Source organism: Podarcis filfolensis (assembly GCF_964270895.1).
Source record: "Podarcis filfolensis genome assembly, chromosome: 5".
NCBI classification, from domain to species: Eukaryota; Metazoa; Chordata; class Lepidosauria; order Squamata; family Lacertidae; genus Podarcis; species Podarcis filfolensis.
This window is the reverse complement of record NC_139608.1, coordinates 17,656,414-17,944,771: the sequence shown is the minus strand read 5'-3', so window position 1 is coordinate 17,944,771 and position 288,358 is coordinate 17,656,414. Positions and strand designations below refer to the sequence as shown.

General features: G+C 42.1%; 1 protein-coding gene across 1 annotated transcript; it reads right to left on the bottom strand.

Annotated features, from left to right (window-relative positions):
• Nucleotides 1-103,950: 103,950 nt before the first annotated feature.
• Nucleotides 103,951-229,349, bottom strand: SI (sucrase-isomaltase). The gene is made up of 94 exons (XM_083613018.1): nucleotides 229,281-229,349; nucleotides 226,828-226,945; nucleotides 224,598-224,671; nucleotides 218,184-218,304; nucleotides 217,603-217,712; nucleotides 214,793-214,944; nucleotides 211,621-211,792; nucleotides 210,272-210,371; nucleotides 208,488-208,600; nucleotides 207,714-207,839; nucleotides 202,151-202,282; nucleotides 201,906-202,025; nucleotides 200,063-200,176; nucleotides 199,411-199,495; nucleotides 197,732-197,849; nucleotides 195,508-195,679; nucleotides 194,435-194,551; nucleotides 194,172-194,326; nucleotides 192,553-192,637; nucleotides 190,574-190,630; nucleotides 189,958-190,082; nucleotides 189,157-189,245; nucleotides 186,717-186,766; nucleotides 185,548-185,718; nucleotides 183,489-183,638; nucleotides 181,381-181,584; nucleotides 180,832-180,986; nucleotides 177,626-177,794; nucleotides 176,569-176,665; nucleotides 175,821-175,933; nucleotides 175,566-175,691; nucleotides 173,960-174,088; nucleotides 173,571-173,681; nucleotides 172,924-172,986; nucleotides 171,377-171,511; nucleotides 170,034-170,118; nucleotides 169,136-169,274; nucleotides 164,213-164,346; nucleotides 163,112-163,146; nucleotides 162,903-163,019; nucleotides 158,544-158,692; nucleotides 157,500-157,584; nucleotides 157,357-157,413; nucleotides 156,397-156,521; nucleotides 154,291-154,379; nucleotides 153,089-153,138; nucleotides 152,233-152,403; nucleotides 151,147-151,296; nucleotides 150,545-150,751; nucleotides 149,332-149,486; nucleotides 146,024-146,192; nucleotides 145,151-145,247; nucleotides 144,928-145,040; nucleotides 144,577-144,702; nucleotides 142,537-142,665; nucleotides 141,904-142,014; nucleotides 141,185-141,247; nucleotides 140,817-140,933; nucleotides 139,486-139,570; nucleotides 138,213-138,351; nucleotides 137,730-137,863; nucleotides 135,567-135,601; nucleotides 135,341-135,457; nucleotides 134,956-135,104; nucleotides 134,281-134,365; nucleotides 134,120-134,176; nucleotides 133,128-133,252; nucleotides 132,211-132,299; nucleotides 131,109-131,158; nucleotides 129,476-129,649; nucleotides 128,783-128,929; nucleotides 126,836-127,042; nucleotides 124,883-125,037; nucleotides 123,673-123,841; nucleotides 120,273-120,369; nucleotides 120,048-120,160; nucleotides 119,651-119,776; nucleotides 118,652-118,780; nucleotides 117,449-117,559; nucleotides 117,193-117,255; nucleotides 116,499-116,615; nucleotides 115,745-115,829; nucleotides 114,890-115,028; nucleotides 114,408-114,541; nucleotides 113,916-113,950; nucleotides 113,702-113,818; nucleotides 112,366-112,514; nucleotides 111,009-111,093; nucleotides 110,855-110,911; nucleotides 109,492-109,616; nucleotides 108,769-108,857; nucleotides 108,139-108,188; nucleotides 107,442-107,606; nucleotides 103,951-104,555 (listed from the first exon to the last, which is right to left on the bottom strand). Exons 2-94 carry the CDS (start codon nucleotides 226,943-226,945, stop codon nucleotides 104,478-104,480), a joined length of 10,782 nt encoding a protein of 3,593 aa, XP_083469144.1. The 5' UTR covers nucleotides 229,281-229,349; the 3' UTR covers nucleotides 103,951-104,477.
• Between the last annotated feature and the right edge of the window lie 59,009 nt (nucleotides 229,350-288,358).

Genomic DNA, 288,358 nt, shown 5'->3' with positions numbered 1-288,358 from the left:
CCTTTAAGGTTTTTTGGGCCTTCTTTACAATTCTTTGGTCTCTAAACAGGCCATCATTCATCTTCCATCTAAAGGAGCCGATTGGGATCAATGTCATATCCATTCTCAAGGCGTTATGGTCGGAGCATGTTTTGGGGCAGATTTCCACCTTCCTCACCTTAGGTGCCAGACTTCTAGTTATCCATATTTGGTCGATTCGTGTCCAAGTCAGTTGAGCTTCAGAAAAGAATGTTCCTTCTCTTCCCAGGGGGTTTCTAACTCTCCAGATGTCAACCCAGTCCATATTGTCAGTCATTTCAAAAAAGGTCTTAGGTAGTCTTCCCTCTTTAGTAATGTTCTGGTTCTGTGACTTATCCATATTTGTTGATACGACCCCGTTCATGTCCCCCATCATGATGACGTTGTTGTAATCCAGATAATCCAGCATGGTCTCGTGCAACTTCTTATAAAAATCCGATTTTCCTTCATTTGGAGCATAAATTCCTAATATCAAAATTTTTTCTCCTTGATACTGTACTTCTATTGCGAGGATTCTTCCACTTTCATCTTTAAAGAGAAATTTTGGTGAAAGGCTCTCTTTTGCATAGATCACTACACCTCTCTTTTTAACTGTATCCGATGATATAAATTCTTGACCAAGCCTTTTATTTATTAACACCTTTCTATGGAGCCTAATCACATGTGTTTCTTGTAAGCATATAATGTCCAATTGTTCCTTTTTTAAAATATGAAAAATTTTAGACCTTTTTTCGGGACTGTTACAGCCATTTATGTTCCAGCTCAAAAGCTGCAGAGACATCCTGGATAGGTCTGGTTATTCTTTCTGGGGTGGTACCTTGTTCTCCGGTCCTTGAGGATCCGAGGGGGCGGGCTCCTCTGGAAGTTCTGGCGCTGGCAATCCAAGTCCTTTGTGGAGGTCTTCTCCGTGTGCTCCCAAAAACTTGTCTCTATCTTCCACTGTTTTGATTTTGATCTTTCTCCCTCTGTAGGTAAAGGATAATCCTTGTGGAAACTCCCACCTGAAGATAATTGCGTTGCTTCTCAACAGTCTTGCCAATTCCGTGTAGTTAGATCTAAGGTCCAGCAACTGCTTAGGAATGTCCTTGTAGATTTCAATTCTCTTGCCCAAAATGTCTAGTGACTTTTCGTAGTGCAGGCCCAAAATCTTGTCCCTTTCCTCCTTTGATCTCAGTGTTATCAAACAATCTCTGGGCTTCTCTGTCCTTCTGACTCTGCCAAGCCTGAAAGCAGATACAATTTTAAAGTCTTTTTCCTCTAACTTCCAAAACTTGGCAAATTCCTTAGTTAGAAATTCAATAAAATTATCTTCTTCCACCTCTGGTATTGACCGTATCCTCAAGTTGGTCTCCCTGTTTCGCAGTTCTGTCATCAAAAAGTAAATCTGATGTTCTCCAACTTGTTTGCTGAGTGGTCTTACTTCTTTCTCAAGTTCTTCCAATCTTTGACTAGTATCTTCAGCCAGTTTACGATTTTCACCTACAGCCTCCTTTAATTCTCCAATAGACTGGGCATTCTGTGCAACTTGTCCAGTCAGCTTATTCAAGCTTTCTGTGTTCTGTTCAATTTTAGCTGTATGCAAATCAGCCTTCTTGTCCAGAGCCTCCAGTTTCTCCAAAATTTTCTCCAAGACAGAGCTACTTGTCCCTGAAGCCATATCTCCCAGGTGCAGCTCCTCTGTCTCACCCTCCCCTGCCTGTATTAGGGAGGCCGCCTCTATGTCTGGAGGCAAAGTGGAAGGCAAGGCCGGCACAGAAGATCTACGCTGTGAGGCTGCAGATAAAGTTAGAGTTGTTTGTTTAGTCCTTCCTCTTCTCCTTGCGCCACTCATTCCAAAGTTATCTGTAATCCAAGGTCAATCCAAGTTGTTCCCATGAGAAAGCAGAGTCCCAGATACAATAGTCAAACAGAGGCCGGGAAAGGGAAAGTAAAACAAAGTCACTGCTGTAAGTCCAAAATCCTCTAGAGGGAGCTTAATACGTCTTCAGGGAAAAGATCAAATCCAAGTTAAACTTATAAATTTAAATCCATGTCCATCGCCTCCACAATGTATTATTTTTAGCAGAGTAAAACTTAAAGCGAAACAGTGTTTCTTACAGTGCCTTGACTGCAACAGTTTCAAAGTATCCAGTTCCAACTCAGAATGTTTCAAAACCTGAATTCAATGTATCCAAAGTTGCAAACTGGTGCTCATCCAGGCAGCTCCAGCACCAGAGATTCTTATTTATTTTATAATCCACTGGTGCCACAGAAGAAGGATATCAATGCACCCCGAATATAACCAGCAAAAGTCAATAGCTCAAAGTCTTTCACTCAGAAAACTGCTTTAACAGGGTGCCAGCATTTAGTTAACGCATAACTTTTTGTCTCCACTCCTCCTGCTCTTTGCTTAAAGTTCAGTATAGCGGGAGATGGGCTTCCTGCTTATCCTCACTCCGTTTTCAGCCAGATTTCAACTTTTTTAAAAAAGTTTTAAAAGTTTCATAAAGTTCTCAAAAAGTTTCAGAAAGTTGACAAAAGTTTCAGAAAGTTTTCAATGTCCAAATTTACTCACGGGTTGTAGTTTCCAAAATTCAGAAAAGTTGCAGGAAGAAAGGACAGCGCTGACCGGCAACAGCAACGCGGCTTCACTTCGCTGTTTGCGCAACGACCCACAGCGCCGCTACCCCCTCCGCGATCCGGAGCCCCTTACGGGGTCCCTTCAGCGTTTTGGGGGCTGCTTCTGGCGCCCGCCGGGTCCCGAGACCACAGGCTTCTGCCACCTGTGGTTTTCCTGAATGGGTCTCCGCTTCGCCGTAGCGGACGACCCGTTTACAGCGGAGCTCCCTTCTCCTTACTCGGAGAAGGCAGCCATTACCGGTCGCGCCGCCTCCGGAAGTCCGCAACTATTTTACTTTTAAAAGACATCTGAAGGCAGCCCTGTTTAGGGAAGCTTTTAATGTTTAATACTGTATTGTGTTTTTAATATTTGGTTGGGAGCCACCCAGAGTGGCTGGAGAAACCCAGCCAGATGGACGGGGCATAAATAATAAATTATTATATTATTATTATTATTATTATTGGTGGTGTTGTTGTGTTGTTTTTGTTGTAAACCACTTTGGTCCCCTCTGGACTGAAATGTGTTGTAGAAATAGTTTTATAAATAAAATAAATGAATGTGAGAAAATGCAGGTAGAGCAACCTAAAGATTGGGAGCATTTTCTTTTTTTCTTTTTAAACAGGTAGCAAATATGGGTTTGTATCACCTAGCAACAAGAAACTGAGCTCTCTTCTTTCCCCTTCTTATTTTTTAAAATGAATACCAGTTTCTACTGTGTCGTGCATTGGAACCGATCGCCAGTGAGAAAATATTAGATATACCCAGCCGACTCATTTTTCTCCTGTCAGTTTTCCCCCATGATTAATGATGGCCAAGGATTGCTTAACTCAATTCCGAATGACACTTCTGGTATCATTCATTGCTAGGAATTTTGGGGTCTGTTATCCTTAACTTAAAAAAAAGGAAAAAAAGAAATTGAAGTTAAGCCACAGAGACAGATATGCCCATTTCCTCTCCCCTTAATGTCTATTTTTATATTGTCTTTTAGGAATGGTTGCATTAGCCTTTTCAATGTTTTCAAGATTGCCCACAACTTTAAAGATTTTGAAATTAAACAGCAATTAAGCTTGCTGCAGTTTATTGCTTCAGCCTGGCGTATTGATAGCCTTTTAAGCAGACAGTCTCTGGCTTTTATAATTATTAATGCACTGAGAGAACCTTGGGCTCTGAGATTACTTGAAAATGAAAATGCCTTGGATCTCATAAGCCAGCTTTAAAAAATAATAATCAATAAGTAAACCTATTATATACTTTGTAAAAGATACGCTTTCATATAACGCCATGAACCTGGGAAATATTAAGAACACAAAAGCATATCTAACCAGATTGACCATAAGCCGGAACAGGCAGAGGGAGGGAATGCATTATAAATTAGGCTGACGTTTTTAAGGAAAAGGTAGAGAGAATCCTAAAAGTGAGGTGGCATGCATTTCTTCCTACTATTTAAATGTGAATTTTAATAAAGGAACAGAGGGATGGCTCAACGCTTTCCCTCTGGCCATCCCCACCCCCAAATCTCAATCACATTTGCTTGTCTCCTATGGGGGAGAAAGATACAGATAGCCAAATATTTTTCCTAAAGGCCAGAACTGTTTTGCAAAATTTGGAAAAGTGAAAAATCCAAGGGACAGTTATGTTTTAATTCATGTATCAGTCCTGGAGGGTGCAAATTAATTCAGTTCGCTTAAAAATGCACACCAAACAAAATTCTCCATCCCTTGCTGCTGCTTGGAGTTTGTTGCCTTTATCATTCTGCTATTTAATTGGATTAGTTAGATGTGACGTTCGTGAAATATTAATAGTATGTTGAGGACATCTTTTGCATTTATTAGCTTTGTTTGTCACTATTAATTCGGCATGATGGGCAACGCCTTCACTCATTTGTTCATTTGGACCTGCAGCAAAATGTGTTCTAGATCATGGTTCCAGCCAGTCTTGCCTTTTCCAAGGATACTCCATTCCATCCACTCCCCTGTTTCCTATTCCCACCCAACTTTCAGCATTTCATGTCGACTGGGAATGCTCATTGAACTCATTCTCTAAGTGTCTGCACTTATGTAGCCAAAATGGCATTGTTATTATTATCGTTATTATTTTTATACCACCCTTCATCTGAGGATCACATGAAGGTTTACAGTAGGGAAACATAAAAATACATAGCATAATAAAAAAAGAAAGTAATAACCCTCCCACACACAGTTTAAAAGGACATAGGTTGTTTAACCTGTCATGTGACAAAGGTCTTTGAGAGCAGAAGCAGTAAAGAAGCAGTAAAGTGTTGGAAAATGCTGAAAAGTGCAGATTCATTCAGCATGCTGACTCACTATAACACATCCTGTGGATGACTCATTTTTTATGCAAGTATTGTATTTATTACAGGAAGACACAGTGGAGGCAGGAAGCATAATCTGTTCTCTCTAACTAGTGATAATGTTAGTTAGTGATGAAGTCTGCTAAGTCTCTCTGTGTGTTTCGCTCTGTATTCCACTTCTTATTATGCTATTATGTGTTTGTAAAGAAGTATGTTTGCCATCAGTAAAAGTTTTGTTCATTTACTGTGAAGACTCTGTGTTATGTCTTCGCTGCGCGACATAACCAGCCAAAGGCCTGGTTATAGAGAAGCATTTTCACCTGGTGCTTAAAAATATGTAATGAAGGTGTCAGGTGAACCTCGCTGGAGAGGGCATTCCACAATGGGACACAATTGCAGAAAGGACTCATTGCATGGACAGGTGAAGTCCCCCAAACACTGGGCAGCCCCTGAATGGAATAAGGACTCAAGACAACGTGCTATGGGATTAAAATTGGCCACAACTTTATTATGTTTCAGATGTGGGTAGACCTTGGCTCAGGCATTGGGCATTATCCCTCCCAGTCCTCCGCTGGGGATCTGAGGAACATCAGGGTTTTCCGGAGTGTGTGGGCTGGCTCTGGAGAACATATGTTCAAGCAGAGAGCCTGCCCCCCTTTACGCCGTCATTGAAGGGGAGAGCAATGACAACCTCTAGGCGTACGGCCAAAGCCTCCCCTCAAAACAACCCCTTTAACGGGGAACCCTGGGATCGCCACCACAAAGAGAAGGGGGTGTGGGTCACCGCTACATGCCCACCCCTAATTAGGGAAGATAGACTAAAGGATTCCGCCCAAGGCCTGAAGCCGCCAAAGTTGTGACGTTTTGCTACGGGAAAGGCAAAACCTGTCAATGCAGGGAAATTCCTTTCCGGCCCTTCAACAACGACCTTGATGTAGCCGTGCCCACGTACCTGTGGAGAAAAGGTTAACCTGCAAAAGAAGGCTTAACTGAGGGTGGGTAGGGTGGGAGAAGCTCTGGAGCCAACTGACGATCCCAGGTAAGATCCTCCCTCTATTGTGTGGGCAGGGTGGTCCCTCCCCCTACCTGGCCTGATCACCTTGGCAACGCCTCCCCAGGTGGGATTGGGCAAATGGCTGAGGTAGGTGGAGACCTCCAGGTATCCCACCTGGGGAAGGTGAAGCCAAGCCTGTGCTAATGGGAACCGCATAGGGTCCAGGGGGCTGCGCGCAACCACGCAGTCAGTTGTCCAATCCCACCTGGGGGAAGCGTTGCCAAGGAGACCAGGCCAGGTAGGGGAGGGATTACCTGCCCACACAATAGAGGGAGGATCTTACCTGGGAATCCTCACTTGGCTCCAGAGCTTCTCCCACCCTACCCACCCTCAGTTAATGTCTGTTTTGCAGGTTAACTTTTCTTCACAGGTTTTGCAGGTTAACTTTTCTTCACAGGTATGCGGGCGCTGCTACGTTAAGGTCGCTGTTAAAGGGCCGGAAAGGAATTTCCCTGCATTGGCAGGTTTTGCCTTTCCCGTAGCAAAATGTCACAACTTTGGCGGTATCAGGCCTTGGGCGGAATCCTTTTGTCCATCTTCCTCTTTGCAGCGGCGATACCAGGGTTCCCCGATAAAGGGGTTTCTGAAGGGAGGCTTTGACCGTACGCCGAAAGGTCGTCATTGCTCTCCCCTGCAGCAGCAACGGGGGCGGCTATCTCTGCTTGAACATATGTTCTTCAGAGCCGGCCCATCCCTCCCCCGCTGGATAACCCTGATGCTCCCTAGGTCCCCGGCTGGGGACTGGGGAGGGAGAACGCCCAATGCAAATGCATGGCTGGATAACTTGAACCCTGAATAGCAGCTCTCCATACTGCAACTTTCTGTTGCAGGTCACCTGTTACTTCTCTTTTCTTTCCCTTCTTGGAAAAAAGTTATACAATAGAATGCATCTTAATAAAATATCCGCTTGAGTCTCATCAAGCCTGGTGTTTATCATCCCAAGTGCAGAAATACAGCTCATGAAACCTTCTACCTATTGCATCTCCACCCATAGGCGATACAAAAGCCACCTGTTATTAAAGAGCATTATTTTGACATCCGAACTGCCCATAAGCCAACTAGTGTGACAAAAAAATATGAATAAATAAAACCATGTTAAAACTACAAAAGAAACCTTCACTTCCACCAACATTCACAAAATAGAACTTGAATTATTAATGCATATTATTAATTCTTCCCCCCAAAAAACCCTTAAAGGGAAAGAAATGGTTTCAGCAGCCTTTGTTCAACAGACTGCAAAGAAGCGATGATGAATATCTGAATAATCAAGTGTGCTAGGAGATAATACACTGTGGAACAAATGGTGGGCTGTCATGTCACTACTAGACATTAGGATCTACCACCTTGCCTTCTCAGCTGGACTCACTCATAGACTTTGGAGAGACGGTCACCAAGGCAAAGTGCTTGAAGGAGGAAAAGAATGGAAGAAAGAGTAAGAGCGAACAACCAGAAGCAATAATAAAAACTAAAACCTGCTAGTGGAAGTCTAGAGTTGCTCTCTATGAGTCTAATGTAAGGGACATAGCTTAGTGGTAGAATATATTATTTGTATGCAGTGAATCCCAGATTCAACCCCTGATATCAGCAGGTGTTCCGGTTTTCGAACTTTTTTTTGGAAGCCGAATGTGCTCCGTTTTGAGCCCCCCTGTGTTTCCTGTTGCGCTGCTAATTTGCACCCCCCCACACACACACTGTAATTCAAGCCTTCTGTTTCTGATTGCAGTGTTCTGAGGTGATACTTGGAGCTTATAATTGGTGCTTTTGTTTTTGCTATTTATTTTGCGTTTTTTGTTTTGAGGCGTTTTCGGTTAATTTCTTTTTGTGACTGTGTGGATCCCAGTTCAGCTACTGATTGATTGATTGATTGTGTGACTGCAGAAATGAATAAAAGCCCCCCATCCAAAGAATGACTATCATTAGCGCAGGTAAGGAAAAAATAAGAATTTTTAATTTTATCATCTACAATACTGTTTTATTTATTTTATAGTACAGTACATTGATTATTGCTTTCATTTTATGGATCAATGGTCTCGTTAGATAGTAAAATTCATGTTAAATTGCTGTTTTAGGGGTTGTTTTTAAAAGTCTGGAACGGATTAATTCATTTTGCGTTACTTTCTATGGGAAAACATGCCTTGGTTTTGGAACACTTTGGTTTTGGAACAGACCTCCAGAACAGATTAAATTTGAGAACCAAGGTACCGCTGTACTCTGATGAGTTATATGGTAATTTTCTTGAATGGGGCATTATGCGAAAGTTTAATGGCTCTCAAAAGTAGTTCTTCCACCCAATTCAGATGCTGTTTTAGTAAGGTGGAGGCAGCTTCAAACCAAACCAAACCAAACCATCATTAAGGACATAAGAAGATCCTGCTGGATCAGGTCCATCTAGTCCAGTATCCCGTTCTTAGAGTGCCCAAAGAGATGCCCATGGAAAACCCACAAGCCAGACCTGAGCACAACAGCAACCTCCCTTCCTGCAGTTTCCAGGAACTGTTCTTCAGAAGCCTTACCACCTCCAACTGTGAAGGTGCTTTTACACAGTAAGTTGCTTACATGGTTTGTTGTAAAGTTACACCAGTTCTACTCATCCCAGTCAATTCTGTCCCCTGTAGAGGAAATTGCTAGCCTGGTTAAAATCAGTGCAGCCACGCTACTAACACATCAAGGTGTGCTTCTGTGGAATTGTGCCACACCATTTAATATGCTGCTATGGTGCTCAAATAATACAGAAATCGGATGCACAGTTCATATGAAGAACTATGTGAACTATGGTACCCATGGGAATTTGGACAGCTCCTAAATCCAAAGTTAAACCACAACGCCTTGAAGGGATTTTTTTGGCTTGTCAGAGGTGAAGCAGGATCTATATTAAGCAGCATAAGTTGAAGCAGGGATTCTGTGGTGGCATCTCAGCCATCAGACTATAAAAAATGTGGCAAACCAGCAAATGAAATTGAAAGTTATAGACATTTCCTTTAAAAACAAAACAAAAAACAGTTAAATATGCCCAGCTTAAAAGTTTAATGGACGGAAAAGCAGACTAGATTTTTTTTAAAAATAATCAGTTAATTAATTAACTAGAAACTGAAACACTAATTCAAGGGCAATCCATATCATTGGATTACCTTGAATGTTCACCAATGAGACTGAGGTTTCTGCTTTTGTGGGGATAGAACAGCACTTGCTTAAATGCCTCTTCTGACTGTCACCATGTGTGAAATGAAATTCTTGACTCTCTTAATAATGCGATACCATTTACCAGAAATGTGTCAGGAGTTGTAAAAGTGACCAAATGAGTTGTGCTCTCTTACTCTTTAATTGCAATACATGACTTTCTTGCATTGCTGCACACCTTAAGCAATAAAATAAGAAAACAGTGTTATCATTCTATACACCCTTACCTAGAAGTAATTGCATTGAACTCAATGGAGCTTATTTATGAGTATATGGGCAAATGATGTAACAGATGCAATAAAATATTTAATTGCTTTTTCGTGTTCCCGCCTCCCAAGGTTTTTGAATCCCTGCAGGGAGGGAAGAGGGTATTATTATTATTAATAATAATAATAATAGGCAAAGGATTGCACTGCACAAAATCCAGTCACACACACACAGAAAACTCCAGTGGAATAGTGGGCTTCAGAGTTAGGTCCACAGGGACAATTTGCCAGCTCAAGGAATTTCTCAAGGCAAGATATATACCAAATGATTACATATACATACACACAGTATTAGGTGAAATTTGCACGAAATTGCTGATGGGTTTTCATGAGAACTTAGAAAAGAAAATCACAAACAGATGTGAAAACATGAAGATGCGTACGTAAGATTGCAAATAAATGAAACCAGAAAAGAGAAACCAACACTAATCATTTTGTCCATCCCTAAACTCTACCCCATAAAGAAGGCTGATCGCCGAAGAATTGATGCTTTTGAATTATGGTGCTGGAGGAAACTCTTGAGAGTCCCATGGACTGCAAGAAGAGCAAACCTATCCAAGGAAATCAGCCCTGAGTGCTCACTGGAAGGACAGATGTTGAAGCTGAGGCTCCAATACTTTGGCCACCTCATGAGAAGAAAAGACCCCCTGGAAAAGACCCTGATGTTGGGAAAGATGGAAGGCACAAGGAGAAGGGGACGACAGGGGACGAGATGGTTGGACAATGTTCTCAAAGCTACTAACATGAGTTTGACCAAACTGTGGGAGGCAGTGGAAGACAGGAGTGCTTGGTGTGCTGTGGTCCATGGGGTCATGAAGAGTCGGACACGACTAAACGACTAAACAACAAGAAACAAACTCCACCCCAATGTTTTCTTGACTGCATGCATTTTACTTTCTTTCCTATAAATGAACAGCATTCTTTCACTATGTGTGGTTCTATGGGAAAGTGGATTGTTAAACTCAGGTAAATAATGCAGATGGAATCCAGAGTGGAAAAAAAACTTGATAAAATTTTACTTAGTAAACTCAATAACAGCAATGTGTATATCTTGAGAAGAACTAAACAGAGGTTTTATATTAATAGTTGTGGATTGTCTATCACCCAGACACATGCAACCAAACATACAGGGGGGAAATCCTTCAGAACATTACAGCCAATCACAGTATGCTCCACCTCAGTAAAGATCATGCCATTCTAACTGGTTTCTGAGCAACACCTCCACCACCACCCCTTGGAAAGTTGACTAAGACTGTGAACATAAACAACCCCTTAAGATATAAACTGAACGATCCTTGCTGTTGCACTGCCAACAGGGATAAGCTGTTGCTTCTGGCAACAAAATTATTTTGGTAATATCCCTGACAGTGTGTGATTAGCTCTATGCTGCATAGGACACAATGGTAATTATTTGCAACCCTCAAGGGGTCCCTGCAATAGAAGCCGATCCTCTCAGCACCCAACACATCATTATGACAAACATTGCACTAACACACTCATGAATATTACAATGTTTAATGTTTGTGTGCAGTGTAAGGTTTCTGTGCTTAAAATTCAGTATCACACTTAAGCACTTTAATAGCTCAAGTACTTTCATAGTATAGTATAGTATAGTATAGTATAGTATAGTATAGTATAGTATAGTATAGTATAGCCCCTGGTATAGTTTATACATAGGTCTGCTTTATGCAATATTTTTGCATTAAGAGTCCCATTTTTGCTTTCCCCTAGCATCCCTCTGATGTATTGAAAGATCCTCTGGAACATCTCTTCCAGCCCTTTATCTTGCAGGTTTTGCTTGACTTGTGACTATATTTGATTCCTGCATTGTTAACTGAAGGGCGGGGGAAGCTTTTAAGAAAATCAATACAGGATCCTGAGGGACAGCATGCAGAGATCCAGATATCTTCAAGCTTTTGGAGTTTAACAGAGTGCTAGTCTCAGCTATTAAACATTTTGGACAGTTCTGAAGATTTTTGTTTTTAAGACATGGAAAAGCTCATTAAAATTAATAAGCCCTAAGTGTTTGTTTATCTGTTGAGAAAGGGGAAATAAAAACCAGGAATGTTTTCCAGTCTCGCTGCTAATGTGTGAAAGTTGAAGGTAGTGAGGTAATGCACAGAGCAAGTCAACTGTAACCTAGTCCATGTGGATGTGCATTTAATGATGCCAACACCATCATTTTGCAGGGAGACGGAGGGGTATCAATGCAGATGTGTACATCAGTAACGTAAATAGAGGAAAATAAGAACTGAAGGAACTGAAAACAGTAGCAAACTGCCTACGGTTCAATTCTGAATTTCATTTTAGAATATAATCCCCTCTTTAGGTCCTAAAAAGTTCCTCCCCATGGCAATTTACAACCACAAACCATGCATTTTTAATACAATTAAAAATTCTGTGGTAAAGTGCATGAAACACTACTGAGAAGCTAATAAATGTAGGTGGGGTTATTTGCCTTCAAGAGGCAGGGTGCCTTAGCACTCCTTGTTATATGGTTGTCATTGCCAAGATGGCTGACTTCAGTGTGAGGCACTAGGCCTCAATTATGTTTTATATTGAAATAAACAGTGAACTTCTATTAGTATGGAAGTCTTACCAGAAGCCTGAGAACACCTCTGTCTCTTTATTACAGCAAATTAGGAACAATCTTAAAAGTGTATCTGTAAAAAAAAGCATTAAATTCAAAGGATTAATAACTACTGAAAAACTACTCGAAATAACTTTAAAAAATAAAAAATTGTCCAGTAGCACCTTAGAGACCAACTAAGTTTGTTCTGGGTATAAGCTTTCTGTTATGTACTGAAGTTCTCATCCTGGGCCAGCAGGGGGATACTGTAGATAGTTATGCAAATGAAGGATGGAAAGTGACGTTCAGTGATTGGATAGTTTGTATGCAAATGAAGGATCGAAAGTGACGTTCAGTGATTGGATAGTTTTAGAAAGTTGCAACAGTTACGTTGTTCTGGAGCTCTATATACGCAGGCTGACTGAGCTCTTCAGTTCAGTTCTGTTCTGTCCTTTGAATAAACAAGAGCTGTTTGAAGAATCGCTGTGTCGTCTGATATGTTCATCCACAACTTAACATTTTCATGTGCACGCACACTTCTTCAGATACACTGAAACAGAAGTCACCACACCCTTATATATAGGGGGGGAGCGTTTCTCAGAAGGGTAGTAGGAGATGGGTGATTGACTCAATGGGTATGGCTAATCACCCATCTCCTACTACCCTCCTGAGAAAACGCCCACCCCACCCTCCCACTATATATAAGGGTCTGGTGACTTCTGTTTCAGTGTATCTGAAGAAGTGTGCATGCACACAAAAGCTCATACCCAGAACAAACATAGTTGGTCTCTAAGGTGCTACTGGACAATTTATTTATTTATTTTGACTGCGTCAGACCAACACGGCTACCTACCTGAATCTGAAAAACTACTGAAAGCTTGCTGGAACAAATATATATTGGCTTTCTCCCGCAGAACCATCAAAGGTCCAGCCAGGTGAAGTTACCTCAGGAGACTGTTGCACAACTGGGGAACTGTCACTGAGAAGTCACTGTTTTGAGTTGGTGCTGGGACACAGAACAGGGTTTCTGCTCATGACAGTCACAGATGGGCTGGTTCATGTGGGAAGGGAAGGTCCTTCAGATAACCTGGCCTCCAACTATTTGGGAATGTTTACGTTACTAGCAGCCTTGCTCAGGAAATATAAGAAACCCAAAGATCGGGGCCATTCTGAAACTGGTGGTTAAAATCAGTATAGTTTTGAAAGGTTTGGTCCTAAATCTTGATTCAAAATAAGGCATAGGTAACTAATCAGGGTGTGAATTAGGTGCAGTATTTGAACCAGAATGAACAAGGAATGGAACAAAAGAGTGAGCTGGAGGAATGATAAAGGAATGGAAATGAGGGATTTCTTTTCTATTAACAATGCGGTCCAGCAAACACTCAAAACAGCATCAATTCCCATGACAACAGGGAGCTGCTGAAGGATCCAACAAAAAAAATTCTGGTGATTTAGCTCCAAAAATAAAAATGATAGGTTACACTGTAGAATAAACAGTGAAAATGTTTGACAAGTGGTGGGTGGAAGGATGGAATTTTGAAATCTAAGGTGGTGTGTGTGTGTGTGTGTGTGTGTGTGTGTGTGTATATATATATATATATATATATATATATATATGTATATGTATATGTATATGGACCAGACTGCTTGCTTGGTGTAAGTAAGCCTCTGCAAAACTGTGGGCTGCAGTACTTTTACTTGAGGAAGATTGGTCCCTAAAATACCAAAGGGTAAATCGTTTAAATTTGACAGCAACCATTATGCTCAAAAAAATTAGGTGGTAATTGAATGCTGTCAAAGCATAGCAAGAATCCTACTTAATCATGACAGATATGAATGCCTTCAGTTTGGAGCAGTTTGGAGAAGTGTATACAGAAAACTCGAAAGCAAAGCATGTTCGTTTATTATATACTTTAAAAAATGATAAAGGAACATTAATTACACTATAAACAGTCATCTGTACTCAAGAATATACTCTCTAAAGTGATGTCATACACATATATGAGCTACCAGTTAGGATTTGCTTTAGAAACAGAATTCAGAAATAGCTAATTCAGCCACTTTATTTTAAGGCCCTGATGTCAAATCCTAGCATTCTTCAGTCAGATACTTTTGACAACTACCTTGAGCCATTCACCTGACAGTGCAGCATAGCTGACATCTTCCATGTGATTGCTTTGGGAATTCCAGAGGCATCCATAACATAGCAATATAAGATGTCCTATTATGCTTTTCAAAGAAGGTGGGCTTGCAGAAAGAAGGCCTTTCTCAATACTGGATCCCATCAACATGGAGGTTCCATACAGCCATCATGAATAATGGCTACTGTGGACCTCTATGAATTAGTTTTAAAGCAATTTAAGCTAGTGGCCATAATCACTTCTTCTGACAGTGAATTCCACAAATTACAGTGGTACCTCTGGTTACAAACTTAATTCGTTCCAGAGGTCCGTTCTTAACCTGAAACCATTCTTAACCTGAGGTCCCACTTTAGCTAATGGGGCCTTCTGCCGCCGCTGCCGCCGCCTGATTTCTGTTCTCATCCTGGGGCAAAGTTCTTAACCCGAGGTACTACTTCCAGGTTAGCGGAGTCTGTAACCCAAAGTGTTTGTAACCCGAAGTACCACTGTACTAGGCACATTAGTCTACTGCAGCAAAAGTAAGTGTCATGTAGCACCTTAAAAACTAACAAATATTATTATAGAATCAGCTTTTGTGGACTTCTTCCAGTGCTGAAGCAACATGCGTTTTGGGGACCCTAGTGCATGTAACCCACCCTGAGACCTGCTGGTAAAGGGTGGGTAATACAAATAAATACTAATACTATTATATCACCCCCAATTCATGTCTCAGTAACAATCTGAAAATACTGGGAACGCAATTATCCAAAACAACAGACGAATAAACATGGTTTTTTTAAAAAAAAAATATTTCAGACTTTATTAAATGGTCCCAATCTTGCAATGTTATTCACCCTGTACCTTTAAAATAGGGGAGCCTGTCAATTTAAATTTACATAGAAAGATAAATAACCCATCCAAGCAGTTGACAATGTACACCAGACTGCAGGAGTTCAAGGGTAGTTATTTGAAGAAGCAATGTAATTATTACCAGCATTGAAGATGCTGACAACAAGGCTGATTCCTGAGTGATAGCTGAAGATAAAGGACATTTGACTGTCATTTGAATAATTGGATTGAGACATGAAAAAAAGGAGAAAACCAACAATTTAGAAAGAGAAGGATAATTCCAGATTACAAGTTGCAACTTGGGGATTTTCATTAGTCAGAATTCAGAAGAAAGAATAAAAAGGTTTTAAAAGGTTAATTATTATCAAAACCCATTAAATAGCCTTAAAGTAAAGAGAGAGAGAGAGAGAGAGAGAGGAGAGACTGAATAAGAAAATTACATGATAAAGTATTAACTGTACAAAAAAAGACCTTGCCATGAATAGATAGATGCAATTTCATATTTGAATGCAAGAGCTGATGCCCCTCCAGACTTTTGCAGTGAAGGATTTTCCCTGCTTTTAAAGTGAACATGTTCCCCAAGGAAAAGGGGGGGGGGGAATTGGTAGAATTTCTGCAATATTATAGGCAGGGTAGCCAACATCATGACCTCCAGCTGTGCCATCCTATCCCCTGGGATGACTGGCCATGCTAGCTGGGAAAGAGCTGGAACATCTGGAGGACATAAAGTTGGGGAAGGCTAGAGTGTAGTTTAGGTACCCTCTTATCTTGGAGTTTTGAGTTTACTTAAGGAGGACCTCATAGCCCCAGAGTATTCCCTATTCCCAGTGCAGGTCTTTTCCCAGCTGACTTCTTTCTTCGTTGAAAGGCTGCTGGTAATGGATTGCCACTGAGCTTTACATGAGCTTTATACTCAAGTCCTCCTTCAGGGAGGGTCTCCAGTTTGTCTCTATTTCATGCTTTGGTCTTTCCTGCCTACCAGAAAGTCATTCCCACTTTGACCTTTGTTATGTTCAGTCTTTCCCAATTCACCAAACAAGCTTTCCCTCTTTGCTCCTCCAGTCCCCATACATATTGCTGCATTCCAAGTTGAATGCTGCCCAGGCTCCCAGCGTCCACTCTCTATGCAAGTTCAGTACTTCTTTTTGTGTCCTTCTGGACCACTCCCACCCCAAAGCTTCTTCCAACCTGCCGGTGTTGTCTTTGGGACAGATATCAAAATGAGTGGCTTCCATCTGTAACTTCCTCTTCCCCCTTGGGGTTCCCGAGCAGGCAGCATGGTGACAATCATTCACAGTCATTTATTTGCACTTATTAAATAGGAAGCAGATGTATTTAGAACAGGAATGACACAACTGGCAGTCTATGTAGCATAGAATATTACCACACAATTGACACTCTTTCATGTTTTTGCCCATATTCAAAGCAATGGATGGTTGTCTTCCGCACTTGCAATTTAAAATAAAACAACAATTTTGTGTGTAGTTCCATACATCTATTTAATCTCTTCTTGTCTGATCCATCCCATCAGTTGTATCTGTCTGTCTGTCTATCATCTATCTATATCTATCTATCTGTCTATCTGTCTGTCTATCTATCTATCTATCTATCTATCTATCATCTATTTATCATCCATCCATCCATCCATCCATCCAAGGTCAAATTTCAAAGCATCTCTTATTTTGCATACGTTATTCTGCTTCTGTAAATCATAGGGAAAAGCAGGGGCCATGCAAGCCACTAAAATTACATATTCTGATTGTTGTGGGGCATCTTTCCTCCAGCCCCTTTAATCCCAGGTCTCATTTGAGCCATGACCTATTTGACAAGAGTGAAACTGGGATTTTAGGGAGTGCTGGTGGTACAGAGCCTCTTTTGAACTGGACCCAGACTTTGGAATAATTTAGTTACCATTTGGGTTATTTAATTTGTGAACTTGTCACTTCAAATTTAGAGTTGGGTATAATCATGCCTTGGACCACTGGGATTCTTGTTCAGAAATTCTTCTCCCTTCTGGAATGACAGCAGACAATTTTCAAGCATATGATTGCCATACATTTTCCAAGCATATCTTTGAAAACCTAAGGTCTGAAAAGTCACTTTTCTGAAATCCTTAAACTGAATTCTGCAGCCTAATCTCGTATTCTGCAGTCTTTCTGTGTTCCTGTGGATTTGCAACATACACGCATCCTGATTCATGACCAGGAATTTGTATTACCAGCATTCCATTGTTGTCTTTGGTGGAGCTCTACTGATTTCCACTAAGTAGTATTAAGAGCCAGTGTAAGAAATTCAATTTATTTACCCAAGAATTCTCAAGACATGAGCCTACTGCCAGGAGGTGAGCTTTTGATTCATGGGAACCAGGATATACTGTTGATACTGATATTGAAAGCCAGCTTTCCTGTTGTCACTACTGTAAATCCAGCTGTGATCTCATTGAAAGGGCTCACAGCAATCAAAGCAATCACTAAAACGTTTCTTAAATTGAATATATTCTGTGTTTGAAATGTCATCTAAGTTCCCTGTAGGTTGCTGCTTTGTATTGCTAACAGCCAGGGGGACACATGGCAGATGCGAACGGCATGCTAAATGGAAAAAAGTTTAAAACTGATTAAGAAATACAGTGGGTTTTGGTATACTGAAGTGAGCTGGGTTTTACAACACAGATGCTCTTAATAATATAACAAGCCTCTGCTGGATCAGGCCAATGGCCCATCTAGTTCAGCATCCTGTTCTTACAGTGGCCAACTAGATGCCCGTGGGAAGCCCCCAAACAGGGCCTGAGTACATTGCTAGCATACAAAGTGTTGCTCAGCTGAGGAGAGCGGCAAAGTATACGCTGACCTATTGTGGTGGTTAAATAGGAGTGGGTGGAAGAGAATTTGTGTTACAATGCACTAGGCAGTTTTAACTGCTCTAGTTCTATTTAGTAAGAGTCAGGACTGAGAGAAGCAGAAAAACAGCAGACCCCTTTAAAAATCCCCACGACGGGGTGAGCTCCTGCTGTTCTTTCCCAGCTCCTGCCAACCTAGCAGTTCAAAAGCACAGCAGTGCAAGTAGGTAATTAGGTACCGCTGCTGTGGGAAGGTAAACAGCATTTCCGTGCACTCTGGTTTCCATCACGGTGTTCTGTTGTGCCAGAAGCGGTTTAATCATGCTGGCCACATGACCCGGAAAGCTGTCTGTGGACAAACGCCGGCTCCCTCAGCCTAAAAGTGAGATGAGCGCCACAGCCCCATAGTCGCCTTTGACTGGACTTAACCATCCAGGGGTCCTTTCCCTTTACCTTAAAAAAACCAAAATTACAAAATTACAAAATAGAAAACAATAAAACTGAACAATACTAAAACAATATAATGCACACCACAGACACTTTTCCCTCTCCAGTCATGTTGTGGGGTAGTGGTCCTTCTTCGTCAAGTTGAGTAAGAGGGCGTTGACATATTGCCACTGCCCCACACCTACAATGAATACTCATGAGGCAAAGCCTTACTGGAAAATGGAATATTTATTAGCCTAACAATAGGAAGAACTGTGGAATCACTGAACCAAATTCAGATGAACACAAGTATAATTGAAACACAAGTATTACTACCAAGGCGTCTTTGCTGCGCTGTAGGAGGTTGAATACCATGCACACTCATGTTTGCAAAAGATTTGTATGGAAACCAAGCAGAATCAGAAAAAAAGCCTAAAGGATGTAGTAGAGTCATATTGCAGCATGAGTTTGGGTTCAATCAGGGAAGAGAGCAGACTTTCACTGGGCCATTAAAGAAAGAAACAACACTATCATAGTATTTTTATGTTGTGTGCCAGGGGGAGAGGTGTTTGGGGAGATCCAACTACTCAGGGCAAAGTGAACCCCACTTCAAACATCACCTGCATCTTACCACATAAACAGATGATCAGTCTTTAACTCCAGTCAATCGACCCATTGAGGTGAAACAAAACATATGAATCGAAGCATCCTTTTCTGGGTTTCCTAGTAGACCAGAGAAAGCATCATTATTATATTCAGAAAAGAAAACAGACCCATGGGTGGTGGTGGGGAGAGGGAGAGAAAGATGTTGGGGTGTACATGCCAGTTTACTTAGGGGATTGTGGCTGAGGACAATGTCTTTGGGCAGAAAAGGGGGATCCTGAGGAGAAACAGGATGCGTGGTGCCTTGAAAAGAGAGAGATTAAAATATAATGTAAAGAAGAAGAAGAAGAAGAGGAGGAGGAGGAGGAGGAGGAGGAGGAGGAGGAGTTTGATTTGATATCCCGCTTTATCACTACCTGAAAGAGTCTCAAAGCAGCTAACATTCTCCTTTCCCTTCCTCCCCCACAACAAACACTCTGTGAGGTGAGTGGGTCTGAGAGACTTCAGAGAAGTGTGACTAGCCCAAGGTCACCCAGCAGCTGCATGTGGAGGAGCGGAGACGCGAACCCAGTTCCCCAGATTATGAATCTACTGCTCTTAACCACTACACCACACTGGTAAAGGGGGATACAGAGCATAATGTCAGGGAACCCTGAGCTTTTGCATTTTGCTTTCCATTTCACATTGCACCTGAATCAAGAAGTTTCATCATTGTCCAAATATTGTAATAAGCAGCCGGTCCAAGCTACGAGAACTCTTTAGTATTCTTCTTACCTGATCACCCTGGCCATTCATTTATCTTCTGAACATTATTATTATTCATCACCACCACATATGTCAGCCATTTACCTTATAACAATTAAAATATTACAGTTGACACCCACTATTAAGTTTTAATATTTTATCTCTCTCAAGCATAACTTCCATGTATTACTTTGATATATTTTTCATTAGAAATGTCTTACTTCATACCTTTCACTCTCGCTTGTTGCCTCTTTCTTCTCGTCAAAATCCCTACAGAGTTTCCCAACACACTGTCTACTGTTGTAGCCCTGGAATGAGACACAGTTCATGTATTCAATTAGAAGATACCGAACGTAAGAAACATCCCAATTGATCAGACCGCAGCTCCATCTAGTCCAGAGGTGAGGGATCTTTTTCAGCCCAAAGGCTGCATCCCCTGCTGGTGGGCACATTCTAGTGATGGATGGGGCCAGGAGCAAGAGTGCAGAGCAATGGACACACCCACCTAGGCACATATCTCTCCATCCTTCATTCATTCAGGCAACAAGAGGTGTTGTGTGGGCTCAAGGACACTTTCCAACCAGGCAAGAACACTTGTGGAAGGTTGGGAGCAGAGCCTATGAGGGGTGTGGCCAAAGAGTCCTAGGGAAGGTCCCAAAGGCCAGATAAGGAAGCCAAGGTAGTGTTAGGATGCTGTCAGAGACTCCTGGGTGTTGCCTAGGAAACTTTAAAGACAAGGGAGGATTTCTTACCATCCTTTTTTTAGTTCAGTATTTACAGAGAGAGGTTATAAAACCCAGCCTCTTGGATAATGGTGTTCTCCTGAGTGAATCTCCACCCCCGTCTCTCCCACTTCCTCATTCATCATCATCACCACCACCTCTTCTACAGGTGCCACTAAGTGCCCTCTGTCTTTGAGTTCTTTGCTCTCCTACTTTTAAGGCTTGCCGGGTTCTGGTAAATGGTGAGTCTGGAATGCTTTCTAGTGATAACGTTTCAGCCAAGTGCTGCTCTGACTCTGCCTGCTCCTCCTCTCCCATTATTTCCCAACTTTCCTGTTGTAAATCTAAACTGTCTTCCTCTTCTGACTCCCTGGAAGGGTCAGGCCGGGGAGGTGGTCTCCACCATTCCTCCTCTGCCCAGTCCCTGACAGGTAGCAGGTTTTCTTTTGGCCCCAAGCCTCCCCACCCCTTATCTAGTCCATCATCCTGTTTGCCACTGAGTGGAACAAAAAGCCCCCAAACACAGACGATATATAAAATATGTATAACCAGTCCTCTTTTTCACGGAAAAGAGGTGCTGGAAATCACCATGAACGCCTCCCTTGTTCTCTTAGAATGGCAATAGTGCCTACCTGAGAGGTGCTGGAACTGAGCTCTGGAGAGTTCCAGATGAAAAAAAGCCCTGTGTATAACTGCCATGTAGACAGCCCTTCTCTCTCTGTTTCCAAATAGACGTCTATAGTGCATGTCAAATTAGCTCTGCACCTTAAAACTGCAGCCAGACCTGATTTACTGGAAGCCTCCTCCCCGAAGAAAGAGGAATTCTATATCTGAGTGTCAAGGATTTCACCAAAAACCAAAACCCAAATAGTAACTGTTCCAAGATAAATCACAAATTAATTTCCCCACTTTTGATACAGAATAATTGGGTCTATCACTCTACATCTGCACCTATTATTCTGCATTAACATAATGTGGTATTCTTCAACCTGGAGTCGTTGGACTACAACTCTCACCGTTCTCAGCCATTTTGGCCAGTAGTCAGGGATGATGGGAGGTTGAGAAGAGTTTGGATTTGATACCATGCTTTAACACTACCCTAAGGAGTCTCAAAGCGGCTAACAATCTCCTTTCCCCTTCCTCCCCCACAACAAGCACTGTGTGGTGAGTGAGGCTGAGAGACTTCAGAGAAGTGTGACTAGCCCAAGGTCACCCGGCAGCTACATGTGGAGGAGCAGGGAAGCAAACCCAGTTCACCAGATTACAAGTCCACCACTCTTAACCACTACACCACACTGGCTCTCTTAAGTTTGAAATGTCTGGGGGCCCAAGGTTGTAGAACGCTGGCATTAACACTGGAGAAGAAGTAACAAGATACTTTGGAAAAGAAATGCAAGATGCTTTGCATGAACCATTTAAGCCTATGTTAAAATACCCATAAGGGATCGTGCCTTTTGGTATAATACTTGAACCAGATTGTGCTTTTGACAATGTTATGAGGGTTGCAGTCTCCCACACACTGACCTGGGAATAAGTCTTCCCTTCTGAGATTTACTGAGATAGATATGCATATGCTTGGTGTTTTAGTCTACAGATCTGGATTGTTTTGAGTTTCATTACACACCAAAACTGAAGCAAAGGAAAACAAACACCAGCAAATAAAACATAAAGTAAAGGTCTTTCATAACTCTGCTGTGGCGGAGAGAAATAATTATGGTGTTCTTCGCAGCAATATCTAATTTTCATCTGCAGTAAATTTATAAGACTTTTAACATGATGGTTATGGCTTTTTATGTATTTTGTTTACATTTTATTAAAGCTTTCAAAATATACAAGGAGCAAATACTTGTTTAAAAAAGTTAAAGAGAAAGAAACCCAATAATGAAATATTAACTCAGATTCAACAGCCCAGATACTGAATATATTTTCTTTATAAAGAAAAATGCATCTTTAAATGTCACATCATTAGTAATACAAACTCTTTATTCCCCCCACAGAGAGGGAAAGATATGATTAGAAGATGCTGCATATAGAAGAAGTAGCATGTAGTTAAATAACTGGTATCTTTAATAACCTATTTCAAAACATATTGAGCATATTTGCTTAGCTCTTTAGATCAGCAAAGCCTGTAGGGTAACTGTTAACCCTGCTGTCATCAAAGTTAAGTTGCTCTTGGTTATTTAATCCACTAACTAATATCTTCACTCATACAGGTAGCCACTTCAATCACTGAACAACAAAGCAAGCCACAGGTTTGAAATCCCGTTTCCTGATTTATAATTAGATTTTTTTTTTTAAAGAGTTCTTGCAATTCCACCTCTGGCTGTGTCTATGCAATTTACTAAACCACATCCCCCAACCCCCAGCTCTTCTGGAACGATAAACTATTTATGTAGCTCTGTCCAACTTTTTCACCCAGTATCCCCTGTTGAGCACTGTAATTATTCACACTCAATGCTATCCATGAGTGTGAGTGAGGATAAAATGACGAATTCTGTTAGACCATTTCCATGCAGCCCAAGGAGCTGGATATGCAACTATACAGCTGAAATATATTTTGTGGAATGCCCGCCCATCAGATGTCAAGGAGATGAGAAACTATATAACCTTTAGAAGACATTTGAAGGCAGCCCTGTATCGGGAAGCTTTCTAACGTGTAGTGTTTTATTATGTTTTTATATACATTGGAAGCTGTCCAGAGTGGCTGGGGCAACCCAATCAGATGGACGGGGTATTATTATTATTATTATTATTATTATTAGCTGAAGTAGAAGTGGAGGAAAAGAGGAAGGGGAGCAGTGTCCGCCCAAATATAGTCCTGATTACTAAATTCTGACAAATGTATTAAATATTTAGAATTTCCAAGCAAAGTAAAGCTAGTCTGATGCTCTGCTGTTTGAACCGTTACTTTGACGAGGCTTTGTAAGAAATCATGAAAGGAATTCCAGACATAAGCATAGCTGTCAACCGTCCCTTATTTGGTGGGAAACTCCCTTATCCCAGTGCCGTGTCCCGCTGCTGTCCCTTATTGATGATGTCCCTTAAATTTCCCGGGTTTCAAAGGAAGCAGCTCCTCTCCCTCCCTCCCTGCCGGCCAGGGAGGAGGGAGACTCCAACTGTGTTGCTTGGCTGCGTTGCTCACCCAATAAGGAGTCTAAGAATGACTGGGGGGTGGAGCTTGCATGCCTTGTGCCTATCAAATTGGCCATGTTGCCTGGGGACTTGCCTTTGCTCAGCACTTCCCAGTGGAGAGGTGACGGTGGTTTTCCTTGCTGCATCCCCTTTGCCGGGTTGCTGCGCTGTGGGAACCACCGCTTGAGGCTTCGTTTGGCTGCTGGCTGGGCTTTCTGCCTTTGGCTCGGAGGGGCTCAGAAGTTGAACATACCTGTGCTTGGAAAATCCCTTATTTTGGCTGCTGATCCCTTATTTTTGAGGCTGCTGGTCCCTTATTTTCAAATCTGTAAGTTGACAGCTATGGATATAAGGGGCTCTTATAATGTCTTCATAGTAAGTCGTTGCAGCGCTATTTTAATAAGGTGTCTTCAAGCAGCTCATCCGTGTAAGAGAATCTGCAACCTCAAACTTCCCAGATGCCTCTCCTTACCGGAGGTTACACGGCCACATTGGTTCAACTCTGATTTGCTAGCATTAATTCCATCAGCGAACATTCATGTATAACTTCTATAATCCACATTTGAGAAATCAGCTCCGTGTCTCCGGGAAAGACTTGAAAGTTATTTTTCAGCTTGAACTGTCTCAGTCTTCGAACATGCATAAAATATGAGCTGGAACTCTTGGTGTAAGGATAAGCAAACTGACAACCTGAACGGATGCCAGGACAACAAATGACAATGGAAGCTCCTTGAAGTGTGCTTTAGTGCACCGTAGGCTCTTAATTTATAAGGAACATGTTCTGTTCTCCCGCATTTGGAATAAGGTTAGACCATTAGTGTAAAAAGTGAGCCATTTCCCAAGGCACCTGAGCCTAAGCATTTGCAATGACATGTCAGCCTATTATGTCACTGTAAGCTCCTGATTTTTGCGTCTCGGATTCTGTTCTCCTATGCATTGATGCAGCTAATCACAGCAGTGAGTTGCAAGCAACGTAACTGAGCAGATTTCAAGGGTTTGATCAATGGGCAAACAGCTCAGTACTCTACATTCCCAGTGCATAGGCTTCCTCCAAAGGGACTAATATTTATTACTGAAGTCTGGACACTCTTCATATATTACAATGTGTTAAATTCCAGAAGGGTAATGGAGCTAGGGGAACTTAATGCAGCTGTAGCTGCATGATATGGGTCCTTAATGGCATGCGGTCAGAGTTTCCACACCTGCCCACTCCTACAGGGCTGACTTTATATTTTGTATTATTTCTCTGTTTTAATATTTGAAAATTGTAAATTATCTTGGTTGCTTTGGTAGAAAGGTGGTATATACTGTAAACACAATAAACAAATAACGGGTAGAATAACTTAAGAACTGTATAAAAGAAAAACACCAGCCTTCTGTAGTGGCAAATGGTACTGAAGGAAATTATGTTCGGGAAGAGACAACTATAGATTATTTCTCTTCTTAAAAAGCTATTTAAAATGTCCCTTCTTTCTCCACCCCCACCAAAAAAAAATAAAAATCAATTGCCATTTGAAAGTTCTTCATATCATCCTCCAAACTGCTTATTGAACAAAATGTACATTGAAATGTTTCCTCTTCCATTTATCATTTAAGTACAATTAGAAGAGCACTATAGAGATCTGAGAGTATCAAGTGCAGCAATTATCAACTGATCCAATCATTTATGTGCCATTTCAAAAGAACTATGGATTTGCTGCTCATTGTTGTGCTGTTTCCTCTAAGTTCTACATAAAAGTTAACAAGGTTAAAAAAAGAATATGATACGAGAAGTTGCATGCAGCATCTGAGGATCCTGCAATAGAGAATTTATCCTGTTGCAAATTCCCAATGTGCTTGGGCAGCAATGTAACTGCTTGCCTATGCAAGTAACATTTTGACTCCATAGAACTTCTTACATATTAAGAATACGGACTTTGGGCAATAACTAGCGCTGAAGCTGTGCACATGTTCCTGAGATCCAAAGCATTCCAAAAAGTAGATGGCAACACTATATAGGAGCGGAAGTAGAGGTCTGAACAAGTGCGGCAAGCTTGTCTCAACAGGAACAATGAAGAATGGGCTCAGTGGGGGAGCTTCATGCTCTGGCACTGGGGTGTGTGTGTGGAGAGCAGGTGGGGGCAGGGCTGGTGCGCATCCTGGGGGCAGAGCACCCAGCATAGGCGGGGGGGGGCAGCCGCAATGACATCCTACTGGGATTGCGCTGCCGGGGGTGATGTGCTCCCCTCGCACTCCTCTTCCTCCACCAGTGGGTGGGCTCACACCTCCTGTCTGTTGTGTTGGGATTTTCCATTCCACCTTTAGTTGCAGACATGGGATAGTTACGTGTCACATGATAATTTACATTCTAGCACAGTTTGCTGGTGTAAGTGGAACTTCTGCTCTATTGCTTTTGTTTTGACTCTCTGAGAAGACAGCAAGGAGAGATGACATGTTTCTTTGTCTTGATTTATGATTAATAAATCCGTAGTTCATAGTATGTATCCACAGCCTCTTCTGTTTGTGCGGTTTACACTGCTGAATATAGTGTGCTCAAGTCTGGGAGGCTTAAGTCATTGATTTATGTTGGAGCCAGAGGTCAATGGATCTTCGCAGCGGCACAACTGGAAGGAGACAACCCAGCTGTTAGAATTCCTGCTCCATGATTGCAGTCATGGGCTTGTTGTCTATCACATGACGGTGTATGTTTTGACTCCATAGAGTGGGAAGTGACGGAGAAAGGATGTTTGTGTTACTGTGTTCCATGAGGTGGGACTATTGTCCTTTGTTCTTTTTCTCTTTGCTGTCTGATGCTAGAGAGGGAACCAGGTTGCAGTGCTCCGTGTGTGTTTATATGTAAATAAAGTAGATTAGCCAGAATGCTGAGTTGCTGAGGTCTGTTACGCATGATGCGCAAACTCTGTGGATCCCTAAGTGTGCCGGTGTCAGTTGGCATCAGTCGCTGTGATGTTCGGGCTGAAAAAAGCTTTTGAAGCTCCTGAAGGATTGACCAGGAGGGAGAGAACATGCCAGTTGGGCATGTGTCTCTACCAGGGTCCTACTCGAGTGTACGCTGGCCCTTCGACCCCGGATGCCGACATGTTGAACCCAAAAAAGAATTCTGCAGCTTTGAGTGTCATATTCAAACATGGGGGGAAACTTTGAGGGTGTTTTTGAGTGCTTGAGGGGCATTAGAAGCCTGTTCATGCACCACTCATATGAAGGGATCGATAAATCTGTTTATTTCAGTTTCTCTCAATTTCACATTCTTCCAGCCTTCGATTCATCCTTTCACATTTCTTTAGCAACTTTCTGCTTTAAAAAAAATCCTCATGGAAATTCATCACCATTTCAGTGTGAACACATTTTTGCATGCAGATTTGCCTAATATACACAATTCCTGCAAGAAATTTTCCTTAATAAGTTTGTATGTTATTTTCACCAATATATGTGCTTTCATACACTTTGTCTGTTTGGAGAACTGCATCTCAAAATTCAGAGAAGGACCGGTTTTGCTTATTGTTTTGGTCCATGTGTTGGTTTGATAGGCGTGGGTCAAGCAATTTCTCATCAATGCAATGCAAATAAAGTTTGAATTCTTGCCCATTTCTCACCAATGCATAGGGCATTGCCATGTTTAATCTGGAGCACGACTATGCTTTTAACCCCGTGTGGGCATCCCAATCACAAAGAGCATTCCCATGTGAGTGGTTGCTTGTGCTCTAGGGTTTCTTTCCAGGCAACTATGTACAACATGTGGTTGTTGGAGGAAGGAATGTAACATTGCAGTAGGGTTGAATGCCCGAGCCCACTCCATACTAAACACAGGATTGGGTGAATGCATGGGCAGGGCTTGGAAACTGCCTCTGTTTCTTTCTTTTTCCAGGCCCTTTTCTTCCAAAAGTTAATGAAGGAGAATCAATAGGAAACTAATGCAAATCCTGGAATGATTCTATTCCCTGTTACCAGCGACCCTTTCTCAAATCTCTTAGTATTTCTGCTGACCTGCCAGAACGGTTTCTAAAATGACAATTAGGTTACAATATTAATGAAGCTTTTCCATAAGTCAGCAGATCAACTGCATCGCTTCCTGCGTGCTTAAGTCAGAATTTAGGTTGGTCATTTTTTAAAAAAAATACACACCACTGTTTTAATTTATTTTCATGGTACAGAATATACATTTTGAGAGAACAATTGTTACAACCGTAAACAACAAGCAACTTGTCCCAATAAAATTACAGGCTTTTATCATGCCATGTGTTAAAGTTTCATCTGATTATTCTAAGTGATCACGCCACGTTTCCCCGTGAGTGCTGGGTGGGATCCTGCCACAGTCTGAACAGTTTATGTATTCAATAAACATTTCTCATATTTTATAAAAGGAATATGGATTGTGTTTGCCCTTTGCCGCTCTCACCTGGCATGTTAGTTTCTCAGCCATACTCTGACCATACTCTGTTATACCAAGAATCAATGTTCAGCCCATGACCGGTTTTCCAACATCTGGCTATCTCCATACGAGCAGCAGTCAATAGAAAGGCTAAGGAGTCATCTTTAGGATAATCATGAGGAGATGGGCTCCTAAGCCCAAGTATTGCTAGTGCAGGGGACATTTCAATTGTTTGGTTGTATATCAAGCTTCTATGTGGTGGCGGTGTGACATCATCAAACCCTTCGGGAATGCTGTCTTCAAAGGCTGGCCATTCTTAAACATTTTTATAGCCACCAAGTTGGCTTGTGTGGCTTGTTATCTTGGCAGTTTCCCCCCACACACACCTCTTGGACATCCCCTTTCAAAATCCAACTCCTTATGCAATCCAGTGTAGCTGTACTGCTTTAGTAAAAGGTAAAGGGACCCCTGACCATTAGGTCCAGTCGTGACTGACTCTGGGGTTGCGGCGCTCATCTCGCTTTATTGGCCGAGGGAGCCGGCGTACAGCTTCCAGGTCATGTGGTCAACATGACAAAGCCACTTCTGGTGAACCAGAGCAGCGCCTGGAAACACCGTTTACCTTCCCGCTGGAGCGTATTTATCTACTTGCACTTTGACATGCTTTCAAACTGCTAGGTTGGCAGGAGCAGGGACCAAGCAACGGGAGTTCACCCCGTTGCGGGGATTCAAACTGCCACCTTCTGATTGGCAAGTCCTAGGCTCTGTGGTTTAACCCACAGCACCACCCGGGTCCCTGCTTTACTCTGCTTTACTCTGACCTAATAAATGAACGCGATAGGAAGGAAAATGAAAGAATTGCTAGGAAGCTATGGACATGTTATGCCTTTGCTGTCACTGTGATGGTCATCTGCCAAGACATTACTACTTACAATGGGCTCATAGGTTATAGTTGCTATGCAATGAGCTGCTTGAAATTCTTCCCTATGGTGGTTGTTTAGATGCGGTGTGGCTATACGGCATGAGAACTACTCATCATGTGGATTTCCTACATTCCTTTGGTCTGTCTTCACTTCATTGCAATGTGATTGCAATTTCCCACCCAGTGGTCAGCAACTGCACTTTCTCAGCATTTTCATTGTCATTTTGCTGACCACCTGAGAACACCTCACAGAGATGGAATGATTTGTCAATTTCAGTTTTCCATTTTTCCAATATTAAGCGGAGATTGTCCTGCATCAGTTTGTGCATTCCTCCATCAGTGTCCTTTATAAAAGTTCTCATAAAACTTTGGCCACATTCAAGCCATACATTTAAATCACTATGATACCACTTTAAATAGTGTGTGTCCCCCCAAAAATAAATAAATCCTGGGAGCTGTAGTTTGTTACAGGTGGTGAGAATTGTTAAGAAACCCCAACTCCCTGGGGACCTTACAGAGCACAGATGTGACAAAATTGCTAAATGATAATGAGGATGATGATTCTCATGGCACTGTAAAGATTATCAAATTTTCTTATAATAATAATAATAATAATAATAATAATTTATTATTTGTACCCCGCCCATCTGGCTGGGTTTCCCCAGCCACTCTGGGCGGCTTCCATAGAAACCAAAAATACACTAAAATATCACAGATTAAAAACTTCCCTGAACAGGGCTGCCTTAAGATGTCTTCTGAATGTCAGGTAGTTATTTATCGCTTTGACATCTACTGGAAGGGCATTCCACAGGGCGGGCGCCACTACCGAGAAGGCCCTCTGCCTGGTTCCCTGTAGCTTTGCTTCTCGCAATGAGGGAACCGCCAGAAGGCCCTCGGCGCTGGACCTCAGCATCCGGGCAGAACGATGGGGGTGGAGACGCTCCTTCAGGTATACTGGGCCATGGCGCAAGCTTTCATGGGCTAGAATTTACACCATCATAAAATTTGTCTTTAAGATGCCACAATATTATTTGATGGCTTTGCTTCAACAGGCTAACATCACCACCATTGTTGTTGTTGTTATTTCACAATTGTTCAAAACAGACATTTTCTATGTAGAGATGATTCTCAACTCTCAATTCTCAATTCTCAACTTTCCGCAGGGCCTGTAAGACAGAGTTGTTCTGCCTGGCCTTTGGCTTGGAGCCAATTTGATTCCCTCCCCCTCTTTCTTTTTTCTTTTTCCTTTCTCCTCCTGTGATGAGGCTGAATTTTAATATTTTAATGTTTCAATATTTTAATGTTGTAGTTTAATCTTGTTTTTAAGTTGTATTCATTCAACTTGTTTTTATTATTGCTTGTTAGCCGCCCTGAGCCCGGCCTTGGCTGGGGAGGGTGGGGTATAAATAAAAATTATTATTATTATTATTATTATTATTATTATTATCTCTCCTTTTTTTCAAAGCCCAAAACATGAAGTGCTCCTTGTTCATCTTCAGACCAATCTATAGCTCTCCACTCAACCTGTGCTCTGTTGAAGAACATTTGTTATGGAAGTGGTAAGGATGTTAGGAGACATCCATTTAGACATGGTGTATTTCTTTAATGAGGATGGTCGTCCTGCAAAAAAAGCACATAATTGATTCCTAACTATATTACGTGCCTGCAGAAGCAGAATGAGATAAAATCGCTCAGACTGCAAATGGACACTGTATATGCAACAATTAAATTGTGGTCAGAAAACGAAAACTATAGTGTAGCTATCATCTTCTCATGTTGTTAAAGTGCTCAGATTAGGGTTTCCTTGATCACAGACGATATGTGATACAAGAGATATTAAAAAAAGAGGAGGAGAGGAGAAATCTTATTCAGATAATAAGGTGCTCAGACACCATTACCATTCTTTGTGTATTGGATCGTAGGCTCAGCTCATCTTGAATTCCAGCAATGCTGCTGTGGTATAGATCAAGGATAGTCAATGTAGTGCCCTCTGGATGTTTTCTGGGCTATAACTGCCAGCAGCCCTAGCTAGCAGGTCCAGTGATTAGGGATGATAGGAGCTGGAGACCAGAAACATCATTGGGACCACAAGTTTCCCACCCTTTGGGGGCAGTAATAACCTAGCTACATGCTGCCACCAACCATAGCTCAGGAGGCAAAGGAATGTGGAAGATGGCCTGAATGTGTGTGTGTGTGTGTATCTCTCTATATAGATATATAGTTATATAGATATAGATATAGATATAGATATAGATATAGATATAGATATAGATATAGATATAGATATAGATATCTATCTATCTATAATTTCAGTGAGAAAATAAAACAAAAACAAAAAATAGACTTTAAATATTTTTTTTACAAATATCTAATTAATAAGCAAGGAGTCAAAAGCTTGGGTGAGAATTAAGGATGCCAGAGGATTTTGATCCAACATGGATTTTGCTATGCTGCCCTCCCTGTACCACATACATTTGTCCCATCAAACTAGTTCTTGGAAGAGACTGCAGATCCGTGGCTTTGTCTGCAGATCTACAGAGCCTTCTGAGAGTTCACTGGATGAAATTTTCTTGTTTTACAACTGTGGAGTTATTTGGAGCAGCTTCGAAGCATAGCACCTCCACTGTGCTGGAAGGGGGAAACACTTTTAAAAACCAGGCAGGAAGTAACCCCTCCCCATGTAATTGTATGTACAAAGGGACATTGTACAAACATAAAACGTCTGTCCCCCTCAGTACAACATGGAGGCAGATTTCTTTTTGGAAGTGCAATGTCCTTTGTGTCTACAGTCACATAGGAAATTATGTGTAGATACTTCCTGCAGCATTTTCAAATGTGTTTTTACCTGATGCAGTAGATGTAACACACTCTGAAGCAGCTCCAAACAGCTTAATAATTTTAAAACATAAAAAATAAGTGCATGTTGTGACTGTTCTATGCACTTTTTGTTTTTATGACTTCCCAGAATTATCCTTTAAAAAATTGAACAGGAATGTGGCAGGATGTACTTTAAGACCTCCAGACCTGGAACTAGGTTGAGATGGATTAGGATAGATCCATCCACCCCTAGTGGAAAAATGACGGACAAAGTTGGTGAGTGTTTGAGATAGAGAGGCAGGAAGGGAGAGAGCACTAAATATCTGGAAGTAACTTAATTTTAGTTTGTAAATTGGAGGTTGAACAAGCTTAAATGAAGGTAGTTATATCTAATTTGTAACCTGAGGCTTCTGAGGAACCCTACTGAAGTCATTTGGCTGACAAAATGGCTGATGCAGTGACAGCCGTTGAGAGAGAGCCTGGCGTTGCCAGTTGCTTTTATCTAGCAAATCGAAAAAGAAGTACACCACACATCCCTTATCCCTGTCTCTGTGCCATTTGCGTGCTGCTTTCTCTGTATCTGTGACAGCCATCTGAACAATTTCAGCCTTATAACATATCATTTTGCGCTTTCTCAGAGCTTACTGTAAGCATTAACCGACATCCCTTGGCAGACTGAAACTGAGCATAAACAAGGAGGAACAGGTTTGCCAACAACGGAATGAAAAACTATTGCGCCTACTTTTCTTTTCTTTTTCTTTTTTGTTAGCTTGCTTAGAAAAATCTACTGCTTCTAAAGCTGTCATCTCAACAGACCAATATGGCTGCCTCTCTGGAAACAGTTTCTGAACAATTGTTAATGCACTAAGCCAGGAGTGGCCGATGTTCTGTCCTCCAGATATTGTTGAACTGCAGATCCAATCATCCCTGACCAATGGCCATGCTGGTCTGGTGGGAGTTGTAGTCCAACCACATGTGATTAGGACCCCTATAATTCCAGGCTCACACATCATCATCATCATCATCATCATCATCTAGTTACAGGTAGGTAGCCGTGTTGGTCTGCCGTAGTTGAAACAAAATTTTAAAAATGCCTTCCAGTAGCACCTTAGAGACCAACTCATACCAGAAGCTCATACCAATAACAAACTTCGTTGGTCTGTAAGGTGCTGCTGGAAGGAATTTTTTAATCATCACAATCACCATCATTTTATTTGTATGCCATCTTTCCACAGTTAAAAACAATGCACAAGGCGGTTTACAACATGACAAGATTTACATAATTACCAAAGTCATAATAAATAAACCACATCAAAAAAATAATAATGCACACAACCAAATGGAAAACAATTTCCACATAAATCAAAATCTAAAACTAAGAATACAGCATTAATATCACAGTTTAAAATGACATAGGTAAAAAATTACAGCAATTTAAAAACAACAACAACAACACAGAAGCTTGGAGGACTCAAAACCCCTTCCATACAGCCTGGCGCAATAAGATATTCATGTAGAGGGGTCGCAACCCACCTCTGAAATCATGTTTAAGGGTGACATCTCAATATAGCACCTTGGGAAGAAATCCTAAAGGAAGACAAGATTTCTAGTGAGAAGGGGTGGAACACCTCTAATTTTTATTTATTTATTATTATTATTATTATTTATAGATAGATGGATGCTCTTCTCATAGCACTCCCTGTTCTATCAAGGCCAGTTCTTTTGTCAAGGGCAGTAGTTCTTATATGGATTCATAGAATCATAGAACTGTAGGACCCCGAGTGTCATCTAGTCCAACCCCCTGCAATGCAGGAATCTCAACTAAAGCATCCATGGCAGATGGCTGTCCAACCTCTGTAATGAAAGCTTAAGCAACTAAACAAGTAGCTTTGTCACCCAATTTATCTACCCACAAGACCAAAGCATCCGAATGGTACATTTTCACGTGGAAGGCGACAGCAGAATAAAAGAGCATTGTGAGGCAGCTACACTGGCAAGATAAAGTATTAATTGGGTCAGAGGAACACAAGAAGCTGCCTTCAGGGCCGGCCTACTTTTACCTTTACCCATGAGAGAGGCTGAGGCAGACGCCTCAGGCGGTGGAATCCCGAGAGACGCTGCCCCTGAGGGCATCCTGCCTGCCCCGCTGCCAGCAGAGAAGTGCATCTCACCAGAACCTACCAGGTAAGGGTGGTGGCAGTGTTGCTCCTTCCCATTTTGCCTCAGGTGAAACAGGACATGCTGCCTCTGGCTGCCTTATACTGAGTCAGACCTTAAAGGTAAAGGTAAAATAAGGTGAAGGGCCCCTGGACAGTTAAGTCCAGTCAAAGGCGACTATGGGGTTGTGGCGCTCATCTCACTTTCCAGGCCGAGGGAGATGGTGTTTGTCCACAGACAGCTTTCCAGGTCATGTGGCCAGCCTGACAAAACCACTTCTGGCGCAATGGGACACCGTGATGGAAACCAGAGTGCACAGAAAGGCTGTTTACCTTCCCGCCACAGCGGTACCTATTTATCTACTTGCACTGGTGTGCTTTTGAACTGCTAGGTTGGCAGGAGCTATGGCAGAGTAATGGGAGCTCACCCTGTCGTGGGGATTCGAACCACCAAATTCTGATCGGCAAGCCCAAGGGGCTCAGTGGTTTAGACCACAGTGCCACCCGTTCCCTCGGCCTGAAAGCGAGATGAGTGCTGCAATCCCATAGTCACCTTTGACAGGACTTAAGGAGTCCTTTACCTTTTAGTTAGACATTAGGTCCATTTAGCTCAGTGTTACATTTAGCTCAATGTTATCTGAACTGACTGGCAGCTGCTCTCTAGGGTTTCAGGCAGGGGACACTTCCAGTCTGAACTGGAGATAGTGGGGACTGAAACTGGGACCTTCCTACATGCAAAGCAGATGATCTGCCACTTAGCTATGGTCCACCCCCAATCTAAGTCTGATCCTTATGGTTTATATCCCTGCTTTTCTTTTATTGTGTCTACTTCTCTGCCTCTCTGCCCATCTATCCACCTGCCCATAGTGAGAATCGCTTCCTCACCGAGGGCTTTGTTTTGATTACCTCCTACAATTTCTCACAGCTTGAAGCACAGCTGATAGTTTTCTTGGTTTAACAGCTTCTTTAAGACTGGCCAGATTTTCACCTCAGGAACTCTTAGACACATATACGTTGATGCATTTTACTTGAGTGCCCTAAAAGATCTGTGTCACCTTTGTTTGTAGCAATAAAAGGGGCAAAAAGCACAAATTATTTCTTTTTTTTACTGTAATATTCCAGATAATTTCCTAGAAGCTTTTATTTCTTTTTTTAGTTCAGCTAACAATGCTTTTATAGACAAGTTTGTTTTGCGTTATCATCTCTGTATCATCTCATTTTGGAGTGTGAGAAACAGTAAAAAGGCAAGGTTGCAGCTGGGTCAATGAGACTTGAATGTTACCACAGCGATTTGCTACTTTCCCAAAAATATTTCCTGATAAAAATTAGAATTTTGAGACATGAAACATGAAACAGATGCATCACAATCCCATGCATGCTTACTCAGAATAAGTCCCCTGAATTCAGTGGGACTTACCCCCAAGTAAGTGTGAATATTAGACATATATCCACGTGGTTACTGGTCATATAGAAGCTATATAGAATCATAGAACTGTAGAGTCGCAAGGCTCCTGAGGGTCATCTAGTCCAGCCCCCATCAATGCAGGAATCTGAACTAAATCATCCATGACAGATGACCATCCAACATCTCCTTAAAAACCTCCAAAGAAGGAGAGTCCTTCTACCTTCCAAGGGAGACCGTTCCAGTGTCAAACAGCTCTTACTGTCAGAAAGTTCTTCCTGATGTTTAGTCAGAATCTCCCTTCTTGAATCCATTGGTTTGAGTCCTACCCTCTGGAGCAGGAGAAAACAAGCTTGCTCCATGTACTACCTCAAGATCAAAGGAAGCAGGAGAATGCTTCCTATTCCTAGCTGCTGAGCTCAAAGTTGAAGCAGAAGATTGAAGCATCTCATAAACATCTAATCAAACATAGACAATCGCCTAACGTTTTCTTTGGTTTTAGGCAGCTGTTGAAAAGAGGGCTTTCCCTGAAGGGGGACTCAACCATTTTATATTGTAAACTGTGTTTGGTTTTGACCCTCCTTGCAGCAATTGTCACAACTTTGGCAGTTTAGGCATTGGGTAAGCCTTAGTGTCAGGGAGTCTTGCTAAGAAATGAGCGTAGTTTATTAAAAGGAAGATTTATTGCAAAAAGAGTTCACTGGAGCAGCAATCACAGCCGTCCATCCATAAATCTAAGATGTCCCTTCTAAGGAGGGTGTTTCCAGTGAGACCAGAAACAGCTGAATTTCCTCTTGTGACATATTCTGTCTTCAAGACCCCCATACACCTACACCTTGGGCTAAGGGGGTCAGCTCCCACCCCTTCCTCATTCTATGAGAGTGTACTTCCGTGGTCTTTCCCGCTCTCTGAGCTGCTTTCGTTTCTAGCCCCTGCAGTTTGACCTTCACTTCTCGGCAGCTCTGTAATCAGTTGGCATTCCTAAGGGTGGGGGAGTTGGTTATGCTCCTCTTAGAGGGATGCGGGTGGTGCTGTGGGTTAAACCACAGAGCCTAGGACTTGCCGATCAGAAGGTCAGCGGTTCGAATCCCCTTGACGGGGTGAGCTCCCGTTGCTCGGTCCCAGCTCCTGCCAACCTAGCAGTTCGAAAGCATGTCAAAGTGCAAGTAGATAAATAGGTACTGCTCCGGCAGGAAGGTAAACAGCGTTTCCGTGCACTGCTCTGGTTCACCAGAAGCGGCTTAGTCATGCTGGCCACATGACCTGGAAGCTGTATGCCGGCTCCCTCGGCCAGTAAAGCGAGATGAGTGCCACAACTGCAAAGTTGGCCACAACTGGACCTAAAGGTCAGGGGTCCCTTTACCTTTACCTTTATGCTCCTCTTGTCTGGTAGTTGTTGTTGGTGGTTTTTTTTGTTTTTTTGTTTTTTACCAATCAGTTTAATTTGTTGAGACATTAGGAAGAATAGGGGGAAAGAGGTGGAGGGGGGGAAGATGAGCGGGGTGGGGTCAGGTGGTGGTGTTTCTATTTTACTTAATATATGTGGGGTTTTGTGTCAGCGCTGCTTGTGCGGGTTCTCTGCTGTTCACTTGTGTTCCTTTGGTGGTGAGAGAGGTTGGGGTTGGCCTTGGGTGTGGCTGTTCATTTGTGGTGGTCTTTGTTTTCATGTGTAAGTGGGGTAGGTGGATGTTTTGGATCAGGTTAGCCATATTGATTTGTACGCTGTTGGTGGATTCTTGTCATTGTCTTATTTGGATGTATGTGATAAAGGGGAGCCATACGGGGGTGAAGGCGTCTTTTTCTATTTTTCCTGTGTCAGTTTCAGTTTATTGGTTAATTTTTCTAGTAAGGCTGTTTCCCATACTATTTGGTACCGTTGGTCCATGCTTACTCCTGACAGGTCTCTCCAGTGTCTGGTTATGATGTTTCTGGCTGCTGAGAGTAGGTGGATTATGAGTTCTTTGTGGTGTAAGTGGGCATTGTTGTCTTGGAAGATGCTTAGTAGGGCCATTTCTGGGGTGATTTCTAATACTGGCTTGGTTATTTTACATATTTCTTGTTGGATTTTGGGACACTCCCACCACATGTGGAACACTCTGTCACAAGAGACTAGGGCCCTGCGGGACTTGACATCTTTCCGCAGGGCCTGCAAGACAGAGCTGTTCTGCCAGGCCTTTGGCCAGGGCACAGCCTGACTCCCTCCCTCGGCAATCTTCGGGGAGCTCTGGCCCAATGGTGGCCAGTGGCTTGAATTTAATTAATTTAATTAATTTTATAATGAATGATTTTAGAGTGTTGTTTGTGCTGTACCTTTGTACTGTTTTATTGTTGTTAGCCGCCCTGAGCCCGGCTTCGGCTGGGGAGGGTGGGATATAAATAAAATTTATTATTATTATTATTATTATTATTATTATTATTATTATTATTATGTGCCTGTGGAGGTGCACCCTCTCCAGAATTTCTCTTGTCTGATAGTTAACACTCTCTCTTCCTGGCTACTTCCTTCACTGGGAGCTGGCTGGGCTGGCTCATTCATGACACTTAGTCTTTGTTGGGGGGGGGGTTTAGACTGTCTGCCCCTCCAGACTGCTGGGGTGTCCTATTAAAGGGATCCATGAGAAGTTGCTTCTGTCTGGATGCCCTGGTGGTGGGTAGCTCCTGGTCCAGAGAATGGGCATCCTGTGTAATGCAGAAAATCCAACTAGAGCATCCCTCCACAAAAGAAATGGAATTTGAACTGGGGATGTCATGGTCTGTAGCTCATTCCCTTTAACCCTAATGTAGCCCTGCACTCACTTTCATAAAATCAGCCGGACAGAGCATTGTAAGATTTAGATTCAGGGTAAACCAAAAACCAATCAGAAGTCCTTTGCCGCTGCTTCATTTAGAGTTTTGGCTATGTAGTGCCCTTATAGTGAGTGACATTCAGCAATTGGACTCATTTTTCATCTTGCCACAGCCTCTCATCATTTGAAGAGTGGACAGGATTTTCCCAAACAACAGTTGAGGGGCATGTTCTTGATCTTAGTAATGCCATTTCTAATGCATAATTTAGGTTTTTTTATTAATGTGGAAAAATGGCCAAACTAAGTTTTCTATTCATTACAGAGTTTTCCAAATGCAGCTAAAAAGATTTCTTAATGTCAAACCAGAAACTGACCTAAAAAATATAATTAGATCTTTCCTGAAAAACAACACTTGACTTTTGCTCATGGTATAAGATTAATGATGCTTGTGTTTTGTCATCAAGAAACAATAGAAGATAAAGTAGCTTGGTATTTTCATCTCTATCTTCCCTTTATGATACAATTCTGTGTTGATAGCTACTAGGTGGCTCATTTTAAGGCTCTCAGAAACAGTTGCATTAAAAATACAATTAAATTTTTCCTAGCTTTTAATGAAATGCTATTCTGGTTATCATTTCAGCATAAGTATTCTTAAAAGTTAGCTATGAACAAAATCGTAAACTTGGGCCTCACTCTACATGAGCAGATGGGTCCATTAAAACTTATGGATCTAGTTTAGCTGCCTGAATTGGTTGCCTGGGTTTCAGAGGCACCCAAGGTTAACTGAGATTAACAGGAATTGCTGCTCTACAATATTTCTGAAAGACTAGTCTTCTGAGATTGGATGTTCTTTTGGATAGGATCCCTGGCTGCACAAATAAGGAATTAAATTCCAAAATATTCCATTAACAAGCTGCCTCTCATAGATTTGGGTTTGATTGCTCCCTAAATTGTTAAAATTGAATGTCTGTGTTCCAATAGCCTTAAAGGAGGGGAAAGCGGAGCAGGACAGAGTATCCTATCAATGTAGAAAAATAATGAGTGTAAAAATGTCCTCTTGTCTTTTCTCCCAAAACGGTAGGGCTGAGATTTGTCCTTGTGCCGTCAGGATATATCTCTGAGTCTACACCAGGGTTGTTAAAGGCTCTAGTCTGAAACTCAGGAATGAGGAACATGAGGTGTTATTGGACTGCCATCAACCACAGCCAACATGGCCAATGTTCATTGATAGTAGCATGTAAGTTCTTGTCCTGGCTCCTACCCCAAAACATGCAAGCAGAGGCTCATGTAAGTAAGAAAGAAATCTTGATTTAGGCAAGTAATGGGTCAGGCTCAGCCACAGACGCAAGACTCAAGAGTCACAGTTCGGGAGCTGAGGAGCAGGGCAAGAAGTGCAGAATTGGACAGGAGTGACAAAGATGTCTCAACAGGTTTCTCTGCCCACCCACCAAGCTTTGAAAGACAAGGCATAGACCACTCACTCATGAGACTTTATGGGGATGTTGGGATTGAAAATGCACACTCCAGCAGGGCCTGTAGATGTGCTCCAATCTGCTCCTGTACAGGATCCTGTTCAGTTGCTGCCACCTCCTGTTCTGCCTCCTCCTTCCCCAGCTTCCACTGAGGAAGGTTGGCGTGAGGAAAGAGCCAGCACTCCTGCTTCCTTTTACCAAGTAGCTGAAATCAAAGTAGAAAGGGGAGATTGCCATCCAACCCATTTTCTCACTACCTCTTCCTCCTCCTGCTGCATTAAAGCTTGTCAATACAAGTCTGATCTTGACAGCACTGTGTGGCTCCTGGCACTTCTCCTGCAGCCTACAGGGCATCTCCAAACTGGGCTACAATATGAAGTGCTTCCACACATAATTTTCATACAGAAACGTAAAACAGGGCAAGAGTTCTACCAAACATATACTTGCACCTATGACAGAAGTGGAGCACACGCCGGCATTGCATACCTGTCAACTGTCCTGAAAAAAATGGGACTTCCTGTTTGTTTTCTCATGAGAACTGTACTGTCCCATGCAATTTTGAGCCAAGATCTCAAACCCACCCCCAAGTGCTCTTTCAGGGTCTGTGATCCCGGCATGGAACATGTGACTCACACAGGATTTCAAACACAGAAAAAGGTGTCCTGGATTTGGGCTGTGCAGCATTGGAAGGTATGGCATTGTGTTTCTAAAAGCAACATTTTTTCCAGAGCATTTCTTGCTCTCAGTAATGGAGTGTTGGGATTGAAGAGTTAAATGATCAAAATGTTACACCACTGTTATCAGAAAAGGCAAATGTTTGCCAAGTTACTACTTTGGCCTCTTTACCTGAGATACAGTGGTACCTCTGGTTACGAACTTAATTTGTTCTGGAGGTCCGTTCTTAACCTGAGGTACCACTGTAGCTTATGGGGCCTCCCACTGCTGCCGCACCACTGGCACACGATTTCTGTTCTCATCCTGAGGTAAAGTTCTTAACCCGAGGTACTACTTCTGGGTTAGCAGACTCTATAACCCAAAGTGTTTGTAACCCAAGGTGTTTGCAACCCAAGGTACCACTGTACCATAGCACCTCAGGTTACGGACGCTTCAGGTTACAGACGCTTCAGGTAACAGACTCCATTAACCCAGAAATAGTACCTCAGGTTAAGAACTTTGCTTCAGGATGAGAACAGAAATCCTGCGGTGGTGGTGTGGTGGCAGCGGGAGGCCCCATTAGCTAAGGTGGTACCTCAGGTTAAGAACAGTTTCACGTTAAGAACGGACCTCCAGAACGAATTAAGTTCTTAACCCAAGGTACCACTGTACTGCAAAAGTTGGTGCTGACCCTCTAGAGAGGTTGGGCGGCCAAAGACTAGCAGACTGGTAACTTCATACACCATCTCCCCCCCCCCCAATAATACTTAGAGACTCCTGTCTTGTTAGCGGTAGCTGATGCCAGCTAGGGATTTACTGACCTATATTAGGATGGAGTTTCCTCCTGATAGAAATGCTGGAGTATTCTATATATCCATTTAATTAGGCTTACCCAGTGACTAATTCCCACGGAGCCAAACATAAAATTCTCTTAGCTAAAGGATGGTGGAAGAGTGTCTGCAGAGTTTAACATGTGAATAATTTGTGGAAATGCTGCCTCAGATGACGGATGCCAGGATAACTCTGCATCTTACGAGTTTCTTGCAAATACTGTGCTTCCCAAACAAATTTGCTCCAAAGGGGATTCCCATAAAGCCCAACTAAATAGGTGTGTATTCTCAGCTGAGTCACGGACGTTCTATTTTTAACAGCCTAACTCCAGGCGCTACATTTGGAAAATGCCACTAAGTAAGCATTTTCTTTTCATACTCTGTGGAATACTGAGCAACAATTTCTATTCCTAAATAAAAATGGTCACCTATTTTTAAATCTATCAGTGCAGGAACAAAGATGTGTGTTCTGAGAAGGCGAGCACACTGGGAGAACTTTGCTGGGGTCTCCAGGGTTTTAATTAGAGATCTTGATAGCTTTTGTATAACACCTCTAAGGCCTCTTTTACTTCAAAATAAATTCCAACTTTTGTACTCCCTTGATCAGATGTAAAGCCAAAAATAAAGATAGGTAAAGAGACCATCCTTCCAAGTTAATTAATGTCATCCTCAAATCAAGGAGAATTGCTAAATTGCAAAGAAAACTTAAGCAGGGGTTCTTTCCTTTCTCTCTCCTTTCCCTTTATTAAATGGGACAATTTACACATTCTCATCAATATTATATATTGCATCACATTTCTATGTATTTGCAGAGAGAGAGGCTACTTCCGCAGCATACATTTAAAGAACGATGATACCACTTTAAACAATCATGGCTTTCTCCGAAGAATTCTGGGAGTTGTGGTTGTTAAGGCTGCTGGGAGTTGCTAGGAGACCCCCTATTTCCCCCTCCTGAGACCTACAGCTTACAAAGCGGTTTAACAATCGATCCCACTTCACAAGGAGCTCTGAGAATTGTGGCTCTGTGAGGGGTCTAGAGATCTCCTAACAGCTCTCAGCACACTTAACAAACTACAGCTCCCAGAATTCTTTAGGAGAAGCCCCGGCTGTTTAAAGCGGTATCATAAAGCTTTAAATGTATGTTGTGAATGGGGGAAGAGAGAGAGAGACCCAAGGAAGGGGTGGAGAACCTGTGCCCCCCCCCCAGATGTTGCTAGACTACATATCTCATTGTCCATGATCATTGGTCAATCAGATTGAGGCTGATGGGAGTTGCAGTCCAGCAACATCTGGAGGGTCACAGCTTCCTCACCTCTGCCTGAAGGAAAGAGAAGTTGGTATTTGGTTTCCTAAGGTTGCTGGGCAAGGCAACTTCAGATTCAAGACTCAACACATCTCCCTTCAGGGACTCGTTCCCTTTTTGACAGAGAGCTACCGCTGTGGATTCTGACACAAAATAAGGGTGTGCTGAGGCTGCCTCCTTTCCAGCACTGCTGGCTCGGTGGCCAAGTCAAACAGCGAGGTATGGAGAACCTTGGCATTTAAGACATTAGAGTATAAATGAACCCATAGCTAAGTCCCTGAGTAGTTGTAACAGCCTGCTGAGTCTCATCAATCATGCACCAGCCCTTGCTGGGCCTGAAGAATGAAGATGCTGTAAGAAAGCATGTAAATACACAAAGATTGCTTTATGACTGACTGTGATGCCAGTTTCCTACCTCTCGCACCTCTGATCTCTGCAGTTGGATATGCTTGTTATCTTCATCAGTTCTCTGGGTGTGTGTGTAGCCGTATTGTTTAATTAGGATTTTAAACACTAGTTTAAAATGTGACGGTGGTGGGCCAGAGGGACGAAGGAGAATCTCCCATTGGAAGGATGTAGGAAATGGATTGGTATTGGGCCCTGTGCTTTTAAGATAGTCTACCAATTAGATATAGCACTTTCTCTAGATCCAGAACTGAGGGCCTTCTGGTGGTTGCCTCACTGCGAGAAGTGAAGCTACAGGGAGAGGGCCTTCTTGGTAGTGGCACCCATGCTGTGGAACATCCTCCCATGAGGTGTCAAGGAGATGAGTTACTATACAGTGGTACCTCTAGGTACAAACTTAATTCGTTCTGGAGGTCCATTCTTAACCTGAAACTGTTCTTAACTAGAGACATGCTTTTGCTAATGGAGCCTCTTGCTGCCGCTGCGCCGCTGGCACACGATTTCTGTTCTCATCCTGTGGCAAAGTTCTCAACTTGAGGTAACTCTTCCAGATTAGTGGAGGTTGTAACCTGAAGCATTTGTAACCTGAGTCGTTTGTAACTCGAGGTACCACTGTATAACCTTTAGAAGACATCTAGAGGCAGACCTGTATAAAGAAGATTTTTAATGTGTAATGTTTTATTATGCTTTTATATATGTCAGAAAGCACCCAGAGTGACTGGGGCAACCCAGTCAGATGGGTGGGGTACAAATAATAAAAATATTTTTATTATTTATTATTATTATCAAAGTTCAGTGTCTGGTACCAATACCACTTATTCTCATCACTGCAACTTTATTTTAAAAGCAGAAGTAGCTACTAAAATGCATTTGTATCTTATATTTGTTATTGTCAGTATTTGCCCCTTAAGCACAACCCACTGCCTGCTCTCCCCAGAAACCACATGGAACTTCCCTGATATCTCCTTTGACTCCATCTTCACAGCCACCTTTGCAAATGGAATCCAGGCTGTGTCACAGTATTCCTTTGCTGTGCCACAAATCTCCTTGTTCATTCTTGTTAGGTAAAGGTAAAGGGACCCCTGACCTTTAGGTCCAGTCGTGGCCGACTCTGGGGTTGTGGCGCTCATCTCGCTTTATTGGCCGAGGGAGCCGACATACAGCTTCCGGGTCATGTGGCCAGCATGACTAAGCCACTTCTGGCGAACCAGAGCAACGCACGGAAATGCTGTTTACCTTCCCACCGGAGTGGTACCTATTTATCTACTTGCACTTTGATGTGTTTTTGAACTGCTAGGTTGGCAGGAGCTGGGACCGAGCGACGGGAGCTCACTCCATCGTGGGGATTCGAACCACCGACCTTCTGATCGGCAAGCCCTAGGCTCTGTGGTTTAGACCACAGCACCACCTGCGTCCCTCATTCTTGTTAATTGAGACCAAATAACAACAAAACTGGGTTGGAGGGACGATGCACATCACAGGGGCAGCACAGTGTAGACAGTACAATTCCTCCTTTCTTGGCTCTTTCCTCTCCTGCTAAATTGTTATAGCTAGTAACTGTGTTTGCCACCTGCTACAACTCTCTCTCTCTCTCTCTCTCTCTCTCTCTCTCTCTCTCTCTCTCTCTGATTCGAGCTCCTCTCTATTTTACTCTGTACTCCAGGCCAAGATATTGAGTTTTCATTAAGGCAATGTGCTGACAGTAGCTGTCACAATCAGACACCATGAGAATCAAAGAACCAGTTGTTTACTAACTCAATTTCTAGTTTGATCCCAAATACCTGATGATTTTGTTTTTGCTTTTGCTTTGTATCACTCCAAGTCTTCCCATAACCCACCAGGCCAGCAGCAAATTGGTCCATTGACCCACACAAGAATACTGTTGTTGTTGTTGTTGTTGTTGTTACACCATTTGAAGGAATGGATGTGGGCTCATTCTCTACCACTGCCTGTCATGCCCATCTCCCTCTAACAACCCTCTCAAAATGCAAACTTTTTCCCCAAACCCACGCTTAACCAAACCAACCCATCTGCATTCCCACCACTTATTTCTATATGTTTATTTACAGTTACTACCTGTTTTGACTGAAGTGAGACTGCATCTTCTTTTGCTCACCAGATTATAATTCAGCTATGAAAAACCAGAAATGCAACTTGGACCTTCTGTTTGGCTTTTGTTTTTTGCCACTGTGCTGGAAGAAGCAGAGGTCCAAATACAGGAGAAAGAGCATAAATGGTCCCTTGGCAAATGAGAGCAGAGAGGAGGAGGGATCAGAATGTCAAATAGGAGCACTTAGGGACTGACTTGCACTTCTTTTAAAGTTTCTTGTTTTACACGGCTATGAACTTTTTAAAAGCCTGTGATCTTTTCCTGTTGATATCGCTCAGTTGTTTGTTTTAATTACTGTTCTTGTTTTTCCCCTTCCATTGCTCCTGGTGTTCCACTGATACAAAAAGAATCACTGGAGAATATTCAAGCAGCACAGGAAGAGAATTATGAACCATAATGGAGCTGGCTATTAAGTGATCCTTTTCAAATAAGAAAGTTTGCCTTAGAAAATTACATTTACTAATCATTGCTCAGGGAGGCTCACGGTTTTTATTAAAATGAAAACACATTACATTTGGGTAGTGCGGAAATTGAAAAAGAGATACAAGCCAGTTCTCAGAAGCAGGCACAGTTTAGGATTACCACATGCTCAGGACGCAAATGGAGATGTTCCTTTGGAACAGGAATGTAGGGACATCTCATTGATTCCAGGCACCTCAACCTTTGGTAGTTAGGCTGAAAATGTCCGAAAATCTTAATGCCAAGCTTATCGACATGAATATTGTTCCCTCTAATTCCCATCTTGCTCTTTCATCTCAAAGACTTGCAATTTTATTTTTTGAAGCTGCTTCGCTAAAATACAACAGGTCTCATATATTATAGGCATTGTTGGGGACACTATTATATGCAGTATTATATAACAGTAATAAAATCTGCAGTCAATTCAACCAACTATGAAAGTGTGGGCATGCGGGTTCTAGATAAATCAGATAGCGATGCATCCTTTCATTCCCCTGGGGCTGTCCTCAGGCCCCGAAGCGGAAGAGGAAAGCGTCATACTTCATCCCCCACAATGGCAGTCATGTATTTGCAGACCTAACATCTGCACTCAGCAGTGTAGCATTCAGCGGGGCACACATATCGTGCTCAATGAGCATCTACAGAGGACCCATCATGCTGAGTGCCAAAAGAAGGCGGTTGATTAGCACCCTTCACCCAGTGATGCCTCAGAGAACTTATCCTTTACATCTCAAAATCCATTCACCTGCCCATACCAAATGCCAAGCAAAGAGTGGTATGCAATGCCGTTTCTACTCAATAGTAGAATGTAATAGCTACCTTAGAGTCATCCATCTCAATGGCTTTAATCTGAGTAGAATTTGATTGATTACAACACAATAAGAATGCCAGTGACCTGGAATCACTCACAGAAGCCAATTTAATTTCAGGTGGTCTGGAGTAGGCAAAGAAAATGGAAGGAACCCAAAAGGCTGTGCAAGGATGCTTCCCTCCACTACCTATCCAGACCCCACAAAGGAGGACTAGTACAGCCCACACCATCAAATGTGCTAAAAGAAGAGAAGAAGAGTGGTCAGAGGGCTTAAATGCTCAAACTTCTACACTTCCACAATTGGCCCTGGTAGCCAGGGGAATCTCCTTCCTCCTTTCTTTGTGAGGAAGTCTCTCAAGACTTATACACATATAGACTCCAGGCTTCCCAAATCAGTATGGGGAACCTTTTTCATCTAAAACAGTTTAACTGTGCCAGTTTAATGTTCATACACAGGGAGTTCCAAATCTTGTTTATTTATATTAATGTGCATCTTATTATTTTTAATTGTTTTCGTCTTTGTGTTTTAATGTTTTTATTGTATTGTGATTTTTAAAAATGGTTTTGTTTTTTTAAATGGGTTTTGCATCAGTCTTTTAGGACAAGGAAACCTTAAGCTGTTAGTAATATACTATACATATAAATTTTACATAGGGCAAGTAACAAACAGCCCGTTCAATTATAATTTTCTTGGGTGGTATTTATTAAATGTACGCTGTGAAATTACTATGAAATTGCAGTTAGTAATATTCAATATGGTGCATATAAATTGTCTAATAGAATCTTTGCAAGTAATTTATAACGTGAGTCGAATAGGTGTTCAGCGATGCTAAAAAAATGTGATGCTGGTGAAATTAGGCATGGCTATTGCTTGTGGCCTCATTGGCTGACCTGTGAAACAGTTCTTCCCCCCCCCCACACAATTTTGAATATGATGTACCCAACGTTCATATAAGGAATGCATTTACCTAAAGTAATCACGAGGCATGGGATGGTGGGGAGGGAGGGAAACAGGTATCAGCTTGTTCTGAAAATGGAATTTCCAGTCAGGTATCTTTCATTTCAGGTAAGGCAAACAATAATCCATGTGATAATTACCAGGTTTGGACAGTCTGTGCAGAAGGAAATGTCTCCATTAAGCAATTTTAGTCTTATTTCCTAAGTATTAAGCTTGAACCCAAGCCAGCTGAAAGCTCCTTAACTGGATAACAAGGGAATGAATTTTTGGATGCATGTCTATATGAGCGCAAGAGGACATATAGCAATGTCTGTAAACTGATGGAAGAAACCAGCACACTTAGACACTTCTCATTCCTTTCTACATAGATCCCATCTCAGAACCTCTTCCTTTACACCCCTTAAAAACAAAACAAGAAAACCTCATATTACTACCTGAAACTATGGACAGGTGATCCTTTGCAGGATTGATGCACAAATCAATTAGGCTGCTAAGTGTTCAAGTCATACACACCGAAAACTTCAACCTGAATATTCAAGCAAACCCAGTTTCTCCATTCCACCCCGTTTGTTCTTTCCCCCCTTCCCCAAGAAAAGAAACTTATCATCTGCAACCCCACTGTTTTCAAATATAAGATTAATTCAAGAACTTCCATCCCAGCAGAAAGAAAGAGGAATGGGTTTGCTCTTGGACAGACGGATTAAGAACGCAAAGTGTCCTCTTGAATCATGTCAAAGGACCGTCTAGTCCAGCACCCTGTTCTCACAGTGGTCAACTAAAAGTATAAGTGATCCAAGTGCAGCAGTGCTGTCCTCACTTGTGATTCCCAGCAATGGGTATTCAGAAGCATACTGTCTCTGATACTGGAGGTGGCTCATAGCCATAATGGCAAGTGGCCATACGTTAATACTCTTATCCTCCATGAATACTCCCTTCCTGATTTCTTTTTAATCATCACTATGTTCACATGTTAAACCATAGAAATTACCCATTCAACAATAGTAGAGGTTACCTGGGATTTATTACCAGAGGCTCATGGCACAAATATCTCCATCACAATATCCAGGTCCCTCTTGACCTGTGGTCTAGAGATATAGCAATTTCACATGGTGGCTGGCAATGTTCTTGTATATGAATGAGTATGGAATGGCAGGATGCAGTTCTGGATTGCTGGACTGCAGCTACGTTCTCCACTTCATTCCCCTGAAACAGACAGATGTGAAGTCCCCCAAACCCCTGAAGCAAATATGGTGGAGGGGTGAGAGGAAGGGAAAGCTCCATTGCATGAGTGGAAATCTGTTTTGCTGGCAGACATGAACAACTGGGTATCACTACAGACCATTCATCCAGAATTAACTCAATCTGACACCAACTCAAGTCCATTTCATGTTCTTTAAAGTTTAAAGGCTGCAGCTTCTGACCAAATATGTTTTGGCTGAGAAAAAGTTGAAAACGATTAAACCAGCCGGGTATGGGGAAATGTTTTACTGCAAATGAACCAGTGCCTATTAATGTCCAAGAGAGCTAAAGCTAAAGACTTTTCAGTACAATAAAACATTTTTGTGGTTGGATGGAAAAAGAGTCTTCCTTTTGGAAATGGAACGAGTGGCTAGTTAAGGCTTTTATTTCATTGAACAAGCAAGATGCTGGAACGATGACTTGAAAACAACAGACTTCGTGTCCCTCGGGAACAAACCTAATCTTTACCTTTGTACGATAGGCAAGTTTCTGCACACACACACACCACTTAGTATCCTCTATCCACGCAAGCAAAAGTCATTATCAGAGTTCAATGCACTCAAGGGTCAGAAGAAGAAAACTGGAATTCCTCATGAACCCTGACCCAGGTGTTCCCCAACCCTGTCCTAAGAAGTGGTTCAATGAATAGCTTGGTCCTATGAACTGCAACAAACCATAGTCTAACCCTAGAATGATCCCTGGTTGAAGCTACTCAATCCATTGCAAAGCTGAGGTACAATCCTATTCTATAGAAGCGGGGCTATGACTCTCCATGGACACCATGGTTCTTTGCTTCTTGTTTGAGAATAGCCAGCACATTTAGTTCCTAAGAGTTTGTTCCTGTTTCACAAAATCAGCACATGGAGATCGACACTCTTGATTTGTTCCTTGCACAAACATTGCATGAGTTTCTCGCTCAATATCTAAAGGGAATTGCCGATGATACGAATGAAGCCAAACTGAGATATCTATTAAATGATGATGACCCCCTAAGATCACTCATGGTTGCCAGATTCTTGATCAGCGTCCTATCCCTAAAGAAGAGAAACGGACTCCTGTGCAGCTCGGATAATCCCTTTAAACTATGATTTATGTTTTAGGTTGTATTTAGGTGATATCACCATGGATGTCTTTTACTAATTTATAAGCAGAGGGCGATATTTATGTTACAAATTTATTGTAATGTATGATGTTGGTCCTTTGTTTTTTGTTTTGCTTTGGTTCTTGTCTGTTGTTTGTAAGTTTTTGGCGGTTTTAAATTTGGAGGTTTAAGTACATTATGTTGGTATGGGAAACTGTCGTGTGATGGGCCAATGGCCGTAATAAAGATCAATACAAAAATACAATACATTGCATGTGGTTTTGTTTCGTTGCCTAGTTGGATGGGTGGTCTGGTCATGTAGTTCAAATGCAATCAATGAGAGCTTAATTGAGTGTAAGAAGCAAACATTAAAGAATTTTATAGTTCTGTCAAGCAGCTGGCTTTGCAGTTCTCGTTGCTTTAGCGGCAATTAAAGATAATTTCAACGAAGGAAGGGGTTTAACAGAAAATAACTTCCGGGCACCTATGATGCATCTGTCTCTGTAATTCACATAGGAAGAGTTTCAATGACAGTAAGGGTGAAATCCTATGGACCTTTGGAAGGTATCGCAGGAATGATTAGATAGCTCCAATCTACCCTTCTAAGGTAGATCAGAAGGAAATACTGCTTTAAATGTATAGTTCAGACAGGGGCAAATCTACTATAAAACCAATGAAGCTTAACCCTCAAGGTGCTTAAGCCTGGAGAGGCCCTAGAAGCAACAAGTCCAAATTTCTTTTAAAAATGGGTCTAGTAGACCCAATTTGAGTTACATGACTCAATTTGATTAATTCTTTGTTGGATTTCAACAATCCCAAAGTCTGAGAGTCAGCAGCACAGATGTTGTAAACATATATGCTAGTAGTTGCCCAGAGTGGCTGAGGCAACCCAGTCAGATGGGTGGGATAATATTGTTATTATGATTAGCCATGATCACTTCATTGAAGAAGATAACAGTGGTTGCCCAGACCTCATTGCTGGTTGTGAAAGGCCCCCCATAACAGTTCAAACTTCAGGGTCCTAAAAATGTAGGTCTGTCACTGAGTACAGATGTATCATAGAACTTTAAGCAGCCATGGCTTCCCCAAGCAATTCTGGGAAATGTTAGGAGGCCACTATTGCCCCCACAATTCATGGAGTGGTTTAACTGTCAATCTCTCTTCTCAGAGAACCCTGAGAAATGTAGCTCTGTGAGGGGAATAGCAACAATCAACAACATTAACTAACTACAACTTCCAGAATTCTTTGGGGGAAGCCATGACAGTTTCAAGTGACATGATACTGCTTTAAATGAATGGTACAGATGGGACCTAAGTGGCTTGCTCCCACAAAATCTGACAAATTAGCCAAGTTACAGAAGGAGATTGCGCCAACAGACTATTAAAGACTTTGGGAAAACTTGCAGTTGATTATGAGAGATGAAAACAGAGGAAAAAATGTGAAATGGTTCAAAATTCCTCTGTATTTATCTTAAGGTGAGGGGGCGGATTTCTGTTGTAACTTAAGCCTCTCAATGCAAGGATCACATCTAGGCAGTGAAAATGTTTCATGCTTTGTCGTGATTTCATCAATAAATTTGGGATGCGGGTGGCACTGTGGTCTAAATCACTGAGCCTAGGGCTTGCCAATCAGAAGGTCGGCAGTTCAAATCCCCGCAACAGGGTGAGAGCCCGTTGCTCGGTCCCAGCTCCTGTCAATCTAGCAGTTTAAAAGCACGTCAAAGTGCAAGTAGATAAATAGGTACTTCTCTGGCAGGAAGGTAAGCGGCGTTTCTGTGTGCTGTTCACCAGAAGTGGCCTGGTCATGCTGGCCACATGACCCGGAAAAACTGTGGACAAACGTCGGCTCCCTCGGCCAATAAAGCAAGATGAGCACTGCAACCCCAGAGTCATTCGTGACTGGACTTAACTGTCATGGGTCTTTTATCTCTACCTTTACCATCAATAAATTTAGGGAAGTTTTTAATGATTTGTGTTTTAATGTACTTTTAATCTTTTGTTGGAAGCCGCCTAGAGTTCCTGGGCAAACCCAGCCAGATGGGTGGGTTATAAATAATAAATAATAAATTATTATTGTTGTTGTTGTTTTAGCAAACAGTATAGAAAACAAATTATAACAATGGGACCAAATACAAGTTTGCAGTTCCTGACAACAGTAATCACTGACTCACCAACTGAATGCAGCAGGGTTTCACACGATGGAGGTGAAGGTAATGTAGTCCTTGCTCCCCACAGGAATCAAGGTCTCACCCTTCATAGATGGTACACCAGGTACACCAGGGATGGAGAACCTGTGGTGCTCTAGATGTTGTTGAACTTCAACTCCCATCACTCTCAGTCAGGGATGAGGGAAGCTGTAGTCCAACAAAATCTGGAAGGCAACAAGTTCCCCATCCCTGAGATATGCCATGTGCTGTTGTTGTCTCTAGAGAGCTTATGCTCACTCCTCTTTCAACAAAACTTTCATATTTGATGTCTCCTACACACCATATGCCCTGACTCCAAGTAGGGATGGAGGATAAATTTGTTCAGTCTGAATTTCAAGGCTTCCCAAACCAATAAGCAAACTAAAGGACAGAGGTCTTTCATAACTTGCACTTCTCTGAACATTTTAATGCAGTTTTCCGATCCAAAAGTGTGCTCATAAGGAATACAAAACTACCTTACGTTAGGGGGGAAATGTTTGTGATAATGTGTGTATTAGGCAAAATCGCACACAAAAATGTACATTTTAGGGGCTAGGCAAAATGTACATTGAAAAGCTAACTTTTTTTGTCTGATCTTTTAAAAAGAAACTGCAAATGGGTGAAAACGTATGGCAATCTGACCAGTTAAGGCTGGGAAAATGAGAAATGGTAGTAAACCAAAATGGACAGATTCATCCTTCAATAACTATAATGTCAGGGAACTGTCATCTGAGACGAAGGAGGTGAAAGGGCTCATGGAGGGTGAGAGAGACCACTCAGCGGAGGAGGGGACCAGCAGGGGGAGAAGTGGAGTTACAAGGGAAAGTGAGTCGGAGGGAGAGCTCAGAGATACTTCAAGTGGGAACAGTGGAGAGGTTTCAGGACCTCCTGTAGGCACACCCACTCCTCGGCGGAAACTGTCACGCCGAGAGTCCAGAAGACGCGTTTCCGTCAAGGAGCTTTTATGCTGGAAGAAGTTCCGTAAACGCCCACTGTCCGATTCAACGAGCGATTGATGGAGCCATGCTTAAGGAGCTCCATCACAGACAGAGGTTTGGGAACTTAGCCAAACTCTGAGGGATCAGGATTTTACGCACAAGCAGCTCACCATCCCATCACAGCAATCGGACAGTCCCTGAAAGCAGCTTGTGCAGAGAGGCATCATGAGCAACCCAGCTGGAGCCGGAGGAGCAGCAGGAGCTGGAGAAGGTCCAACTCTGGAAGAAAGGTACAGAGTTTTGGAACTCCAGCTAGCAATGCAAACGGCGAGGCTAGAAGAAAGGAGGGCGCAGGATGCAGAAAAGGCAAAAGGCGCTACACTAGCAAGAAAGATGCCAGGAATGGTGCAGAAGTTTGGGAACTTTTACCGTAAATTCATCAAGAACTTTGCCCACTTAACGGCTCCCATCACGGACTGTCTGAGCAGCAAGAAGAAATTTGTTTGGACGGCGGAGGCGGAGCACGCTTTTGAGGAATTGAAAAAGGCATTCGCTTCGGAAGAACAGCTCCTGCATGTGGATTTACAAAAACCCATGAGAGTGGAAACTGATGCCTCAGACCGCGCGGTGGGGGCGGTGCTGCTTCAGCCAGGGAGCAATAAGTCGGAATGGAGACCGTGTGCCTTCTTTTCGCGTAAGCTGAACAAATCCGAGAGGAACTACACGGTATATGACCGAGAACTACTCGCCATTCACGAAGCGTTCCGGAGATGGAGACACTTACTAATTGGTGCACAGCATAAGGTACAAGTATGTACGGACCACAAGAATTTGGAGTATTGGAGAACGGCACGAGTGCTCAACCAACGACAAGTGAGATGGGCCCAGGAGTTCTCCAAATTCCATTTTGAAATCTGCTATGTGCCAGGTCCAGAAAACATCAGAGCGGACGCTCTCTCTCGCAAACCTGAATATTTGGAGGGGGAGGGAGCGCCAGAAGAGAGACATATTATCCCAGAGGACCACTGGGTGTGTGGTGCGGCCTGGGTGGGGCAAAGAGAACTGGTAGAGGGAACGGTAAATGATGAGTACGCCCAGGATAAGCTCAGAGGTTTAAGGGGAGAGGGAGAAGACCCCGGAGGTTTTGAAGAAAGAAACGGGGCATTGTATTACAAAGGGGCGCTATATATACCCGAAGGGGAATTGAGGGGGAGAGTACTCAAACAGCTGCACGACAATCCCACAGCGGGGCATTTTGGGCAACACAAGACCATGTGGTTGGTGACCAGGGAGTTTTGGTGGCCCAAGGTGAGGGAGGATGTACGGGAGTATGTGAGAAGGTGTGACCAATGCCAGAGAGCCAAAGGAGAAAGGCGGGCACCAGCGGGATATTTAGAACCGTTACCCACACCAGAACGACCGTGGGAGGCGGTGTCGATAGATTTTATGACTGATCTGCCCAAATCCCAGGGGAAAACCGCCATACTAGTCGTAGTAGACCAGTTAACTAAGATGGGTCACTTTGTAGCTTGCTCACATGCAGTCACGGCGGAAGAGACAGCAAAATTGTTTGTAGAACATATTTTTAGGCTGCATGGCGCCCCCTTGAGGCTGGTTTCCGACAGAGGGAAACAGTTCACGTCCAGGTTCTGGAGGAAGCTTATGAGCTTGTTGCACGTAGAGGTCAACTTTTCGACTGCCAGGCACCCTGAGACCAATGGGCAGGCGGAGAGGGCAAACGGTATCCTTCAACAATACCTGAGGTGTTATGTCAATGACAGAGAAAACGATTGGGTCGAAAAGTTGGCACTAGCGGAATTTGCTTACAATAATGCAGAGAATGTGTCCACCGGGATGAGCCCCTTTTTGGCTAATTATGGGTGCCACCCCAGGGCGTTTCCAGGGGAAGGAGGAGAGAGATGGAGTGTTCCGGCCGCTGAACTTTTTGTAGAAGAAATGGAAGCGATCCATCGTCAACTCCAACACAACTTAGAAAGGGCCAAGGAAGAATATAAGAGGCAGGCAGACAAGAGCAGAAGGGAAGGTGAAACAATTAGGGTGGGGAGTCGGGTCTGGCTATCAACCCAAGGGTTGCCGTTCAAGGGTAGTTGCAAGAAATTGAGACCCAAAAGATTGGGACCATTTGAGGTCATCCAACAGGTCAACCCAGTGGCTTTCAGACTCCGGTTACCGAACCACATGAAACTGCACCCAGTATTCCACAGGTCATTACTGTCACCATACAGGGGGGAAGGTGAAGGGGTATCCACACGGGGGCCAGCCATAGAAGAAAGGGAAAGCCGCAACTATGTGGCGGAAATCATCGACTCCAGGTGGAAGGGTAATCAGGTGGAGTATTTGGTCGCGTGGGAAGGGGAACCGGAGTCGGAAAACACCTGGGTGAAGGCAGAGGAGGTCCATGACGAGGTCTTGATCGAAACGTTCCACCAAAGGTTCCCCAGGAAACCTCAACCAGTAGCGAGGTTCCGGAGGGAGTACTTTGGCACCACCGACGATGAGGAGGAACTGGAGGGATTCAGGGAATCGGAGTTGGAAGAGGGTACAGACTCCGAGGAGGAGGAGTACTTGGAAACCGGGAACAGCAAAAGGTGGAGGGAAGTGTTCGAAACTTCGGAAGATGAGGGAGGTTCCTTCAGGGGTTTTGCTCCCTCGCCTCCCGCAGAGGAGGGGAGGGAAGGGGGTGAAGGGGGCCCTAGAGGGGAGGTGGATGTCAGGGAACTGTCATCTGAGACGAAGGAGGTGAAAGGGCTCATGGAGGGTGAGAGAGACCACTCAGCGGAGGAGGGGACCAGCAGGGGGAGAAGTGGAGTTACAAGGGAAAGTGAGTCGGAGGGAGAGCTCAGAGATACTTCAAGCGGGAACAGTGGAGAGGTTTCAGGACCTCCTGTAGGCACACCCACTCCTCGGCGGAAACTGTCACGCCGAGAGTCCAGAAGACGCGTTTCCGTCAAGGAGCTTTTATGCTGGAAGAAGTTCCGTAAACGCCCACTGTCCGATTCAACGAGCGATTGATGGAGCCATGCTTAAGGAGCTCCATCACAGACAGAGGTTTGGGAACTTAGCCAAACTCTGAGGGATCAGGATTTTACGCACAAGCAGCTCACCATCCCATCACATATAAGTACCTTTATTATTTCTTTTTTAAAAAAAATAATGCCTTAAATGCTTGATTATTGTTTGAGAATATTTGAGCAGGATTTGTTCAGGATTTTTTAAAAAGTGAAAAGGAAAGAAAGAAAGAAAGAAAGAAAGAAAGAGGATTGGCTGCCTTGTAAGGTTAAGTGACTACCACCACATCCCAAAGCTTTTATAGAAAAATAAGTTTTTTGGCAGAGCTTTAGTAAAGAGATCAGCAAAAAAGAGAGCGTTTAAAGTAAATAAATAAATGCCTCTTGTGCCTTTCTTGCGAAGCTGCATTGTTAATTAGTCTATAATATTGCTTTATTATTGATTAACACACCTCAACTGAGTCTCATTAAGTTTGTAGGTTATTACTAGCAACGTTATGAAGAACACTCTGTATGAGCGGCAATGAAATGTGGTTTAAGTTTGGTAGTCAAGCATCAGGGAGACAGCTCATTTAGAAAATGGTAAGCCCAAAGGTGCCATTTGTGAGATGAAGCTGTCCACAATGGACTACGAGGACTTGTCTTCTTCAAAGTTCTCTTTACTTACTTACTAAAGTTGAAGAACTGTCAGACACTCAAGCTGTCAGCGGAGGGTGTGTGGGCCTGAGTGTATTGATCATCTAAATTGCATTCTTCTCCAGACGGAAATATTTATCTAATGCTTCTGTGGAAATTTAAGTCTGAAAGTGCCGTGCTTGCTCTGCTCAGTAAAATATATGATCATTAAAACCTCGAGGACAATAGGGGAGAGAATGCATTGCTTCTCTTTCATACATGTGCTAAAGGTGAGCTTTGGAATGGTAAACTAGTGAGTCTTTCTTCACGGTCTGGTAAATTAGGAGAAATCTAACTAAGGGGTTAGAAGGAAGAATGAGCACCAGTTGAGAACCTGAAAGGAATATTGTGTCTCTTTTCAATTATAATTCCTTCAGAGAAACGGCAATATAATGGCAGGAAAGCAGAACAATATTATTATTTTATAGTTTTAGAAAGCAAAAGTTAAAAAACCCTCTTTAAAACATCCTAAGAAAGTTTTTTAAAAAAACTTAAACAAAACAGTCTCAGTGTATTGTTGGAATGAGCCAGTTTACAGAAGTAAAGGTTTAGTAGGAGTAGTTAAGAGACCCGTCAACTATGGCAGCATTGCAGGCATACAACACAATGTATATCCCGTCCGGATATGTTTCCTCCACTGCCGCTTGCATTCCTCATCATTCTGTGCTGGCACCCCATGTTGGGTGGTGCTGGGAGTGTGCTCTGACTGCAGAAAAGCCAGCAAAGGAACCCACAGCATGGCGCATGCAACAAGATGCATCGAGCAGCACCCACAACGTTACACGGTGCTCTGGGCACGGCTCCAAAACAGTTAGCCACCATGCAGCTGGGGCAAGAGCTGACAGCTGAATGGAGCAGAGCCCATCGGAACGCTGTGGCCTCTTCTGCTGCGGGCTGCTTGGTGCAAGTTTGAGGGAGAACGTTGGAGTCCGGGGAAGAGTCGGCCGCAGCAGAAGAGCCAGCGGCGCTCCGACAGGCTCTCCTCAGCTGTCGGTGGCTCTTCCCCGGACTCCAACGCTTGGCCCTGGACTCTCGGCCTGGCGCCCCTGAGAGCCCAGGTGCCATGCACCCCTAGCACCAACGGTTAAGATGGCCCTGACTGCTTGTATTCTTGGACAATTCTCAGGTCACATAAGTTACATCTACAAATTTAACTACCGTATTTCTTGCTCTATAAGACTCACTTTTTCCCTCCTCAAAAGTAAGGGGAAATGTGTGTGCGTCTTATGGAGCGAAGGCAGGCTGCATAGCTATCCCAGAAGCCAGAACAGCAAGAGGGATTGCTGCTTTCACTGTGCAGTGATCCCTCTTGCTGTTCTGGCTTCTGAGATTCAGAATATTTTTTTTCTTGTTTTCCTCCTCCAAAAACTAGGTGCGTCTTGTAGTCTGGTGCATCTTACAGAGCGAAAAATACGGTAATTTTAGGACTCAAATGACACGCAAAGGGTGATGGAGCACCTTCCTCCACTTACGTGTTTTGGATGGGTTGACAGCACACTGTGAGCTGCTTGTAACGTCAGTGCTTCATAATTGCTTGTGCCCATTCATTTTTAGTTGATGAAATAGAGTAGTTGTTCGAAGGCATTTTTTCTGTGTACTAATTCATTTTATATGTGTTACATTGAGACAGAGTGTTTGAAGGCACTATGTAATCATGGAGATTGTTTGAAGAGGAATAGAGAGGAATAGAGAGACAACTGTCAGAGGCAGTTGATAAATGGTTATGGGCAACTGGAGGCTTTATTTGAAGGGAGATACAGTGACCTTGTCAAAAAGGTCATTCCTGAAATATTAGATTCTGCAAGAGTTACTGTTAGGACTGAACCCAAAGGAAGGGGAGATACGATTTTTGATTATGTTTTCATCAGCCTCAAAAGGCATGCCTCGTCTTCTATGTTCTTTCATGGATCACCGCAAAATAGATAAAGGATTCACCTGTTCAGCAAGCCTTGCCCCAAATAGGCTTGGCCCTAATGTTTCTGGTTGGCTAGGCTCATTGCTGTCACTGACCCAAAAAGTGTTACACTTTCTTTGAATAAACTTTATTCACTTTCAGAGTGAAATCAAATCTGATTTGCTACATAGTGTCATGGTATCATTGTGTTCGCTATGTTATCCCATATTGGCTGAGACCACTTTGTGTAGAAGAAAGAAACCCTCAAAAAAGAAAAGGAAAAAAAAGGATGCTGTAACAGCCACAACATATCATACATATGAATAGGTGAGTCCAAAAGGTGGCAGGTTCTCAAGGATCATTTTGAGGTCCCCTGAAAGCACAACTTTTGTTCAAAAACCCTATTAAGAGTCTCATGCTCTACCATGTTGTGTCTCCCAAGGAGAACTCTGCTTCTTAATTCCAGGTGTGTGGGTAAATAAAAATTGCAGTGGTTCAACTGTGAGCAGTAGTCAGTCTACGGGTGCTCCACAACACACCTTGAGTTATTTCTGCTTAATAATTCTGGATCTCAAATTCACCAAGTGATATTGGGCCAGGCATTCATTGACTTGCCTCGATGTTCCTCAGGCAATGTAAAATGGGACTTTCTGTAAATATGGGACTCTCTCTCCTCCCCTCCCCTTATGTCCTCCCCATGGCCTCTTAAAATCTGCTTCAGAGGGTTTGGGAGAGATTTAGGGCCACTTGGGGGAGGAGAGAGGGGCTTTCCATAGTGCAAGCAGAAATCTTTGTGCTAATGCGATGCCTTGTAGCACTACATTGGAGACAACCTATATATTTGTTTATGGCAGTTTGATTTTGCCATGTAATGTGTGGTGAGATTGTCAGAAAACTCATTATTGATCCATTAGTAGCATAAAACCAATGTTTAAGGTGGGCTAAGACTTCTGTTGATATACAGAGAACTGATATATATGATCATATAGAATCTTTCTCCCAGTTCCTGACTCTTATTCTATATTACACTTTTTCTAAGTTTTTTTTTTTAATGGCACCCATTCCTGTTATCTGATCAGGCTAATAAACTCCACATGATACCAAGTGGATCTTAGAAGTCCTTTAAGATAGTACTGTAAACACTCTAGAAAGAAACTGTACTATTACGTAAATGTCAAAACATCTGTAAGAGTCCCACTTTCATTAAATGCTGTTTCTCATTTGAAGTCAAAGTACTGTCATTCCAGTCTACGTAATAATGTCAAGGCAGGATATCACCCTCATTTTTGCTGAGGTTGACTTCATGGCTTCTGGCCCACAGGTAACAGAACTCTGCAATAAACAACAATGGGTTTTACAAAGAGCTCAAATTGGCCTCAGGCATACAAGACCCAGTGTATTTCCGCCTAAGGCACATCTATGACTTGGTCCAAATATTATGTCTTCAGCAGCTCCTTTGTACAAAAACAATAACAGAAAGGTCATGCTGAGAAGGAAGAATCTAGAAAGTTTTGCCAGGAGTTTTCATAACTCTATCCATTCAGTACAAAGAGACTTGCCAACTTTCCAGATGGATCATTATTATTTTTAGGAAGTCACTTAGAGATATATATTTTTACTTTTGTATTAAGTGACTAAAAAGTTGACTTGGAGATGCATAATGTTCATTCCTATGTTGCAGTGACATCTAGCAGCTGAGAGAGTCTTCAGTCTAGTCTTATTAAACCCCTTTTGTAATTCTCTTGAAATTCTCTAGATGTATTGTCAAAACAGAAATATCCAAAATTGTGTTGAAATTTCACTTTGGTAGCCACTGGGTGAATGGCAGAATCCTCCTTAGATTCCCACCCCCGCCCCCGCCCGTGTCACTCTTGTATTGTATTTTTAATTTTAAAAATACTAGGAATGGGTGTTCATTCATGTAGCTGGGTTTATCCTTCCTCAAATGCACCTCCTTGTGCACCTAAAAAATCTGCTCCACAGTATTGGGGGCCCTCTGGATCAGATTTTGAGGGCATGCATGCTGCTGGAATTGGAAAAGATAAATCAGTACTTTCATTGTGCAGATTTCTGCTGTGCAGGTGGGAGGACTTCATTGGACGTCATCCTGTGTGATGGTGCTGGCTTTATCGGGAGCATAGTACATGTGTTCCTAGCCACAATCCTGAAAAATTGACCCCCCTGAAGCTATAAGGATTATAGCTTATTGTCAGGGACTGGACGTCAGAGGAGGAATGGTGACGATCGCTCCCCCCTTCTCCTGCACTTCGCAAAGAAGAGGGAGACAGTATAGATTTAGAACAGTGGTTTGCAGAAGGTCTTGGTTCAGAGGCTGCAGAGCGGAGATGCTGGAAAATATTGGAAGAGGAGCAGGAGGAAGTAGAAGCACCAGGGGAGAGACAGCTAACAGACTCAGTGTCTTTAGAAAGCATTCCAGACCCCCATCCCCAGAACCCGGTGGGCATTGAAAGTAGGAAAACAGAAAGCTCAGAGGCAGAAAGCACAGAGCAGCCAACATAGGGATGACATATAGTCAGAGCCGTAGCTAGGTGTTCTTGTGCCCCTGGCAGAACCATCCAGATTGCACCCCCTAGCCACGGACAAATTAGCTATTTTTCCCGCCTCTCCTCCACCCATTCAATTCACCCTCTATTTAAAACCTTTTCTTGTGAGGCAATAATTGATATTTTTTATTTATAGACATATTATAGCCGATTTCGCACGCCCCCTTGCCTACACCCCTGGAGGGGGCCCACCACACCACCCCCTAGCCACAGCCATGAGTATAATAGGAGAGACGGAGGGGGTGGAACTTTACTCGGAGCAACGCCATTATCCTAGAGACGGCAGCCTACATCTCTCTCTGTGAATATCGAATAAAATACCTTGGTAAGAGCGTCTTGCTTTTTCCATTACTGGCAGCCTGCCGTGAGGGAGGGGGATCAGATTCCCTGAAGCCTGACACATATATCAGCAGGTTATATTTTTCTGAGATTCATTGTTGTGCAGGGTATATTTTGGGGAGGGGTCCAGGGAGGGAAGTGCTGTGCCTCACCTTTGCAGATACTTTGGTGCCAAACGAAATTAGCACCCCAAACCTATGATGCTGATGACATAACATTGGGACCAGGTCATTAAAATGCATGGCAATAAAAACAGTTTAAAAAAACAACAGCTAAACCATGGGTCAGCAAATTAAGGCCCGGGGGCTGGATCCGGCCCAATTGCCGTCTAAATCCGGCCTGCGGACAGTCCAGGAATCAGCGTGTTTCTACATGAGTAGAATGTGTCCTTTTATTTAAAATGCATCTCTGGGTTATTTGTGGGGCCTGCCTGGTGTTTTTACATGAGTAGAATGTGTGCTTTTATTTAAAACGCATCTCTGGGTTATTTGTGGGCCTGCCTGGTGTTTTTACATGAGCAGAATGTGTCCTTTTATTTTTAAAACGCATCTCTGGGTTATTTGTGGGGCATAGGAATTTGTTCATTTCCCCCTCCCCCCAATATAGTCCAGCCCTGCTGACCCCTGACGATAAGATCAGAAGTTCATTCCAAGGGACTGCTCACTTAAATGGGTGTGTCTTCAGGAACTGGTGGGATACGTTTCATATTTCAACATCTAAATTTTGTCTACATTGACTGACAGTGGCTCTCCAGGGTTTGAGGGAGGGGAATATTTCCCAGCCATACCTGAAGATGGCAGGGATTGAACCTGGGACCTTCAGCACGCAAAGCAGATTATCTACCACCAAACTATGGTCCTTTGTAGTACCATTGTGGTCAGTGAGTGAGTATGCATAGGAATGCACTAGTCAAAAGATGGGGATATATGTGGCAGATAAGTATATTTTATGCTTGCTTTGGACCTATTGGCGCTAAGCAACCACTTTCACACAGAAAGAGAAAGTGAGATCATTATTTTCATGATACCTTAGAGTCTTTTTAATGCCAGGTAAAAAAAGATACCCTTTTTATTCTCCCAGGTCTTCTAACACCATATAATTTTAAACACCATTTGATGGTATTTTATCATTATTTAACTTCATTTGTTTTAGCCTCTGCAAATTGATTGTGATTGGCATGTTTGGGGCTCTGTTTTGGTGTTGGATTAACTGGATTGGTGGCTGGTTAGGTTTTGTGCAAGCCAGGTTAGCTGCTTATTTTGGGGTTTTATGGCTTTATTCTTATATGGTCACATTTAGGTTTTTTTAGGTTAGTTGTATACAGTTGTATGTCTCCAGGAGAATACGAAATAACTAATAATAAATGGAGAAAACAAACAAACAAACAAACAAACAGCGGAGCCTAGGATATGCATGTATGTGTATATTTATTAAATTTATCTCACACTTCCCACTAAAAAAAAAAAGAGAAAAAACCCTAAAGCAATTTTCAACGTCAGTTCTCCATATTTCTGCTAAAATTTTGAGAACGTTGCATAATTTGTTAGCATTTTAGGGCAATTGTTTTCTAATAAGCGTATTTTGTACATAGGTTTCCCTAATATAGTAATGCATTTTTATATGTTGTTTTCACTAATATTTTTGTTTTATGCACACTTTCTCCTAACTTACGCATTTCTGTAAATATGGGTTGGTTGGAGAACTGCATAACAAAATTCAGATAGACTTGAATTTTGGGGGTGGTTGTGTTTCTGTAATCATACTGTTTTCAAAAGGGACAATTTTATAGATTCACCTTTAAATAAAATTTCTTGCTCATCCCTACAGCAAAGGGGGGAAAACGCAGAATAATAAAATCACACAACCCTACTTAAAATGGACTTCACAATGCAATATCATATCATTGGTTTAGTCCAAATACAAAGTGTTGGAACAATTACAAGATTGACACCTGGGGGGAAATAGCATAAATGTTTAAGGGTGCATAGGTGGGTCATGGAATTATTCCTAAGACATAGTGGCAAACTATTTAGAAATAGAAACTTTCTTTGAGCACAGCTGAAATGCTTCTAACCCGTTCGAGAGAAGATAAATTGAGTTCTGTTACAATATCCTGCATGTTTCTGTGGTGTTTTGAGGTCTGACATAATTTTAAAAGCTGCTAAGGCTTCCGGAAACAGCTGCTGCAAGATCCAATCGGCTGCTGACTCCCAAGTAAAATGACTGAAGGCAAACACAGCTCAGCAGCATTTAAGAATTATTTTCTTCATTAAATCCCTTTACTAAATTGGTCTGTAATTTCAGTTTTTAAAAAAACGTGGCGAGAAAAGCTCAGGGTTGCTATCAGCTATGAAATTATACAATCTTTAGTTTAAATTCATTAAATAGTTATGTGGAAAGGGGAACAAGCCATCTGTAATAAGCCAAAATTGCTGACACAGTCCTCATAATAGGTTCTTTCCCAGAGGTTTTTATTACAGTTATATAAGAAACCATTGACTTATGAAGTTCAAAGAAACTTTCAAAATAGATCTCCCTCTCGTGTTATATTTTTGAGTGATAAAGCTGGAGACTAGGAAGATGTTGCACGTAGTAATTAGAACTGTGACACCACAGGAAAAATATGCCCAGGGACTAAACATCTTTTTAAAAAAATTATTTACCAGAACTTAACAGTGCTTTTAAGGCTAAAGGAACAGAGATACCTTTAACTCTTAGGATAGCGTAGACATCTAGCTATTCTTTTCATTAATTAAACCACAGCTGAACAGCACATTCACTCAATGTCTCGCTCACTCACCCACCCACCCACTCACCCTTGAGTGCATTTTCTGTTAGCTTTGCAGTGCTGATTTGTGGAGTGCTAATTTGTGGAGAATATAGATCAACCACTGAGCCAGTAGTGCAGGCAAATACTCATTAGAAATAATGATGCTGCACAGATTGTCTGGATTGTAGTCCAAGCTGAGGGGAAATCCCTTTCCTCCTCATTCTTCCTTTTCTCCTGCCACTCTCTTATATGACCTGACGAGGGTAACAGTTTCCAGCCTCCCTTCCTGTGTTGCTTTCATAATCCCTGCATTGTTGTCCTAGACACCAGGGAGAATGGGGGATGTGTTTTTGTGGCAGGGGGAACCTGAACTATTTGTACGGATGCTATATTCCTGGAAACTTCATGTTCCAGAGTTCTTGCTGCCAGAAGCTGCTGCCACTAAATAACAAATAACATGGTGAAAGGGATGATTATTTGGGCTTACAGAAAGACATCTAGGATGGTTAAGGGAGAGACTGAGAGATAAATAAGCCCAGTTCTCAGACTGAGGGAACTTTACTCATCACTAGAATCAAACTGTTCGGATGCCATATTAGAAATGTTTTAAACAACACAAGGGAACCAAAATGATTACTACCAGAATGAGATCCAGTTATCCCTGGATTAGAAATTGACTATGAACACACCTGGTTAGCTGAATGAAGGGGTCAGAGGGGAAAGGGACTTACCTCCCTCAGCTGTTATTATTGCTAATATTTATTATATTTATTAGTCATTTTTCAAAAAATAAATAAATGACAGTGCAACTTAAATAAAATGAGCATTTAAAAAAATCCAAAAAACCCCACTCTGATAAATTGAGATCCAAAGGCCTGGGTGAGTAATAGTGTTTTTGCCTGGCACCTAAAAACAACTAACGACAGTGTCAGGCATGCCTCCCCAGCTGAGCATTCAACTGACAGGGGGCTACCACTGAAAAGGCCTGTTTTTGTGTTGCCACTCTCCACACTTCCCTCGGTTAATCCTCCTGATTGCTGAGTGGAGATTGGGGCAAAATCCCATCCTTATGGCAACCAGTCCTTTGTTGTGAGTGAACAGAGGATGTCTGCTTGATGGTGCTCCTACCATGTATTATTCAGGGATCCCAAGACTTACCTTGCACCACACGGACAGCATGAGCTAGGAAGCCAGAAGCTTGGGGAAAAAGGACTCCAGGAGGTTGCTGGAGGTTGCTGAACTCCTTATATTCCTTAGTAAAGGGGTGAAAGGGACTCCAAGAGCCACAGTTGGGATTTTCATTAGGATCACCCAAAACATTTTTTAAAAAAGTAGTTTGCGAGCTTTAGAGTTCTTATGGACCACTATGGATACATTTGTTTCTTAGAAAGGGAAGATACCCTGAATAAAATAGGCTGCTTTTCATGCTGTTCTTTTGATTTTCATCCTCATCAGTCATTTCATTGCCTTGACCATAGGTCAGCCCAAAATAAATGCAGAGACAATAGCAGACAGCAAAACATCCAGTTATCCACCCAACAGGCTACTGTTTGAGTACCCAGGTAAATTTGCCATAGCCTTTCTGCTGCAAGGGCAAATGAGGCCACCTTCTCTGCTGTTGACCTCTCTTAGTTTACAAGCACAAACTAAATTTCCTGTTGATTTGATGAAAGCTCAAAACACATAAGGAGTTGTATGAAGAATTTAGGTCTTGCCTCTTTGTAGGTACAAACTTGAAACATATACTGTACTAGAATATGGATACCAATGAGTTGACTTCCAGATTTTGTAGGACTCTCGTTATCCCCAGCCAGACTGGCCAATGGCCAGGGATGTTGGACCTTGTTGATGAGAGGGCACACATTGGCTAGAAATGGATTCAAAAACCATCTGTGCATTTCATGTCTATTCCACCTTTCCTCCAAGGAGCTCAAAGTGGCATACATGGTTCACCTATTTTTTCCTCACAACAGCTCCTTGATCTAGACTAGGTTAAGAGATAGTGTTCTCAGATGTTTGCCTGAACACACAAACCCTGTGACTATTTCTATTTTCCATCATACTTTCTATCAAATCCCTTGTTTTTTAGAAGTCTTTCATCCAAATAATCCTGCAAAACCAAGTTTTCTCAGTCACAGGGAGCATTGTGAGTCGAGGACCCGCCACCCGCATAGGATTATAATAAGACACAAAGACACATTATTTTTGGTAATGGGCAAAATAAGGCCACAACTTTATTGGTTGCAGCATGTGAGTAGTATTGGCTTAGGCATTGGATAAAACAGCAATACATGACTCCACCCCGCTCAGCAGGGAGTCATTTCAGGGTTAACAACCAGTGGGAGGAGCTTGTTGATGAAAATACAACTGGAAGCTTCCTCATGAGGTCACCGGGGGTCGTGCCATGGCCCTAGCCACCAGCAGGGCATCGGACAGGATCCACAACCGCCGGATTCCTTTAACGCAGTACCCCAAAGAGGAGGGGTAGATGATGGGCATACCCAATCCTCCAACACAGTACACATATTCCAATGCCTAACTGCCAATATCAGAAAGTTGTGACGAGTTGTTATGAGGTAGGTGAAATAACCAAGAGGCTGGTGCCAATTTGCCAAATGGATAAAAAAAGTTCTACCAGGTCCCTTGGGCAACCAAGGCAACCAACCAAAGTCCATAGCAAGGTCAATACACAGAGGAAACTGACCTAAAGGGAGGGAGGGCGGGAGATCTGATGCAAGCAGGAACAGACTGGGGACAGAGCGCTGCCGCGGCTGCTTAAATGCAGCTAACCCCACCCACTAGCCAGCCCTATTGGACGGCTGAAGGGCTTGGTCGCAGCAGCGGGGCAAATCAGAAGCAGGGAGCTGAATACGCCTCCCTGCTGCTGCAGGAAGCTGCTCCCACTCACAACCCCTCCCCTCCGGGAAGAGGAGAGGCCTTGTAAGCACATCCAGCCAAGTGACTTTCCCAGTATTACCTAGATAGCTTTATGGCCATCACTCGCTGAACTCAGCAAGGTGGAAAAACTGGACTGTAGTAATTCAGACGGTGCAGAAAGGCTCACGTGTTTATCATAGAATCATAGGATCACTTCATTGCCTATTTAGAATCTAGAGTTGGAAGGGACCCGAGGGTCCTCTAGACTAACTCCCTGCGATGCAGGAGTCTCAGCTAAATCATCCATGGCACATGACTATCCAAACTCTACTTAAAAACTTCCAAGAAAGGGTAGTCCACAACCTCCTGAGGGAAACGGTCAGAAAGTTCTTCCAGATGTTTCATTGGAATCTCCTTTCTTGTCACTTGAATCCATTGGTTCGAGTCCTACCACTGGAGCAGGAGAAAACAAGATTGAATTCTTTTTGAATTGTTGCTGCAGTTGTTTTTTATTAGATATTCCACACCCCATCTATGTCAAAAACATGTCAAAAGTTTTTTTGAATCCAGCCAATGTATTTTCTGACATGCTAATTTTCCATCTTTAGGGAATTTTATGTGGAAGACCATTCAGTCATGTGAACCCTTAGCTGTCTTCTGAATTAATACAACCTCCATCTCAGTAAGAATGATGCTTGCCTATGCATTTTTCAGTTTAGGGCTGGATGAAAGGGTTATGTTTCTATTTAATGTATACTAATATGGCATGCAATAAAATGGGCAGCACTGCCTAATGTATTAAGTTGTAATCCAAATATAAAGAAACAAATTGCCCTGAGACCGAAGATGCCATTTCTGTTCCTTTATTTCCCAAACATAATTAAAGCTTAAGGTTGATAAGCGTGCTGAAAAGTGTTCCTTAATATTTGTTTACCGTAATTATAATGTGGGTTGCTTGAACTCTCGCTGCACCTGCTTAAAAAAAAAAAAAAAAAAAACTATTTCTTCCGTGGAAATAAATTAATGTGGTCCATTACACTTTAATAATACACTCGGTAAATATAGCTATGTGATATTGATCACAAGAAAATTATTTCCTTTGACCTAATTAGCATTCTGACATGTTTAAAGATATGCAATAACCTCTTGAAAGGTTTGGTTTTCATGCTAGCCGTGATGAAGTGCTTACATGGGTCAAGATTTTCAAACTTATCAATTTAACCTTTTAGAACAGAAGACGTAAAAATAAGAATTATATTGTGCGTGGCTTGGTGGCTTCCACTACAGAAAGCAGGGAGATACTGAGGATGAAGCCTTAAACTCAGAGCTGCTGCCTTATGTTATGTTTAATTGAAAGTGTTTAATCAGGCAGTGGGCTGCCTCCATGGACCAAAGTTTCTTTCCCCTTCCTGTACAACATCACTTTTCTTAAAGATGATGAGGATGAGGATGATTTTATTATATTCCACCTTTTCCCCTGATGGAACTCAAGACAGCCTACAGATAAAAGCAATCACTGCTAAAAAACAGAAGAAAAACATCATTACAAAAGAATTAAAGCATAAAATTAAAACTTTATACATATATAAAACTATGTATATGTATACAAAGCTTATATGTGTATATGTATGTTTGTGGTGTGTATGTGCGCGCGCGCAGAACACACACACACGATACTTACATAAAATCTACGTAAAATCTATCAGACCCATACCAATAATTACTATAGAAACAGCACGGCCCCAGCCCTTTAATTAAAAGTAGTCATGTCCCAAAACCTGTAAAAATATTCTTCCTTTCAATCACTTTGAAATGCAGCACATTCATAGACCCTATCAAGTAGTTCATGTATGCCAGGTTCCAAGTTAATAGCTTTACAGGTGTAATTTGTATAAATTATGGAATCTTAAGGCTTAGAATGGTGGAATCTTCCAATTCTTTGCTTTCCTTGTTGTTGTTTTAAAAAATTCTACTGGTTTGATTTTCTGCTGATTTAGTCATGTGTTTTGCTGGTTCTCAGTTTTTAATAATGTTTGTATTGAGATTTTATTTTATTTATTTATTTTTATTTTACCACCCAGAGGACTTTGGTCAATGGACATTCTAGCAATGATGTAAATAAAATAAAAAAGTGGCAAACCAGATGCTTCTTGGAAGAACACAAGGAGTACATGAAAAGATGACCCCTCTCTTGCTGTTTGTCCCCAGTGTCTACTGTTGTTGTTGTTGTTTAGTCGTTTAGTCATGTTCGACTCTTTGTGACCCCATGGACCAGAGCACGCCAGGCACTCCTGTCTTCCACTGCCTCCCACAGTTTGGCCAAACTCATGCTGGTAGCTTCGCGAACACTATCCAACCATCTCGCCCTCTGTCGTCCCCTTCTCCTTGTGCCCTCAATCTTTCCCAACATCAGGGTCTTTTCCAGGGAGTCTTCTCTTCTCATGAGGTGGCCAAAGTCTTGGAGTCTCAGCTTCAGGATCTGTCCTTCCAGTGAGCCAGTGTCTACTACCTAGATATAAAGACCTGGAGAAGGTTTCTTCTGTAGCAGCTCCTTGATTGTGGAACTCTGCTCCTCAGGAGATCAGCTTGATCTAATCTTTGCCTGGTTTTAGGCTGCAGCAGATCCTGAAAGGAATTCACCATCATGCTCTTCTGATCAGCACTAGCATTTCTACTTCCCAAGAATTGTGACTGTATTTTTCAATTGAAAGATTTAAACTGTTTTTAGCTGTCTTTTAAATTGTTGTAACCCAACTCTTGGGACATTGGGGTAAAGGGTAGGATGACAATGATCTCCGCCACCACACTGTTCTGGGGACTTTCTTAGCCTTTCAGTTTGTACTTGTGGGAGCATACAGGGGTAAGAGGAGAGCAGGAAAAGCACTCACCCCACTATTTTTTTCATAATGCTGCTGTTGTCAAATATGTAATATTTGCTACACCTGAGAAGAGCAGATAACAACTTACGAATGGAATTGAATGAAATACAATGTATCTGAAGAAATGTGCATGCACACCAAAGGCATATGCGCACAAAAGCACACGAGAGCCAGTGTGGTGTAGTGGTTAAAAGCGGTAGTTTTGTAATCTGGTGAACCGGGTTCGCATCTCCGCTCCTCCACATGCAGCTGCTGGGTGACCTTGGGCTAGTCACACTTCTCTGACGTCTCTCAGCCTCACTCACCTCACGGAGTGTTTATTGTGGGGGAGAAGGGAAATGAGATTGTTAGCCGCTTTGATACTCCTTAGGGTAGTGATAAAGCGGGATGTCAAATCCAAACTCCTCCTCCTCCTCTTCTTCTTCTTCTTCCCAGAACAAACTTAGTTGGTCTCTAAGGTGCTACTGGACAATTTGTTTTATTTTATTTTATTTATTTTGACTGCGTCAGACCAACACGGCTTCCTACCTGAATTGCATTTCACCACCAGGGTGACACCCTACCTTTCCTTCTCCTTGAAGACCTCCAAACATCTGTTTTATAGGTTTGGGAGACACTCTGAAGAAGACTTGGGGTGCATGGGGGAGCAGAGCAAAGGTCAAAATGGAGAACTGAGGGTATTCCACCCACAAGATAGGATTAGCAATCAGCCACATATTGTTGTCTAGATTCCCCCTGTCACAATGAAATTTATATGGAGTTATCAGGTGCAGCAAATCTGTGGTCCTTCAGATGTTGGAATCCACCTCCCATCAGTACCAGCTAATATGTCCAATGGTCAAGGATGATGGGAGTTGCAGTCCAGTGACATCCAGAGAGCCTTCCTCATCTGTGGAGTAGCTAACATGTGCTCTGTACTTCAGATATACCAGCACTGAGCTGTGGATAGCAATTCCTCATTTAATTTATGATGATCTAAAGGGCTTTTCCTCCCCTCTCCCGCCTCAGTCGACTGACAAACCAACAGCTTGACATTTTCTTTGCTGGCCTGCTTCATTATGCTGAACATCTACATTAGTCCCATTGACTATTTTCATTAAGTTTACTAATGAGATTTAAAATGTTTATGGACCCTTGACCCCTGTTAGCACTCTTTTCAGCACTAAAGCCCTATAGAGTAGGCTTTATTTGGTTCAGGAACTCTGAACAGGGAAATCTCATTTACATGAGCCCTGGTTTTCAAAGTGGGGAGGGAAGCTTTACCATTTTGTTTGTTTCACAAGTGTTTCCCTATACAAGCATCAGAGGACTTTAAGAATTAGAATTATATGTCTCAGCTTTATCTAAGTCAATTGTCTGATGATCAAGAAATGCTAGTGCAATAACAAATATTTGAAAAATTCATTTAAAGCATTATTCATTTATAGAGTCACATTATTTTCTGATTAATGCGGCAGTGTGGATAGATGAGTCAAAGAAAAGCAAAGTCTATTGTACTCATTTGGAGGCTCATTAAATGACTCCATCTCTCATTGTATCCCCCCCACAAATGGTTCTCAAACCAAGGAGACAAGATCGTTACCATGCACATAAAATGATTAGCTCTGCTATTCAAATACAACAAATGTTTTAATTAGGGAAGCTTCTTTAATAGCCCCAGAAAGTTTTTTAAGGTTTTTTTTTTAATGCACTCCAATGGGTTTTGAGCATCTCTCACTGAAATCCAAAGTAAGAGCTCAGGACTATACCCTTTCCATTAAAGAATGCATTATATTTTAATCATAGGCTATTTTAACCCACATATTCATCAACTCCTCTTACCTGTCCTCATATACATAACTGTTGAGAGGTTGGAACAAAGGAAAACAACATGTTGCTCAAGACTGATTCAACTGTGCATGTGCATCAACATAGTACAAGACCACAAATATGAGGGCCATGGCTCAGAGATAGAGCACTTCCCACCCTGAGCTTCTTCAGGGTGGATATAAATTTTCTCCTCCTTCTCTTCTTCTTCTTCTTCTTCTTCTTCTTCTTCTTCTTCTTCTTCTTCTTCTTCTTCTTCTTCTTTGCCCTCCCTTCCAAAGGACCCCAGAGCAGCAAACAAGAAGACAGCAAAACTGGCAATTTTCTTCTGACAATTTACGGGTCAATCCAGTTGCAAGATTTATCAGGATGAGCACCTTAGGCTGCAGTGGACATTGGCTGTGAGTCCTGCAAGACCTGCTCCCTGCCCATTCATTTCAATGGCTCCACCTTGGTACAATTTAGATATTATCCCTCCACCCACTGCCCAGTGCTATGTTATTACAAATTGGAAGTGTAAAAAAAAGTCAGACTGGCTTTGGTATATAAGCAAAGCGCTTTCTGCTTTTTCTTCCTCTTTTTTTGCCAGATGGCTCAACTCATTTTCCAAGACAATCCAAACTGAGCAACAGAGAAATTCCCCATGTCTATTCAAGGCACTAGTGCCATTAATTTCAACCCTTATATATATAATCCAATAATCGAGTGAAGTTCTATTATAATGGCAGTTAGATTTTTGGCCTGTTGTACTGAAATTGCATACATTTTTAACTGGTTCTTTGGACAACTTTTTTTCTCTCTTTTAGTGATAATAGGTTCTGCTATACAATCCAGTGAACAGCTATCAAGGAGTATATAATAGCTCCTTTGTCCACCTACACACCCCTTTATTACCTGTACTTGGGCAGACCAGTATTGTTACATAAAGCCTAATTATTTTCTTCTTCATCTTCTTCTTGTGCCTACCTATTTTATGCTGTCATGTAATTTAAAAACCCAAATCAATGTGAAATATAGAACAGGGTAATATGGGAGAGAAAGCCGGAGGGGCGAGGGGGGAGAGAGGGAGAGGGAGAGAGACTCAAATTTTCTTTTGTTAAAGCTGATTTAACGGTGGTAGACTGACACAGAGTTACTATAGTTTTACAGGTATCCGAATTATACCTAAAAGACATTAACTCTTGGCTGTTCCGTTTTTTTGCAGGGATTTAAAGTGGAAATTGTTATAAGGGTATTGCATACCATCCAAGATCATAACTTATCACAGTAAGCAGATGCCTTACGCAGAAGAATCAAATGTAGGTGAATGAGAAAATTGTATGGTTTGAATGGACTAATCAATTGACTCCAGCCATCACTTAGGGAGAAATCCTGTGCACAAGAAGCTGGCATAACGCAAGCAGGTTTATGTTAAGCTGGTGTAAATTTACCTCAGATCCAACCCCCATTCAGCTGCTGGGCTGCTGCTGATGTTCTGCCTAAACCTGGAAAATGGAAAACAAGCCTGTAAAATAGACTGCCTCTTTATTTACAAACACTCTTGAGCAGTGCTTTTTTTTCTAGAAAAAGAGGTGCCGAAACTCACCATGAACACCTTCCTTGTTCTCTTATAATGGCAATGGCACCCACCTGAGAGGTGCCGGAACTGAGTTCCGGCAAGTTCTGGCTGGAAAAAAAGCCCTGCTCTTGAGTATAAAGATTGGCAGAAGGGGCTCAACTGGATGTTCCACCATCCTGATGAGATCGGGGGCCATTCTCTGTCAGAGCCCCTAAGTTGTGGGACTCCCTCCCCACAGAGGTGTAAAAAGGTAAAAAAAGAAAGGTAGATGACCCCTGGATGGTTAAGTACAGTGAAAGGCGACTATGGGGTTGTGGCGCTCATCCCGCTTTCAGGGCGAGGGAGCTGGCATTTGTCTGCAGACAGCTTTCTGGGTCATGTGGTCAGCATGACTAAACCACTTCTGGCACAACAGGACACCGTGACGAAAACCAGAGCAGTTTACCTTCCCACCACAGCAGTACCTATTTATCTACTTGCGCTGGCGTGCTTTTGAACTGCTAGGTTGCCACAGAGATGTACCTAGTGTCTTCATTATACAAGTTTCAATGAATGCCAAAGACACAGCTCATTGCCCTGGCTTTTGACACTTGAAGTGTACATTTTTAAGACCCATCTCACTTCTGCCACTGCACATTGTTTTAAACTGATTTTAAGACTGTGATTTAATTCTTGCAAAATCACATATATTAGGCAAAGGTGTTTTCCCCCTACCACCATCTGCTTACATTGGCTGGGAGAATAAGCACACCCCATGGCAAAAATCAATGCATCTCTGGTGCATTTTATGCTGAAGGTGTTTTTGTTTCCAGTGGCAACAGGTTGAAATCTGGCGATGTTGTGACAATTTGTGACAATGCCCTAGAAGGACTACCTGGGAGGTCTACTTATGTACACACTGAAAAGTACACCTGGGCAAGGATCCCAACCCCATAAAAATGGATGGAGGATATATTGTATAGACTAAGTAATTTTAGGTTGTTCACAAATAAAATATTAGGACAGTGGCAGCAGTGATTCACATTGATGATGATGAGGAAGTGAAGCTAATCTATAGGATCAACATGGGATAAATAATGGGGCTTCAAAGAACAATTAATTTAGTATTTTTGTCCATAAGTTTTCGAATGCATAAATCAGGAGTAGCCAATGTAGTGCATTCTACTTGTTGCACTACACCTTCCATGAGCCCTGACCTTTTACCATGCACAGTGGACCTGATGGGAGTTGGAGTACAACGATATCTGGGGGACAATACCCTTGGCATAAACTCTAACTCTTTCCATAATTCAGATAAAAGCTGTCCCAATAGATATATTAAAGCTAACTGCAAGATATTGCAGCACTGCAGCGAAACTCTAAACAGATTACGAAGGAGAAAAGTGGAGTTAGATTGGGGTGCTGAACCCTTAACAGAAGTATTCCAAGTTAATTAATGCCTCTTGTATAAGCTGCCTTTCAAGTATGTCTAATATCAGGTGCTTTTCCTCTTCTTCTTTAATATCTTTGATCACATTTCCTCTTTCCTGTCCTCCAACACACAGGCCAATGGGAAGGGGGCTATTTCTATGCAAATACTGCATGGTAAAATAGCACTTCTGTGTAATCAGATCTTCTTTAGGGGCGCTGTTTATCTGCTGTGTGTGTTTCAATATTGGCAGCGTAGTGCCAGTGCGGTTTGCAACTCACACAGCACAATAATAGTGCTCTTCCACCTCATTTAAATATGCATGTGTTGCTTCTTCGGTGAGGATCATATGTGATTTTTGGAATAGCAATAATAAGATAGCATTTACACACAAAATGTATTCAGAAGAAAGACACAAAAATAATTGTTTCAATTCGTGGCAATAGCAGGAGGTAATTGGGATGAAAAACAGACTGAGAATGCAATTCTGTACACACTTACCCGCAGACAACAGTGGGTTATATTTATGAGTAGACATGTGTAGCATTGGACTGTGTGTTCATCATCTGCAGTTCTATTATTATTATTATTATTATTATTATTATTATTATTATTATTATCCATCTGATTGGGTTGCACCAGCTACTCTGGGTGGCTTGCAACATAATAAAAACACAGCAAATGCCAAACATTAAAAACTATTGAAAACAATTAAGATAAACTAGTTAATTAGGGGGCTTACATATTTTTTTCTTCTCTATATAGTTACTGATGATCTTCCTATCAAAAAGAAAACCTACATGTCATTTCCCAATGGTTCCTTTGCAGGATTGTCAACAGACCAGATAAGACCAGCTACATTTGCTCTAGTGCCTAATGTAAAAGTGATTTATATAAATTGGAAGTTTAAGTGTTTCCTTTATTATGCTTTACGCCCCTTCTAAAAATGTATTTTTGCCTAGGCTTTTCTTAGCAGCTAATGCTGCTGTGTTAGAGGAGGGGGTAGTACCTCTGGTGGGGGGCACGTTGTGCTCCTTCTGGGGTAGTTTGTCCACCTTTGGTCCCCGCTTTCACTCAACTCTCACCTGTGGCTCCTAGAAGCTGTCAGCATGTGGCAGCAGCCACACCCCAGGAACGGCTACAACTGGCTGGCTAAACCAGGTGAGGGTAGCCGATGGGTCTCAAAACCTTGGTGAGTTAAGGACTTCCCCTGCATGGGAAGACAAGCTCTGGAGGACTGAGTGGACAAGACTAGGGTCCATTGCTCAAGAAGGCGGCTTCTGCACATGCTGTAGAGGGAAGTGAGGGACTGAAGAACCTGGGAAGGTCGGCCATCTAGGAGAAGGAAAACTCTGGTCCTAAACCTCTGCTGCCTTGTGGGTTATCTTCAAGAGAAGAAAAGGCTAAGGAATAAACCCTACGCAACTCTGGAGTCCCTGTGATGGTTGGATGGCATCTTATATGCCACCTCCTGGAAACTCCTGTAGCCAGGCAAGTGCCAAAAGTATTGCTCTGCTTTCCTTTGGACTGCACCAGCAGGGCTTGGTGTGTGTTTGTTTGTGTGTGTGTGTGTGTGTGTGTGTGTGTGTGTCTGTGTCTTGTCCTCTGGGCAGCCCAGCACCTCCATACACACTGCCACCCAGGAAGGTCATTTTGATGCTGCCAACATAGCAATTTGACTTCACACACACCCGGCACACTCATTATCTCTCTAGACAGATGGATGTCAACAACAATGTTGGGTTTATTGCTCATCTTGCATTCCGCTGTCTTCACACCATGTTTTTACATTATGTTTTACACTATGTTGCATTTTATGAAATGCCACTTCGACATTTTTAAATGTTTGATAGTATCGGATTTTTTAAAGAATCAAATAATAAAGTATATTAATTATGCTTCTGCTAATGACATGCCTTCAGGTGCAGGGATGGGAACCTGTGGCCCTCCTGTTGTTTTTTGGATTCCAGCACCCATGAGATCTGGCCAGTATGGCCAATGGCCAAAGATGATGAACATTGCAGTCCAACAACCTCTGGAGAGTCTCAAGTTCCTCAACCTGGTTCAAGAGGTAGTTGAAAAATTAGCAACACTTTGTTTCTTTGGCCTTCTGTCTCTGTGCCCTTCTATCTCTATCTCCTTCTCCATCCATCAGGCCACCTCACTCTTCTCCTTCCGAAACTTCTACATAATCTTTCTTAAACCATAATGGTTTCACTCTGTCTGCACTTTTCAGTTGATCAATATTTACATTTTATGCACTTCGCATTCCAGTTTCAGTACATTTCTTAGAGTAGCCTGGTTTGACTGATCAGCTAAACAAATGTCTGTTAGAGTGCCAGCCATAATATCCCATTCAGGGCAGCAACTTGCAGATATATGGATCTAGTTTGGCTCTTTCTGCTGATATCGCTTGGGACTGCCATGACCTTGTAACAAGTAGTTTGCTAGTGGAAGGCTTGCAGTTCACATAATAAGGTGGCTGATTCAATTTGTCTGCTAATTGAAGTTTACGTCATCTGACTCATCTCTGAAGATGTTTCCTAGACCTTTTATCTAATTAATGATTTGTGTAAACACAATTGTTCTCTCTCACTGCCTTGGGATTTGCTCTTTCTAATTTTTGTTGATATTTGTGCTGAATAGATGTACCAGTTGGACATTTGGTGAAGCTGACCTCTGTGATTTCTGGCAGTGAAATTTTCTATAAATACTTTGGGCTTAGAGTGTCACTATGCTGAAATCAAAACTCTGCTGAATTAATCCTTAGCTTCTTTGAAGCTTTGCAGCTTATGCTTGGAATCTGTCTGAATTGCCATTACTTTTGCATCTGGGGCATCCACGTAAAAAAAGAAAAAAAGGAAAAGGAAAGAAGGAAGGAAAAAACCTTCATAACCTACGTAGAACATTCATGTTCGCAGCTTACCTTGTGTGGGGAGAACAGCTTTGCTTCTACCTGTCTGGAGGATGAGGGAAGCATTGACACACTCTGACCATGCTGCTTGGGGGATTGGATCTGCTTTGAAATTTAAAGCTGTTGGACCTCTCTGTGTGGCTCTTTCTCAGTGCAGCTGGGCCTGCCATCAGACGTCAACGTGGTTGGGTGCTGCCAAGGACTCTGGGCTCAGAGCAGCCCATCACTAATCACCCAACCTATTGGGACTACCTATCAGAGCAACCTATCAAGTTGTAGATGTGCATGCCAACACTGAACCATGATTCGGGACTTTTTCTGACCCCCATCTCATTCCTCACATGTGTTTGTTTTTGTGGGCAGCAATAATGTTAGGACTTTTGAAGGGGAGTGAAGCCAGTGTTGTCAGTCTGGTGTTCAGTAAAGTTTCAGTCTTCTAATGTGGTGCCAAAATCTGTCTTCCAGTTTCTCAAAAGGTTTCTTCTTCTGCAAAAGAGCCTTCCATTTTTCTGCCTTGTTTTCAGGGCACCTTTGAAATCCTTTAGAATTTTGTAAGGTTCAGTATTCGGGTTTTACCATATTGTTGCAAGGTGGTCAAGGGTGATGTATGTGTTTTCCTCCTGAGAAAACATTTCTGCAGCACTCAGCAATCTTTCCTGCTGCCCACACTTCCTGATGTGAAAAAGGCCCATGGGAGAAGTTGCATCAGTTGTGTGTCAAGACCCCGAAACCACCCCCACATTGATGTCCACAAGGACACAGATATTAGGTTAATGTTACTGGGCAAATATAGGCCACAACTTTATTGGTTACAGAATGTGAGCAGTATTGGCTTAGGCATTGGAATTGACCCGACTATATCTGACTCCTGCCCATCACGCAGGGAGTCCTTTAAGGGTCAACCAGTGGTAGGGGGAGCCCCATAGATGCAAACCAACTCGAGCTCCCCCTGGGTTCCCGACGGGGTCGTGGCATGGCCCTAGCCCTGCCCCAGGCTTTGGACAAGATCCACACACACCCTGGATTCCTTTAAAGGAATACCCTTAAGCTTGGAGGCGCAAGTGATGGCCACACCTCCCCTCCCCCAGATAATCGAGAGAGAGAGAGAGAGAGAGAGAGAGAGAGAGAGAGAAAGGGACACTCACAAACACTCTTGGGTTACCCCAAAGGTAAGGTAAGCTGACCAACATCCCTGAATTTCCCCAAAATGTTCTCTCACTTTTGATAATTTTTCAGAATAATTTTCATAGAATCATACAGTTGGAAGGAACCCTTTGTGTCATCTCATCCAACCGCCTGCAATGCAGGAATATGCAGCTGTCTCATATGGGAATCGAACCTGGAACCTTGGTGTTATCAGCACCACGCTACAACCAACTGAGCTATCCAGCTGCATCATCTTCTCTCCTTGTTGATAGAGAATGGTAGGGGGAAATTTTGACATAGCGCTAGCCCTCTCATGCATGGTCATGGCCTGAGGAAACTGCTGTATGAGAGAATTAGAATTCATGTTTGTTTGTATGTTTAATTACAAGCAGAACTTTAAAAGTTCTGCTGCTCAGTGATAAAGGGAAGTGATCGATCGACATTGAGCATGCTCAGTACATTAGACCAGTGGCCTAGAACACTTACATTTTGTAAAATGGGATTGTGAAGCCTTGTAAAATGCAACCATCATCATATAAACTGTTTTGTAGTTTTATCTATACCTGGCGCTATTAAAGTGTCTGCCTGAGCATAGCAGACACGCTGGGAGATGAATAGCACCTGTTTCTCTCTTCACTTCAATGTTTTCACGCAATTTGTTGTTTAACTGGCTGCACTGCCCAACTCTTGTTCTGTTGTTGGTATAATTTTGCTCAATTGACCATTGTTTTTTGAGGTTCATGGTTTTACATTTTTCTTCAAAATTTTACAAGATTACATTTCAACAAGGCAGCCTAGGAAATTACCTCCCTTGCTAAACCCATTTCCGCGGGAACCAGCAATCTTCCTTGCTTATTGTCACCTGTAACAGCTGCCGGTACCTGCTCCCATTTAAATGAATGAGAAAAGTCATCATAAAAGATTTATTTCCCCATTTTTTCTTATTTACTCCTAACATTTGGCTCAGGCTTTCACACATTTCAGAAAACAGCTAGTCTTCCTGGAGAACAAAGTGTGCTATTTAGTTCTGACCTCCAAAGAAACAAATAGTTTAGTAGCTGAAATATCCATAACCATGAGGAGAATGGTAGAAATGCATCCTTGCTGAACAATTTCCAAGAGAAATCAGGACATCTCAAGGAACTCAAGACAGGCTCCATGGTTCCTCCCCCACCTGCTTTTGGAAAGACTAATAGTGATTTGAAAAGCAGTAGAACCCATTCAGACAACTAAATCACCTTGGGAAAAGCTCTCTCATCCCGGGGTGGTTTGGAGATTTTGTATCCAGGAATGGGCAAAATTGTCTCTTTTCTGTCCATGTTAATTTTGCATAGTTTACACATCCATTTTCAGAATTCGCCTGTGCTTTTCTTTTTTAAAAAAAATCCTCTAAAAATACATATTTACACATATTAAAATTTGTATTTTGTCTCTAAACATGTGTTTAATTGTAGGTTTTACCTCAGAGTCATGTTTTAAACATTCTCATTTTTGTAAGTTTAAACTGCCCAAAATTGAATTGAAATATTTGGATAAATGCAAATTCTGGTAACGGAACTCACACTGAACACCTCCCTCATTCTCTTAGAATGGCAATGGCGCCCACCTGAGAGGTGTCAGAAATGAGCTCCAGTGAGTTTCAGCTGGGAAAAAAGTCATGATGATGATTAATTTCTCATACACACACACACACACACACACACACACACACACACACACTTACATACATACATATGGATGGGGGGATTGCAAAGCGGTTTACAGCACATTAAAACATTAACTAAAACAAGCCAGAATAAAACATTACTGAAGAAAGTCCAATAAAAAAGTAAGCATTCAAAGCAGCATAATAAAAAGGAGTTGACCTGGGAGAGGACATCCTCTGTGGCAGCCTCTAGGTTGTGGAAGTCCCTCCCCACAGAGGTTCATCTGGCAACTTCACAATACAGTGGTACCTCGGGTTAAGAACGTAATTCATTCTGGAGGTCCATTCTTAACCTGAAACTGTTCTTAACCTGAGGTACCACTTTAGCTAATGGCGCCTCCTGCTGCCGCTGTGCTGCCGCCACACGATTTCTTTTCTCATCCTGAAGCAAAGTTCTTAACCCGAGGTACTATTTCTGGGTTAGCGGAGTCTGTAACCTGAAGCGTCTGTAACCTGAGGTAAAGGGTAAAGGGATCCCTGAGCATTAGGTCAAGTTGTGACTGACTCTGGGGTTGCGGCGCTCATCTCACTTTACTGGCCAAGGGAGCCGGCGTAGAGCTTCCAGGTCATGTGGCCAGCCTGACTAAGCCGCTTCTGGCGAACCAGAGCAGCGCATGGAAATGCTGTTTACCTTCCCGTCAGAGTGGTACCTATTTATCTACTTGCACTTTGACGTGCTTTCGAACTGCTAGGTTGGCAGGAGCAGGGACCGAGCAACAGGAGCTCACCCCGTCACAGGGATTCGAACCGCTGACCTTCTGATCGGCAAGTCCTAGGCTCTGTGGTTTAACCCACAGCGCCACCTGAGGTACCACTGTACAATTTTCAGCGAATGCTGAAGATGTTCCTCTCCTGAGATGTGTATTTTTTTGGACACACCCTGTTTCTGAATACTCTGTTTTAAATTGCTGAGATTCCTCCTGGGACCTTGGAGTGAAGGGTGGGAAATAGGACAGCAACAGTTCAGCTCTGGTGATGGAACAGCACCCACCATATTACACCTGAGAGCAATAGGTTAGCTCAGGGAGTGGATGGCAGGCTGTATAATATACACACCTCACTGCTGTTGCCTGCTCCTCGTGATGATCTGCTTGAGGCTGATGCCTCACTCTGTCTAATAGTAGGACTGGTCCTACTGCCTTGATTACCAGATGACATCTATCAGCAATTTCACCTAGTGAATCATCCCCAGCTGCTGATTTTTAAAATGTTTTTATTGCCCCTGCACGTTATGTATGAAGGACCCCTTTGGCCTGGAATCGTTTTTCTTTTATTTTCTCTCTTTCCCTTCACTGTGCATTTGGTTCATGGCAAATAGATGCTAACATCATAATTATGTGTTTGCATTATTTTCTTCTTCCTTAGGAAATCCTATCAAGATATAATTATATTTTCTCATTATCTGATTTCCCTCTGTAATCGCATTTTTGCACCCATAGGATCTGCTGTGCTGTTGCCTTTCAGTCTCAGACGACGTAATTTGGAGCCTATTGTTTCAACCATAGAAATCCCATCAAAAATTATTCACACTTTGCCATCAAGTATGATATTATCGTGCTTTCCTACAAAATGCTTTGCTCATGTTGCTTTTTTATAATATCTACAACTGGGTTAATTAAATTATGTCAGGAGGATATCCTCATTGCTTGGTATTTGGTTATTGCAGCTGTTTCTTTGGGGCATGGCAGAATGGTGGAGCACATATTTTGCATTATTTTATTTAAATCACTGCTGGAAAAATACCTAAAGGTGATTTCACAATAAAAAGGAAATAAAAGCAACTGAACAATTTCTCATATATATATATATTCTAACAATGAAAGAAGAAAATAAAACATGTTCGTATCTAAAAACAATTGCAAATTCATTGCAAAAGCAAATTTTTCACTTCAAAGTCTTGCTGGCAAAATCTTCAATAGACACCCAAATAGTGTTGCCAAGCAAGAAGATTCCTGGAATATATATATATATATATTCAGGAGAGCTTCATTTCCACCTCACTCCATGGAGTTTGGGAGACAAAGAGTCAAAGGCAACTCCCTTCAAAATGGAGATTTGTGACTCAATACCATCATCACATGATCTAAGGTTACATGTTAGCTACCAGAGAACAACAACCAGTTAAGCTCATATTCCACTTTGGGAAAAAACCCAATGTTAGTAATTCTCATTTAGCCATTTTCCCTTTTAAGCCATTTCCCCTTTTAAAACTTTCATTAATACACATACATTTTTATTTCAGTGTCAGTTAAACCAATTATACACTAGGGTCCAGCTCCAAGGGCCTTCTGGGGGTTCCTTCACTGTGAGAAGTGAGGTTACAGGGAACCAGAAAGAGGGCCTTCTCAGTAGTGACGCCTGCCCTGTGGAACGCCCTCCCATCAGATGTCAAGGAAATAAACAACTATCTGACTTTTGGAAGACATCTGAAGGCAGCCCTGTTTAGGGAAGTTTTTAATGTTTGATGTTTTAATATTCTGTTGGGAGCCGCCCTGAGTGACTGGGGAAACCCAGCCAGATGGGCAGGGTATAAATAAGTAGTAATAATAATAATAATAATAATAATAATAATAATAATAATAATAAATTATTATAAAACAAACTGCTCTCTGAAGTGGACCCACCCCACTTTTCATTTCTTTATTTCTTTATTTTATTTGTATCTGCCTTTTGACTGTCTTTTCCACACTTTTATTATAAAAATAACAAATCTGCCAAAATCCAGTGTTGACAGGAGAACTATGAGGCAGCAGAAAATGGTGGAGTGGGGGTCGGGTGGGGACAAAAAGAGAGAAAAATAAAGGTGCAAGATTCGGTTCCTGCACTGTATAGCTGCCATAGGTGACAGAGGATCACAACGTTTCTTTTAATAGGAGTATACACTGTGCCTACATATATTGGGTCTGTTCTCCTGAAAAGGCTCTTTCTTTAAAATCCTTCCTGTCTCCTAGGGCAAAATGATCAAATCCATTTACTCTTTCATAATCAGTTGTAGAGAAGGTAGGCATAGAAAGATGTCAGCATTTCCGATAACAACCTATATTTTCAGGGATTTATAATACCCATGAAAGACATACACTACCATTTGGCCTCACAGCTTTCTATTCAACCACCGTAGGCTTTTCTATTGATTCAGAGAAGAATAAATGTTGGGGTATAATCCAATTCTGTGAAATACAATGGTGAGGCCATATATTCTGAAGATTTCTCACTCTCCTCGATGCACAGAAAAGACTTCCTTTTTATATTTTAAAATGCTAGACCTTTTTCATCTTTCTTCGTAAGTAGATTTCTTAAGAGGTACTCAAGAAGAGGAACAAATCTAACTTAAGAGCTAGGTTAGATGGCCATTCTGAGGGAAAACCTTTGCTATGTCTCCAGGAAACAAAAGCTGGTTGCCATTGTGTTGAGGTGCTTGGCTGCTCTTTCCGCAGTCATACTCTGATGAGCACTCGATGCACCATTTATGCTTCAGGTTTGTGTTCACTTTCAGCTTCCTGGCTGTGATTAATGGCATCCGTTGGATTTGGAAGAGCAAGGAAGCAGGTGGTTTGTTAGATTGCGTTTGAGATTCTCTCCCTTACAGCATGCTCATTTCAGCCTCATTTGTAGAGCAACCTTACGCATGCTTACTCAGAAACACTATTTTGCTTAACGGGGCTGACTCACAGGTAAGATTTCAGCCTTCATATTTTCTGACTGGAATTTTGAAACCCCATCAAAATCAATCTGGTGGAAGAGTGCCTAGCTTTTTTCCACTGGATCCTAAGAGAAGTTAATTCAATGAAGTTTGTTGAAGTTATAGGATCCAAGGCCTTGCTGGGCTTTCAGTCTAGCAGTACAATCCAAAACACAGAAGGCCAAATGACACATGTTCCAAACACCATTCAGGAATTTCACTTATGCCACATTTTTACCAGGTAACTTTGGCTAGGCTGTGGAAAGGGATTTGAAATAGGTGCAAGTCTCTCCCAACCCCTGCTAAATCGCCATTAAGCCCCTTTTGGGGGACTCACAGCTGTGTAAATTACGTTGGCTTAGGTTCCTCTAGCTGAGCTGAGGTGATGCTCTTATGCCAGATTAGCCAGGGTGAGGGACTCAGCCCCAGAACAGCAGGGAATGCCCAAGATCCACTGCATCCAAATTATCCCATCCCAGTGGGTCTTGGATTTGAATTGCTCTATTAGATTCCAGTTCTAAACACTGTTTGAAGTGGGTCAAATGTAAGTTTCTGCACTTAAGCATGAAGAACCTGCTACACAAATATAAGATAAGGGACACCTGGCTTGGAAGTAATACGTTTAAAAAGGATCTAAGGCCAAGCTTTACATGAGTCAACTGTGTGATACAGCAGCAAAAAGTACTAATGCTATTCTAGGCTGCATCAACAGAACTATAGGGTCCACATGGAGGGAAGTAATAATATCACTCTATTCTGCCTTGGCCAGACCATTCTGGGCACCACAATTTAAGAAGGCTGTTGACAAACTGGAACATATGCAGAGGATGGCAGCCAAGATGATCAAGGGTCTGGAAACCAAACCTCATGAGGAATGGTTGAAGGATCTGGGTATGTTTAGTCTGGAAAAGAGGGGACTGAGAGGAGATATGATAACCACCTTCAAATATCTTAAGGGCTGTCACATGGAATATGGAGCCAACTTGTTTTCTCTTGCTCTAGAGGGTAGGATTCTAACCAATGGCTTCAAGTTACAAGAAAGGAGATTCTAACTAAATATCAGGAAGAAGTTTCTGGCAGTAAGAGCTGTTTGACAGTGGAATGGTGGTCTTCAGGAGGTTGTGGACTCTCTTCGAGGTTTTTAAGCAGAGGTTGGATGTCCATCACTCAGGGATGCTTTAGTTGAGATTCCTGCATTGCAGAGGGTTAGACTAGAATACCCTCTACAATTCTATGATTCTTTGATTGCAATAGAACTTACTTTCAGTTGAAAACTAATGCATAGGATTGTGCCTGGCCTGTATCTTACGCATTGATTTCTGCAGTTTGTGGATTAGTGCATAGACCAAATAAGGCCATACTCCATGGTAAATAGATCATCAGTAGCACAACTGGATTTGAGAAACTCACATATGTCTTTGAAGAATGCAGCCTAATATTTCTGTGAGTCAATATTTTCGAAATACTCCTTGAAAGCTTTTCTTTTAGAAAAGAAAATGCATACAAGAAAATCACTGGCTATGCATTTCAACTGGTGTGGCTGTTCTTTAAAAAGAGAAAGTTCTAATGTGTTCACCTCCTTGAACTTGTTTCTGTAAAGCTCCTATTCACAGTGGATGTGCCATTATCTCTCCATCTAAGTCCCAGTTCTGTCACTGAAAGCTTCTTGAGTCATGTAGGGGCACCGGTTTTTTATTAGCTTTAACTTATAAGGGTTCATTTTCCCTTTGACAAAATACAGTCTTTGAGGATGTGAGCTCTCCATAATATCAAGAAGGATCTCCTTAAAATGAGAAGTTAAGTGCCCGTTGCTTTGATGGTAGGTATTTCAGGTTCGTGACATTCAGTTTATTTTTTATATATTTTTCCTCCTCACACTTTGAATTTATTTCCTGGGGATTTATCTACAAGTGAATATCATTTCCCCACTGTTTTTGCACAATAATGATGCTGAAAGCAAAGGACTGAGGACAGTGTGGAATAGAAACTATCCGCAACAATAGTTCAGCAGCTTTATCATATTCCATAGTTCAGTGATGGATCTTGAGTAGGTTTTGTAGTGGCTTCTTCGAATGATCCTGTAAAATGTACACCACCTGCAGTGGTTCTCTGCACATGCTTCTATAGATTGCATTATAGCTAGAGCCATTTCGATTTATCACTGGGGGAAGAAAGAGAATGGACAACTGATGTTCCTCAAATCTTGCCCAAAATTGATCTTAGCCAATTGGTCTTGATGTTCCTTGTGAGGAGTTGTGCGAGATGAATTCTGATGGTGTAGGAAAACCACAGCAAACCAGAAGCCCAAGTCAAATGAGATTCTTGCCTTCTGCACTCATTGTTAAATCCAAGAGAAGACCCTGAAATCCGTGGAAGCGAGCAGAAATTGAAGGGCTGCTATATCTATCATTCCTGTAAATTAAATTAAGGAAACTAAATCAAAAAGATTAAAAGCTGATAATCATGAACAACTGACTTTTAAGAACATACTGTACATGCAAGACCTGGAGCATCTCATTCATTATACAAATTGCATGCATCTGCCCCATCCTTCACATGAACTACTGAAACCATTTGGCAGGAGTGGTTGACAAGAGACATATGTCCCAACATCATTTAGCAGGCACATGTTAATATTTAGTTGCTACTCCTCTCGTATATCGAGCAGCACCTTCTCTTTCGAATTCTATCCCAATAAATATTTGACAGGTGCCTCCCTTGCTCCTTTTTGTGGTGGTTACTGAAGACCTTCCTCTTCCTTTATCTGTGAAAGGTTTTTTTAACACCCCCCCAGTAATATCTGATGAATATTAAGCAATCTATACCAAAGTATCCCTATCTATCTGGTGAAAACCAAAGGATGTGTCTATGGGAGCAAGATAAAAATGTTGACCCTTTCTTGATGCACATTTAGTATTCAAGAAAGGTAGGCCTGCACCTTGAGGCACCGGTGCTCTGGATCCCATGGGGCCCAGCCTCTGATTATGTGAAGGGACCCTTTGTGTTTTGCAGAGGATGTTGAGGTGACCCCTCAGTGCCCTGGATGCCGCTGTGCTTTCTCACCATACTGTCTCACTGACACCAGAGGTGTAGGAAGGTCAGGTGGTACCCAGTGCGGAAAATTTCTTGTCACACCCCAAAAATGGTTTTACGTTATTTCATATTTTCTTACAAAGGAATAATAATAAGTAATAATAATAATAATAATAATAATAATAATAATAATAATAATAAACATTTATTTATATCCCGCCCTCCCTGGCCAAAGTCGGGCTCAGGGCAGCTAACATCAGATACATAACGTTGGTATAAAATCAAACAATAATTAAATTACCTCCTAAAAACATATCAAAATCAAATTAAAGTCCTATTAGATGGCTTTCCGCTGGGTTAGGGTTGGGAACAGTAAGTGCTCCACTGAATTGAAATTTCAGCCTTCACAACATAGGAAAACAGCCAAGTAAACATCTATTTTCATGGAGGAGGGTCAAGATATGCATGAAATTTCATATATAGCTATATAATCCCTAGTGTAGTAAGATAAGACCTTTGGAGCAGGCATTTTTTTTTAAAAAAAAGTTTTTTATGAACCACCCTAGTAGGGCAATAATTGTTCCTTGATAATTTGTCACCCCCCTCCATGATGGAACCTGGTACGAACCACCCCACCCCCTTTCCTACGCCCCTGACTGACACAGGCTGTAACATTTGCTTTGGGGAGTATCAGGTGGTGTTCTGAAGAGAATTCCTCCACCGGTGACATGATAGTTACATCTTAGTAGGTATCCAAAACAGTGCAGTTCTGAAAATTTCAGTCCACCACCGTGCTTCAAAATGGCACCCTATTATAGACTGAGACCTACTCCTTGATCTCAAGAACCATCATGCCAAATTTGGTGGAGATATCTTAAGGGGTGTCCAAATGCATAGAGAACAGATGGACGGACAAACAGCTTTCTAAAATATAGACGCAAAAGAAAGAAGAAGGTAAGTGGAAACTAGTGAGGGTCCTGGTTGTTGTTGTTGTTGTTGTTGTTTGTCTCCTTAGTGAGGTCCTTCCAAATTGAGCATTTTGTTTCTTGGTCCACCTGCTTTTCCCAAACACACACACACATTTTTCCATGTCGAAATCTGAATTACCCACTACATCGCTTTTATTTACAACCACTTCCAGTGTGAGACTGTTTGCTTCCCATGGTGTGAGGTCGGAAGGGGGCCTACCATGCTTTAAAAAAGGAAAATGAAAATAAAGTGGCCTCCAGTTAAACTCACTCAAGAGTTCAGAACCTTGTTCTGCAGGAAACTGATGATGAAAAGGGCAACGTCCTGCCCTGATGGCACATCCTGCTGTTCAGTAACTGCTGGTTAATTTTTGCTAGCTTATTTCACATCTTTTAACTTGAATTATCCTTTTAAACTTGAATTGGAAGGCAGTAATTGTACAATCAGTCACCTGGTGGGAAGAATGTGTTTCCCCACCCACTCTTTCTGAGCTGGAATATATGTTGCTGGAGGAAGCAGGCAGTGCTGAAGTACGTACCATGCATATTTCCTTTGTGGGTGAAACATGTTCTTGTTTTCATTTCTTTTCATTTCTTATATCTCTTTTCACTCAAATCACAAAGCAGTTCATGAGCAATAAATAACAGTACATCACAATTACAACATAAATCATATAGAATAATTATTCTATAATCATATAGAATAGATCGTCAGCAAAACAATTACAAATCATCAGTAAAACAACCACCTTCTATGAAAAACTATTAACAAAGTGACTAAAAGAATAAGCTAAACAGTGCAACCATGACAAAAGTCATATTACATGGTACCTTGGTTCTCAAACTTTATCCGTTCTGGAAATCCATTCCAAAACCAAAGTGTTCCAAAACCAAGGCTTGCTTTCCCATACAAAGTAATTCAAAATGGATTAATCCGTTACAGACTTTTAAAAACAACTCCTAAAATAGCAATTTAACGTGAATTTTACTATCTAACGACACCATTGATCCATAAAATGAAAGCAATAATCAATGTACTATACTATAAAATAAATAAGACAGTATTGTAGATGATAAAAATTAAAATTATTATTTTTTCTTACTTGCACTGATGATAGTCATTGTTTGGATCGGGGGGGCTTTTATCCATTTCCGCAGTCACATAATCAATCAATCAGTAGCTGGACTGGGTTCCACATAGTCACAAAAACAAATTAACTGAAAAAAGCCTCAAAAACAGAAATGCAAAATAAATAGCAAAAAATAAAGCGCCAAACTTAATCCATTCCGGAAGTCCATTTGACTTCTGAAATGTTCAAAAACCAAGGCGCAGCTTCTGAAAAATGTTTGATTACTGGAACGCTTACTTCCGGGTTTTCGGCATTTGAGAACCAAGGCACCACTGTATAACTTTCGTAAAGCACTGCAGCACTCATAATCCACAAAATAACATTAACCACATGAACAAACTAGCACATGAATGAAAACAAACTAAGCACTGTTGGATTCACACACACACTCTTCCCACTCCATGACTCATAAGCTTCTACTCAGTTCATCAAATGGCAAATACACATAATGTCGATGACAGCAACTCGGATCTGCAGGCTCCTAGGGCTGGAGGGTGAGGCAAGGCAGGTGGGAAAAGCCTTTGCCTGATGGTCAGCACAAAGTCTCACTCCTCTTACAGTTCCTCCTCTGGAAACGGCTTCCCCATGAAGGCCACTAGAGCTGGAGTCTCTCTCCCCCTTGGATCATAATGCACTGAAACCGAGTAATACATATGTCACTGGGTAACATCAGGAAAAGTTGCATAAGATGAACTAGGTTTCTGAAACACTCTTCCAGGACATTGTTGTGTTTTTAATTTCAATGCCTTTCCCGAATATTATGCTGATTTTGATGCTTATTTTCAAAATTGATAAATAGATAAATAAATAAGGGGTGGGGGTGCTATATAGAAATTTAATAATTTGGGTTGTGGATTTGCTTCTCTCTCAAACTATTTGCATTATTTCAACATTGTTTTATGTCCTCGTGTTCCCATTGCCGTTCCTTTGTACCCACTGACCCTTGCGTCTTCTGTCTTCACTTTAATTGTATTAAATAAAGTGTCTCTCATTGTATTAATTGCCATTTAATTGTTTTGGCTATGGCTGATCGCCGAAGAATTGATGCTTTTGAATTATGGTGCTGGAGGAGACTCTTGAGAGTCCCATGGACTGCAAAAAGATCAAACCTATCCATTCTTAAGGAAATCAGCCCTGAGTGCTCACTGGAAGGACAGATCGTGAAGCTGAGGCTCCAATACTTTGGCCACCTCATGAGAAGAGAAGACTCCCTGGAAAGACCCTGATGTTGGGAAAGATGGAGGGCACAAGGAGAAGGGGACGACAGACGACCAGATGGTTGGACAGTGTTCTCGAAGCTACCAGTATGAGTTTGACCAAACTGCGGGAGGCAGTGGAAGACAGAAGTGCCTGGCGTGCTCTGGTCCATGGGGTCACGAAGAGTCGGACACGACTAAACAACTAAACAACAACAACAATGGCAACCCATATGACTTAAAACAAAACAAAACCTGCAGACATGTTCCTGTTGGGGAATGCTGATGAGAAAAGCAAGTCAACATGAATTTCGGATGACAGAAACAAATTTCTACAAAGAGAGGAAAATTTTAGACACTAACTTGGATCTAGGCTAAGGTAGCCGAATTACCTTCCTATTGAAATCAATGAGACTTAAGCGAAGTCATGACCCTCTTATCTCATTGATTTCCTAAGTTGAATCTGAGTGCAACAAACTTAGTCTGGACTCAACCAATCATATTTTCTTTCAAAGTGGGCATAGAAGACATTCCCATTTTCAAAGGGCAATTTATACTGCAGTGTTTTGCTTGGGAAAAAACATCACTTTTAATTTGTGTAAGCATGCATGACAGAAACAAGAGGAGATTTTTCTTTTTAAGATATGTCATATGGTTCAGTGGCATTCTAAATGCAAATGTGGACCCAAACGGAAGACGCTCACCAGTCCATAAATGAAACAGATGTTTCTGGGTTTCAGACCTTTATTCTCATTATTTTCTTAAAACAGTGTGAAGAATATAAACCATTGGTTACAAAATTCATGTTGTCAAAAAGTTTTGAGTAGTCAACAGACCGCTGCTTATTCCCTTCTCCTTCAGTCTTTTTAGAAAAAAAAGCAAAACAAAAAACAACTTGCAAACATTTAATACGGAGCTCTAAATTAGGCTGCTGGTGTCACAATTAATATTTTAAGATAGGGCTGGGGGTCAAATGCAGCCCTCCATGCCTCTCTATCTGGTTCTCAGGATATCTCCACATCATGCCACACTCCAAACTATCCCCTTTTCCACATAATCCTTGAGTGCTTTTGTCTGATTAGATTGTGTCTTTGATCTGTAATGATGCCTCTTCCATGCATATATGGAGGATAGAGAGCAGTATCTCTCCCTTTGTGTGTTTAGAAACCTCTGACGTTTTCTCCCCAGCCCTGTCCACCACAACCTGCACTAGCACTTGGGGCAGGCACGTGGGGCAGGCTATGAGACAAAACGGCCCCTTCCTAGAATCACAGAATTGTGGTGTTTGAAGGGACACTAAGGGTTATCTAGGCCAGCACACATAATGCAGGAATTTCAGCTAAAGCATCCATGACAGATGGCCACCCAACCTCTGCTTTAAAACATCCCATGAAGGAAAGTCCACTGCCATCTGAGGGAGTCCATTCCGCTGTTGAACAGCTCTTATCATCATAAAGTTCTTACTGGTGTTTAGTGGGAATCTCCCAGAGTAGGAGAAAACAAGCTTGCTCCATATTCCATATGATATTTCAAGATGGCTACCCTATTTCCTCTCAATCTCCTCTTTTCCAGGCTAAACATGCCCAGCTCCCTCAAATGTTCTTCATGAAGCTTGGTTTCTAGATCCTTGATTACTTTGGTTGCCCTCCTCTGCACATGTTCCAGCATGTCAATAAACTTCTTAAGCGATAATACCCAGAACCAGACATGGTACTCCCGGTGTGGTCTAACCAAGGCAGAAAAGAGCAGTTGGGCAGCCAAGACTTTTAAGCCATTTGCCACCCCACCCACTAAGGGCTCTTGTGAGATCCTGAATGCAGGAGGGGCATGGCGAGAGGTAGTTTATTGCATACAAATCCAACTGTTGGTGCAGCAGAGTGAGTTGACAGGTAGATTTATTTGCTTTGCATTTGCCCTCTCTCTTGCCAACAAACTAAATTGGGAAGGAAGCCCCAGAATGCATATCTCAATCTATGAAACTATTCAATAAGAAATAAATGTAATGGGTTGGAATCAGACTTCACTTTTGCAGGTGAGTCAAATTCTGCCTAAGGGATTCTCTCACTGGTAGACAGAGGGGGTGTTTTTCCCTAGCTCTCTACCCTTGCAGCCCCTGGGACTATTTCCATACTGTTCCATGGAGCCCTCCAGTGGGGGAACTGGAAATTACAGGTAAAAAGTCCCCCTCCCCCAATTCTGCCAGTGGGATCTCTCTAATGGATCAAAAGCCTTCTTTGAATTGAAGACACCATTGCATTGGTGGGAGGTGATCTCTGCCTCTATCCCAGTGTATGCAATCATAGACAGACAGACAGATGGATGGATAATCTTTACTCTTATATTTAGTTTCTATACCACTTTATATTTTAAAGAAAAAATATTCTAAAAGCAGTTTACAACCTACATTAAGACATTGGATAAAACAATCCAATGTAATTAACAGGAATCTAGAAATGTTATCTTAAAGATTTCAAAATGAAACATTACAAAGGAGGTCAAGTAAAGAATGCACATTTAATGCATCAAAGTTAACAAAAAAGGTATCTTAAACATTTCAAAACAGAACATTAGTAAAAGAAGCCAAATGTAAAATGCACATTGAAAACAGCATACTTATCAAGAGAATAACATATTAAATTTAAAATGTATCAGCTGCCAATACTGCCAAGAGTGGTTCATGGCAGGCAGTGGCTGTGGAAACTCAGGCTTAATGACCTGGGGCTAAGAGACCGGAAGAAAATGCAGATTATTGCAGAGCCCCAGACTGATACCAATCCACTGGAGTGCAGCCGTTCCCTTCTTCCAGCCAACAAACAGACAATCATCAACATACACCCAGCACATCTGTGTTTTAAAGCTGTTGATATCTTCAAGAGTTGTTTGCTTTCAAAGAGGTGCCACTCTGGTGCCAAAGATCAAAATAAATGCTTAATCAAAAGTAATACGTAGGTTGCTTTTTTCTTTTTTTCTTTTGCAAATAATACCTAGGCTGCATGGGGGCGGGCAGTATGTTATCTACTATGTAATATAATAATCGTCTTTTCTTGATGCGTTGTCTTCCCAAGTTGTCATTAGCAGAAGAGAAAGTGTCATCTCTCCCCCCACTCTGCATCTTTATTTCCAGGACCAGATCTTTTGTCTTCCATCTCTTGTCAAAATGTCAGCCGCAGAGGGCATTCGTCTTTTTTCCTCCCTTTTGTGCTGGAAAATATTCTTGAAAGATGCTGTAAACTTCACTATCCTTGTGTTGCTTTAAAGTGGAACCTTTGAAGCGATGTTGTTATATTTGAAAGTTGACTCTGGGGTAGCTGATATCCATCCTTGTTATCATTGCACTCTTGTTCCTTTAAACTAAAAAAGAAATAATCTGGTTTGGACATAATAAAAGTCATTGCTGTACTGGTACCTTCTAGCTTTTTCCATTTTATCCATTGTTTGTCACTCCATTTGAATCAAGCTTGCAAGAAAATATGTATACATTGTTTAGACAGGACTAGCTTTAATTGTGTCGGAGGACCACATGCACTATTTGCAGTCAAACTGGTAAAAGCTTGAGTATTCTTTGGTTCTGAGATCCTGAGATTGCAATATAGTTATTTGCCCTGAATTGGACAAATACAAATCAGAGCAAAGCAAAACCTACTCGGCCATGGAGGGTGAGCCTGTCAGTTCAGGGAATAAGGGAATCCGCTTCTAAAAAAAAAAATCCCATTATTACATAACACATTTTCTTTTTATCTCTGCAGAGGGATTCCTGCAAATTGCATCAGGGCCATCTCCTGTGCAATCAGTCTCAAGTGTTTAATTTTGCTCAACATCCCCGGTATTTAATGGCAGTAATTATTAATGTATGGTGAACACATTCGATTTAAATGCACATTGTAATTCCTCGGTGGAAGGTTCTAAGTAAACAATGGAAGGTCCTTTTTGGAGTGTGCTTGTGTGGAGAGGGAGAAAACATTTTTCTAAAAGCAATACAATACAAATTCTGTTATGCTGGCACAGACCCGGTACTAAACACTCTTTACCAGAGGTGGAAAACCTCAAGTCCTCCAGACCTCTCTACCCGACCTTTGGGACCCAGCTGCACCCCATTCCCAGTCACCACTTTGCTGAACCTGCTCTATGCCCTCCTATACCCTCCTTAAGTGATTTTCCCTGGCTGGAATATGTCCTTGAACTCTAAGAATATTGCTTGCTTGCTTGGGGGATGGAGAGATTTTTGCATGGCTGGAATGTAGTCTGCCTACTACACAGAGACAAGAGACACATCCTTTGCTGAAGAAGGTTTCCCACCTGCCAGGGACCGTGCTGAGGAGGGCTACATTGAGGAGGCATGGTGAGCTGCCTCCTCCCCCTGACCCTGAAGCTTCCCAGGAGCAGGAGGACAGTATAGATTTAGAGCAGTGGTTTGCAGAGGGGCATAGTTCAGAAGGGAAAAGCTGGGAAATATGGGATGAAGAGCAGCTAGGAGAAGAAACACTGGAAAAGAGAGGGTTAACAGATTCACAGTCGTTGGTTAGCATCCCCCTTCCTTCCCTCCCCATGTTCTAGAAGAGCTGAGAAAGTTGCCAAACAGAAATCACAGCGACTACAAGCTCAAGTTACCAGACGTAGGGGTGACATGGATTGAGACGGCTGGGGTGTGAAGCCTTAATTGGAAGCACCGCCATTCTTAGAGGGAGAAGTTCTGTTATCCCTCAGTGTGATTATTAATGAATTCTAACTGGTAAGAAGACTCCATTCACTTTGTTCTGCTTATCTACTGCCAAGGGGGGAGGAAGCCAATTCCTGAAGCCTGACACCACCCTTGCTCCAAATATATATTTATATAGTTATTTGGAAATTCTTGCTACCTGCATTCACAATGTCTTCTCAAAGCACTTCCTTTTAGAACCATTGGATCCCATGGGAATAGTTTAGTTTTCCGGGTCCTGATCCAACACTCTAACTATAACCATTACACCTCCACTGTCTAACAGTGTTAAATCTTTATTTAAAATAATGTTTTGTTTTGTTTTTTGTTAGTAATCAGAGGTCCAGCAATCATGGTGCCTTGGATGGAGTGAAAAGGTAAAGGTAAAGGACTCCTGGATGGTGAAGTCCAGTCAAAGGCAACTGTGGGGTGTGACACTCATCCCGCTTTTCAGGCTGAGGGAGCCAGTGTTTGTCCACAGACAGCTTTCTGGGTCATGTCACCAGCATGACTAAACCACTTATGGCACAATGGAACACCATGTCATAAGCCAGAGTACACAGAAATGCTGTTTACCTTCCTGCCACAGTGGTACCTATTTATCTACTTGCATTGGTATGCTTTTGAACTTCTAGGTTGGCAGAAGCTGGAGCAGAGCAACAGGAGCTCACTATGTCACGTGGATTCGAACCGCCAACCTTCTGATCGGCAAGTCCAAGAGGCTCAGTGGTTTAGACCACAGCGCCCCCTGCATCACTCCTTGGGTGGAATGCAAAGAAAGAGGAAGAGAAGAGAAAAAGAATGTTTAAAGACATGGCGCAGTTAAAACTACCCAATGAACTAAAAGTCTCAGGTAAAGGTACTGAATCTTGGAAACGATTTATCACAGAGCTTTGAGCTATAGATGCAAGCAAAAGGCTATGCAAGCAAGGGAAATAATAATAATAATAATAATAATAATAATAATAATAATAATAATTTATTTATACCTCAGCCATCTGGCTGTGTTTCTCCAGCCACTCTGGGCAGCTTCCAACAGAATATTAAAATACAATAGTCTATTAAACATTAAAAGCTTCCCTAAACAGGGCTGCCTTCAGATGTCTTCTAGATGTCTGGTAGTTGTTTTTATCTTTGACATCTGGTGGGAGGGCGTTCCACAGGGCAGGTGCCACTACCGAGAAGGCCCTCTGCCTGGTTCCCTGTAACTTGTATTCTGGCAGCGAGGAAACCGCCAGAAGGCCCTCGGTGCTGGACCTAAGACATGAACCTCAAACAGCCAGATTGCTTAACATAAATGGAAATGAGGCTATGGATATACTGAATAGCATTCAGCTAAATAGGGGTGAGCAATAAAGTTAAGAGGCGTTTGCAGACCAATGCTCAACCAAAACAAGTCAGACATCTGAGAGAGAGATCTAAAAAAGAAGGCAGATCTTTTGAAGAATTCTTAACAGACCTGAAGTTGGTGAGTATCAGAATCAGAAGAATGCTTTATTTGCATCAGCCACTAGCCATAGCAATAAAATAAAATACAATACATACTGAGGTAAGAGTAAAGGGACCCCTGACAGTTAAGTCCAGTCACGAATGACTCTGGGGTTGCGGCGCTCATCTCGCTTCACAGGCCGAGGGAGCCAGTGTTTGTCCGCAGACAGTTTTTCCAAGTCATGTGGCCAGCATGACTAAGCCACTTCTGGTGCAACGGAACACCGACACCAGAGCAGTGTATGGAAACGCCGTTTACCTTCCTGCAGGATCGGTACCTATTAATCTATTTGCACTTTTTGGCGTGCTTTCAAACTGCTACGTTGGCAGGCGCTGGGACCAAGCAATGGGAGCTCACCATGTCGAGGGAATTCGAACCGCCAACCTTTTGATCGGCAAGCCCAAGGCTCAGTGGTTGAGAGCACAGCGCCACAATGTACTGAAGATAGAGGCAAAAACTTAACAATACAAGATACATTCTGGAGGTTTGCATCAGTAATCAAATAATAGATCTTATTCTAGTTGCCCATGCTTAAATTTTTGCAGTTTTTGCTGTCACCTCGTTATCTTGATATGCTAGGAGAAAAGACACAGTAGCAACGGTTGAGACCTGAAGTTGATGAGTCAGGATTGTAGATGAGATATACAACTAAATAAATAAATAAATAAATAAATAAATAAATAAATGCAAGGATAACAGGGTTCTTCTCCAAAAGAGGCACCTGAAATTGTACTGAAATGGCAGGTGCAAAATATATTTTAGTTTTGGATACATCTTCATGTTTGGGGCAAGTACTGTAAGATGCTGAGAGTGCAAAGTTATTTTATTTTAATGCAACCTTTGGGAGGCATCGTTTTGGCAGGTTTTCCCACTCATGGACTGCCTTGCTTTTGATGATGAGGCAGGGGTCTCTGCAGTTGATGTCAATGCACAGTGGGGTTTAGGTGAAGAGAGAGTACATTTTCTCTTCCAGACACAGTCTTGAAGTATAAAGTCTTCTGGTGTTATTGTTGATCCACTTCACTACCACCTTTGACTTGAAAGCAAAAAATAAAATAAAACAAATCATTCTGCCAGGAATGAAAGGAAACAAATAGTTCTCGTGTTCTTAGTCTGTGGCTAACGGATATATATACTGAGGAAAGTGTAAGTCTCCTATTTTAGTTTATTTCTTGTCCTGTAAATAACTATTCCTTCTCAGAACTATTTCTACAAAGCGAACGTCGGATAGTAGTGAAGAGAAATTGCATCATACTGAAAAGGGGGAAGAATATCCAGCTTCTCCAGAGATTACTCCAGATAATTTTGATGAATGCTCCACTCATCAAATTGCTTTCAGACTCTTTAGAACTGATTTCTTTCTGAAACGTGATTGTGTCGCTAGAGGTAATACCAGCACAGTTTGTCTGGCTTCATGGTTGTTCAGCTTGGGAAAAAGCTACAGAGGCAGAGATATGGACACAGCAGCGAGGAAAGTTATACTTCTTTCGCCATGGTGGGAAACGAATATAAGAAAAGGAAAACCGTGCATTCCCTCTTCGCATCTTAGGAGTAAGTTTGTAGTTGTTGCAGAAGAAGCAGGACAGGGTTCTGGAAGGCAGAGTTAGCTAGATGCAAGCAGAGCAGGGACATTATTTGGGGCAGGGGAGGCTGGAGGAGCCCAAGCCTCAAATATTTTATGAATGCTCCTGATTTCCTGCTCCTGGGGTCTCACAAGCACTGTCCCCTTAAAATTGAGACCCCTGAGGCATTTCCAGAGGCATCTATACATGATGTTTGTGCAAATGGACAAGCTATCGGAGTCCTGGAAGTGCACCTTTCACAATGGCACGAAAGGGAGAACACTGGTCAGGAATGTGTTGTCATGTATGAATCAGTGTCACCCACTGAAATTACCATTGGGCATCCCCACTAAAGATACAAGTGCCCTGTCTTAAGTGGTGGTGTCATGGATTAGCATTGTCACGCAGATGACAAGACACCCTCCCTACAGCGGGGGGCGGTACTGTTGATCCCTACAATGTTCTAGTCCTGGTCCTCTTCTTCCTTACTGTTTACCTGCCCCTGTCAAGACTCCACTTGCTGTACCCCCTTTCTGAACAGTGGTATGGATTTGGACTGGAGGAGGAGTGCAGTGGAATAGGAAAATATGACATTGGCAAGGAGACCAATCCACTCAGGGGGGTGTCCCATATACGGCACCCTTCCAAAGATGCCTATCCCAAAAAATATGGAGCAACTACTGCCTGTTCTCCTTTATACCAGATTACCTTTGCTCTAAGCAAATATTGAGCCACGTGGAGCACTTAAAACAATCCAGTGAGCTACGTAAAAGTCTCAGGTAAAATTACTGAATCTTGGAAAAGATTTATCACAAAGCTTTGAGATACAGATGCAAGCAAAAGGCTATGCAAGAAAAGGAGATGAGCCTCAAACAGCCAGACTGATTAGCATAAATGGAAACGAGGCTATGGATATACTGAATAGCATTCAGCTAAATAGGGATGAGCAATAAAGTTAAGAGGCGTTTGCAGACCATTGCTCAACCAAAACAAGTCAGACATCTGAGAGAGAGATCTAAAAAAGAAGGCAGATCTTTTGAAGAATTCTTAACAGACCTGAAGTTGATGAGTATCAGAATCGGAAGAATGCTTTATTTGCATCAGCCACTAGCCATAACAATAAAATAAAATACAATACATACTGAGGTAAGAGTAAAGGGACCCCTGACAGTTAAGTCCAGTCACGAATGTCTCTGGGGTTGCGGCGCTCATCTCGCTTCACAGGCCGAGGGAGCCAGTGTTTGTCCACAGACAGTTTTTCCGAGTCATGTGGCCAGCATGACTAAGCCACTTCTGGTGCAACGGAACTCCGACACCAGAGCAGTGCATGGAAACGCTGTTTACCTTCCTGCAGGATCGGTACCTATTAATCTATTAATAGAATCTTTATTTGTATCAGCCAGCCGTAGCAATAAAATAAAATACAATGTACTGAAGACAGGTAAAAACTTAACAGTATGAAATACATTCTGGAGGTTTACATCAATAATCACATTAAAAACACACTGAAGATGGCTACCTCTCTTTCAAATGAGAACCAGTGAAGGCGGTGAAGGTCCTGTGTAAGGGGTATGTAGTGATAGGTAGAAAGTATGTAGGATGGAACTCACAAATGCAATAGGCAGATAAAACACAGGTAGATTTATAGATTTATTTATTTATTTAGATGACAGGCAGGCAGGCAGACAGACAGACAGATGATAGGAACTCCAGTGTCCACAGGAAGATAAATAAATAAGCTGTTGAGTTTCCTGATCATCCAGGTCTCCAGGATTCCTGTTCTACAGTTTTGAAAGATAGTTCTCCCTGCATGTTTAGTTTCTGCAGTACCCTTGTGAAAGTCAATGTGATCTGTTAGAACCATCTGCGAGGCTGTAATAAGAGTTCATCCATGCAAGCAACGTCCACTGTGTTACAATTACCCGCTGAGTTGTCTGTGGCAAGCTACAGCTGCAGCACAGCGCTTGCCAGGTTTCGCTGCCACGTGCTTCAGACAAAAGCCGCCCGTACGGGAGGATGCTGTAGATTTGCTTATCAACATGCTCACCCTGTCGTGTTTCAAAGTGAAAAGAAATAGCATCAAATATCCTCCTTTGAATTGTGTGGATTTTTTGTTTTGTTTTTAGGGGGGCTGTTTTGAAATGTGGGTTTTATTTTGGAAGCACTGGGGATGGGATGTGGAGCTCCCAAAGAAGATGTACTTAAATTAGTAGAACTTGTCAGGGCTGATTTGGAGCAAGGAAGCAACCCCAGGACATTTTCTTTTTTTACCCAACAATGGAATGTAAGAGCAGAAAAATAGGTTGCCGCCAAACCATACATACTCAGCAGCCTTCCCCAGACTTGGTGCTTCCTAGATATTTTGGAGCACAACTCCCACCGCTCCTTCTGCCTGAGGGCTGATGGGAATTGTGGACCAGAACATCTGGAGTGTACTATATTGGTGAGGGCAGGTCTGTGCTCATCTGTTGCTGAGTTGGTAGAGCAGGATAATCTGAGGGATGTGGGTTTGAGCCCCACTTTGGGAGAAATAGTCCTGCATTTCAGGGCTATAAGACCCTCAGGACCTCTTCCAACCTCAAAAATCTATGATTCTATGGTTTAAGTGGACACTTGGTGCACGTTTTATGTAGTGCTTTGTACTGTCAGATTTAAGTTGGGTCTTAACTGAGGAATTGAAGATCTCCAGCTGTTTCTGGAAAGTGGGGCAAGCCAAGTATGGGAAAATGAATGTTACATGTATTTAGATAAAGCAGAACCTTGGTTTTTGAACACAATCCGTTCCAGAAGTACGTTCGACTTCCAAAATGTTCAAAAACCGAGGATCACTTCTGGGTTTTCGGCGTTTGGTTTCCTAAACATTTGGCAACCGAGATGTTCGAAAACCAAGGGTTGATTGTACTGCCTTTATGCCAGAGCAGTCAAGACCAGATATCAGTTACACAGTACCATTCCAGGATAAAGCTCTGGTACCTGCAAGGGATAGCTCTGGTGTCAGGACATAGGAAGCTGTTTATACTGAGGCAACTGGTCCATCTAAGTCAGTTTACAGAAGACTAGCAATGTCACTCCAGGGTTTCAGAGAGGGATCTTTACTCACCTCACCAGAAGATGCCTAGTAATAATAATAATAGTAATAATAATAATAATAATTTATTATTTATACCCTCCCCCAGCCACTAGGGGCGGCTTCCAACAAAATATTAAAATACTGTAAGACCATGACTGGAAAATTTAAACTAAAATTTAAAATTTAAACTAGCAATTTGGGCAGGCAATCCTGACGTCCCTTGCAGCCAGCTGCAGCTGAAGCTGAAGCCAATGGTGAGCCACAAAGGAGGGAGGGATAGCTCTCCCCCCGGGTCCCGAGGAGCCATGTCAGGCCGCAACGATCACCCACCCCAAAAGGGAAAGCAACCATTTCTGGGAAGAAATAAGCCAGATGGCAGTTTGTTCCAGTCATGCGGATGCTTTTAACAATAGTAGGCTTGCCATACGTCCAGGATTTCCTGGACATAGACAGGATTCGTGCAGAATTCGTTGAAATGTCCGGGAAAATCCAGTTTTGGCAAATTTACTTAAAAATAGCTCAGAAACTTCTTAAGAGGTTCAACAACTTAACTCCCCCCCCACACACACACACACTCACAAAAACCCTAACTCAACTTTTGTGTCTGGAATTTCACTTTTTGAAATATGGCAACCCTAAACAATAGCCATCTGAGGACATTTTGCTGTTTCAAGAGAAGACCTTCACAAGTTGTGACTCACCACACTGAATGCAGTCAGGAACGGTTTTACGGTATTGTGACCAATGTGGCCACACTGGGCACCACCATGTAGAGGGAACCAAATTTTAGTGTTGCACAGGGCTGCACTGCCATTTGAGAGCCCAATGTCCACCACTGATACAGTCCACCAGCCATGGATTGTGTGCAGTAGTCACACAATAAAATCAGGTGGTTTGTCAAGTGGACTACCATACATGGCTGGTGAGCTGTTTGGCTTCACCAATCCCAAGTCTTTCCTTGAGTTTGCATTGCCTTTATCTGACAGGTTCACTCCAGATCCACTTGAAAGTATTGCCCGTCCCCATGGGTTTCTGGTAGAGTTAAGTTGAGCCAGCATCCAACATAAAACTAAGGCTACCTGAATGGGTTCATGTATAAAAGTATGTAAGGCCTCAAGAGCCTTTAGGTTTTAAAAAGCTGACAGATCTCCTTGGTTAATCAAAAGTCATAATCAAATTGACATGAGGGTAGAAAGTTAAGATTGCGGCCAGTTGGGGTTTTTTATGTCCATTTTCTTTTATCTAACCACAATCACTCACAGCACGTGTTTTAATCTCCCTCAATTCTGTAGTCATCTTTCCCTTTGATTTTACTAGCAGTCTTGGAGAAATCTCTTTATTAATCTCTTTCAATACAGTTGTCTGGCCAACCTTCTTTCTCACTTGCGCATATTTTGTAAGTTATATTGTCTTTTAAAATAATCTTCTCGACTCTGAAGTCTGACAGTGAATTGTTTGGGCATTAATAATAATCTCTTTGAGAAATGCCTTTAATGATAACATAATATCTCCATAATTGCCCATTGCTCTTTGATATTTATATCTCAAGTGAAATCTTGTGGAAGTATCTCTCTCAAAGCAGTTTCTTTCTGAACTAATTGCTCTCTGTTTAGAATTTTATGGGGGGGGAGGTTATGACTGTTTTCTACACTCGTCTGCCACATTTTAGAGAGGCACCCCTCTATCTTGAGATATCGTGGCTGATGGAAGGCAGAGATAAAGCAAGAATTTGCCTTGTGATGCATCCAAGGTGTGCATTAAAAAACTGGGGAGGGGGGGGGAGTTGGGAGAACCCCACCACTCGTGATCACATGCATTCCATGCTTTGCTATGCAGGGATCAGAGTGTCCTACTAAGGTTAATTGCACACCATAGATTTATAGTGCACCCCTCCAAAGGATTAATGGGAGCTGTAGTTTGTTAAGGGTGCAGGAAATGTAGCTCTGCGAGGGGTAAATTAGGCTTCCTGGGTGGGTGCTTTAAATGCATGGTGTGTATGCAAATTAGGGAGACCAAGGTTCAGATTCCCCATGCAGTCATAGAGGTCATTGGCTGCAGGTGTCTTGAGGGACCACCCAGACATCCTTTGGTGCCTTTAGAAACAGGTCCACACTTTACATTGTCATGTCTTTCCCCTTTTAGCCCCCAATGCTTTCCCTGGGAAAACCTGCTCTTTAATGCTGAATTGGAACAAATGGCAATTCAGGTTTTCTTCATACTGCCATTTGCTCCAATTAAGCAGTAACAAGTGTGTTTTCATGGGGGAAGCACCAGGGCAAAAGTGGGGGGTCATGCATGGAGCTTTAAATCACAAAATGAAGTCTGAAGTGTGCTTTGAGCTCTAGAATCAGAAGTAAATATCAAACCACTTATTTTTTCCTTTTCATTATTGGAGAGTGGGAGTGTCCTTGATTCCCTTCGGTCTTCAGTTACCAAGATTTTGATCCCTTTAGCGATGTAAGTTTTTGCATTTTTAAAAAAAGAATTGATGAAATCTACCCTGAGCCCACAGGAAATCAATTCAAACAAATCTATAAACATTCTATTATTTTAAAGTGATCACAAGACCCATTTCATTAGTAGTGATTCAGTGTTAGGTGTGCAGCAGATGCTCTAAGAAGTTCATAGAAAAATGGAACTGCAGACTTGGAAGGAACCAAATGGTCATCTAGATGCAATGCAAGAATTACATCTAAAGAACCCCTGGCAGACCCAAGCACGTAAGCAGCGTTCCTCATCGAGAACCACGCGCTGGATCACAAACCATGTATGCAGGTCAGCCAAAGGAGATCTCCATCCACATTGTACAATGTTGATGGGGCTGTGTAATGAAACTACATTTCCCAAGAACTTCTGAGGACCTGGTGCTGAACAGTGAGGTGAATAAATACTTCCTTGCTATGTCTTGCCACTATTGCAACACAGGTGTAGGTGGGTGGGTTGGGAGAAGACCTGTCTCCTATTCTGCCCCCACTTGTTGTCAGAGAACCACCATTGTACCAGTCCCATAAGTGAGGTGGGAGCATGTGGTTAGAAGTTGCTGGATAGGTGAGAGGAGATCTAGGGACTGGGAGGAAGGGCAAATAATCCATAGCTCTGATTAGAAACTGAGCTTCAGAAGTATATGAAGCTTGAAAGTGAGGTGCGTATTATCAACCGGAAAATCCAGGTCTTACTGACACTACTAAAGTCTTTACAGCTGTGCACACGCACACACAAAATCTACATGTGCAACTATGTACATTGTCGGTGGAGTTTTATTGTCACATTAGTATAATTTACAAAATAATAATAATGCTCTGTTGCATTTTATCACACACTCTTGCAGAGATATTTATAAACATCATAATAAACTACAATTGCATAGTTCATCATGTTAGGCATCATACTGGCATTTTAACTCCTTTGCAAAACAGACCAAAAATGTGATTCCTGACATACAGGTTGTACTGCTATAATTGATATATATTAAATACATTCAACTGCCTATTTTACAAATTTATCCCCTACCCCTGCATTTCAGTGAAATAAACATCCCTTCTCATTTTAAAGGCTGAAAGCAGTATTCTAGAGTTCTCAGATACAACAAAAATGGTTTGCCTTAAAAAATGAAAATGCCTTATTATATTTTAACTACAGTTCAGTCCCACCCATTCCTTCATTTGTTTACTGCTAACATAACAAAACACAGTTTTTTAAATACATTACAATACACATTCATTAGAGCCACGGCGAGGTTCTCATGGAGCATGTTTTCTGCAGACAGTTAAGTGCTTGTCACCCATCTGACCTGGGCTAATTTATGAATGAGGTAATTTTTGCTGGTGAAATCCACTTTTAGTATCTGAATAGGAGAGATTAAAAGAGGGATGGGTGGGTTAATTCAGTGCTATTTTGAGAAATTCTTACAACCACAGATGCCTGATTTGTGAAAGCAATACCAGTCTCTCAGAAGGATTTTGAAACACATTTGCAAAATGACACTCACTGCAAATACATGCAGGTTTTATTATAAAATGCAACACACTTGTCGGAAAGCACATTCTTTCTACTTTGCACTAGATGTTCTAAAGATGGGGGAGAATTTTGATATTGTTTGTATTTGAATGAGAAAACCACCTAATTCACACTTCTCAATATGCAAATGAAAACACAGCTGTCTTCAAAATGTGCACCTCTCCAAAGTTTGCAATGCACATCTCCAGCAAAAGTAGTGTGTACATAAATGCATCTACTAGCATAAAATGTGCACAAAATTTGTGAAAACAGTATGCAAATATTCATTCTATTTGTCAAAACTCTGCTCCAAAAAATGTGCATATTAGTCAAAACCTCATACAAAAACATGTTTAAGTAATTAGAACTACAATGCTGGCAATTTTTTTCTGAATGAGAGGAAGGGAACTTGGCTGCTTTCATTGTAAAAAAAAAAAAAGACTGTTGTGTTTCCCATCTTTCATTCCCCCATCAGTGATAAGCCACATAGGGGAAGCTTTTTAAAATGATGATGATGAATCATAGTTGAATTGTGAGAAACATAGCTTGGGCTCAAAATATGTGTGTCCCCCTTCCACAATTCCCCTGATAATTGTCACTGAAAACTAATAGGTCTGTACAGCAGAACACTGCTCTAAGTTAGAAAAGACGATGCAAAGAAAAGCTGGGGGGGCGGGGGCGGGGAGAACCACCCTGACTGATTTGGGAAGAATTCTATTCTAAAAGGTAAAGTTATGCAAATATGAAGGGAGAAATGGGACAAAGATAACAAGGAATGGGTAGTCATCCAAAAGTTCAAAGGTAGGCAGATGATCAAAGGTTAAACAAAAGAGAAGAAATGGTTCTATTCAAGTTGAAAACAGGACACTGTAACCCAAATAAATGTTTAGCTTTTATTAAACCTCTTGGAAACAGAGTGCCAGAAAAAAAGTTCTCAAAGTCAGAACTTAGGATCTCTCCCCACACTAAGCACTTGCTTCCAATTCCAAATGTGAGGTGTGAAAAGAGAAAGATTTAGCTATCACTATAGTATGGTGGATAATCTCAATTTCATTTAAAAACATCTCTTGTTATAGAAAAAAGAAGAGGGCTGGGAAAGATAAGATACCTTTTAAATTACTGCATGGACATGTGGCATGAAAATATTTTAGTCTTCTAAAGCTGGTGGGAAAGAGATGGAGGAAGCAGAAACTTGAAAGCATTTTCTCCAGACTGATAGCAGCAGAAGGTCAGCAGAAGAAGGAAGGAGGCTGGCAGTGAAAATGAGAAAAGGAAGAGCAGGGAGAGATTAGCCCAATGTGAGGTGCATTTTATTAGAGGCAGAAAATGAGAGCTGCAAGAAGAAGGAGCAGGCTTACAGAGATGACTAATGCACGTTTCCCAGGAAGTTCTGTTGCACTGAGCAGCAATTAGCTGAGTGATAATATTGGGAAATGCAGGACATGAAAGGAAAGCAAACAAAAATGCAAAATGGAAGTAAAGCAGGAGGATATAAATGCAGGATTTTGATGAATTTACTTGCAGGAGAACCGGCAATTAGGCCTATTGCTTGGAATGATGCCGACCGCTTTGACACTGGGGTCTTGGTGGAAGCAGAACTAATGTGGCAGCAGGAGATGAAGAAGATTCACCTAACCAGTGGAAGCTCTGCACAAGGACTTCTGCGTACCCCCCTCTCCTCCCTCAAAACTGGCCTTGAGAGGGTCCCAACTGAGGAGGGAGGTAGCAAGGCTTGTCCCATCTGACAAGCTGAAATGCTCATGCAGATGGAACTGGAAGAGTTGACATTGATTTCTATCCTTTGTTTACCGGACTGGATGGGAGGGGAGAAAGCAAAGTTGCCGCAATGATGATTGAGGAAGAAAAGGATGGTGCTCAGTCCACAGCATCAGAGGGTATCTTTCCTATGCGTCCCCTGGTTACGCTGTGGTACCAAACCAAGGGTCTCTAGAATCTAATGACATACGAGAATCTGTACATCTTTCTCTACACATCGTAGATGCACAAGATGTGCTTGCCGGTGGTTTTGGACTATTTTGCAAATCTACGCAATTGTCAGAGATGTGGAAATGATGCAATTTCTGCCATCTCCTTTGTGTTCCATATTGTATTCCAGCTTTTTCCTCAAGGATCTCCGCCCCACCCCCATCTATCAAGTTTTATGCTACAGTGCCACAACCAGGAGAGGAGGTTATTCATAGACCCTGTCTAAGCAGCTTCATGAAAGGTGCCAAGTTGGATTAAGCACACTAATATTCTGTATAGCAGCAGGAGAGGACCTCAAGCTCGGAGGCCAGATGCCTCCCACCAAATGTCCCCTCAGGAGTTTTCAAAGACTACGTCATCACGCCAGGCCACACTCCTCCTCATTGCTCCCAAATCAAGGAATGTTGCCCTCAACCTGGGGAAAATACTCCCCACCCCTTCTGTATAGGTCGCCAGCATATCAGTGCATGCCTTCACCTTCAATAAGCATGTGCCCACTACGCACCAAAAGATACAGACATTTCTTAGGCCGTTTGTGTCAGATATTAGCATCTCTTCTAGCTTGGATTTAGATTTGAAATCTTTATTATGAGCCTGTGTGCATATTTTGTTCTCATACCAAGCGAAAAGAAAATCTTAGAATATAAAGTAGAAAAGAATACTGTGTTGATTTTAGAGGACTGGAAATGTAAGCAACATGAATAGGAAAAAATGTTTTCACTAATAATTCCAATATTTTTGGACTTACCTGGTTTGCTGAATCATATTCTAGGGTAGCTGGTTCTGTTTGCCCATCATAAGTAACAGTAACACTTGTGACTGAGGATGTGACTCCCCAGACGTGCAGATAACCCATTCTTAAGACAAGGGCATCAGGTAGATTGTTGTGGACCACAGTGACATTCAATGTATTCTGAAAAATTGAGAAAAAGAGGCTGTATTTTTAATAAATGGACCCTAAATGCTCCAGACAGATTCCATCAGCACTCTCCAACTTCTAACTCAACCACCTGCACATGTGCAAGTAGCCTGAAGTTCACACATTTATCTTCAGCTTGCAAAGGCTGCACGTTGGGTGATGACATTTATGCATGAAACCTATCAAGCAATACAGACAAATCTTTCACATCATCTCTGAGCAATGACTGAGGCCCAAAGAGCTGTTTTTGGCATGTTCAAATAAAATGTGTGACATGAGTCTCTGTTAAATCTCCTCTGGTTGTATATTGTCAGCCTGGGAATCTCTGAATCCAGGCCAACGTTCTACAATGGAGAGATGCATTGTGGAGATACGTTTTCTGTGCATGTTTGAATTATATAGAAATTGTTTTATAAGGAAAGGTATACAGGAGGAATGAAAAACTTGAGTGCAAAAATGTATTTGTTGTTACAAGGAATATGCATCTTTTCTTAAATTATTTGGAGGGATAGGTTAATAAGCCTACCTGTGTTACTTGAAATGTTGAAAAGTAGTAGTTGGCAGTTTCATATGCATCTGCAAAATAAATATATGTATAAATATATATTACTATAGTTTCTCAGAATAGTAAACTAAGTTCGAGAATTTGCGCATTGATGGACAAAGCAGGCTGATGGGTGAACAACAGACAGAGTGGGCAGTAGCATATTGGAACGGGTTCATAACCCAATTTGACACCAATTTCATTGGATAATTTGGGCTAGTCACTTTCTTTCATTAAATTTTTGTCCTGTGAGAATAAAATGAGATAGCAGCACCCCATAATCTAATGAAGAAGGATGGGGTACCAAGTTCATACATAATAAATTACAGTGGTACCTCTGGTTGTGAACTTAATCTGTTCTGGAGGTCCGTTCGTAATTGGAAACCGCTCGTAACATGAGGCACGCTTTCACTAATGGTGCCTCCCGCTGCTGCCGCACTGCTGGAGCGTGATTTCTCCTCGCATCCTGGGGCAAAGTTTTCAACAAGGGGCATCTACTTCCAGGTTAGCGGAGCGCGTAACCCGAAGAATTCGTAAGGGGGACAGTTCTCAACACGAGGTACCACTGTAGTCACCAAATCTGGGGCCTTTCCTTTCTGGCAAGGCACTTACCAATTGTAATTCCATCATCCCAGTAAAGTTCTCCTCGGGAATTGCCATTATCATCCAAAGCAACAGTGAGCCCCAGAGGGTTCTTCCGGCTAGAAAAAGTACAAGAAAAGAAGTAAAAAACATTCCTCAGGAAATGCCTATCAATTTGATTTGATTTGATTTGTTTTGATTTGTAGCTGCAAAGGGCAAGGGCCACAGCTCAATGGTAGAACATCTGCCTTGCATTCAAAAGGACCCTGGTTCAATCCCCAGTCACTCCAGGTAGGAAACGTCTGCCTGAAGCCAGGGACAGCCACTACCAGACAGTGTAGACAGCACTGGACTGGATGGACCAATGGTCTGACTTGATATAAGGCAGCTTCCTATGTTCCTGTGTTGTTCCTAGGCATCCTGCATGGAGACGGGGGTTGGACTGATTGACTTCCAAGGTCCTTTCCCAACTCAGTAATTCTATGAGAATTCTGAAGACTGTCCAAGAAACCTCTTTGGCGGGTGTTGGGCTCCTGTGTGCCCATGAACCCTACTACCTAACTTAAGGAACTTCCCATTTACTGTGAAAGCAAGAAAGATCTGCAGGCACACACTGAAGGTCCATTTCTGACAAGTCAGCTGGTTGGCCAGTAGCTTAATGGCTGATCACCTGAGATCAACCATTCGGTTACTGCTAAAGCGGAGTCAAGTCTGCATAAAATTCAAGTTCATTCCATGAGAAATTGTACTCACCTGGCATTGGTAGTAATATCAGGCTCTTGCCAGGGGATGATGTAGCCACCCCGGATATGAAGATTTATATGCTCCAAGGGTGCATCCAAGTCCTGGAATTGTCTTCGCACTCCGATATATTTCCCCTACAACCATAAAAGCAGAACTTTGAAACGGTGCTGTCGAACCTATCAGATTTTCTCCTTCTCTGTGAATTTTACAAACAGGGAAATTCTGTCCTCTGTTTAAGCTGGGAAATATTCCCCATGGGCATCTGGTTGGCCACTGTGAGAACACGATGCTGGATTAGATGAAACACTCACCAAATCTAGCAGGCTCTTCTTATGTCTTCCTGTCCTTCACTGGGCTTCCATTCAAAACCAAACCCTCTATTTCCCACTTTGTAAAGGATGGGCACTAGCTGAGCATTAAAGATATGGTTCGGAAGAGGAACGTGCAATTATATTCCTCAAGATACTGAACTTTGACTGTGTCACCTATCCAGTGCTTTTTTCTGGGGGGATGCAGGGAGTGCATACCCCTAAACATTTTGTGAATCTATTTTGAAGAAACTATTTTTTTAAAAAAGTAAATATATATATAGTTTCTTCTCTAGCATGGTGAATCGTCAGTTCCATTGCTACCCCCAATGGCGGCCTCATTTCCTTTTCCGGTGTTTCCTGAGTCTCAGACGGAAGCAAGCGTTTTAATGTGTGAAGCAGTGTGAAATGTGGATGTGTGGTGTTTTACTGATGAAAGTTTGGCTTCATTGAGGGACAGTATTTCAATATGAGTAGGAAGATGTTAGCGCACACAACCTCATGTCAATGTGGAAGTGACTGTGGGCTGTCAGCTGTGTAACATGAGGTAATGTTCTTTGTACTTTTGTCCATTTACTGTATCCATTTCCCCTGATTTGAACTATAAAATGGTGATTTTCTCGAGTCAAAATGAGAGTACCCCTAAGCATTTTTTTTTAAAAAAGCACTGCACCTATGTATCCTTGAAATGATCCTTGAAATTAGTCTACTATTTGAGTTCAACATAGTGCTAAGGAGATTGTTCCATCAGCACAACCATTTTTATCTGCCGACAGAACAATCTTGCCTCTCCCTTCTGGCAGTTCTCCCAAGCACCCACCCTACCCCAGAGCAGACTTGGAGGAGCTGCAGGGGCTGCCTTGGGGGGAAGAGAGGGGGGAAATCCCTCTTGAGCAATTGCAAATACTTGAGCAAACTTCTGCTAGTGGAACAGGTTAGTTGATATCTGGCCCAGTGCCTGGAAGGAGCTAACCTGATTGGATAGAACATTTTAATCTTGCATCTAACTTGCAAGTATCACCTGATTTGAGGTTACTCTTGACAATATTTATTAAGCTGCTTACCGTGTGATAATCATACCACCGCGCATCTGGTATATAAGCATGTACTGTCACAGCACCCTAGAATTTAAAGAGATGAGTGTAAAATGAAGACAAAGCAGAAAATAGCATGCACAAACGTTCCATTTATAAGTGACAGTATTATTTAATGGCTTACTTGGTCAAGTACTGGGCTGATGAGAAATGCTGGGCCCCATAAAAATTGTTTGTAGATGTCCCATGTTGTTTTGTCACCCACAAACCTGAAGAAACACAGTAAACCATGGTTATTTCATCTTATCAGACTTGCAGTCTCAGTACATTATAAATCAATTCCAGTTCTAAAACATTGCCCAATTTTGTTATTTATTTTTTTTAATGGATTTCTCGGTGTAACGAGACATCCAACTGGGATGCAGAGTAGCTATTTCAGCTGATTTTCAAAAATAAAGAGTCAAGTCTTGGTACCAGTCCTCAGTCAGGTTTAGTTCCCAAACCTATTCATTTCACTGAAGCTTGGCAAGCTCACTAGATGGATGACACAAGTTATTGTACATGACTTCTAAAAACTCCAACAGGCTAATTCTAGGGGCGGGGGTGGGGAGATCTGCTCAGGGATATGGGAGAGAAAGTGAGTTTCTTAATTTCATTTTTTTTAAAAAAGTAGCAATTTGCATCCATCTACAAGGTGAATGTTAAAAACTGCAGCTCACTTTTCTCCCAAAGATAGGAAGAAGCCTTGCTGTGTTGCCAGATGTTATCATCAAGCTGTTTAGTTCCAGCATTGAAAGACTTTTTTAAGCACCTGAGTGAACTTCTTTTTGTTCTACCCAGCAATCCTTCTGCCAACAAAACAGAGAACTCTTGGTGGTTGACTGAGTATTTGGTTGTGATAGTGAAATAGTTTGGGCTGGCTGTAGGTTCAAGGGGGAAGCAAGGTAGTAGCTTTATATCCCTTTTGCCTCCACAGATTTTGGAGGAACCTGCCAATACTGGAAGAGTCTCATAAAGTGCAAATTAGGTGTGATCACTGTTAAATGTGAATTGAATCGTAATTTCTCCCTCATCCTTAACTGATGCTTATGGGGATGTTTGGGGATATGGAAGAGGGGAATGTGTAGGTTTAAAGCAGGGGTCAGCAAACTTTTTCAGCGGGGGGCCAGTCCACTGTCCCTCAGACTTTGTTGGGGGCCAGACTATATTTTGGAAAAAAAACACATGAACGAATTCCTATGCCCCACAAATAACCCAGAGATGCATTTTAAATAAAAGGACACATTCTACTCATGTAAAAAAACACTGATCCACGGGCCAGATTTAGACAGCGATTGGGCCTGATCCGACCCCTGGGCCTTAGTTTGCCTACCCATGGTTTAAACTTTAAAGGTTTGTAGCAATGAGTCCAAAGCAATAATTATGCTAAAACATAACCTGATATATTTTCTGACTTGGTGGGGAAGATGTATTGGTTTGTTGAGCCCATGACAAATTTTCACAACAGTATCCCCCACAGCGTGTTGTCACTTAACACTTACTCATGCAGCAAAGGACGGGCAACAGTGTCGCCGTTGACATGGGCATTATGCATCAATGTGTAGAGATAGGGTAGCAATCTGTAGCGTATGCTGAGCACATCCCTTGATATATTTACAAATCTTTCATCAAAGGAGACAGGATCTTGCCTCTGTAAAAGAGATAAGAAATTCATTCAGGCTGCAGAATATCTTGCCCTGTTCTCCCCCCCTCCCCCGGAAGAAAATCTCAGTAAGCATCAATCAAAAGGCTTTCAAATTTCCATAGAAAACTCACATCATTACATATAAGAGAATACAGGGCAGGCAACATATGTTGAGTCAAACAGAATAGCATAAGAAACTGGCTGCATTTTGTAGATTTAGTCTGAGTCTTGCTGCAGCCTGGGGATGGGGCAGGAAAGTTGAAAGCTATTTTGGATGCTAATCTCTACCTGGGTGAAACCTCTAGTAAAGAAATCCTTCTATCAACTGCCTTTGGAACAAAATACAAGGTAAATGAAATATTAAATGGAACATCCTTTGGGAATTAATTAATATAGACGATACTTCTATCTTTCAGCCTTTGAAACAACTCCACTTTCTGAAACCTGTTCTGAGTAAGCCTTCAAAGCGATGCACCCATCACTGACCCAGGGTCATTATTCCCTCCAAACTACCCATAGGTTGTGTTTGTGTAAACCACTAGGGAAATCTGTGTTTCTAGACACATGTGTGTGCTCCCCTGACTGCTGGCAGTGAGTGGGGACGGATTTGTTGTGCCTCCTGTGGCACATCAGACACATACAGATGCATGTTATATCAGTGCTGGGAGCAGGGGCAGAGCCAAGGAAGTTACACAGGTCTACAACACCGTCACACCAAAACGGTTTTGCAATGGCCTACAACCCTCCCGCTTTGGGCATAACTCAGAGCAGGGCTTTAAGTGTGGCTGCCCCATTTTGTGGAGTGGCACCAGATAGCTGCAATTTTTTTTGAATCGGTTAGGGATACACACAGAACCATAGCCAATATGTAATGTTGGAGAGTGAGTAGCAAGGAGGCAGGGATTCAGTCTGGCTTTTATTGCAAAGTTGAGCAACATAGCCTCTTTCTTCCCTTCACATGTCCACTCATCATTGCAGGGCTGAGAAAATTCAGGACTGAGAATTCATGGCTACACAGCATCCAGAACAGCTCACTGCTCTATTTTCATCAGGGAGGAATGAAAATCGGAGTAGGAAATCGGAAGAGGGGTATGTGTCTAAACCAGCAACTAACCATGCATTTTTAGATTACCAACAGTATTACAGTCGCTTTACTACTGCATGCAACACACTGCCAAAACAGGTAGACGCACCCTAGTTCCCATCACATTATGATTTCTTGAGAAAGTGTAGAAGGCTCCAAGTTCCATCCATCGGGCACACATTTCATAGGTTGTGTCATTGAAGAAGCCACAGATGTCAGCACCAGTCTGCAAGCATGGAAAGGGGAATGAGGTTAGAATGATCTCCGCCACACTAGATTATTCAAAAGTGTTTCAAAGATTTCGATCCAGGAGCAGAACTTACATAAGAGATTCCAAAGAGGCTGAACTCCATGATACCTGTCAAAAGGAAGCACAATAGGATTTTCTTGAGCAACCTGTCTCCTTAAAAGAAGTGACCAATGCTCTCAGGATCCTTTTTGAATGGTAATATAATGTCTCCGGTTTCTGCTGCAAGTACAACTGTTTGTGGGGCCAGATGGAAATCGTGGAAACTATGTTACAGTGCTACACATGCTCCTGGCATAGTGAATAGTTTAAATCATCCCTATTGGCTCAGGAACTTGGAGGAAAGGGGTGGCAGTGTAGATAGCTTGCACTGGACACACTGGTGGGACACCAAAACACACCCCATTATGGTTGAGTCCAGACACAGGTGAGGACATTGCCGGTAACATGATACAGGTGGCAAATGCTGGGAGCCACCACTTCAATTAAGATTCCATCCCCTTACTAAAAAAAAGCAGAGCAGACACTTTTGTGGCAAACATTGGATAACGTTGAAGATTCCCCTTACCAATCACAGATTTTGTAAGCTGATCCCATCTGGCATAGTTATCGCCAAGCCAATGTCCTACCCATCGTCCACTGGAGGGATAAGTTGAACGGGTAATAATGATCCCACGTTCTTTTGTGGCGTTGCGCATACCACTAATAGGAAGATAAAAAAGCACACATGAATATAGCGTTGCATGCTGAATTACTATGCTACTTAAAGATTCCACTTGGTTTGGATTTCAAAGCGGTTGTTGCAACTTCCCCTGCTCTACCCCACAACAACCTATAGCAATCTAAAGGGTGAGTTGTGGCACCAATGCACAACATCAATTTCACATGGACTACCATTCTGCCACCGCAAGAGTGCAAGGAATAATGTCGGTGAAAAAGTGCTAGCAAAAAATTGCAGAACGTGAGGTGTGGCACACCTTTACTGTCACAACACCATCTTGTGTAAAGAAAGCAGGATTTCCAGAATATGAAACAGGGAAAACAGCTTACTAGTAAGTTGGTTCTGCTTGAGACCATCCATACAGGTTATGTACATCATAGTGTCTCACAGGTGTTCCGTCAGAGAGATGCTGTTCAGTATCCATGCACAGCGTCACAAGATCCAGTCCTCGTTCTCTTAAAACCAAGGCTAATGAGGAGACAAGGTAAGACCACACAATGAGGTGGGCCATTTTCAAAGGGAATGGAACATGTTAATTTTCTCTTAGAACGAAGGATATATATAGTCCAGGCTGCAGCAGCAAAAATGTCTAGGGCAGCATTTCCACATATATTATCCCCTTCCCTCTTATGTCCAGGGCTGGATAGTCATTTGCAACAGACAAATGACTCTTGCATCCATATTGGTTTTCCAGTTTAAATGGACTCTTATATAAGAGATAGGCTCTCTTCTATTGGCAGACAAGAGACATGCAGACTCCACAAACTATGAGAACCTAGAGGATCTCATCTGTATGTCAAGGCAATCAGTAAGGGAGTCTGCAGTTGTGTGGGAGAATTATTATATAAAATTTATTTAGATGTTTAATGGGACTTATTATAAAGGTTCAGAATAGATAACCTTACAAGGAGGAATTTATTTTTGAAATGAAATATTAGAACAAATGTAAAGTTTCTGGTATTTGTTACACAGAGGTAACAAATACGTTAAGTGAAACTAGATGTAAAGCAGCTGAGCATTTTTTGGTGCTTGAATAACACAAGTCTAAGTTAGCGAGATGTAATCTCAAATCCTCTAAAGTGAGTATTAAATGAATGAATGGAAAGCCACAGGACAAGGTTATTATTCCTAATTTAAGTCTCACTGATCCAAGGGAACCTGTGTGTTTTAAGAACTACCCTTACCTGGCATATAGGGAGGTTTGTTTAAATCTTGATCCCTGCAGCCACCAACAGCTCCATCAATGAAGTTGGATGGTTCATTCATGTCCTAAAATATAGTTTGAAATTCCAAAATATAAAAAATAGCACATTTGGTAAATGCTGGTGAGCATCTCCAAGCTTCAGCTCAGAGCAGAAATTGACAAACATTCACCTCAAACACCTCCCTCCCAGTTTGCATTCTCTAAACCATATGCCCCCAGTTAGCTTCACTTTTCCGTCCAGTGGAAAGATTAGTTGCACGTTGGTGGACATTAAGAAACAAGCCTGACTCTTTCCTTCTCACTCTTCCTTGCTGTGCAGTAGTGTGCTGAGAAACCTTGTGATTTTTTTTTCTTCCCAATGGCTACTCATACTACTCTAGGATGTGCCAGGTCAATTGCAAAGGAGAGGGGAAGAGCTACACCCTCCTGGGTTGGAAGGAGGGTATATTTCTGAAGGGCGTGGAAATCACTTTCCAAGCTTTATGCATGCTAGGGGTAAAGTCCTACATCTTCTGGCACCCTTAACAAACTACAGATCCCAGGAATCTCCACGAGTGTGAAAGTCATATAAGAATGCTTTCAATATATGGTGAGGCTGCGCTACTTAGGAGCAATGCTAACCCCATCTGGGAGTGGCAGGACCGAATGGAGCAACAGACTCAACCATTTCTGAATGGGGATATAGAGACCTTGGACTGAGAGGCAGCAGGGAAAACTCAGTATGTGATACTTACAGTCCACAGCCCATCGTATTTGAGTACATTGGCATGATAGTCCACTAGCTCTCTTTGCCACCACTGCGATGTGGAACTGCGCAAGAAATCTGGGAAAGCGACATAAGCTCGGTACAGCTGATAAAAACACAGAGCAAGGAAGAAAATTAAAATATTTCCATACCACCCCTTTCACAAAGATTCCAAGGGGCTTTGCAAAACAAAGTAGAATACAAATATAAAAATAAAGAAATTGGCAGCATGTTCAAATATTACGTGAGGAAGCTGGGAGAAAAGAGCTTTGAAAACTGGTGCCAAACAGGCAACTCTAGGCAGTGAAATTCACATTGGACCCCCACCCACACCCACCCACCTCTCTCTCTCTCTCTCTCTCTCTCTCTCTCTCTCTCTCTCACACACACACACACACACACACCCCACAACAAACACCTCACCTGAGATGACTGGGAGGAAGCCTGGCAAATTAAGCAACTCCAGTTAGTGCATTGCACTTCTCTGCTTTGACAAACTATATATGTTAAACTCTAAAGAATAAATTCAATCAAAGAACCCTGTTGTGGGCATATGCCATTATTGTTATGGGCCACAGGAGGTTTTGAAAAAGAAATGATCAGGACTGAGCTTTCCGTAACCACTGAGAGATAATTGAGGAAACTGGGTTTTGGGTTTTTTGGTTGTTGTTTTTTTAAAGTACCTCCAGTTGAACTTCCAAACTTGCATTCTCATCGACTGTTACATTGGGATAATCTGGCCACACCTTGTGGGAAAGGAAGAAATGTAGAGTTAGATGCACTGAATTCTTGTATGCATTTGGAAACAATCTACGCTTTTATTTAATGAAGAGTGACTCCATTTAGGCTGGGTAGGAGGGTGCATAGGGGCAAACTATCCTTTTCATCAAATTGAATTTGGGTTGTGGCAAGTAAGGCAATGACATTTTGCAACAATACCTTCGCCCATGCAATGTCTGAACTGTTGATCCATTTGATAAAAACATCCTCCTGAACACCACTTGTGAAGGTGTTATATGGTTCAGTTTCATTGCCTGATATGGCTGGATCCTAAAGGAAAATCAAAAATACTTTTACTGTTACATTAAATGAGCAGTGCTAATGCTTCCCAATCATTCATTCATTCATTCTGCTCTGTACATGACATGACTTCTTCCACACCTCCCAACCTTTTTGGAGGATGCAGGTTTTCAGTCTGAGTTTCTGAAAGAATGCAGTGAGTGATGCTAATGGAACTCTTTGTGGTAGAGAATCACAAAAACAAGATTATCTGTGGATAGCAGCATGACCTCTGATGGAAGGGAAACCCAGAGCAAGTTCTCATCCAGTTATTTCAAGGGATTATATAGAAGGAGTTCCTTATTCAGCTTTTGCGTAGTTTATATATTTCACTCTGATAAGTTTTGAGGGGCATCGCCTCTCTGTTTATCAGATCCTGGGGAACAAGGAGTAGGTGAAAGCTGTTGCCTTGATGACTCCTGAAGCTATCTGGCCGTCCATGGTTGGAAATGAGATACTGGTGCAAATGGACCCTTGGTCTGACCCAGAACCACGGTTATTATATTGCCAGGACTGGTAACGCAAACTATTCAACAGAGCACAATGAAAACTGCATATTATCCAAAGTGCATAATGATAGCTCAAGAAAGCTTGAAGAACTAAGCAGGATGGCAATGAGCCTTGAACATACTGATTTTATTAGATAAAGCAAACAAAAGCTGGTTAGGACTGGACAATGGCAAAGCACACCACAGGTGGATTGGCTCCACCTGTGTACCATGTAGACTCAATCCTCCAGCCCCCACAGCCCCCCACAACCACAAATGGGGGGCATTCAACTCTACCAAACCCCACGGGCTGCTACTGATCAGGAGAGATTGTGCAGAAGTTGGATTGGTGTCATGAGGCAATGATGGGCTTCATGAGAACCAATAAACTGAAACTGAATCATGTTGAGACAGAAGTGCTGGGAAGAGACAGTTCCCAGGGTTGAGTAATTGAGCAGACTGCCTGTTCTAGTGGGGTTGCACTTCCCCTAAACGAACAGGTACATAGCTTGGGTGTACATTGAGGTACTGGACCAATAATGCATGCTACCAGCATTCCACAATGGTATCTTAAGAATGATTAACAATTACTCACCAGGATGATGATGTACCTTGAACCCTCTGATTTTATTCGATCAACAAAAGCTGGAAGATCAGAGAAGTTTTTGCCAAGTGTGAAGTCTAGCTTCCGTTCCATGTAATCAATGTCTGTATATTGGACATCCTGTGTTAAAATAAAACAGCAAAGACATGTGTGAAAAATAAACTGAAGACCTGGAGATGATTAATTTAAAATAATCTCAACATGTTCAAGATGCAAAACACAGAAAGCATGGACTTTCAATATAAAATATGCCTCAATACAGTTAAGAATGTTCAAGTTCAGATCCATATATCCAGAAGCATACTTGATTCTGTGAACTGCCCTGAGACCTTTAGGTATAGGGCAGTATATGAAATAAATAAATACCCAAGATTCTTTCAGTGTGCATCTACAGCATGCATAGTGTGAATGGGGCAAACAGGTGTGTCATAGATACATCAGTGCCGTAGATCATATTTTTGATAAGATTATCATATATTCTAGGGTTGGACCAAACAATTTAGCCCCCACTTTTTGTTGTTGTTTTATTAACTATTAAAATTCAAAACTACAAGGCAAATAGCAAACCCATCAGGTTCAATTTCAAGCACGTCTAAATGACATTAGGAAAGTTGAAGGGCCACTTCACAAACTGAGCCATAGCTAAGACACGGGCACCTAAAAATGTAAACCTTAAATTTTCTGAGAATGTTTCATTGCTTTTTAAAAGATTTTTAAAACGGTTTTCACTTTGAGATATCACTGGGATAGAGAAGGGCAAAACTGTTTCTTTGCTGACCTTAACCATACAAATTAGGTCTGTGTCTCTTTCCTCCACTCTTTCTTCTTCCCTTGGTTTTGTCTGCATAGAACTTTGAGTAATGTTTTATACAGAACTCAGTTGGGATTGATATAGTCCTGATTTTCTGAATCATTTTGAAATCTTCTTCCAACAAAATAATTATCGATTGGAATCTGAATAGCACCGGATCACAGCTGCAAGGCACTTACGTAGGGTATTCTAGCTGCCCTCATTGCATCGTACACTTCGGCAACCTCAGACGTGTTTTTGTACCCATAGCGGCAAAGCTGGAATCCCAAGGCCCAATAGGGTGGCATGACAGGCCGTCCAATTAGCTGCAATTGAAGAGCAAATCATAGATTTAAAACAAAAGTGAAATAGGAAGAGGGGGCACAGAACAAAAGTAACATTTGGTGGACTCCATCCCATTCTGGTAGCGCATAAGTAGCCTCATGAAACAATTAGGAACTCTTGCTGGATGAACTCCTTCTCATCAAAAGATGTTGTGTGTTTATACTGAGCTGACATGTGGAGAAGCCTCCTACAAGAAACTAATATCCTTTCCTGGATCATGACACTTAATATACTAGAGCAGGTGTATCTTACTGCAGTGTATTCCTGAACCACTTCTTCTGGCGTCGGCCCCAAAACCATATAAAAGTCTAGAATTCCTCCAATCGTGCGATATGTCAGAGCAGGTGTTGGCTGGAAGGTGACATCTGAAAAATTCAGAAGGAGGAGTTGGGAATTAATAATAAATTGCTACAGTGACAAAGGCAATCGTGGGGTTTTTTTTTAATGCATACGTATATATAAATGTAATTCTTTTACCCATGGCATTGCTGTTCAGCAAAAGAACTCCATGAGCACTGCCATCATTTTCCAGGCCCATGTAGAAGGGGTGAAAGCCATAGGAGTTCAGCTTGTACTGTAAGAGACAAAAAAAAGCAAACAGAAGAATTTCATTTCTGCTGCAGCAAAATCCTTATATTGGTAGAAGTGCCTCAGTCCTTCTTAATAATAACCCTGAATAACTACAGATAAGTGATTGATGAAAACACCTTTGCAATTACAACACATTTCCAGGCCTAGGCTGAACACTCCCCCTCCCCCACCCCGCTCCGATAGAATATCAGGAAAAGACACAACCCAGCTGAGTGGGATCAAATCAGGCCAATTTATTGAAGTGGTTTGGCATAGGCACTGGGTAAGCATTTATTTCTGGGCTGCCTACCGGAAATGACATCAGAGTTAACCCGGCAGCACGGATCCCTGCAGGGATCACTGTCTCTCTCGGAGCGCTGAGGCCCAGGTCCCCCATCTGGGCATATGGACTGATCCCTTTAATGGGATACCCTATTTCCGGAGGGGAAAGCAAGGGTACCACCCCTCCTCTCCAACCAAGACTAAGGTTACCTAATGCCTAAACTGCCAAAGTTGTGACAATTGCTACAATGTAGGCAAAACCCCAAGGCCATAGCCAATTCGCATGATAGGCAAATTTCTACCTGGCCCCGCTAATAACGGCAATCACCACAGCCATAGCAAGGCCAATTTATTGTTTTGTAAATGCAAAATTAAAGGAGTGGGTGAATGGGTTGATCAGAGGGGAAAGAGCTGGTATGGGCTGTTTAAATTCCCCCAAGTGGACCAGAGAGAAGCCTGACTTATCTTTAAGTACTGAGTGCTTTTGGAACCTGTACTCTGTTTCCTTGAGACCATCAAGAAAACCACTCCTTTCTTTTCATTTCTTATTGAAGGTGCTCTCAGGGTTTAAGTTTAAACACAGTGACGATGATTGAGAGCACTAAGCTATTTGCTGACTAGACTGAAAGAGAAGCCAACAATGGAAAGAGAGGTGCTAAGGGAATGACAAACATAATTTATTGTCACAGTCTGGAAACCAGCAGCACGAGAATGCATCTTTTTAAATGGGCAACTTTATGCAAATTTGTGTACATTTAATGCAGGGCCATTCATACCCAAAATATTGAAATGACTTGCTATTTTTGTTCCATATATCTCATTAGTGGCTGAGGCTGTTGTTGTTATTCTTGTTAAAGTTTCTACACTGCCCTTCCTCCAAGAACCACAAGACAGTTTATAATACAAGAACACAAAAATAATGAACAAAAACTATACCCACCCCTGCTTAAAATGCCATAGATTGTTTAGTTAGTAAAAGGCCTGGGGAGAAGAGGAATATTTTCAGCTGGTGCATAAAGATGAGTCTCTCTGGGGACAACATTCCACAAACGGGAGGCCACCACAGAAAAGGCCCATTCTCATGTTTCCACCCTCCAGACCTCTTGTGGGAGAGGCACACAAAGAGGGGCCTTGGATGATCACAGGTTCATATGGGGAGAGGTGGTCCTTGCAGTATTGCAGTTCTGAACTGCTGAAGGCTTTATAGGTCAAAACCAGCACTTTGAATTGGGCCCATAAACAAACTGGCAGCCAGTGCAGTTGGGCTACGATTGGCGTTGTATGTTCAAACTGTCTTGCCCCGATGAGCAACCTGGCTGCTGAATTCTGCACCAACTGAATCTTCCAAACCGTCTTGAGGCAGCCCTGTGGATAAGGTGATGCAGCAATCTAACCTAGAGGTTACCAGAGAACAGGTGACATACTGTATTTTTCGCTCCATAAGACACACTTTTTTCTTCCTAAAAAGTAAGGGGAGATGTCTGTGCGTCTTATGGAGCGAATGTGTGGTCCCTGGAGCCGAATTGCCCAGGGTCAAAAAGCAGATCATGCTTCTTCTTTTTTGAAAGAGGGAAGTGGGTGTTGAAACAAAGCCACTGATCGTTTGTCGATCAGGGAGAGAGATAAGGGACACTAGAGATAAAGGAGGCTGCCTGGGAGGGGGGAGGTAAAGACAGCAAACTTGCAAAGGGGGGAAACAGGAAGACTAAAGCAATAAGGAGAGAAATTAGAAGAAAAGGAGGAGCAAAAAACTGCTCCAGCTAAGGAAAAGACACTAAGGCAAACAATAGGGAAGGGAGTGTTGAAAGGAAACAGCTGATCGGTGGGATCGGAAGAGAGATAAGGGACACTAGTGGGGGCTGCCTGGGAGGGGGTAGGTAAAAGCCCATGGATCCTCAGGATTTTTACATTGGGTCACCCCAAATTTACCCCAAATTCACCATCAGATCACATAGCATCTCCATGGCTACAGCCCACACCAAAAAATCTCACACCCACTGTTGTGTGGGGCCGCAATGGCGCAAAAACGTGTTACAAAGCACAGATCCACATGGATCCTCAGGATTTGTGCAATGGGTCACCCCAAATTCACCATCAGATCACATGTCTGTGTCCACAGCATGAGCCACAAAAATCATATGTTCACTGTTTCGTTCAGAATATTTTTTTCTTGTTTTCCTCCTCTAAAAACTAGGTGCGTCTTATTGTCGGGTGCGTCTTATGGAGCAAAAAATACGACAGTTTACGCTATCTCTGTCCAGACAGGGACACAGCTGGTCTACCGGCCAAAGCTGATGGAAGGCATTCTGCACCATCGAGGCTACCTGATCCTCAAGCAACAGTAATGAATCCAGGAGTACCCCCAAGATATGTACTTCAGGAGAGTAACCCCATCAAGAGGCAATGTTTCATCCATCCAGGGCAGCACATGTCTAAGGGAATACCATAAGAGCAATTCCTCAAGTGAATGGTGAATGGCTGGAAATGAAAGGGTATTGAACCTCAGACTTTCTGATTGCAAAGCATATGACCTACCCCTGAACTATGCTTCCTCCCTGCTATACCACACTGATGTGAAATCTCTGCAATCATGAAGATTTTGAATAGCTGAGCTCTGGCTCTGAAAACACCTTTCAAGACAATGTTCTGCAAGTGCAATCCACTTAACCTGAGGATAAGGCACAGTGCATTAAATATGACTTACTTCTAAGTAGCCATTGTCAGGATTGTGCTATAAGTTCCTTACTCTCCGATATCATTATTGTATAGAGCAGATCAAAATATTCTGCACTCCTGCATTCTCTCTCTTTCTTTCTTTCTTTCTTTCTTTCTTTCTTTCTTTCTTTCTTTCTTTCTTTCTTTCTTAATAAAAATGTTTTACATTCTTAAAAACTGAGAAGTTTAGCTGTTTAGGAGAAATGAAAAATGCTTCCAGATTTCCTTATTGGCAATGGCACTAGCTAGGAAAACAGCAGTAAGTTTTTTTGGTTTCGTTTGTTTTTTTAAAAGTAGGAGCAGTGCTTACACCAGGTGGCTGATCTTTTGTGAACATTCCCCAGGTCTGCCAGTTCATATCCCTCCGGAACTGAGTGTGCTCAGTTTCTCCAAATCCGTACACATATTGTGATGGTAGGCGAGTAGCAATCTGAATGAACATGTCACTAAAGGTGAAGCCCGGCACCTGAGAATTCCAGCTGCAAAAGAAGGATGGTTACTCCGTATCATCGTATGTATAACTCATGAGAAAATGGAAAGAAAATAAGACAGTAGGTGGTCTGTTTTCTCTTCAACAGAATAAAAATATCCCTGCCGAACCACTTATGGCTAAGAAATTTAAAAGGTGCAGAGCACAGCAGTATTTTCAAAAAAATAATACTGTAAGAAGTTGTTAATGGTCCAATACCAGGGGTTTAATGCTAAGTTGGATAAAGTTTTCCTCCACATGGGTGATAAAGCATGTTTTACAATCTTAGCTCTTGCCTATTTGTGAGCAACAGGATGCATCATCTACCTGTGTGATGGACCAAACATTCCTAATGACTCAGAGGGGGTACAATAAAACAAAATAAAACCTTTGCTAACATTAAAATGTGACCTTCATAATTTTTAACTTTAGATCAGCTGTCTCTTCATAAATCATACACTTTCCCCCCAGAAATGATCAGACTTGAACTCTACCGAATGTCAAGAGTGTATACACATGAATTAAGCATAAAAACACCCCACAAAATTTACTCTTCATTGCTTCTTTCCTGGGACTCTAAGCACCAATTTGCTTTTTTAGATGTTTTGTGCCTTTCTCCAGAACACGCTCAGACTTGAATCTTGTGAGGAAAACTTTCTATAACTGAAGAGCAGTCACCCCAAGAGTGCAGCTCCAATTCTGTGCATAAGTGGTCAGATGCTGCATTCAGTTTTATTATTCTTGTTACAATTATTACTAGTATTACTACTACTACTACTCCTCCTCCTACTATCATCATTATCATCATTTTATATTTATTTATACCCTGCCTCAAGGAGGCTTGAATGTGGCTAGCTGTCATGATGGAATAGGTGTAATATATACATGTAGATCTGGAAGAAATCAGCTAAGCTATTCTCTGTGAAATTTAACATGCGCTAGAGATCACAGAACTGACACTGCAACTGGGTATGTATGATACAATTGTGCCACTGACAAGCATGTGCAACATATCTATCAGTCTACCAATAAAAGCAAAGATTTCACCTACATCACAGTTCCTGTGCTTTTGCGTCTGATCTTTATGCCAAATGGGTTGTTGACAATTTCCACTTCGTAGAGCCGATTAGCTTCTGTGCTTTCAGGGCTGTTTGGGGTGAAGAGCGGGACTGGAACTTCGTATCTTCTGTGGTTGGGATCATAAATCTACGGAGAAGCAGCAATATTCAGTGGGTGTAATATAAGCTACATTTTAAGAGGTTTTTGAACCTTTACGTCTGTTGCGTGGTTTAATCATACAATAGCCTACTCGTTATAAAACCTGAGCACTGAAGAGGTCAGAGACAACCTTGACTGGGAGTCCTGGAAGACCTGCTCCCTTCCTTGAAGGCCTTTTCTCACCTGTCCCAAGAGGGTGGGGCCCTGGCTGGCCCCTGCTACAAAGGCAGAGGTTGCTGATCAGACTCTTGATTCTGTTGGCAGGCGGTGGGCAGGTGTTGTTGCTGTTTATATATATATATATATATATATATATATATATATATATATATATATGTATGTATATATGTATATATGTATGTATGTATATATATTCTTTTAGATGTTATTATGATTTAAATGGGTGTTTTATTTATCGCTTAAGACTAATTATGTATTTTTTCATGTTGCAAGGCACCTTGAGCATGGTTTTAACAATGGAAAGGTGCCATACAAATAAATTTATGCATGTATTTAATCTTAGTGCAGAGCTGGTTAAAGCATGGTGCACAAATCCAGTTAATCTGGGCGCTGGTCAGGCATGCCACTGTGAGCAAAGTGAAATGATAATGTACCCTGGAGTATGTCCCATATCCTCCATCAGCTGAGCTGAAGGGGGAGATGAGTAGTGAAAGGCAAGTGGTTTTCTAAAGAATCAATCCCTTCAACTCATTAAAGAGATCTAGGGAGGCATACAGAAAGAAAATAAAAGCAATAGTAAAAGCAACGCAGAATGCACAAACACATGAAACCACAGATACATGCAAATAGTATTTTGGTAAGTGTTTGCAATGTGGGAAGAAAGACCCTTGTTCCTTTTGTGACTGTGAAGTTCGCTAAATGAAACAGTTTGAGCAGGGTTGATCATTTGTCATTATTTGCCACACTGCTGATGGGTGTTCAGCAATATCTGGAGACACAGATTAACCACTCCTAGTGTTTTAAGCTCCCTTTTTTGTTATTAGGCTGAAATAAACAGTTTCGGTTCATTCCTAAGAAGCTGTATCTGTTCTTGGTGGAACCCAGAAAACACCCCTGAATCCAACAAGCCTTCTTTTGTCCAACCATATTGCAAATTCCTTGCTAAGTAAATGTCACAGGCAGCGGTGGAGGAATAATAATAATAATTTATTATTTATACCCCGCCCATCTGGCTGAGTTTCCCCAGCCACTCTGGGTGGCTTCCAATTGAGTGTTAAAAACAATACAGCATTAAATATTAAAAACTTCCCTAAACAGGGCTGCCTTCAGATGTCTTTTAAAGAGAAGATAACTGCTTATTTCCTTCATATCTGAAGGGAGGGCATTCCACAGGGAAGGCCCTCTGTCTGGTTCCCTGTAACCTCACTTCTCGCAATGAGGGAACCGCCAGAAGGCCCTCGGTGCTGGACCTCAGTGTCTGGGCTGAACGATGGGGGTGGAGACGCTCCTTCAGGTATACAGGACCCAGGCTGTTTCGGGAGCTGCTGGGGTGCCTGGCAAGCCCCCCATAGGGGCAGGGTGCACCATGGGGCCTCCAGAGTCTGCCTGTCTCCTCCCACGCAGCTGCACTACCACTGGGGGGGAGGCAGCAGATGGACCGTTTGGTCAGCATGGAACCTACGCGTGCCCAAGCCACCACGTCTCTCCCAGGAGAGACGCATGACTCGAGCACGCTACAGACTCTGCGGTGAGTGCCACCTGACATTTTGTCACCTCCCTCAGTGGTGACACCACTCTGTCCCTGGTCACAGGGGGATACACTTACCTTAAACTGCAGCATGTTGTTGTAATGATAAGTTACTTCCAAGTTAAGTAGGTCAACAGGTGGTGAACGAGGCCCATAAGGGTTAGGGATGCTGGTGTTCCTGCGGAGCTCAGCTGTCAAGCGCCCAGGACTGCTTTGAACGTTACTGGCAGAGTAACCATAATTACTGGGATAATAACAGTGTGGCACACCAGGGGTAGAGACAACCTGAAATAAAATATCATTTAATTTAGCAAATACTATAGGGCGGCACCGGTGCATTGTGCAAATAGTGTGGTTGTTTCATGGAGATTATATGGGGAAACGTAGTGATGTGTTGATATTTTCTCCTGCATCTTTCCAAACGTTTTCCATTAATGAATGAGAAACAAAATTCCATTGGAAAATTCTCAGTTAAAAGGAAGAATTCCCTTTTAGTGGGTGCATGCATCTCAGGCATCCAGCCCTCCCCCGCCCCCTTTTCATGGTTTGATAAAGGCTCAGGGGAAGACATTGGAAGATAAGCTCTCCTATTGGAGTTTTCCAGCTCAGGTAATGAAGGAAGGGAGAAAGGCTGTGCAGTAATGGGAAAACAAGGCAGAAGACAAGGGGCAAAATACAAGTGGTCTGGAGACACAAAACCACCAACACCAGCAAAACAAAAGAAAACCAAGAATCAGGGGGTGGGGGAATAGATCAAACTGAAAAGAGAAAAAGGCAAAGAGTGAGCTTAAGCAATTGCTGACTGAATTTGATGAAGGCAGGAAGTGAACTAGAGCGGGGATCGGCAAGGTTTACCTCGCCTGGGCCAGTTCACTCCAGCAGAGATCCGTCTGTGGACCGGATGGCGTGCGCCTGTGATTTCTGGTGTTTGTGTTTGCGCAGATGTGATTTTCGGCATCTGCGCATGTATAGACGTGATTTCCGGTGCCGCGGAAGCGAGTCCCCACACTCCGCTACGCCGGTTTAGCGCAGCAAGTGGGGACTCGCTGAACGGGTGGCTTGGTTTGGGGGCGGCTCGGAGGCCGGTTAAACGACCCTGTGGGCCGCTTGTGGCCCATGGGCCTTAGGTTGCCGACCCCTGAACTAGAGCATCATGAGAGCAGTCTACTTCCAAAGTGTTTGTTCCTGCCTTGACCAGAAGGCAGAACCTAAAACCAACATACCATCCCTGCTGGCCAAAGGGAAATGGTGTGTTCTGTTATATATATATATATATATATATATATATATAACACATGATGACCCAGAAGTATTTGCAACATACACAGGAAAAGCAGGATTTGCACAGGAAAAACTTCAGGGAAAAGATTTAAGGTGTGAAAGCAGCCCACCATAACTGCTCCAAGCATCTGCTAATGGACCATCTCTTAAAGGTAAAGGGACCCCTTACCATTAGGTCCAGTCGTGCCCGGCTCTGGGGTTACGGCGCTCATCTCACTTTACTGGCCGAGGGAGCCGGCGTACAGCTTCTGGGTCATGTGGCCAGCATGACTAAGCCGCTTCTGGCGAACCAGAGCAGCGCACGGAAACGCCGTTTACCTTCCCACCGGAGCGGCACCTATTTATCTACTTGCACTTTGACGTGCTTTCGAACTGCTAGGTTGGCAGGAGCAGGGATCGAGCAACGGGAGCTCTCTTAGAAGTGACTAATTGATCTTAGGATAGGAGCAGAATTTTGTGGGGGGGGGGGCGGAAATATCCACACATTACAGTAGAAGCAGAACAAAATAGACATCCAAAGGGGGGGTTGGAGTGATCTGTTATTGGTCTCATTCGACAATTGCCACCCCGAGAATTTGTGACCAATTTCACCCGTGCAAAACTGTGCGCAATGGTTTACAGAAATCACCTTCTCCTAATTTGGGAGAAAATGGTTTTCTTTAACCTGCTTCACTTGTTGGAAGCATGCTCACATTGGGGTTTTTTGTGATTACAGGAAAACATACAGAGGAGAAACATGCTTACCTCCCAGACACAGCCGCGACTTTCACAAGTGTTTTGCGTTGGTGCTGGGTAGGGATAACAGTTAAATTTTTCGGTGTGTGCTACCTGTCCCCATTTTAATGAATATGCTTGTCCCAGTGAAAGCTGAAGACCCGTAATGTGGAAGACCTTTGGAAATAAAAACAGGAACAATAAAACAGTGAATTCAACTTCATGTTCTTTTGTAGAATGTATTGAAGAGCCTAAAACCCTGACCACTGGTCCTGCTACCTAGGGATCATGGGAGTTGTAGGCCAAAAACATCTGGAGGGCTGAGGTTGAGGAAGCCTGGCCTAAAAGGAGCAGAGGGAACCTGCACTGATGGTGTCTGAATTGGCAGTGTCTAAAGGAAGGAGATTTTGAGGTCATGGTGAATATACGTAGCTTAGTGAAAATGTCAACTGTGTGTGTGACTCTGGTGGAAAAGGCAGATTCAATATATATGAAGAGCAGGAAGAAAGATGACCCCCTTTCTTTTAAATTATTTTTTAAATTAAATTAATTTAAAGATATATGGGCAAAAATGGAGGGAGTATATCAAAGCAATTATTTGGGGTATCTTTTTTAAGAAAGAAAATGAAAGTAATATTTCAACAGAGGTGACCAAGGAAGGAGGCTCCCAAGTACTAAAAGTAGTTCACAGAGGACCATTTTTTTGGTGCCATTTTTTCTTACCTGAGTTGTAGAATTATAGGAGGCAGTATGGCTGGATGGGATTGGTGCACCATTCTGAAGCACAATAGCACTGGGAGGGGTGTCAGCTGCCACCCCTAGGATTTTTATTTCACTAAATGCCAAGTTGTTTGGATCTGAATATCCTGGGTGGTCCACAGTGATGTCCAATACACTCTGAAAAACAGAATATTGTTGTCACGTTTTTATCTATGAATCCACAAATGCTTGCCACAATCATTATTTTGCTTCAGTCACTTTCCACTACAGATATGGAAACAACACTATGTTGGAAAGCAACCACAAGGCAGCATTTTACATGTACTGGCAAATATATTACAATAAGGTAAAGGTAAAGGTAAAGGCACCCCTGCCCGTACGGGCCAGTCGTGTCCGACTCTAGGGTTGTGCGCCCATCTCACTTAAGAGGCCGGGGGCCAGCGCTGTCTGGAGTCACTTACGGGTCACGTGGCCAGCGTGACGAAGCTGCTCTGGCAAGCCGGCACCAGCACAGCACACGGAAACGCCGTTTACCTTCCCGCTATAAAGCGGTACCTATTTATCTACTTGCACTTAGGAGTGCTTTCGAACTGCTAGGTGGGCAGGAGCTGGGACCGAAAGACGGGAGCTCACCCCGCCGCGGGGATTCGAACCGCCGACCATGAGATCGGCAAGCCCTAGGCGCTGAGGTTTTACCCACAGCGCCACCTGCGTCCCTATATTACAATACCCAGTTCTAAAAACTTGCTTGTTTGGGCACTGGGAGATACCTTATTTCTCAGGTATCTGGATCACACTGTCTGAATTTGGATCTACAGAGGTCTCTTAATCAAAATATCCCACTAGATTTCACTAATTCTCGTGATGTCCTTGCCCATAATATATTTGCTCTTTAAACACAGAAATCGACTTCCATGAAAATTCTGGCACAATTCTGATTGGTCTGAGCAAAAAATATTTAAATATGTTAACTTTTACCATAGTTCCACAGAAATGTAAGCCAGTTGTAAAAATCACAGAATATGCAGGGAACGTTCCTTCGATATTGCATCTATTTCTAGTTGATTTATTATAAATCAACGAGGAGACAGGGTAAGACTACACATTTTTTTTCCCAAAAGGGAAATCTGTTCTGCAATATAATCTTAATTATTACATAGAGCATTAATTTTAAAATGGCAACCATGACTAGGCTTTCCTGTAAGCATGGAGAGCTAGGAAAGACTTGGCCCTTAAACTAAAGACTTCTTTATTTTTTTAATAAATCAAAGCAGTGCTTCCCTGTAGGGAAGTTGGAGAATTTGTTCAAACAAACAAACAAACCATCAAACAAACAAACAAACAAACAAACAAACAAACAAACAGCTTTTGCTGTTGCTTTCAGTCTGCAAACAAACATAATTAATTAAGTCCCCCCCCCCACAGATATTTCCATTGAAATGAACGGGGTGGAATAACACAATGTAATTTATGTAATTTAGTAAATTACATAATACGTAAATTACATAATTTTCACATGAAAAGCAGAAAGACAAATAATGTTGGTTTTGGAAGACAATGAAGGGCAGCTGAAAGGAAACAGTGGTACGTGTGATGGATACAGAAGCAAGAATACAAGATTAAAAATCATAGATACCTGGCTGGCCTTGAATGTTTGAAAGAGGTAAAGGCCGTTCTCGTATGCATCTGTAAGAAGAAAGCAATAGCAGGATAATTTTGTGAATAACTGTTGGGCATACACCATAACATTAAATCTGAAGAAGCTTAGAATAGGGAGCTGGTGATTGTCTCTCAAGCCAGGCTCAAAATGATTGTGTGCGCACATGGTACATGTGGCTATATAGACACATCCCAGGTGAGAGGTGAGATTCTAAAGCTACAATCACCCAAATCTTGGATTAAAAGATGTAGACAATTGTACAAAATAGCCTATCTACTATGACTTTCTATTTTTAGGTGCACTTTCAAACACTGTGGGCACAAGGATCAGGGATGTCAGCCCTGTTTGAGCTTTCCTTGATGAATTGCTATGAATTATATAAATGATCACACCAATAATGCTTTTTTGCAGGTTTTAATAACCTGCAAAGGAGGGGGGGGGAATGATAAAATGGACCTCGAAGCTGCCAGACCTTTGCATGCACAGTGCTTTGAACAAAATCGGGGGGGGGGGGGTGGAATAATGAGTAATTCCTATCTTTTGATTCCACTTCAGTAAGACATTAAATGAGAGATTAAGTGGGGGATAATTTCTTAAACAACTTTACCGCTTGGCACAAACTTCTGTGAATGACCTTAAGCCAGTCACTGCATCCGAGACTCTCATGGACTTTCATTGTCTCTTTCATCAAGTGACAATAAAAATTGTGATAAAGCCAACCTGATCTTCATTGATTGAGTGTGAGATACAAATACCGTATTTTTTGCTCTGTAAGACTCACTTTTTCCCTCCTCAAAAGTAAGGGGAAATGTGTGTGCGTCTTACGGAGCGAATGCAGGCTGCGCAGCTATCACAGAAGCCAGAACAGCAAGAGGGATTGCTGCTTTTACTGCACAGCGATCCCTCTTGCTGTTGTGGCTTCTGAGATTCAGAATATTTTTTTTTCTTGTTTTCCTCCTCCAAAAACTAGGTGCGTCTTGTGGTCTGGTGCATTTTATAGAGCAAAAAATACGGTATATTAAGTAACTAAGAATGCAGTGACCAGATTTGGGGCCCTTGCCGTCTAAAAGACACTTACCAATGCTAACTCCATCATCCCAGTACAGTTGTCCTTCGGCATTGCCGTTATCATCCAAAGCAACGGTGAGTCCCATAGGATTCTTTCGACTAGATGAAAAGGGTAAAACTTTAGAAAGCCTTCTTTAAGAAAGGCTTATCAGCTTCTATTCACTTTTCCATCAGCAAAAGGAAAAACAAACATCTCAAAGTCTCTTCTTCCAAGGTATTTGAAATATGACTTTAGTCTCACAGTAGCTCTGTGTTACAAAGTACCCCTAAAGGTGAGCTTTTGCTAAAATAACGTTAGCCTGCACCTGAGAAGAAAAGCTCTGCTTTGGTCTGGAAAAACAGAGAGTGTGCCTCCATTTTTGTAATTTGGCCAGAGCACATTCAAGGAAGTGGATTGGCAACATCTCTAAATCCAAATCTCTAAATGCTTTGGTCTGGAAAAACAGAGAGTGTGCCTCCATTTTTGTAATTTGGCCAGAGCACATTCAAGGAAGTGGATTGGCAACATCTCTAAATCCAACGACCGGTGCCTCTTTCCATTTAAATCTTTATCACCCTATCACTAGTAAACATAAAGTTAAATAAAAGAGCACTGGATACCTTCTTAAAGGGTTAAGCCTAAAGGTGGCCACCTAAAATACCACTCTTTCCTTCTATTTATTCCCCACATTGTGCTGGCACTGGGCAACACTAGTGAACATTTTGGGTACCCAGCATCAAAAGTATTGACACTCCCAAAATATGACTCAAATAAGTACTTGGAGAAAATACAGAATACTAATGTAATCAATCACTCCAATATAACCAGGACCATGTACACAAAAGGGATATGCTGATGCTAAACCCAGAAGAAATCATGATGCGTAACACTTCAGCTGGGCTGAATCTGAACAAAACTAGTCTGTTCTTTTTAAAAACTGTACTTACCTGGCATTGGTAGTAATACCAGGCTCTTGCCAGGGAATAATGTAACCACCCCGGATATGAAGATTTATATGCTCCAAAGGTGCATCCAACACATGGTACTGTTTTCGACCTTGAACTTCTTTGTCCTGTAAGAATATTGGTAATAATTTTAAATAGTTTTATGTTCTGACATCCTTGAAAATGTACAAGACTTCCCATAGCAGCATGTTTAGTCGTAGAATTAAATCTACTTTCTGTGCAACAGAGAAGCCCTGTAATGTAGTCATCTGAAAACTGCAATTTATGCATGCAAAATTTTTACACACACACACATATTACACACAGATGTTCTGAATTTCCAAGCATGAAAACCTACAAAAGATCACAACCCAGTTAAAATCCCATTAACTTCAGTGGGAGAGTTATGTACTGTATGTAGTTAAGCCCACCCAATTGAAAGCAATTCATCTTAGGACATGTTAGCTCTCCAAAGAGTGCCTTCAAAACCCAGCTGTCATTTCTTTTCGCAAAGCAGGGCTGAATCTCTTAATTTGTGGAAGAGAAGCATAAGGAGGGAAGGTAGGGGTACTATTCCACAACCCACCCATTCCTTCTCTTCCAGGTCTCCACCCCCAAAAGTGCTTTCCCTGAAACTGTGTTTCCATCTTGTACATGCAATAGAAACATTAAACTTGTTCTGGACAAGTTAGAAGAGAAGTGAAGCAGATAGACAAGCACTGGGTTAAGCACGTTCCTCTCAATCACCAATTCTCTGCTGGAAATCAAACACTAATTTCAGTGGCACCAGTTTGCAAAGGAGAAGTAGTAACTGAGTACTGAAGACAGGACTACACAGGAGACCGAATGTACAGATCAACCTACAAAGTCAGCAGTTTTGTCTGGTTATACGTATGGAGCTTTTCAATTGATTTGTAGATTTGACTATCCAGAAAGTTTGATGGAAACATTTGTATACAAACTCCCCCCCCCAAAAAAATTTTTTAATTGCTTACCGTGTAATAATCATACCACCGTGCATTGGGTACATAAGCATTCACTGTGACAGCTCCCTAGAATGTAAAGTAATGAGGGTAAATGGAAGACAAGCAAAACACAGTATGGATACTTTAAGGTATTAACACATTAACTCAACAAACATTACAGCAACGCTTACTTGATCTAGGACAGGACTAATCAGGAGAGCTGGGCCCCATAAAAATTGCTTGTAGATGCCCCATGTTTCCGTCTCATCTACAAACCTGGAGGAAACATTGCAAAGAAGGATTGTTTCATCTTTTAATACATTATAAACATTCTGAAAGCAGCACCTGATTTAATGTATTTATCCTGACATGTCCTGGAGAATTTAAGTGAAGCCATACCCACAAGGCAAAAAAAACACCTGTGGGTCAAAGTCCCTTTCATTGGGCCTTGATGTGTTCAAACCCTTATTCATCCATGAACCTCACTAGATGGAACCTTCAAGTTTTTCTTTCATTCTTTAGAAACATAGTAATTTGGCATCCATCTACCTGGTAAATGTGGTAAATTTCCTCATTGACAGCCATAAAATAGCTATACTGTAGTTCCAGTTGCTATCACTCAGCTGTTTAATTCCCATTATCTATTAAATGACAGAGGTCATTTCCGCTCTGTATCAGGATGTTTACAAAGGGACCCTTAAGTAAAACCAAGCTGGAATCTTTGCATGATATAGTAGACCTGTTAAGTGGGGCAACTAGAGAGTAGGAGCTACCTATTGAGGACCTTAGCAAGGTTAAAATGTATCGTTGTCATGTGATATTGGTCCCTTACTCTGGAAATCTGCATGTTGCCCCACAATACTTACTCATGTAACAAAGGCCGCGCAACTGTACTGCCAGCAACATGGGCATTATGCATCAATGTGTAGAGATAGGGCAGCAATTTGTAACGTATGCTGAGCACATTCCTTGATATATCTTCAAATCTTGCATCAAAGGAGACAGGATCTTGTCTCTGCAAAACAGAAAAGAAGTACACTTATACTAGGTATGGAAAGGGCTGGTTGGGATTGGTGGAAATATTTGTCTGGGCTCATCCATTTCCTTGCTTTTTATTGCCAGGAAAACTTGGATAATTTCCACATTAATCTGGGGAGATCTCACTCACTCTACCCATATGGTAGTGACACAAGATTGGTAAAAGTTGCAGAATTCCTGCATGCAATACACTGTCAAAACATGTAAACACACCCTGGTTCCCATCACATTATGATTTCTAGAGAAGGTATAGAAGGCTCCAAGTTCCATCCATCGGGCACACATTTCATAGGTTGTGTCATTGAAGAAGCCACAGATGTCTGCACCAGTCTGGAAGCATGGAAACAGGAAACAGGTCAGAAAGATCTATGTCTTACTAAATTACAACAAAACATGTTAAAGGCTTTCAGATACAACAGAATCCAAGAGCAGAACTTACGTAGGAGATTCCAAAGAGGCTGAACTCCATGATACCTGTCAAAATTACATAAAATAGCATTTTCTCAGGCAATTTATCTATTTAAAACATGATATATTTTTAAAAATCTATACATCATAATTTTTTCTGCATCAAAATGAATGTTTGAGGAATCAGCAAAGGTAGAATTGCCATCAAGGCAATAATGACTGGCCATGATAATCTACTGGATCACACTATAAAGGGAAAAGGAATTGTCACAGAGATGGCCATTTTACCACATCGTCCCTCAGAGTCTACTTATTATTTGGCAAGTTGATGCTGATAATTACTGTACTCTGCTCTAAGAATCACCATGAGGAAATTTAGCTATCTGTATGGAAAAATTTAATGGGTATGAAAGAAGATTTTGGGACAGGAATTACTGGGTGGAAATTGCAAGGAAGCACAGTGGGTTAAATGTTAGGAAATATTTTATTATTTTTTCCATAAAATTTATATAAAATCTTTGATTGTGAAGAGAGAGAAAACCCTGAAAGGAGTTAACAATTCTTTTTTCTTACAGTAAGAGCTGTTTTGACAGTGAATCAGGCTGCCTAGTGAATGTGAAGGGGTCTTGTGTGGGAAATTTGATCCTCTGTTTGAAATGTTACAGTTTTGAGAATTTTATTTATTTATTTTAAGCAGTAAATAAATGTGATAAATAATGCTGTCATTGTTCAGTGTGGATCATGCAATGAGCAGTTCTGGGAGCAGGCGATATCTAAGGTCCCTTCAAAATCTATAATTCTATCATGCCTTTCTACCTTCTAACTGAGGGTCTTCTAGTCCAACACCTGCAATTTAGGTATATTTTGCCTAATGTGGGGTTCAAACCCATGACTAAGAGTCTCATGCTCTACCAACTAAGCTATCCCAGACTGACAGGAGTCTAATAAAATTTGGAGAGCCATCCCTGTTCTAAAATGTGAAAGCAGTTTTGAAAACTGTAAAGACCATGAACATACAAATATTATTGATGCACACAGGTTCCACGTAAGACTTTTCAAAAGTTATATTTGCTTTTAACTAACAAATATATTATTGTTATAGTTATTATTTACTTGCCCTTTACTCTAAGGTCCTAGGAACATAGCAACATTAAAATAAAATATTAAAAACAAATACAAAACAACTTAAAATCACAATAGTGTCAAAAGCCAGGGTAAAGAGGTGCATATTCAGCATTCGCCAGAAGGTGCCAGACGCACCTTTGTAGGGAGGGATGTTAGAATTTCTGCTCTGTGATTGCAGTCATGGGCTTGTTGTCTTTCCCATGATGGTGTATGTTTTGACTCCACAGAATGGGAAGTGATGGAGACAGGATGTTTGTGTTACTGTGTTCCGTGAAGGGACTATTGCCCTTTGTTTTTTCTCTTTGCTGTCTGATGCTAGAGCGAGAGGAAGCCATGTTGCAGTGCTCTGTGTGTGTTTATATGCAAATAAAGTAGATTAGCCAAAATGCTGAGTTGCTGAGGTCTGTTACGCAAGCTGCGAAGACTCTGCAGATCCCTAAGTGTGCCGATGTCTGTTGGCATTGTTCGCTGTGATGTTCGGGCAGAAGAAAACTTTTGAAGCTCCCAAATGAAAGATCAGGAGGCAGAGAACATGCCAGTTGGGAATGTGTCTCTGCAAGGGTCCTACTCAAGAGTAGGACGAGCTCCTAATGAGCTCCCTACAACATAGGGATTGCCACAGAACATGCTTCCTCTCTGGACACAACCCTCTTGAGTCTCTGAGGGCAGAGGAACTACCAAGATGGTAGGGAACAAGGCAGTCTTTCAGATATTAGAGGCCTAAGTTATTTAGGGCTTTAAATAAACCACTTTAAACTTCTAGCAGCTGCTGCACATGCTCACAAAAGAAATCATGGAGGCATTCGCCTTGGATCTAAGGCAAAGCTTCTCCCCTGGTCCAGTAAGTTTGTCAGAATGAGGTAGCAGGTCACTGTATCAAATGCCAGACACAAGCATATGGCTCAAGTCCAAAATATGGAGGAATTTGGGTTCAAACTTAATGAGATCCAAGGGCACAAATGCTGGGAAACTGGTCTATGCATTTCACATATTTTAGGTTCCAGACGATCAATGAAGCAGCAGTGTTGACAACCTGTTTTCCTTCTCTCAAATAAAAGCTTCCCCTTACCAATCACAGATTTTGTAAGCTGATCCCATCTTGCATAGTTATCGCCAAGCCAATGTCCTACCCATCGTCCACTGGAGGGATAAGTTGAACGGGTAATAATGATCCCACGTTCCTTTGTGGCGTTGCGCATACCACTAATAGGAAGATAAAAAGGCACGCGTGAATATAGTGTTGCATGCTGAATTATTATGCTACTTAAAGATTCCACTCGGTTTGGATTTCAAAGCAGTTGCTGCAACTTCCCCTGCTCCACCCCACAACAACCTATAGCAATCTAAAGGGTGAGTTGTGGCATCAACACACAAACATCAATTTCACAGGGATTACCATTTTGCCACTGCAAGAGTGCAAGGGATAATGTCGACGAAAAAATGCGAGCAAAAAATTGCAAAATGTGGGGTGTGGCACATCATTACTATCACAACATCATATTGTGTAAAGAAAGCAGGATTTCCAGAATATGAAACAGAGAAAACCTCTTACTAGTAAGTTGGTTCTGCTTGAGACCATCCGTACAAGTTATGTACATCATAGTGCCTCACAGGTGTTCCATCAAACAGTTGCTGTTCAGTATCCATGCACAGTGTCACAAGATCCAGTCCTCGTTCTCTTAAAACCAAGGCTAATGAGGAGACAGGGTAAGACCACACAATGAGGTGGGCCATGTTCAAAGGGAATGGAACATGCTAATTTTCTCTTAGAACTAAGGATGCAATCCAGGATGCATTGGCAGAAATGTTTTGGGCCATGCTTCCATATATAATATTACCTTCTTCCTTATGTCCAGGGCTGGATAGTCATTTGGAGCAGACAGCACCATTAATTCAGCCTGATTGTCTCAGCTGCACTGGTTCCCCAGTTTAAATGGACTCTTACATAAGTGATACAACCTTTTCTATTTGAGGACAGAGACATAAAGGTTCCAGGTAATATGAGAACCTAAAGTCTGATCTGAAGCATATAGTGCTGTCCCATTGTTCAAAGTAAGGAGACCTCAACTTGGTCATTATCTAGTTGTGACATTATCTGTCACACTGGTAAGAAGCCCAGTTGAAGACCTTTGGGAAATTATATATAATATCTGCAGGGATCCGTAAGGGTATCTGCAGTTGTGCGGAAGAAGTATCATTAAAATATACCGTATTTTTTGCTCTATAAGACTCACTTTTTCCCTCCTAAAAAGTAAGGAGAAATGTGTGTGTGTGTGTTATGGAGTAAATGCAGGCTGTGCAGCTATCACAGAAGCCAGAACAGAAAGAGGGATTGCTGCTTTCACTGTGCAGCGATTCCTCTCTCTGTTCTGGCTTCTGAGATTCAGAATACTTTTTTTCTTGTTTTCCTCCTCCAAAAACTAGGTGCATCTTGTGGTCTGGTGTGTCTTATAGGGCGAAAAATATGGTATTTAGATGCTTAACAGGGACCTGTTCCATAGGTTCAGAACAGGTAACATTAAAAGGGGATATCAAATGTGAAAGACTAATTGTAAGGTTCCTGTTGCTATTTGACAAGTCAGGAAATATACAAAGAAAATTAGACGTGAAGCAGTTGAATATCTTTTGGTGCTTGAATAGCAGAAGTCTCATTTAGCAAGCAAGCTATACTTTGCTATATATATATGCAAAGGTGAGACATGAATGAATTCCATGCAAGGCCATGGGACAAGGTTATTATTTCTAATTTAAGTCTCGCTGCTTAGCTAAATAAAAATAAAAATGCTGATCCAACGGAACGTGCATGTTTTAGGAACCACTCTTACCTGGCATATAGGGAGGTTTGTTTAAGTATAAAATCCTGCAGCCACCAACAGCTCCATCAATGAAATTGGATGGTTCATTCATGTCCTAAAATATATTTTGAATTTCCAAAATATAAAAAATTAGCATATTCTGATGTGCATACCCAAACTTCAGCTCAAAGCAGAAAGTCAGTAGCTCATAAACATTCACCTCAAACACCACTCTGTAAATCATACTCCCCGCCCATTGGGAAGAAAAAGAGTTGCATGTTGATGGTATTAAGAAAGAAGCAAATCTTTCCCCCTCCCTCTTCAGTTCCCTGGCAGGCTGTGCAGTAGTGCGCTGAGAGACCTTGTGTTTTCTCTTCCCAATAACTACTTGTACTACTCTGGAATGTGCCAGGTCAATGGAAAGGGGTGGGGAAGGAAGTCTATCTTCCCCTCTGTCTGCATGATGCCACTGCTCATATGATCACCAGGCAGCTGAGTAAAGGAAAATATTTATTGTGTTGGGCTGCAGGTTCCGAGCGAAGGTATATTTCTGATGGGTTGAGATTGATCACTTTGCAAGCTTCATATATGCTGAAAAGGTTACCTAAATTCTTTCTGATAATTTTGGAGAGAACTCAGATCATTTCTGTAATCTTTAGTTTGGGGAGAGCTGAATGGACTTATCATTCCTTCAGATAAAATATTTTTATTGAGATTCACATTTGTATGCTGCAGTTTTCTCAAAATGAAGTTCTTTCACAACTCACAATCAAAGCATAGCAACATCCTCATAAACCACCACTGATGCATTAACGTTAATTAGGACACATCTACACCATGCATTTAAAGCTGTCTTACACCACTTGAACAGTCAATGAACCCTGGGAACCATGGTTTGTTAAAGGGAGCTGAACATGCAGAGCTACAATTTTCAGCACCCTTAATAAACAGGTCTCCGGTTTCTCCATGACTCTTAAAGTGGTATAAGAATGCTTTCACATTATGCTATGGCATTGTTACTTAGGTTGCAATGCTAAGTCCCAGCTGGTAGTAGAAGGGTCGAATGGAACAACAGAACCACCGCTGGATTTGAAGCCCTGCCGCTCACACTAGCACGTGTTTTGTTGAAATTTCAGCCTTCGCGACATAGGAAAACAGCCAGTAAACAGCTATTTTCATGGAGGAGGGTCAAAAAATTAACTGATATGCATGAAATTTCATATGTAGCTATATAATCCCTAGTGTAGTAAAATAAGTGAAATTTCTCCGGGTATATTTGTTTTTCAAAAGCCCAAAATTCCTAACAAATATCAAGTTATTTACAGAATGAAGGAACAAAAGAATTGGTGTGTGATACTTACAGTCCACAGCCCATCATATTTGAGTACATTGGCATGATAGTCCACTAGCTCTCTTTGCCACCACCGCGATGTGGAACTGCGCAAGAAATCTGGGAAAGCGACATAAGCCCGGTATAGCTGAAAACAGAGGAAGGGGTAAAAAGTTGTTTTTATTTATTTTAAACATTCCATTCAACCTGCAGCAAAGTTTCTGTGTTGGTTTTAAAATATATAAAAATCAAAATATAATAAATGACACCCATATACCTATGATGGACAAGTACTATAAATTGTAATGGTTAACATGTAGCTTTACAAAGGAAGATCAATGAAATTCTGGTCAGAATTCACTTTTTCTGTAATCACAGAGACACAGTTTTAAAAAGTACCTCAAGCTGAACTTCTAGACTTGCATTTTCATCAACCGTTACGTTGGGGTAGTCTGGCCACACCTTGTGGGAAAGGAATAAATGCAATGTTACACACATCTGAAAAAGTAGAGATATCACCTTGCCAACAAAGGTCCATATAGTTAAAGCTATGGTTTTCCCAGTAGTGATGTATGGAAGTGAGAGCTGGACCATAAAGAAGGCTGATTGCTGAAGAATGGATGCTTTTGAATTATGGTGCTGGAGGAGACTCTTGAGAGTCCCATGGGCTGCAAGAAGAACAAACCTATCCATTCTTAAGGAAATCAGCCCTGAGTGCTCACTGGAAGGACAGATCCTGAAGCTGAGGCTCCAATACTTTGGCCAATACTTCATGAGAAGAGAAGACTCCCTGGAAAAGACCCTGATGTTGGGAAAGATGGAGGGCACAAGGAGAAGTGGACGACAGAGGACGAGATGCTTGGATAGTGTTCTCGAAGCTACCAGCATGAGTTTGGCCAAACTGCAGGAGGTAGTGGAAGACAGGAGTGCCTGACGTGCTCTGGTCCATGGGGTCACAAAGAGTCGGACATGACTAAATGACTAAACAACAACAATCCTTATTGTATGCATTTGGAAACAATTCATTATTTGGAAACAAGTGGGAAATTGCTTTCCTGAATTCGGAGTCATGGTAAATTCAAATAGAATTTTGGATGGGTCAAATATGGTGACAGTACCTTTGCCCATGCGATGTCCGTGCTGTTGATAAATTTGATAAAGACATCCTCCTGTACACCACTTGTGTACGTATTATACGGTTCTGTTTCATTGCCAGAAATGGCTGGATCCTAAAATGGAAGACAAAGTTGTACTCTTACAATAAAGCAGTAGAAATGCTAATTCTCCTAATTCATTATTCCCATTTTTCTCCTGCCTTTTAGGTTTCAAGAACCCACGAGGGAGGAGAAAATCATTAAACACTAAAACATACAACAAAGCTTAAAAATAAACTGGACAATCCAGAAAAAAAAATATTCATTAAATCACAACATCCTCTATATTGGCTGGTTTGATGGGGGATAGGAGATCTTGATATAGACTGACCACACTGCTCAGAACTGTATTTCCCATAGCATATTAGACTGAGGTGGACATTTCAGTTATTTACTGAATCATGTTGAGACAAAGGTGCTGTGAAGAGACAGTTCCCAGGGCTGAGTAATTGATCAGACTGCTAGTACTAGATAGGTGTTTTACTTCCTCTAAAGGAACAGGTACATAGCTTGTGTCTGCATTGAGGTACTAGACCAATAATGCATAAGAACGAACAGTGCATAGTGGTAACTCAAGAATGATTAAAAATTACTAACCAGGATGATGATGTACCTTGAACCCTCCGATTTTATTCGATCAACGAAAGCTGGAAGGTCGGAGAAGTTTTTGCCAAGTGTGAAGTCTAGCTTCCGTTCCATGTAATCAATGTCTGTATATTGGACATCCTGTAATAAATAAAATACAATAAAAGCATAAAAGCATCAAATATACGTGTGAAAAATAAATAAAATGCAGCTCCGGTAATATACTCTGGCAGAATTTTATCATGATTAATTTAAATAAATCTCAGCACGTTCAGGGTTCAAAACATAGAAAGCGAGAAGTTCACATTCAGTCTCAAACATGCCTCAATACAGTTAAGAATATTCAAGAGCAGTTTCACATTTTGGGGTCTCCAGAGGCATACCTAACCTCCTTTCAGCATACTCCTACGATATGTAAAGTGTGAATATGGCAAATAGATGTCTGCAAACATCATCACAGAGGTATATTCTAATGCTTGGCCAAAATATCTAGCCCCTTGAGGGAGGGGGTAAAAAACCCCACACATTTCAGAATCTTAATGTGATGTAAAATATTATTTTTCAAAATTGTGGTGCTGAAACCAAACAAGAATTAGGAGAATGGAAATAAATAATATCTAAATTAAATTCCACTCTGTCCATAGGTGGTGGTGGGGATAGCCACTAATAATAAATGATGTGCCAATAATAAATGATAGCTTTGACAGATTTGACATCATTGCAATAAGATTCCAAACCTCCAAATGGTACACTATAGGAGAGGAGAAAGTAAACAGGAGAACTCAGAGATTGGACTAGGGTGAAAGGTAAATTTGCTCTCTGTTCTACCCTCATAATCAAGCTTCTGTATCCTACTCCTTCCTCAGCACAATCTCATCTCATATCTGGTTTCTTGGCGAACACTAGGGCGCGACAAACGAGCACCTCAAAATTTATTGCGGGATTCACCTAACATACTCATTCATGTTTTTTTGCTAGCAAAAAGCCATTTCTGAGCTTAGGGAAGAGAGGGAGTTGCGGGTTAACCCCTCCCCCACACGCGGGGGCTGGCCTTTTGCCCCCGCGAGAACAGGGAATCCCCGGGCGTGCCTTCGACCCTGCCCGCCAATCGACGGGCTGGGGAGGCGGGGCCCGGGGACTGCCCTCTTTCCCCTTTCCAGCTGAGCGGTTTTTTCCCATCCCACCCACCCTTTAGGCTTAGCTAGCTATGACCTTGCTATGGACTCCGGTTGGTCGCTGCAAGGGGCCTGGTAGGAATTTTTCCAATTTGGCGCACTTCTAGCCTTTTGGTTTTTTCGCCTACCTCGTAGCAAACGTCACAACTTTCGCGGTATTGGCGGTTAGGCATTGGCAGGGGGTTGAATTGTTATGCAAATGAATGGGGGGAAGGAAGCGCCATCACCTTCCCCCAATGAAAAGGGTAGTCCGGTAGAGGACTCCGGGGGGCGTTGCCTTGTCCGAAACCTAGGGAGGTAAGGGCCTCCGGCACACCCCCGAGCGGTGACACCTGTGGGATCCTAGTTGGCGTACTTCAACAGGACTCCCACGGCTTGTGGATAACCCTTCCCGGTCTCCATGCCGGGTAGTCGATAGGAGCCAATGCCTAAGGCCAATACCTTTCAATTCTGCAATCAATAAAGTTGTGGCCTTTTTATGCCCATTAACCTTAAATAATGTGTCCAGTGTCTTCATTTCACATGGGGGAGGGGACTCGCCACGCAATGAGATTTCCTTCCCTGAATTGTCTCAGGGAAGGAGACAACGACATCCCAGAACTGTTTATGCAGGGGATCATTTCATCTGGGAAGCTAATATACTTGTTCAGGGTGGAGGTTTGTAACAGTGTGGCACTGAATTCCACACCTATTTTCCTTACATTTATTGTGATAATAAGTACCACAGAAATCAAAATCCCTCTTACATTCCTTGTTGCTTTTCAATGAATGAGATTATGGGAAATTTCAGTTTGGTTGCATAAATGACCGATCCTTCCTTGCTAAAAGACTTGAGTTCAGTTCAAAGAGCAACAGCGTGCAATTTCAAGGCACTTACGTAGGGTATCCTAGCTGCCCTCATTGCATCGTACACTTCGGCAACCTGGGAAGTGTTTTTGTACCCGTAGCGGCAAAGCTGGAATCCTAAGGCCCAATAGGGTGGCATGACAGGCCGTCCAATTAGCTACAAATGAAGAACAAATCATAGAATTGAAACAAAACAAAACATTGAAATGTGGTAGCACACAAGCAGTCCCACAAAACCAATAAGAACTGATGCATCCGGTCTGTACAGTTGGCCTTCATGATGCAAATATCCATCCATATTGGATGGACATATAGAGAAACTGGTAAAAAAGAAATTAATCTCCATTGATACACTGGGATGTTATAGCAGTAGATGTCTTACTGCAGTGTATTCCTGAACTACTTCTTCTGGCTTCGGCCCTAAAACCATGTAAAAGTCCAGAATTCCTCCAATTGTGCGATATGTCAGGGCAGGTGTTGGCTGGAAGGTGACATCTGAAAAATCCAGAAGGATTAGGAAATTAATAATCAATTGCCATAAATGTATGAACAAAAAACGAAATTCTGTATAGATTTTTTTATTTTAAAAAATGTTGTTCTTTTACCCATAGCATTGCTGTTCAGCAAAAGAACTCCATGAGCACTTCCATCATTTTCAAGTCCCATGTAGAAGGGGTGAAAGCCATAGGAGTTCAGCTTGTACTGTAAAAAAATAAAGGCAGAAGGATTGATTTCATTTCTTCTGCATCTAAGTCCACATATCTCTTCTGCAGATATACACATATCTGGATGAAGCCCGGGGTGTGTGCCATCTCAAACTCAGTCCTGAACAATTCTTACTGCTCCACCACCCCAGTTCTTTGAGCAGAGGTATATTTGAGATATCAGTACTTAGCCAGGTTTGATTTCCCTTTGTAGGAGGAAGTTGCTAGAGGCTTGTGATTTTTTTGTTGGAACTTAAAAAAAAAGTTCATTGCTACCACAGCAGATCTTGAAGGAGAGGAAGCCTGTTTTTCAAAAACACTGCTAACTCAGTTCTGTCACTCTTCAGTGGCACTGTGCTGTTCTCCATTCATAACAACCTTAATACACACATCCCATTGTACTTTTTTCTGATTACCTCCTAGTCTTAGGCCACCCCAATTTCCATGGAAATATATGAACAGAGCATTAAAGGCTGTCAACAGATCTATCTCAAGTCCAAGACTCTGGCCCAAAGAAACCCATATTGACTAATAACAGAATTCTGATAGGAAACTCCTAAGATTACCCCTTCCCCCAACCATTTTTATAGACCAAATTACCATATTATACATTTACAGCACTCATTGTTTTCCTTTTAAAAGATGTTCATCGCTCTCTAAAAAATTCAAAGTTATTTTTGCTGTTTAGGAAAGGAAGCAAGTCCAAAGTAGGAAAACTGAGACAGTAACACAAACTGAGAAAGAAGCAGAAGAGTGAGCAAGAACTCAGCTTACACCGGGTGGTTGATCTTTTGTGAACATTCCCCAGGTCTGCCAGTTCATATCCCTCCGGAATTGAGTGTGCTCAGTTTCTCCAAATCCGTACACATATTGTGATGGTAGGCGAGTCGCAATCTGAATGAACATGTCACTAAAGGTGAAGCCCGGCACCTGAGAATTCCAGCTGCAAAAGAAGGATGGCTAGTCTATATCAGGCATGTCCAACAGGTTGATCGTGATCTATTGCTCGATCATGGGCTGTCCCTGGTTGATCTTTCGACCCCGTGAGAAATTTTCTAAAAAATAAAAAAAGCTCAACAACTCTGGTTAATCCTCCAGTGACAATGGGTAGATCACTGCTGGTTCTTTTATACTGTGAGTAGATTGCAGTCTCTTGGGAGTTGAATGTGCCTGGTCTATATCATATGGTACAACTCATGCAAAGCAGAAAAGTGGTCATTTCTCATGGGAGATAGCCAAGAAATAACCAATGCTTCTGAAAAACATGTGTGGCCACATATTCAAGATAAGAGCCAGGGTATTGGCTTCAGCTATAGTTAGGTGGCAACTTTACATTCAGTTATTTTCCAAATGAAGACAGGAGTCCCTGGTGTGCTCTGGTCCATGGGGTCACGAAGAGTCGGGCACGACTAAACGACTAAACAACAACAATTTTCCAAATGTGTATTTCTGAGGTAGTCCTATCTACATACATACTCTCTCTCTCTCTCTCTCTCTCTCTCTCTCACACACACACACACACACACATTTGTGTGTACCTTTTGGTCGGACGACACAGAAACCCAACATACTCTAACCTTATATTTTCTCCCACCCCCAAAGGAGAGTAGGAACATAATTGTTGACTGTTTGCCAACCCACATGTCCTCATTCCTGCAGCCCCCCACATGTTGGAGGCAGAATGTCTGCAGTGGGGTATCTGCTCTGTTCCAATAGGCTCTCACACAGATTGTAGGCACCTTCTCTTTAAAGGTGCTTAATTATGCAGGAAGCCTACTAAAGTAGAGTGGGTTTCATGCTCTAGATAGCTAGCCCTCAAAACACAGAGGGGAAATGCAAGAATAGTGGTGGATTAACCTGTGAATGTGTAAGGTGAGGGGTCACTGAGCTCATTCCCACTCATCTCCTTCCACAATCAGGGGTGGTGGTAAAAAATGAAAGAATATAGTTTATTTTATTTATTGAAGTTATATACCACCCTATACCCGGAGGTCTCAGTTTCTGGAATGTGAGTACAACATATTATCGGTTACTGTTCTGTAATTCTCAATCTTTCTCTTAGTATGGTACAGGCACATCTTTAACCTCTTTGGTGTTTAAGTGCAAATAAATGATCTGAGTCATTGCTAATTTTATTACAGAATCAGTGAGATTCAAATTGAGAACACTTTTCTTCTGGAGAAAAATATGTAGTAATTGTCTGGCCATTTGTCATCAGAACAAAATGTTTGTGCTAAACCTACAGGTTATTCCAAAAATCTCCACACCCCAGATTTTTGGAGTTATGACACACTTGTCCTTGCTTCCAAAGTGGAAAGGGTTTCACCATGTTTCTGTTTGATATTTACAAATTTTGTTCAGAACTTTAATTTTCCCCACTACATCTCTCTCTGCGTCACTACATTGACAATACAATGCCCTCTTGATGTGAACATACATGTTAGATTAAATCAATACTCTATTTGATTTAGCAAAGTAAATGTGCACTTGCCTGCAGTGATTTTTTTTTAAAAAACTCAGCAAATATTTGAACATACTTTACATGTTCCACACTTCAGTGAGTGGGTGAGACATTCCGGGGGGCAATGCTTACCAAGATTTGCCTTCATTTGGGGGAAGAAATACTCACTGGATTTTTGTAGGTTTTTTTTTATTAATTTCTAAAAAGTACAAGCAGAATATATTTGGAGGCAGACAGAACAAACCCTCTTTAGCAACCGCACATCAAATCCTCACAATGATCTCAGTTATTATAGATGTCATGATGGAATGCCATCCATGAGAGACATATTTAGAACTGGCAGCTCTCTAGTGCTAGGTTAAGCATTTATCCTTTTAAAAACAAATGAACAAGCATTCTCCTTCAATTAATGAGGAAAAATCACACACATTAAAAATTATCAACTGGGAGAGAAAAGTTCAAGAAAATTCTCATGGGTAAGGTGCAGGGTGTTGTGTGTGTGTGTGTGTGTGTGTGTGTGTGTGTATATATATATATATATATATATATATATATATATTGTCAGGGAACTGCCATCAGTACTGGAGGGAGAGCGCAAAAGCCAGAGGGATTCCAGAGAGCGTCCAGAGATCAGGAGAAGCAGCCCATCTTCTGGGGAAGAGAATCAGCGTAGCACCAGTGGAGAAGGGGGGCAGGTGGGGGAATCGGCGAGGCGTTCCCATGACTCCTTGCCTGGGACCAGCGGGGAGAGTAGGGGTCCTCCGTTGCCCACGCCCTCCCTGCGCCGAAGGCTTTCGCGCAGAGAGGGTAGGCGGAGACTAGGCGTCAAAGAGCTTCTTTGCTGGAAGAAGTTTAAGAAACGCCCACTCACGGATTCTGCCAGCGACTGAGTCAGCCACGGGTGAGTGGCGGTCCGGACAGATGAGGTTCACTTTGGCAGCCCAGCCGGGTGTTTGCACCCAGCCAGGGAGATAGGTACCTGCTTACGCACGAGCAACCCCTTAGAAACCCATATATATATATATATATATATATATATATATATATATACACACACACACATTAACAAAAGGGGTGTTTAGTTTGTTTGCTGCTTGCAGACCACTGGTCAGGCAATTACAGTGGTACCTCGGTTTTCGAACAGCTTAGTTGCCGAACAACTCGGAACCCGAACGCTGCACTCCTGAGCTTCTGTTTTTAGTGTTGCGCAGCAAATTTGAGTCCCCTGCATAGTAATTAAGCCTTTTTTCCTCTCGTTTCTGCCCTTGCCCTGCTCATTTGAGTCTCCCCCGCCGTCATAATTAAAGCCTTCCGTTTCTGATTGCAGTGTTCTGAGGTGATATTTGGTGCTTTGGTTTTTGCTATTTTTGTGTTTTTGTTTGTGTGGTTTTTCATTTTTGTGACTGTGGTTGGCCAGGCAGACTCCAGGATGCTTGAAAAACGTTTAGTGGAAATAACAACACACACACACACACACACACACACACACACACACCTTCCCTGTCTGAATTTGTGTGAATGATACCATAGCATCATAAGCAAGTTAAGACCTTGGTTCAGGGTGTTTCCTGCTGATCCTTGCTGAAATGAATCTATCAATGAAATCAAAGGTTCCACTTACATAATAGTTCCCGTGCTTTTGCGTCGGATCTGAAGGCCAAATGGATTGTTCACAATGTCCACTTGATACAGCCGGCTAGCTTCTGTACTTTGAGAGCTGCTTGGCGTGAAGAGCGGGACTGGAACTTCGTATCTTTTGTGGTTGGGATCATAGATCTACAGAGAAGGGAGCATTCTTCAGCGTGCATAAGATATGTAACAAAACCAAACATCACAAGGACCTGCTTGTCTAGAAGAGTCAATGCAAAAGGACAGTTCAACTACTGTTTATTACCCATTTTATTTACATGAGAATCTCTATCCCACTTTTCCAATGCCCATGCACAATTTAAAATCACAGTTTAACACATTGCACACTAGTAAAAGGTACTTTAAAAAATATATTCAAAAACATCCATGGTAGAAATCACAGTAAAAAATGACTTCAGCAGGCAAAAGCTTCACAGAATTATAAAAATAGTATTGACCGATCTGGCAAAGGACAGCCAGAAAGAAAAAAAGGCCCTATTATTGCCCCATTGTAGAAATGCTCTGCTTGTTGGCACTGACTTTTCAAAGCTTCTTATCATGCACATTCTAATGGGTTGTCTGCAATGTTAGTTCCACTCAAAGGAGACCCACTGAAAGTAATGAGCATGACTAAATCATCTATTAATTTCAGTGGATCTACTCTGGTAGAATGCACTGGAGATACTTTCCAGGGCTTATCCACACTTACCTTTCCTCTGCTTTTTCCAGGTATAGTCTGCTCTTGAATGCTCCATATCCGAGGGCCCATTTTAATTTAAATTTTTGCTCTGGAACTTCCCCACAAAAAACATGCTCATTAAAGCTCAATCGGAGCAAATGGCAATCTGCAGAAAACCTGAATTGCTGTTTGCTCCAATTAAGCACTAAAGAACGGGTTTTTGTGGTGAAAGCTCTGGGGCAAAAAACAAACAAACCTAAACCCGACAACAACACTCAGACATAGAGCTCTTAAACATGAACCTATGCCTGGGGAAAAACAGAGCAAAACGTAAGTGTTGATAAGCCTTTGATGTCTGCATATTGAAAGTACTTTTCTCCAGCAACAGCTGCAATGATGGGATTATCATGTCATGGAACTAAGAGGATGCTCCAAAAGGGTTTATTAAGAGTGCCATCCTTGGGGAAGGTTTGTTAGCTGCAGCATCTTAAGGGGGGGGGGTGTACTCCATGAGATTACAGTTTACCTTAAACTGCAGCATGTTGTCGTAATGGTAGGTCACTACCAAGCGAAGCTGGTCCACAGCTGGTGATTGAGACCCATAAGGATTAGGATAGATTGTGTTCCTCTGCAGATCAGCTGTCACGCCCTCAGCACTGTGTTGAATGTTACTGGCGGTGTAGCCATAATTCTTGGGATAAAAGCAGTGAGGCACACCAGGAGTAGAGACAACCTGAAATAAAAGACCATATTAAGTAAGTCAACACTATGAGAGAGGCTTCAGCAATAAACAGTAAATAGGTTTGACAATGGGCAATGGGAGGACTAATGAGGGCTAAGGCATACAAAGAGCTTAGAGAACAATTTAAGGGTATCTGTCACAAGTAAAATATGGTCAAAGCAACTTTAAAAACAAAACAAAAAAACTCAGCTAAAACTGCACATAAAAAGCCAATATTGCAAATCTGAAAGAAAGAAAGAAAGTCTTACATTCCCATAGTTTCAGATCAAAATTAAAAATTATCATCACAAAACAAAATGGTATCAGATGAGATTCAGAAACTGGGTAATTTTTTGGCACATCAAATGGTTCCATTTCACCTGTTTCACCAATTCCCTTTTGCTTACCTGCCAGAAACAGCCACGTTCTTCACAAGTGCTTTGTGTTGGTTCTGGGTATGGATAACAATTGAATTTTTCTGTATCTTCAGTAGACTGCCCCCATTTCAAGGTATACTTTTGCCCCAGTGCAAGCTGAAGACCTTGAATGTGCAAGAGCTTTGGAAATAATAATAAAAAAACAGCAACAAATGACAAAAATCATTTCACAGTTCTGTGTACATTAAACAGCAGCCTCATTTTTTTAAAAAAAATGTAGTTTTATTTAATTAGTTTATATGAAGTAGAGCTGGCTCTTTGCAGCATACAAACATAGCTATAAATGTATATGACAGCAGGCGGTAGCAAAAGGAAATGGAACATTGGGAAGAAGCCCCTTCATCTATAATAAGCCAAGATGGCATGGAGAAATTTCCCCAGGGACAACAGCCAAGTGGAACTCGGAGGTTCCATGTCAAGACAAGCTTAGGCAATTTCAATAGGTCAAATAGTGGGAACTGGGTTAGAAGTCTAGGGATGGAGATCATCAACAGGCAAAGGAGAAAACTGTCTAGGATGCGGAAGACAAGCAAGTTAGATTAAATGTGGTAGCAAAGACCTGAATTCTTAGCTACTGACAGAGGCAGAATATCGAGGATGCTGGATGGTGCAGTTTGAAAGAGGTGCCACTCTTGAGAGCTAATTGGGACCCGAGACATACTGTAACCACCAAATGAAGCTTACTGCAGGGCACAGAGCCTGAATGGTTTGATTTGCAGCTTCACAAGGGCTCATACCTGACTGGACACCTTATTTTCCCAGCAAGTAATCACAAGCAAAGAATGCTTTGTGCACCCTGTACCCTGTTACTTGCCTTCAAGACCCAAGCAATGTGGAACTGAATACAACCACCATTTTTATTCCTCTTCCCCTTTCAATTAGGGAAAAAAATGTGGAATTTAATGGTGCACGGGAAGAACTTTTACTAAAGTAAGTATTCTGGTGTCTATGTAACCATGAGAATAGTACCAAAATGAATGCACACCTAAAAGTAGAGATTTGGAGAAAATTCTTAAGTCATGAAAGTGGTTCATAGTGTCAACATTTTTTCCTTACCTGAGTTGAAGAATCATAGGTCTCATTATGACTGGATGAGATTGGTGCACCATTTTGAAACACCATAACATTAACAGGTTTGCTTGACAGTCCTAAAATTTTAATTTCGCTGAATTTTAAGTTGTTTGGGTCAAAATATCCCTCGTGGGCGAGGCTGATGTCCAAAGCATTCTGAAAGAAAGGGTATTTTTTTTCCTTTCATGCTGTTATTCATGATTTCACAATTGCTTGTCACAGCCTCTCTCTTGCTCCAGTCTGATTTCATCATATAAACTTTTGCTTGAGAAATAGCATCAAGATGGAGGACATTGCACAAATGTATTAGCAAACCATTTATGATACCAAATTCTACAAATCTATTTGCATGTATAAATGCTCAAAGCACTTGGATTGTTAGCCAGATTTTGACTTCTAAAGCTGCCAGAGACGGCTATTTAACATCTATTTTGAACAATTTAATTAGAACATCACTTAATGGAAAGGGTTCCATTGATTCCACTAATTACTGTGGGACAACCCAACTAAAATAGAAACTAATTGCACACTAAGGTTTCTTGACCAAGTGTGTGTGTGTGTGTTTATTTCTTTTTTCATTGTTTGTTTTTGTACATCTACTGCAAATGTTCTGAAACCTGTTGCTACGTGCAGGATAATTATATGCAGGTGCAAATGTACCGATTTATCACATCAAGGGTTTGCTATTTTAATTAAATAGAAGGCACATCTAAGGGCAGTGCCTGTCAGTCAATCAATTTCTAAATAGGTGCAGAGATCACTAGTCTCAGAAAGACCTAATTCTACACCAAAACTCGGCATCATCTAGGAGCAAGGATATAAGATTAGAGATTATACATACCTGACTGACATTAAATGTGTGTAAGAGGTAAAGGCCATTCTCATATGCATCTGTAATAAGAAAGCAGCAACAGAATGATTAAAGGGGAAGACTGCTAAGAGGACAAAGAAGCAGTTTCCATTGGTGCATGGGAATGCAAGAAGCAATGACAGCAAGCTTTAGAAGCACCAGTTTAACGTTACAAAAAGCTTAACAGCAACAATAAGTACCCCATCCTACAGCTCTCCTAGCAATATCATGGATTTTTATTTCTGTAGACAGGTTCTACTTTATGGGCACATTGATTAGAGACATTATAGTATGGGGGTTTCCTTCTTCAGACCTGTACTGGGCATGAGCCAGGCAAATATAAGCACTCTTAAGTGGAGTAAATATATGAAATTAATGGAAGTGAACGTTCGTTCAAAACCACCAAAGACATATTTACATTATATACTTAGGTATATGAACCAATCTAATTTGGATGTTATCCAAGGGGCTGGAAGACACTGTAGTGCAGTTCCTATGAACACCACTGGGGCAACATCAGAACTCCAGGCCATGTGGAGAAGTGCAACACAAGTTTCTTTACCATGTTTGTGTTACCCCTGTATTGGAAGGATGCAGCTGTTGGAGTGAGAATAATCAGGATATGGGCTCCTCTTATATTGTCTTGAACTATACTGAAAACACATCAGTGATGCAAGGAGGATCTGAAGTATAGCTGAATCCATGGTACTGGTAATTTTAGAAAGGGCCATAGGTTTATGTAGTTAATCATCTTTTAAAAAATATGGTTATTTGTATTCAGTACGTCTGCTATTAAAATACTTTTTAACGACTTTTCTATGTTCATGTGGTGGTGTTCTTCAAAATCTGCTAAAACAATATTGTTCCCATTCAAGCGTTTCCCATTTCAAGAGGATGATGCTGACACAGAAGAAGGCATGTTGCACCTTTTTATCAGGTGGTCTGGAACTTATTTAGCATCTAATTTGAATTTCACATATTCTTAATAAGCTGTGAAACAGCCTTGCAAAGAAGTGGAAGGCTGTAGCTCAGTGACAGAGCACATGCTCTGTGTGAAGATGCCTTGGTTTCAGTCCCTGGCAGGTAGAGCTGGGAAGGACTCCTGCCTGAAATCCCAGGAAGCCCTTGCCATTCTTTGCCAATGGGGCTGTTCTAATTGTCAGACTCTGTAGATGGCAGCTTTCCAAACTTACCAATAGTTGTTCCATCGTCCCAATAAAGAAGCCCTTGAGCAGCACCATTATCATCCAGTGCAACCGTAAGACCCATTGGTTGCTTTCGACTAAAAACAAAAGAAAACATTTAAATGAGAAATAATTTCGTTTTCATCACTCTTATGAATGAAACCATTGTCCTCTGTCATCCGCTCATACTGAGACATACGATATGCCATGGATTCCTGCCTATTTGTTGTTGTTTAGCCGTTTAGTTGTGTCCAGCTCTTCATGACCCCATGGACCAGAGCATGCCAGGCACTCCTGTCTTCCACTGCCTCCCGGAGCTTCGTCAAACTCATGTTGGTAACTTCTATAACACTGTCCAACCATCTCGTCCTCTGTCGTCCCCTTCTCCTTGTGCCCTCCATCTTTCCCAACATCAGGGTCTTTTCCAGGGAGTCTTCTCTTCTCAGGAGGTAGCCAAAGTATTGGAGCCTCAGCTTCAGGATCTGCCCTTCCAGTGAGCACTCAGGGCTGATTTCCTTCAGAATGGATAGGTTTGATCTTCTTGCAGTCCATGAGACTCTCAAGTGACTCCTCCAGCACCATAATTCAAAAGCATCAGTTCTTCAGCGATCAGCCTTCTTTATGGTCCAGCTCTCACTTCCATACATCACTACATTCCTGCCTATACTGTATCCCAATTTGTGCCCTGCATGGGTGTAGGGAGTAGGGAACAAGCCTGATTTGAAAGGGCATGTGGCAGTGGTGGGTGCTCTGCCGCTCACCTAGACCATTCTCAGAAAAAGTACCACACTTGGGAACTCAGCAGCAGCACCAGTGGACTTCAGGGCCTGAGGCTGGAGAGCTGACCTAAAAGAGAACTTCCTACCTGTGATCTGTCCCTGAGACTTAAATTGAGATCAGGCCTCATGACACTCGAAGCGTCATCCCTGTCTTCACGCTCCCTGTTGTAAGTGAGGGTGCTGGTTGCTGTGGATGGAGTTTAGCTACCAGATGACTTGGCACTGCTGAGGTCTTTGCCATCCTCATAGCAACATTTGGGGGTTTTTTGGGGGGTGGTTATTAGCATTAGTACACTAATACTTGTTGCAACTTTTCACAGTAGGGGTAGGAGTCATTGGGATCCATAGGTGTAATGATCTCTGGCATGCAAGCCAGCCCTGATAAGAAGTAATGACTCTCCGGTAGCTTTATGTACATTTATTACAAAAAAATCCATACACATCCAGAGCATGGCTTTTCACCTGCTCGCATTGACAACAGTTGGTGAGTCTGAAACTTCACCCCTCCCATGGCAGGAAGGATGCCAAACTCCTGCCTTTTCCCTCTTGCCCTTCTGTTGCCCTCTGATCTTTCCAAGCACCTAGAGCAGGGACTGAGAGGCTGGCCTCCCTCCTCCTCACTTTCACTTGACACAGTCTTATACCTCTGCTTATCTGGTGATTGCCTAGCAATGCTCTGACTGCCTTCCAACTCTCCCTCTTCTAGAGAGCTAACAGAGTCTTCCCTGGGAGGGGGGTTCAAATTGCCCTCTCTCGACTCTGTCAGCCAGCTCTCATCTGCAGAGTCGGTCCCTCATTCATTGAGTTTAATTTTTGAGTCTAACTCTCCCCCTCCATTCGGGGGGGCATGTTCCTGACACCAGGAGGTTGGCCCTTCCCTTCCCTCTTAAGATATCCCCTTAGAGGTCTTAGGCTGTCACTTCAAGGCCTTAGTCTCCCCTCTGGGGACCAGCATGGCCACTACACTTGCAGGAGTGGTCTGCCAGTAGCACTTCAGGCTATAGAAGGGACTCAAGGCTCTCCCTTTAATGTTACCCCAACATCTGGGTGGGATGGAGTACTGGCTGCTGATCACTGGAGCACCCACCCTATGCCACACCAAAGGTGTGCAGTAACCAATAAAAGTTGTGGTTATCTGACACCAACTTGACCATTTGCCAAGTTATTAGCCTCCACACAACACAGCCTTGATGAGCGCTGTGGACAGAAACAGGCAATCAGTTGTAGCTCCTGATACTTCAGATAATTGAGTATCTATGTATTTTTTTATTTGATCTACCTATATAAATAATTTGTAAATAAATAAACAAATAAAATTCCACATATCTGACTGTACCTGACATTAGTATTCAGATCAGGTAGTTGCCATGGGATAATGTAGCCACCTCTGAGATGAAGGTTGATGTGTTCAAGCTCAGCTTGTAAGACAGAATAATTTCCTCGGACTCCAATGTCCTTGCTCTGTTCATGAAAAGGGGGAACTTTCAGTCTTGTTTTCAAATGCTAAAATCTGTGCACACACACAAACATCTAGCCAATTGTTAATTACAAGTACAAGAAGTAAACTGTCTCCTTCCCAAGACTCACTGCTTTGGAGGTGGCAGCACAGGTCAGTGTCCTTCACTACGTCCCCAGTCTATTAAATCAATACATTTTACAAATCTGTGGGCCAACATTACATTTCGGGTAATTTTAAATGGCAGCCAGCCATTTTGGGAGCTTGGCTCCCATTCAGCAGCAGCATTGTTGGCTGCTGTGGTGACACATTTAGGGAGCCTAGTGGGGAGGGTGGTGAATGGCTGCACAATTGAGCAGGCTGGTGAGGGTCCCTTGGCCCATGACCTATCTCTCTGCTGGTGCCAAGCCTGTTCCTTAGGGCTGGGGGACCCACTGGAACAGAATGGGCTATGATACAAAGAGCTGAACAGGTGGGGAGGGGATATTGCACAAGGCAAAAGTGCTTTACCAGGCAAAGCTACCAGTGGATCTTGCTTCTCGATCCTGAAATACCTACACTGGCTCCCAGGACATTTCAAAGCACAACTCAAAGTGTTGGTGCTGACCTTTAAAGCCCTAAATGGCCTCGGCCCAGTATACCTGAAGGAGCATCTTCAAACCCAGGATAGGCTACCATACAAAATGAATATTGGCTATGTAACGCGTGCATTAAAGGCATGACCCTCAGCAGTTGTGATTCCCTGGAATTTTGGAAAGCCCTTAACACGACATATTACATTTTCCCCTTAATTTAATCTGTTTTCACATTTGGAAGATGGTTCAAAGGAATTTCACTTACTGTGTAATAATCATACCAGCGGGCATCAGGAAAGTAAGCATTCACTGTTGTTTGATTCTGTAAATCAAATACGTACATTAATGTTGTAGAAAAAAATCTTTATTATTCTTATTCTTAAACTTTGCCTTTACGTATCTACTTACTTCATCCAGCACAGGGCTGATGAGCAATGCCGGTCCCCAGAGAAACTGTCTGTCTATGTCCCACGTTGTTCTATCATCTGTAAATCTGAAAGCAACACACTAAATTATTAAGTGTGATAATGCTACTGGAAAAACAGTCTCACAATATATTAAAAATGGATATAGATTTGGATCTGGAATATCTTAGCAGAGTGATCCAAATATTGAAGGATATGGAAGCAGTTTAATTTATAGGTCTAATCAATAATGGGTGCAGATGGGGTGTGTGTGACAAAAAAAAGGAGATAGTTTTTTCAGTAAAAAGTCTCTAAAATCTCGACATAGGTGCTTTCTGGCAACAAATTGGGCTCAGAGCACACATAATGTATTTATTTATTATATTTATCAGTTGCTTTTAGCATAAACATGCTGCTAAACTGATGTACTCACACAAATACAAAGCACACTTAAGCTATCTTCAGGTGTTTGCCAAAATATACAAGATTTAAAACATATAAGTCCTGGCCCCAAGATCCCTAGACATATTTGTGCTGCTTGCTCAGTTCTTGACTTGACAGGCACCTCATCAAGGAATTATCTACATGAGTGAGGAAGTCTTCAAAAGTAGTTATGAGATCCTATCCTTAGTGACTTCATTTACATATTTCAATTTTTATTCTGCACCTTCTCCAAAGAGCTGTGGGAAGCTACGATACTCTTCCCCCAGACACGCTACCTTCATAACAATTCCTACCCACAAACTGGCTCTGAGGATGTTGGGAGAACCCCAAAATGATGCACAACAGTGGGAGGAGAGGAGAGATCATTCTATCAGGCAAGCGATTCCCACAGAACTATGTTGAACTCATCCCCCTAAGTCTTTAATAAACACAGAGAACTGAAATACCAGTCAGTGTCGTAGGCCATGCTACAACTCACGCTACAAGTCTGCACATATATTTTAATCTTTTAAATAAGAGCAAACCTTTTAGCATTGGTGACCAGGACTGTTTTGTCCAACAAGCTTACATTTTAAATGAACTTGGTAGAACATTTAATACTTACTCGTGGAGTAAAGGGCGCACAACTGTGCTTCCATGATCATGAGCCTCATACAACAGTGTGTAGAGATAGGGGAGCAAAGTGTATCTGGTATTGAGCACATTCCTGGATAGGTCTTCGAAAGCCTGATCAAAGGATACAGGATCTTGCCTCTAAAAACACAAAGCAGCCTAGTCATTAGAACTACTGAAACTCTCTCCAGTATTTATACATGGCAAACCTAGAACCACATATATTGTGCATATATTAGGGAGAGATTTTAAGTCATATAACTGTTGTCTTTCAGCTATCTGAGTTCTTTTATCTCTATTTTAGGTCAACATAAGCTGGGCAAGCTCTCAGCTTTATTTGACCCCCACAACTATGGTATCCAACGATTGCCACCAGAGGGCTGATTTACTCAATGTATGACTATAATTTGATTATACTTCAATTGATTATTTGTAGCTGAATCAGTGGCTTGGCCTCATTGAAAAACACTGTACTTCATGTAAGCATTATTTCAACAGTGTTAGGTCTGTGATGGATCATTCGCGTAGGCAAGTCATGAAGTGAAAGCTTTCACCATGTATGAGAACCAGTGTGGTACAGTGGTTAGTATGTTGGACAAAGAGAGACAACGGTTCAAATTCCAACATAGCCATGAAGTTCACTCAGTGACTTTGGGCCAGTCACCACAACTCAGTCTAAACTACTTCACAGGGTTGGTGTCAGGATATAATGGGAAGAACCAGGGATATAATGGGAAGAACAATGGAGAAGAAGTTCATGGTGAGCTCCAGCACCTATTTTTCTAGATAAATAGCACTGGGGAGAACCCAATATTCCACCTTGAGCTCTGTGGGGAAAAGGTGGGTATAAACGTAATAGTATTAAAATAAATTAATATGAAAATCAGAATAATAATGCAAATGTGCTTTTCTTGTTAAATCACGATGAGAGTTTTGATAGGAGGTGTGGCGTTTGCCTCCTAGGTGGGTCATAAGGAAAGGGTTAAAATGAGTGTGATGTGATTGGCCAGTGGAAACTGATAGGTGGAGTTAGGGTTAGAGGGGGAGTTGTGTGATAGTCAGTTGAGAGTTGGGAGTTGAAGAAGGAGGAGGGAGGTTAAGTCTGTGGGTTGGTTGAGTTGTGTGGTGAGGGAGTGAGAGGAATTGTTAGGTAGAGTCAGATAGATTGTTGGAATAATCAGTAGGACAGTTAAGGAACTAAGATTAAGAAACAGCCAAGAAAAATTAACTGAAACCATGGGCTTGTTCTTGCCTATAAAATAAACTTGATTATTTGTTAATGTTTACAACTGTCTGGTCTCCATGTGTACCCATGAGGAGAAACAGGTTGGTGGCAGCGAAGAAAGCAATCACAGTGGTGGCACAGGGTCAATAGACCGTCAAACGTCCGGGAGACCTGTGTGATTGCCACAGGAGGTGATACAGAAATGGAATTAAGTACATTAATAAATAAGTGAACCAGACCCTTCTGAAACATCAGGGAAAACCTGCTCTCCTTCTTCATATGATGTCTTACAAAACCCTCATGGTCTGCTCCTTTGGACCAATTCTACTTTTTATTTGCCCCAGCTTCAACATTTATATCAGCCATGTTAAAGCTGGGCCAGATACTCTGCACAGTAATTCACAGGGTGGTTCATTCCCTACAACACAGTTGTGGATGGGAGAGAACCTAAACACCCCTCTTAAATGCCTTGGGAATTTCTGTCCCAAATTAGAAAATGTAGCAGCTACACTGCTGAGAGTCCCTCTGCCATAGACTGAGGCAGCAACAAAGATTTCTGGAGTGGGGTGAGGAATCTCTCTGCTACTTCATCTTGAATTCCCCCTCCCAAATTCCTACTATTCACCAATTTTGCCCCCCATCCCAAAGAGATCAAAATATATGGGCAGAATTCTTGGGGCCAACATTATTTTAAACAACAAATGATAGAACTTGGTCCAAAGTGATCTTCTGTAGAATGGAAAAGGAGATAAGGAGGAATGAGTTGTGCCCCCGATTCACAGTAGCACCACTCACCTTTGAAAACATTTCACAAATTTCAAGTGTGTGAGAGAGAAGGGAAGAAAAATTCCCAGTCCGGTCTACAGAACATGTGACACATTCTGCTAAATTTGCCTTCTTTCCTGCAGGGCACCACTCAGGACTTTTAAAGGGGGGAAAGGAGTGCTAATGAGTGATGTCAAGCGACCCTTTCAATCTTTATTAAAGGAAAGGAACAATACCTTGGCAAATTGGGTTAGACTGGAGGCAACATGATAACCCTGAATCTACATTTTTAAAGGCTTTTTAAAAGACCTATTGAAAGGTGTGCTGCTGCAAGATAAAGCACTGCCTTTTTTAAAAAAGGAAGTGGCAATTCTTTAGAAATGTGCTATAAAAATAGATCTTGCTACTCCAGAATAGTCCTGTTTTTTTCTATTTAACTTATCCCCACTTTTTAACCCATTTTCTACAATACCCATTTTCTAAGCGAGATCTGTTTTTCTGTGCTTTCAGGTATTGCGTTTCCTTTAAAAGAAGGGACACGGGTGGCGCTGTGGTCTAAAACACTGAGCCTAGGGCTTGCTGATTGGAAGGTCGGCGGTTTGAATCCCTGCGACGGGGTGAGCTCTCATTGCTTGGTCCCTGCTCCTGCCAACCTTGCAGTTCGAAAGTACATCAAAGTGCAAGTAGATAAAGAGGTGCCGCTCCGGAGGGAAGGTAAATGGCGTTCATGCACTGCTCTGGTTTCACCAGAGGCGGCTTAGTCATGCTGGCCACATGACCCGAAAAAAATGTCTGCGGACAACCGCAGGCTCCCTCAACCAGTAAAGCGTGATGAGCGCCACAACCCCAGAGTCGTTTGCTACTGGACTCAACTGTCAGGGGTCCTTTACCTTTACCTTTAACACAGTGGTTGCTAAGATGCCAAAGCACAGTAAACTTTGTGTGGAGTGCCTCAGGCGGTGCAAGTGCTTGAGGCAGTGCTCCACCTGCCCCACCACTGCTGAGAGGGAGGCGTTGCATTCTGCAGTGTTGCCACTCGCCTTCCCTGCCCCTGGGCAGAAAAATTGAGCAAGGGGCAACACTCTTTGAGCAGCGCTCCAGCTCCTGCCACGTTCAGTGAGAAATTGGGCACAGCAACAGCAGAAGTAGGGTGTGGACGGAGACATGGGGTGCCCTGAGGTGGGCCAGGATGTGGCAATTCCCATTTCACCTCAGATGGAGAAACGGGATGGGCCGCCCGTGTGGTATGCAAAAGGGGATAGCAATCTTTCTTTTTTAACATTTTCCATGCTTTATTGTCTGTAATTACATCTGTACAACAGAACCGTATCTTCACTGTTATTCACTGTTATCTATAAACCAAATTCATAAAAAAACCAAAAAAAAATAATACAAATCTTCTAACAATAATTTTTTCAACATAAACTTTCAACAACATAAAATTTTTTCAACATAAACTTTGACTTTCCATCCTTTCCATATTCTTTTCATTTTAATAAACCTATTGCATGAACTTATTAACATATTTAATAATAAAGAATTGATACTCATATTTTTTTTCTTTTAACATGGATTATTTACAGAGATCGCTCAAAGGCTGCAACTGAGTTTAAATTGCAATAATTATTCTTTAAATATCTCTTTAAAAATTCCCAATTTGAAATGAACTCCTGCTTAGATTTATCTTTAATCTGTTCTGAGAGATTATTTAGCTCAGCATATTCTACCAGTTTCAATAACCATTCTGATCTAGTGGGGATAGCAATCTAGTGTCATTATCTGAGAAGAGACATCATGTGGACTGGACAGGGAACGCTTTGGCAGCAAAGATCTGCTCAGAGGTGGTGACCAGGTATTGTGGAATGAACTCCTTATTGACATATGAGATGCCCCATCTATATTGATACTCTGCGGGCTTTTGAAGGCACACCTGTTTACAATGGCATTCCCTTCTTCTCTGAACTGGAGACTCCCGTTTTCATTGCTGTCTTGTTTCAATTAGATTGTTTTGCTTTAAATCATGGTAGATTATATTTTAATGTATTAGTAGGGTTGTTTTCATGTACATTTTAATTATTGCACATTCTATTATTAATTATCTGTGTTTTAAAAATGTTGTCTAATTGGTGTTTTGCAAACTGCTTAGACGCCATCTTGGCATTAAGTAGTATATTAATTTAAATATAATAAAAATAATAAAAATTGAAGATGATGCGGCAAGGGAATGCTCAGGAGGAGGAGACTGCAGTAATGAGGTAAGGATTTGACCATAGCAGTTTTAGATGAGGACGCAATGGGAAAGTAGCAGATTTTCACAATGTAACTAAAACAAGTAATTAAGCAATGCATAGCAAAGCTTACCATATATCCTATGCCGTTGTGATTCCTGGCAAATGGATAAAAGGCTCCCAGCTGCATCCAACGGGCACACATTTGGTAGTTTGTATGTTCATTGAAACCACAGATATCTGCTCCAGTCTGAACATATTAAAATAACTGAGTATTAATGCCACATATTATTTCAAATATAGGATAATAGGTTAAATTGTTGGGTTATGACTCAGACTTACGTAGGATATTCCAAAAAGGCTGAACTCCATCATACCTGTAAGAGAAATAGTCTAAGTTTATCAAATGCATCTCCCTTCACTGTAAAAGACACTTATCTAACATTTTGTTTGGGTCTTATTCAGTCACATACATACAAGCCGTTACGCTGAATGTTAGTTAAGTGGTAGGCCAAAATGGAAGCATGGGACAGAGCATGTCAAAAGGGCTTTAGTTTGACTCTAGGAGTCCTTCTTGTTTGCCTGTCACTGAGATCACTTAAAGTGACAGGCACAAAGCACAGGGCTAGGGATGAAGATATAATCCAGTTGCATTTATACATGGAATTTGGCAGTTCTGACCCAAACAAGCTCGGCATGCATTGGACCTCCATGCTGCATTACATTTCTGCCACATAATTGTATCCCTGAGATTGCTGCATGTGCATTTTGATACAGTTATGTGCATTTTTTAATGTGCTGGAAACCTGGAATGTGTGTGTGCATAACACGTACAAAACTTGTTTGCATTTTTAGGAGGGGGGGAGAGCTTCCTTGTCACTGAGAATAATAAGTGAGATGGAAGTTAGACACAAATGAGTGGAGGCAAGTTTTGCATCAAGATTTTCAGAAGATTCTGTCCGTAGACAAGGCCTTTTCAGTGGTGACCACTAGCCTTTGGAACTCTCGCCCAAGGACATGAAATCAGTCACATTAGTACCAGCTCTCTAAAAAGCCTTGAGGACCCACTTAGGATTTGCACATACTTTGTAAATACTGCTGAATACAGTCATCACCTTATTAGGATCTTCCATTGTTGTCAGTAAAAATACTTATTGTGCAGGAACAACAATGCCTAAGTACAACATTAATGTTGTTATATGTCTTTTCTTTCTGAACACTCTGTCACTCTGCCTGTTTGTGGGGAGAGAGGGACAGATACCTTTTCTATGGCCATCAGTTTTTATTTATGCACTCTTGTTGCAAAATGAGATACCAATTCTCATCAGGCAACAACTTTGTAATATCACTATTAAGAAAATCTTGCTCATTAAAAACAAGTACAACTTCCAGAAAACACACTACTCATCATAAAACGTATCAACAATGTATAATTTGACTCACCAATTATAGATTTCAAAAGCTGATCCCACCGTGAGAAGTTATCACCAAGCCAATGGCCTGCCCATTTGCCACTCGACGGATATGTTGAACGAGGAATGATAATGCCACGTTCTCCGGTGGCACTTTGTAAAGCTCTAGGATTGGAAATTAAAATAGAAACCAAATGAGTCAGAAATAAAATCCAGTGAATATTTAGGGCTGGAAGGTGTTTAAAGGATACTTGCAATATCATATTGAAAAATCAGAACTTCTATTAGAATAAACGAGTTCCGTTATAAATACAGTGGTACCTCTGGTTAAGTACTTAATTCGTTCCAGAGTTCTGTTCTTAACCTGAAACTGCTCTTAACCTGAAGCACCACTTTAGCTAATGGGGCCTCCTGCTGCCGCCCCACTGCCGGAGCACAATTTCTGTTCTCATCCTGAAGCAAAGTTCTTAACCCAAGGTACTATTTCTGGGTTAGCGGAGTCTGTAACCTGAAGCGTCTATAACCTGAAGCGTATGTAACCCGAGGTACCACTGTACTGAAATACTAAATAAGATGGATAACAATGTGTAACAGAAAAAGAAGTAGAAAATAGAAGTGGAAAGAAATTGCAATTGAGTAGATTGGAAGTCTAACACAAGGGTGGGGTGAGGGATGGTGGTGGGAAAAGGAAGTATCTGTGGGATTGAATGTGGGTATGTATGAATATTTTTAAGGATTGCATGAAATGTCTGTTTGTATATTCGTAATATGTATGTATTAATGTTGAATTATTTTAATAATAAAATATTTGAAAAATTAAAAAAGAAATAAAAGAAATAAAATCCAGTGAATATTTAGAACCAATATATATAGAATTAACAGGTATGTACATAATTTTTTTAAAGCATCTATTCAGATTCTACTACATGGAGGCTAGGTTGGAACATTTACTCCAAAGCAGTGCAATTGTAAGGAAGCAATCCTATAGGAAAATCTGCCAGGATGAGTAGATTGCCAGCTGTGTCAGGATGTGACAGCTTAACTCCCACATCCTTGATTCATCTGGAGATATACCAGCATATTCCGGCTCAGCCAGGGTCTATGCAGTTGACTCAAGCCAAGTTGATCTTAAATTGCCGTAAAACGTGAAAAGGGGGCATAGCAGAAGCATGGTGTGGCAAGAACAGAGGGGGTGGTACTTAGGCTGTATCCTAAGCCCACTCAGCTCGATCATATGACCTGGCAACTCAGCATAAATTAAACCAGCAAAAAAGGGTGGAATAACCAAAACACTATTTAAAATACTTGTTCTGCCTCTGCCAGACTTAAATCTTCACATTTAAAGTTAATATTTTCTACTGGCCTTTGCACTTACCAAATGTTTCAATGCAGTTCTTGGTTCAAAAGACATGACCAAATTTAATATGAAATGCAAGCACATTTAGAGTATATTATTTTAAGAGAAAATGTGCTGTGATAGATTTCTTAAAGCTATATTTAAATCTGGATTCTTTTTTGGCTTTGTTTGTTTGTTTGTTTAAAAAGTGCTGTTGATTGTGGAGATGGGGCAGAGTAAACTTATGAGTTCTCACATGCGAAAGCGACAAGGACTGGATATAGACAAAGTCACACATCCCTACGCAAAATATGGACTTTTAATTCTTTATTTAATATCTTATTTCTAGTTGGATATGTTTTTCTCTCTTAAAAAATACATATTTCGATCCATATGTCCTGACAGAAAAACACTGAACTGTGAATTTTCAATCATAATATGCATCGTGATACGTTGAAGTTGCAAACAAAGTGCAGTCACATTCAGAGAAGTGTGAGCATAAGAACAGCCATATTGGATCACACCAATTGACCATTTAGGCTAGCATTAATAGAAAATTTTAGGCTAGCATTAATAGAAAAAAGGGAGCGGCAAGTTGATAATAACGAAAATGAAACCAATAATAAACCAGGCTGTCTTGGCTTAGCCACATTTAGTGGATAATAAAAGGTACAGGGACCCCTGACCATTCGGTCCAGTCGTGGCTGACTCTGGGGTTGTGGCGCTCATCTCACTTTATTGGCCGAGGGAGCTGGCGTACAGCTTCCGGGTCATGTGGCCAGCATGACTAAGCCGCTTCTGGCAAACCAGAGCAGCGCACGGAAACGCCGTTTACCTTCCCGCCAGAGCGGTACCTATTTATCTACTTGCACTTTGACGTGCTTTCAAACTGCTAGGTTGGCAGGAGCAGGGACCGAACAATGGGAGCTCACCCCGTTGCGGGAATTTGAACCACCAACCTTCTGATCGGCAAGCCCTAGGCTCTGTGGTTTAACCCACAGCGCCACCCACGTCCCTCATTTAGTGGATAGCTATCCCTTCATAAGTTTGTATATTTTGAATGAAACCAGTAAATAGTTTCAAAGCAATACTTGGCTTAGCAGTGTCTTCTCTACAGAAGAAAGCAATTTTTAATGCATTATTTACAATTTTAAAGATACCATCATCCAGAGTGCTGAATTATTGCCTGCTGATAATGTTCAAAACATACTTTAGTCTACCTGATACTAGAGAATGTGAATCCACTCACCCATGTCCATTCAGCAGTTTTGCAAGTGTCATGAGTGACAGCAAAATGCCAAAATCCTGCCACGTATAAAGTGTACTCAGGGTTTTGTTTTGGTTTTTTTAAAGGTGGCCTCCTGACCTCTACTCCCCCCCACCCCACTTTCTCCATAGTAATGTCAAACTTATCAAGGGCCCCAAGGTCATTACAGTCCACGGAGTGTTTAAGGGGATGGGATGTTGTTCTTTGCTTGCTCGTTGAATTGGAAAGGAAACAACCTAGAAATATTACCATTAGATCGGAGATTATCTAAAAGAGAATATAACTCAATAAGGAATTAGCATGTAATAAAGTTGCCTCGGAGCTGAAGAAATAAATTGTTGAAGAGCAAGTCTTGCCCATTTTCTTTACATAATATGCACCCTCTTGCCCCTCTTTAACATTTACTTTTTAAAAAGTGAATTGTTAAGGTTATTAATTTAAGAATGGGTATACAGAACACTTAATTTAAAATAATCATTCAGTGTAGCCTACGTGGAATCCTAGCCAAACAAATACAAGCTTTTTAATTAAAGTAGTCCATCACATATGAGGCTTGGAGCAAGGGGTTATTTTCAACTTTAATTTCTTATGCTAGCCTTAATAGCCTATCAAAAATGCTGAAAACTGCTTTGTGACATCAGTGAATGGCAGAGCAGTCTTTATTACAGTTGCCGGAACTTTCTGCATCTGCATCACATAGGACTGTCTCAAGATGGCCTTTGAATACCTCTCATAAGAGGAATCCCATTTATATGTTCCCAGTGTTGCATCTGAATGCACGGAAACAAGAGTGTTTAGCGGGATGTAATTAAACATCCATATTAAAACCACTAAGCTGGCCATTTGGTTTCACAAACCAGGTCAACAATTAAGTTTGCACAACATAATCTGGTTATTAGAATATGCGTACAAATAATTTGCTCCCAGCTAAGTGAGGAATCAGGTCTCTTAATATCGGGCCCCAATGTACTTGCAGTCTTAGAAACAAGACAATGAAACTTGATGCTTAAGAGGCTATTCAGGCTGTTCCCATGGCACTCAGCATCCACAGATACATTGTGCATGCACTGCCATGGTGTTTGCTAACATGAATTGGAGATCTTGGACGTCATCCACATCACTGGTGATGGAAAGTAGGAGGGGAGTGACAAATTACAGCCCTAGCATGTAATAATGTTTTCCCCACCTCAACCCCACTGCCACTTCCCTGGATTTTCATCTGACTGTAGGTCAGTTGAAGTACACAGCATACCAATATGGCCAATATCGGACCCTTCTTCATGAACTTATTGTAATCTTTTTAACAGAAACTTTCAAGGCTACCAGCATTCAGAATCTACCACAGAATACTATGCACTATAATACCAACGAATGGCATAATGTTTCCTAGATTGGTTAACTACACCCTGCCTGAAACTTTGGAAAATGGCTGCCTGTCAGTTTAGATGAATTGGGCCAGATAGACAATTGCTCTGACTCAGTATAAGGCAGCTTCCTATTTTCCATCAAAATATTATTGATATTGCAGAGTTCTCTGGCCACTGAAGGAATGCTAATCGTGTAATCCAATGCATGTCTACTCAGAAGTAACTCCCATTCAGCTCGGTGGGACTTACTTAGTGTTCTAGCAGTAAACAATAAGCCTGTGTGTTCCCAAACTTGGGTCTCCAACTGTTTTAGGACTACAACTCCCATCATCCCTAGCTAGCAGGACCGATGGTCAAGGATAATGAGAACTGTAGTCCCAAAATAATTGGAGACTCAAGTTTGGAAAACACTGCCATAAGCACTTACTTGCTAGTTGTGAGGGAGAGTCGTACCTTGGAAGTCAAACAGAATCCGTTCCGGAAGTTCGTTCGACTTCCAAAAAGTTCGAAAACCAAATCATGGCTTCTTGATTGGCGGCAGGAAGCTCCTGCAGCCAATCAGAAGCAGTGGAAGCCCCATCGGACATTTGGGTTCCAAAAGAACATTCACAAACCAGAACAATCACTTCCGGGTTTGTGGCGCTAGGGAGCCAAAACGTCCGAGTTCCAGGGCGTTCGGGATCCAAGGTACAACTATATTTGTGAAACATATACCCTACAGTATATACTAGTTAAGAACTCAGTAATTTTGGTGGTTTTTTGTTTTTTCTTGTTCAAACAAGTACAAATAAAGGAAAGGGCAAAATTTAAATATGTTGAGCACCTTTATGTTTTTTTTAAAAAGATAAAATAAGCCTTGTATAACTTTGTAAATCATTTGTACAAATTGTTTCTAGTAAATGGAGAACTGAATTGTTTAAAAGGTAAGACAAGCCCCAGGGAAACAATGTACCCAAAAAGGAAAAACAACAACATGTAACTTACTCATATGTAGGCTTCGTTTGTGACCAGCCATATAGATTGTGGACATCATAGTGTCGAACTGGGGTTCCATCTGCCAGAAATTGTTGACTCTGCATGCACAAGGTTTTACTACTCAGCCCAACATCTCTTCCTAATAAGTCTAATGAAGAACAAAACGTTAAAAGAGGTTAAACAAAATCTTACCCATCTTCTGCTTTCATGTTTAAAAATCAATTTATAAAGTCATGTTGGAATATCAAAATTAAAATTTCTGGTTTGGAGTAGACTCCAGAGGTATGATATTTGAATGGCATAGACAAAATATTAATTTGACTCTTCTGAATTTGTGTTGTGCGTATATGTCTATGTATGTATGTATGCAGGGGTGGTGAAGGTATAACTATGGCCCCTTCATGATTACATGATTAATCCTCTTAAGGAAGCTGTGCCTGGAAGAAGAACATTGAGGGGAGAGACTTCATCAGGCAAGGCCTTCTTCCACCTGCCTTGCCCCACCCTCCAGTCTCGGCTTTTCAGTTTGTATTGTATTATTTTATGTACTGTGGCTTGCCGTTTTATTGATTATAGTTTAGAAATTATTTATTGTAACTGCTGAGTGGATTTCTCTTTAACTTCTTTTTGTTGATATTATTTTATACTATTCTAATAATTGTTGAATGTTACTTTTTTGATGTAGGTTGCTTATTTTAAGTTATTATATTTTTGTAGTGCATTAGATTGTTATAGGATGTACATTTTTTGTTTCTTCAGCTTGTAAACCGCCTTGAGTATTTTAAGATAGAAAGACGGTATACAAATTAAAAATAATGATGATGATGATTTGTCCCAAACTCAGCACACACCTGGTATACAACAACATTACAAGTGATCTGAAAGTAGGCATAGTAATTACACTTACTTGGTATATATACAGGAAAATTTAGTTCGGAGTTCCTACAGCCACCAACTGCACCATTGACAAAATTTGCTGGTTCATTCATATCCTTACATTGAAAACAAAACAAAACACATAAGCAATATGGACCATCCTTTGTGTTTCTGATAGCCTTTGATTATACTATGAAAATATATGAGGAGGCATCATGTCTCTCCATTCAAGGTGTCCAAGAATACTGAAGGCATGCCAAGATGAAATGAAGAAATGAGCCCAAGTATATGCTGTGTATGTGTAAGGAAGCTATAAAATGATTTATTAAAAAGATATTTCTACTGTACATTGCTTGGGAGCATCAGGTATCACAGGTCTATGAGTGTCTGGATTTAGGACAGTTCAAGGTCACTTTTTCTGTTGTTGTTGTTGTTTAAAATGCTATTGTTTTGATTTAGAAAATGGGACCCTCTATAATTATAGATCACACATCCTTTTCCTCTTGGAATGTTTTATTATTGACTCAGTAAATTTCATAGCTGCATCCTATATTCCTTTATCAACAATTGTGACTATTCTTTTTTCTTTTAAATCTATTTATTCTTTCGTTTTCTTCTGAACCTGACTGTTGTTGTTAGAACTCCAGAAAAAAATAGTATTTTTTTTTTGGGGGGGTGGATTGTATCCCATCCTTCATCCAAATAAATACAGGCTTCCTTCATCCACCTCCCAAACATTTCTTGTACTGTGTTGAGGAGCAAATTCAGTGTCAATATATTTCCCCATAACAAAAACCTTGGGCGTCTGGGCTCTGGTAAATGCTAATATACATTTATTTGCATCTTGCACTGAAATGATGGACAACATTCACAGGGTCAAGATAATAAAGCAGATGAAAGCAGACGAATGCAGAAATAGGATAGCAGTGATTTATGGGTAGGCACACATGTTTGATATCGTCCAGACAACCCTTTAGTAACAAGGACTCACCTCTTTGCCATGACCTTTGACACTTGAAGTGTATATTTTTAGAATCCAACTTATTTCTATAATTGTAAATTGCTTTAAATATTGTATTGTAATGTTGTGTTTAAAGGTTTGCAACCCACCCTGGAACCTTAGGGTGAAGGGTGGTTAATAAATTAAATCTTCATAATCATAATCTACCCATTAATGTAGACGTATCCTATTACTAGCACATTTCAAGATAATTTGGATAGTTTTCTCTGCATAAAAACATAACTGTTAGTGTAAAAAAACTAAAATGACATTAATCCACTGAAAATATGAGTTGCTTTTTTCCAGTATCTGTTTTCCACATCCATAGCTGTAGAAAACAACATAGACAATGCTAAAATAGGTGCAGGACTTACAATCCATATGCCATCAAATTTAATGCTATTTGCTGGATTGGTAGGGTTGGTGTGGAACTCCTGAATTTCTCTTTTCCACCACTGCATTGTAGAGTTGCGGAAGAAGTCTGGGAATGCAACGTAAGCTCTGTATAACTGGAATAATAGAGAATGTGAAGAAAACAACATATTACTTAGATACAATTGCTTATTTGTAACTAATAGGCAAGAAGTGTGCACGATCCATCACTGGAAAAGACTGACACCACGTGAATCACAGAACTTTCAAAAGCGGAGATGGGCTGGCAAGTCTTGAGAGATCTGGCTCCTCATGGTCTATGAATGCATTTTCAGATTCTCTTAACAGTTTAGGCAGAAATAGTCCGCATTAGGGAAGTTTTTAATGACTGATGTTTTAATATATTTTTAATCTTTGTTGGAAGCCACCCAGAGTGGCTGGGGAAACCCAGTCAGATGGGTGGGGTATAAATAAATTCATTATTATTATTATTATTATTATTATTATTATTATTATTATTATATCATGGGTCTGCATATTTCCTTAAGAACAGAAGATCTTTTCAAAACTAGCAAGTGGGTAGCAGGCAGAAGGTGGCCTAACATCTGTGCTCTATCTTCTGCCTATCCCTGCTTTACATAATATGCCCCACACATCTCCATGGTCACTATGGACAAAGTCTAAAGAGCCATTCAGGCTGAAATCCTATACACCAGGCATGTCCAACTCTGAGGAGACTACAATCTGCTCCCAGTATAATAAAACTGGCAGTGATTTACCCATTGTCATTGCCAAAAGTTTTTGAGCTTTTTTTTGGGGGGGGAGCATTTCCCAGAGTTGTTGAGCTTTGAGGGAGTACAACACAGGGAATATAAGCTTTCACAGAGGCGATGGCAACGTATATGAGACATAGCGCCAGGGGCGGGACGCAGATCGATCGATCGATCAGGAGCACACAGGCGAACAATTTTCTTAAGCCAGTGATCAACCTGAAGCATCCCCAGTATCTACCTGTAGAACACGGATGACTGGTCGGACATGTCTGCTATACACACTTAACTGGGAGCAATTCCTATTAAACTCAATGGGATTGACTTCTGAGTAGACAAGTACAGGATTGCATTGTTGGGACTTTTGCATAGGAATTGTGCTTGCCCAAAATCATTTATGAATTCATTTCTCAAACATGACTAACAATTGCTTGCATCACTCTCCGTGGTGCCAAATACACTTTGCATTATGGCACAAATGGACTGCTTTTTTAGTAGAAGGGGGATCGAAACTACCTTGGGCTTACCAAATTCTTCCCCCGCTAGCCTTGCTGTCATTAGTTCATTATTATGCGGGGAAGAGGGTTACTGGTTCGTGGGTTTTTTGTATTTTTACATTGTATCTTTATGTTGTGAACGGACCTGAGATCCATGGATGAAGGGCAATATACAAATTTAATTAATTAACTAATTAATTGTGTTATATTATTATTAGAGCTACTGCATTGTTTTCACAATTACTGGGGCTTTTTAAAGGAGAGACACAAGTGCAAACTTACCTCTGTTTGCTCGTCCCAGGATATTGATGTATTCACAACTACACCAGGGTAATCAGGCCATACCTATGATGGCAAAGTTATTTGAAAATGGTTAGCATAATGAAATAATGAAATGACAGGGTTTGGGGAACTTTTCTTTACAAATGAACCACTGCAATTCACTCAGAAAGGTGGAGTGGAAATCCATCAAGTGATAACAATCGAGTAACCTTCTTTTTAAAACAAAATCAAGGGTTACGTTATCCTGCTCCAAAACTGAGATGGTGGAGAGATAAATAAAAGGATGCAACACTCCTCACTTCCATTACTCCTTTCTTAAAATGCCAACATATGGCTGTTTTGAGCATGCACCCTTCTCCACTGTAATTTGTTAATACCAGACCATAATTATACTGCTAGCAGCAATTATTATCTGAAATCAGATGACTTCTAATAGTCTTTTCAAGAAGAAATGTTTTTTTTTACATAAACTAAGGAGTTTCTCAGCTGGTAGACTATGGTTGCCACAACCTGGCAACCATAGGGAAGATAAACCACCTTTACTAAGATGACCAGAGGCCCAATTTAACCCAAAAAAGAACATTTAAGGCATTTTAAGGCACTTGTACATGGAATTAATGCTAATGATCGTATGCAAAAAATATTACCTTCCCCCACACAATATCGCTGCTATTAGGCCATTTAATGAAGACATCGTCCTCAACCCCTCTTGTGAATGGCGGATAAGGCTTGGTTTCGTTCCCAGAAATGGCTGGATCCTGAAATGAAGAACTTTGGCTTAAGAACTAAAGGCATAATAGTTATTAAAGGAGCAATCCTGTTCTCAAAATATGCCAGCTTTTAGGATATGGCAGAAACCTTGGTGCACAAGAGCCACTCGAACGGAAGACTCTACCAGTGCAGCCATTCCACTAGGGAAAATGCAAAATAGACGCAGCAAAAAACAGGTCAGAGTTCAGGGTGGCACAGTGGAGGAGCCCACTTATGCCAACATTAAAGTCATTAGGTCAAACAGGAGCAGAATATATGTACTGACCAAAATGATGATAAATCGCATTCCATCCCGTTTCATTTTGTCAACCAGAGCCGGAAGCTTTGAAAATTCTGGACCGATAGTGAAGTCCAGCTGCCGTTCCATGTAATCAATATCTGCATATTGTACATCCTGTGGAGAATAGGATCAAACGATCTTAATTTACAGTTTTAAATGACTAATTTACAGACAAAGGTGAGGAGCCAAAGTGTCACATAGGCCAAAGCAAGGTGACTCTGCAACATCCAGTGAAATTTTCACCTCTCTTTTTTCCTTTTTGTTGTTTAAACAGCAGCTCCAATACTACACCAATACTACAAACTCTCTTCAGTTTTAATACAGTTTGCTAGGTGACATGTTCACCAACACTTTCAAAGTGTATTTTTATCTCTTTTTCAATTCCCTTTTAACTACTCTGCTCATTTTTGAGATCTTTCCTGTTTTGAAATCAGTCGCGACCATCTTGTTCCCTCTGGGAAACTTTTCACTTAAATATATACAAGGTGTGACCGGAAAGTTTGGTGAATGGTCACAGAAATCAGGCAGCGAGAAATATCCAAACATACAATCGGCATCAGAAACCCACGAAATGCTCACAATTGTGTACGGAGATGAAGCCCTAACTCAAAAAACAGGATATGAGAGGTTTAAGCATTTCCATGAAGGGCGGCAAACCATCGAAGATGACCTTCGGTCTGGCAGACTGTCGATGAGCAGAATGGTAGCAAATGTCGACAGAATTCGTGAGTTATTCTTGTGGGATCTGTGTTTGTCCGTCCAAATGATGGTGGAAGAATTGCATATTCCGTGTGAAATCATTACTGAGGTTACTGAGCTGTCCCACCCTCTGTTTTCTCTTGATCTGGGCCCACCAGATTTCTTTCTTTTTCTAAAACTGAAATCTACGCTGAAAGGGCACAGATTTTCCAACATTTCACATGTCCAAGCTACTGTGACAGGGGAACTGAAAGCAGTATGAAAAGAGGACTTCTCCAGCAGTTTCCAACAGTTCTACAAACGTTGTCAATGGTGCATTGTATCAGAGGGGGGCCTGCTTTGAAGGCCTGTATGTTTGAATATTTCTCACTGTCAGATTTTTGTGACCATTCACTGAATTTTCCGGTCATACCTTGTATAATTGGATAGCATTGTGGCCATTGTTCTCAAGTAGTTCTTTGACACTTAATCTCACACAAGGTCTTGCCTTGACTCAGGAGTGAATCCAGGGTAGTCCTCTATTTTGTCAGCTTCATTGCTAACTATTCTAAGGCACCTTAATCTTTTCATATATAGAAATGTTGACTCTTTCTTAAGAGTCACAAGCTAAATGTACATTTTCCCAATTCCTATGATTGTTCAAATAAATAATCTATGGACTATCACCACTGACATTCTCCATGAAGAGAAAATTATCACTATGAGTCCCAATTTACATACCTGCTCATCATGCAGTTTGCTGGATAGCTTTAACCTAGCCATTATCTCTCAGCTTAACCTAATTCATATGGTTGCTGAGGCGACAACATGTAGGGGAAGGAACCTATTGCCCTGAGCAAAAGGGCAGGATTAAAACAGAACGAATGAATGGCCATGTCTACACACAACTTACATAGGGGATCTTAGCTGCTCTCATTGCATCATAAAGATCGGAGATTTCTGTGTCATTTTCATATCCATAGCGGCACAATTGGAATCCCAGACTCCAATACGGTGGCATGACTGGACGTCCAATGAGCTAGAAATAAGAAAATTAAATACATGATATTTGCGTTACCTTACTCTGGCAAAAAAAAAAAAGCAAAATGATAGTATTTTTAGTATAGGCTTTATAAGATAGTTTCAGATGTATTACTGAACCACTTACTGCAGTGTATTCCTGAACCACTTGTTCTGGAGTTGGTCCCAAAACTACATAGAAGTCCAAGATCCCTCCAATAGTACGGTAAGTCAAAGCAGGAGTTGGTTGGAGCTTTACCTCTGGAAATTCATAAACAGGAAATGAAACTATCAAAATGACCAGTATTTGCCAAAATAACCCTCTTCTCCACCTGCTCCAGCAGGCTGGCTAAAAATAACTTGGACCCCAAGGGCATTTCCATTGATAAATGAGAACTCCCTAGAATTCTCAGGGAATGAGCCAATCTCTCATTTCTTAAGGTAGGGGCACCTGCCAGTTAAGAATTAGCTTGCGACTTCCACAAATGACCTTTGTGTTCGCTAATACTGTTTCCTGACCAAGTCACAGGAGACTGACTTAACTTGAAATAAGGATGTTGCACCAACCTTGGCGCTGTTGGTGCCCTTGCTTTCTGAAACTGAAAGGTTGAGCTCTCCATAACCAATATCAAGGTGTTCAGTGCAGCGCGGGCATAGTGGAAGGTGTTTCGGATCGGCTCTGCCACTGTCTCCACCACCCCTGCTGCCAATATGTAAACAGGCAGGGTGCTTGCCAAATAAGAGGCACCAACTCAAGATCTCATTCCAGCATGGGGGAAAGGGACTGTAAAAGTCAGGCTGGGGACTGGCATGGCTCACAGGCCATACACCTGTCAACCTGAGACAAACTGTGATTCAGAAATGCAAAGTTTTCAGAAAAATGAAGGGCGACTTACCCATTCCATTGCTGTTCAGCAAGAGAACTCCGTGAGCATTTCCATCATTTTCTAGGCCCATGTAAAAGGGGTGAACTCCATAAGTATTAAGCTTGTACTGTAACCGTGGAGGGAAAATAACGTGCTGTGAGCAAACGCCTTGGCCAATTGATTTTCTCCCCAGCATGCTTCTACACATGTCAGCAAGGGTTAGACATTTCAAGATCACAACAAGGTAAATATTAATTTCCCAATTTTTTCCTCATATTCTGCCTTCAGATTGCTATGAGCTGAGATCATTCAAGCAGAAAACTATCATAAAAATACATATAAAATGAAAGTTTCTTAAAACATTTAATTTTTAGGGGCCAGGGGAGAGGGGATAAAGTGTGGGTGTACATCTGTGTGCGCAATGTATACTAAGATTGAGCTGTAGTGCTCTCTAACATACATACAGCTCAAGTATGCACACATCCAACGATCTGTGGGGGCTCACGGTGCATTCTAAGCACCTGGGACTGATGTAAACTTCTGTTGATGCTAGATTTCTTGTGTATTACTGCCAGAGCCATGTGCCTCTCCAGACTGGCAGCAGAAATTGTGAGGGGTGAGACTCACCATTAGCAGTGCATATAGAAATAACAACAACAACAACAAACAACAACAACAACAACAATCATAATAATTTCCCTTTGGTATTATTTTTATAGAAAATGTTGCCTTTCTCTGGGAGTACACCAGCTCAGTAATTGGGCCCAAACTGGACCGATGTCAGGCGACACCAGGTTCAAGAGTGGCTTGGGATCTAGCCAATCCCAGGGCATCACCTCAACCCCACCTTCCTCTTCAGAATGCCCTGGTTGGAGACTCTGTGCATGTTTGGCAGCTGAGCTGGCAAAAGCAAGCGGAAGAATGCTTCCACTCCAGCCACTGCCTTGCATCCCAGCCTGGTGTAAGGGGCTAGTGGACTGCAGCCTAATTATTTTGATGGGACACAAGTGCAACTAATTTAGTCCAGATTCAACACATCCTGACCTTTTTGAATGTTGCAATGGAGATGGTAAAAGAATGAACTCACCCCGGGAGACTGGTCCCTTGCGAACATCCCCCAAGTATGCCAGTCCATCTCATGTCGGAAGTGAGCATGCTCTGTTTCACCAAACCCATACACGTACTGCGAAGGGAGGCGAGTTGAAATCTGAATGAACATGTCGCTGAAGATGAAGCCAGGTACTTGAGAATCCCAACTGCAATCAAAATATTCAGCAGTTTTCATTAGAAAGAAGTAGAAAGCAGACTGGATTATATTTCATATATGAGGAGGGCAAGGTTTCAGAACATTTGCAGGGTGAAGAGGGGGGATGTCATTGCTGATCATCTGATATTGCGGCAATCAATGTTACAGCAATGGAAAAACCTTTGTGATTATGTCATAATGGGCATTTATTAGCTATGATTGATCAGTTCATTCCACAAGGCCTCTATGACACACTGTCAATGGTAAAGAGGGACAAGCCTATCCTGTTATGCTTATATTTTTCCCTCAAGAAATGCTGCTAATTAATATTAGGTTCTAGATTTGCGTTGATACAACTTTCTCTGAGGGTTCCACTGTGCCTTCAGGATGATGCAGAGTTTGCCTTCAATCTTCCTCCCATGCCCATGTCACCACACTTCTGTTTCGCATAATGAAACTATATCAGATACTGTATAGTAGCTGACATGTGTGGTAGGGGTGGGTGTTGAACTTCACACCTCTTCTGTTTTGGATAGTTGTGGTCTGAGAAGAACTTCAGTGAAGTCCTGGAGTATTCTGATGATGTGTCATTTCCCAATGATTCATGGTGAGCAATGTGTGAAATTCAAACCTTGACAGGGCTAGCCAACATGTTGCCCTCTAGATGCTGTTGAACTCCACTTCCCATCAGCCCCTCCAAGCATGGTCAGTGGTAATATGACATCAACTTCTGGAGGACCCATTTTAGCCATGTTCCTTTAGAACAAACCTCTTTTAGATGCTATGCTTAGGCACATTCCCCAGGGACCTAGGTTCTCAGAACATAATTAGCTTCAACCATGCTATTTCTAGTAAAAAAAATAAGAAGAAGAGGTGCTGGTTCTCATATCTTGATATATTTGCTGTGGGTGCCACCACAAAATGGCTACCATGGCTAGCAAAAATAGTTTTTCCCCTCCCAGAGCACAGCCCTGCCTCATATTGTATCCAGGCCTGCACCTCACCTTGTCTTATATTCTAGTTGAGCCTTGCCACACCACAGAGCAGGACATACTGAATGTCAAGAACCCAGGAAGATGTAGTGTTCCTAGGCCTAGTATTAAAATCATGGAGACTGCAGATACATCAATAGCCTTTAGGCCTGTGATATCACACTCACCTACCTACAATTGTAAAGAGTGTCCCCAACAGAACAAAGCTCTAGGAAAGCTCATCACCTAGGTAGACCTTCCTAAAACTGGCTGTGACAAAATATTTGAGTCCCAGTGCCAGTACTTCTAATTTTAGCAATTCTCAAAACAGTGGGTTGAGATGGGGCTGGGAAAGGATATACATCAACATTCCTTCTTTTCAAATTTAAAATGATGAGCTGTTGTGGCAGAGGTGTGAGGAACAATCAGAAATCATTTAGAACCTGTGAGAGAAATATTTTAAGCACCAATGGTGCTGAAAAGGGTTATGATGATCTATAACATATCTGCGATGCTCCTGTCTGCTTAATGGTGTGCTTGTCTCTCTGTGCTATCTGATCATTTGAGATGACAGGTATGGAGAGGAAAAGCTAAACTAAGCTTAGTCTGTTTCCTGCTGATCCTAAAAGAAACAGAGTGAATACTGCAGTTCACAAAGTATTTACCCAAAGGCTTACAGGAGAACAGAACACATCTAGGTATTTTAAGCATGAAACAGTAATATTTTCTCAGTTCACCCATTCTTTAAAAACTAGACTGAAATCTATTATGTGATCCTTGCAGACTTTTCCAACTTTATCTAAACCCTCATCTCTATTCTCCACCAAACCCCATGGATCCCCATGACCAATCACCATTTTAAATTTCCCAACTTTCCCCCTCAGGGTGACATGGGCCTAAAGTTAGACTTTAAAATGGTGTGGCAAGCATTAAGTCACATCCTAACAAATATGCATAGCAGTCTTCCTCTGGCCTGGGGATTGACAAATCTGTTAATTTTGCTCCTTTAAGGGAGCAAACCTGTACACAAGAAGCTGGGGGTAAAGCAAGCTGGTGTAAGTTAAAATGGAGTAAAGTCACACCAGATCCAAATTCAGGTGTGAAGTTAAACCAGATCCAAATTACACCAGATTCAGCAGAAGGGCTCTCCTTTACCCTGGCGAAGAGAAAACATGCCTCTAGAATAGTGGTCTACGAGTTGCAAGATCACATGACAAGGCTGAAGAATGAAGAGGCTTAAGGTCCAGCCTAAACCTCCATGCTATGTGTCTCAATAGAAAAGCACTTTCTGATAGTTTCACTACAGGGGAAGTCTCTTCTGTAGTGGTGCCCATATGACAGAGACACCTTTCCTCTCAGCTAAGGGAAGCACTGACATTAATTACATTTAGGGATCTTTTAGGAGCACATTTATCCTGTCAGGCCTTTGCCTGATGGTATATCTCAGTATGTTATAATTTTATAGTTTTATAATTTTAGCTATCTCCTAGTCTTTTGGTTGCATTTTTGCTTCATTCTAAGGTTTTCATATGTATTTTAATATTGTTTACTTCCTTGAGAACTGACACAGGAGGATCAATGATGCACGCAACAATCCACCTGATTCTCTCTCCTTCTAAATTCAGTTTTAAGAATGATATTCATAGTTCATGCTAGTTGCCGTGATAATAAAGTCGTGTAAAGTGGCTTGTTCATACCCTTTCAAAGGTTAGTCAGTGAAAAATAAGCATGTAAGATAAATTGGTAGACGACTGGATAGCTGAAAGTCAAATACTCAGAGCTAGCTAAGAAGCAAATAATAATAATAATAAAGCAGTAGGGAAGTTTCTTAAATAAATATAACTGCCGTGTGCTAATTTTTGCAGAAAACAGCCCTTGAATCATATGATTGCGGAAATACACTGCAAGTAAAAATAAGACCATCTGTGTAAGTGCCATTTGAGAAAAGAAGCAAAACAACAACAACAACCACATCTCTGCCCCACACCCCGTGAACTTTGTAGTAACTTGGGGAACAACTTGGTTTGTTTTCACACTTGTTCTATTCATTGCCCAGTTGTACAACCATCTACTTACATGACTGTTCCAGTGCTTCTGCGCCTAATTTGAATACCAAATGGATTGTTCTGAACTGCCACATCATAGAGGCGTTTCTCATAGGTGCTTGCAGGTGTGCTGGGGACGTTCAGTGGCACTGGGACTTCATACCTTTTGTTACTGTAATCATAAATCTGCAAGGAGGAATGGGTATTGCTTCCTTAGAACAAAGATGTTACAGAACATAGATCACAAGGCTGGAATCTTCCTGTCCGTCCCCCACCCTGCCCCAGTAATAATAGGAAATCTCTTTAAAAACAACAGAATCTTCCTTTTGCTTTTTCGCGCCAAAGGAGAAATGTTGTTAGGGCCAGATGAACAGCTGCACACAATTCAAAATCCTTGATGGGTAGCGCCATCAGCAACATTTGGGAATATATTTCCTCTTTCATATTTGGAATATTTTGGTTACAACTGCTTTGCCAGGCTATAACTAGTAGTATGAATCAAAAAGCTTTCGCCATTGATGCGAAAGTCACAGGCGGATTGTTTCAAGATAACTAGCTGCGGTATTTGCCTCGAATTTACCTTAAATTGAAGCATGTCGTTCTCATGGTATTTCACCTCCAAGCGAAGTGTGTCAATGGGTGTGACAGAAACTCTTGGGCGTCTAACAGGTCCATTGCCTCTGCCAAGGTTTACCGTTAAACCGGAAGGTGTGTACTGAATTTCTTCAACAGTATAACCATCGTTGGATGGGTAGTAGCAGAATGGGACAGGTTCAACAGCTGGCTGTTGAGAGAAAAGACCTTCTTGTATATAATAATAATAATAATAATAATAATAATAATAATAATAATAATTTATTATTTATACCCCGCCCATCTGGCTGGGCCTCCCCAGCCACTCTGGGCGGCTTCCATAGAAACCAAAAATACAGTAAAATATCACACGTTAAAAACTTCCCTGAACAGGGCTGCCTTAAGATGTCTTCTGAATGTCAGGTAGTTGTTTATCGCTTTGACATCTGCTGGAAGGGCGTTCCACAGGGCGGGCGCCACTACCGAGAAGGCCCTCTGCCTGGTTCCCTGTAGCTTTGCTTCTCGCAATGAGGGAACCGCCAGAAGGCCCTCGGCGCTGGACCTCAGCGTCCGGGCAGAATGATGGGGGTGGAGACGCTCCTTCAGGTATACTGGACCGAGGCCGTTTAGGGCTTGTATATAAGGCTTAGATGCTCAAGAGTAGGCTTTCCAATGAGGTGAATGGAAGATGATATTTTCATTAGCTCCAGACACAATTTGTGGAACCAGGAAGTACTGGAAGCCATACTCCCCATGGATTTCAGCAACAAATCCTATTTTCATTTGTTAAGAACCCTTTGTTGGTGTTAAATGGCTCACCAAGTCTATTTTGACCAGGTCTGCAGATTCTATGGCTCCGACTGGAGGAGTCTTACCATTTGCCTCCCTGTTTCATCTACTTCAACCCATAGCCACTATGCCCCAGTAGAGAAATTATATGGCAGATTCTAAGTCGCCTGCAGCAGAGGTGTGAACAGAAAGAAATCCATTGGATCCCTCTCAGTAGGGAGAGTTAAGCACGCACTTAAGCAAAGAGGAATCCAGAAAGCAAAACTTTAGCTGGATCTCAGCCAAAGATAGCTTGGCTGCAGTAGTTACAGTGCTGTGTGAACAGGGCCTGAGAATATTTGCAAGGGCGACTAAGCAGAATTAGATAAACTAACAGGAAGGATTCGAAACCGGCGAGACCAGAAATTCACGGAAGACTGGAGTAAATTTATGGACTATTTGAAAAGTAATTGTGAAGAGCAGATGATGTTTGTAGGGTTGCAAGAAATTTTGTGAGGAGTATTATTAGAACTAATGTAAAAATGGACAAGGGGGAAGATGATTTGTTAAGAGATGTAAAGGCAATATAAAGTTAAGAAATGCATAAGAAGTGGTTAAAACGGTGGATCATCAGAGGTGCTGATGGAAGTCCAAAAAGATTGTTTAAGTGATAAGTTTTGTGGTACATTTTATAATTTATATGTTAAAATTAATAAAAAAAATTATTAAAAAAGAGAATATTGGCAAGGGCAGGAAACATCAGCAGCAGCACTTCTAATAGCAACAAGGTGGTGAGTGCTACCGGGGCTGTAGCCAAAACTGGGCAATCTGGAAACAAGAGGGAAACTAAACTGAAGAGGCAAGAAGCTACCAAACAACAACAATAACCTGATGGGAACTGAGCGTACCTGCTAACCATGGAATGTTGAACAACGCTTTTGGGGTTAGGGGAAGAAATAGAGCAGAATGGAGAAAGAGAAGAATGCCCTGCTTGGAAGGAATGACTTCTTGGAACCCTGAACAGGAGTGCTCCTTTTAAAATCGTGGATACACTGAAACATTTTGTTGCCAAACCCACTTTCTACATTTATTTACCAAGCCTGCGCCATTGCACTGAAATGCTTATCTTTTTAAAAACAGGACCAAATAAGTTTCAAGAAAAATGCAGCAAGATATTGAGAAAGAACAAGAGGGATAGGCATGCTTGATGTCTGAAGCGGCATCTTCTCTCACATCCATGACTGTGAGTAAAAGGGAAAGGACTGAGACCAGTGTACTGTGCTCATGGCCAACACACCCCTAATCATCAAAGCATATATGGGTTTATACTGTATGTGTGTTACTTACACTCCAGGTACAGCCAAGAGCCTCACATTTTTCTTTTGTTGCATCTGGCTCAAAATGACAATCAAATCTGTTACTGTCACTGAAGACCTGTTCCCAGGAGACTCTGTGATCTTCTCCCAGTTTAAGCTGAAGGTTTGTTATGGTGGCAACCTACAAAAATGAAGAGTAAAATCCAACTTGTAAATGCCACATGCATAAAAACTGTATTTATTTATTTATTTATTTATTTCATTTATGAATTGCTTCCCATGAAATATCCCAAAGTTATTAAAAATTATCCCAAAGTTATTAAAAATATCCCAAAGTTATTTAAAAAATGAAAGCATCAATAAAAAGTTGGTTAAAAGTTTTCACAAATTTTTTACTGATAACATAGAGAGATAAATTAAGATAGATAAATTAAGGATCTGTACAGTTTTTTAACATGCAGAAAATAACATATGTTGATAAACCAGAGAGAGGAGCTGAGGGAAGTCTGGGGGGGAGGGGAGGGAGGTTATGTTTTGGGGAGGGGAAAGGGAAAAAATGGGGGGATTCAAGGATGATATTTTTGGGGGGATAAAATGTCATGTTGAAACGACTAATAAAAAAAATGAAAAATGAAAACATCGGATAGATAGATAAATAGATAGATAGGATAGATACGGTATTTTTCCATATATAAGACTACTGGTATATTTTTTCCTAAATTTTTGAAGTTTAAAATAAGGGGTCGTCTTATACACGGATAGTGCATAGTGATTTCTTAATTTTGAGTCCCAAAAAATAGGGGGTGTCTTATACACAGAACAATACAGTATATTCTAGTCTGTATCTATAACAGATTTAAATCCACTATAGATACGGACTGGAATATATCTATCGCATATTTCTTGTGCCTGATACTTTACAAGTGGCAAAGGAGAGGACCCTGTTTTATGGGGGTTACAATCTAAAGTTCAGCACACAAAGAAAGGCATTGTGGGAGGCAGATCAAGGCATAAGACACAGCAAGGGACAAAGCAGAGGCAGTAGCTAAGGGTTGTAAACCTGGGGGAACAACTGCCATTTGCATTTGAGTGCAAATTCTTAAGGGGGAAGCTGCCTTGAGATTAATGACTGTGCAATAGATGCCTGACTATTAATATTCAGAAGACCAATATCCATCCAAATCTTGGCTTCTTAGTTCAACATGTATTGATTTTTTTTTGGGGGGGGGGAAATCAAGGTCGCATGATGTATGCACATGTGCTAACTATTTATGACTGCGACAAGAGGGCCAATAGATTCCCCCCACCTTTGAAACAGGTTTTAAGTGACCGAACTGCATCCACAGAGGTGCAGAACTCTTTGAAGGACTCCTATCCAGCAGGCATTTGTGGAAAGACCATGTGACCCAGGAACAGCTAGTATGGTGGGGCATGGCTGCTTATGGGGTGCTTATAAAAGTTAACGCTCTAGAATTGTATAAGAATTAGAGCCAGTGTGGTGTAGTGGTTAAGAGCAGTAGACTCGTAATCTGGTGAACCAGGTTCGATTCCCTGCTCCTCTACATGCAGCTATATGGATCAGATATAGACAAACTCGGCCCTCCAGATGTTTTGGGACTACAATTCCCACCATCCCTGACAACTGGTCCTGTTAGCTAGGGATGGTGGGAGTTGTAGTCCCAAAACATCTGGAGGTCCAAGCTTGCCTATGCCTGATATGAATGCACTGATGCTAAGAATGTGGCAATTTATAATTACACATCACAGAAGAAATGAAGGAAGTGGGTCAGTGGGTTTAGCACAGTGCAAGTGGGTTTAGTGCAGTGTGCAGGGACTCGCTGAGCGGGCGGCTTGGTTCGGGGGTAGCTCGGGGGCTGGTTAAATGACCCCCATGGGCCGCTTGTGGCCCATGGGCCTTAGGTTGCTGACCCCTGCTGAATAATATATCACAGCCTACTTGAGGTTGGACATGTCTGACATAAAGCAATGGTTGGTGCTCCTTTTACTATTTGTCTGTAACCTGATCCTAAGCACCATATAACACATAGCATAAGAGATTCACTTCCATGTGTTTATTCAAAGACATTTACCTTATCTGCAGCGCTGTAAGTGACTTGGAGATTCTTATTCTGAACCACACCATTTGAAGTAACCGTCACTCCTGTGGCGTTATAGGGCAATCCAAGGATTCTAAGTTCATCAAATATGAAAGTATTTGAATCTGTATAGCCATTCTGTGCCACTGTCATATATAAGACATTCTGAAAAAACAAAAGGTATGCAGACAATGTTGTTACAGAAATCTTGCAACAAAGAACGACTATAGTTATGCATATCTGTGGCTTTCTGTGAGTAATCTTAAGGCCAAAGTAAGTCCTGCAACATAGAAATGAACACCAAGTCATCATTTTCATTTTGCTGATTTTAAATATGATATGTTTGACAAATTTGGGGGAAAACTGCAGTTGAAATCTAGCTGTTATAAAATAAGTGGTTCACTAGAGCTTATAGAAGAAAATCAATGCAATTTAGACTGCATGCCTCAGAGGTAAACCCTATTGAGTTGAATGGGACATACGGTCAGATAAGTGTTTATAGGATTGCTGCCTTACAAACAGAGAACATATGCTTAGTACTCCTGCATAAGTCGCACTGATTTCATGTTAGGAAAAGAGAACAAAACTGATTTCTCTAGGATTTTCTCTACAGTAGTGTTTCCCAGCTGAAGCATTAAAACAATTATAATAATGACAACACATTTCTCAGTGATTATCAAAAAAGTTTGAGCCTTGAAACAGTGGGTTAGAAGGCAATTAATAAATCAATAGTAATAATATTATAATAAATTATCTGTCTATTTCTAAGCACGGTGCCAAGGTGGAAATGCACATCCTGGCTTGTCATGAATCTGAAGCAGTCTAACACTTCAGAGTGCTGCGTCTTCCAATCAGCTCTTCTCCATTCTATATTCTACATTCTACATTCTACATTCTAAATTCAACCAAATTTATGTACTGATAAATTGCTACAGTCTAGGACTGTAGTAAAATAGATAAGTGGGTCAAGTTCAAGATTTCTGTGCTGATATACAAAGCCCTGAACAACTTAGGTCCTTATATTCCAGCCAACCACTGGAAGCCAAAGTCAATTAGGCCAACTTAAGTTAAGATAGTGGAAAGCCCACCAGATCCAAACTCCATTCAGGACAATTTTGGGGGCAATGTCATCACATCTCTAATGCTAATGAAAATATACTTACATTGGTGACATTAAATTGATATAAGAGATAGTGTCCATTTTTCACTGTATCTAAAACATAGGGAAAAGAATGTACAATTTTTAACCAATGTGTCACAAAACAAAGATGTATTAATTCATATTGACCACAACATGAGGTAAATTACTCTGCAGAACTGTTTGTAGGTGTGTGTTTTTTTGTATGGGGCGGCGGGGGGCGGGGAATCAAATATCAACTTCTCAATATTTGCCGTTCCTGCTGGAAGACGTCTGACTTGCAAATCATGTAATAACTAAATAAAAAGAGTTTTGGTTTGCATGTTGTTTCAAAGGTGTGAATCTGTTAGATTTTTTTCTTTAAATGCAAAGTGATTCAAATTGCTAATTTACTGAAGATGTTACCCCCCACCACCACCACCTTGCCAATTATCAGTGATGGTTCTGGCTGCCTTGCCCTCCCAAGAAGCTCTCTTCCCTCCAAAATCAGACCAGGAGTGGAACAAAAGGCAATGACCATGCCATGAAGGCAGTACAGCTGCTGCCACTATACATCAAGAACAGAAGCATAATGAGCACTGGTACAGATCTGCAAATTATCTTTGTGAATCATATGTTAAGGCTCACTAGAGTTGTCAGTTTTTAACCCGCAGCTGTGGTTTTTAACATCAGTTTGCTGTACACCAAACTTTCAGATTTGCTCAGATCAAGGTGCTGTTAAAAGACACAAATGAGGCCAAGGCCTTTTTTAAAAAAATAAATACATCTGTCCAATTTGCAACTCCACCTCAGCACAGACGCAGTCACTGCTCCGAGGAGGAAAATAAGGGGGAAGTGTGTGTTGAATAATTTACAATTTACTCTGACATTCTAATATCCTGAGCTTTACGCATGGGATTCACTGCACTTGTGACATTTCACTCCCACTCTCATACTTTCAAAGTTCAAAATTGCAAAACAACATGGCATTATGGAGAAAGAAAGCTTAATAAACGGTATGCCTGTCAAACGCATACACGTTTGGAGTCGCACTACATTTCAGTCCCAGAGAATCAGTGTTACAAGGGTTCTTTTCCTACACTAACATCTGTTAGCAAGTGTGTGTGGTTGTGTGTGTGTGTTCAAGTGCAGCTGAAGAAATTGCCCCAGCATAGAAAAAAGTACAGATACAAGAACTCTAATATGTATATTGAGTTAATGCACTTTTAAGGTATTTTCCACAAATTTTAAATAAGACTGGGACAACTACAGGAAACACTCTAGGCAATTCTAGCTCCCAGGTGATCAAACCAAATCTTAATCAACTTGGAGGGAGGATTGCCAACGATTTCACATGTAACTATAAAAGGGAGCATGTTTTCAAGTTATAAAAAACAAGGGTTGTAAACTGAATGAGAGAGCATCTGCTTTGCACATAAGAAAGGTTCCAGGTTCAATTCCCTGGCAAGTAGGGATAAGGATGTCCCCGGGTCTGAAATCCTGGAAAGCTGCTGCCAGTCCGTGTGGACAGCACTAGGAAAGACAGATCAATAGTGTGACTCTGTGTAGGGTAGGTTCTTTTGTTCCTCTGTCTGGAGAAGAAAGAGGCTGTTAAGAAGGGAGAATGTAGAAGCCAACTTTTCCTATGCTATAAATATTGGCCATGGGCAGGATTCACCTAATGAGCCCCATCAGTCGTTGCACAACGACTTCTGCTTCTGTTGTTACGAAAAAGGAGCAATGCTGCAGCTGAGTGCTCCAGATGGCTGGAAAGCCAAACAGGATGTTGATGTTTTGGGACTGTACCGTGGGAACAAGGGACAGTCTATTATGTGCACTGAGCACCGGATGTTAGCTCAGAGTGTCACATGACCCTGTACTGGAAGTACATGGGAGGAGTTTATTCTCTCTCTGCTGTTGGTGATGAGAGAGTGCAGGCATGTTTTCTCTGCACTGCTGTAAAGACAGAAATAAAGGCATGTAAATACATTTCTGTCTGTCTCTCTCCCCTCCCTGGGGATGGGGGAGGAAAGGTGTGTTCTTCTCACACAAGAGGAGGATCGCCGGGATCTCGCCTTGTCTTGCCGGGAGTCGCTGACGGGGGAGATCAACAAGGAACTCAAGCCGGGCACCTGGAGAGTGGCCAATTCCTCTGACTGATTAAGGCTTGATTCCCCCTCTTCCCCCTGCGTACCCCCCAAAACTGGGAGACCAGGGGGACCCACACAGCAGTACACAAGGGGAGGACAGGAGGGATCACTCCATCTGGCAAACTGCAATGCTTCCACAAAGGGAATATTGAATCCAAATGCAACACTGAACTCCATCCCATTTCTTTGAAATACAAAGCATGTTTTAAAATACTGTTCCCAGAACTTCTAAGTTTCTCTGCCCACAGATAAGATGGAGAATTTGAAGAGGCCATCTGCACACATCTGGCTTTTATACAATTATCACTTCCATTATTCTTACATTAGTGGGCTTACCTCTGGTTACTCCATCATCCCAGAATAGTTCTCCAATTGCTTTCCCGGCATCATCCAAGGCTATTATAAGTCCCATAGGTTTTGAACGGCTATTAAAAAACAACACATGGCTATGTTTTACGGGGTTCACAAGAGCTCAAGGATTACAGCTTGACAAGTTGTCATTATTAGATTGTGGGCATCATCACTGATCTACTGTCTATACTGTAATGAATGTGAATACGGACATTTCATTCATCGTCACAGACATTGATAATGTCCTGGGTAAGAAGAAAACTTAATCTAGATGCTAAACCAAATAAGCGCCCCCATTCATTGTAGCATTGTAGAGCCATTCATTTGTTCCACTCACAGAGCAGCTGAGAACATATGGGCTCTTGACAATGTTACCTCATGTGAGAAGCTTTGGGTTGTAATGCTAAGTAAACTTAGGTGGAGCAAGGGACACTTCTTGTACAATCATTTTGCAAAAACATGTATGTGTTTCCACATACGTCATTAAACGAGACAAATGCAGAGATGTCCATTTCACCAAAATTTACTACCCTATCTCCTACCCAAATCATAGGTGGTTATTTCTGAGTAAATAAGTAAGGCATTCCTCCTAGAATGAGACCTTAGTCGGCCGGCTACTGTGGGTCATTTCACATCCACAGAAGGAGAAATGGACCCCAATGAATTCTACTGTACTTGTTCCTCAATAAGATAAAACAATAGCTTTCAGAAAACTCCACTCCATGGTCTACAATCATAGAAGTCATGGAAGATTAAATTAATGGCTCCCAACCTAGCCATCAGTACCTGTAAACAGTTGTGTTAGCTGGTTGTTGAGTAGGGAAGATGTAGCCTCCTCTGAGGTGAAGTCCTATTTTGTCTGCTGGGAGACTCAGCTGAACCGTTTGCTTCCTCAAAGGAAATACTACGCCCTAATGTTTAAGAAAAATGGAGGACACAGTAGATATTTACAATATTCATAAGTTAGATACTTACAATATCCATAACTTATATCCAAAGTCTTATATCAAAACTTGCAATCTCATTGTAGAATCTCAAGAAAGTACCGTATTTTTCGCCCTATAGGACGCACTTTTCCCCCTCCAAAAATGAAGGGGAAATCTGGGTGCATCCTATGGGGCGAATGCAGGCTTTCGCTGAAGCTTGGAGAGCGAGAGGGGTCGGTGCGCGGAGATGAAGCCGGGGACCCAGCTGACGTGGGTGGCTTACCTCCACCCACTCCAGGGTCGCTATGGAGTCTCAGTTCCTGCCCGCAAAGCAGACTCTCCCTAAAGGGGAGCTGACCTAGCAGAACAGGAGTGTTGGGTGACACCATCAGGGCTTAGTCTGAACAAGTACCCATGGAGACTTATGCAGAACATTTCCCTTTTTTCTAAAAGAAAATAAAAAGTTATATACTTACTGTCTCATAATCATACCAGGCAGCATCAGGCATGTATGCAGTCACTATATCTGTACCCTGAAATTTAAATAAGCAAGAATTTCACTTGTCAAGTGAAGTCAAGGTGACGGGATGACACAAAATTCATAGGTAACAGTAATTCCATAATAATAAAATTACAGAATAGAATTTAGTTTAATATTCGCCGTAAGGGAATTGAAGTTCATCAGAAAAGTCTCCTGTACAAGCAAAAATGCCTAGGAGCTGTTGCTCCATTCATTTCACTGTGACTTGGGTAGGTGAGCATCCTACTGGATTTTGTTCTGGCTACAGGACCTTTGAAACAGCTAAATAACCAGTCAGAATTATTTTCATCCATATTGAAAATAAAACACCAGTCAGCAAATGTCAGCACACTAATGCAGGAAAAACAAGAAGACCAAACAAGACCAAGTAAGTGGATCAAAACTGATAGCCAGTCAGCACCTACTGCCAATTAAAAGAATGTTTGAGAAAGTTCAATTTTTAAATGATAAATGCATTTTTGGTTCATTTTTTGCAGGCATGGGGAACCTTTGGTGCTTCAGGTGTAGCTGAACCAAAACTCCCATCGTCTGTGCCCATTTGTCATGCTTGCTGGGACTGATTCAGCAACATTCAGAGATTCTGCAAAGCTTACTTAGCAAATCAGGAAGTTCTCGTTTTAGAACCAATACATTTCTCCCTAATTCCTATGCCCAGATAAGTGCATATAGGATTACATGGTAGGGCTATACTCAAGATTTGGCCAAAATGAAAACAGAATTGGGCTGATTCAGGCCCATTTGTGGCCCGTCCCAATTGGGCTGAAGGAATTACAAATCACTAGAGAGTGATTTGAGCAAATCTGTTTTGAGCAAATCTGTAACACAAAACAGTGCCTCAGAAAACCAGACTGTGTCCAAACTGTTGCAATTATTAATTATGGCACCATATAAGGAACACATTAGGGAGAGAAGAGTGGGGCTCAACACTTGGGGAGGTGGCAAATCCTTAAAACGCAGAACTCTTCTTAAAAATCACTTCTCTTATAAAGTGTTAGGTAGCATTTGCTGAGCTTGTGTTTGTTTTCTATCCTTTCCCAATCCATCCCAGTCCAATCTTTATCGTTTTTAATAAAATGTTTGTTACCTTTGTTTTAGCATTCCCACCCACTCCCATTTTGGCTCTGTTTTATGTAAGGTTTATTTATAGCTGTGTTCAGCTTTCTATTTCTGTCTTTATTAGTATTTTGTTATGCATTTGTATGTCTTCTGAGTATATTTTACACAGTCCAGTACATTATTACAGTATAGCTGTTTTCTGATTATTAATACTGTACTTCCAACTGCTAAACAGGCACCAGATAGCAAGCAATACAACAGCCTAATTGTGTGGTGAACAATTTAATTTTCTTCTTATTGGTAATTATTATTAATATTATTATCATTATATCCAATTGCTAACTACAAACAAGAAGCAGCCAGCTTGTGTGATGTAGCCTAAGCGAGGTTACACAATTTCATTTTATCTGTTATTATTAACAGGTCAGCCAAATATTGTGGGCATATCAGCCAGCCTTATTAATGTTCTTATTATTCAGCATGATTACTATTATTATGACCGTTATGGTTCTGATAATCACAGTGAACATTATTTATTTCAAATAATATTTTTATTCCCCCCCCACTCACTGCAATCTACCCCATATGACAAGGTTTGTTCCGTGACTCCAGTGAATATGTTTCTCTTTTTTTCATTGCTGGCTATCCGTCCCTCAGAAAAGACTTCTGTACCTGTATTATTCCCCTCATACATATATTCTTGCTGCTGTGTGCTGGTGTCTGCCTGAGGCTGCCTGCCCATGCCTAGTATCTTAAGCATGGGGGTGGGGGTTCACTTTATTTTTCTTTCTTTTAACTTTCTTTTAAAAAGCAAAATTTAAAGGTGGCTAGCTTGCAGGTTACTAAAATTAGACATACCGCATCCAGGACTGGAGTAATAAGAAGACCAGGCCCCCACAGGAACTGCCTGTCAATAGCCCAGGTGGCTGGATCTGCATAGAATCTAAGTGAAGAAGACAATGCTAATATTATATTTGTTGACAGAAAACTTATTGGGTTACACTTCACGGTTTAGTGGCGTCTGAATGTCCTTCCTTCCTTCCTTCCTTCCTTCTCCCCTCCCCGTTCCTTTTCCCTTTAGCATTTTATGCATCAGATTCTGAACCTGTGAATCTGCACAGGTCTTAGGGAATTTCAGGCACTTTTACAATTAACAACTTAATTCTGAACCTGTGGGGAAAAAATGGCAAAACTTCAAACTTGGAAGTTTAGAATATATTGGCATATTTTTGAATTCCACTAATGACAAGAAACACACTTCTGTACTTCTTATAATTTAATATGACACCCTTGTAATGGAATACAGTTTTATCAGATGAAGGCATCTGAGAATTTGGCAGCACCACTTGCAATATACATGTAAAAGGCATACCTTTAATTCCTTCCCCCTTGTCCAAAAAATATGCCTACTTTTCACCCACAAAGCTCAGGGGAAAATGCATGGGTTCCCTGGCCAGTCACCAATTTATTTATTTATAGAATAAATATATGAACCATTTTCCATTGCATGTCCCACTGCAACTTATGATTAAAAATAAAAGATACCAATCCATATACTAATAGGTCACTCAGGTCACTCTTTGCATTAATGGAACTTCAGAATGGGAGATCATAGTGTGCAACCCAAAATATTTTAAACTGAAAACATTCAGCATTGCAATCAACCTTGCCAGATTATTTTATTTCAACATAGAAGAGAGACTTGTTAGTGCTCCTTCTGCTGTCCAACTTGACTTCATATTGCTTAGATTCATTTATAAAAAATTATTGTAACCCCCAATTTCTTTTTTAAAAAATCAATGTGGTTTACAATAATTATACATATACAGTAAACCTTCGTGTACCTCCTCCTCGAGAGGTCAGGAGGGTGGCAGCACAAGAACAGGGGCTTCTCTGCAGTGGCTCCCCGTCTGTAGAATGCTCTCCCCCGGGAAGTTCACCTGGCGCCTTCACTATACACCTTTAGGTACCAGGCGAAACTGTTCCTTTTAAACCAGGCCTTTGCCTGACTTGATCTACATCCTAAACCCATTTTTAAATGCTGGCTCTTTTGCGGGGGGTGTTATTGGATTGTTGTTTTTGTTTTGATTTTATGTAATTGATATTTTATGTGAACTGCCCCGAGACCTTCGGGTATAGGGCGGTATAGAAATTAATTAAACTAACAACAACAACAACAACAACAGTTCTCTTCACTGTGTACCGAGACTTCTAAAGAATTTAACATTGTGAATAATCGTTAACATTAAAAATAATTCTAGGAATTCTGGGAGCCTACTGAATGAAAATAAACAAACACGACTAAGTTAGGTCCATTAATTTCAATAGGTCTACTTTAGCTGAATACCACCCCCTGGATTTAAAACAGAACAATGGAAATGCATCTTATTTCATTCTGGATCATAAAAAGAAGGTACATCGAAGGTCACTCCCCTTCACAAACAAAAATTTCTTCAGAGGGAAAACAACAGACTTACTCATGCTGAACGGGTCTTGCAACTGTATCTCCCCGGGAATGTGCTCTGTAAAAGAGGGTATAGAGATACGGTAGCAAAGTATAGCGTATGTTCAGGTAGTGTTTGGTTGTGTTCACCAAAAGAGAGTTCGTCCCCCAAAACGCAGGGTCTTTATGCTGTAAGGGAATGTTACAATTGTTATTGACACAAAGAAGGAGAATTTAAGCCACTAAAAACTGGATCTGTTTGCTTGTTTGTTTGTTTGTTTTTTAAAGGAGACCTACACTGCGTATTTCTTCGTTGTGACTCCGAGAAAATGGGTAAAATGCTCCAAGTTGATACCACCGCCGGCAGAGTTCTTCGTCAACATCATAAGCAAACCCACAGATATCTGCTCCAATCTGAAAGTTATGTACACATAAGGAAAGCGCTGAAACATGGTATGACTTTAGAATTAGATCTACATGCCTAGGTATATATTCCTAACTTTGTACTAAGGTAAGCAGGGATCTTGAAATCCTCAGGTTTGATTTAGTTCACTGTTTCGTTCCATTTATTTAATACATTTATAAACCTGCAGAAGGGACGCGGGTGGCGCTGTGGGTTAAACCTCAGTGCCTAGGACTTGCTGATCGTAAGGTCAGCGGTTCGAATCCCTGCGGCGGGGTGAGCTCCCGTCGTTCGGTCCCAGCTCCTGCCAACCTAGCAGTTCGAAAGCACCCCTAAGTGCAAGCAGATAAATAGGGACCGCTTTATAGCGGGAAGGTAAACGGCATTTCCGTGTGCGGTGCTGGTGCTGGCTCGCCAGATGCAGCTTCGTCACACTGGCCACGTGACCCGGAAGTGTCTTCGGACAGCGCCGGCTCCCGGCCTCTTGAGCGAGATGAGCGCGCAATCCTAGAGTCGGTCACGACTGGCCCTGTCGGGCAGGGGTACCTTTACCTTTACCTTTAAAGCTGCAGAAGGAAGGCTCAGCAGATGAGAACTATTGGGGGGGGGCTTACCTTACCTAAGGACCAAAGTCAAAACACTTGTAAGGTGTTCAGTCTTAAGACTATTGTGATTTATTGAATTGTTCGCATATATTTTTGAGCTGGTTGGTAATACAAATTTATCCAAAATTACCATACATTTCAGAAATGAAGATATATTCTACCAAGCCATCCTATAATATTGCTACTGAATTATTTGAAAGATATAGTCCCTGAATCACACCTGGAAGCTGCAATGAATATGTTAATTGCAGGGAAAATAGTAAATAATGCTAAGACTGCTAAGAAGCGGGGGGGGGGGGGGACCAGGAGAAGGAGGAGGAAGAAGAAGAAGATGATGAAGAAGAAGAGTTAAAGTATCTTACATAAGGGTATCCAAAGAGACCAAATTCCAAAATTCCTTGTATGGACCATTTAATATCATTCCAGGTAGCAAAATTATCTCCCAGCCAATGTCCTGTGAGTTTTCCAGATCCAGCAAAAGTCGATCGTGAAAGAAGGAAGCTTCTCTGCCCAGGGAAAACTTTCTGGAGAGCACTGAAAACAAAACAAATTTGTAACATTAGAGCCGAAGGTGGACTTCTGCTAACTTAAAAGGACTGCATTCTGGGTCATGTCTCTCATATCATATGCTACTTCACTGATGCCTTCAGAAACATTGCCATCCCAATCAGTTCTAGGACAGAACTGTACAATAAGAGAATGTTATTGTGCCCCCCGTCACTTATCCATGAGACTTGCATCAGTTACAGGGATGGGCCTGAAGATATAGTCCATAAGATCAGTGCAGCTGATGGTGGAGGGTGCCAACACTGGCTTCTTATGGCAGTTCAGTCTGCATGTTTCTCCACTGGGACAGAGAACAGGCCGTGGGTCTTAAGTAGGCTAGGTAAAGGACCCCTGACCATTAGGTCCAGTCGTGGCTGACTCTGGGGTTGCGGCGCTCATCTCACTTTATTGGCTGAGGGAGCCAGCGTACAGCTTCCGGGTCATATGGCCAGCATGACTAAGCCGCTTCTGGCGAACCAGAGCAGCACACGGAAACACCGTTTACCTTCCCACCAGAGCAGTACCTATTTATCTACTTGCACTTTGCCATGCTTTCGAACTGCTAGGTTGGCAGGAGCAGGACTGAGCAATGGGAGCTCACCTCGTCGCGAGATTCGAACTGCCGACCTTCTGATCGGCAAGTCCTAGGCTCTGTGGTTTAACCCACAGCACCACCCGCGTCCCCTTAAGTAGGCTACAACAGGCTAAACCTGTGTGGAGTTTCATCTTATGAGTTCCTTGTGAGGCGAAAATATAGGGGCAGGGCACTGTAGCATGGACTGTTTAAAAACGATGGACCAGTGGAAAAGGAAAATATGGGACATAATGCTAATGAAGAAAATTATGTGCTGCAAAAAACCATTATGAGACAGAAAGATATGATCTAAAGAGGTGATCAGACTAAAGTGGACACCGCTTATTGCATGCAGGAATCAATGTAAAACAAAGTGGTGTTCATGCATATATTTAGTATGGTTTAGCTAGATGTATTTTTTCTTCTTTATTTTTTATTATTTTTTAACGGATATTATCTGTGGCATTCTGAGGAATATGGAAAAGCAAATATGGTCAGAGTTGATAGGAATTGTAGTCCAAAAACAGCTAGAGACCCAAGCTTGGGAAATCCTAGATCTTGGCTTCATTTATTTAAACATTTAATCTGTAGCATTCCCTTTAAATGCAAGGTTCCCCCTGACTTGGTGTGGATATGCATACCGCCAAGGGCAACAGCTAGAAGACATAGTCTTCTGCTCCCCATCGTGTTTGGGCAACCCCTTAGAGTACTCTGAAGATCATATCAGTCATATGTACAGGCCACTGGAATCAAGAGGGGTCCTATGCTGCATCCCTTCAGGCAAGTAAGACATAAGGGATTTATTTGTGTAAGCCTTCCTTCATATGCCAAGGGGCTCAGCAAGTTATCCCACTCCTCTCTTTTTCTTCTATCCTGTACCAAAGCTTCCAGCTATGATCTAACAATGTGGCAGCAAGCTATGGCTGTGCCACCCTGGGACTGGTTTGAGTGCTCCAGACTTGGCAGGGTGGAAGAGAATGCCCTGTGTACAGCAGATGGGGTATTCAGATCTAACTGAGCTTTGATTACCAATATAAATCAGAACATTTCATAAAAGCCCCCCACCCCACCGCAAGATCTGAGCTATGACTCTACTTTGCAATGTAGGATAGGATACTTTTTTCCGACTTACTCAACATTTCATCAATAATTCTGCATTCTTCTCAATCAAAGCCCATTACAGTGGCACCTCGGGTTAAGAACTTAATTCGTTCTGGAGGTCCGTTCTTAACCTGAAACTGTTCTTAACCTGAGACACCACTTTAGCTAATGGGGCCTCCCACTGCCGCCGATTTCTGTTCTCATCCTGAAGCAAAGTTCTTAACCTAAGGTACTATTTCTGGGTTAGCGGAGTCTGTAACCTGAAGCGTCTGTAACCCGAGGTACCCCTGTCCTTGCAAAACAAAAAAAACCCTTTTTGCAAACCATCTCAAGCGAGCTAAAGAAGAAAACAGTGGGTTCCTTACTTATCAGTAGCTATAGTCATGAAATATCCATAGAGGCTGTGGACATCATAGTGTTTGCCTGCAACCTGCACTGCATCCATGCAAAGTGTCTTTGAGTACATGACTTGATCAAGAATCTCTGTAGAACAAAGGCAGAGCAAGTTACATTGAAGTAAATCTCTGTCTCAAATATTTCAGGAAATAAGACTTAGTCATATTTATGGAACTCGCTGCATTCAGAAAAGTCACAAGTGTGCGCACTTTGGATATGCCACACTAGATTCAATAATGTATACCGGCTCTTTTATTGTTTTATGGAAAGGGTTTGCTTTGGAGCCTAAAACCCACCATTAGTTTTGCCCCTCCTTAAATCTCCTAGCCATCAACAAACCACACAATAACCCACCTATTAGCTTCTAGCACTTAGAATAAAATAATACTTTTATCATAGCAGAATGAATGCTAGCATGCCAAGGCACAGTTTATTCCCTCTTGTTCCACATGCAAGATCAATAGATTATAAACCAGGCATTGGCAAACTCGGCCCTCCAGATGTTTTTGGGACTACAACTTCCATCATCCCTGACCACTGATCCTGTTAGCTAGGGATGATGGGAGTTGTAGTCCCAAAACATCTTGAGGGCCGAGTTTGCCTATGCCTGTTATAAACCATCTAAAGATTTGAAAGGATTTTCAAAGCCACTGCTTTTCAATAGAATTAGCTGCCGTATAAGTTTTTGGGAGGTGGGGAAGATTTAATAGAACTGGATTAACAGAGAAGATGCAGGAGAAAAAGTTAACACAAGGATCCACAGAAAGGAGAGGAAGTCAAAGGGGATTTTTGGATATTGTCTTATTTATTTTCTCTATGATTGTAAATTTGAAAATCCAAATAAACCTATTGAAGAGAGAGAGAGAATGCTCATTGACTGTTGGGAGGGTCAGGGAACAGTGGAGTGAATGGAATGGGTGATTTTAGAAGCGTCCATGGCTAGCGTCCTGAACTGGAGCACTCCATACAGCACCATTTTGTTGCCAGTTCTGCTTCTTATTTTTTATTCCTAAAACACCTGATCTGTTAGATCAATACTGATACTGTATTAGCAACATGATAACAGTCCATCAGCACAGGCCCCTAAACTTCAAGTGAGATCTGGAATAGTGCATCTTCTACTGGCTGGCTGGCATTGCTGATTCCAAGAGCTAGGGTTGCCATATTTCAAAACATTTAATGCCTGACACCCACCAGTTTTTTTAGGAAGACCCTAAACTTGTTGAGGCTTTTTGGGGATCAAAAAAAGAGTGATTTTTAGCTTTTGGAGCTGTTTTCAATGCTTTTTCCATCGCATTGCCATGCATCCAGGTTTTCCCTGACATTTTGCTAATCTGACAAAATTCCTCCAACACCATTTTTACACCCCAAAACCAGGACATGCCAGGAATTTTCCTGACATATGGCAAGCCTACCAAGAACACTCACCTGACTGATCTGGACTTCTCCTTTATTTGTTTCATTTACTTTTTCTATTTATTTTATTTTACTTTCTTGCATATCTTTTATTTTATTTCAGTGATATATATGTCTCTAGTCCCCATTTGTTTGTTTTCTTCCTCAGACATTGATTACCCAAATAAGCAAAAAGTCAACTGATCCTGGGACGAACCGGCTTTTGCATTAGGATTTACATGCAAGAACTTACTTGGAGTAAAAGGAGGGTAATTCAAGCTGTTCACTGGGCAGCCATTTTTTGATCCTTTGACAAAATTGGATATTTCATTCATGTCCTAGGAGGATATATTTGCAGAAATGCATGAGTATATGGCGTCTGTTAAATCATCATCTTTATTTGTCTGCTTTTTTTAAGCAGGAGTGAATAATGGGTGGCCATGCAGCTGTGGCAGGACTGCAAATCCAAACACCCCCCAGCCAGCATGGCCAATGGTTAGGGAAGAGGGGAGTTATGGTCCAAAAACATCTGGAGAGACAAAGAAATCTTAAAAACTATTCAGTAATCTTTTATTTTATTTTTTAAAAAAGCAGCTCTCTCCAAAAGCAAGAGGGCAATTTTACTGAACATTTTCTTCTTCTTTTTTTGTGACAGCTGCCATTTTCTCCACCTTGCCTTTAAATAAAGCTATGGTTGGGATAAAATGACAGCAGACCTGCCAACAAAGAATTTCTTCTGGAAAGAAAATAAAACTTAAGATGCCGGGGCCCCTCAATGATGGGGGAGTGGCAAGTTGGTCCCGATATACAGTGAAGAATTTTGAGAGGCTGTCTTTACTGAGTGGTAGATGGGATTCCTTCTCAAAACATTAGTGTTCAAATTATACGCATAGTACAGAACTTACAATCCAGAGTCCATCATAGGGGACCTGATCGTGAAAATCACTGCACTCCTTAGTCCACCATTCATCAGCAGCAGGATTGGAATAATCAGGGAAAACTGTTAATCCTGGCCACACCTGCAGATAAGAAATGGCATACAACAGTGAACAGCTATATTTGAAATGGATTTGGAGCTTTGGACAAATTCATAAGGAAGATTTCTTCAATTTAAAATACGTGGTGTCTCCAGCCTATCAGCCTTCACAAGAAGGCTCTACACACAAGCCAGAACTTAAGGTTTGAGCAACTGAAGTGGAAGAAAGGGCTCTGTCACCCTAGCATAGCAGATCCATTTTTTTAAAAAAAGAATCAGACTTATTGAACTTTGCAAAGCTTTAAAGGTGTGGATGAATGAATGGCTAATGGGAAGACAAACACCTCACAAGGAAACCACGATGAATGTGTATGGTCATATAACTGTCCCACAAACAAATGAGAACAAATGCTCTATACAAACTAGAGATAACCTAACACTGGATAAGCTTTGTGCAAGCAAATCAGGATGAACCTGCAAAAAATAGGTCTTCTGTAGTGGCCCATAAACTGGAACCAACATAGACGGGTGTAAAATCTTAAGAGCAAAACAAATGAAGTCTTTCATTTTTCAGGTGAGGAGTAACTGAACAAAAGGCAATCTTTTTCTGATGCTTACATGTGAGAACCATTGCTTATCAACCCATGGGGCAGGATGTTGCAAGGGACACACCCCTCCTGCTTAAAAAACAAAACCAGAATGACCTCAAAATCATTAGTGTGTAGGGAAAGGAGTTGGAGGTGTGTGTTCTTTCACCAATTTTTATTCATTTTCCCCATTTCCTAAAATACAGCTCCAAAAGGACTTTCACTCAAAGCTCACATGTGTCCCATACATTTAAGGAATACTTAAAGCACTTCACTTTCTCCCAAAGAATCCTGGGAACTATGATTTGCTAAGGTTTCTGGGAATTGTAGCTTTGTGTGGGGTAAACTACTGGCTCCATGATTCTTTGGGAGAAGCCATGTTCTTTATATGTGCTTTAAAGCTATTGTGTGGATGTGACCATATATAGACTCCTCTTATTTGCTTATTTATAATGATACTAGCAGCATCCTTGTACTCTATGAATTCTAAGAAACAAAACAAAAAGAATCAGTGTTGTTTTGAAAGGTTCCCTCCACCATCTTGATTCAACATAGCATCTAATTGTATCCATACATAGAAGAAAACCTGTTGCTTGATCTCTGGAACCATTATGCAAAATTTGGTTACAGTATCAGAAGAGTGTCCAAATGCATAGTAAACAAACAACTTTCCAAAATATATAGTATCCCCATGAAGACTGAAAAATAATAAAGAATGCAGGCACTGGAGATGTTGGTAACATTATAGAATGAAAGGGACTTGCATACATATGTGGTGTGACTGAAAAATAAACCCTTTGGGGGAAAGATATTAAAAGTAGTCAGGGAAAGGACACGTTATAGATTAAACTGACAGTCTAGATACTATTTTAGTGAGCAAAGCCATAGGTCTGCAAGGAAAGAATAGAAACATCTCAGACATTTACTTGAGCTTAGCCCTTTATTGCTCTTCTTAAATCCTCATTTATTTCAATATGGTCAACTGTGTGGGAGGGGTTGTTGTTGTTATTATTATTATTATTATTATTATTATTATTATTATTATATTAGCATCTTTTTGTTTCTATACTGTAAACTGCCCTGTGATCTTTGGATGAAAGGCAGTATATGAATTTAAATAATAATAGCAACAAGAAAGAACCTCCAAGAGGATTAAGCTACAGGTTTGTAAAAGCAGCTACTTACCTCTCCAAGAAGGGGAGTCACTCCATCTGATTCATTGACCCACACTTTCATCTGATTACCATTTTCATAGGCCATATATGGAGTATTATTACGGAGACCATTAATAGAAATGGCAGGATCCTGAAAAATTAGGAACAGAAAGTATTATCCCCTCACAAACTGTCCAGAATCAATAGTTTCCAATAATATTTAACCCCCCAAAAATATCAAAAATCAATGAAATAGTAAAACGCGCTGAAAATTACCAGTATTATGACATATTTCTGTCCATTGTTATGAAGGTCTTGAACCAGCTCAGGGAGGCCTGCAAACTTTATTTTATCATAAGTGAAGTCTTTTTTGTCTTCCATGTAATCAATATCAGTGTACTGAACATCCTAAAAGAAAATGGAAATCGCTGTAAGTACAAAAACATATTGAAACTTTGAAATTGTTCCAGTCTCGTATTCGCCCTTTACAATGGACACAATGTATTATATTGGAAAGGATGTTGTACTGCCTAACAGTGACAAAAATGTTACCACTCTTCTGTTCCTTATCAGAAATCTGAGCATATGGGGCCAAAAAGTTCCCCAACGTTTCACAAGATAACTTATCAAGTTTGTATATGCATACCAAGGTAAGTTACCATGTATAAAATGCAGGAAATTATGCACTGTGTAGGAAAAATGGATAGAGAACAGTTTCTCTCCTTCTCTCCCAACACTAGAACTCATCATTCAGTGAAGCTAGATTTCAGAGGATCCAGGGCAGGCAAGAGAAATAACTTCTTCACAGAACTTGTAGTTAAAATATGGGATTTGCTCTCGCAAGACGTAGTGATGGACACCAGGGCACAATTCCACAAGCCTGCCCCCTCACATATGCAACATGGACAAGTAGACACAACGGCCATGGCAGAAGACTGTGGGGAAGGATAATTAGGTCTGAAGCACAGGGCAATGCTGCCTGGCAACAGCAGAGAGACCTGCTTGGGATACAGCCTCTCACACACCCCATCCACTGAAACCCCGTTTTGGGGATTTACGCTGAACCTGCCAGTTGAGATATGGCCAGCAGGTAAGTGCATTGGCCAGCAGGAGGCCAGAATTAAACACACCCACCCAGCCAGCACAGCACAAAGCTTGCTCTTCCAGTTGTATCTACAGTCGTAGCTTGGTTTACGAACTTAATCTGTTCCGGAAGTCTGTTCTTCAACCAAAGCGTTCTTAAACCAAGGCATGCTTTCCAATAGCAGCGGGGGACTCAATTTACAAATGGAACACACCCAACAGGAAGTGAAACATGTTCTTATTCCAAGGCAAAGTTCACAAACCAAAACACCTACTTCCGGTTTTGCAGCGTTCTTAATCCAAGTTGTTCATAAACTAAGCTGTTCTTAAACCAAGGTACCACTGTATTCATCTTAGTCCAGAAATAATGTTTTATGGGCAAGAACTCATCTGTGAGCTCCCTTCCCTTTCCCACACAAGTAATGTGCTTCTTTTTTATGTCATCTTCAGAATAGCACAGTGATTAGCATGTTGCATTAGGGCTGTGTAAACTAGGATTCCAATCCCCAATCAGCAAAGCAGCTCAGTGCACTAATCACTAACTCTCATCTGCATACTATCCCTTGCTTTTCCCTGTAGGACTAATTGCAGACATTAACAGGGGTCAACAGGTTTACCATAACCATTGAGTCAATCACCCATCTCCTACTACCCTACTAAGAAAAACCCCACCCCACCCTCCCACAGGGTCTGGTGACTTCTGTTCCATTGTATCTGAAGAAGTGTGCATGCACACGAAAGCTTATACCAAGAACAAACTTAGTTGGTCTCTAAGGTGCTACTGGACAGTTTATTTTATATATATATATCCACTTGATGAGGTTTTTAAAAAGGTAATATGGGTGATAACCACACAAGATGCCCTGAGCATCTTGAAGAAAGGTAGGACATAAATACATTTAGAAAACTGGTGTGATGTTCCTTCTGCCCTGGTATGATCTTTAATCAAGATTTACAAAAACCCCTTCTCAACCTGGTTTCAAACTCAAGTTAAAAACCACTCTGTTTAGCAAGAATGTCACTGTGGATGTAACACAATATTATGATCAATGCTGAAAAGAGTAAGGCAGAGGAATTTGCACTAGGAAAAAATGGGGGGAAATGTGTGCTTGAGACCATGGGCTGCTCCCAATTTTTAAGCAACCAATGATGGAATCTTACAATCCTACCATGAGTCCACATGTAATAAGATCATTTTTCTATAAAGTGGCTTGTTCATATTTGGTGTATAATTTTACTCAGGCTGCTTCCCATCCCCAAGCTTAGAAAGGCAAATTCAGAAACTTAAATGGTTTCCAACTGTGCAGTTCATGCATGTAAAGCCCAAATAAGAAGCATTTACTGTGCGTTATATAATTCATCCCCACCCCGCAACTTCCATTACTATGGCAACTTACGGTGTGGCTGTATTTTATGTGATTTACTCCCTAATATACATGAAAAGTAAAGCGGGTTGATGAAAAGTGGACTTCAAGAAGTCAAAAAAGAAAGAATCATCACAGGCATCCCTGTCCATTAGCATTACATAGAAACCTGGTTCTCCCAAAATCCAAAATCTTTAATCATAGCAAGAAAATACATTTTCACAAACTAATTCAACAGACTTGTCAGCAAGGGCAGCTGTTCTTTGCAATAACTAAAGATTCTCAGGTGTAAGGGAAATTAGCACCTGTTCTCGTTTTAGTTCTTCAGCCTCCAGGAAGACATACTTCCTGCCAGGCTCCCAGTAGGGATAACTCTTTCAAAAATGACATCCTTGATTTTGCCATCTCCACATTCTTTTGATTTGCTTGCTCAACTTAGAAAACTTTATTGAAGACGTTTCAGACTCTAGGCTGCATTCAGATTTGGGCTTTAGTTTTTCTGCTTAGTAATGCTAGCACTTCTGCCCCAATTCCTAATGTTCCTTTTGCACTGCAATACCTGTTGCGTTACAGAACGGTGGCTTCTGGATTGATATGCCATATCACACTAAATTATAAGCATTTGGAAAGAACTGCATGCCGGGATACCACCTCAAATTTTGTCACATGAAATTAACACCCAAAATTCCCATGATTTTTTGAGCTGGCGGGGTTGCAAATGGATTTTTGGAAACATTTGACATGGAAAATCGTGTGAAAACTCTGTTAGATTCCACTAGACTACCAGAAGTAGCTTTTATGTTGTGTGAAAGATTACATAAAATGCAGAAATGAGCAAGTAAGGAATAAAGTGTAGTCTAGTTTGCATGTTCAGACCCAGAGACCTCCCCTCTAAATACACACTTGACTCAAATTTTAGTTTGGTTTTTGGCAGAATTTAGGCCACAACTTTATTGATTACAGAAAGTGACTGGTTGCATAGGCTCTGGTTCAACTAGCTCCCTGCACCGTGGCAGGTAGCGCTGACCCAGGGTTCCAGCACAGGTCAGCCAAGGGTGAACACCTGGATAAGTGGAAAGCCGGGAACGGGCTAACTCCGCCACCCAAATGTCCCCCTGGACTCAGGCACGGGCACAAGCCCCTCTCAGGGGTTGAACAAACCATTGAGTCCCTGGATTCCTTTAATGGAATACCCTTCACATAGGGGTGGTGAGAGCGTTCTCCCATCCCTATCACCTGAACCAGAGCCTATCCACAACCTTACAATGATTTGCTACGTGGCAGGCAAAACCCAAATGGCACCAGCCAATCAACCAAGTAGGGAAAATTTCTGCTGTGCCCCTGTCCCAATGACAGATGACACACGACGGCATAGCAAGGTCAGTCGCAAAATACCCTAAATATAGGGAGAGGTGGGCTGGTGTTCCATTTGCATGAGCCAAAAGAGGAAGCTCTGGGTCATGTGCAAGGGATTAAATAGGTTCCTCAAACCATTTAGTCTGCACCCCATTGGCCAGATTACACCCAGCAATGGCGTATCTACCAATCGGGTGTTGTGGCTATCCAATAGACCCACCCACAACTAGGAGGTCAGTCTCCTGGTTTCACCGCAACACGTGCCCTCTTTTAGGGAGGACACAATTTCCCAACTAAGAAACAATACTTCTGCTATTGCAGAGGCAGTGAACCTCCAGATATAGACCTCCAGGGCTCTTTAGCTGGGGACTATACCTAATTTATACCCCTCACTAGTTTTGGTCGCTTCATACAGTGGTGCTTTTCTGTGGGATGTAATCCATTGGAGCAGTCAAATACAACATTCCTTGTTTCTCTAGAGTGGACACGGCCAGGGGGATGTTACTCCAGTCAGTATAACTTCCTGTTCCACTGGCCTGGAGTGTCCTCCCTCTGCATGTGACCAGGGAGATGGGCAAGACCCTGGCTGACTCCATAAAAGAGCAGAGCCACGCAGCCATCTCTCTTTCTTGATGCTATGCTGCTCTCCAGCAGCCATTTTGTTCTCTTAATGTATTATGCTGTCTGCTGGCTCTCAGTCAGCAGCACGTGGGCTCAATCCCCATATGGGGTTAACTCACACTATGTTCTGCAACTACAAGCTAAAGTCTGCCTTCAGGGATCATACTGTGAACTGAATGTGAGCAAACCTCTTGTTACTTTTAAGGAAAGACGCTTGTGTCTTTATTCTTTTAAGAGGGTTCAAAGGGGACACCAGGAATAATCCAGCCTGATCAAGCCAGACTGGATTGCTTAACTTTGTTGTTGTTGTTTAGTCGTTTAGTCATGTCCGACTCCTCGTGACCTCATGGACCAGAGCACGCCAGGCACTCCTCTCTTCCACTGCCTCCTGCAGTTTGGTCAAACTCATGCTGGTAGCTTCGAGAACATTGTCCAACCATCTCGTCCTCTGTCGTCCCCTTCTCCTTGTGCCCTCCATCTTTCCCAACATCAGGGTCTTTTCCAGGGAGTCTTCTCTTCTCGTGAGGTGGCCAAAGTATTGGCGCCTCAGCTTCAGGATCTGTCCTTCCAGTGAGCACCCAGGGCTGATTTCCTTAAGAATGGATCAGTTTGATCTTCTTGCAGTCCATGGGACTCTCAAGAGTCTCCTCCAGCACCATAATTCAAAAGCATCAATTCTTCGGCGATCAGCCTTCTTTATGGTCCAGCTCTCACTTCCATACATCACTAATCTAAAGAGATTCAAACGAGTCTGCAAACTAGCTTCCTGCTGTATTGAGGGGAATCTGCTCTGCTACATGACTCATTAGTGTGAGTGAAGGAAGGATAATATTGAATCAATATATCCTCTTCTACTATCCTTAACACCCCCACATTTTTCTGGGGATGTAATGTAAACATGCCTTCTTGCTTGCCCTAGGCAGAGCATGAACAGAGGTGTATTGGGAGGGATTATAGAGAAATCCCTGGTCTTGGCTTAACCAGAAAGTAATCTGCTGAACAAAGGTAAGTCAAATCCATTGCTCTGCCCACTTCTTCTACCTACTTGTGACATTCAGTCCCCAGAAAAAGGTTTTCCATGGGGAGATATGGCTCTCAGGCTAAAAGTGTTCTCCACCATGGGCCTGTTGTAATTCTAGCTAAAGATATCTCCAAGTTCACAGAATCAACATTCAAAGAACAAATTTCAAGTTACTCAAAATTTATGCCACTCCTGTCGGGCCATTTGTCAGTCGCTGTGAGTTATACCCATCGGATATAATAAGTCTATTAATATTTACATAGTTATTCAACTCCATTCATATATTCTGCTAGTGGCACGGGACCTGCTTCCCCAAGCCAAGATCACATTACAATAATAGCATGCGTATGAATAAAGGGCAAATTTCCCAACTGATCAGACCTATTATGCTTACATATGGTATGCCAGCTTCCCGATTCCTTTCAATCGCGGCTCTCAGGTCAGCAATGTCCGTGTAGCCCCAGCGACAGATCTGGAACCCAAGATTCCAGTAGGCAGGCATTCGTGGAAGTCCTATCAGCTGCAAGTTTAAGACATGAAAAGAAGATAAAAGGTAGTTTTTGCATCACTGTATTTCTAAATGAAAGCAACAGTTTAGTGGAAGATGGGCAAAAAAACCCCAGTCTGCCCAAATTTGGTAATGGGGGCTTTTCCCTTCCAAATAGGCTGTTGTCTTCAGATAATCTGTCTACCATTGATTCTTATACCATTGTTTGGACTACAGTGGGGGGAGTAGGAGGAGCTGGGGTTGGAATGGGACTATTAGCAGTGTCAGCCAGGAGCAATCTCGCTTAGTTTGAACTACTGTTACTCTAAGGAAGACATTAGATTTGAACACATAAACAAGATAAAAGGGGAAGAAATCAAGGAAAGGGAAAGGGAGCGTAGTATAAAATCCAAAGAGCACAGGAGTAGTTAATTTGAAAATCATTTACTGCATCCTGGAGTCTTTGGTTTGTTGTTTCTTTTGTCTTCAAGGGCATAATTAAAGGCATTTATCGCACATGGGCGTGTTCAGTTTTGGCTCAAAGAAAGGGAATATGCATAAAAATAATGATTAACACATCGTTTGACTAAAAGTAACACTGGCCCTGCAAACTGCTTTTCACAGATACACAAGCAGTTTACCATCGCTAATGGTAAAATCTTGCATGCCACAGAAGCATACCGAGAGATATTCTTGAACAACTTGCTCTGGAGTATTTCCCAAGAAGACATAGAAATCTAGAATCCCACCAATTGTTCTGTATGTAACAGCTGGAACAGGTTGGAGAGCAAAATCTGCCAGGGGAAGAAAAAGCATATTAAGGTGAGCTAAAACAAAAGCATTCTCCTTTGCCATACTGGCGGGATCAATTTGCAATGTGAGGGAGATGATAGCACACCTGTGAGTAATGTCTTATTTCTGAATTGTTGGGTCACATCATGCATGGGAATCACTTCACTATCAATCTGTGCCCTGCAGTTCTTTGTATTTAGAGTTCATGATTAACAGAAAGTGATCCATGACTATAATCCACAACTGCATTACATTTTCACTATGCAAACCTGCTGGCCTACGAACGTTGTTGAATTCCAACTTCCTTCAGCCACAGCCAATAATGTAGTCCAATAATACAGTATATGAATGACACAATGTTGCGGAAGGATAATGTAAATAAATGGAGAGAGTTCATATATGCTTGTGCTGTTTCAATATGGTAAAGACAAAATAGGTTTCCCAGAAAGGCTGCTGGGAAATTCATGTGGGCAGTTTAAAATAATAATACTTTATACAGTGGACGCTTGGGTTGCAAACGTGATCTGTGTGGGAAGCACGTTCGCAACCTGCAGCACTGCATCTGCGCATGCGCGGGTTGCAGTTTGGCGCTTCTGTGCATGCGCAAAGCATGATTTAGCACTTCTGCGCATGTTCAAGTGCCAAAACCTGGAAGTAACCTGTTCCGGTACTTCCAGGTTAGGCACGGTGCACAACCCGAAATTGCGCAACCCGAAGCGTCCGTAATCCGAGGTATGACTGCATTTTGAGTTTTTCCAACACTTTTGAAGAACTTCAGTGTTCTCTTCCCCTGAGGTATATTCTGTGAAATTAACTCCCCAGCTTCGCCATGTAGGAATTTTGGATGCAACGGTGAATCCAGTTTAAATATTGTTGAAGCTTGGCTCCTACTCCTCCCAATCTTCCTCTCTTAAGCCAGTGCTTCCTTTCATCCACCACCATGAGCTAACAACATAATTTCATTGGGCACAAAGTAATCTAAGATTTCTCAGAAGAGAGCTTTCGGGGAAAGCGAATTTTGCCTTCCCCACACACCATTATACCACCCACGTGTGAAGAATTTCGGGAGGCCAATTTGTAAAACTTGAACATTCTGAGACTTTTCTGGATTCCTTATCTGCCCATAAAATACATGGGGGACCTCCTTGGCAAATTTATATAATCAGATGTCAAAGAAATAAAAACTATCTGACTTTTAGAAGACATCTGAAGGCAGCCCTGTTTAGGGAAGCTTTTAATATTTGATGAATCGTTGTATTTTAACATTCTGCTGGAAGCCACCCAGAGTGGCTGGGGAAACCCAGCCAGATGGGCAGAGTATAAACAATTATTATTATTATTATTATTATTATTATTATTATTATTATTATTTATAACCACTTTGCTTTTCTCTAACGTATTCTGTATTTGTAGCAAATACAATGATTTATTGATTTAATAAATCACAGATTCGATTTTAATCCAATGGCTATTTTTATATCTGATATTTTCCAGGTGACAAAAATCCTGAAATTGCTGCAGTTGCTTTACTCATGATAGCCAAGAGTGTCATTTAAGAATGATAATTTCTAAGGTGTCAGAGGCATCTTTCCATATGTAAAATAATGCAGGAGAATGGGAAGCTCCCTGATCAAAAGCACGATGAGAAGCATAATCACATTCATAATCCTTACCCATGGCATTGCTGTTCATAAAGAATACACCAAAGGAATGTCCACTGCCATCTTCCAGGCATAAGAAGAAAGTCTGCGCACCATACAGGTTGTGCATCTCCTTTGGGAGGGGGAAATAGCAATTTAAAATGTGCAGAGCCCATATGCATGTCATGAATCTTCAAAACCTCTTTGGAAATGCAGTTTAAAAGGCTCATCAAATAATCAAAATGAGATGACTGAACTAAATTTCGTTCCCTAGGATTCACATCCCTAATACTATCACTATCATTTATCTTGGTAATCCAGCATAAAATCTTGGTTTACTGTTTTGAGCGGAGGGCCATCTAGTTGACACAGATGTATTGGAATTTAGTCCAGGACGAAAACAAATTAAATGAGCTCATTTTTATCAAGTTGGCTTAATTCAGCTGTAGTAAAGGCCATGGTTAAGTTGACCAGTAAATTTCCATTCAGGTGGTGTCCCTTTTTAATGCCCGTTTATTTAGAACCAGCTTTTTAAGAGCACATATGGGGAAAGTTCTACAGGCTCAATTCCTGCTGTTAAAGGCATGACTGTGGGGTCAGTTGAAAGCTGTCAATTATAAATTAAGTTCTGATTCTTATGCTCATTTCTGATGTGAGGAAATCAGTAAATGGTTCTTTTGAGCCCTCATCATCTTGAATTTGGTCCACCTGAAGAAGTACATTGGGGTTGTATCTAACACCATACTCCATTTCACAGAAGACTCTTTGACCTTGGTGAAGGGGCTTTTTGAATGGAAGATAATTTTGGCAAACTCCTATTATTGTTGTGGGTCTTGGCAGACCACTTATTTGTTTTGTTCTGTGAGAACGTGCTATAGTTGATAAATCATTGCTAATTCTGATCAGACAACTAAAATTGTGTTGTGGTCTTTCCTCTTGCAATGGTCATAAACCTCAGTATTCCAGAAGTCAGTAAGTAATGGTAGTAATGTCAGGTCTGGATAATTTATGCTGTTAGGCAGTTTCTTTGAGAGGCAGTTTCAGTGATAAACACATGTTTGAGCAGAAACTGGCAGTTTCTTCATAATACATAGACATATGGCTCAGAATGCCATATGAGGCATTCAATCCTATTAAAATCATGAGTAAGAATTCTAGTCAAAATATTTCAGACGCAATTCCTTTCATGGGTAATATTGAAAGCTTAGACTTCACCTCAAAATAAGCAAGAGATTTGGAGGCATTGTTAATAGTGCCCTTTAACAACTGTAACTTCTATCCGATTATAGGAAGAAATGTCTTCACATTTCAAACACATTTGCTCCATTTGCATGTCTGATTCGTCTTTCACCTCGTAATAAAACATTTTATTTGTCCCTTACTCCAATAGGTGCAGCATCCCGAGTGAAAATGGGCCACGTTTTCCAGTTAAAATCATGCCGGTACTGCCTGTGGATCTGTTCTCCGATACCATAAACATTCCAGCTTGGCAGTCTGATGGAGAGCTGCAGGAACTGGTCAGAATACACAAGCGGTCCTATACTGGTGTCAAACCTGTTTGAAGAGCGATAAGAACATAAGTGGAGCTTGGGACCTCATGGTAAAGTGTGGGTAAGAAATCTACCGAATAAATGAAGTGCCTAAATATTTTCAAAAGTAGGCCTATGTATATCCTATTAAGGGACCCGACATCTCTTCCCCTCTGAAATAAAAATTAAAGAATGTACAAGATGCTAGGAAGATTCTTTAACTCGGGACTCTAGCAGCTGATCTCTAGCAATACCTTAACTCCTGTACCATCAGCACTCTGGGTCTTCTGGAAGTCACACACCCTAAACCTTAAAGAAAAGAGTGACTTCCAGGATGCAGTTCCAGCTTGAAAAGCTTCCCTACTTTCTCTGTTGAACTGCTGCCTCAGAGCATGATCCCTGCTATCATTTGTTGGTGCTGGTGCTAACCTTGAAAGCCCTAAATGGCCTCGGTCCAGTATATCTGAAGGAGTGCCTCCACCCCCATATTTCTACCCGGACACTGAGGTCCAGCGCCAAGGGCCTTCTGGCGGTTCCCTCGCTGCGAGAAGCCAAGTACAGGGAACCAGGCAGAGGGCCTTCTCAGTAGTGGCACCCGCCCTGTGGAACGCCCTCCCACCAGATGTCAAAGAGAACAACAACTACCAGACTTTTAGAAGACATCTGAAGGCAGCCCTGTTTAGGGAAGCTTTTAATGTTTGATGCATTGCTGTATTTTAATATTTTGTTGGAAGCCACCCAGAATGGCTGGGGAAGCCCAGCCAGATGGGCGGGATATAAATAAATTATTATTATTATTATTATTATCATCAACATCATCATCATCATTTGACCTTGCATCTACTTCTAGTCCCTCCAACCTTCTATTGCTACCTCAGATATTGATTTTCTGCTTGTCTCCCCCTGCCCCGTTCATTTCTTTTATTCCACTTCTGACTGCTTCTCTGTCCCTTTTCTGCCTGATCTGGTAGCTGACCTTCTACCTGCCTGTGGTTCCATTTGTTTCCCTTCTGTTCCTTGCCTGCCCATGCCTGATGAAGAACCACAGTTGCATCCTGAATCCAAGGACTGACTGACTGGCTGCAGTCAGCATTGGTCAAGGTCATGCAAACATCATACACTACCAGGCTGGTTGTGCAATGCCCTTGAAGGGCTTCCTTCACATTTCTACAAGGAATGATAAGAAGTTCCTAGTGTCTTTCGGACAAGGCTACGACATGTTCCTGTATGAATTGACATCTGTCTTGGAATATATCGAATTTATAATAGTGAAGATAAGGAAGCGAGTGGCTTCTCATCTGGATTACATCCAGATGGGAATGAGTTTTCTCATCCTCTTCTTCTCCTCCTCCTCCTCAGCACCAAATTGAATGTGTCTCACTCACTTGCTTGTGCCATCTGTGAGAACTGTATCATCTCAAATTGCATGCAGAGGTTGCAGTGTGTTCCTCATATGAAAATGGTCCCAAATAAAAAATATACGATAACAAAAAGAGCAAACTTGTTCTTTCTTTGTCTGATGTGGAGGTCATTTTTACATGCCCTCTGACATTTCACTGATTTGTAACACCCTCAAATTTATAAACTTTGAAATGGGTTCACATGATTAAACGAAGTATCTTCTGTCCATTTGTAGTAAGGACAAAAGAGAATAGTGTCGGATATGCACATATGGAGAAAAGACAATGTGAAATGTGATATAGATCTAGCTTTCTCAGTCTAAAAAGGAATGCATGTAAGTGTATACATCCACAAGCAGCTATTCCTGTTTCAAGCCACATCCAAATCTCTGATAAAGCTGCATATCAAACAAACAAAAAAAACCCTGCACTTTAAAAAGATAGTGTTAAAGAGGCTAAAATCTCACAAGAGGTACTAACCAGAAGAAATCTCTCAAACACGGAACTACTGCTATTTAATTCCTCTTGTAAAAAAAAAAAAATAGCTATAAGCTATTGTTCTCATGAATTCTCAATTGGACTGTGTAATCTGCTTCTGGCTTTTGTTAGCTATACAAAGCAGGTGTCTTGCACCTGCCTCCCAAATACATAGGATGCTTCAGAATTTTAAATTCCACAGCTCTATAGTCTGGGATTGTTTTCACTGTAATAGGTTGTGCTGAGGCCAGCTCCAAAGCTAGGAGAAATAACTAATTAATTGTCTTTTGTTTGTCACGGTAATGGTGACCTCAAAAGGGCACAGTCGTGCTTCAGCCCTATTTTTTTAATTTTTGCTGCTACATGAGAGTTTATCAAGAATGGAATATATTTTTTCTCTTTCCCTGTTACCTATCCCCACAACTGAGAGTTTCCAGACTATAAGTTTCTTAGGTTATGAATGCACAGCTTTTGTCCAGCTGTTACAGAGGTTCCAGGCACCCAAACTCAGATTAGAACATCAGTTGTGAGGGAAACGAATTATTCCAACATTCGATCTCCAATGCATGTGCATAGGTTCTGACATTTTAAAAATGTGTTAATATTTTACTGCCTTCTCTTAAACTGCTGGTTTCAAATGACTGAGCTACTCTTAAAATGATTTAATATTCGATAGCTTATAAATAGTCATATATATTTAGTGGGAATAATAAAAAAGTTTCCCTGAATGACAGGTTGCCCACTAATTCTGACTGTCACCCAATAAATGTACAACCATGGTGGACTGCTGAATTTGCCACAGGGTGAAGTCTCAGTGCATGCAGAGCAATGGCAAGGTCTGACAGGTCCGATGAAGCACTTTGATGTGGGTCCCAGAATAATTCCTCACTCTAGAACATTTCCCAGAATCCTTTTCAACAAGCTAACTTCCCCTAGCTAATGTGCAGGGTTCACACAAGAGTTTTATAAATGTGGAAAAATGTGGGAAAGGTTTCACTTATCGATAAATATTGAGATCCGCTGCCTTATTACATTCTTTTATGTTATGGTATTAATTTTATGGGGTAGTGGGGGGCAGGCATGGAAGGGACAATTAATGAACAGTTGATTGCAATGTTACTTATACTAAAAATTAAAAGGTGACTTACAGGACGTTGTTAGTGTTCATCCTGATGATACGGATGCTGAAAGGGTTCTCAGTTATTTCAACTCTGTAGTTTGTATTTGTTGCTTTAGGTCCTTGAAAGGGTGAAACATTTGGATGGGGGACTTCATATCTCTTATTATCAGGATCTGTAATCTATTTAAAAAATGAAACAATTAAAACAAAGTTCATGGGGAACCCAGAATTAACTTCTACTTATTGAATACCATCTTTCCCTCATCACAATGCATTCCAAATCAGTGGTATGCATGCTACATGTTTAATGAACATAATTAATTGTGTTAAGACTGCTGTACAGTTGAACACTGTATTCATTAGCCAACTCTCTGCAGCTGTAGTTAATGAGTCCATGCAAATTTCCTGATACACTGCGTGTTCTTCAGACTCATTCATTAAAAACACATTTTTATCAATTTCATCCCATTAGCATAAACTGAATGGAAATAATTGTTTTTCTGACCAACACATTTTCACTAACCAATTTTTTTTATAAAAAAGGTGTGTTTCAATCTGTCTGCGATAAAATCGAAAGACGTAGGAGACTTTCATGCTCCACTTCCGCTACCTCAAACCTTTACAATGATGACTCTCAATCAGCTTATAAAATCACAGAATTGTAGAGTTTAAGGGTCATTTGATCCAACCTGCTTAAATTCGGGGGACATACGCGACCAGACCTGTCAATATTTTGGGGGAGGAGTACAAGGGGGTACTGCTCCAATAGAACTGGAACAAGCAGAGTGCTTTGACTCATTTTGTTTTTGGAAAGTATCAGTCTTGGCAAGCCCTTGAAGAACAAGAGGCATGAAACCAAACAAGCACCAATCTAACAAACTTCTTTGTGAGAAATGAACACTCATCTTTCAGTATGGGGAAGTTTCACTAGTTAACATTCTGTCTGCCAGACATTTTGATACATGTGTGTGATCCCTGATTTATTTCTGCAGTATTTATTGAAAGAAAGTTTCCCCGCCTGTGCCTTATATTTACCAAAGCAAAGCATATTTTACGCATTTTTTTGGCCCTCTTTGGCAGGTACACCAGACCCAGGACATTTTGTTGAACTCCTATGTGTGGTCTAATTTCTAATCTTGGCCCCACCTGCAGTATACATTTAAAGCAGAATCATACCACTTTAAGCAGTTGTGGCTTCCCTCAAAATTCCTGGGAAATGTAGTTTGTTAAGGGTGATAAGAGTTTTTAGGAGACCCCTGTTCCCCTCCCAGGGACGCGGGTTTGCTGATCAGAAGGTTGGCGGTTCGAATCCCTGCAATGGGGTGAGCTCAGTCCCTGCTCCTGCCAACCTAGCAGTTCGAAAGCACGTCAAAGTGCAAGTAGATAAATAGGTACCGCTCTGGCGGAAAGGTAAACGGCGTTTCCGTGCGCTGCTCTGGTTCGCCAGAAGCGGCTTAGTCATGCTGGCCACATGACCCAGAAGCTGTACGCCGGCTCCCTCGGCCAATAAAGCGAGATGAGCGCCGCAACCCCAGAGTCGGCCACGACTGGACCTAATGGTCAGGGGTCCCTTTACCTTTACCTTATTCCCCTCCCAGAGCTGCAGTTCTCAGAGTGGTTTAACAGGCAATCGCTATGCCTAGGGAATTCTGGGAAATGTAGCTCCATTGGTGCAGATGTCCAGGGTTTCATAAGAGGAACTGTCTCATCCTAAGCAGAGATGAACCTGGGACCTTCTGGATACAAAACAACTGTTGTACCACTGAGCTATGGGTCTTCTTCTATCTTGAACTCTCCTCCATTGAAGATACCTGGGCAATCTAAGGATTAGCTACTCACTGCTGGAGATGCTCAGCTAATCACTGCTTTTGTCACCATCGGGAAATCTCAGCACTCTGCAACCTTGCTCAGATTTACCCCAATTTCCAAATAACTGTGTTTATATTGATATTCGTTTTCAAATACCACATGCCAGATTCGGCAACCTGACAATATGTGATTTTCAGTGACAGCTTTTCAAGTGAATATTTGGAAATTATCAGGAAATTTGACAGTGACAAAGTGAACCAGCATGCCCACAGTATTCTGATATAAATCTGACAGGTCCTGTTGCAGCATATATTCATGTAAAATGATCTTCAATATGTCTTAAGTTTCAAAGAGCTTTGGAAGGTTACTTTGGGTCTGTTTAAGACATAATATTCTATAATGTGTGCTTCCTTTAGTAATAAAATCACAGTCTACTTTGAGGGATTCCCTAAACCCTCAAAAAGATTTATTTACAAAACATGCAACATGGAACCAATGTTGTCATTTATTTTTCTGTTTTTTTAACCACATATGGTAAGGTAAAGGTAAAGGACCCCGGACAGTTAAGTCCAGTGAAAGGCAACAATGTGGTGCAGCACTCATCTCACTTTTCAGGCCAAGGGAGCTGGTGTTTGTCCACAGACAGCTTTCCGGGTCATGTGGCCAACATGACTAATTCGCCACTGGCACACGGAGGACTGTGACGAGTGCCAGAGCGCACAGAAATGCTGTTTACCTTCCCGCTGCAGCGGTACCTATTTATCTACTTGCACTGGCATGCTTTCAAACTGCTACTTGGCAGGAACAGGGACCAAGCAACGGGAGCTCACGCCGTCATGGGGATTTGAACCGTCGACCTTCTGATCGGCAAGCCCAAGAGGCTCAGTGGTTTAGATCACAGCGCCACCCGTGTCCTTTTACCACATATGTGTATGGTGGAGCTGCAGTGTGAAATGCCTTTGATCAACATGCAACCCAATTCTGAATGTGACCCGTCAGTTGGACTATTGCTTTAATAAACAATCTAACCTTGAACCGGAAGCGGTTTGCGGTCTGATATTCTGCAGTCAGGACAAGCCTTTCAATATCGTTTCCGAACAAGGATGGTGCAGGTATTCTTGTCAGTGTAGTTTCAAATCCTTATCAAGAAAAAGAAGTGATAAGCAAAGGAGTGCTGCTTCCAATATTGCCTAAACCTATGTAGCACAGGAGTCAACAACTAACAGCTCTTGGGCCAAATGCATCACCAGGATACCTACCCATAGGCAAAAGAGAAACATGGAAGTAGCAAGTGAGACAATGGATTTGCTGATAGACAATTTGGGTCAATCCCATTATCTTCTGCAAGCGCCCATGGGTGGGGGGGGGGCAGGGGATGAAGTCACGGCTGTAGCGTATTTAAGTGCTTAACTTCACAGTTTTAGTATCCTTTTTTGTTTTGTACTTTTGTTAACAACCATGTGATGGAGAACAAATTCTTTGGAAAGACTTTCAACCTCAGTCTGTATTATGCATATCAAACAGCAGATCAGCCTAGTTGTGCTGGCTTCCATACTATTTAATGAAAGAGTGTGCTTATTATTCCTGGAGTACAACCTTCTTCTGCCTACCTGTTTCTGTGTCTGTCTGGCCTCCTTCTACTTGGTATCCATGGCTGTTGGAAAAGTAGCACCAGGGTATGCTTGTTTCATTCTGAGGGCTCCAGCAGCAGCCGCGGAGCGTGCATATGTCCTACATTATAAAGAGAGAAAAGTGGCGTTATTTCAGAAGCAGCAATACCCTCTAAATCCGTTTTCTGGACAATGGCATGAGCCCACAGGACTCATTTATGTCATTGCTCTGTAAATGCTGATGCCAGCAGATTAAATTGTCGTCTTCTGCAATTTTGGCATTATCCATGAATGGAAGGAAAGCTTCCATTCTGTGACTCAGGAAGCAATCCTATGCATAGGAAGCTGGTGTAAAGCAATCTGGTGCAAGTTAAGCCAGTGTGAAGTTGCACCAGATCCAAACCACATTGAGTGGCAGCGATGCCCCATTAAGCTGGCAGAGACAGAACCCTTGGATCCCAAGGTGTCCTCTTATCACATCATTCAGGAACACAAGAGCTGTAGCATTCTTGAGATAGTCAGGAAACTCATTTCATTGCTCTGGATTAATTCTGAAGCAGACTTGGGGAGGTCCACTGATCATTAAGTGGAAGTGAAATGACTGAACACTTCAGAAAAGTTCAAATTTAAGCCCTATTATGCAGACTGAATAGTTATGCAAATACCTCTGCTCATCTTCCAGTTGCAAGAGCCAATTCTAAACTTTCCGACCTTTACCTTTTATATAGCCAAGGGGGAGAATTATACATGTTCAACTACATCTTTCCCATTATGCAGACATTTCTGTGCCAACAACAACAAAAAAATACAATGGTCGCATTCTCCGGGATGAAGTGCTCACTCCTTCATTTCTATCACATTCATTCAGTGACGACCTCTCTTCCCACACCAATTCGTAAAAGAGGACTTTAAAACATTCAGACAATTGCCATATCAATCAAGAATCAACTGCGAAGCAACCTTTGGATGTTATCCCATAATCTCTGTGATTCATCTTACAGTACATTGTAAACTAATGAATTTATATAAGAAGCTCTTAATCACCAACACACATTTGCCTTCACAGAAAGGCTAGTTCCTTATCACAAGGAAATTGCCCGTTAACAAGAGAAATATTTGGAAGGAAAATTGTTTGTGCACACTTCTGAAGTTCTTAACCCAACCCCCACCCTGGTCTTCCAACAACCAACTTCAATTGCACAGCTTCTGTATTTCAATTCCCCATTTCAATTATCAGCATTTCATGAGTTTGATCCATGATTTTTTTTTTAAATGCAAAAATTGATGGTCTGTACATGAGAAAGTTTCTGTGAGATCCATACATTTTTGCACCTGCTCACCTGTTTTCCCCAGTCTGTTGTTCCTTAAGGAATAGCATAAATTGAGAGGGTTTATTCAAGCTGGGCAAGGTTCACATAATTAACACAATGACATTAGAGTGCTCTGTATCCAATAATTTCTGGCTACATGGCAAATTCACATGCACACATACAGAGAGAGTGAGTGAATGAAGCTCTGTCTTTGCCCTCACTCTGAACAGTAAAATAAAGATAAACAGTAGCCTCCAATCTTGACACACCACAGTGCTAGCTTCACTGCCCAGCACAACCTCGTTGCAAAACATTCAACCCAGCTTAGAAGGAATCACATGAAGTTGGGCATGACCAAATGTTGGTGATTATACAAGTTCAGATGAGCATGAATGTACATTCTCATTCTACCTTCAGTGACCAGAAGCACCTTTTACCTGTAAGCCTGGTAGGACAGCTAAGGCCACTCCTGAACGGGGAGAGCTTGACCACAGTACTAAAGGCATTGTGGCTCCAAGGCTGGATTACTGCAGTGCGCTCTATGTGGGACTGCACTCCTTGGCAGTGGTGAGGTCTAAAAGGAGGTTTGTCAAGGTCTCAGCCTTTGCTTGCAAAATGCACCTTTATTCCTCCATCTCTTTTTCCTTGTTGGGAAAGGCAGAGAGAAAGGTGTGCTTGCAAACAAAGGAAGGGGACGTGCTGGAGAAATCCTCTCCTTTGCCCTTGCTTCCGAAACACATCTTCATTTCCCTGTTTCTCATCAAGCAAAGGGGCAGAGGCAAATTTTGGGCAGTGCAACCGGTTCCATCACACTGGATGCTGAGCCTAAAGGTAAAGGGACCCCTGACCATTAGGTCCAGTCATGACTGACTCTGGGGTTGCGGCGCTCATCTCGCTTTATTGGCCGAGGGAGCCAGCGTACAGCTTCCGGGTCATGTGTTCAGCATGACTAAGCCGCTTCTGGCGAACCAGAGCAGCGCACGGAAACACCGTTTACCTTTCTGCCGGAGCGGTACCTATTTATCTACTTGCACTTTGACATGCTTTCGAACTGCTAGGTTGGCAGGAGCAGGGACCGAACAATGGGAGCTCACCCCGTCGTGGAGATTCGAACCGCCGACCTTCTGATCGGCAAGCCCTAGACTCTGTGGTTTAACCCACAGTGCTACCCACGTCCTTGGGTGCTGAGCCTAGGGGGCACTAAAGGGTGTCAGAACAATGACATAGTGAATTGAGCAGAACGGAAGGTGAGAGGCGGTAGGCACGGATTTTGGCCTTGGACACTTGGTCACTGAAATTTGAAAGACCAACATCCATCCCTGAAAGGGGAGGGGAGAAGGAAGGTTATGTTTTGCCAGCAAAGGGGAATTCTTTCTTCTATTTCTTCTACCTTGAAGAAATTATTTGCTAGAAAAATTCACTTCTAAATCTATGCACCAGCATATCTGCCTTCTGCTTGTAGAGTCCCTGCAGGGCACTGAAATGTCAAGGTCTGTCACATCCCTCTATCACAGTACTCGCTGGGCCCTGGTAGCCTGTTCTGCTGCAATGTTATCTGTTGCTGTATTTTTCCTCACTTGTAAATATATACAGTGGATTGCACATTCACACTTCTCTAAGCCATACTAAGCTTTATCCACAAGGGTCCCCTGGATGTGACCTACAGTCTAATCACAATGGATTGCATCCAGTTGCCAGCATGAGTGGAAGGAAGTATCCTCCTTCCTGCTGCAGCCAACTGTTAACTGAGGAGGAAGCAGAGAAGGCAGAGCTGCACATGATCACAACCCTGTTCATATTATATTATACAATTATTATATGCAAAATAATATACACAGATACACTCTGTGTTTTCTAAAGTAAGTAAAGGTAAAGGGACCCCTGACCATTAGGTCCAGTCGTGGTTGACTCGTGGGGTTGTGGCGCTCATCTTGCTTTATTGGCTGAGGGAGCCAGTGTAGAGCTTCCGGGTCATGTGGCCAGCATGACTAAGCCGCTTCTGGTGAACCAGAGCAGTGCACGGAAACGCCGTTTACCTTCCCGCTGGAGCGGTACCTATTTATCTACTTGCACTTTGATGTCCTTTCGAACTGGTAGGTTGGCAGGAGCAGGGACCTAGCAACGGGAGCTCACCCCACCACGGGGATTCGAACCGCCGGCCTTCTAAAGTAGCCCCCAGATAAACAGATGTGGCAGAAGAACGGGCAGTTGTTCTGTCAGTGCAAGGATTTCTGCCTGCTCAGTGGCCTTCCTTGCCCTCTCATCTCCTCCCACACACACTGCACATTTCCCAAATCTGCTCTGAAAGGTTGAGGTGAACCCCAGAACAAATATAGGTTTTGCACAGGGCGGGGGGGGGGGGACAAGACAGGGGGAAATCAAATGTGCAAGCATAAATCATTGAGCTGATGGAATGAATCAGCTGGATATTGCTCAATGCATATAATTGTACAAAAAAATACTTTGGGCAATATCCAATTAGAATCATAGAATCATAGAATCATAGAGCTGGAAGAGACCACAAGGGCCATCGAGTCCAACCCCCTGCCAAGCAGGAAACACCATCAGAGCACTCCTGACATATGGTTGTCAAGCCTCTGCTTAAAGACCTCCAAAGAAGGAGACTCCACCACACTCCTTGGCAGCAAATTCCACTGTCGAACAGCTCTTACTGTCAGGAAGTTCTTCCTAATGTTTAGGTGGAATCTTCTTTCTTGTAGTTTGGAACCATTGCTCCGTGTCCGCTTCTCTGGAGCAGCAGAAAACAACCTTTCTCCCTCCTCTATGTGACATCCTTTTATATATTTGAACATGGCTATCATATCACCCCTTAACCTCCTCTTCTCCAAGCTAAACATGCCCAGCTCCCTTAGCCGTTCCTCATAAGGCATCGTTTCCAGGCCTTTGACCATTTTGGTTAACTAGTTCTATAATGGAAACAGTGGCGTAGCGTGGGTTGTCAGCACCCGGGGCAAGGCAAGTAATTTGCGCCCCCTAACCCGTGGATTTGCGCCCCCTAACCCGTGGATTTGCGCCCCCTAACACTAACCCCCAGATGTTGCGCCCGGTGCGGCCGCCCCCCCTGCACCCCCCACGCTACACCACTGAATGGAACAACAGATCCTAAAGCTGAGGCTCCAATACTTTGGCGACCTCATGAGAAGAGACGACTCCCTGGAAAAGACCCTGACGTTGGGAAAGATTGAGGGCAGAAGGAAAAGGGGAAGACAGAGGACGAGATGGTTGGACAGTGTTCTCGAAGCTACCAGCATGAGTTTGTCCAAACTGCGGGAGGCAGTGGAAGACAGGAGTGCCTGGCGTGCTCTGGTCCATGGGGTCACGAAGAGTTGGACACCACTAAACAACAACAACAACAACAACAAATAGTGCAAGGATTTATGCTTGCACAATGGAACAGTCCCTCTTCTCCTCCCTATTCCCAGCACCCTTCCCAGATATATTCCAGAGGGATGAGGGGCTACAGAAATATAGTAGCACATGGGGCTTGACTTTTTCATACATATTATTTATGTTATACATGGGTTTTTGCATAAGTGACTCAGATATAAGCAAATGTTCAATGCAAGAGGCAATCCATTGTGGGCAAAGCTTGATCAGTGCCATCAAATTCCATTTCTAAATGCATTTAAAATGGATCTCTCCTCTGTACCTAATGGGGACATTTGCACAGATGGACATATGCCTCAGGGACACCTCTGCCACTGGTAATCAGCCCACAGGGCCAGACACACAGTCTGCAATATGACATAGCTTGCATAAATTAAGTCAGAGAGTGGACTTCTTGATTAACATATCTTTGGAAATCATTCAGCCCATATCAAAAGTGAAGGGGGAGGGAACAGAAAATAACCAGTTCCTCATCAGTATTAGAAATAACTAGAGACACCTCACTACGATAATGATTGAGCAAGCTAAAAAAAGATAAGAAAGTAAAAAGGTTAAAGCTTACCAACTGTTAATTTCACCTATAACCACATAAATTGCTCATGAAAGCAAATACTACTGGAGAGAGGACTTTTGCCACTGAGAAGAACTCTTATCAGACCTTCAATATCAGACCTCTCAGGAACGTTCACCGGCATAAATAAATGATAGTAGAGAGCTAATTGCTTTCTAGTTTCCCCAACTGAACAGAGGTCAATGCAGATTTTTCAAGTCCAGGAGCTGGTGACAGACCTCCTGAACCACAGAAAGCTGGCAAGCCCAAGTTTCTGGATTTCATCTGCCTGCATTTCCATTTTCACAACAATTACTGTATACTTCGGTGTATAAGATGAGGTTACTTTATCCAAAAATTATGCTGGGATGGGCGATTTGTGGCTGCCATGAGCAGGAGATTGTCAAGTGCATTATTTGCAGGTATTGGTGGGTGCATCAAGGTCTGCTGGCTATTGGCTGTTGCTGGAACTGGGTGGGCAATAGGTGCTTGGTTTTGGCGAGCGTGCAGACGATTGGTTGCTTCACTGGTGTGCCGCGATTGGCTGTGGCGGTCCTGCGGGTGATCGATTTTCGGCAATCCTCCCCCCAGGTCAACAACTCTCGGCAATCTCCCCCTGTTTACTCAATTTGGAGTCGTCCCCCCTCGTCTTATACACGGGACCGTGTTATACACGGAAAAATGTGGGAAGTACAGACAGTGTGATATAAACCACTTGCAGATCTTTGGCAGGGGGAAAGTTTCCCTGATGTAATTAGCAGCAGCATCCAAAATAAGCAGTGGCATAGGAGCACCCATGCTTTCTCCCATAATTTCCTCCATGGGAGTAACAGAACATGATCCAGGCAAGGGGTTGAGCTAGATGACCCTTGGTGTCCCTTCCAGTTTCACAGTTCTATGATTCTGTTATTCTTATGCATAGCAGACCCCTTGAAATAAGGGATCACCACAGTGGCAGAGTGTGGCTGGGCTTCTCCTTCCTCTTTGAAATGATAATTCCATGGGGAGGAATAGCCATTTCCAATTCCTCAATCCTTCCATCCTTGCTAACTTTGTATCCTAATATGTTCTCGTTCACAGACAGCTGATAACTGATTTCCTACTTCTTATTATTATTATTATTATTATTATTATTATTATCTGTACCTTTGTTGCCAATGTATCTGGGATGCAGTCTATTCTCTCCGACGGTTGCACAACTGGGCAAGTTGGAGAAAACTCTGCAAGAGATCAATCAATTTATCGCATTAGTCAGAGGCCAGAGCAAATATAACAAAATATAAGAATGTATTTTAAAAAGACACAAATGATGGGTGCCGAGAGCCCCAGCTTTCATTTATCTCTTTATATCAGAGGTCTGTAACAAAAAACTAATTACTGTACTTCTGCACCAATAGGCTGAGCCTGGGATAGTCTTGGCCCTTGTTTTTATTCAAACCAAACAAATCTGAATCTAAGAACTAATGGTTGAGTTTATTTTTCCTCCTCCCTGCCATTCCCTTTTCCTTCTGTGTCATCTTCTACTGTAAACCCGAGGACAGGTATTTATTGCTGAGCTTTGAAATCTTCTGAGGGAGCCCATTCAGCCATAGAGTAGAAATGCTTTACATATTTTTTTACTGCATTTTTATACCACCTTTCCTCTAAACTGAGTTCAGGGTCAGGGGTGCCAACTTGAATAAAATATTGTGGGGATGCAAGGAAGCCCCGCCCTGCATAATCAGTCACATGACGCAGTGCACACCCACCATTTGAATGGGAATGTCCATCAACTTTCTGGGGGCCTGGCCCCCTCAAATATTTCATTTTGGGAGCTGAAGCCCCAATGGCTCCTAGGAGTTGGCTCCTGTGTTCAGGGTGGTGTACAATAAATATTTTACCTTACAACAAATATTAAAATGACAACACACAATGACCCCACAATAGCATGTCAATGGATGCCTGTTCTGTTCAGAAAAAACAACAGAAATCTTTCATTTTCTGCCTTTTAAGCTAACAGCTGAAAATGTGAAAACATCGCAGAGATTGAAATACTTCTGTACTTTTTCCCTCAGAATGTTTGGTTTAAGCTACCATGCTCTCATCTAAGGAATATTTTTCACAAAAAAGGCTTATTTCATAACAACTAATTTGTCCTCCCCCACCCTTCTTCCCTCTCTCTCTCTTTTGCTATGAGACTAGAAGTCTGATTTACTTCTCAGTTCAGACAAATTACTTGTATTCAATCCAATTTGCTTAGAGTGACTATATATATTTTGAAAATGAATTGTTGCTTGTTTTGTTTTCGCCCTCCTGCCAACCTGTTCATCTGCTCAGATTGAATAATGTGGTTTAAAGATGAAGATAAATGAAAAACTAAAAAGACCAGGCAGGATCCTGCTGCAGTTAAGCACTTTTAAAGCCTCACCGACTTCAGCGGAAGAGTTAAGCACATGCTATAACGCTCCCATCAAAATCCCTGGAATGGATGCTAACTAAAGAATAATTGATTGTACCATATTATAACTACATTATAAAATATATAGTTTATTAAAATAAGCCCCTACTGGTTTGAGTAAATCCCAGCCTAAACAGAAAAGCATCAGTTTGTTTATCAGGTGAACAAACAAGTGAAAGGAAATTCCATATGTGAAATGTCCCAGGTTTATGGATGCACGGTTTCCAGCACATAATTTCCACAAACATGGGAGAAGCGTCTATCATATCTCACAGCTCAGTGCTTTGAGTGCAAAAAGTCTCAGGCTGAATCTCCAGGTTGAATTCAAAAGATTGCTGTCTTAAACCTTAGAGAGTCATTGGCTGTTGGGTGTGGACCTGTACTATTTTTCTAGAAAAAGAGGTGCCGGAACTAAGCATGAAAATAGCCTCCATGTAAACTGATTAGTTGGCTTAACATTCATGTCATCCATTAAAGTTAGCTGTATATATTCACTAATTAGTTCCTCGCTGCTGCTAACCATGAGGCAACCTGCTTCCCACAAACATTTTGAAGACGACATATTTTCATACCTTTTCATAAAAATAAACTTGGGTTTTGAGAGGTTGGAACCTGTTCCACGTGAGATGGAAAAGAACTGTCACCTTATAGTTCTTGAGCATCTCCCCAGGAAAGATACACCGTATTTGTGAGACTGCTGCAGTATCTTATCAAATGATCTACTGCTTAATTGTTAGACATGATGAACCAAATTCTTCACTTCTTAGTGGGACTAAAATCAACAAGCAAACAAAACCCATTGCTAACAGCAAGAGTCTAATAACTGGGGGGCGGGGATAGTTTTATTTATTTTTGTTTCAGAAAAACTATGACAACCAGTGTGCTAGATTGCCATATGACTCACTGATCGCTGAAATTCATGGATTTCTGAACCATTACCTTTGAATCCAGTATGGCCTGTTGCTAAAAGCCCAATCAAAACACTGGCAACAATCGCTGCCAAAAGGAAGAGGGTGATCAGGGAGACTTCCAATCCAGTAAATTCTTTCCTTCCCATCTAGCAAGAGAGAATGAGAGAAACAAAAACATTAAGGAAAGCACAACATTAAGAAGGAACATTCGAGGAAGGCGTAAATGTCTTAAAAGCATTTGCTTGGGAGGGGGAAAGTATCCTTTGATCCCTGTAGTTAAAATATAACTATGCCGTTTTCAAAAGCACTGAATTATACAGCTTGCACTCTTCTGTACCGTGCTATTAAAAGAACCATCTCCTTAATGATTGAGATGAATTTTGTGAATTTTCGTGGGGGGTCTTTTTGAGGAGGGGGAGGTCTTGTCTCATGGGCCAAGGCATGTTCCTCCTGATTAGAAAACATTGCACCAGTGAAAATAGAAACACTTCCAAGAATCTTTTCCCTGTTTTGATGCCATAAAGTTCTTGAAAAATACGCAACCCTGGTTGACTATGTTTATTTGGAAAGGGAAGCCAACATGAGCATGGACTGAAATACAATTTAAGTTTGATCTCTTAGCGTGATTTGCAAAGGGGGGGGGAGGATTTACCAGCTGCTCATCTTGGCTGAAATCCCTAGGGAGACAGAATGCTTAGTAAAGTTAGGAATGATGCCCATCTTTGACAAACAGGCACTGCTGAAGTGTTAGGGCTCCACAGCCAACTGCTCAATCTTGTATGAAAAACAACATGGAACTATTAATGTTTAACTGTATCTAGCAATAAAAATGCATTTAAACCAGTGTCTAGCATTCAGTAAATCAGTGGCTGGATTTAGGTTTGTCAGTGGGATGAACACATTTTCCTTAAAATACAACAACCCCCTAGCTTTTTTAACATCAACAACAAAACATCCATAATGAGGATGAGTGAAATTGATTTCTAAAATAATTGAGAGTGTTCAAATATCTCTGCAATGAAGTAAATAAATTTAAAAAGGTATAAGTTAAAACTGAACTACCAGCTGCATTATTTCAATTCGTTCTTACCCCCTTATCTCTGATTTTCTACATCTATGCGTTTGGAAGGCTATCAGCCACAAGAAACAAGAAACGAAATGGTGCTTGCGTTTTAACAGATTGGCTTGAAATGATTGTTAAATGACAGTAACCAAGTACCGTAAAGAAAAATAAAATTGCAAATAAGAACAGAATTCAGGCAAAATTACAGTATACTTTACATTTCATTATAGACTTTCAGAGTGACAAAAAGACCCTCACATTTATGTACAATGAAAGGGGGCACAATTTATGCCAGTTTCTCCTCAATCTACCACCCCCTGTATCACATCCTAAGCCACCCTCTGCACTGCAAGTTTCAGGAGCATATTATCAAGGGCTATAAAAGAAGGCAGAATTGTTGAGCTTTTGCGGTGAAACCTCCCTGAAAAGAGTAATTTTAAGCTTTTGGAGCTGTTTCCGCTGCTTTTTTCCATCGTGCTGCCATACATCCAGGTCATGGGTAGGCAAACTAAGGCCCGGGGGCCAGATTCAGCCCAATCACTTTCTAAATCCGGCCCACAGATGGTCCGGGAATCAGCGTATTTTTACATAAGTAGAATGTGTGTTTTTATTTAAAATGCATCTCTGGGTTATTTGCGGGATATAGGAATTCATTCATTTTTTTTTCCTTTTCAAAATATAGTCCAGCCTCCCACAAGGTCTGAGTGACAGTGGAGCAGCCCCCTGCTGAAAAAGTTTGCTGACCCCTGAGGTTTTCCTTGACATTTTGCTGATTCGACGCCACTTTTACACCCAGAAACCAGGAAATGTCAGGAATTTTCCTGTCATATGGCAAGCCTAATATTATCTTGTCACATTCTCCACAACATCATTACTACAATCATTCAACAGATAAGACACTCTATAAGAGTCAGTGCAATAAATCCCCCCCTTCAATAAGGGGCCCAAATAATTATCACATATTTTTGCATAAAATGGGCCATAAAATAAAACGTGTGTGGTGGATTCGACCTGTTTTGTGATACAAAGGCAGAATCTTTCAGAGTATGGGATTTTCGAAAATCTATCTTGCAAGCTGCAGGCAGTAAGACATTAAATCTTGCAAGGAAAAGGGCTCTGCATAGGTGGGGGATCATTAAGCTGGTGTAAATAGGGAGTGTCCTGGCCAAGCGAGGGTGGAATTCCCAACCCCAGTGGGGAACAGGTTTTATTGGCTGTGCTGCAAAGGGTTTGGAATTCAGTCTCTAGGCTTCTGCAACTGATTGTCTGGAATGTTTCCAATTGCAGGAGCATAAGCAGCAACTCGAGTGATAGGTTCTGATCTTGCTACATTACAGTTACCACATATTTGTCACACAGGAAGCTACTGAAACTTTTTGTTTGTTTGTTATATATTTAAAAAACCCAAGCAAACCTACCTCTATACTCCTGTGGCTTCCTCCATGTATTGCTGCCAAATAGTCCTGTGTCAGAAATGATGCCTTGCCTTGCAGACTCTTAACTATATACTGATTCCCTATCAGTTCCTTGTATTATATTTTAACTAGGCTATCAGTAGATTATACACAAAGCCACAGGCAGATTGTGGGTTCTCTTTGCAGGCAAGGGAATGATTAGTTAATTAATAATTTTCCCCCCTTGCATATCAGTCATGCGACATTTGGCAGGTACAATCACACATGCGGTTAGGTATCGTTTCTGCATTCGCCACCTTCGCCCTGAGCCACCGTATGACTCCCAGTTTATTATTTTAATTGGACTTTTGCTTATCAGTCTTTCTCCATTTCTCCTGCTTAATGTCAGCATAAATCAGTTGAAGTTTTATGGAGGTTAAAAAGAGATGCCTAAAGTTCGGTCGCAACACAAAAGGAAGCAGTTTTGATCGCTAGGAGAGTACTCCTAAGCAGTAATTGGGAGTATTCATACAACACAACTGTGAACCGTAAGAGGAAGAAAATGTAGAAAGTAGCAGAGGAGAATGCTCTGAATCTTTTTTTCTCTTGTGAAGAGGAAAAAACCACTTTCCTTTAGCTATCCATCCATTTTTCAACAAACAAAACACTGCATGCACTGTTTGCACAATATCAGCTAACCATAAAAGCATTGCAAACTCTATGTGATGTCAAATATAATGCTGCTGGAACATTTCTTTAAAAATGACACAGTATAGTAATGGGGCTGCGGTCTGCTTTAGAGCATCCATGAAGTAGGGCAGGGGGTGAGAGTGGGCTTTTTACATCTGTAGTCTCTGTCCTCCCCCCCCCACAAAAATAAATAAATCACTCACTCCAGATGCATTTGTGGCTATAGAAGAAATCACAACATTATTCATATATGTCTGTCCACAGAAAGCAGTTGTGATTTTCAGCCGAAAGGCTGCAGGGTGTGAATGGGTTAAAAAGTCCTTCCTCCTCCGCCTCCGCCTCCTCCTCTAGATGGGAGAGAAATGTGCTCATCTCACCTTTTAGCCTCCAAAATTTTGACTTCAGTTCAAAATATGAACTAAAACTAAAATCCTTTGAAATCAAAACTTTTCTGAAATTTGCAATGCAGTTCTCCAACACACACACTCCAACCCACATTAGGGTAAACAATTGCATAGAAGAAAGAGTCTATTAGAAGAAATGGGGACATAAACGTGACAACATTTTTTGCAACATTTTCTCAAATGGAAGCCGAGGCAGAAACTGGCCAAGCTGAAGGCTGGAATTATGAGGAAGTGAGAGAAATTGAAAGTGACATCCCCACTTTCTCCTCCCTAAGGAAGTCAGAGGCAGACTGTGGGCTGCATATTCATTTGAGAGAGTAGTACATGTGTTTTGGGCTGCAGTTTAATAGTGCAATCCTAGGCAAGGATGGGCAAGAAGTTTGCTTAGTTCACATTTTGATGCAAACCTACCTAATTTTTATGTCCTGAACTAATAAGAGAAATGAAATTCACCTATCCTTTGGAATTCACACTTCCCCAAATTCTGTGGTGCAGTTGACAAACTGAAAAGTGTTCACAAAGGTGAAAATATTAGTGCAACTAATGCACAGAACTACATTGCATCTGGAGAAATTGCCTGCAAAAATACATATATGAGATAAAATTGCACACACAAAATGTACCTATTAGGACAAATCTGCATTAAAATGAATGTGGCTTTTGGTGCCTCCCCCCCCCCCAAGAAAAAGAGATGCAAATGGAATTCAAGGTTTTAAAAATGCGAAACTGAGAGGCACTACAATTCATAGATCCATCCATCCCTAGTTCTATGCAAGCTTACTCAGGAGGAAGCTCCATTGTAGTAAATAGGGCTTACCTGCAGGTAAGCGATGTGCATAAAATTGCAGCCTCATAACATATTCCTAGTTGTGTCTATTCAGAAGTTAGTCTCACTGAGTTTTATAGGATGTAGTAGAAAGTAAAGTATGTATAGGATTGCAACCTTAAAGTTGAAAAGTTGACTGGCCAGCAGTAAAATTCTTTTCTCTCACACAGGCAATTTTAGTCCCTTGGCTACTACTAGTGGGCGTCCTAAAAACATGACATTAAAGAAGGTGCATGAAATGGACCAAAGGGAGAATTTAGCCTTGGGCACTAGGCTGAAAGCCTGTGCCTTAAGCCTTATTCTTGGCCATGTCCCTAGAGCCTGGAAATATAATAATAATTTTCTAATCAGCCTTCCTCCTTCCACAGAACGACTCTGGTTGCTAGGAGGCTAAATCCACTTTGGTGGAAAGGTTAGTACTGCAGCTTGGCACTATGAAATGGCAGACTTCATAGCCAATGAGCAGTTGAGATAAGAGGCACAAATCATTTGAGGAAATTTGGTCTGACATTTGCAGATTTGGGTTGAATACTGACCTCCTTTGGTTTGCTCCTTTCATCTAGCCTGTCTTCTATTACCATAGCATATGTGTCTAGTTGCTGAAATCTTTTAGGACTTTCTGCTTCCGATTCTCCATAAGTCCTTTGGATCTTTCTTGTTTTTTCCTCTTCTTTATTCTTTTCTGAAACTACAAAGGTTTAAGCTCCGATGTGCAAGAAACAGTGTGGGGCTGCATGAGAGCCAACCATTCACTGATGTATCCAGTTAAAAGTCTTTGTATGAAGGATTTTATACAGTTCCACCACAACTTGACACGTTGCAGCAAGTATCTGCCTGTGACACTTTGCATTCATGTCAAAATCACTAACAAACAGGATAAGACACAAGCAGCTTGCCACCTAGGCACTGTTTGCTGGTTATCTGAACTCTCACAGGGTGGGAGCAGGATCATTTGAGTGGCAGGCTGCCATATGCTCTAAACAGTGACCACACAATCTCAGCCATAAACATGGAGAGCTCTCTCTCTGCATGCAATCAGGAATTCTGTTTTTTGTGTGCATACAGGGACTATTACTACTACTACTACTACTACTACTACTACTACTACTACTACTAATTTATTATTTATACCCTGCCCATCTGGCCGGGCCTCCCCAGCCACTCTGGGCGTCTTCCAACCAAATATTAAAATACAGTAATACATCAAATATTTAAAGCTTCCGTGGACAGGGCTGCCTTCAGATGTCTTCTAAAAGTCTGGTAGTTGTTGTTCTCTTTGACATCTGGTGGGAGGGCATTCCACAGGGTGGGTGCCACTACCAAGAAGGCCCTCTGCCTGGTTCCCTGTAAGCTGGCTTCTCGCAGTGAGGGAACCGCCAGAAGGCCCTTGGCGCTGGATCTCAGTGTCTGGGCTGAACGATGGGGGTGGAGACGCTCCTTCAGATATACTGGACCGAGGCCATTTAGGGCTTTCAAGGTCAGCACCAGCACTTTGAATTGTGCTCGGAAATGTACTGGGAGCCAATGTAGGTCTTTCAAGACTGGTGTTATGTGGTCTCGGCGGCTGCTCCCAGTCACCAGTCTAGCTGCTGCATTCTGGATTAATGGTAGTTTCCGGCTCACCTTCAAAGGTAGCCCCATGTAGAGTAGTCCAAGCAGTAGTCCATGCAGTATACCATGGCTTGGATCTGAAGATAAATTAGCTTCAAGAGGTGCCTTGGATGAAAATTTCCTGACTTCTCCTCCTCTCTAGAAAGGACACCCCCTCTCCAGAAAAAAAAGTACCATCAGATAGCTGGGTGAATCCACCTGAACAAGGTGGGCGAAGGCTGCAGAGGGCTGCTGGGAGGAGAAAGGGACATGGAATAATTCCTGTGAGCTTCCTTAAGTCAAGCTGGCATGCTGCCGCTTACAGGTGCTGAGGAAGGGGGGTGCGGTAGGGGCGGGCCGCCCCAGGTGTCACCACTGAGGGGGGATGACAAAATGCCAGGCGGCACTCACTGCAGGGTCTGTGGCTTGCCCGAGCCACAGGTTTTTCCTGGGAGTGACGCAATGGCTTAAGAGCCCTCAGGCTCCGCACTGCCCCAAACATTGCACCTGTTGCCTCCCCTCAGCTGTAGGGTGGCTGAGTGGAAGAAGGCAGGTAGACTCCTTGGAGGCCCCGCGGTGTGCCCCACCCCTATGGGTGGCTCGCCCCGCCCCTGGGAGCGCCACCCCAGGTGCCCGAGCAGCTTCACCCCCCAGTGCCCACTTCTCCCCCCACACATTGGGATAACATGCTGTTAGAGTGATAATAAAGCATCTTCAAATGTACAGGGGCTATATTCCAAAAGGCTGCCATGCCACTGTTTGCATGAATGGATGAGACCTGAATTAGCAACCTCTTGGATGGGCTACGAAGCTTTATAACATGTTTTCTATTTGAAAAAAAAGGGCAACTTTATGAAGCTCTCATGAAATTCTCTTTCTAATCTGCCCGATTTAATACAAAACATTTCTAAGTTAACATGGTGCATATGATAAGCCTTATGAATCTTTATTTTTTTAAAAAAATCAATGTAAAATCTAAATTAAAGTATGACCTGACCTTCTAGTTCTCTGCAAACCAGCAACAGTAGAGCCTCTCTGCATTCAAATGAGGACTGCGCTACATATGAAAATGAATTTGGAACAGAGATTGTGTGGATGTACAATGTGAAAATACATTTTTGCTTTCAGAATTTATTGTGCTTAAATCCTGTTTTTCATCCAAGGAGTTTATGGGAGAATACACTATATATATATATAACAACAATGCTCTGAATTTGGTTAGAGTGACTGGCCCAATGTCACCCAGTGAGCTTCATAACTGAGCAGGGATTTTAATCTGGGTGTCCTTGGTCACAATTCAACATTCTTACCACCAAACCATGCTGAACAATGTTCTTTAAAATATATTACACGCCACAAAACAAAATGATAGTGGAGTGTGTGTGTGAAACGGAATGGGTTCACCCCTTCTACTTCATCTCATCCTGATAGCAATTTGTTCTACCAGAAACCTCCAAATGTTCTACATATTTCTTCTAAGAGGGCAGGTGCCCATTTCAGTTACATACATCATTGTTCAAAGCAGATATGTGTGGTCTTCAGAGACCTGGGAGGGTTAAAAGGAAGACTCTGAATTCAGACTACAGTTAGCAGATGCATAGTTTTTATTTTACAGCTCCTTCCTTCCATATAGCTATCAAATTCTTCTTTTCAGAATTCTCCTTGCCCCCTGCCAGGCTAGTAGTATGTCCCAAGGCAAACTAGTCTGAATTTAGCCCAAAGCACTCTGAAATCTTGGTCTGGGCAGATGAATTGATCTGCCATAAACATTGCAGAATGGAGAACCATAGACACATAAGGAAAGTTATCAATGGGGTGGATCCAATGATGGGCAGAGCCAGAGCTGCAGTGGGTGGAGCCAAAGCCCCAAGTGTGTAAAGCTTAGAATCATAGGATTTTAGAGCTGGAAGGGACTACAAGGGTCATCTAGTCCAACCCCTTGCACCACACTAATCTTTTTGCCCAATGGGGGGCTCAAACCCACAGCCCTGAGATTACGAGTCTCATACTCTACCAACTGAGCTGTCCAGTTGCCCTGACATTAAAGGACAAAAGATCTGCAACAAGGCCTTTCCCCTCTTCTTCCCACCAACTAATTTATTATTATTTATTTTATTGCACACAATTTATATACCGCTTGATTGCAAAACAAACAAACAAACCTCAAAGTGGTTTACAAAGAGATCCAATCCAGTGTCAGTACAACGTACTCTTGATGCATGGCTTGGTTTGAGAGGAATGTTGTTTCTTCCTTTTTTATTATTGGATTCCTCTGCTATAATATTGGCAGACATCAAGATGTAATTAGGTGCCCTCTCGCTTTAGGGCGAGAGAACGGAGAAAAAAGTGTCACTAGAGAACTTAAAAACATGAGATCAGAAACACTCTCTCTGACTGTTCCTTATCATTTTGATTCTTCTCTAGGCTGGGAAGGTTCCCCCCCCCTTTTCTTTTCCTTTAAAAAAACCAAACCCAAAATAGAAGTATGTGTGGGTGAAGGAGGAAGATAAAAGAGCCACTGCTGGGAAGCAGAGAACAGAGAGGAGAAAAGGCAGGTGAACTCTTAAGACAAACAGGAAGCCACTCACAGAGAGAGGCTGCTGGGGAAGGGAAGCAAAAGGCACGGTGCTGAGAACAGTAACCAACTCCAAATTTCTCCTGACACCTGGTTAAAAACCTGCTAACTACAGAAAAAAGTGGAAAGTTTAAAAGGGAAAGACTTCCACGCTGAACCAGGCAGAGGAATACTGTGAACGATGAAAGCCGTTTCAGGGGAACAAATAATCTTCTACTGTGGTTTGAGGTGCAGGGAGAAAAACAAAGATCTCTAAAGCAAGGGTGGGTGATAATAATGATAAGAATAAGAATAATAATTTATTATTTATACCCCGCCACATATGTGTGGAGGCAAGCAAGTGTAAGGGCTTGATTCTCTCTTCTTTGGGGAAGAGAAGTGGCTTGCTTCTTGGAATTATTATTATTATTATTATTATTATTATTATTATTATTATTATTATTATTTATTATTTATACCACAAACATCTGGCAGGGTTTCCCCAGCCACGCTGGGTGGCTTCCAGCAAAATATTAAAAACAGAACCAAACATTAAAAACTTCCCTAAACAGGGCTGCCTTCAGATGTCTTCTACAAGTTAGATAGTTGCTTATTTCTTTGACATCTGCTGGGAGGGCGTTCCACAGGGCAGGTGCCACTACCGAGAAGGCCCTCTGCCTGGGTCCCTGTAACCTCACTTCTCGCAGTAAGGGAACCGCCAGAAGGCCCTCGGCGCTGGATTCAGTGTCCGGGCTGAATGATGGGGGTGGAGATGCTCCTTCAGGTATACTGACTAGCCCTCCAGATGTTGGTGGACCACAGCTGCCATCATCCTTAGTGGTTAGCAGTCCTGGGTGGGGCTGAGGGGTTTGGAGTCCTGGAGGGCTGCAGTTTGCCCACCTTGCTCTAATGTGAAAGACTGGTTCCTTTCAGGGAATATTGATACACTCAGGACATAGGAAGTTGCCTTCAACCAAGTCAGACCGCTGTCCCATCTAGTTCCGCATTCTCTACACTGCATACTCTACAACATTTCTCCGATGAAAATAGGGATGTATTATTCTATATTATTATTATCATTTTTCTACTGTGCCCATTTGACTGGGCAGCTTCAAACACATATAAAAACATAATAATACATGAAACATAAAAAACTTCCCTATAACAGGCTGCCTTCAGAGGTCTTCTAAAGTTTGTATAGTTACTTATCTCCTTGGCTCACAGGTTGCATAACTCCACACCCTCCAACATTTCTCAGGGACATCCCAAGGAAAAGCAGGACAACTTGGGATCAAATAAAAAACCAGGATGCCTTCTGTCAATCTGTGACTGTCCCCGCAAAATAGGGACACTTGAGGGTCTGTGAGTGCCAACAGGTCTCCATGCTTTGGGGCAGGGTCATTTTCCCAGTCCTACCTGCAGATGGCAGGTATTGAACCTGGGAACTTCTGCATGCAAAGCAGATGCTCTAACATAGAGCTTGACTGGAACACCTGTGCCCTGTTTGTCTTCCTGCTAATTCATGCTTTAAAAAAAAAAAAAAGTGGTGAGAAAACTAGAACATGTTCATCAGAAAGAAGGGAGAAGAATTCAAATGTTGCTCCTAAACAACTTTTTGGAATTCCTTTCATTTGAAGGGTTGTTTCTCCACATTCAGATGCGCACACAGAGGCAGATTTGCACACAGGTTTAGCAAGCAGCCAAGGGGCCCTGAATAAAACAAAAAATAAAAATATCCCACTAAGATTTCAATGCCTCCACTCTTTCCTTGCCCAACGTGTTTTAAATTTTACATTATGTGCATGTTGTTTTACCTCTCCTGTCTAGTAAGTGCTATGCGGGACGCGGGTGGCGCTGTGGGTAAAACCTCAGCGCCTAGGACTTGCCGATCGCATGGTCGGCGGTTCGAATCCCCACGGCGGGGTGCGCTCCCGTCGTTCGGTCCCAGCGCCTGCCAACCTAGCAGTTCGAAAGCACCCCCAGGTGCAAGTAGATAAATAGGGACCGCTTACCAGCGGGAAGGTAAACGGCATTCCGTGTGCTGCGCTGGCTCACCAGATGCAGCTTGTCATGCTGGCCACGTGACCCGGAAATGTCTGCGGACAGCGCTGGCTCCCGGCCTATAGAGTGAGATGAGCGCACAACCCTAGAGTCTGGCAAGACTGGCCCGTACGGGCAGGGGTACCTTTACCTTTACCTTTACCTTTACCTAGTAAGTGCTAAACTATGTGTGTACAGTGGTACCTTGGGTTACGTACTTAATTCGTTCTAGAGGTCTGTTCTTAACCTGAAACTGTTCTTAACCTGAAGCACCACTTTAGCTAATGGTGTTCTTATCCTGAAGCAAAGTTCTTAACCTGAAGCACTATTTCTGGGTTAGCGGAGTGTGTAACCTGAAGCGTATGTAACCTGAAGCGTATGTAACCCGAGGTACCACTGTAGCTTCATCTGTTTTGCCGTACATTAAAAGTTTTCAAAGAAGAAGAAAACCAACTGGGCTGATCCTGTGTTTTACAGCAGCTTGATATGCAGAAATCAGCTTGTGGAACTGCATGACCTGCAGATAAGCATTATCACGGCTGATACATGCGCATCAAGCCATTGCTAAAGGCACAGTTACAGATACCAACTGAACAGGTTCCTTTGCTCTCACATGAACTGGCACACTGTAGGTGGCCATGTGACCTACTTTACAGTGAATACTTTATTTAAAAGAGTTTTCCATTTAAAGTGTAAAAAGGTAAAGGTAAAGGACCCCTGACGGTTAAGTCCAGTTGTAAACAACTCTGGGGTTGCGGTGCTCATCTCGCTTTATAGGCCAAAACTTGTCCACAGACAGTTTTTTCCGGGTCATGTGGCCAGCATGACTAAGCCGCTTCTGGCGAAACCAGAGCAGTGCATGTAAATGCCGTTCACCTCCCGCGGGAGCAGTACCTATTTATCTACTTGCACTTGCGTGCTTTCAAACTGCTAGGTTGGCAGGAGCTGGGACAGAGCAATGGGAGCTCACCCCGTTGTGGAGATTCAAACTGCTGACCTTCTGATCGGCAAGCCCAAGAGGCTCAGTGGTTTAGAAGTTAAATCATTTTTAACTTCACATGCATAGATATAAATTAACACATGCAAAAAAATTATGTAAGTCTGTATCCTTTCTTGTCTGTTGCTTTGTTTGTTTGGGTTTTTTGGTGATACACTTCCTCTGTACAGTGGTACCTCGGGTTACATATGCTTCAGGTTACAGACTTCGCTAACCCAGAAATAGTACCTCGGGTTAAGAAATTTGCTTCAGGATGCAGCGCAGCGGCAGCAGGAGGCCCCATTAGCTAAAGTGGTGCTTCAGGTTAAGAACAGTTTCAGGTTAAGAATGGACCTCCAGAATGAATTAAGTTCTTAACCCGAGGTACCACTGTATTGGTGACGTGTTAAATAGCCACTCTATAATCTACTGTCTGAGGCACATGTCTTGTCTAATCAAGTGGATAGTGACTAGGCTTTTGCTGTGAAGTTGTCCCTGCCTTTGGTGAACAACGCAGCATTTTTAAAGTTAGTTGCTGCTTCTGTTTAGCTTATCATTTTACTGTTATTTTATCAATTAGATCTTGGCACGATGCCCTGTATAATAGCAGCCTTGTACATGGCATTGCATGCAGTTCTGGGGATTTTAAAGAAGCCACAACATCCATTAGAAGAAGAAGAAGAAGAAGAAGAAGAAGAAGAAGAAGAAGAAGAAGAAGTAATGTACTAAAATGGCCTTAATGATGTGGCCAGTCTCTTCATGCACTGACCACTGTTTGACTTGTTGTCTTCAGGCCTGAGGAGATGCAAAGGGGCAAAAGCCCCAGGGCCTGAACTTCTGGAGGACTCAGGTTACTGGGGACCTGGCCAGTTTATTCAGCCTGGGATATGTTTCAAAATCATCATGTGGCATTGAGGGAGATAGTGAAAGATAGCCATGGGGTTCTCAAGCACTAGAGTGCTTGGGTGGATTTTCTAAGACTAGTTGCAGATGATTTAGAGAATATTGTCACTGCTATCTAGTTTGCATAAGCTGAATTTGTCTGTACAGACACGTTCTGGGCAGAGGTTTTTTGTTAAGAATGTATCGCAAATTCAAGCACATAATCGTGGCATCAGTCTGATTAAAGTTGCTGGTATAAATTGGCTACAGAATTTAACTGCTACAAGCTGGAAATGCTACCGTTGATGCTGAAGCCAAAAACATAGAAAGCTTCTTAGCTGACTTCAGCTTTATTTGAGGAAACGGGAATGCCACACTCTCTGAAGCTAAAGGTGTTGTCAATGCAATGAATATCAGGGCAGAATTTATAGAAAAACACAGTAGGAAGAGGAAGTGTTTTCATGATGAATCCCTGGATGAAGTAACAATTAGAAATCCAGAAGGTCTATTCAAGTTCGCCTTTTTTTGATGAATTCTTGACAAACTTATTTCCAGCCCTAAAAATCCTTATGAAGCTCTGAAGTTTTTAGATGAGAGACCTGGGTTTCTGTGGAAAATACACGAAGATTACTGAAAACCAGACTGAACAAACATTAATTGAAGAGTTCCATTCTGATGCCACTACAGACTTGAGTGAAGAAGCACAATATTTGAAAGCAATTCATGTGGCTCACTGTGGAGACATTACTCTGGAAACACTGAACCTCTTAAAGAGCCATGAACTTACAATTTCACTTATTTTCAAATGTTTGTGTAGTGCTGTGTATCTTTTGCACTCTTATGGTGACTGTTGCTGAAGCTGAGAGGCCGTCAGCACTCTGGCTTGTGTTAAAAACTGCTCTAGGTCAAAAAGAAAAAAGAAAAAAGAAAGATTAAAGGACCCCTGGACAGTTAAGTCCAGTCAAAAGCAACTATGGGATGTGACACTCATCTTGCTTTCAGGCTGAGGGAGCCGGTGTTTGTCCACAGATAGCTTTCCGGGTCATGCAGCGAGCATGTCTAAACAACTTCTGACACAACGGGACACCGTGACGGAAACCAGAGCACACGGAAATGCCATTTATCCTTCCACCAAAGCAGTACCTATTTATCTACTTGCACTGGTGTGCTTTCAATCTGCTAGGTTGGCAGAAGCTGGGACAGAGCCATGGGAGCTCACCCCATCGTGCGGATTCGAACCACCAACCTTCTGCTCAGCAAGTCCCAGAGTCTCAGTGGTTTAGACCACGGCGCCATCCACATCACACAATGTACCAGTGGAAACCTTGGCCATTGGAAACCTTGGCCGTTGAATCAAAACGTGCAAGAAAACTAAACTTTGATGATATGAGTGCGACATTTCCTTACAGAAAAGAAGAAGGGTTTGGATTTGATATCCCGCTTTATCACTAAGGAGCCTCAAAGCAGCTAACAATCTCCTTTCCCTTCCTCCCCCACAACAACACTCTGTGAGGTGAGTGGGGCTGAGAGACTTCAAAGAAGTGTGACTGGCCCAAGGTCACCCAGCAGCTGCATGTGGAGGAGCGGAGACACGAACCAGGTTCACTAGATTAGGAGACTATTGCTCTTAACCACTACACCACACTGGCTTCCACCAAGGCTGCAAAGCACTCTTAAATGTGCTGAAGACCAACAGATTGATGATCAGTCATAAACAGTATGCTTTCATTCAGATGCATTAACACTACTAATTAAGTAGTTTGGTAATACGGCAGTACAGTACTAAAAATGTTAAGTTTATTTATTCTCACTTGGGTTTATGAGCAGTGGGTGGAATTCAACCCCCTCCTGTGATGAGCATTCTGTCTGCACAATCATTTCAGCTTGCCAGATGGAACAATCCCCTCTCCTATCCACTCCTCTCCTTCTACGCGCTGTTCTGGAGGTTTCTCCTGACCCCCCCGTCCCCATCCCTGAGCCAGTTGCAGGGTGCTTGGGGCGCATGGGGGTAGGAGATGGGGGAAGCCCAACTATGCAGATGGAGGTCCTTGTGCAGGGCTTCCACTGAAACAGCTATTTGGGGGAATCCTGCCCATGTGTATTTTAAATAAACATTATGTATCCTGTTTTGTTAAAGAAATAAAATCATTTATTTCCCTTGGGAGGTGGTGGACTCTGCTTCCTTGGCAGTTTTTAAGCAGAGGCTGGATGACCATCTGTCATGTATACTTTAGCTGAGATTCCTGCATTGCAAGGGGTTGGACTAGATGATCCTCAGGACCCCTTTCCAATTCTACAATTCTAGGATTCTGTGACTCTAAAGTATTATTAGTTAAAATGCTTCTGGGCAACAGACCTTGGTTATACCCAACACTGTCCTTTGCATGAGCAGAACAGGCTTCTGCTGGTGCAATGGAACTCTAAGCATTTATTATTATTATTATTACTATTATTATTATTATTATTATTATTATTATCTGTGCTTTTTTCTGGGGCAACACATGGTACACATACCCCTAAACATTTTGTGAATCTTTGTACTTTTGTCCATTTACTGTGTTTATTTTCCCCGATTTGAACTATAAAATGGTGATTTTCTTGAGTCAAAATGAGAGTACGCCTAAACATTTTTAAAGAAAAAAGCACTATTTATTATTATTATTATTATTATTATTATTATTATTATTATTATTATTATTATTTATATGCCACCCTTGTGGGCTCAGGATGGTCCACAACATAAAATAATAATATAAAATCACAAAATACTTAGCAAAGCCAAAGCCAATAATCTTCCCACCCCCAACACATTTTTAAAGGACATCAGTTGTCAATCATCCAAGGGCCTGGTTAAAGAGGAACATTTTTGCTTCAGCCTTCCACACACCCTCAAAACCTGCTTCCAAATGACTGGAGGATCATCCAAAGCAAATTTGGGAGGTTTGCATGAGACAAAGAGGAAAATGAAATCCTGGTGCTTCTGCAACATTAGATTCCACCCTTGAAGGAACAAAGGAAGCTGCCTCACACAGCGTCAGATCATTGGCCCTTGTGGCAGCTTTCTGGCTTTCAGATCAGAGACCTTCTGTCTGGACTGAACCTAGGACCTGCTACTACATGCAAGGCACGTGCCCTGCCACATGATCTATGGACTTTCCACACATTCAGGCGGAGAATCTTTCTAAGGAATTTCTTGCTCTTTCGTTTTCCAATAAGTTTGTCTGCTTTCCTTCCTTTCACTGGCTTTCTTCATCTTTGCTGAAGACGGCTCCCACGCCAGCTCCAGCACTTCCTGCCGAATCTCAGCAAGAAAACAAAGTGAAGCCCAAGCTCCTTATTAATGAATTCTTGTCTATGTATTGCTCTTTCTTTCTGAGCCTTTTCTTGTTTCAAATAGCGCATCTAGCAATTATAAAACAAAATTTAAGAGGTATAAAGCCAAGAGTGGGGTGTTTTTCGGAAAGAGCAATGGAAAAAGAAGATTTGAGACCAGTACCAAGAAGCAAGCCTCTTCTCTTCCCCAAAGAAGAAAGAATCCAGCCCTTACACTTGCTTGCCTCCACATATAGATGAACAGAGCAATTCCAAGAAAGGTTAGGAAAGTGTAGAGCAGGTGCCCTCTGTCATTTCTGTAGCACTGCCAACACATAGCAGAGCCAGTGTGGTGTAGTGGTTAAGAGCGGTAGGTAAACTTGTAACCTGGTGAACCGAGTTCTCGTCTATGCTCCTCCACATGCAGCTGCTGGGTGACCTGGGGCTAGTCACACTTCTCTGAAGTCTCTCAGCCTCACTCCCCTCACAGAGTGTTTATTGTGGGGGAGGAAGGGAAAGGAGAATGTTAGCCGCTTTGAGACTCCTTCGGGTAGCCGATTTGAGACTCCTTAGGGTAGTGAAAAACAGCAGGATATCAAATCCAAACTCCTCCTCCTCCTCCTTCAGCCAACCAGGGGGAAGCAGGAGGGCAGCAGGTGTAAGAAGACTGGGCCTGATTCAGGAATGGCTCCTACTCTGAAAAAGGGAACAGCCTAGGACCCAGAAGATCCATGATTGGCCCTGCTGTGCCCCCATAATGCCCCATTTGGGGGTCCTATATGAGCGAACCTATTTCCTTCACTGCAGCTACAGTGGGGTTCTCTGTGGGCAACCAAGTCCCCTACTGTTGAATCATAAACTGATAAAAAAATCTCTTTACGCTGACCTTTGAATCATAAGATGTGTGTTTTCTGAACCCACCCCATCTCTGCAACTGAAATTTGTTTAAACCATATTAAATACTTACTTATTTGCTTCTTGGTTTATCACATTTATATCCTGCCTTTCCTCAAAGGAACTCCATCCTCTCCATTTTATGCTCACAACAGCCCTGTGAGGTAGGTTTGGCTGAGAGATGGCAAGTGACCATGGCTGAGCAGTGATTTGAACCCTGGTCTCCCAGGGAGCCCTGCACATGTACAGATATCTGTACAGATATACGTTTAGGGGTATGTGTACCCCTGCGTGCCCCTCCCCCCCCCAGAAAAAAGCACTGCCTAAAGATGAACATAAGCATAGCCCTGTGGTATTATATGGGCCGGGGCACAGCTTTTGAAAAAGTTTTTCATTGGCTGATCTAGATAACAGGAATGGATTACATTTGTGTTTAGAGCTTTGCATTCGTTTATAAGTGCAAAGGAAAGTAGAGGTTTAGCTCTTGAAAGCCCTAAACAGTATAAGCTCGCAATAAGATGAGGATACAGATGGGGCAGAAAGCAAATCAATCCCTTACTAATGGGAGAGAAAAGACTATTGCCTTTATGACAGCAAACATCTTTAATTAAGCACCTACTAGAACAGATTTCCGCAAAGCCCTAGCTAATGGTTGTGGAAACCAGCATTATGGAGATCACTACGAAGAAAATGTGATATTATTAAGAGTTCATTTAGTGCTAATACAGAAGCTATCATGCTGGGAAAGAAGGATAAAAATACCACGTGAAATGTACATTTTCACAAAAATGAGTACTAAACACTGAAGTTTGCTTCCAATTTTGCTTTTTTTCCCTGAGTGCATAATGATGTCAGGCATTTCAGGGAGACAAATTATACAACTTTGGTAGTGTATACCATATTCTGAACATTTTGGTATTGTGCCTGGGCATAAAAATGCATCTCTCTCTACAACCTCTCGATATGAAAACTTCAAATATGAAAATGTGAATTCTCAACTGCAAGAAAGTGTCTGCACTAAAAGTTAGCATTTCAAATATCCTTGTGCAGCCCATGTAAGTATACTTGAGCATTGAGCAATCAGGAGCTCATGTGACTAGAGCAGCCATGGCTGAGACCAAGGCTTCTTCTGCTAGTCATTTCACAACTGGGCTTGCTAGTCAGGAGTACAGCAATGTCAGGATGGGACAGCAATGTTCACCCGACTTCTCAACAACTGAATTATCAACAGTGGGAAGGCCAGTGTGGTGCAAATGAATTGTTGCATCCAGTTGGACACACTGTCCGTGAATTTGCAGTGTGCCCGCATCTCCACCCATACCCCTTTCCTCCAGGTTAGTAGTTGTAACACAACTGTTGGGAAGTCAGATAAGCCTTTCCCCCAGCCTGTCCCGTCCATTTCTGTTGAGAGTATGCATATCTTCATGGTCTAAGTCATGGTCCGGATTGCCATGTTGTGTCATTGTCTTTGCCTTTTGCTTTCCTATCCTTTCCTGTCCTTCTTCATTGACGTAAAAGAGTTGTTTCTGTCAAAGGAGAACCTTTCAAAAGACCAACCAGGATACGCCTGTGCTCAATTCACGAGAGGCTTATGCCATGTCTGGCGCTTCACTTCCTGGAAAAGATGAGACCAACGAAAGTTCTGCTCCTCTGCTTTCAACCCTCTGCCCTGCAAATCCCCTTCTACTGAAAATATTGGTTTGTGGTTTGGTGTGCCTTTATTAAAACAAAGCACAAAAATCAAATAATATATGCTGGGTTTTTGTTTTGTTTTTTTGTTTACCTCACATGCTAGTTCAGAAACCTGAAAGAAATACAATCAATTATTGCTCCTTTGTGTTGGAAGGTGAGAAGAATAATGAGTCTCCAAGGAGGAAGTAGGGAATAATAGCATAAAAGACTGGAAGATACCAAAATAGTTTCATCATGCTCAGAGGCAGGCCTATGATTCATAAACTGCCTAAGTTGAATAAAGTGGCTTAACAGTAGCTGGAGTATCCTTTATGTGGGCTATTCTTAATGGATATCTTACACCTAGGGAGAACTATACCAGTTGTTACCCAGTACAAGCCACAAATCTGCAGTAGCTTTGGTTTAAACCTTTACAGCTCTCTGCAAGATCTGGCTCCATGGATTTAAATAAACATGTTTTCCCCATTAAATCTCCTGGTATAAGTTGGTCTTCAGCTGCAACATTGCTTTTGGAAACATTGAGCCAGTAAAACTAGGGAAGTATCTAAAAGAATTATAGCCCTTTTAGGTGTTGTATCCTTTTGCTGAATTCCCTTGCCAATAAGACGTTTGGAAAGACCTATGGGGAATTACTTGAATGAAAATTTGCCAGTGTTTCAGTGCACCTTTCTGAATATACATTTTGCATCCAATCCTAAAATGCAACAATTTCCCCTAATTAGTTTTCCCTAACTAGGTGCTATGCAGACCTATGCATTTTACACAATCTTTCCCCTAATATTTTGCACACATAGTTTTGGGGCTGGAGAACTGCAGCAAACAAATTCAAAGATGTGTGAGTTTTAAAAGATAGTTGTGGACCAGTTCTTATTTTGTTTGCAGAAGTTTAGGAATAAGTAGGTTCACATTAAAATGGGAAGCAGAATTTCTTCCTCATCCCTACACTGTAATGATTCATGTGTCCCATGTGGTTGGTGAGAATTCCAAAATCTGTAGGCCCTGGAATAAATCTGGTTTCAAGCACTTGGAAGCAACTTTATTTTTTTTGCCTGTCAGTGGTGCTTTTCTGGTTTTGTGGCTGATTAAATGTCAGGTATGGTAATCATGGGGCTGAGGGAGAAAGCAGAGGGAAAGCCAGCAGGCAGGAAAGGAAGAAGGAAGGAAGGAGTCAGGCTGAATGTTTTCTGAAATGCAATAAAATTCAAGGGGCTGGAGAGAGAGGCAGAAGTTTATACAATTTATCTTCTAGTCCATCACTTGGATATTTCTGGTTTCTCTCTCTCCGGCTACCCATGTCACATAGAAAAATAACATTACTGGCTGAACTATTCATGGATCAAACCGATCAACTGGATCACCCTTACCTGCTGTAGACAAAGCTACAAGAAGCAAATGTGGTAGCTTGAACATGTCAACAATGGGTGGTATTCATAGAATCATAGGACTGTAGACTCACACATTGAAACTAATGGACATGACTAACTTAGGTTCATTAATTTCTGTGGAACAGATTCACAAACCCATTCCACTAGCAGAAGCCAGGAGAACCCCTGCTAGCACAAGAGAGCCCCTGCCACTGTGCCTTCCCCAAATCTGGTGAGGGAGGTGTCAGAAGGACCCCAAAACAGCATACAGTGGGAAGCAGAGGGGAGAGTATTCCATCAATGGAACAATTCTATGTTGAATTTTATCCAAAGGGTTTATAATAGGTAGAACTTGATTGAATACAGCCATGAGTAAGAGATGTCAAGGTCCACCCTACCTGCTGGTGGAGGAACACAGTATTTAATAACCCTACTCTCAGAAAATGTAGTGGCAAGGGGTGTTGCCTGCCCCAGGTCCAAGCTAAGGTGCTCCCCTTTAAATCCCTTACTTGACACACATATTCTACAGGGGAAACAAACAAAAAACAGCTGGCACGGTAGAAGCATTTTAGATGCAGGTAGACCAATGTCACTTGAGATAGACGACAAGAAAATAAGAAGATGGTTTAGGGATCATATGTTGGAGTCGAACCAAGAAATATTGCAAAACATTTAGTGGTAGTTCCAAGGAGTTTTCATTTGTTTGTTTAAATGTGGCTGTAACCTATTGAGAGTTCAGTCATTTCAGCCATATCATCTGCAAAGTCCAGCTCATTGAAAACATGATCTATGCCAAAGAGACTCCCTGTAGTCTCTGTTATATAATCAGTCACTGGCAGAAGACAACACTGGGACCTTTGGATATGGAAAACAAACAGCTCAAATATATTTTGGTATGCATCAACTTGACTGCTGGTTTTTGCGGAGAACAGTGATGGTTTCTCTATCCAAATAAATTTAAGAGCTTACTGGGGACTTCAAAAACTTCCAACCAAGTTCAAGTACATGGGGCAAAGAAATGCATGGCTGGTAACTTTCTTTCTTTCTTTCTTTCTTTCTTTCTTTCTTTCTTTCTTTCTTTTCCCCTTAAAACAAACATTTTGAAACTTTGCCCAGACTAACCATAAGTTTAATGGTAATCCACATTGTTGATCAAAATGACTCTGTAAAATCTTTAAAAATAAAAAAAATTGCAACATCAAAAATAGGAAAAAACCTGTGCTTTAAAGCATACTCTTACCTGAAGAAAAAGAAATTCACCTTTTCCCAGCCATTGAATGAAATTTCTGCTGCAGCAATTCATCTGATTTTTCTCTAAGTGCTTTTGTGGTCTTAAACACATCACTCAATGCAGACAACCCGTTTACTCTTTTTTACCCAAGCACTTTAACAATGTCAAGAAACACTGTTACAATTTCTTTCAGTTCACTTTTCTCTTTCCATAACAACTTCTCCCTCCACACACACTCATACTTTGGGGGTTGTCAGTGACTGTTAAACCAAAGGATAGGATTTTCTGAAAATGCCAAACAGGTAATCCACACAGGGTTCCCCCCCCCCCCACCGATTCCCATCTTGCTCCTTTTTCTTGATGAGAAGTGAGTTGTGGCTACCCCACACCCCCAGTTCCACATATAAAGCCCATTCCTTGTTGTTGTTTAGTCATTTAGTCATGTCCGACTCTTCGCGACCCCATGGACCAGAGCAAGCCAGGCACTCCTGTCTTCCACTGCCTCCCGCAGTTTGGTCAAACTCATGTTAGTAGCTTCGAGAACACTATCCAACCATCTCGTCCTCTGTCGTCCCCTTCTCCTTGTGCCCTCCATCTTTCCCAACATTTGGGTCTTTTCCAGGGAGTCTTCTCTTCTCATGAGGTGGCCAAAGTATTGGAGCCTCAGCTTCAGGATCTGTCCTTCCAGTGAGCACTCAGGGCTGATTTCCTTCAGAATGGATAGGTTTGATCTTCTTGCAGTCCATGGGACTCTCAAGAGTCTCCTTCAGCTCCATAATTCAAAAGCATCAATTCTTTGGCAATCAGCCTTCTTTATGGTCCAGCTCTCACTTCCATACATCACTACTGGGAAAACCATAGCTTTAACTATACGGCCCATTCCTTAGGCTTGTGTATTATTTTGCATACAATCAGCCGAGCCCTTTTAAAAATAAGGATAATGCCTAAGGTGGTGGTCAAATTTCAAGTTTAATACCTCCGCCATCCCTAATTAGGCCTATGTTATGGTATGGAGGGGTTGCTTATATGGTTTAATTACCTTGCATTTTGCCTTGCTTTAGATTATTTTAATTTTTGTACTTATTAATACTATTATTATTATTACAATCATTATTTGTTATAACTATGATAATAACACAAGTGATAATTTGTTATATTTGCAACCCAGAGCGACTTACATTAAAAGTGATGTAAACAAACACAACCAATAAAGCCTAAATAGATGATGGGTCGTACAGCTCCCACCCGAAAGCCTGGGTAAAGCGAGACGTCTTTCCTTGGCACTTAGAGATAAAGGAATGGGGAGAGCATTCTACAAGTTTCAAGGGGGCACCAATGAAAAGGCCTGTTTTCATGTTGCCACCCCCTGAAACTCTCATGGAGAGGGTATGAAAAGAAGAGGTTCATGTTGACTGCAGTGTCTGGGTCAGTCCATGTTTTATTGTGCATTTATTTTAGTTTTTGTAAGTTGCTTTGAGAGGACTCTTGGGGTATGATTCTTCCATCTGCCGCATTTGCTCCTGATTCATAAGCACACTTGCAGCAGTATGCTGGAGCAAGAGTTTGCTGCTCAATCCTTTCCCCACTTTCTGCCAAAGAGTGAAGGTACCAGGCTGAATCTCATTGCTGAGGAACAACATGTAGAGCTTAGTGGAGTGGGAAGCCAGCCAACTAGAAGAATCTCTGAGGTGTATTTGCCTGGAGGTAGAGTCAGCTCAAGTCCTAGGGTAGGGCAAACAGCAGCCCACGTGGTCAGATGGTCCAGAGGTCAGGGAATCCAGTGGTCATGGGTCAAGATGAGCAGGAAGCAGCAAGGTAGCACCAGGAACTACAAGCCTTGTTTCCAGCATCTGACTGCTGCTGGAAGCTCTGGTTAAGAAGGTTGAACCCAGCTGGTTCTCACCAGCACCTTATCCTTTGAGTCCTTGAAGGCTGATCAGCTGCAGGTGGAGTCATTCTACCTTCTCCCCCTTCAGGCTGCTGTTCAGCAGGCAAAGCTGACCTCTGGCCCATGAAAAGTCTTCCCACAAGATGCATTTCACAGTAGATTGTTTCTATAAATCCACTGGCTTCCTTTCATCTATATTGGAGCAGAGTGATTCATGTCCTTTGTTGTTGCAGAGTGGGGGCTCATACATCCACAAAAATTATATTCATTGGTAAACTTGTCCACTTTACCAGGAAAATCTTGGGTTGTCTCCACCCCCATTGTTCTACCCAGACACTGAGGTTCAGCGCCGAGTGCCTTCTGGCGACTCCCTCACTGCGAGAAGCCAAGTTACAGGGAACCAGGCAGAGGGCCTTCTCAGTAGTGGTGCCCTCCTTGTGGAACGCCCTCCCACCAGATGTCAAAGAAAAGAACAACTACCAGACTTTTAGAAGACATCTGAAGGCAGCCCTGTTTAGGGAAGCTTTTAATGTTTGATGTATTACAGTATTTTGATGTTTTGTTGGAAGCCGCCCAGAGTGGCGGGGGGGGGGGGCGGGCAGATGGGCGGGGTATAAATAATAAATTGTTGTTGTTGTTGTTTTTAGAGAACTGTTGTGGTTCATTACTGTGCATTGCATTATTCTGAAATCAAATCAGGAATCGGGCAGCTTCTCTAAATCTGGGACTGTCTCTGGAAAACAGGGACACTTCGAGGGTCTGTTAGTAATGGGGGCCCAATTTTATAGAGTGGAGGTCAGACAGTCCGCTTCTGTCACCTGTTGAATACTTTTGTCATTCCAGCTGAAGTTAGATTTTATAGTTTTAACTGATTTTTACCCTTTTCTGTATTGCATCATTGTGAACTGCTTAGAGACGATTGTTGTTAAGCAGGATATAAATTGTTGCAACATATGAACAAATACTAATAAAATAACTTACTGTAAAAAGATAGCATGTATCTTGCCTCTGGATCTGCCCAAGTTTGGTATGTGTCTTTTGAAGTACCATGAGTTGGGAAAAAAAAACTTCCCCACCCTGTACCCCATACTGTAACCATGACAATACACATAGGTGAAAGTACATTTTCCACCCTTCACCTAATAGGTAAAATTTTGTGCCCAATATTCTGTCACACTCTAGAGAGATTAAAAAAACAAAACACAGAACCTAAGATGAAGGTTAAAGAGGAGGGCTCTGTCAATAGAACGCACCTTGGTTTTTAATGACTTGAATCAACCACGAATAATAAATTTTATCAAGACGTACCTTGACCCATTATCAGTAAAATTGCTTGCTTCTACACTTTCCATCATCGCAAAAGCAAATTGCACCTTGTTGAAGTCAAGCCTTTTCCTCATCTATTAATCAAGACTCTTGATTCAAGTGCTTTCATTAATAGGGGATGTCCTGCTTTTCCTTAGGACACCCCTATTTTCATCAGAGAAATGTTGGAGGGTATGGAGTTATGCAACCCTCGAGCCCAGGAAATAAGTAACTATACAACCTTTAGAAGACATCTGAAGGCATTCCTGCATAGGGAAGTTTTTTTTAATGTTTAATTTTTTATTATGTTTTTATATATGTTGAAAGCTGCTTAGAGCGGCTCAGGCAACACAGTCAAATGAGTGGGGTGTAATAATAATAATAATAATAATAATAATAATAATAATAATAATATAAATAAATAAACGCTTTGTGGGAAGTGTGGGGGAGGGGATTATGGGTTTGTTTTGTTCTTGTTCTTATTATGTAATTTAGGTTTTTATCTTGTATTTTTATGCTTTGAACTGCCCTGAGATCTACGTATGAAGGGCAATATACAAATTTAATTAATAAAACATAAAATTAAGGATACATTCCAGCCAAACACTCAAGTATGTGGCTTGAGAAGGTTGTGGTATAGGGAGAGGGTCCTGAGAAGTTTAGAGAGCTGTATTCAGTTTCCAGACTGGAGGTTCCCAACTCCGGCTCTTTCTGGTTTATCATTCTAGTTTCACCCTTCTTTTCTTTTTTCTCATATTTGCACAGGAAAACAGGGTTATAAATAAAACCTGCATTATCATAGCTTCTGTGAATATAGTAAGAAAGCCTTGGGATTCATGTTTCTCATTATTTTGCATCTGCCCATATATAATTCACAATTTCACTCTGAATGTGCTTGCCTCTAATTGTGGAGTCCAGCTGCTTTGCAAAACAGCAGCACGACTCTTGTTTATTTTCACATGATATGACACCTGTCAGACTGCTGCTCACCTTCTTGCTTGAAAGGTTAGGCATGCTTCTGTAATCTACTTTCTGTCAGACATTTCTAAGAGCGTTTGCTCCAAAGACTTAGATTTCACAAAGATTCCTTAGTCTCTTTTCATGACCTCCATACCAACAGGCACAGGCGCTGGGTTGCGCCCGACATTGGGGGATGACATCACACATGTGTGTGTGTGATGTCACATGTATTGTGCATCAAATGTGTGAGGACTATTGCATCTGGAGAGGCTGACCAGGCTTCCTCCCAATGTGACAATCACACGCCAGGCCATACTGGTCCATGTGATGTCTCCCAACGTGTGACCCGGGGAGACATCCTGCCAGGCCTCCTCTGCCCCCTCAAGATGGGGGGGGGGGGCTGAGCTCCATCCCAGTGGACATGGGGGCGCTGTAGAGGCCTCATCCCCATAGAGTTGGCACTCATGCCAACAGGATTCACTGCTAGTCCCTGCTTAGTTAGCAGGAATAATAATAAAAAATTAAGGGTTAGCAATCTCACTTCTCAAACACTTGGTGGTATGTGGCTTGTAGTCTTCACTGGGATTAGTGGCTCACACATGTTGCTGAGGAAAAACAGTGAGGTTAGATCATAGCTCAGAAGTATGCTTATTTGCCTAAGCTGAGAAACCCAATTTTATTTTATTTTATTTCCACCAGGGCAAATGAATGCACAAAGTATTGTGTGTGCTGGTTATGTGTGTGCGTGTCTTTAGGTACACCAGTTTAGAGATTTGTGTACAACGGCTGCAAAGCAAAGGAGTGGAAAAATGAAAATTACACAAAGTTAGATATGTGTACAAGCAGTTTTAAATGAGCAATTTGGACAGGGAGTAATGTTTCTAAGTGCACCACAAAATACTTTATCGTTTGCAAGGGGTGCTCCAGCATTCTCCATGACACTGACAAGCATCATGCAGTGGGTCTCAGATTATGTATTGCACCTAGCCGAGGCAGCAAAATGTGCCCTGGATAAATGCTCTTTCAACAGCTTCATTTTGCGATTTTTTATTTTATTTTTTTAATATGCCTGATGTGATGGGATGGTGAGCTGCTTGTGCGTAAAATCCTGATCCCTCAGAGTTTGGCTAAGTTCCCAAACCTCTGTCTGTGATGGAGCTCCTTAAGCATGGCTCCATCAATCGCTCGTTGAATCGGACAGTGGGCGTTTACGGAACTTCTTCCAGCATAAAAGCTCCTTAACGGAAACGCGTCTTCTGGACTCTCGGCGTGACAGTTTCCACCGAGGAGTGGGTGTCCCTACGGGAGGTCCTGAAACCTCTCCACTGTTCTCGCTTGAAGTATCTCTGAGCCCTCCCTCCGACTCACTTTCCCTTGTAACTCCACTTCTCCCCCTGCTGGTCCCCTCCTCCGCTGAGTGGTCTCTCTCACCCTCCATGAGCCCTTTCACCTCCTTCGTCTCAGATGACAGTTCCCTGACATCCACCTCCCCTCTAGGGCCCCCTTCACCCCCTTCCCTCCCCTCCTCTGCGGGAGGCGAGGGAGCAAAACCCCTGAAGGAACCTCCCTCATCTTCCGAAGTTTCGAACACTTCCCTCCACCTTTTGCTGTTCCCGGTTTCCAAGTACTCCTCCTCCTCGGAGTCTGTACCCCCTTCCAACTCCGATTCCCTGAATCCCTCCAGTTCCTCCTCATCGTCGGTGGTGCCAAAGTACTCCCTCCGGAACCTCGCTACTGTCTGAGGTTTCCTGGGGAACCTTTGGTGGAACGTTTCGATCAAGACCTCGTCATGGACCTCCTCTGCCTTCACCCAGGTGTTTTCCGACTCCGGTTCCCCTTCCCACGCGACCAAATACTCCACCTGATTACCCTTCCACCTGGAGTCGATGATTTCCGCCACATAGTTGCGGCTTTCCCTTTCTTCTATGGTTGGCCCCCGTGTGGACACCCCTTCACCTTCCCCCCTGTATGGTGACAGTAATGACCTGTGGAATACTGGGTGCAGTTTCATGTGGTTCGGTAACCGGAGTCTGAAAGCCACTGGGTTGACCTGTTGGATGACCTCAAATGGTCCCAATCTTTTGGGTCTCAATTTCTTGCAACTCCCCTTGAACGGCAACCCTTGGGTTGATAGCCAGACCCGTCTCCCCACCCTAATTGTTTCACCTTCCCTTCTGCTCTTGTCTGCCTGCCTCTTATATTCTTCTTTGGCCCTTTCTAAGCTGTGTTGGAGTTGACGATGGATCGCTTCCATTTCTTCTACAAAAAGTTCAGCGGCCGGAACACTCCATCTCTCTCCTCCTTCCCCTGGAAACGCCCTGGGGTGGCACCCATAATTAGCCAAAAAGGGGCTCATCCCTGTGGACACATTCTCTGCATTATTGTAAGCAAATTCCGCTAGTGCCAACTTTTCGACCCAATCGTTTTCTCTGTCATTGACATAACACCTCAGGTATTGTTGAAGGATACCGTTTGCCCTCTCCGCCTGCCCATTGGTCTCAGGGTGCCTGGCAGTCGAAAAGTTGACCTCTACGTGCAACAAGCTCATAAGCTTCCTCCAGAATCTGGATGTGAACTGTTTCCCTCTGTCGGAAACCAGCCTCAAGGGGGCGCCATGCAGCCTAAAAATATGTTCTACAAACAATTTTGCTGTCTCTTCCGCCGTGACTGCATGTGAGCAAGCTACAAAGTGACCCATCTTAGTTAACTGGTCTACCACGACTAGTATGGCGGTTTTCCCCTGGGATTTGGGCAGATCAGTCATAAAATCTATCGACACCGCCTCCCACGGTCGTTCTGGTGTGGGTAACGGTTCCAATAACCCCGCTGGTGCCCGCCTTTCTCCTTTGGCTCTCTGGCATTGGTCACACCTTCTCACATACTCCCGTACATCCTCCCTCACCTTGGGCCACCAAAACTCCCTGGTCACCAACCACATGGTCTTGTGTTGCCCAAAATGCCCCGCTGTGGGATTGTCGTGCAGCTGTTTGAGTACTCTCCCCCTCAATTCCCCTTCGGGTATATATAGCGCCCCTTTGTAATACAATGCCCCGTTTCTTTCTTCAAAACCTCCGGGGTCTTCTCCCTCTCTCCTTAAACCTCTGAGCTTCTCCTGGGCGTACTCATCATTTACCGTTCCCTCTACCAGTTCTCTTTGCCCCACCCAGGCCGCACCACACACCCAGTGGTCCTCTGGGATAATATGTCTCTCTTCTGGCGCTCCCTCCCCCTCCAAATATTCAGGTTTGCGAGAGAGAGCGTCCGCTCTGATGTTTTCTGGACCTGGCACATAGCAGATTTCAAAATGGAATTTGGAGAACTCCTGGGCCCATCTCACTTGTCGTTGGTTGAGCACTCGTGCCGTTCTCCAATACTCCAAATTCTTGTGGTCCGTACACACTTGCACCTTATGCTGTGCGCCAATTAGTAAGTGTCTCCATCTCCGGAAGGCTTCGTGAATGGCGAGTAGTTCTCGGTCATATACCGTGTAATTCCTCTCGGATTTGTTCAGCTTACGCGAAAAGAAGGCACACGGTCTCCATTCCGACTTATTGCTCCCTGGCTGAAGCAGCACCGCCCCCACCGCCCGGTCTGAGGCATCAGTTTCCACTCTCATGGGTTTTTGTAAATCCACATGCAGGAGCTGTTCTTCCGAAGCGAATGCCTTTTTCAATTCCTCAAAAGCGTGCTCCGCCTCCGCCGTCCAAACAAATTTCTTCTTGCTGCTTAGACAGTCCGTGATGGGAGCCGTTAAGTGGGCAAAGTTCTTGATGAATTTACGGTAAAAGTTCCCAAACCCTAAGAACCTTTGCACATCTTTTCTCGTTTTCGGTGTCTTCCATTCCAGCACCGCCTGTACCTTGCCTGGATCCATGGCTAATCCCTTGTCTGATAAGCGGTACCCCAGGAATTCCACCTCCTTGGCGTGGAACTGACACTTCTCCAATTTCACCCACAACTGGTTTGCTTGCAGCTGGCTCAGCACTTCCCTGACATCCTTTACATGCTGCTCCTCATTCTCTGAATATATCAGCACGTCATCGAGGAAGGCCACGCAATTCTTGTAGAGCAAAGGTCCCAGTACATGGTTCATGAGCGATTGAAAACAGGCGGAGCCTGCTTGTAATCCAAAGGGCATAACGAGATATTCGAAAGCCCCTAGGGGGGTGAACATCGTTGTCTTCCATTCATCCCCCTTCTTTATTCGTATCAGGTTGTACGCTCCTCTCAGGTCCAGTTTCGTGAATATCTTTCCCTTCCTCACCCTGGTCAAAATGTCATCAATCCTGGGCATGGGGAAAGTCACTGGTTCTGACACGGCATTTAGCCGCCGGTAGTCCACGATCAATCTCGGTTTATCCGTGTTTTTTTTGTCCACAAAAAACACTGGGCTGCCCCCCACCGCTCTGGACTCTCTGATGAAACCTCTCTTCAGGTTTTTGTCAATAAACTCCCTCAACTCCTGCATTTCCCTGTCTGACATGGCGTACAGCTTGCCCACGGGGAGCTGGGCCCCAGGGACCAGGTTAATTTGGCAGTCAAAGTCTCTATGCGGTGGTAGTTTATCTGCTTCCCTTTCGCTGAAGACCTTGCTCAGGTCAGCGTATTGTTTGGCCACCTTCCCTTTGTCCGCCACTTCCATCCCTGCTAGGGAGGCTTTTGCCCCTTCTGGCACCTTTCCCTCTTTGCAGTGTTCCAGGCAATGTGCTGACCCAAAGGAGACCACTCTCTGATGCCAGCCCACTAGCGGGTCATGCAACGCTAGCCAGCTCATTCCCAAAATGACTGGCGCCCCTCCCAGGGTGGCTACATTGAACGCTATCCTTTCAGTGTGCCTTGCCACCCTCATAACCATTGGGACGGTCTGTAGGCTAACTTCTCCCCCCAACAGCTCCCTCCCATCGATCGTGGTGACCTGCAGGGGGTTGCTTAAAGGGAGTGTCTGTATCTGGTGTTCAGCTGCAAACTCCTTGCTCATAAAATTACAGGAGCTGCCTGAGTCCAACAGCGCCTTGGTCTTTAGTGGGTATCCGTTTGCCAGCTCTAGCAGCACCTCTATTACTAGAGCTGGTCTTGGAGGTTCCGGAGTGGGCACTTTTACTGCTCCTTGGCCTGTCTGCAGTGCCCTGACAGAGGCAGACAGGCGTTGGCTTTTACTGGCTCCTGGACTTCCTCCTCCTTCCCCCCAACAGCTCCCGCCATCCCTTGCCATTCCTTTCTTTGCGGGCAGACTCTGGCAAAGTGACCTGGCTGCTGGCAGAGGTAACATTTCTTGGCGCTCTTTCCCTCCTTCTTCCTCCCTTCACTGGGATTTGAAACTGCGCGCGCGCGCGCTGTTCCAACTTCCATCGGCTCTCCGGGCGGGAAACTGGGTTCTGGAATCTCTGGAATGCGGAAATCCCTCCAACGCTCTCCTTTCCCCTCCCGCTTCTCCAAGGCTCTTGCCTCCTGGCGCGCTCCAATGGTCAGCGCTGATTTGGTCAGCTGGTCCATAGACTCCGCCCTGGGCGCCCGGGAAAGTTCGTCTTTCACCGCCGAAGAAAGCCCCTCTTCAAAGAGCATTTGAATGGGTTCCGCCGATAGGTCCCACCCCAATTTATGTATCAACATTGTAAACTCAGTCCAGTACTCACGAACCGATCGGCTCCCCTGTTTGCAAGCCATCAATTGTCTGCGCACCAGCCCCTGTTCAATCTCGCTAGAAAACATCAAATCCATGGCGCGAAAAAACTTCCTCGCGTCCTTCAGCATGTCACTATTCCCTGCCATCAGGGGCCGGACCCAGTCTCTCGCCCCCCCTTCGAGATGGCCAATCACAAACGCCACTCGCGATGCCTCATCGGGAAAGTCGTTAAACTGCAGTTCGAGAGCATACTGCATCTCTGTCCTAAAGGCTTGGTAGTTCCTGGGGTCCCCCCCAAACTTCTGCACCATTCCTGGCATCTTTCTTGCTAGTGTAGCGCCTTTTGCCTTTTCTGCATCCTGCGCCCTCCTTTCTTCTAGCCTCGCCGTTTGCATTGCTAGCTGGAGTTCCAAAACTCTGTACCTTTCTTCCAGAGTTGGACCTTCTCCAGCTCCTGCTGCTCCTCCGGCTCCGGCTGGGTTGCTCATGATGCCTCTCTGCACAAGCTGCTTTCAGGGACTGTCCGATTGCTGTGATGGGATGGTGAGCTGCTTGTGCGTAAAATCCTGATCCCTCAGAGTTTGGCTAAGTTCCCAAACCTCTGTCTGTGATGGAGCTCCTTAAGCATGGCTCCATCAATCGCTCGTTGAATCGGACAGTGGGCGTTTACGGAACTTCTTCCAGCATAAAAGCTCCTTAACGGAAACGCGTCTTCTGGACTCTCGGCGTGACAGTTTCCGCCGAGGAGTGGGTGTCCCTACGGGAGGTCCTGAAACCTCTCCACTGTTCTCGCTTGAAGTATCTCTGAGCCCTCCCTCCGACTCACTTTCCCTTGTAACTCCACTTCTCCCCCTGCTGGTCCCCTCCTCCGCTGAGTGGTCTCTCTCACCCTCCATGAGCCCTTTCACCTCCTTCGTCTCAGATGACAGTTCCCTGACACCTGATTATTGGCTTACTTTTACTTAGATCCAATCTTTAAATACCTTGTTCATTCAGTCCCCGCAATTCAGTCAGTAAATGCCAAATATTCTCTGAACACTAATCTGGAGCAGCATTTATAGCTTTATCTCCTATGTTCCCTGTAGTATGCAGTTCACTGCCTGCTTAGGTGGACATTGTGGCTTCAAGTTCCTTGATCGTCTCTGTGGGCCCTCATTGATCCTCCTTCTTTTCTCTCCCTCCACACTTCAGATGGAGGGGCACAATTGTGCATGCAGCATAATAGCCTTGATTAAGCTGGTCTCTGTGAGGCAGCTATAGGGCAGCCCCAGGCAAAGGAAGGCGTTGTGACACCCGGGGAGGGCCTCACAACATAGGGTGCATGTGTGGTGTCACTACATACGGCGCATGCGCCGTACGTAGGGCTACCACACATGCGCTGTATAGCAGTTTGCCACCGGCGCCGCTCCAGCACTGTACGGATGGTGTTGGGATCCCTCTGTTGCCGCTGCAGCCACGACCTTGTGGGGGGCCGGACTATGTTTTTTGGGGGAAATCAACGAATTTCTATGCCCCACAAATAACCCAGAGATGTATTTTAAATAAAAGCACATTCTACTCATGTAAAAACACCAGGCAGGCCCCACAAATAACCCAGAGACGTATTTTAAATAAAAGGACATATTCTACTCATGTAAAAACACACTGATTCCCGGACCATCTGTGGGTTGGATTGAGAAGGTGATTGGGCCGCATCCGGCCCCCGGGCCTTAGTTTGCCTACCCATGCTTTAGATGATGCGACGTGTTAATAACCAGGTTCTCCAAAGCTCATACAGACACGTAGCTGCTCTTCTAATCTCTTATGCACCAACAAGAATAGTACTCTGGAATACTAAGCATTAAATAAGCTAATAAAGATTAAGAAGTGGTGAAAGGGTTATCTCTATGTGCATGCCCATAACACCATTTGCTGGCTGCGGGAGCAGGAGGGTAAATAAGCAGCACAACTAAAGCCACAAAACCTCTCAAGACTTTTCAGCTTCTCAAGACGGGCACAGCTTGGCATTACTGTAGAAAGGAAAACCCTGCACTCACACTCTAATAAATTAACATGGACCAAAGGTACAAATTCACTTCTAAAAATGGCAGATCAAACGGCCACTCTACCACCATAAAGGGTAAGTGCTGAAAGGCCTTTGCTCAACCATTTTTTGTTGCTTCCTTTTCTGCTTTCCTGGACCTTGTAAGTCTATTGCTTGGCAAACAGCCTTCTTGGTGAGCTATTCTCATGACTAAATTAATCGTTACCTATCTTTTGTAGTAGTTGTTGTAGTAATTAGTAACAGATTTCTTACTTGCCTTTCACCGGGAGGTCCCAGTGCGGGTTGCAGCAATTTTAAAATACAGTATTAAAATTTGTTAGAACAAGTCACAGTCCTAGGTGCCGAGGTCCCTTCGCCCCTCTTCAATAAAATATTTGAGGGGACTGGGAGCCCCCCAAAGTTGATGGGCATTGCCATTCAAATGGTGTGTGTGTGTGCCGTGTCTTGTGAGTGATTATGCGATGCAGAGCTTACCTCCCCCCCCCCAATATTCAACATATATTCAACATAATATATTCAACATTGTTGTTGTTGTTGTTGTTGTTGTTTAGTCGTTTAGTCGTGTCCGACTCTTCGTAACCCCATGGACCAGAGCACGCCAGGCACTTCTGTCCTCCACTGCCTCCCGCAGTTTGGTCAAACTCATGCTGGTAGCTTCGAGAACACTATCCAACCATCTCGTCCTCTGTCGTCCCCTTCTCCTTGTGCCCTCCATCTTTCCCAACATCAGGGTCTTTTCCAGGGAGTCTTCTCTTCTCATGAGGTGGCCAAAGTATTGGAGCCTCAGTTTCATGATCTGTCCTTCCAGTGAGCACTCAGGGCTGATTTCCTTAAGAATGGAGAGGTTTGATCTTCTTGCAGTCCATGGGACTCTCAAGAGTTTCCTCCAGCACCATAGTTCAAAAGCATCAATTCTTCGGCGATCAATATATTAAGTATGAAAATATTAAATAGATAGAAAGATTCAGTCCCATTTCAGTCCCATGGTTTTTATTTATTCTTTTGGTCTCAGCCCTTTTCACCTTGTTTTTAATCATGGTATAATTCTGTCAAGTCAGTGTTTAAAAGTCAGACCTTTGCCTCCCCCCACCCCTTACACTTCCAGCACATTCCTAAACTCGGGTGGTCGGATGGCAGCAGAAAGTTCAGATAAAGAACTCCACAAAAGATGCTTGAATTGCAAGGTCACAGAAAGGGCACTTCTTATCCATGATCTAAAAGTCAAAGGCTTTGGGTTTTTTGTTTTTTATCTAAATTGATTTATTTAACAAATGTATATATCACTTGATGGTAAGAAAACCTCCAAGCAGTTTACACAAATATAAGGCAAAACATTAAAAATTATCGCTGAGGAGCAGTGAAAAACATTCCAAAATCCACTGGCTAAAAAAGAGAGAGAAAACACACACACATAATTTTTACATTTCCATGTAGCGTTGCCTGAATAAAAAGGTTTTAAGCAGGTATCAAGAAAGAGTACAGTAGTACCTTGGGTTACAACGCTTCAGGTTACAGACGCTTCAGGTTACAGACTCCGCTAACCCAAAAATTGTACCTCGGGTTAAGAACTTTGCTTCAGGATGAGAACAGAAATCGCATGGCGGTGGCGTGGCGGCAGTGGGAGGCCCCATTAGCTAAAGTGGTACCTCAGGTTAAGAACACTTTCAGGTTAAGAACGGACCTCTGGAATGAATTAAGTTCTTAACCCGAGGTACCACTGTACAGTGAAGATGCTTGCCTGGTGTTCCTATGCAGGGAGTTTCAAAATGTAGGTGCTGCCACACCAAAGGGTCAATTTCTCACAAGTATGGATCAAGTTCAGTATTACAGATCTTCCAAGTGCCCCTATTTTCCAGGGGCAGACCCAGATTCACAGAAGCCATCCCAGTTTCTGATGTGATCCCAGAATGTCCTGCTTTTCTTTGGGACATCCCTATTTTCATCAGAGAAATATTGCAAGGAATAGAGTTCTCCGACCCCTGAGCAGTATGCCACATGCCTGTATATCATAGAGTTGGAAGGGACCATGAGGGCCATCTGGTCCAACCCCCTGCAATGGACTAAAGCATCCCTGACAGGCAGCCATCCAGCCTCTGCTTAAAGACCTCCAGTGTGGTATGTTGATCACATGCACACTACAATGTGTTTCACATGGACAGCCCACTCTGTGGCTGTGCAATTCTGTTATCTACTGATTATTTTATGGTGGCGAAACCAATCGAGAAGGAGTAATGTAAAGCAGAATATAACCACATATAGCTTTATAACTTGTTATCAAAAAGGAAATTGATTCAACGGCATTAATGGTTAACAGTTCATGCTTTCTCCTTGTGTGCATGGGTTTTTTTTTTTTTTTAAGCCAAAATAGCAGAGATTTCCTTTCAGGCTACCGTATTATGATAACATTCCAAAGGGTACTAAAAAAAAAAGTAATAAATCATGATTGTGTGAAGTATTTATTCGACTCATCTTGTGATCACCTTGCTTAATCAGGGTTCAAAACCCAGATTGAACCTGCATGAAGAAGTGGGTGAAGTAGCAGAGGCTCTTCTTTTGCTCTTGATCAGTCATGATGGAGGAGAGAGAAGGAGAAGTTTCCATTCCTCTCTCCTCCCCTACACATGCTGCTTGCAATTGCCTGTTTAAACAGGGTTTAAAGCTCTGATTAAACATGTGACCCAGATTGGTAAGGAGAACCTGTGCAGAAGGAGACCATAACAAAGTGTCACCCTTCTTGCTCAAGGTCTACCTCCTGATAGCCCCAGGTTGCTCCAGGGGTCCTAACCCAACCTGGGTTAGCTGATCTCAGGCTGTCTGGAGAACTCAGTTGAAGTCCAGAACTGCTTAAATCTCCCCAGTTTGGCTTCAGCCTTGTCAGAAGCTGGTACACAGCCCAAGTTTTAATATCATGAACTGCTTTAAGATGTTCAAATGGCAAGTGACATAGAATATTTAAAACAAATAAATAAAAGGTCCTGGAGATAACTGTGTGCTGCCTTGAGTACCTTGGACAAAAGACAAGATTTAAATGTAATAAACAAGCACAAAAATAAATCCAATAGCATATTAATTTACATAATATATATGCAATTTATATTTCCTAAGATCCATGGGAAGGCATCATTCAAAGGCACACTACCTCATCATGGAATCCTCAGGACTGCAGATTCCAAACTGGACACCAGATCTAATCTGCTTCCTGGCCCAGGTGGTGCAGATCAAGTGAACTTTGGACTACAATTTCATTGGATGCAATCTCCATCTTAATAAAATAAATGTGGGTCAATAAACATGAATCTGAAGGTGGCTGAAAAAATGTATCATGTAGATATTGAAGAAGAAGGCACAGGCAGGAGCAGGTGAAAGGCTTCTGGGGCTGATATTTCTCCATTTTCTGCATGTGCAAGCTGCTTCTTTCAGATAAACACAAAGTCAGAAGCTAATCTAACCGAACTGTAGGCTAATTTGAAATTCCTTGACAGTTATATGTCAAATGATGAATGGAGTATGTCTGATATTCCTCTCCACCCCCCGTCAGAAATGCCTGACTTGTTTAGATTATGACCTTGAACTATTCCACAGACTTTTTCAGATTTCAGAGTGCAAAAGACACATGGTCAAATGAAGCTTCAAAAATGTACCAGTCCATATCTGGAATATTTTGACAATATATGCATTTATTTATTTTCACATTTTCTGAACTGCATCCTCATCCAAACACAGATTCCACATTGCTGCACATATAACATACTCCAATATCGGTAGAATATTGAAACAAAAATTATATATATTTTTTAAAAAATGTAATGATGCAGAGGATTTAAGAATCCTGGGAAAATTAAAATGCCTTAACTTTAATTACTGTAAGAGTACAGTGTCATTTCCAGGCTTCCTTTGGAAGGGTATTCTAAAGGCAGGGTAAATATAATGCATTCGTTGAATTCATGGGGCATATGTGGTCTCTGTCAACTACCCAATGTTAAACCTGACACCCCTTTGTGGTAAAATAGATTGAGAGGGAGTGCGTGATTCCCAGCCACCCAACAAAGTTAACAAATGAGTGGGGAAAGAGAAAAGACCAGTGATAGAGAGCCCTTGTTGTTTGGCTCCAAGTCAGGGGTGTACCTAAAGGTTGGCTTGGCTGGGACCCCCGCCAAGTGTGCAGGCCCAGGGGTGGGGCAAAAAAATTGTACCTCTCCATGTTGATACATGTATGGAAATGAGAACTGGAGCATAAAGAAGGCTGATCGCCGAAGACGAAGAAGAGAAGACTCATGAGAAGAGAAGACTCCCTGGAGAAGACCCTGATGTTGGGAAAGATGGAGGGCACAAGGAGAAGGGGACGACAGAGGACGAGATGGTTGGACAGTGTTCTCGAAGCTAACAGCATGAGTTTGACCAAACTGCGGGAGGCAGTGGAAGACAGGAGTGCCTGGCGTTCTCTGGTCCATGGGGTCACGAAGAGTCGGACACAACTAAATGACTAAACTACAACAAATTCATTTAATAGGCGTTAGGACTAGAACTGCAAATATTTGACATTAATCCTTCTATATAAGATGTATCTGAGCTAGTTCATAAAACAATTTGGAGTTGCTGAAACAACACTTGCCTCCCAGAAAAAAAGTTAGAGACTTTAAAAGTACTAATAAGCCTAAACCAGAACAGAACCCATATTTTTAATAGTTCAGTTGTTTCCCCCATTCTTTTATCTCAAGCAGAGTGTTTTCTCTTAGTTTCCATTTAAACACAGAAGCAAAGCAATTTTCTATCGTCATCTATGCTTGGAATAGAGTTTGAAGTTAGTAAATGAATATCAGGAAGATTGTGTTGCACCAAACTCCATTATCAAAAAGAAAGGTGATACATCTCAAACCCCATTGCGTCCCAGTCTAAATTGCAAGCATTTTCAATGGTAAGTGAGATCTACATCAGTATTTGATAAATGGTAAAGCTACCAGGCTTGTTCATCCTCTTGGTGGATCAGGCCCACAGCTTTCCAGAATGTACCAATGAGCAAGACCATGCACCTGAACAGGTTCTGTTAAGGACATTGCACAAATCAATGGTATGTGGCTGGCTGTCCTCTCGATTGACTCAAAGGGTATGGCAGCATTGATATGCTCCTTTCTGAGTGTCCTCGACGCATACATCTTATTCTGAAAAAAGCATTCCAGTCTCAGAGATCTCTCTCTGGCTTGTAGCAGCTGGAGAGTAGGCCTCCTCAGTCATGGTACCACACACATGGAATATCATAATAAATAGCCAATAAATCTTGTCTCTTCTGAGAACAGGGGTGATGGCTATTTGTGAATCAATTGGAAAGCTTTGTCCCATAGTTTACATACAAATAGCACTAGCGGCATGTTTCATTTCATCAACTTGCGTAAGAACATAAAAAGAGCTTGCCAGATCACGCCAATGGCCCATTTATCCAAACATCCTGTTCTCACATTGGCCAGCAAGTTGACCATGGGAAACCCATAAGCACAGCCATCATGGTTACTAGACATTGATAGCCTTATGCTCCTTGAATTTGTCTAACGGCAGAAGTGTGTAATGTTCAGTTGTACAGAACTGCTCATCAACGTTTGTGCCATACCATGAAAAATGTTTTCTATCTCAAAAATATTCATTATTTTTCTCCTTCAATGGAAACCCACAACCCATTGATCTACAAGGTATTTTGAAATCTTTACACTGCCTTTCTCCTCGTTAACAACAATCAGGTGTACATTGGAATGATTTTATATGGGGCATCATTTCACAGGGGGCTGCCTAGAGAAGAAAGAGTAATATGAAATACTGTATTTTTCTGTCTATACGATGGGGGGAGATGGCCCAGAGTTGTTGATTGTTGAGCTTTTTTTAGGGAGGGTTGTCCAGAGTTGTTGTTGAGCTTTTAATGGGGGGGTTGTCGAAAATTGCTCATCCGCCTTAAAAATTACTCAACCACCATTTGACTGACTGCTCACCACCAGCAAGCACATTCAACAGCCCACTTGCTACAGCACCAGCCTATCAACAGCAGCCCTTGTCGCATGCACCAATCAACAGCCCTATCGCCAATGACAAAATCTTGCTCGTGGCAACAACCAATTGCCGGTCCACCCTCGGCACTATCCGCGTATAAGACGCTCCCTAATTTTTGACATTATTTTTAAGGGGAAAACCTAGTCTTATACACAGAAAAATACGGTAGTTACTCCATGACATACTTCATTCACCGTGTCAAATTTATTTTTTAAGTTTCCATGAAATTTCTCCTATTGAATGTGAAATAATATCCAACTGGTTTACAAAATATCTGTCAAAAGTGGTTATTGTGGTCCTCTGACTCACTGGCCCCCACACTTGACCCAGCACTGTGTAACTCAAGTGACTTTGGGTCAACTCAAATTCTCATGCATGTGTGTCTGCTTTCATCCATGAAATGCTGGAAAATATGGATCATGTGCCAATGTCCTTCCTCAATGATCGTAGTAAAACTACCTTAAAGTGTACTGAAGTTGCCCCCAACTCATATGTTTCAAGCTCTTTCCCCCCAGCTGTTCTCATCAGCGCAACTTCAATTCGTTTTTGTTTGTGTACGCACCAGGGAGTGCAGAAGAGCGCTGAAAATGGTTTGGATCCTGAGAGCTTTTAGGATAGCCCTATTACCCCCTCACCGAGGAGTACAATTCCCAGAGTGCTTTAATAATGAATCCCACTTCCCAGGGAATTCTGGGAATTGTAGCTCTCTGTGGGTAGAGGTTTCCTAACAGCTCTCAGCACCCTAAACCAGCTACAGTTCCCAGGGTTCTTTGGGGGAAATCATTAGTGTTTAAAGTGGTATGGTACTGCTTTAAATGGAAAGTGTAGATGGGGCGTTAGAGTAACCCACAACCTTTTTTTTTAATCTACAGCTGTTTCAGCTGATTTTAAGAAGTGCAAATCTCTCATTATATCCCACTAAGCCCTTTTACATCAATATCACAGTAGCTGAATGTTTTCTAGGCCAGCTTAAATGACCTTGATAGAATCAGATGAGTTTTTTTATTGGGGGGAAAAATCTCTGGAAGATCTCCAGTCTTGATCTGCAGTGATACTGTGTTTTGCCAGGGTTTTCCCCACCCTCTGTTATCTCCTCCAAACTCAAACCAATCATTTCTGGATACAGCTAGTGTGAGACTGACCGATTGCCTCTCTTTCCAAATCACATACAATAAATCCTGACACTGGGCCCAGAAGGACAAATATTTTGTTGACTTCTACAGCAGGTTCTGTTTTACACACCAGGTTTGTTTGTTGTTTTGTTTTTAGGTTGTAAGAAACAGCTGTTCGATGGTTTATGTGCAGATGGTCCTGAATCTTACACCATCACGATTCCATAGCCTCTCAAACAATATGTAGAAATTGCTGCAATATCTACAGAGCTTCTGCTTTCATTTCAGCAAATAGTTAGTCCTCATGGCTTAAGTGAAATTGGAAAAAAGTGTGTAACTCGTCCATTGAAGGCTTTGGTGTGTATGTCTCTCTCTCTCTCTCTCTCTCTCTCTCTCTCTCTCTCTCTCTGTGTGTGTGTGTGTGTGTAAGAGAGAGAGGGAGAGAGAATTTCGGTACAGTGGTACTTTGGTTCTCAAACTTAAATCTGTTCCAGAAGTCCATTCCAAAACCAAAGTGTTCCAAAACCAAGGCACGCTTTCCCATAGAAAGCAATGCAAAAAGGATTAATTCATTCTAGGCTTTTAAAAACAAACCCCCAAACAGCAATTTAATATGAATTATACTATCTAACGAGACCAGTGATCCATAAAATGAAAGCAGTAATCAATGTACTGTACTATAAAATAAATAAGACAGTATTGCAGATGATAAAAAAGAAAGTTAATTTTTTTTCTTTCCTATACTGATGATAGTCATTGTTTGGATGGGAGGCTTTTATCCATTTCCGCAGTCACGCAATCAATCAATCAATCAGTAGCTGAACTGGGTTCCACACAGTCACAAAAACAAATTAACCGAAAAAGCCTCAAAAACAAAAACGTAAAATAAATAGCAAAACAAAAATGCCAAACTTAATCCGTTCCAGAAGTCCGTTTGCCTTCTGAAATGTTTGAAAACCAAGGCACAGCTTCTGATTGGTGCAGGTGCCCCTGAAACAATAGCCAACCACATTGGATCTTTGGCTTCCAAAAAACGTTTGAAAACTGGAACACTTGCTTCCGGGTTTTCGGCCTTTGGGAACGAAGGCATTTGAGAACCATGGTACCACCGTATTGTGAACATCCAGACAACATTAATCTCAGCTTGCTCCTGTACCCATAAAGCCCAGAATCTATGTGTCTATATCCTTACAGTGATACCATCTGGAGGGGGGTGGGTTGCATGTGCTTGAATGCTTATCATGTTATGGGATTTTTTCTTGATAATTTTCAAACTATTCATCCTTCCTTTTGAAATTTATTCTAGAGTCTGCCTTTCCATTGCAAAATGTCATTCATGTGTAAGTCTAATCTCATGGTGAATATGTCCATTGAGACTCACTTACAGCAGGGGTCAAAGATTTGGTCAGAGACAGACTGGCAGTGATGGTGACCAAAGTGTCATTTGATAGAGCTTCAGCAAAGATGTACTCAGGAAGGTGAAAAAAGATTGGAAACAGCAAATGAAACCAGAGCCAAATCAGCAATCAAGTATCAGACAAGGATCACTAGCCAGTTCAAGAGAAGAAAGCCAGTTTAGGTACAAGGAAGTTATACTCAACAGGTCCAAACAGGAGAAAGGCATTGCTAGAACAAGGTGAGGCTGAGACAATTTCAGACAAAGCAAGTTGATGACAAGCCAGACTGGAAGATCAATTCTAAAGCAAATAGAGAGAACCAAGAAAACAGTAGCGCTGCTAACTAAGTAGAGGTCACACTGCACATCTATGTTTTCAAATAAATAAGCATAAATCAACAAGTGTGCTTTCTTTCACACAAACACATGTGTACCTGTTCATTGCAACCTATGAATGAGTCTTGTGACATTCTTGCAAAGCCCAGAACTGTGTGGCTACACAATAATGGAGCATTAATTAAAAAGAATAGATGCATGCACAGCGTCAAATCGGACTCATGCATAGGTTGAAAGAAAAAGGACCGTGATGTGAAACTGTTATTGCATCCGCTTCCTCTTTCACCTTCAGTTCTCAAGTTCTTTTGTAAACACTTCTAGTGCCCAGAGGTTTGCTGCTCTTATAAGTCAGTTTGCTGATCTTATAAGCCAGACATGAGGGACCTGGTGCTCTGCAGATGTGGTTGGGCCATAACTCACTACCCTTGATAATTAACCATCCTGTCTGGCACCAATGAGAGTTGAAGTCCAATGACGCCTGGAGGACCAAACATTCCCCATCCCTGTCATAAGCCATTTCCACAAAGCTCCATTGTCAGCCACTATCCTTCATTCTCTCCCCACACCATGCATTATTTGACTTGGAATAGGCCTGTGTAGATAATAGGCTTAGCTTGTAGTTTATCTTGAGAATAATCCGATACAGTAAAGGGCAAAGTCAATTGAGGTGCTGTTGACATTATTCCAGTTGGGTTGTTCATTCAGAAACCATCTGTTGATTATCATCAAACCTGTTGGCAACAAGAGTGCAAATCATACCCACCCACCCCCACCTCACTTCTCTTGATTTTGTTCTGCTTGCACATTGGCAACAATGCAAGGGAGAAAGAGGCAGATTTAGGGTGCTGTGACACAGCCAGGAACAATACAAATTGACACAGATCATGTCACTTTGTGAGACTAGAATGCCGTAATTGCATGTTCATTCTCAAGTTGCTATTTACAGAGTTCACAGCACTAACTCAGAGCTGACTTACATTTGGAAAACAGAAACACGGTAATGAGTGAACAGCACTTCTACTAAAGTAGATCCAATATCTGGGTAAGTAATCTCAGATTTGGATGAGGAGTATGCCCCCCTCTCTTCCTGGTCCTTGAAACTCTCCCTGGGCCACACTCCTCATTTGCCCAGCATTGTACTGGATTGCTTTTGGTTATCTGGAATGTGCCCTTGAAGAATGATAAAGCCTCTTGTTTGCAAGGACGGAGAAAAGAGTGGTATGATGTGATGTGCCAAAACCTCTGATTTTGCTCTGCTGGAATGTATCCAGCAAAAGTAAGAATCATATCTATTGCTCCAACCAATTTTTACCTGTAGTCTATGAGGGAATGTGGCTCTGCAGCTGGAAAAAGTCTCCCATTCATGTCCTATAATAATATCTGACCTGGAGTGGGGTGGAATTGGTATACAGTGGTACCTCTGGTTAAGAACTTATTTCGTTCCAGAGGTCTGTTCTTAACCTGAAACTGTTCTTAACCTGAGGTACCACTTTAGCTAATGGGGCCTCTCATCCTGAAGCAAAGTTCTTAACCTGAGGTACTATTTCTGGGTTAGCGAAGTCTGTAACCTGAAGTGTCTGTAACCCGAGGTACCACTGTATAAACCCAAAATGTGACATTTGAAACTTAGAGAACACTTTGAGAGGCAGCATGTGGTTATATTCCACTAAAATCTCTCCTAAGTTTGATGCCTTTTAAGAGCACAACAAAAGCCTGACAAAGCCAAATAATAATAATAATAATAATAATAATAATATAAAAGTTTCATACCTGGAATAGCACTCATTCACCCTTCAGTTTTCTAGGTTGTGTTAGTTGCTGCTCCTTTCTCCTCTTCAGAGAGCACAATCTCCTTTCACAGAATGCATTTAAGATCTAATGCTTCAGTCTTAAAAGTTCTGCTCCTGAACATACTTGAAAAACCACTGAAACAGAGTCTTAATCCAACCCATTTGTGCCATTGCTGTTGCTGGTTTGGGTAACAATGCCAAAATATTTTGATGCTGTCTCCTTGTCACGCTCTTTGGAGCTATACAATTAATATTTTTTTTTCCCAAGGTTTGCTTTGGACTCACCTTGCAGATGCATGAGTCATGTGAGAGCTAAGCCCAGCAACTTTTAAAGCTGCACAGAGAGCCTCTTTCATTGAAGTCTCCCTTCATAGCCTTTGGCACGCACTTCAGGAAGTGTGTTAAACAGAATGCCTACATGGTGAAAAGTATTAGACTATTTGGATGAACTGCTCATTTTGTTGGTTGTGGTTTGGATGGTCTAAGGTTGGATGAATCTGTCCATTTTGGTCCATCTCATTTTCTCACACACACCCCAATCTCAAATTCAGTTTCCAATTTTCTGGATCATCATCATCATTTTAAAATATTCATGGAAACTCATCAGCATTCCAGTGTGAATTTCTTCCTACACACACATTATTATAAGCAGTTTTGCCTAATGGACACATTATTTGCCAACAATCCCCCCTGATATAATGCAGGTTTGTATTTTATTTTCCTTCATGCATGCATTTTTAGGTACACCTTCCTCTAATGTAGAATTTTTTTTAATATTCATTTTGCTGTTGCTGGAAAACTGCATTGCAAAATTTGGAGAAGAGCAAATTGTGTGTATTGTTTCAGAAAGCGTAAATAAAGGCAAAACCCACCAGTGGGGCTTTGTGGACTGGTGGTGTTACCATGACACCTGTAGCCCTCCTGATATTGGCAGCCACAGTAGAAGGTGTGAGGTTAGGAGAATTGGATTGAGAATGAGCCTGACACAGTTGCTTGATGGCTGTGAAACCTGATAGCATGTCCCCTGGCTAGGCATTTATTGAGCGTAAGTAGGAGTTTGATGCCAGCAGAGTGGAGTGGGTGGCTGTCTGAGCCAGGAAAGCTGGGTGGGGTGACATTTTGCCCTAATTTATCTGCCCACCCTGATATAAAGGAGGGGATTATACTGAACGCTATCATCTGTCTGTCTACCTATCTATCATCTATCTATCTATATCTATCTATCTATCTATCTATCTATCTATCATCTATCTATCACCCTCTCTCTCTCTCTCTCTCTCTCTCTCTCTCACACACACACACACACACACACACACACTATTGGACAAGAAACAGACAAGCTAAGGAAAATAGACAAATAAGGGAGCAATCTGGGAGGAGGGTTGAAGGATCATTGGATGTGATCAACCTTCCTCTCCACCTACACAGAGAGAAGTCTGTGAGCAGAGAAAGTGATGGGAGATGAAAAGATGTGTGTTTTGTGTGAGAGAAGGACAAACTGGGGGAGACCTTGGATCTGCAGAGCCGAAAGTTGTCAAGTTCTGCTGACAAATACCTAAGAAGGAAGGAAAACTGCCCCAGCTGTGGATCTAGCTTAGTTGTTCCCTCTTTCATTGAGACATACAGAAGGAACATTTCCAGAAAGCAAGATAGAAGAGGGCGGATGGACTCTGTCCCTCACACACAAATACTATCTGTCCTGGCCAGTGCAAGCCTTGCAGGGCTTAGACAGTCATGGTTCTTCTGCCACAGACTCTCCACCCCCACCCCTTGGGTTTCTGTACATTGGAAGAATGAACTATCAAAGGCTATGAGATGCAATGTAGCATTAAGGGCTACAGAAGTTGGGATGGACAAATGTTTCAATGTTAATTTTTCTGTTTCTCTTTTTCCCCTATCTTAAATTCAGTTCTCCACATTTATGTAGTAGTTTGTCACCTTTTTAGTGCAAATTTCCCCTTATAAACACTTTTTTTCTACGCCATTTTGAGAAGTGAAGATTTCAAAGGACAATTGTGCTTCAGGTCATGTATTGGTTTGAGAAATATGAATTAGGTGGTTTCTCACTGAAATGGGAACAAAATCCCACTTCTCTTCCATCCCTGTTCTGTTGTTGCCTTTGTGCTCTTGGGTTGTGGATTTTGTTTCATGAGATTATGTTAAGTGTTGGCTCTGCTTTAACATTTGTGTTAAGTTACTATAGTTGATTTAAAAACAAACAAACCTTACACATATTAATTTTTTCTTTTTTTTCTTTTTCATACATCTTCAGTCTGCTATACCCACCTGTTCTGAATGCATGTGCATACGTATATAATCCTAAATATCATACATTTGAGATAATGCAACTTTTTCCTAGTAGGTCTTTTTATTCTTTTTTAAAAAAACCACTGCAATAGTTTTTCCTTGGTATGGCATATGGTATTTACTTTCAGCACATTCTTTGAGTAGAAGTCTGACATTTGTAGAAAAATGACCTATATTTTCTTGAGCACGTCTGCTAAATATCACATTTATGTCTGATGGGAAGTGGAGATAGGCAAGCAAAGAAATCAGCTGTTCATGGAAAAGACCACGGAAGAGTCTTTGGAAGCCTACAGCCCTTTTCTGCTCATTCAGCCATCCTCTCCCTTTGCAGTTTGATATCAGCTTTGTGTTTGTTCACTGCAATCCACAAAGAAGGGAATTCAGTTTGCCTAAATAAGCCTGAAGCCTAAGGGCCAAACTAGACCTGACAAAAGAGACACATCAAGTATCCACGAGGAGTGAGGCATTCAGCATTGGGTGCCTGGTTCTGTGGCATTCCCTACCAGCTGAAATCAGCCAGGCTTCCTCCATGGGGAAATTGACAACCTCTTCATGTGTAAGGAATGGGCAAATTTCACCGAGATATGCTCTTAGGTTCAAAGCTGATGTGAGATGACAGACACAGAAAGAGTGCCTTCCAGTAGGTTTATTCATTCATCCATTCATTATAATGGAGTTGTGGGTGGGCGTGCACCAGTTTACTTTCAGACCACCCTGGGTCAAGGGCAGGCCCCCTTCTGGTGCAGCACCTTGAACCAACCTTGGGGCAGGCATGCAGACTTGTGCTGTTCATGGGAAGCCTGAAAACTTTCAAGCATGTATTCCCACTGACCAAGGTATATTATACATAGCACTGAAATGAACAGATGTCATTCTGTGGAAAGTGGCACCTATTTAGGCAGTCAGCAGCTCCAAGGATCATAGTTTTTCTGGCTTCCCCTTGTGTTTGCTTCAGCGTTGGTTTTCTTCCAGTCCTGCTTGCCGTCAGCTTGTTTCATCCCAGCCCCACCTTGTTCCAGCTGTACCTTGGCCCCATTTTGGCCAGCTAAGCACAAAATCCTTGTTCTCAAATTGGCTCCATTCCTCTGGAAGTCACTCAGTCAGATTGTCTGATCTGCGATGGCTGATTTGGCTCTGGTTTCGTATCTTGCTTCCAAACCCGGTTTCATTTCTGACCACATCTTTGCATGACCTCCATTGATAGCTTTTACGACTGTCATCGCCAGCTTGTTCTGTGACCACATATTTGGTACACACCTGAGCAATCTGGATCCACCTGAGACTCAGCTGACAGTTAAAGAGCTGAGAGCTCTTGCATGGCGGATGGTGTCTGTGCTGGGAAAGAGATGTGGAGATGCAAGATTTGGAAGGCATTAAAAGAAAAGGATGGCAATTAATGATAGTAGCAGATTTAGGAAGTGGGTGTGTTTTGATTGAAAAAGGAATCTACCTTGGATATCCTAAACTCCTCTAAGAATTCAAATTTCTTCCATATTGGGCTTGGTTGACAAGGCTCAGCACCACAATCAAACTTCCCTAATCTTTCCTAAAGTTTTACATACCCTTGCAATAAGAAGAGCCCTGCTGGATCAAGCCAGTGAGTGGCCTATATAGTCCACTATCCTGTTGTCACATTGACCAACCAGACGCCCATGGGAAACCTGCCAGCTGAAACTGTGCATAGCAACCCTTTCCAGCAACTGACATTGCAATGGGGGAACATGGTGAGCGTTCAGCCTTGTGCTTGTCTGCAGCAGTAGATGGCTCTAAACACACTCTATTAATGCTTAGGAACTCCAGGAACTGCAATTCTTAATACCTCCTGGATGTATGGACCTAGCCAGAAATAATGAAACAACAAAGAAAGAAAGATGCATCCTATAGATTTCAGAGTTCCCAACAGCAATGAGCACATCTGAGCTGCTACAAGATCTGTTCATGTGTTTGTATTTGCACATGTATTTGTCAACCTCTATCTGACACGTTCATTCATTGTAAACACTAACTTGGGGATTAGCAATACTACTGGAGATGATTATGTACCACAGACTTCATTGCACTCAACCCAATTACCACACTTGTGTTGGTAGAATTTAGCAATGAACTAAATGACTTGCTGTGGGGGAATTGCTTGGGGGAAAGTGTCTCCCCACAATGGTTGCTTTGATTCTAGAAGAGTAACCATGGGGAATGGGCAGGGACTGGCAAAGTTGAAAAATCACTTTGGACTGTATGCCAAGATCCTTCTAACCCCTGGATCCAGCAAGTGTACATCTTGCTTTATTAGCCAGGGGAGCCAGCGTACAGCTTCCGGGTCATGTGGCCAGCATGACTAAGCCACTTCTGGTGAACCAGAGCAGCACACGGAAACACTGTTTACATTCCTGCTGGAGCGGTACCTATTTATCTACTTGCACTTTGTCATGCTTTCAAACTGCTAGGTTGGCAGGAGCAGGGACAGAGCAACGGGAGCTCACCCTGTCATGGGGATTCGAACCATTGACCTTCCAATCAGGTTTAGACCACAGCGCCACATGCGCCCTTTATGCTCAAGTTGTATATACATGTAAATAAATCATATATCATAAAGATACCACAGCCTCTGCTGTACCTCATTCCAAAGGCAAGACGAGCCCTGGGTAAGTGCCTGGAATTACGCACTGCTCGAAGTTTGGGGTGGCATGCAACAATACATTTTCCTATGCACTTTTCTTTAATGCACACATTTTTGAAAAGCACTTCCCCCCAATGTAATGCACTTGTGCATGTTGTTTCTACTAACATATACACCTTTATGCACATTTGCTTATTTGTACCTATTACTTGACTGGATAACTGCATTGCGAAATTCAGTACAATGCAGATTTCAAAGGATTGCTACATTTCAGTTCACGTACTGCTTGGAAAGTGCAATTTGGGCACTTTCCAAATTGCTTCAAAAACCTAAGAAACCCAAATTCCTTCCCCATCTCTAAATGGATTAAATGGACCCCACCTCTGAAATTATATGATTCTAGGTCCTAGAGTGGCCATTGCATGTTATGCCTAAAGAAACATTCAAAGCGAATTTCAGGTTTATCCTCAGCTGAAGCATTCTAATCTTTTTTCAAAACATGAAAAAATATTTCAAAAAGACGTTGCAGCTGTTTGTTTGTTTGTTTTAAAAGTTCGATCAAATTGGGCAGTTTCTCTTCTCCAGTAGAGTGCATCGTAGTACCAGAAAAATCTAAACAATTTACTCAGTTGTGATATTTATTTAGTTTGTGGCATTGCCTCAATAGTGCAATGTAGACGGGGTGGAGGATATCCTTGCTGCGCCAACAAACATTCTACAACAGAAAAGCATGAGTATCAATGCTGCTGACTCATTTTGATAACAAGCTTCTAAAGTTACTAGCGGTTATATTTTGCTTGGTACAATCATTTCTGAATTGGCTTTGCATTCATAAAATAATCGCTAGATAACAGGATCACATAGCCACAGAGCGCTTAGCCACGTGATTATACAATACCAAGTCTAGTGGATATATGATTGACATCTAGGCTGGGCTTCATATGAGTCATAGTTTGCTTCTGGGAATCTGCTTTCAGGTTCAGGCAGGCGGATCTTGCCTACGCACATGCTTCAAGTGTGGATATGCTACAACCTCAAACCCAGCAGTGATTGTGCCTTTATCAACTGCTCCGTAGGAAGGAGGAAGAGCAGGAAAAGGTAGATGTGCACATGCATTTATGTGTACTTCCACTTAGAAACTAATCATTCTCAAGGCTTGTTTTCTCCTGCTTTGAAGGGTAGGATCTGAGCCAATGGCTTCAAGTTACAAGAAAGAAGATTCCAACTAAACATCAGGAGGAACTTACTAACAGTAAGAACTGTTTGACATTAAAATGGAGAGGTTGTGGACTCTCCTTCCTTGGAGGTTTTTAAACAGAGGTTGTTTGGCCACCTTTCATGGATGCTTAACTTGAGGTTCCTGCATTGTAGGGAATTGGACTTGTTGACTTGGGGTTACTTCCAACTCTACAATTCTATTCCACATGTGAGAGGAAAGGCTGTAGCTCAGTGGTTGGGTACAGGACCAAGGTTTGTTCCCTGACATCTCCACTGGTCCTGCTAGCTAGGGATCATGGGAGTTGTAGGCCAAAAACATTTGGAGGGCTGTGGTTGAGAAAGCCTGGGATAGACCATAGATGGGGTACATGTGGCTGTCCAGATGTTTTCAAACTCCAACTCCCATCAGTTCCAGCCAGCACAGCCAGGGATTATGGGAGCTGTAGTTTAACAGCATCTGGAGGGCCACCTGCTTCCCTGCTTGCTGTAGACAATACTGAGCTAGATAGACTAAGCTAGATAGACTAAGGTAGAAGTCAGATATCTGTTCTTGGTTTAGAATACATCAATGCCTTTTTAAGGGGGGAAAAAACCCAAACAAGCATATGGAGTAGGTTGGATTTCCCATACCTTTTCATACTGTTCCTTTCTCTCTCCTGCCAGATCCATTTAAGCTGTCTGTTTTAACAGTCAACCTTTTAAGGTAGATGGGCCCATATGCACAGTTCAACAGTTGATGGCTACCCTGAGCAGGCAGAGACATTAAATGTTTGGCCTGGAGCACAGAAATAAATAATGCAGAGAATCCCTTTTATTGTGCGTCGAATGCTTTTGCTTGCTCTTCTCATAATCACTTTGGCGCCTGGTGGCCACAGGACAATTGGCGGATTGGCACACAGCCCGTGGCAAGTGAAAATGGGAAGGGAGACGAGAAAGGAAAATGCTTTCAGCCAGTGAGTTCAGACAGATACTCCTTCTTTGTCCTGAGAGGGAAATTTCAAACCATGAGGATCACAGAGAATGGTAGTGAATTCGAGACCTCAGAAAACAAGAAAGAGGCAGCCACAAAAGATGTTCCAGGAGATTAGTGTCAGGGGGTATTTGGTATTTATTGACTAAACTGGAGACACTGAGTGAACACGATGTTTAAAGATCGGATTTATATATCTTGCAGGAAGTAGTAAAAGGAAGCCAATTTACAGGCATAGGTAAAAACAAAATCAGATGGATGTTCATTAAACTAAACCCCCTTCAGGCATTGAGCTCACACATTCTGTGCACACACGTACTTGGGAAAGAAGCAGGTTCTTCCCTGACATCAGTTCCTTGAACATCCGAGCTGACCCATGTTTTGTACAGTTGTGCATGTTATGGGGATCCCTGTCACAGAATGGGCTCCTGATCCTATTTACAGAACTCTCCATGTCTCAAACTGGCTGAATATAGGCTGTTCATTGCCCTCCCCTTAGCTGTGATACTTGAATCCGCCATCTAAATGCCTGAACAGGGCTTAAGCTGGCAAAAGAAGGCATTGCAGAGCTGACACAAGAGTTTCGCTTCCTCGAGGGGGTGCAATGCATGCTTGGGCCATCTGAGTGGTGTATGGCAGGATCCTTTGTATAACCAGGTGGCACCCTGTTTCATGATGCACCCATATACATAATACACTTAGATTGTTTGCCCAGTTGGGCTAGCCTTGGGGAAGTTAAGCAGGCCAGCACAACTGCTCTCCTCCCTCCTCGCCTTTTCTCTCTCTTTTGATGTTCCTGACAGGAGTGCCACCTCACCCTCAGGATTGTGGGTGCCCACCGCCACAATGTGGATGTGCAGGCATGTGTGTGTGACATTGCTAGTCTGCGTTGCGGCAGCGGCTCCTTTTCCTCCTCTTCTCTGAGCCCCCCACCCACTGGAAAGGGTGCCTCACTGGCTGGCTGCGGAGGGCAGAACTGAACTGCTTGTCTCTCGCAAGCAGCGCCGCTTCCACCTGCCAGCTTTTCTCATTGACTTTGTGGGTGCCCAACCCCCACAATTATATTATTGTGGGTGCCCAAGCACCCATGACCCCCTGGAGAGTTGGTGCCTATGGTTCCTGGCAATTGGATTTTGAAATTATGGCTGGTGGGTTAACTTGAAACCTCTTGTACGTTTAATAAACTAGTGAGAACTCCATGGGGTTGTGCTGCATAGCCTCTACCTTTTGCTAATGTTTATAAGGCCCCTTTGCATGACCCCCAAACACGCAGCTGGTGGGGTTGGCTGGCATGCATATTGGTGATGCAGCATGATCTCAAAACTCACCTCCTCAAATGTTCTTTCAATGCATCTCTTTTAACCATGGAACTTCAAACACTCCAAGCACCTGCAGTTTAAGATGAATTTGTTTTTAGAAATAAGATGATTTGAATTAGCTCAGATTCCCATGCCGGTAACTATCATTCAAGGGGGGGGGGAATGAACATGAAGGGATAGCACGATTCCCCAAAATGCTTGTGCCTGGCCCTTGCCCCCAGTGTACACACAGAATCTGTACCTACAAATATCATCAATTTCATCTTAATGACCATCTCCATGATCCGCAGCAATATCATTGTCTTAATCACTAGAACTCCAGGTGCATGATTATGCTTATTACCTGTCTCTAATTAAATTTCAACACTAATAATGTACATCCCTGTATTGCTGCTGCCTCTGCATCCCTGGCAACGCAGTGTCGATACTGAGCCTGTCCTCTTGTGTTGCCGATCCACATCTGAATGCAGGAGGTTAATGTGTTATCTCCTTTAACACAGACACAGACGTCTCTCAGCATCTAAGTACTATGCATGGGTTGTGGATGTTCAGCTTTTGAGCATACTTTTGTACTAGCTCCTTCATCACTGTGTGTTGTCAGCAAGGCCCCATGCAGGGTATCAGCTCAGAACTCTAAAGTCCTCTGAGCAGAATGATCTTATGGATACAGTCACATGGGTGGAGTTATGCCAGATGTGGTGAAACCACAGTGATAATATCTGCTTTACCAGCAGAAGTTGGTGGATGGCAAATGTGCTGGTGGAGTTAATGAGGATGGTGGAGGCAGATTATCCACCAGCTCATCCTATGGGAGTTAGATACCTCTGTACTTGAACTGGGAGTTGCTTGAGATGAAGTTTGGTCTCTCTCTTTTAGATCCCTTAATATTCATAATATCATCTCTGCTTACAGCACGGTCATGTTTGCCCCCCCCCCCAATTCCTTAAGGAGGACTCAGCAGATTGACTCCCAAAGGGCAAGTGAAAGGGAGAACCATGTGAGGGCCCAACAGCCAGTTGGCACCCTACTTCCCTATATGCTGTGGGGACTCTGATTAGCTGCGTGTTACAAGGATGATCTCTTGATTTACCTTAAGCTCCCTCCTTTTTCACCCACTTCATAGTAGTGGGAAGAATTAGATTGGCATTGGGAAGGGTGTGGTTTGGTAGCTCTTTAGCACTGAGTCCAGGTAAGTAAGGAAGTTGGAGAGAGAAACATCAGGCACACAAGGCATTACTGGACTAAGGGCACCCTCTAGGGATCTACCAGTACATTATACCTAGTGGGAAATGGAGTGGGTGTGACATTTAGCCCTGACATATGGATCTTTGGTGAATGCATGTGATGGGTTCATACCCAAGGTACACCAGAACAGGCTGTCTTCCCACCTCCTGGATTCAGGAACTGGATAACATCTCCGTCTTTTCATGATTCTCCTTCAGTTTGTTGGCCTGCATCCAGCCTACCATGTCCTCCGAACACCTTTCTAGCACATCAATCACCTCTCTGATTCATAGCTGTCAACTTTTCCCTTTTCTTGTGAGGAATCCTATTCAGAATAAGGGAATTTCCCTTAAAAAGGGGGGAAAGTTGGCAGCTATGCTCTGATTCAGCTGGAAAGGAGAGGAAGAGCCATTCACATATTGATGATGTTCTACTCCAAAACTCCTAATGACAACTCCTAGTGGCTTTATATAGATGTTAAATAACACAGGGGGGAAAACAAAATTCTCCAGGACACCACAGGAAAACTCCCATGGTGTCAAACAGTGGCCTCCCATAACTACTTTCTGGAAACAGCCCTGGAAGTAGGAGCAGTGCCATTAACCCCCAATTCCATTGAGCCACTCCATTGACCATGGTCAATGGTATTGAAAGCTGCTGAAAGGTCAAGCAGAACAAGCAGGATCACACTGATAAAATCAAAGAACTGTAATGTTGGAAGGAACTCCAAGGATCTTCTTGTCCCACCCCTGCCATTCAGGAAAAGAATGGCCATCGAATGTCTGTTCAAAAATCCCCACCTTCTTTCTCCCACCAGATGTCACCAACCAGGGCGACCAAGGCAGTTTCAATGCCATGACCAGGCCTAAAGCCAAACTGAAATGATCAACGTATTCAGACACCTGTAAGCATGGCTGAAGCTGGACTGCCACCACCCTTTCAAGCTACTTGCTGGGAAAAGGGAATATTAGTCACTAGGTGGTAGTTTAGTGCTTCTGGGTCCAAGGAGGACTTCTTCATTCACTCCTGTGAAGCATCAATCACTTCCTAAATCCACCTTTCCCTCCCTCTCAGAAATAGCCAGTGGTGGTGTTCTGGATGCTCTGGCATTTAGCAAACAACTAAATAACAAGGTCACTCTTCTCCTTGAATATTGGCTTGCTGTTCGGCAGGAATTAGTTGCCACCAGGCACTATCGAGGCTTGGGACAGCAGTGATTATTCTGGCTGACTGGAGTTGTTAGGAGATCTGGTTAGCATCTGTGCTTCATTGCTATTTATTAAAGAGCATGTCTGACTATGTGATTTGCAAACCTCCCCCCCACACACACACACCACCAAATAAACCCCACAGGTACATAATAAATAAAGGTCAAGAATTATGTGATGAGAATACAATGTCTTAGCAACACCCTTTGTTAACCAATAGCTGATTTGCCATCACCTGAAGATGGCAACGTATAAGTGGAAACTAACTTTCTGCATGGGAAATAGTGCCCTTGTATAAAGGGTTGCTGTGTGTGTGGCAGAGGAGAACATATGCAGCATCCAGGTTTCTAAGAATGGTGCTTTCACACTGCACTAGTCCTAATTTAGGAAATAATCTTATGCAGAGGACACTGTCATAAAGCATGCCAGTTTACCAGAAGCACTTTTGTTAGGGATTGTAGGACAAGACCTGCCAAGGAAAATAAGGAACCTATTTATGTATGCTACAACAGCAGCAAGAGTCTTGATAGCACAAGGATGGAAGAATGAGGAAACCCCGACAAAAGAACAGTGGCAAGAGAAATTGATGAACTATGCAGAACTGGCTAAATTGACATACAAATTGCGAGACAAGGACAACTGTGACTTCAAGGAGGAATGGGAACTTTTCACAAATTATTTAAAAATACAACAAAATGAACTGGACTCCTTGGCAGGTTTTGAATAAACATACACAAATTTTTTGTTGATAACATGATGGACAGATATGTAAGGATATATACAGTTTTATAATATGCAGAGAAAATATGTGCAGCAAAATCAGGAAGAGGAGCTGAGGGAAGTCTTGGGTGTGGGGGGGGAGAGAGAGTAGGGGGAAAATAAGGGGGTAATTATGTTGGTGATTTTGTTATGTGGAAATTGAGCAATAAAAAATATATTTTTTTAAAAAAATAAAGCATGCCAGTTTAATTTTAGCTAATGTAAGCTGGTGTTATACCAGCAGTGAGGCTGCTGTTTCTCTGCCTAAGTCTGGCAGAGGGGAAACAAGCCTTGTTGAGGTCGCAAGGCTAAACTAAATGGGTTTAGGATCCAGCCTGAGTATCTCCTCTCTGTGTCCAGTTATCACCTAAGTATGATCCTTAATCTGACAAAGTAAATTGGTCTGTACCAGAGGTGCTTTTTTCACCTGTCCCCTAAATTGTTGCACCTTAAGAATTTTACTTCTCCCAAACTCCTGAAACCTGTACCTTTTTCATACCACACCTCCAAATATTTCGAGTGCCTAGAGATCAATGTTCTTCAAGCCATCAAGAGACACACATTGATGTGGAAGGGGTAGCATCAACCGAACATTATGCTAAATGCATGATTTCTAGAAGGAACATGCCCAGTTCACTCTCTGTAACTTCTAGTAGAGCAGTACGTACTCATTTGCTGATATCAAAGTGCTCTAAATGTACCCATCACTGCTCTGATGTCCGGACAACAGAAACATTTTGGATTTGGAACACACCATCAAAGGTACTTCACGATGCCTACCAGCATGTACATTGCTTTTGACCATGCTTTGATCACTGAATGAGCACTCTGTGATTACCTGTGTACTGATAAGGATGCTGTATCGCGTCCGGAATTGTTTTATTACTGGATACAAGAAGAAAAGGTTCACTTGTACACAAATAGCTCTTGTTATCATTTATAATTATTATCAAAATGCACCCTGACCCACTATTAGCAAGTTAATCCATTTCTATGCTGCCATTACTGGGAGATTGATGACTCCTTACTGAGGGCAGGCACATCCTCCAACATTTATCCAATGAAAATAGGGATGTCCTGAGGAAAAGATGGGACACAGGTGGCGCTGTGGGTTAAACCACAGAGCCTAGGACTTGCCGATCAGAAGGTCGGTGGTTCGAACCCCTGCAACGGGGTGAGCTCCCATTGCTCGGTCCCAGCTCCTGCCAACCTAGCAGTTCGGAAGCATGTCAAGTGCAAGTAGATAAATAGGTATCACTCTGGCGGGAAGGTAAACGGTGTTTCCATGCGCTGCTCTGGTTCGCCAGAAGTGGCTTAGTCATGCTGGCCACATGACCCGGAAGCTGTACGCCGGCTCCCTTGGCCTGTAAAGCGAGATGAATGCCACAACTCCAGAGTCGGCCACGACTGGATCCTTTACCTTAAGGAAAAGCTGGACATTCTGGGATCAAATCAGAAACTGGGACAGCTTCTGAAAATCTGGGACTATCCCTGGAGAATAGGGTCAATTGGAGGGTCTGATAACTGTATTTTGCCACATCCTCTTAGGGAAGTGTGTGCTTCAGCTACCTATAGTAGTGCAAGTGAAGTGATGGCACAGCAGAGCCTCCCCACCTGCTGATACTTACTTGATGGGGCTGGGAAAGGATGTCTCTAAGGCCAGGGCTCTGTGGGTGCATTGATGGAAGAGCTGGATTGATGCTGGTGGTTCCACCAGTGCACCCCTGACCTTATTGCTGTCCTGCTCCACATCAGACTCATCCATGAAATCATCATTGACACCAGTGTATGGAGGGCACACATGCCACTGCTGCCACTTGCCAATGGGTTAGGTACCATAACAGGTCCAGGGAGAAGACAGGAGGCTCTGCTGATGGAAAGGAAACTTTGGAGTTTTGAAGATGACACCTTCAACAGCACCCCGTTCCCAGGACCCAATGGGGTTAATGTGCAGAGGTTTAGAGAGCATCAAATGTTTGGAAAATGCCAAGAAAGAAAGAAAGGAAGGAAGGAAGGAAGGAAGGAAGGAAGGAAGGAAGGAAGGAAAGAAAGAAAGAAAGAAAGAAAGAAAGAAAGAAAGAAAAGAAAAGAAAAGAAAAGAAAAGAAAAGAAAAGAAAAGAAAAGAAAAAAAGAAAAGAAAAGAAAAGAAAGTTGTTGTCTCTACATGTCCTTTGGGAGAAAGTTGGCTGATTGTAAAGGGAACAGAGGGAAATAGCACTTGTAGATATAATATGTATAACCTGAAGCTCAAATGTGGTTTTTAATTGTGTCGTATAAAAACAGTCATGCAGCTCAGTTCTATTAATGTTTACTCTGAAGTAAATCTGATTAGATTTCATGGGACTTACTCCCAAACCACTACCCACTGGATTATACACAGCCACGGCATGCCTTTTCCTTCTATAATGCCTTGCAAACGAGTTCACAGATACACTTTAGGGAAATGCAGGAAGAGGATAACTAGAAATGTAAGTGAAACAAAAAGCCATTTGGCTGCAGGCACTGAAGATATTTAGAAGTGAGAAGTAAAAGAGGGGGGAAGAGAGGCCACTGGCTTGGATCCAAAGATGTCCATTACTCAAACAGAGAGCATATGAACACAAAGAAAGCCTTGATGGAACAGGCTAAAGTCTCATCTAGTCTAGCAGCTTGTTCTCATATGGACATACCAGATGCCAAGGGGGAAAACCCACAAGCAAGACCTGAGTGCAACATGCCTGAGACATGTCCTTTTCAAGCTCCCGCTGTGCTGTTGGATAATTTCAGTAACGTTCCCTGGGAAATATTTGCCAACATTACAAAATTATGTATAATTTCAGCTTCAACAGAGGATCTTGGGAACCTTGGAAGATTCCTTACACCAGGCGTAGGCAAATTCAGCCCTCCAGCTGTTTTGGGACTACAACTCCCATCATCCCTAACTAACAGGACCAGTGGTCAGGGATGATGGGAGTTGTAGTCTCAAAATATCTGGAGGGCCGAGTTTGCCTATGCTTGCCTTGCATCGAGTCAGATCATCTACCCCAGGATTTCCTACACTGACTGACAGCAGCTTTCCAAATAAGTATATTGTAATATTGCTGACAGTCCCATGGACTGCAAGAAGATCATGGACCTATCCATTCTTAAGGAAATCAGCCCTGAGTGCTCACTGGAAGGACAGATCGTGAAGCTGAGGCTCCAATACTTTGGCCACCTCATGAGAAGAGAAGACTCCCTGGAAAAGACCCTGATGTTGGGAAAGATGGAGGGCACAAGGAGAAGGGGACGACAGAGGACGAGATGGTTGGATAGTGTTCTCGAAGGTACCAGCATGAGTTTGTCCAAACTGTGGGAGGTAGTGGAAGACAGGAGTGCCTGGCGTGCTCTGGTCCATGGGGTCACGAAGAGTCGGACACGACTAAACGACTAAACAACAAATATTGCTGAAGGAAGGAATGGACCTCATGTTCGTCCATACTGAACCACCACCTTCGCTCTGAAATCATAGCTTCTTTGTAGTTCTATGTAATACTGAGAATTTCTTTTTTTACGTGTATCTTTTGTGAGAGAATTCTAACCCCAACCCTCCCATGTGAATATTCAGCATTGATGGCAGTCATAGAATTATAGAATCGTAGAGTTGTTGAGTTGGAAGGGACCACCAGGGTCATCTAGTCTAACCCCCTGCAATGCACAAATCTTTTTGCCCAATGTGTCACTGAGGAATCAATATAATATGTGTCCATAATAATGTGAACCCTCTCCCACACCACACACAAAAATATGTAGACTCTTAGATTCTTTGTTTCCCATGGGGGGAGGGAGAAGATGTATCCACTGTGTGTGTGTGTGTGTGTGTGTGTGTGTGTGTGAGAGAGAGAGAGAGAGAGAGAGAGAGAGAGAGAGAGAGAGAGAGTTATATTGAATACCATTTATTTTTAGGGAATTATCTTGACTGTCCTTATTTGAAATCATAATTCCATGTTTCTGTCATCACAGCTGCTTCCTAGGAGATGGTTATGATGTTTCCAGCCAAGGAAAGTGATTACAAATGAGAATTAAGCAACAGGAACAGATGAAGTACTGAGCAACAGAAGCCCTAATTTTATATGAATATATTTCATTACAAGAAACCTTGGAAATTCATAGGTAAGGGAATATTCACAGACAGCATTAGCTTTTTAACACCTTCAGGTTATAATGAACATTGATTCTTAAGTACTGCTTGGCCAATTTTCCAATAGATATACAAAATATCCAGAGCCCCTAACATGCCATGTGCAACAGCATATTGTAGGTATACTGGTGCTACACTACTATAAGGTCCAGTCATTCAAAATGTCATCTCTCCAACTGGCTTTCAATTCCAATAGTTATTCTGCACCTGTCTTCTTTACTGTGGTTCCTTCAGAAGTTTTGGACTAAAATTCCCATCATTCCTGATTGTTGGTCATGCTTTCCAAGGCTGATGGGATATGTAGTTCAAAACCTTTGGAGGGCACCAGGTTAGTAAGGGCTGTTCTAAACTCTAATATATCATGGGTGGGATTACCATATTTAACCCACAATTGAGATTCTGTGTGTGTGTGTGTGAGAGAGAGAGAGAGAGTGAGAGTGAGAGTGAGTGGGAGAGAGAGAGAGAGAGAGAGAGAGAGTAATTATAGTAAGAGGGGAATATATATACACAAACACACCCTGGAAACATATAAGGAAGGCTCAACAAGGATGGAAACAGTGAAAACAAAACTAGAGCAACAGAAGTAATAAAGGTCTGGGAGTGAGAAGAATAGTTAGGATTAAAGCAGTGCACCAATGAAATTATACGTGGATAAACAATCCAACCAGAGCAATTTATGAGCTTTAGCAATATGTCAACAGGTTGAGTGTTGGTTTGCACAGGTCCTTTTGGGACCAGGTGATCCATTTTGAATTCTAAGAGAGTGTTGGTGATCCCAGTCACAAAATGGCTGCCACTGGGGTGCTGAATCACACAAAATGGCTGCTGTGGTACATGGAATAATAGAAAAAGGTTGCCTCAGGCTCCTTTAGAGGACTGTATGGGATATAAATTTATAAATTTAATATAATGAATATATATATATATATATATATATATATATATATATATATATATATTGCTGCTACATCTGAAAGAGACGATAATCAGGATAACTAAATGGAATGGATATGCCCTCAAAATCAGCAACGAAAAGGCAGCTAGTACTGTGCTTTATTTTTAGCAACTCTCTTTTGTTCGGAATAAATGGGAGGGTGGTTGTCCAGTCCTGACATCCAAGGAAATGTGGGCAATTTAAGGAAATGTGTTCAGTGCAGAAGGGACCAAACCAATTAAAACAGGAGCAAATAATATAATCTGGTTCATCCTCCTTTTCTCACACTGGGCAACCCGACGCTCACAAGAAGCCCAGAAACAGAGCGAGCAGGATAAACAATCAATTCCTTGTGAATTTTAGATTTTTGAGGATATATTTATTGAGACCATAGTGAAGTACTGATGAGTTTGTTGGAGCCCCTTGAAAGCTATGTCTGGAAGCTGGTTAGTTTTAGAAAGTTCACCCCACAATTTTCTCTCTCCCTTGTATCATGAACTGCTTGGTCTTCAGAAAAACGAAACCTCAAGCCTTTCCACATCATAACACAGTCTCTCAGGAGCGTGAGAGAGGATACACATATACAATTAATAGATGTAAAATATGAATAATATTGTGCACTTTATACCAGCATCTGTGTCTGTTAATTTTAAATTTCTTCAATGGAAATATATGTTGAAACGTACAGGTAACATCATTCCACCATCACCCTGGGTTCTGTTGCAATATGCAGCTTTCTTTTTCGAAATCATCTTTTTCTAACTCAAACACTAATGTAGTTCATTGTTTTACCTTTATTACTACCATTGAATGACCAAATGTTGCCAATGAGACTCAGATTGCTGGAATCCAAATGGTTTGTCAGAATGACCTGTATTTGTCTGGTTATCCTCAAAATACCTCAGTATAGAACAGCTGGGGAGGGGGGAGGGGGAAGTATACTGAAACGTCATTTTTAGGCTCACTCCTTAAAACATTTACTAGGGAGTAAGCACACTGACTTACTTGTGAGTAACTGTGTAGGGTTGTGCAGCACATCTATTTAATTTTGTCCACTTGCTACACTCTGTTGATATTTCACACTTAAAATGATTAAAACAACAACAACAAAAAAACCTCTAATTTGATTACAATCGGCAGATCTCCAGGTGGCAGGTGGAGGGCTTGATTTTCCAGGAGGTCTATAGCACCTTTATTCAACAACAACTTATTGCCTAGGTTCTCTGGCGGAGAGGGGTCTGTATTCCTCTCTCTCTTCCCACCTTATTTCTCCCAATGAACCTCCATCTCCTCGGCTCAGTGATGGGATGGAGCACAGAGGAAGAAAAAGAACTAGGCTGGCTCAAGAGGATGAGGGAGTTATGAGTGCATCTGGTGTAAGCTTCAGGACTGCAGAAGCAAACAGAGCTTGTGAGGAAGAGCAGCAGGAGCTACCTCCGCTACCTGG

What these genes read in the sequence shown, in the direction of transcription:
- SI (XM_083613018.1), bottom strand. Translation starts at nt 226,945, where the DNA reads ATGGGAAGGAAAGAATTTACTGGATTGGAAGTCTCCCTGATCACCCTC. An exon ending in GTCTCTTTGGATACCCTTAT is followed by an intron (nt 194,552 to 195,507) that starts GTAAGATACTTT and finishes CATAACTTTCAG; the next exon opens with ATTGGAGCAGATATCTGTGG. An exon ending in AATATGATTCAGCAAACCAG is followed by an intron (nt 104,556 to 107,441) that starts GTAAGTCCAAAA and finishes TCTCCTATTCAG; the next exon opens with ATACTAAAAGTGGATTTCAC.